The 288,358-nt window shown below is 44.1% G+C and overlaps 2 protein-coding genes and 1 pseudogene across 4 annotated transcripts in view; 1 reads left to right on the top strand and 2 right to left on the bottom strand.

The window, feature by feature from the left end:
* Positions 1 to 6,213, bottom strand: part of USP14 (ubiquitin specific peptidase 14) — a 57,300-nt gene extending 51,087 nt beyond the window's left edge. Inside the window, exon 1 of the mRNA XM_088469624.1 lies at positions 5,802 to 6,213. Within this exon, the coding sequence (XP_088325750.1) occupies positions 5,802 to 5,817 (16 nt within the window). The 5' untranslated portion in view covers positions 5,818 to 6,213. The remainder of the gene's footprint in view (positions 1 to 5,801) is intronic.
* Positions 6,214 to 85,328: 79,115 nt separating this feature from the next.
* ROCK1 (Rho associated coiled-coil containing protein kinase 1) lies at positions 85,329 to 248,091 on the bottom strand. 3 transcript variants are annotated; one of them, XM_088469623.1, is made up of 33 exons: positions 247,563 to 248,088; positions 184,782 to 184,863; positions 175,921 to 176,021; positions 169,271 to 169,408; positions 165,392 to 165,567; positions 160,016 to 160,100; positions 158,872 to 159,016; positions 157,220 to 157,358; positions 154,972 to 155,063; positions 148,734 to 148,893; positions 148,557 to 148,623; positions 147,815 to 147,903; positions 144,036 to 144,084; positions 143,373 to 143,508; positions 142,617 to 142,708; positions 134,656 to 134,902; positions 132,374 to 132,480; positions 126,201 to 126,351; positions 125,547 to 125,707; positions 117,375 to 117,559; positions 116,720 to 116,789; positions 115,042 to 115,145; positions 114,448 to 114,613; positions 111,359 to 111,452; positions 109,725 to 109,810; positions 108,689 to 108,877; positions 106,665 to 106,830; positions 98,543 to 98,619; positions 97,742 to 97,830; positions 95,866 to 95,944; positions 95,492 to 95,753; positions 94,653 to 94,868; positions 85,329 to 87,382 (listed from the first exon to the last, which is right to left on the bottom strand). In XM_088469623.1, exons 1-32 carry the CDS (start codon positions 247,653 to 247,655, stop codon positions 94,660 to 94,662), a joined length of 4,086 nt encoding a protein of 1,361 aa, XP_088325749.1. In that variant the 5' UTR covers positions 247,656 to 248,088; the 3' UTR covers positions 85,329 to 87,382; positions 94,653 to 94,659. The 3 variants fall into 3 exon arrangements, 2 of the variants coding, with proteins under 2 accessions (XP_088325749.1, XP_088325748.1); XM_088469622.1 differs by having other exon boundaries at positions 94,664 to 94,868; positions 247,563 to 248,087; XR_015878207.1 differs by lacking the exons at positions 85,329 to 87,382; positions 94,653 to 94,868; positions 95,492 to 95,753; positions 95,866 to 95,944 and adding an exon at positions 98,983 to 99,031 and having other exon boundaries at positions 97,744 to 97,830; positions 247,563 to 248,091.
* LOC148526900 (5S ribosomal RNA) lies at positions 204,989 to 205,107 on the top strand (annotated as a pseudogene).
* Positions 248,092 to 288,358: the final 40,267 nt, after the last annotated feature.

Here is a 288,358-nt window from a genome sequence, read left to right as displayed (position 1 = left end):
AAAGAGATAGATATAAGCTGACAGTAATAAGAGAAAAATACAGACAGCAGCACTAGCAAAAGTCACATACCATGCAGGAAGATATACTCACTGCACCTTTACACTACACTCAACCGCCCAGATTCAGTGTCTGGGAGGGCTATAGTGCTGTGTACGCCGTCCTAACAGGGGAGAGGTACACAGGGGGACCGGTCCGCGTGCTCCCTGAGGGATCTGCGCTGCCACATGTAGAAAAAAAAAAAAAAAAATGGCCGCCAGAGACCTCAGAGGAGGAGTGGCCGAGTGAACTGCAGCTCAGGGACGCTAGACATGCAGGCTGAAAAGCGCGCTGAGCTGAGGGGAGGAGCCGCTGAACAGGGAAGGCTTCCTCCCCTGGCTGGCCATTAACCCCAGGGATGCTGGCTTCCCGCTTGCCGGTTATCCCTGGTGGTCTAGTGGTCCCACGGGTTATGGGGGGGCCCGCCGCCACTGCCAGCAGCCTCCGGTCTGTCCCCAGGACCGGAGGCTAAAGGACTGCATTTAAGGTATTCCGCGCGCCGCCGCTAGCCAGCGACGCGCGGCTTACCTGAATCCCGGCGACTCCGGCAGCAGTCCTGGGAGGTAGACAGAGTCCAGCTAGTACGGACTCTGTCCTCCCGCCGCGATCCCCAGATCAGTACTGGCGTCGCGGCGCCAGTCAGGGATCAGAGCGGCAGCGTGGGCGTCTGTACAGACAGCCCTTCGCTGCCGTCTGTAGTAAAAAGAGAAACTAAAATAAATAAAATAAAATGCTTCTGGGGGCTGCTCCTGCAGCCCCCCTGCGCGGTGACCGACTACGGCCGGGCACCAGCTTACACTGAGGTGCCTGTGGCTCGGGGGCGGGGTATAGAGGAGGACCCAAGTGCATCCTGGGAGCTAAAAGCTTAACTGTGTGGTGCCCATGGATCCTGATCCAGCTATATCCCCAAGGTCAACCCTGTGGACCCGCTATGGACCCTGAAGTAGAAAATACAACTACAGTGTGTGTGTTTAAAATGGAATAAAAAACCAGTATGCAGACTATAGTAATATAGCATATACAGAGACACTGTTAGGAAGAAATTAAGTATGCCAATTTAAAAGTGCTTTTATTTTTGATGCACTTAGTTAAATACAGTGTATTTCTCCAGGGTAAGACAAAATGGAACACAAGTTCTGCAAATGATAAATATCATCAAATAAGTTATAGCACTTACAAGAACAGCATCTTACCTGCTGCACAGTACTAGATCAGACATTAACATTCCATCCCATTATTGCCTGCACCTTGAACTTCACATAGGTTACATGAACTATAGCAATGAGTGTACATGGGCAAGTACAATAAAGTATTTCATTCACTTGCCAAGTGGCCAATGTTAATAGCCAGACCGGCTTTTCAGAAATGCACAGCATATTGTAGGTGGTATGACTCCTATACAAGAACAGGCCAGCATTGTCTGAGCAAATCACTCTTTTTGACCTGCATCAGATCCCATCAAGACATTGTCTTAAGGCTGTGAGAGGTGTGTTTATATAATGCTCAGCAAAGCGATCACAAGATATTCATTAATAGACTAACACAATATAGTGAGACATGGAAGTGAGAATTTGTAGGGCATGGATTCACACCAAATCATGGTGACTGCATAAAGTAGTGTGTAAAAAAAAAAAAAAAAAAAAAAAAATGAACTGAGTACACTCTCCTGCTGGTCTGGCAGCAACATATCGCTCCGGAGCTGCTGGACCACCTGATGTGTGCTGTAGATTGCACAACACATCCACCTAAAGAAGAAATACATTTACAAAACAAAAAGGAAAACTAACACTAAAGAAGGGGGTGTCTGACAGTTTCTTGGAAAACAGCACAGCTCAAAACTAGGAGTTATTTAAAACGATTGCCTACATGGCCCCCCAGACTTTTGCACTTCAATAACGCTTACATAAACTTGTTCTTGTGTAACCAATGCCAGGTAGGGCAAGCATGAAATAATGATACTGCAGAAAGTTACGCAATCTAGTTAATGCTTTATGAGGATAGTTATACAGTTTATGCGATATACGTTCAGGAAGCCGGCGGACGCAATGCCGACCGCCGGCTTCCCGACTGCTTAATCCCGGCGAGGGTTAAATGACAGGCATCTAAATGTAGACGCCTGTCATTTTACCGATGCCGCGGGACCGGCATCCCGATAGGAAGGATCCCGGGCGCAGAAAGCCGTGGGGGAGGAGTGTTAGGTTTAGGGCTCCCGGGGACGACGACTTAGGGATAGGAACCCCCCGGGAGGATAGGGTCAGGCAGCGGGGAAGGGGAGTTAGGTTTAGGCACTTAGAGGGGGGATTAGGGTTAGGCACTTAGAGGGGAGGTTAGGGTTAGGCACCCTACAGGAGGGTTAGGGGATAGAATTAGGTTAGTTTATAATTACCTTTAGGACGACTGGGATTTCCTCCTCTGTCGGGCTGCCGCCGCTGGGATTTGAACCGAATGCTATACGTTCAGGAAGCCGGCGGACGCAAAGCTGACCGCCGGGAGGTTAGGGTTAGGCACCCCCCCAGGGGACTTAGGTTTAGGCGGCAGGGAAGGGGGGGGTTGGGTTTAGGGTTGGGCACTCTAAACGAGGGTTAGGGGGTAGAATTAGGTTAGTTTATACTTTCCTTTAGGACGATCGGGATTTCCTCCTCTGTTGGGCTGCCGCTGCCGAGATTTGCAGTCTGGAAGCCGGTGGTCGGCATTGCGTCCGCCGGCTTCCTGAACGTATAGCATAGCGGCCGTCGGTAAATCATACCGAGCCCGTTTCAAATATAGATGCACATAAATAATTTATTTGCAATATGTTATTGATTAGGAGTACAGGATTCCATAGTGTTAAAGTATCTAATCCAGCCCCTCATTAATCCATGTTCAAATAATACAGAGCCAAAACACTGTACTGTGATCGTATCTCCTTGATTACTGCACCACAATAGTGCATTAATGTTACTGACTACACAATTAGAGTAAAGGTGCGTACACACTGGGCGATTAAAATAAGCGATTGAACGATTACGACATTGTAATCATTCAATCGTTCAGTAATCGTGCAGTATAATGTAGAAAACGACCATCACCTGAATATGCAGGTAAACCTGCCGATAACGACAGGTTGTGCATGTTCGGGGATGATGGAGGGTACCTGCACTGAACGACATATCATTCAGTGTAGGCACATTATCCCACTGCACAGGAAGATGAACAATTGTACGATTACAATGTCGTAATCGTACAGTCGTTCCTCTATCACCCAGCGTGTACACATCTTAACCGAGATGTGCAGGAAGCCCTAATACAGGGCATGCAGCTGCACTGCTACCTGTCTCTGCTCCTACAATATCAGCCATACAGCAAGTGCCCGAGTCCCATATGTATTAATAAAAGTTATATTTAATACTTATCCTACACTACTACAGAGGTGTGCCCCAATTTAGAATACCTTGTCTTGCTTCTTAACATTACTAAATTCTAAGTTATCCTTGGCTGTGATGTTATACAGTGTATATGTCAAAAATAAAAAAAATAGAACAAAAACAATCAAGTTGTACAATAAACAACTACCTACCACTAAAAATGAGTGAAAGATATAATTTTGTAGACTGGACAAATGTTCCACAAATCTTTCAAACAACAACCAGTGCCAACAATGATGAATGAAGCACCATCTCAATCGTTCACAAAAATACTGCATCCTTTGTGCGTAAGGTGATCGGTCCAATTTTAAATGGACCCATCAACTACACACAGTGAAGCTATCCATTTTGTGGGCTTAACAGATGACAGTTAAGTCACGAGGCCGGACACATAATTAATGAGGACGGACATATTCAGGATGCTGAATTTTAAAGAGTACATTTTCATGAATATTAAGACAGCCCACAGAATGAATGCCTAGCCTGTGTGCAGGTGACAGACAAACGTTAAATGTATAGAGATAAAACAGTAGAGGGGTTAAAAATGTGTTGGAGCCACATCATTCAACTGAAACGTGCAATGTAGAGACTTTTTCAAAGGTTGAACAAAGCTTGCAGTCTCAAAAGAAGGGATATAAGTTAAATGACAGTAAATCACAATACATACATTAATTTTAGCAGCATAAATAAAGAATTAAAACAAATGCATTTCTGAGAATCTCAGTTCCTTACTATGGCAGAGCTAATAATATGAGATTTATAATTACTTTCACATGCTAGAAGATTTTAGTATAAATCCCCTGAAACTGCAACATTTCTAGAAAAGAAAGGTGGAACATAGGCAAAATAAATATACAAAGGACCTATACACATTGATGCGCAGTAACTTGTTGCTCCAGTGATCTATACACATTTTTACAGTCACAAATAATATTAGATGATCTATACACATTGCTGTGCAATCACATGTAACCCTTGTGATCTATACACATTGCAGTGCTGTAACATATTATCCCAGTGATCTATACACATTGCAGTGCTGTAACATATTATCCCAGTGATCTATAAACATAGCTACGAAGTCTCATGTAACTCCAGTGATCTATACACATTGATGCATTGTAATGTTACCCTGGTGATCTATACACATAGCTGCACAGTATAATGCAACATCAGAGATCTATACACATCTGTGCATTAAAAAATATCCCCAGTGATCCAGACATTGCTGCAGTCAGAAGTAACCCCAGTGATCTATACACACTGCAAAGCAATAACAAGTAACCCCAAGTATCTATACACATTACACCACCACAGGGATCTATATTTTAATGCTGTGCCATAACATGTAACCCTAGTGATCTATATTTATTGATGTGTCATTACGTGAAACCCCAGTGATCTATACACATTGCTGCACAAGAACATGTAACCCCAGTGATCTATATCCATAGCTGTCCAGTAACATTTAACCTCAGTGATGTATATACATATAGCTGCAGTCACAAGTAACCCCAGTGATCCATATGTATTCCTGTGCCGTAACATGTAACACCAGTTAGCTATACACATTGCTGTGCCGTAACATGTAACCACAGTGATCTATACACTTTGCTGCGCAGTAACATGTAACCCCAATATATACACCCTGCAACACCATCATATGTAACCCCAGTGATCCATATGTAATGCTGTGCCGTAACATGTAACCCCAGTGATCTATACACAGTGCTGCACAGTAACATGTGACCCCAGTGAGGTATACACAGTAACATGTGACCCCAGTGAGGTATACACAGTGCTGCACGGTAACATGTAACCCCAGTGATCCATATGTATTGCTGTTCCGTAACATGTAACCCCAGTGATCTATACACTTTGCTGCGCAGTAACATGTATAACCCCAATAATATATACACCCTGCAACACCATCACATGTAACCCCAGTGATCCATATGTATTGCTGTGCCGTAACATGTAACCCCAGTGATCTATACACAGTGCTGCACGGTAACATGTGACCCCAGTGAGGTATACACAGTGCTGCACGTTAACATGTGACTCCAGCGAGGTATACACAGTGCTGCACGGTAACATGTGACTCCAGTGAGGTATACACAGTGCTGCACAGTAACATGTGACCCTTGTCATCTACTCATTGCTGCACAGTAACATATAACCGCAATAATCTACAATGAGTTTCTGCCACTAGACGCAGCAACCTGTAGCCAGGGGAGAGCAGCGCGGTAACATATGACTGCAGGGATACACGGCCATCGCTGCCACACAGAACTAGTAGGAAACCCATGAAAGTAGTGTGATGTGCAGGGAATCGGCCTCGAGTTCCTGGTCTCCGATACCTGTGTACACGGGCATTGTGCGTGTTAGGGGCGCACAATCAGCTCGCCTGGCAGCAGCTTTCTCCCAATCTCATTCAAACAGGGCCCCGCACGACAGTGACGCTGCGAAATCACACGCTACACCGACAGCCCAGCCAATCGCCCTGCGCCTGCCGGCAGCCTCGCCAATCAGAGACCAGTCGGGCGATATCGCTGCCAATCAGAGGGGGCGATTCTGACAGTCTGTCCAGTCAGGGCAACCTTGCATTAGCAGTAACCCGGAAGTGAAACTTCCATATTTCCGCATGAGTGACATGTGCGGCCAGAGCGCCGCGACCAGCGGGGAATGTACGATAACGGGTTACTTCATTTCTTCCCGGATTCTTATGCAGCCACTGACGCTGCCAGTCACTGGCGGAGACACAAGCCTGACAGTCCTGTTCTGTAAGATGTTGGCTTAGCTCTATACTAGACTATAAGTTACGGACTATTAGAAAGTACCAGGATGTATGTGGTCACAGCGCCCTCTGCCGGAGAAGGGCTGAGCTGCAGCATAGTTATACAGGTGGAGAGTGGGTTACAGGATTTTTTCTTTCCTCTCCCGGTTACAGAGATATGTGGCCATGTTTTTCTTTATTATAAATAGACATTATTATTGTATCAGTGTAACTTTTTCTTCATATTATTTATTTTTTGTTCTATTGTTAGCTCTTTTTATGCACCTGGCGAGCTCCCCACTGTGGCCCAGCATTTACCATACACTGAACCACTGAGGTCTTCTAGAGACTCCTAGCTTGCCGCTTCCTCATCCCCTTACCAGCCACTGCTGATTCCTTTTTCCAATCCACCTTGCTCCAGTGTGATTGAGGCAGTCCATTCAGAGGCCTGCCATTCCCACTGCAGCCTGCTCTCCTCTGCTGCCAGGCACCCAAAGCCTTGGAAAAAGACTCCTGACGCCCTGCTGCTTTTTTGAGTGTTATGATCGCTGCAGCAATGTTAATAAACCATGTTCTTATTATGTATTGTTTTGTACTGAAGGTCGCTGTTTTATAAGTTTGCTCATTTGTTAATGTACTTTGTGAGGCGCTGCAGAACCCTTGTGGTGCCATATAAATAAATGATGATAATAATTACCAGTTATTTATATAGCGCACATATTCCGGAGCTCTTTACAGAAAATATTTGGACATTCACATCAGTCCCTGTCCCAGCGGCATTTACACTCATACACACTAGGGTTAATTCTGCTGACATCAGTCCAGATTCAGCCCTGGAGATCGAGGCTGCAGCCTATGCCCTTATCCGTGCTGGTAAACGACCGCGTCACTGTCCTGCCTCTCTGACACCCTGCTCCACGGTGCCTGTGACTACTTCCTCAGAGAGTTTGGTGACCATGCTGTGGTCTGTCTCACCATTGATCTGGTCTTGGACTGCTACTATAAAGGCTATATCCTCTTCCAATGTCTGACCTCCATACACCATTGTGTGGACCTGAGTGTACCCCTTTCCCTGCTGGATCTGCACCAATGCCATCTGGTAACCCACCATTGTAGGGGATTCTCATATTATCCCCTGTTCAAATAAGGCCTACTCTCCACCGTGGCCAGATAAGCCAGCAAGGCCAGTGCTCCATGCCAGCAAAACCCATGTTCCATACACTGCCATGACCAACAAGGCCTATACCCCATATAGGCAGGCTGTCCATTGCTATTCGATAATTAGCGGCCAGGGCATATTGTCTGAGACATGGTAGATTTACCCCTCCTAAATGTGTCTGTTGTTTCAACTTAAACAGTGAGATTCTGGGGCGTTTTCCAGCCCATATGAAGTTTTGTAAAGCCTGATTAAAAATTCTAAGATCTCTCTTCTCTGAGATAAGTGGTAGCATTTGGAGAATGTAAAGAAATTTAGGGAAACTAATCATTTTATAAAGATGACATCTACCTATATAGGACAATGGAAGATGGGCCCGTTTATTAAAATCTGTGTAATTAACAGCATACAATTGAGAAAGATGTGAAAGAACATTGACCTAAATAAGTGATGTATTTATCTGCCAATTTAAAGGGAAAGGAGTCTCCCCATCCTGCCCTAGCCTCCCCAAAAAAGGCCAAGGCCTCAGTTTTAGCATAATTAATTTTAAAACCCGCTATCTCCTCGAATACTTGCAGGATCTGCAGGAGGAGCGGTATAGCCTCCCTGGGGTTAGCAAAATACAATAAAAGATCATCAGCAAAGACCGAAAATGTTATCTCATGCTTTGCCAAGAAAATGCCTCGCCAGCCCCCTGCCTTTTCAAAATGGCGTAGTAGGGGATCTAGGGCCAAATCAAAAAGTAGTGGTGAGAGCGGGCAACAACCTTGTCTCGTACCTCGAGTCAGACAAAATGGTCGGGTGTTTAAAGAACTTATTGTCAAAAAGGCTTTCGGATCCTGATATAGTGTTTTGAATATGTGAACGAAATCAGGGCCAAACCTTTGGTAATTAAATATACGTATTAAATGAGACCAAGACACTCTATCGAATGCCTTGTCAGCGTCACAACTCACCACAATTTGTCTTTTTCTTTTCTCCACATGTGACTGGTACATTGCCGCTAAAACAGTGCGGATATTGTGAGTAGAGTGAAGTCCTTTAATAAAGCCTGTTTGAGCCGGATGTAGTAATTTGGGGAGTAGTAACTAGACGCTGGGCCATAATTTTGGAAAACAATTTCAGGTCCTGATTGAGCAGAGAAATTGGGCGATATGAAGAGACCAGGGCAGGATCTTTATTAGGTTTCGGAAGGACTATGATACGTTCAGTATTGAATGTAGGTGGTGCCGGATTCCCATTAAGTATTGAATTATATAAAACTGAAAGATGGGGCTAGACCTGTGGTATGAGTATTTTATAATATGCTGCTGACAGTCCCGTCAGGGCCCGGGGTTTTACCAGTGGGTAACGATTTTATAATAGAGGCAATCTCTTGCTCTGTTATAGGTAATAAAAGACTCTCCCTATCTAATAATGTGAGTTTTGTTAATCCTGTCTGATTTAAGAATTCCATTCCCTTATCTGAGTCGTCCATAGGTGCCCGATACAATGTTTCATAGTACTGGAAGAATGCTTCCGCTATTTTATCAGGCATCCTAGTGGACTCAGAAGTGTTTAATTTAATTAAAGAAATAGGTTTAGATGATGTATAAGATTTTACCATTCTTGCTAAGAGCTTCCCAGGACGGTTCCCCCAACGAAAGTATTTGTTCTTTTGAAAGTTAAGGTTAGTTTGGGCTTGTTCCAAACATAACAGGTCATATAAAGCCTTAGCATCCCGTTATCTCTCGGAATGGGAGTCAGAAGGATCCTGCTCCAGTTTAGCATAAGCTGTGGCTACCGAGGCACTAGCCTGTTGGAACCTTTGCTTGAAAGATTTTCTTTTATATGAGACATAGGCTATCACATGGCCCCTCATGACCGGTTTAGGGTTTTGCCAGAGAAGATTGATATCTTGTTTATGGATTATATTGTCATCTATGTAATTTTGAAAATGACCTATTAATTGCTGTTTAAAGTCCTCCGAGGAGGAAAGATAGTCTGGAAAACGCCAATTATGTGAAAAGAGAGTAGGGGATTGTAAACTGAGAGAAAACCACACTGGAGCATGGTCAGATATCAGGATATCCGCTATCCCGGAGTCTAACACTCTGTGTAGCAGGGGCTCAGAGATCAACCAATAGTCCAACCTGGAAAACGAGTTGTGCGGATGGGAAAAGAAAGTATATTCTCTGGACACGGGATGTAAGTGACGCCAGGGGTCTATCAACTGGAATGTGTCAATAAGTAACGATAGAGTGGGTGGTTACCACGTCTAAACCCTCCCCCCCCTGAGCTACCTGAAGAATCTATAGCGGGTTCCATAGTCACATTAAGATCGCCCCCTAATATTAGAGTTCCTTCTGCCCAAACTTGTAAATTAGAGTATATGTCTGAAAAAAAGGATGTATTAGGACCAGATTAGGACCAGGGGGAGCATAGATACATGCAAAAGTAAATATGTCACCCTCTATCCGTATTTTCAGAAATAGAAATCTACAATTTGGGTCAGCTTTTTCATCTAATATCTCATAAGTAATAAATTTGCTAAATAAAATAATCACCCCTTTGGTTTTAGTAGTGAAAGATGTGCTTTTAAATTCCTTTACCCAATTGTCCATAAGAGTATTTGAATCTCCTTGCTTCCAATGGGATTCCTGCAAAAATACCACATCTGGTGAGAAACGTTTTAAATGACGCAATATTTTCTTCCTTTTTATAGGGGTATTCAGCCCTTCAACATTCCATGTAAGGAATTTCAAGGTACTTTTAGTTAATGGCCTTTGTGAATCTGATGTATACATCAACCAATGCCGGCCCTAGGTGGAAAGTGTACATATTTATACCTATCAGTTCCTCTTGTCTAGTCCCAGCAAGCTGGACAAGGGAGGAAGATCTTGTAACACAATATATATTCCATGGTGTGCAACTTATAAACAAGAACTGCATTTAGATAATTATTAGCAATTACCAAAAAAATCCTAACATAATTTTTAATTTTAAGAACCCAGGCGAGCAACCACAAAAGTTGCTCATAATTGCATTTATATAAATGTGAATAACGATTCCAATAAAACAATCCTAACGATTGTAGTATGTAATGCATATAATAAAATTGAAAAAATAAATCAGAACTAAAAGGAGTAATACTCCTTGAAACATTTGAGGCAGTGCACAGCATGAATTGCCCGTGGGACAATAGAAAATACACTATCCACAACATATTGATAACGACAATATACTTATCAAGAAACGTATAATTTTCATAGATCAGTCGTCGTCGTTCCGGATGGGACGAGGCGAAGCAGAACTAGTGTCCAGAGATTTCAGGAAATTCTGAGCAGGTTTAGGTGAATCAAAATAAACAGGCTTGCCCTCATGCATAATACGCAGTTTCGCTGGATACATTAATGCAAAGCGTATTCCTTTGTTAAAGAGTTCCTTGCAGATTGGAGAAAACTCTCGTCGTTGTGATGAAACCTGGAATGAGAAGTCCTGGAATAGGAGCAACTTGTGGCCCTCGAAGGACAACGAGTTAGTTTTGCGATACGCCTTCATAATGCACACCTTATCGGCATAATTCAGGATCTTGAAGATTACAGGTCTTGGGCGCTGCTGTGATTCTTGTCGCAGTGGACCGCTTCTGTCTGCCCTCTCAACCAGGATAGATTTTGTCGGCGTCTCAATACCTAGAGCAGTAGGCAGCCATGAGGAGACAAGCGGTAGTAGTTCTCTTGGTTTGATCGATTCGGGGAGTCCTATCAATCTGAGGTTATTACGTCTGCTCCGGTTCTCTAGGTCCTCTATTTTATCATGTAGTGCCGTTATAGTAGATTCGTGGGTATGCACTAGTGTTTTGGTTTCATGCAGCTCGTCCTCCAGCACCGACACCCTCTCCTCTACTTCCGTCAACCGTTGGGAGTGTTGCAACAGTTGGGTGACAGCTGAGTTGATGGCTTCTGTCAGTGGGGCTAATTTTTGGTCTAGTAAAGGTGAAATTATGTCAGCAATCTCCTTAGCTTTTTGAACAGATACCGTGCTGTATTTGTTTGAATTAAACAGTTTATCAAAAGGATCTTCAGGAGACAGGTCGGAGAGGAAGAGGCTCCCTAGACTGTCCTTTAATCCTTGTTTTTTGCTGCTTGAGAGCCTCTGGGACCTCTCTGGGATTTTACAAACTTCTCCATGACAAATTGAGATTGATATCGCTATCTGTGGCTCAGTAAAACAACTGCCCCTGTGAGAAATGTAGAGGTTGAGGGAAGAGCTCAGATTTATTTCTAAGAACTTGAAAGCCGCTGAGAGCGCGGGGGAGATATAAAAGTGTATGCTCAGCCACAATTCCTAGATTGCGGCCATGAGCAGCGCTGCTTCTCTATACAGCTAGATTCCGGCGGTATGATGCACAGGGAGCCGGGGCAATATCCACACCTTCCTGGCAGTATCCTGAGGTCCTCTGTTGATATTGGGGATCCAAGTATCTGCACTCGCAGCAGGCGAGAACCACGTCTTATATGTCGAGTAGGGAGCTCTAAATAAAGCGGCCAAGCTGTCTGACCGCCCACCGGAAGTCTTCTTGAACTTCTTGTTTAAGAAATGTTCAGAACTATTTCAATTATGTCCCGATTTGTTGGGGACAATCTAAAATGATGTTTCTCTACTGCGCGTCATTTTGCAAGACTTATAGCAAACAAGGGCCCTCATTCAGAGCCGCACGTTAACAACAGTACGCTCGTTGCGTTCCGATGTTGACTAACCGCGCATGCGTCGGGGTTACACCGCGCATGCGCGTACGGCAAATTGCGAGCTTTTTTTCTCTCGTTCCTAAAATAGCGTACAGGAAGTGACATGTCAAATGTGATTGACAGAACAGGGCGTTTTTGGGTGTTGACGGGGGTGGAGATGACAAAACGCAGGCGTGGCGAAGCGTTTTTGGGGCGTACATACATTAGCAGATGCGAACGTCAAATGTGTTCGGACCGTCTCATACGTCACTGAAACATCCGCTTTCCCTTCAAAATGCTCGCACAGCTTAGGGTCAGGATTACTCGACCATATTGGCGATGGCCTTCTCCTCCGTCCCGGGACTCCACGATGGTGCTGCGATTAATCGTGGCTGGTCAGTAAAGTAATTAGTGTTGGATTGAAATCCGGCTTGGTATGTGTTTGGAAAGCAGTTTATTGGGATAGCACAAAAGCGTACGCAGGTGGAAATCAGAGCTGCTAATGTCATGATTACATAATCAATTAGCGTACATTTTTGTGTTTTTTTTTTTACTACAATTTGTTGGTTATGGCCTATTGTAAAAATAATGTCATCATCTTTTAATTAGCTCCCCTTTTTTTTGGTTTACTGTGGAATTTGCATCGCTATGTGTTTTTTTAAACGTTCCTTAAAGAGGCCTTTTTTTTAACATAAGAGGGTCAGTTTTTGCGTTTAAGGCCAGGATTAAATGTAACCCATTTGTACAATAATGTCACAATACAATGTCTGTTTTTTTGGTAAAATTTATTGTTTACACACAAACAAATTGGCATAATATTGTATTGCCTTTTTTTGTGGCCAAGATATTTGATCTAAAAAAAAAAAAAACATAACTACTAACATAATCGTAAATACAAAATTTAAAAACATTTCACAAGAAAGGAGAGGGAAGTTTTGACCAGAAAGGAATATGAGCCAAGCACAGAAGGAAAGTGGGAAAAGTCGCCATTGCTGTCACCGTTTTCTCGGCCGTTTGGATGGGTGAGGGTGGGCGCCAGACCGGGTCCGGGATGCCATCGGGCTGGCCTGTCCAGAGGCAGATGTTGTGGCCTCTGGACTAGGCACAGGGCTAGGCACATTTGGAGGATTGGCTGATGTTGTGCCAGAGGTGGAGGATCTGGATGTTCCGGCAGGAAGGGAGGTCGGCTCCACCATGTGCTGGCGAACGAGCTGCTCCAGGGCATCGGCGATGCGGATGTTGGCCCTGGTATTTTCCGCCAGGGCCTGAGCAATGGTCACGTTGGCCGCAGCATTTTGCTCCAGGGCCTCAGCCACCCGTATCAGACTGGCGTCCATCCTCTGCAGAATCTCCGTATGGCAATCCGATTTAAAATTGAGTTCTGTGAGGAGGCCCACTGCCTGCGAGGGGGCACGCCCTGGACTGGCTTCTGCAGGGTCCTCAGCCGGATGTACTGGTTCCTCCCCTGCAGAGTCAGCAGAAATTCTGCGGCCAAGGCTCCCCTCTGGAGCAGACTCATCCGCCTCTGTCTCTGTTAGGAAATTGGAGAAAAGACTCACATTAGAATCTACATATTGGCACAATAGCATTTCTGAGATGGTGACATCACAAGACTTACCTTGGCCAACATGAGGAGCCGCAAAGTCTGGCATGTCCGTATCCATGTTGGACACGCCAAACACCTCCACAGCCTGCACACACCCCTGTGCCATCTCTTCTAAGTCTGTCAACTCCAATGACACAGGGGTGGGACCCCCACCTGTCCCCCTTGCATGCCTAGCCCTGTCGGCAAGTTTTTGCTTTAGACGATATTTGAAGTCTGCCCATCTGTGGAATGAATTTGGAACCATTATCCTTTTTTTAACAATGGGGTTTGTTTATAGGATGGGAAAGTGTTTACTTACCGCCGTTTGACATCCCGGGCTAGACGGACATAATCACCCACCCTATTGACAGCAACGGCGACCTCCTCCCACATTCTCCACTTCTGGCTTTGGCTCATATTCCTGGCTGCCTGGGGCAGGATGTCAACGCACTTCTGGATCAAAACCTCCATCTCCTTGCTTGTGAAATGTGGCTGCCTTTTTTTTTTGGCAGCTTTGGCGGGTTGACTGGGGCCAGCAGTCTCTTCCATGTCATCCTCCTCACCTATTTGGGTAAATATGCAGATTTAGCCACTTCACAACTTGCACAATATTATGTTTTAAAATACTCATTGACACAAAATGCATGAAGGCCTTACCGCCTTAATTTTGACCATTGTTTCCCTGGTTTGAAGCCATGTCTCTGCTTCCAGCATGAAATCATCCAGAAATTCTATGTGATTTTGTGACGTATTTATACATGCGTCGTTAGATTGCGGCCGCATCATTGATTGTGCGTCCCTATGATTCATCCTTAATTTGTGCGGGAAAATAAACACTATTTATGGCTTGGTGTGTGTGGATTCGAGGTGGGGTTGTTGGAGTGTTGTCGCTGAAGTGGTTTGGATTTGGTTGGTTGGTTGCGTTTGGAGGAATTTGGAGAGTTGTTTTTTTGTTTGTTTTTGCTACATTTCTTTTGTTTTTCCGTTCGCATTTTTTTCATTTTTTCTACATCCTTTCCTGATTTGGTAAGTTTTGTGCATTCAAATTTGTGGCCAATTGTTGTATTCTTCTGTTTTGTGGTTAGTTAATTTGTTTAACACTCATTTCATATTTGTTAGTTTTTTTTTGTTTTCGGACCCAAAGAAGTTTTTTGAGGACATCTTATATATTCGAGTTGGGTAAGTCCATTTTTTGTCTTGCATTTGCGAATGAATTACCGCATTTTGGACTGTTGGTGTAGTGACTTGCATTTGCGAATAATTTACCGCATTTTGGACTGTTGGTGTAGTGACTTGCATTTGCGAATAATTTACCGCATTTTGGACTGTTGGTGTAGTGACTTGCATTTGCGAATAATTTACCGCATTTTGGACTGTTGGTGTAGTGACTTGCATTTGCGAATAATTTACCGCATTTTGGACGGCTTATTCATCATATAATCCAGTTTTGCTTTTCCCTTTTCCATTTTTTGGGTCCATTTTAACCCTATTTGACGTACGGTGTGCAATGTAGTTTTCAGCGATGGCCAAATGTGTTTTTCCGTTATTTTCTGTGTTGGCTTGCAACAATTTTTTACCTAAAAAAAAACCCTTTACATTTTTGACGTCTCATTGTTGCCTTTTTTACAGTTTATACATATCATGACAATACCCCGGCATGTAAGCAGCTATGGATGGTATCAGAAAGCTAAGTTTTTTTTTCTTACTTTTGGGGTGGGTCAAAAGCCTTACATAGTGAACTTTGAATTTCAGATAGATCTGGGGCGAATTGTTCTGGCCCTGCTCCCGGAAGACGACCAACCTCAAACTCGTCCCAGGCGTAGGCATCGTAGGCATGCAAGGCCCCAGATATTTCGAACACGTGTCACCCTTTTTGGAATGCCCGATGATGAGGTTTTAAGACGCTACCGTCTACCTCCCAAAATCATCATAGACACTCTCTCATTAATAGAAAGTGATCTTGAGCGGCAAATTGACAGTCCAACAGCAATACCACCACTGACGCAATTTATGGCGGTGTTACATTTCTGTGCCTCAGGATCGTTTCAAACAACGGTCGGAATAGTGGCGGGCATCTCCCAATCCTCCTTTTCCCGGATCCTGAGGGCAGTGATGGAGGCACTTTTCAAGCACCTCCATCATTTTATTCAAATGCCTTTGGATATGGGTGCCCTTAGTGTGGCCAAGGCCAATTTTTACCAAATAGCTGGCTTCCCACACATCATAGGGGTTGTGGATGGTACTCACATACCACTTCAGCCTCCAGCACGGCTGGAGGCCATATTTAGAAACAGGAAACACTATCACTCCCTGAATGTAATGGTGGTATGTGATGCCTCCCTCCAGATCCTGTCCCTGAATGCTAAATTACCCGGAAGTGCTCATGACTCCTTCGTCATCCGGCAATCAGGGATATGGCAGAAATTAACCAACCTACAAGCTGGTGATGCGTGGCTTCTGGGTAAGTGGAGACCTTTAGTACATAACAATGTTAAGCTTGATACACAGTGTTCCTGATGTGGTCTATTTTTGTTCACAGGAGACAGTGGATACCCTTGCATGTCCTGGCTGCTCACTCCTTATTTGGCTCCCACACCAGGGCCACAAAGTGCGTATAATTCCGCACTTACAGCCACCAGGCAAGTGGTGGAGCGCTGTATCGGCCTTTTAAAAGGCCGATTCAGATGCCTCCACCGCTCTGGTGGCGAGCTCATGTATGTGCCGGATATGGTGTCTAAAATTGTGGTCCTGTGTGGGATATTTCACAACATTGCCATAAGGAGTGGTGTCCCAATGCAGCCAGAGGATGCCTTACCTGAGGATGGCCCCCCCGAGGTTGGTCGAAGGTCAGTATGTGGGGGGGCCATACGCGATGATGTGGTGGCCAGATTTTTTAGGTAAGTTTGTTCAAAACTCCAGTGTTTATACCTAATGTGTTTTTTTTTTTGGGCAAACATCTAATTAATTTTTATTTTTCTCACCATCTTCTGTTTGTTCACATAATCTTTGGCACTCCAACGCTCACTACTTCCTGCTACCCTTACCAAACCTGGATCTGGTCCTTTTGGGCATATATTCTGGAACCCATATCGCAACGCCATGTTTGTGGAATCATGTTGGCATGGTCCTTCGTCAACCAGTTCTTGATTTTGTGTTTTTATTTATTTTTTTCTTGGTATGTGTTGTATTTGAATTTATCACTGTGTATTTTTTTGGGGAGTGACCACTTTGTTTGCTCTGTTATGTGGTGAATAAATGTTTGAAGAGTGAAATGGTCTTCCTTTTTTGGGACGTTAACAGCAAGTGTAACCAGGTTAACACAAGTTACATTTGACTAAGGGGTAAACCAGTACTGACGCCAGATGAGCAAAACTGAAATATGTTTTCAGCTTTCAAATCCACACCAAAAGGAAGCCTGGCCCAACCTTGGGATTTGTAAGATTGGCCTAAGCAGCTTGCGCACCAAGTAGGAACCTGGAAAATGTAGAAATCTGAAATTGACACTACACCCAAAAAGGGAAATTACATTGTTACTGTTATGTGTTTCTGGTGTCTGTTTGACATACAAAGACAAAACACAATCTAACTTTTACAAAAGGGAAATCCTTGCAGGAACTTATGTCAGGCTAAACTATCTTGGTTTTGGTTTTTAAAAATGATCCACAACGTATATTTGTCTTTAAAATTTTATTGGGAAAATACAACCAAAAACAAAAATCTAATGCCGAAGGAGGCCAGACAGTCGGTCGAGGGCCACCAGAAGGCCGATTACATGGTGGCGCATCTGCCCCACAACATCCGCCACCTCTTGGCGACGCCTCTGTTCCTCTGTGGGTGAGAAAAGTGTGTGGGTTAATACAACAATAGGGACTCCACAGAAAAACATTATTTAAAAAACAAATCACTCCTAAACCCAAAAACATAAATAAAAAGTGTGGGCTGGCAAAAATACAAGGCCTAGGTACAAATTCCCACAGGTATGATATGTGTATGCTTAAATCACCAGGAAGAGGTAAAGGCAAACCTTCACAATCAACAAAAGTCAAGCCACAAAAACACGAAGAAAGGCACGACACATGATTACATACAAACAGTTTGTGCTTTAAAAAAAAATAATAAAAAACATACCGGGAAACAAATCGGGAGCTCCGACAAAACCTCCATGATCCTCCTCGGAGGATCCGTCATTCCCCAAAGAATGGGGCGGAGTTATGCTGGACTCCGGGGAGGGGGTAATTGGAAGAGGGGTGGGTGGAGGAGAGGGGGAAGTGGGACGGAGGGGAAGGAGTCCCGACATTTCCGGGAGAGGGTCTGGGAAGGATGGGGAGGAGTGGGGAATAGGGGAAAGATTTGGGGTGGAGTGTTGGCTGGGGGTTGGGGAGAGTGGGCGGGAACGCCGACGTTGACGGCGGAGTCTTGGCTGTCCCCCTAAAATATGTCAAATAAATTGCGTTTAGTTTATGGACAAATCCGGCCAAACAAACAAACAAAAAAAAAAAAAAAAAAAAAAAAAAATAGCAGTAGAATTAAAAATTCATAAAAAGAGGGAAAACATGCAGACGCAGATATGAGTACAAAAAAAAAATAGAACAGACAGGAAAACATGCAGACGCAGATATGAGTACAAATAATAAATAGAACAGACAGGAAAACATGCAGACGCAGATATGAGTACAAATAATAAATAGAACAGACAGGAAAACATGCAGACGCAGATATGAGTACAAATAATAAATAGAACAGACAGGAAAACATGCAGACGCAGATATGAGTACAAATAATAAATAGAACAGACAGGAAAACATGCAGACGCAGATATGAGTACAAATAATAAATAGAACAGACAGGAAAACATGCAGACGCAGATATGAGTACAAATAATAAATTGAACAGACAGGAAAACATGCAGACGCAGATATGAGTACAAATAATAAATTGAACAAACATGAAAACATGCACACGCAGTTTGCCCCACAAACACAAACATTAAAACCACAATACATAACACTTACTTGCCAGGATCTGCATGCGAAAGCATGCCAGCAAGCGGGGCGTTCGCCGTTGCAGGTCGGACCACCTGCGCTCCAGCTGCCCGATGTTGCGGCGTGATCCAAAGGACCGCAGGCGGGACCGTACCTCCGCATACGCGGAGCGCTTCTGCCGGTTGGTCATGGGTTCTGGCTGGCTGGTGATCCGGCGATCCATGACCTCCGTAAGCACCAGCAGCTCACGCCTGGTGAATGCGGAGGCTCTCATGATGGCAATGGTGTTTTTCTTAAAAATCATTTTTGATAAAGTGTGTAAAAATTTTCTGATTGGCTAATGTATTTTGGAAATTAACAGGAGCAATTTTATTGGTTAGTGTATGAGTCATGTGTTCGACAGGGCCAGAAATCTCTGGAGAGTTAGGATAGGCTTGATGCAGTGACATGCGTAAGCAAATTTAAATAAAGAAATGAACCCAGGGAAATATGCGGGGATACACAGCAATAGTACAATTGTTTAATTGTGGTTCACATGTTTTTTAAACAATACAAGCGAATGTTTCATCCGTACGTATTCTGCGGGTAAACACAAACACAGACAAGAGTAAAGTTTCTTTCATTGTGTTGAAAAAAAAAAAACAATTAAGCTAATTGATACATTGATTGGCATGATACGATTGATGGAGGTAGGCAGAATAAAGGAGCAGGTAATCGACATCTGACAAGGCCACTTCCTGTTTATACTTGTGCGTGCGTTCCTTTCAAGCCATTTCGGGGATGTACGCTCGCTATTTCGTACGCTCGTTAGTTAGAGGAGGGGTCGTCAGAGTTTTGGGAGGAATTTTAGATGCGAACGAAAATACGAGCGAGCCATTGAATTTAAATATTTTGGTACGTACGCCTAACGTACGTGCGCCCGCTTGCGAGTGGGTCTGAATGAGGGCCAAGGTTCTCCCAGCGTCTTCACAGAATTGGTGATTAACTGTATACAGATTCTGCGGAGGGTACTTGGTATCTATGCGGCAGTTGAGATATGTCCTGGGTTATATATATTTGGAGTTTATTATTTGTTACTTCACTAGTGGCCACAGGGGGGAGCTCCAAGCCAATTTTGCAATGATGTAAAAGTTTAGTACTAGTAATGTGTGATTTCTTTTTTTTTTTTAAATATTGTTTATTCAATAGATGAAGATAATACAAAGATGAGATACATAATGGAGCCTGCGCAGAGGCTCTAAATATATAAAAACAGAAATAATATCTCACATAGAAAACATTTTAGTGAATATAACAAACACATCTATATAAGTTTTATTTTTTCCATAGAATAACAAGAAAAGAAAAAAAACAAAAAAAAACAAAATGATTAGAGAAAGAGGAGTGGTGTGGCAGACCACTAAAGAAGGAAAGAGGAAAGGAAAATAGAAGAACCCAAATGGACTAAAGTGCAATTCAATTTAAAATTGTCGAGATCCATCATTGGAATGTTAAAGGTGTTTGGAAATTCGAGGTCCATGGATCCCAGATTTGAATAAAGCTTTTGGAGGAATTGTGTAAAATGCTTGTCATATATTCCATGGAATAAACATGCCAAACTTTAGATATGATCTCAGGTGTTGTAGGGATTTTAGAAGTTTTCCATAACGTAGCGATACTACAAGTAGCTACTGAAATAATATGTCTAATAAGTTTGTGTTGGTGATAAGTGACACCTGGGGCTTGAAGTGGTAATAGATAAAATTGAGTAAATGGTATAGGTACTCCAATCAAAGTATGGAGGAGAGAACTAATTTCTTCCCAAAACGGGACAAGTGTTGTACAAGTCCACCATGTGTGAAGAAAAGTGCCACATCTCCAACACAAATCGGAAGTATCAGGGAACATTCTATGTAGTTTCGATGGTACGTAGTATCATCGATAAAAAAACTTATAAGCATTTTCATTTATACGGACACTTAAAGAGCTCGAAGCTAGATTGGTATAAATGTCTGCCCAATCTTCAGTATCTAAAGTTTTGTCCATGTCTTCCTCCCATGCCACTTCATGCGGATCTCTTATATCACTATTAGGCCGTGTGAGATCTGTATATAGCGTAGAGATAAGACCTTTGGAGCTAGTGTCACGAAAAGATAATGATTCACAAGTAGTCAGTGATCTACTAGTGAGCCGACTCTTCATGGTTGAATGAAAATGTCTTAACTGAAGATATTGATAAAAAAAACTTATGTGAGATGTTAAATTTAGTTTGTATGTCCGTAAATGTAGGAAAAGTTGAGTCTTGAGTGATGTCGTTCAAGACCCTAATCCCCCCATCTTGCCACTGTCTAGAAAAAGTCGAACGACAACATGGTAAAACTCAGGATTATTAAACAAAGGGACCATAGGGCTAGAGTACGGGGCAATATGATGTCGACGGTTAGCAAGATCCCAAATTTCTAAGGAAAATGACACAATTGGGTGGATTAGACTAGATTTGGGTCTAGACACTCTAGGGAGCCACAGTAAGGCGGACAGCGATTCTACACGGATGGCATTTGTTTCAAGCAGGACCCATATTCTTTCTGATTTTGGTTGGCTCCACATAATACATTGTGCAAGCCTGGCAGCGATATAATGGAGTTTGAAGCTTGGAAGGCCTAAACCGCCTCTTGATATATGTCTCTGCAAAACATCACGTCTGATCCTTGGACGCTTTTTAGACCATATAAACTGGGAGGTAATACGTACTAAATATTTAAATACGTATGAAGGAATCCTCACCGGTAATGTTTGAAAAAGATACATCAAACGCGGTAATAGATTCATCTTTACTGCGTTTATCCGACCAATCCAAGAAACATAGCAGCCACTCCACATATCAATGTCCTTCTTAAATTGAGCTAGGAGCTTGGGGTAGTTTGCTTGAAATAATTGATGATAATTTTTGGTGAGGTTAACACCTAAATATCTGATGTGTCGTCTATGCCATTGGAATGGATAGTTGCATTCTAGTACATGTTTAGAATCACCTGAAATATAGAAATCTAGAACTTCTGTTTTTTGAGTATTAATTTTATACCCAGAGTGGCTACCATATTCCTCAATCTCCCTGAATAAATGAGGAAGGGAAAGGATCGGATCTGCAACCGTCAAAAGAACATCGTCGGCATATAATGCCACTTTATGTTCCACATTGTTTATTCTAATACCTTTGATGTTGGGATTAGATCTGATTTTGGCTGCTAAAGGCTCAATGACTAATGCAAATATCAGAGGAGACAATGGGCAGCCCTGTCTCGTGCCATTGGAGATGTTAAAGATAGGTGAGGCCACACCATAGGCCAGCACCGAAGCCTTGGGGGCAGCATAGAGAGCCTTAATACCATTATAAAATCTCCCACCAAAGCCCATCGATCTGAGGACACTAAACATAAATGGCCAAGATATACGGTCAAAAGCTTTTTCCGCATCTAGACCCAAAACTACTGCTGGGAGCCTTTGACTGTGTATAGAATGGATCAAATCAATAGACCGCCGGGTGTTGTCTGACACTTGGCGACCAGTTATAAATCCCACCTGATCCGGGTGTATCAAGGAGGGTAAAATGGGGCTTAATCTATTTGCTAAAATTTTTGCATATATTTTTATGTCCGCGTTCAATAATGAAATGGGTCTATAGTTGGAGCAAGTCAGAAGAGGGGTGTAGCTTATGTTGCGCCGAAAGAAGGGCCAATTCTTCCAGGGAAGAGATTTCGCGCTGCAATTGTTTTTTATGAAAAACAGCCTTACTTATGAGCCTACCTCTTATTGTGGCCTTGTGGGCCTCCCAGACCACGCTAGCAGAAACTTCCTCTGAGGAATTAAATTCAAAATAATCAACAATAGCAGATTTAATATCATTAAAGAAGGAGGGGTTTAGCAATAGAGCGTCATCCAAACGCCATTTCATTGACCTCCGGGGAGGTTTACATAGATCAACCATTATATATGTGCCAGCATGATCCGTCCATGAAAATGGGGTGATATCAGCTCGAGTAATCATATGTGTGAGAGAACGTGAAATAAGTATCAAATCTATTCTAGAGTAAATTTGATGTGGGGCAGAGTAGTGTGTGTAGTCCCTATTCATGGAATTTTTAAGTCTCCAAGAGTCTATTAATGCTAATCTATTAATATTATTACACAGAGAGCGAGTCGCCCGAGGGGTATTCTGAGCTATGTTAGGATGGGAGGGAGAGGATTTATCCAAAGTTGGATCTAATATCGTATTAAAGTCACCTCCAATGATGAGGTGGCCTCTAGCAACTCGCTCTATACATCTAAAAATGTCACTAAAATAAGCGCATTGACCACTATTTGGGGCATAGATATTAATAATAGAGATGGTTTCAGAACAAAGAGTACCCACTAATATGAGGTAACGACCCTCAGGGTCAGCTATAGATTTAGAAAGTACAAACGGCACTCTGCTACCAATCAGAGTGGCCACTCCCGCTTTTTACAGTCTGCAGAAGCAAAATAAATTTGGGAGAAACGTTTACCACGCAACAGAGTATGTGCACCTGTGAGATGAGTCTCTTGAAGTAATACAATGTCTGCTTTCTCTTTCCTACAGGCCCCTAAAACTGTTCTACGTTTTCTGGGGGAGTTTAAACCATTAACGTTAATGGATAAAATTTTAAGTGTCATACATAGAGAAATAAAGCAACTGCTCAGTCATATATACATTTGGGCACAGAGATTTAGAAACAAATAAATAATAACTAATCCAGATATATTGAAAGGAATAGAGGGAAAATAGAAAGAGAAGAAATGCCACAAAGAAAGAGGAAAACAGAAAGAAACGAAGGCCTAAAAAGGCCAAAACCCTCTGAGTAATAGACTCCAGTAAGGAATCCAAGCATAGATAAGGCTATAAAAATAGTTAGCATGTAAACAAGGGTATGGGGGTGGTGGCCGAAATTAGTTTTTCAGCTAGAGGCCTGTCAAGACCTAGGGCCTTTAAACATCTAAAGATATTTTCAAAATAGAAACATAAAACGTAAATAACATAAATATGAATATAAAGTAAATGTAAATGGATCCGTGCCGATCCCGTAAGTATTAGACACTAGAATTTGTTGCATATCAGTAAAATAATTAGTGGGATAAAAGAATAACAACCAATCATTATACTAGGTAGGTTACATCTAACACAATACTAGCTCCATCAAAGTATCAGTGAAAAAATTAAGCTAGAGAAGTGATAGTATTGTAAATTAGCTAGAGTGCAATATCTGCTAATAAGATAATAATAGATGAATGTAACATTCAAACTCAGCCCACGAGAGGGCTAAAACTATATCAGTAAATCTATATGAAATAGAGAATCGTGTCTGATAAACCTTGAAAATCAAAAACGTTTAGATATGAACACTTTATAGAAACATGATATTAGATGTAGGTAACAAACCAAACCATTTAACCTCAAGGAGCGTGTGTGCGGCCATTACGACGACCATGAACTGTAGACCATTCCGCTGCAGGTGGCCCATCCCGCTGAGGCCCACTTGAGGCGTCAGAGGAAGACATAGCGATGGGTTCTGGAAGTACTTCTAAAGTTTCTAGGATTTTTTGGCCTTCTTCCACTGTTTTAGTCAGATGAGTAGTGTTATTGGCAAAGACTTGTAATTGGAAGGGGAAGTTCCAACGATATTTAATATTATGTTGTTGTAATATTTTGGTGATTGTTTGAAGATCTCTTCGTTTCTGTATCGTAGTCGGAGCAAGATCTTGAAAAATCTGTATCTGAATGTCTTGAAATTTAATAAAGGGAGTGTCCCTTGTGGCAATGACAATTTTCTCTTTGGTGCGGAAGTAATGCAGTCTCGTTACAATGTCTCTTGGCTTTTGACCAGAGGACGGTTTGGATCGTAGGGCTCTATGAGCTCTATCTAGAAGTAGATCACAGTCCGTGAGGTCAGGGAATATATGTTGGAAAAGTTCCTTTAAAAAAGATGGTAAAGATGGTGGTAATATTGACTCTGGAACATTTCTTATTCTTAAATTATTTCTCCGAGATCTGTTCTCGAGATCTTCCTGCTTTTCTTTAATGTCGTTGATCTCAGACCTCAATAGGGTGAGTTCTCTGTCTACCGTGGACTGATAGCGACAAAGATCGTCCGTCTTGGACTCAAGCGCATCTGTTCGAGTACCCAGAGCTTTGAGATCGGATTTAAAGTCATCTACAGCCTTTTTTAATTCTTGTTGAAAAGTGACCTTAATACCGTCGACGAGGGTGGAAAGGACCGCTTGTATACTAGGATCAATATCCATCTCTGAGGCTGATTGTGAAGGACTTGATTGATCAATAGACTGAGTAGATGCTCTAGGTCTGGTATTGAAGATACTCGGGGTCGATGGTGCTGTCGATTTCTTATTTTTGTGAGACATTGCACTAGAGATTTAACAATATTTCAGAGACAGAATGACAAAATGAAATTGTAGATAAACTCCATAATGATAGCTATAGATGGGACACGGATCCACAGCAGAGATCAAGGGAAAGGGCACATTGAGACCGGACTCCAGCCACCGGGTCAGGCCATTACTGATCAGACATCTCCCGGGCTGCAAAAGCAATCAACTTCTGTCCAGTAAACAAAAGTGTTCTCAGGAGCTTGGTATGTAGTATGGAATAATAATTAGGTGAGAGGCTGAGAATAGGATAATCACCTATACTGTAAAGTGTAGAATATTGAAAGAAGGTATCTTGGCGCCCTCTAGTGGAGAAAAAGCTACGATGATACTGTTGAGAAGTCCAGAGAATATCTTGCAATTAATTTAAAGGGCGAAACCCACCGTGGGTGACAGGCCCTGTTCGTGTATTTCAAATGGGGGCATCAGCCAATAAATGTGAATAGGTGGAAAAACTGCAGCTATGTTGATAGCTAAATAGATGTAACACCAACAGTAGTAATCCAGTCACTAAAATGGCCACCACTTCTGTTCCTTTTGGACTGCACCGCCTCACCCCACAGGCTTCCCTGGGGCTAAATAACAAGTGTGAATGTGTAAAGGGGCTCACCCATAAAGGGAGGGAGGCATCCAATGTCGATCAGGCCGCAGGAGAGCTGTGACCACGCCAGCGTTGGCCGCGACCTTCAGCCACCTCAAAATCTAGTCCCCGGCTTCAGCAGGTGTGCACAGGCCCCGATCATGGAGCTCAGTCGCAGCCCCGGCTCCACAGCCTAGACAGGCGTCGGGTGAGCGCAGGGGCAACAGAGTCTGGAGTGCTAATAGCAGGGGCCGAATGCACTCACCGGAGGAGATAGGAGCTCAACCTGAGCAGGAGCCGGAGAGAGCCGCAATCAGTCTGCCAGGGCAAGCTGGGTCCCAGATAGCTCAACAGTGGTGAGTGATGTTGGGGATGGGGGTAGCAGGCCTCCCCCGCAGCGGAGACCAGGTCTGCTTGCTGGATGACTGGCGCGGCGGCAGCCGCCACCGCGTCACGCGGTCCGGCGTCGGGGCCCTGTAATCGAGGCCACGGGTCTGAAGGAGTCTGCAGGCCAAGACGCTCGGGACCTCTCCAAAGCCGCCGAAAACCGTTGGGGACAGGACCGGATGTCAGCGGGGCACTCTGTAGCCGATGTGGGTGCAAGTGGTGTGGGGTACAGCAGGGTAAAAAGAGTAAATACTGGCAGGCGTGCAGGAGCTCCAGGAGACACGTCTGCCCAGGCAAAGAGTCAGGCCACGCCCCCCGTAATGTGTGATTTCAATTGCTTTAGATTTCCATGTAAATTATCTTTATAGGTTATAATAGTAGTAGATCTTTCATCAACTGCACGGGTTTAGGAGAGTGTAACTAGGGTCTTCCAAATTAGCACAGTAGGTATATATACCCAGAAAGTTCTGCCAAAACCAAGACACACTTTTGTTTATCACTCAAATCTCCACATAATTTATCTGCTGGTTCAGCATCAGTAAAATGGTATCAGGGACACTGGCATAGGGATGGACTGCACGTTAAGGCAAGTCCTCTTCTGTTTACCCCCCAATTGTCCCAGCTATTCAGCGGGAGTGCAGAGACCCCTTCATATGTGGGGGCAGTACAGAGATGAAAGGAAGCCTTTGTAAGCAGCGGTCCCAGTGGCCGGGGATGAGTGTGTTGGCTGCGGGCGGGGGGGAGGGGGTTGGAGGGTGAAGGATCGGCGCAGTAACTGTGCTGTGACAGCGCTCCCGCCGGCAGACACCGCCGGACCCGCTGACAGGGTATGATAAGTAGCAGTGGGCTCCTTGGGTCTCTTATGGGCTGCAGTTTAGCGGGAGGTATTACCTCTGGCATCCGCGGCGATGTAGAGGTGAAGGTAAGTGACGCCTGAAGTCGGAAATCAAGGCCGCGGACTTTGGCGCGAAATAGGCCTCTTATCGCCAGGAGCCAAATGCAGTCCTCCAGAGTCTGTCAACCCCGTAGGTGAATCCGTGGGGGACAATGAGCTGGCCACTATTATTCAGAAGTCACCAGTGTCTCTTTTAGGTGATAAAAGTGGGTCTATGGTTGTAGTCTTGCTGGAGCTCTCGGGAAGCACGTCTATCCAGCTCTGTAGTCGGGCCACGCCCCCCTGAAAAAGCTTTTTTAATGAATTTATATGATACTTCTAGATTTTGGGCTTCTGAACTCGAAAATGATTACCGATTTTGTATATCGCATTACGTTTTTCTGCAAAAGGTTTATTTATGAATGTCATTTTTTTTTCATATTCTTTAAAGTAATGTATTCTGCCTACATTTATTATAAAACATTGTCTTAAATGAATTCAGTCGGTAATATAGAACGTTGCAATTCAGTTCTCGTCGTAAAACTTCCCCTGCCCAGTGCCAGATTAAGGTCCACATGGAGCTGAAATTTACAAAGGACCTAAACCACATGCTGTCTAAAGGAACATTGCACACACACACAACTACAAGGTGAGCTGGAGAAGGTGGAACCAAATACAACAGATACAACACAGTTTTGCCTTGTTCCGGCTCATATTAACCCTGCCTACCATCACATACACACACACTACACACCACTCATACAGTACAAGTGATTTAAAAAATTTTAGGCAATGTCAAGGATCCAAACTACAAAGAAATTGTCAGGGAAATGCTTAATAGTTGCAGAAACCTTGGCTGCAATATGAGTTTAAAGGTACATATTTTGAATTTCCATATTGAGCATTTCCTGAATAATCTCGGAGACTACAGTGAAGAACAGGGTGAATGGCTCCACCAAGACATTAAAGATGTAGAAAGAAGATACCAGGGTCGTTGGGACGTCAGCATGATGGCTGACTACTGCTGAATGATACACAGAGACGACAGAAAAAGTTTATAAGCGAAAAGCGACAAAATGAAATTTGAAGACAAAAAAAACAAGATATTAACGATTTTTTTTAATAATTATGGTTTTGTTTCTATTATTGTTTGATTTTATTGTAATTTTATTATGTAATTAAGACAAAAACACAGTGATATCATCTACACTTCTTCGTATTTCACAATAAGTATGTCAAAACCAATAAAACTTTTTGTTATTTCTTAAAAATGTATGTAACCCCCTTATAGGTAAATGTGATGTGGTAATTTTTTTAATATACTATTTCTTGATGTACACAGGAGTATAATTAAGAATGTAAAAGTATTATTAAAAATGTTTTCAATATCTTAAGTTTTGCAGACCTGTGTTATTTATGCAGTACTCACGCAAACTATACCGTGTTTGTTTTTTTTTCAAATAACTTTAAATTGCCATAAAATAGCATTAGTTTCCTCACTTCTTTTACATAGCAAAGACAATCTCCCCAAAATGGTCAAAAAAGTATATATTTTTAAGTGAAATTGCAAGACAGCTAATTAAAAGCAAATGTGTGTTTTAATGTTTTTTTCTAACCACCACAAAGAAATACTCATCGCTGAACTTCTTAACCTTTTCTGTAGCATAGGGTGTTACTGTCTGGTAATCGCTAGACAATAACTACTGAAAGGGCACTTTATTTGAAAGAGGGGCCAAATCCCTTTCAAATTAGGGTGCCTAAAGGTGGGTATACACTGCAAAGATATATCTGCAGATCGAGTGATCTGCAGATATATCTGATAGTGATTGGTCGTTCATATACGCTGAACGACCATCATCTTCCAGGTAGCCGTGGGTCCTGTTAGCCGGGGGGGTTCGACTCCCTTGGCTGCCGATGCATGTGAACGGACAGTCGGCTGATTGTCCATACACACTTGCCGATGGACTGATATGTCTGCAGATTGGCATTGTACAGATAGATTTTTCGGCATACACTATTGCTGCAGTAGCGCCAAACATCCCTTCTCGGCGAGTCAGGGCTGCTGCCTAGTCGACTTGTGCCAAGTGTCTTAGTTCCGACTGGATGCAACAAAATCGATTCATGAGACTTTACTGATTAATCTGATATGCAAGACTTGTACATCTATAAAACAAAACGAGATGTAACCTAGCGCAACCCTAAGGGTACAAGTCAGTCCATTTTTCATATACAGTACATATATTTACGTCTTACGTTTACGCCAGGGTTCACACACTGTAGGCCAGTATCTGGTGCAATTTCAAATATTGGCATCTGAACTCAGTTGGAACTATGGAGCCTTCTGGAATGGTTTATCTGATGAGATCAAAGATGAACACCCGTGATCTTCCAGACAAGCTAGAGGACCTAGTCTCTTTGTATACCAAGGTTGACTTACACTTCAAGGAACAAGTCATTGAAAGAGGGAGATTGGCTCAACCTAAGTCTCAGACAACAGTCCCAAGGAGGAACCGATGCAAATCAATTGTATTCGCCTATCACAGGAAGAATGCTGTAGAAGCCAGTCTGATAATCTCTGCCTATATTGTGCCGCTCTTCATCAGCTCAACTCCTGTCCCAAGCGTCAGGAAAACTCCTGCTCGTAACTCGGCAAGGAGAGGCTATTAGGAGTAGTTCATTCCTCTTATTGCATTCTTTCAGTCTATCTGTAAGTAGCCAAGCTCTTCAAACAAGTTTCTGCCTGTTCGATTCAGAGGCAGCCGGCAACTTCATCACTTCATATTTGGCCCAGCAATGGGCATTACACACCGAGAGTTTGCTTCACCCTGTTTATCTTACAGCGGTTGATGGAAATTGTATCCTAGAGGGTTCAGTTACCCTTCAGACTCAACCTCTGCAAGTCAAGATTGGTGCTCTTCACTCTGAACTTTTAAGTTTTCTTGTTATACCCAGGGCATCACATTCCATAGTTCTGGGCCTGGCCTGGCTACATCAATATAATCCCCATCCCCAATATAATTGATTGGAGAACCTCTCACGTTACTGCCTGGGATCCTCCTGCTTCAGATCTGGTCTTCACCAAGTTCTTCCAGTACACTCTGCTGCTCAGTCTCATCTGGATTTTCCTCCTCATCCTTATGAAGAATTCACTGATGTCTTCAGTAAAGCTGGTGCTGATATTCTTCCTCCCCATTGTCTATGGGATTGTCCAATTGAATCGATCTTTCAGAGGCCGAATCTACCCGCTGTCGCTTCCTGAAACAAAAGCCACGGCTGACTACATCCAAGAAAATCTGGAGAAAGAGGTCATCCACCCTTCCACTTCACATGCTGGTGCGGGCTTCTTCATCAAAAAGGATGGAGGATTGCACCCCTGCATCGACTACAGGGGTTTGAATATCACTATTTAAAAAATTGGACTTGCGTGGAGCATACAATTTTATATGAATTTGCGAAGGAGACAAGTGGAAGACCGCGTTTAACACGTGATGGTCACTACGATTACCTCGTCATGCCCCTTGGCCTCAGTAATGCTCCTGCTGTATTCCAGCACTATGTCAATTAGATTTTCCGTGATCTTCTGTATAAGTATGTAGTTGTCTATCTAGATGATATTCACTAATGATCTGGAGGAACACCGCCGGCGAGTGAAGGAGGTTCTTTCATGTCTCTGTTCCAATCATCTCTACTGTAAATTTTAGAAATGTGTCTTTGAAGTCATCTATTCCCTTCCTGGGATATATAATTTCAGGTTCTGGTCTCAGAATGGATCCAGAGAAGATTCAAGAATGGCCACTTTTTATGACTCTTAAAACTGTTCAACGCTTCATTGGGTTTGCAAACTACTATCGCAAGTTTAGAAAGAACTCTCCACCATTATTGCATTTATTACCGCTCTCATCCGGAAAGGTGCCAACCCATCCCGATGGTTAGAGGAAGCGAAGGAAGTCTTTCAGAAGTTCATCTCTACTTCTGCCTTACGGCAACCTAATGTCACACAGCCATTCGTCTTGGAAGTAGACGCTTCTGTAGGAGTTGGTGCTGTACTCTCTCAACGCCCTCCAGATGGTCACCTCCACCCAAGTGGATTCTTCTCTTGGAAATTCACACCAGCTGAGAGCAACTATTCCATTGGGGACCAAGAACTCCTTGCTAGTAAATTAGCCTTAGCGTCATTTCTCTATCTTTGTAAAGAGCTGTACAGTACATCCAATTTCCAGTCTGACAGATCACAAAAACCTCTTGTACCTTAAGACAGACCATTGTCTGGATCTCACGCTTCAACTTTTTCATTCAGGGGTCAAGAATTGAAAGGCTGATGCCCTCTCTTGCTTGATGGAGCAAGAAAATGAGACTGCTGTACTTCTGCTGAGAAGCATCTCATCATTGATCCGGTGGCATTCTCTGCAGTCGGAGTAGACTCCACACCTCCTGTTGGGAAAATGTTTGTCAAGCCCGCACTACACAAAAAACTGCTACATTGCGCTCATTCTTCCCACTTCACAGGTCATGCAGGCTATAAAAGGGTCATTATATCCTCTTTGTTTCCTTATACTGTTCCTTGCTTTATTCTAAATTAATTCCCTCTTTACTTTATAAATCTTTCCTACACTTAGTCCTTTTACCACATGAAATAACATAAAACGCCCACAGAGTTCTCTATATAATAGTTTATCAAAATAGGATTACACAGTACATACATAAACCTGATACAAATAACTACAAAATGATATATTCAAATACACAAATAAAATAGTTTACATTTATTTGTATATCCTAATGGTTCAATGTAAGTAATGTAATATAGTAAAGATACTTTTGTTCTTGGATTTACAGGCCTGGCTTAGACCCTCTTCAGCGAATAGCCCATACAGGTGTGTCCAGCCTCAGTTCAATCTCTCACATATAGATATTGGGTGTAACCTGACACAGGAAGCAGGGGTAGTAAGCTCTGTCTTCTGATCAAGTGTGTGTGTGTGTGTGTGAGAGAGAGAACTGGTTGTTACTGGGTGTGCAGCTGGCAGAGCAGAGAAAGGAGGGGGGAGAGAGAACAAAGTAGTTGAGAGGGAGACCTCTTTGGGGAGAGACAGAGCTGGGAGTTTGCAGTGTGAGCCACCTAGTGAATAGAATTCTCCTGTAACACAGGCATACAGAAAACCTTTGTATTCATATCCAGGTCTTACTGATGGCCCCCTCTCAAGAAAGACATTCAGGATTTCATCACCTCCTGTTCTAAGTGTGCCCAGCATGAAGTGGTTTGTCAAGCCCCAGCTGGGAATTTACTTTTCTTGTCTGTACCACATTAACCTTGGTCTCATTTGTCTATGGACTTCATAACGATCTTCGGGTTTCCAATAAGTTCAACACTATCTGGGTGGTAGTTGACCAGTTCACTGAGATGGCTCACTTCATACCTCTCATCGATCTTCCTTCAGCTACTAAATTGGCTTAACTCTTCATTAAAGATATCTTCAAGCTTCATGGATTGCCCTTGGAAATCATCTTCGACTGTGGAGTTCAGTTTGTCACACTTCAGGTCAAACTCAATTTCTCCACTCCCTACCACCCTCAAACTAATGGCCAGATGGAAAGGGTCAATCAAGATCTGGAGTCATTCCTTTGATTATTTGTATCCTTCTCTCAGGACAACTGGGCCGAACTACTTTGGACAGAGTTCTGTCGCAACAACCAGTACCATTACTCTGGTTTTAGCCTCTTCCTGCTTCATAGGTCCCAGCTGCTGACTGTACCTTGCAGCACTTAACCAAAATCTGAAAGGAGGTCCGCTTCTCTTTCGAGAAGGCTTCCAAACAGTAGAAGAAATTCACTGACAGGAATAGGGGAGCAGTTCCCAGTCTCAAACAAGGAGATCTAGTTTGGCTCTCAATACGAAACTTGAGGTTAAAGGTACCATCCATGAAATTTGCTCCCTGCTACATTGGGCTATTCGCCATCGAGAGTGTCATCAACCCAGTTTCGTTCAAACTCAAATTACCTCCCTTCCTGACGACACCAAATTCCTTCCACATTTCCTTATTGAAACCACTCATACTCAACCAGTTTCATTCAGCACTACCAAAGGCACCTAAAGGCCAAACTCATCGTGGAATCGAATACAAAGTAGCAAACATTCTGGACTCTAGAATCCGTTATGGATGCCTCCAGTACCTGATTAATTTGAAGGGCTATGACCCAGAAAAACGCTCTTGGACCTTTGCTTCTGCTGTCCATGCTCCTTAGTTGATTTGAGCATTCCATGCCACGTTTCCATGAAAGCCTAAGAGGTGTCCTGGGGCCACCCATGAAGGGCGGGGTGCTGTCATGCTCTGGACATTTTAAAATCATTTATTTACCTCTACCTCTCCATTGACCTGGTCATTTTTTCGACTTTTGTGAATGTCACATAAATATAAGTGATTTCTGCTATATATAGTAATTGCTTTTTGCTTCGGCATTAATTAATCTTTTAAAAATTTCAAAAGTAAAAAAATACAAAATTTACATTTATACCTTGTCACAATTAAATTTTAGATTTTTTTTCTTGATATATTTAGCTGTAAATTTAAAAGCTTACTATGTGTAGGAATAAAACGGTAGCCCAAAATTAGAAAACCTACTGCATTGATTGTAGGGACCATTTTTTATTTGATACAAGATTTGGGGATCTGAGCTCTAGATCTTTAGTTTTAGTGAGTGGTGATCAAATGATAACTACTACGGGGGTGCATAGTTTGAAAGAGGGAGCACAGAAATGGTTGGGAACAGGTAAGACTTTCTTTTTAAACTACCTTTGTCAATGTGGAGGACAAGAGGGACGCATCTATTGTTTTAAGATATAATCTAAGGACAAGCTTCACTCAGTCTCTGCAGTGAAGGAGTTAAAGAGTAGTTGCCAAATGTTCATGTTATTTCTCGCTAATGGCTTTCTTTTATTCACCTTTTTCCATTATTAGATTTATTTGAGACTTAGTGTCAATTCTGTTTTTTGGCTTTTGTATTTTGCTAGATTCTGCAGTACATTTGGATTTTATTGACAGACCACTACAGGTTGAGTCTCCCATACCCAAATTTTCTGAAATACAGAATTTTTTTAGCATGACTGAGATAGTGAAACCTTTTTATTTTTGATGGTTCAATGTACACAAACTTTCTTTAAGGCACAAAATTATTAAAAATATTGTATAAAATTACCTTCAGGTTCTGTGTTTAAGGTGTATATGAAACATAAATTAATTTCATGTATGTACACAAACTTTGGGCTGTATTCAATTAGTTTGGCGTCCGCGATAAAGTTTCGCATGCCCGACTTTCTGTCTACATCGTGTGTTTTGGACGTGGAAACTTATCGTGTGCGCCCCCCGCTATTTGCCCTATTCAATTCCAAACCACGGGAAAACGGCAAGCCACGAAGTCGGAACAAGTGGAAAGTGCTGTCAGAAATGTGGAAATCAGCCTGAACCCCCCAAAAAGATGCACTAACATTGGGGATCAATGTAGATGTACAAGTTGGAAGCTGCTCAATCACTTCAGTAATATCACTCAGGTGCATGTAAGGGAGGGGTTAGTCTATACAAGAAACAACAAAAAGTAATCCCCCAGCACTCAGAATTAAATCAGCAATAAGATTTGAAAAACTACATGGAGGTAGATAATTCAGAGACCTCAGTTGCATATATTTGCAAAGATATGGCTAAGCCTCCGGGCCGCGTCACGGCATCTCTGATACCGGAGGTCCCTATCACTTGGTCAGAATCTGGGGTGCAGAACCCCAAAAAAGCCGTCAATAGCCAGCCATCCCAGTGAAGTACACCAGTGAGAGACTAAAGTGTTAGTACGAGATTAAAGCAAAAACTATGTGTTAATAAGTGAAAGGTGTAATTAAAATGCTAAGAAAAATATATATACACAATATAATAGAAAAAAATTGATAAGAATTTGAAGGTGTGAAAGTGCTAAATATGGTGTTAATGTGTGCCTCACCAGAGCAGCCCAGCCACACCAACCCCGAGGAGCACCGCACCCCAAACTCATCCCCAAAACTGATAACTATATAAAATTTGGGTATTTAGCACTTTCACACTTTCAAATTATATTGAACATTGAGTTCTGATGTCATCACTTCAGAGTTCATTAGGAAAACTTTTGTAATATGAGGAATAATGGACCCTTTACTTACAGCCTAGTTTTTGTGTATGGTCACCAAAATCAGCCTATCAGTATGCATCATTTTTAAATATTTTATTGTGTGGTTGGTTCAAAATATATATAATGAATATGTTATACCAAAGCTGTTATTACTGAAGTTTACCTACATTATGAAGCGCCACATGTCTTCTCTCTGTTACATATATAGTAGCAATGGGATAATAGTTTTCTGCTAAACGCTTCCTATATTTTTTTTATTTCTGGTTGCAAAAGAAGTTTTCAGTAAAAATAAAATTGCAGTTGCTTTAAATATTAATCAGTTTTTTAAACACAACATTTTAAATAAAAATATTTGCACTAATTCCCCACAAAACAAATTTATTTAAATTCAGTTAGCAAGTTCAAATGTATACAATGACCACAATCTCAATTTAGAGGTCCTCATATGACCAAAATACAGTATTTTATATTACAAACCAGCACTATACGCCCATCAGCCATAAACACACTTGCCTAATATTGTGTAGGAGCTCCTTGTGCTGCCAAAACAGCTCTGACCTGGTGAGGCATGGACTCTTCAAGACCTCTGAAGGTGTCCTGTGGTATCTAGCACCTTTAAATCAGACTTTAAATTGCGAGGTGTAGCCTCCGTGGTTCGGACTTGTTTTTTCAGCACACCCCACATATGCTCAATCTGGTTGAGATCTTCGGAATTTGGAGGTCAAGCCAACACCTTCAACTCTTTGTCATGTTCTTCAAACCATTCCCAAACCCTTTTTGCAGTGTGGTAGGGTACATAATCCTGCTGAAAGAGACCACTGCGATTAGGGAAAACTGTTGCCATAAGGGGTGTACTTGGTCTGCAAACTAACATCCACATGAATGCCAGGAGTCAAGGTTTCCCAACAGAACATTGCTTAGAGCATCACACTACCTCCACCAGCTTGCTTTCTTCCCATAAGGAATCCTCTTCCCCAGGTAAACTACACACATACAAACACTTGGCTGTCTACATGATGTAAAGAAAATGTGATTCATCAGTCCAGGCCACCTTCTTCCATTGCTTCATGGTCCAGTTTTGATGCTCACTTGTCTATTGTAGGTGCTTTTGGTGGTGGACAGTGGTCAGCATAGGCACTCTGGCCCTGATTCAGAGCCGGATGCTCTGACAGAGCGCTCGGTCTGAAACAGCGCCGGGCTTCTTGTTTTTTAGAGCGGCCTCCTGGCCGCTCGCATAGCTGTGGGTGACCACCCACAGCTATAGCGAGCGGCCAGGAAGATGGTCGCGATGGTCAAGACCATCACGACCATCGTTGCTTGAGACGAGACCCTTGTGGTAGGGTCTCATTGCTACAAGCCCCAGAGAGATTTCGGCTCTCACAGAGCCAAAATCTCTCCCACTGATGTCAGTGGGGCCGGCCCCAGACGGAGGTGTTCACATGGGAACGCCTCCGTTTGGGCAGACACTCCCCCGGCCCGCCCACCAAAGGGGGCGTGCTGTCACTCAACATCGACAGCACGCCCCCTTTGGTACGAGACCCGGAACAATGGATTGCCCATCGCTATCTGGGTCTTGCGCATGCGCACGACGGAGCCGGCTGCATCGTGCGCATGCTCCCTGGACCACCATCGACCCGCTTGCGAGCGCATAGCGATTGCGAGCAAGTCTGAATTAGGCCATCTGTCCGGTCTGCAGCTATGCAGCCAGCTATAATGCACTGTGTGTTCTGACATCTTTCTATCATAGGCAGTATTAACTTTTTCAGCAATTTGTGCTACAGTAGCTTTTTTTTTTTTAGATCAGACCAGACGAGCTAGTCTTCGCTCCCCACATGCATAAATGAGCCTTGGGCACCCATCACCCTGTCACCAGTTCAACGGTTGTCCTATGGATCACTTTTGGTAGGTACTAACCACTGTATATTTGAAAAATATGTTACTGAAGTAAACACACAGCACATTGTTATAGAAAGAATAAGCAGAAAAAGTTTTAATATACTTAACTGAAGGTCAGTTCATTGATGTGCATTAGTAGTGAGTCATGGGGAGTTGCCTAATTCAGTTATACACCCAGTTGGTAAAAGAACACAGCATTGTTCCAAGAGAGGCTACTGTGGTAGCTCCCCATTTATGAATGCAAACTATGGAATACAAACATTAGTTCTCTACTCTAGTTAATAGCAGGAGGCAGTATCTCCCCGGTTATTGATCTAAACAAGCAAAACATCAAAGCCATACACCAGTTGTTGTTGTTGTTAAACTATTTCTGCACATTCAGTAACTTTCTCAGCAAATGTTCAACAATGATTTCTGTTCCACAAGTTAGTTGATACACTGTTCTACCTACAGTATCTTTCAGGGGGATGTAGTCGGCATCCCGACAGTCAGAATCTCAACACTCACAATACCAGCGGTGGGATCCCGACGGGTCAGAATGCTGACAACTTCTAACCGAAAGTATGAGGTTCAGGGTTAGGCTGCGGGAGGGTTATGGTTAGTGTGAAAATACTTACCGAAATTCACCGACATTTTCACTGCCAGGATTTCGCTGCCAGCATTCTGACCATCTGGATTCTGACTGTTGGGATGCCGTACCCAATCCTTTTAAATGGGTTTAACTGTTTCTGAGCATTACAAAAACATACAGATTACCAGAATGTACCAATAGTCACATACCCACTGTCAAGAACCCTTACTGGTACAATCCACTCGACTCTTGTCATATTCAATATTCATAGTAATAATAATAACTTCTTACCATCTTTATAGATACGTCGTTTCAAATGCAGCATTTCCACTGAACTTCTATAGCAATATCTATATCATATGTTTTTTGGTATTAAAATTGTAGCAAGCTGTGGGCCTAATTCAGGTTGGTTGCGTTTGCTGCGAAAATATGCTAATGAATGCAATTGCACGGCAACCGTAGTACTATACTAAGACGCCCACTTCCCATGACATGCATCCGCAAGTCAGCTAAAACATCAGTAACATTGAACCCATACGCACAGTTGTGGTTGACCATGACCAGCCGCACAAACTTCTATGCTTCCTGTCGCCAACTAGATCTCTGGCTACGTATACAATCGCAGGGGCTTAATTATGCACGCCTCTGTAAGGGCGTTCAAATGCACAGGCACGCCTGCATTTGCCTGACCAACCCCCCTCTCCACCCCCAAAGGGTCACTTCCTGTCAATCACTGTGTCATGGGACTGCATGCTTACTGTGATCGATTCCCGATCGCAGCGGTTGGTTCGCGCGCTGTGATGCTCTCTCTCGCACAGGGCACCAAAATGTCTAGCTACTGCTCTGCGTTAGAGGGAGGGTTGGGGTAAAGGGTTAGGCACTAAGGGGGCGGGTTAGGTTTTGGCTGCAGGGAGGCTTAGGTTTAGACCCTAGGGGGGAGGTTAGGTTTAGGCACCAGGGAGAGAGGGTTAGGGGTTAGGTTAGGCTTACTTACTTGGGAACGTTGGCATTCTAGACAGGTCGGGATTCTGACCGCTGGGATCCCGAGCACCGGCATCCCGTTCCCAACCCCTTACAGCAGGGGTGGGGAACTTTTTTTCTGCCAAGAGCCATATGGATATTTATAACGTCATTTGCGGGCCATACAAAATTATCAATTTAAAAATTAGCCTGCTATATTTGGTCAAAAATGTAATTAGCTCACCCTTAATTATTAATAAGTTTAGTGTGATAACACTTTTGCAACACACCCAGCCTGCCTGGCACTGACTGCCCTCTGAGTCACCGCAATACAGGCAGACAAGCAACATACATGTCTGTCCCATCATGTAAACAGCACATCTCACCCCCCACCATCTCACTCCTTTGGTGGGCTCCGGGCAGCCAAGAGGAGGGGGAGGCTGTCTGTATGTCGCCAGGCAGAGTAGAGGTGCAGTCAGTCTAGAGGGGCAGTCCTCATGGTTCTTGGTCGTGTGACAGGCAAGCTGGAAGGGCAGCCCTGGGGTCATCTGACTAGTACTGGCAGCGCAGCGGGTGCACAGGGCTGTTATCAATGGGGCCAGGCTGGTTACATTAGTGCTACAGTGATGTAACCAGCCCAGCCCCGCTGATGACAGCCCTGTCCGTCCGCTGCGCTGCCATAGTGACAGCCCGACCGCCACAGTTATGGATTGCAGGGCCAGACCAAATGACATCGCGGGCCTTATACGTCCCGCGGGCCAGACGTTCCCCACAGCATAAAACAGAAAATAATTGCAAATTAAATATAAGTGTTAAAATGAGGAAAAAATATTAAAAGCAAAAAAATAAAATATGAAGAGACAGAAAATAAGAATGGGAAAATAGTAACCTCAAAACAGCTGCAACATGCATCGCAGATATTTCCTTCCTCAGGCAAGTGAAACAGGCTCATTTCCTTTGAAGAAACCATCTGTAAATATTGTCAGAAACGCCATGCAGACTGCAGGCTTTTGACATAAACGCCTTGTGATTTGTTATAACTATTTCCCGTGCAGAGTACATTTTGCGAACATAAACGTAACTCAACGGTTCTTTAAGGGAGAAATCGGTAGTGGGGTGGGCCAATACAATTTGCTCCAATGAAGGTCACATTGTGACACATGCGTGACAACTGGGCGGTATGCAAAGCGTGCTCCCCAGTGATTCTGATTGAGTTTATATGGTCCCTGTATTGTGTACGGGTAACTTGTATGGTACCTGTATTATCTACGAGTCACTAGAATGATTCCTGTACAGGGTGAGTCTCCCATATCCAAATATTCCGAAATACGGAATTATTTTGGCATGAATGAGATAATGAAACCTTTGATTTTTGATGGTTCAATGTACACAAACTTTGTCTAAGGCACAAATTATTAAAAATATTGTATAAAATTACCTTCAGGCTGTGTGTATAAGGTGTATATGAAACAAATGAATTTAATTTCTGTACATAAACTTTGCTTGAGCCACAAAATTATTGAAAATATTGTATAAAATTACCTGCAGGCAGGGCTGCCATCAGAAATGATGGGGCCCGGGACTGACAAAATAGACAGGGCCCCCCTTCTGTGTCTCCCAGCCAGCCCCCCTTCTGTGTCTCTCCTGTCACCCCCCTCCTCTCAGCATAGTGGCGCGGCGTGAAGTCATACAAGCCGGGCTGAGTCTCGGAGGTGGATTAAGACCCAGTGGAGACCTAGATAAAGTACTGGCATGGCCTCCCCTCCTCTGTGTGTATATGTAAATAAAAGCTATGTTTGTGTGTATATATGTATATATAAGCTATGTGTGTGTGTATATATGTAAATAAAAGCTATGTGTGTGTGTGTATATGTATATATAAGCTATGTGTGTGTGTATATGTATATATACGCTATGTGTGTGTATATGTATATATAAGCTATGTGTGTGTGTATATATGTATATATAAGCTATGTGTGTGTGTGTATATATAAGCTATGTGTGTGTGTGTGTATATATGTATATATAAACTATGTGTGTGTGTATATATGTATATATAAGCTATGTGTGTGTGTATACATGTATATATAAGCTATGTGTGTGTATATGTATATATAAGCTATGTGTGTGTGTGTGTATATATGTATATATAAGCTATGTGTGTGTATATATGTATATATAAGCTATGTGTGTGTATATGTATATATAAGCTATGTGTGTGTATATGTATATATAAACTATGTGTGTGTGTGTATATATGTATATATAAGCTATGTGTGTGTATATGCATATATAAACTGTGTGTGTGTGTATATATGTATATATAAGCTATGTGTGTGTATATATGTATATATAAGCTATGTGTGTGTATATGTATATATAAGCTATGTGTGTGTATATGTATATATAAGCTATGTGTGTGTGTATATGTATATATAAGCTATGTGTGTGTGTGTATATGTATATATAAGCTATGTGTGTGTATATGTATATATAAGTTATGTGTGTGTATATGTATATATAAACTATGTGTGTGTGTATATATGTATATATAAGCTATGTGTGTGTATATATGTATATATAAGCTATGTGTGTGTATATGTATATATAAGCTATGTGTGTGTATATGTATATATAAGCTATGTGTGTGTATATGTATATATAAGCTATGTGTGTGTGTATATGTATATATAAGCTATGTGTGTGTGTATATATGTATATATAAGCTATGTGTGTGTGTGTGTATATATGTATATATAAGCTATGTGTGTGTATATATGTATATATAAGCTATGTGTGTGTGTATAGGTATATATAAGCTGTGTGTGTGTATAGGTATATATAAGCTATGTGTGTGTGTATAGGTATATATAAGCTATGTGTGTGTGTATATGTATATATAAGCTATATGTGTGTGTATATGTATATATAAGCTATGTGTGTGTGTGTATATGTATATATAAGCTATGTGTGTGTGTGTATATGTATATATAAGCTATATGTGTGTGTATATGTATATATAAGCTATGTGTGTGTATATGTATATATAAGCTATGTGTGTGTATATGTATATATAAACTATGTGTGTGTATATGTATATATAAGCTATATGTGTGTGTATATGTATATATAAGCTATGTGTGTGTATATGTATATATAAGCTATGTGTGTGTATATGTATATATAAGCTATGTGTGTGTATATGTATATATAAGCTATATGTGTGTGTATATGTATATATAAGCTATGTGTGTGTATATGTATATATAAACTGTGTGTGTGTGTGTGTGTGTATATATGTATATATAAGCTATGTGTGTGTGTATATGTATATATAAGCTATATGTGTGTGTATATGTATATATAAGCTATATGTGTGTGTATATGTATATATAAGCTATATGTGTGTGTATATGTATATATAAGCTATGTGTGTGTGTATATGTATATATAAGCTATATGTGTGTGTATATGTATATATAAGCTATGTGTGTGTGTATATGTATATATAAGCTATGTGTGTGTATATGTATATATAAGCTATATGTGTGTGTATATGTATATATAAGCTATGTGTGTGTGTGTATATGTATATATAAGCTATATGTGTGTGTATATGTATATATAAGCTATGTGTGTGTATATGTATATATAAGCTATATGTGTGTGTATATGTATATATAAGCTGTGTGTGTATATGTATATATAAGCTATATGTGTGTGTATATGTATATATAAGCTATATGTGTGTGTATATGTATATATAAGCTATGTGTGTGTGTATATGTATATATAAGCTATGTGTGTGTGTATATGTATATATAAGCTATGTGTGTGTATATGTATATATAAGCTATATGTGTGTGTATATGTATATATAAGCTATGTGTGTGTGTGTATATGTATATATAAGCTATGTGTGTGTGTATATGTATATATAAGCTATATGTGTGTGTATATATGTATATATAAGCTATATGTGTGTGTATATGTATATATAAGCTGTGTGTGTGTGTATATGTATATATAAGCTATGTGTGTGTGTATATGTATATATAAGCTATATGTGTGTGTATATGTATATATAAGCTATATGTGTGTGTATATGTATATATAAGCTATGTGTGTGTGTGTATATGTATATATAAGCTATGTGTGTGTGTATATGTATATATAAGCTATGTGTGTGTATATGTATATATAAGCTATATGTGTGTGTATATGTATATATAAGCTATGTGTGTGTGTGTATATGTATATATAAGCTATATGTGTGTGTATATGTATATATAAGCTATGTGTGTGTATATGTATATATAAGCTATGTGTGTGTATATGTATATATAAACTATGTGTGTGTGTGTGTGTGTGTATAGGTATATATAAGCTATGTGTGTGTGTATATGTATATATAAGCTATATGTGTGTGTATATGTATATATAAGCTATATGTGTGTGTATATGTATATATAAGCTATGTGTGTGTGTGTATATGTATATATAAGCTATGTGTGTGTGTATATGTATATATAAGCTATGTGTGTGTGTATATATAAGCTATGTGTGTGTATGTATATATAAGCTATGTATGTGTGTATATATGTATATATAAGCTATGTGTGTGTGTATATATGTATATATAAGCTATGTGTGTGTATGTATATATAAGCTATGTGTGTGTATATATGTATATATAAGCTATGTGTGTGTATATAAGTATATATAAGCTATGTGTGTGTGTATATATGTATATATAAGCTATGTGTGTGTATGTATATATAAGCTATGCATGTGTGGGCCTAAACTACAACCACTTACTGCTTGCCTGTAAAAACACTGATCTCCTCTTTTTCTTGACAACTACTTCATTCACCTCACAACCCCCTGATACATTGCAATACCCCACCCAACCCACTTCACTCCCCAGGATAATGCTTACACTTCTCTTACACATCCCTCCCCCCTCCCATTAATACAAGTATAGACCCCCACCTCAACCACATAACATGAATAAGTATGGTGCTCCATAATTATGGGGTCACCTCTCTCTTGGTTATGGGCATCCCCTTTGCCTAGTGGCTTAGTCCTGTCCCCAGGGCTATTGTAAATGATATGCTGCTCTTGTATAAATATAGGAGACACCCCACAGTTTTCTAGGTGTTCCCTTGATCCCCTAATCGTCACCACTGGTTTTTTTTATCAGGGAACTAACATACAGTATAGGAGTGCCTTATGGACATGTTTAAAAGCCCCTGTATTTTTGTAATGTGGTGCCCCACCCCCTCTGTTAGGGACAATTCCTTTGAGTAATGGCTCCACCCTGTCCACAGGGATATTGAAAATGATATGCTGTATAAGTACAAGGGGACACCTGGAAAAAATTATACTTATACAAGGGCAGCACTTCACAATATCCCTGGGGACATGGCTGAGCCACTAGGCAAAGGTGGTTTCCCTAACTAACAGAGGTTAGTCAGGGACACCATAACTATGGGGCACCACATAAAGTACAGAGCCCCCCCTAAGGTACTTACCTCTGCTAGCAGCATTGCAGCAGGCTCTGTGTCCCTCACACAACGGCTGCAGATGCAGAGACAACATCAAGCAGGCCTGGAAAAGCATGAGGGGGCGGGGCCTCTGGAAAGGGGCAGGGAGGGACCTCACACTCTATCTGAAGGGGAGGACATGTACTAAAGAGCAGGAGAAAAAGAGGGGCTGGGACTCGGGTAGGGGGCGGGGAAAGTGGGCTTTACACATCCGTCGGCATGGGGGATAACTCGTGCAGAGGGAGAGATACAAATCATTTAAGTGAGGCAGTGCTAAAAGCAAAGCCTCTGTACTGCCCTCCTATGAGAAGGGGCCCTGCAGCTGCTGGTAGTCACATAGTGACTGACAGTGACAGGGGGCCCCGCAGAGCACCGATCCTGCAGTAAACTGCTTTGTACTCACAGGAAGTCATCTGCCTGTGACTAAGACTGAATCATCTGCACTCTGTGGGCCCCCTCTGAGCCTGGGCCCGGTTTCAATAGTACAGGCTGTACCCCCCTGATGGCGGCCCTGCCTGCAGGCTGTGTGTATAAGGTGTATATAACACATACATGCATTCTGTGTATATTGGGGTCCCATTCCCAAGATAATTCTTTATGATATGCAATTATTCCAAAATACTGAATATTCTGTTATCCAGAATACCCCTGGTCCCAAGCATTTTGGATATGAGAGACTCAACCTGTATTGTACATCTATCACTAGAGCACTCAGTGTATATTTAGGGGACACTAAAATGGTCTCTGCTTTGCCAAATGGGGATAATAGGTGTTGTATTTTTTTTATAGCATTCTGACATAATCTTTACTACATTTCATTGGTTATTTAAACCATGCTCACATTAGACAAAACAAGACCTACAGGAGTTATTGTCATGGCTGTTTTCCCATTGCAATGAGCTGGTAGAAAAGTCAGTCCTACTTACTTGAGTCTGCACCCCAGTCTGAAATGGAGATGTTACTATAAACAGCAAGCCTGTTATATATAGTGAAAATAACAATACTGTGACATTAGCCAAGTACAGGATTGGTATGCTGAGTAATTTTCCCAGTAAAAAAAATTAGATAGAAATAAAAGTGGAATCACATATTCTTATAAACTTAGAGCTCATTAACATGATACTCTTATTGCAATCACCAATAAATCAATACCTGTCACATCAACACGCCACTGAGGAATATAACAGCAATTCTAATGCGCTGATACACTTCCTTTTCAGGTGTGGACAAAGCTTATTCCATTGCAAGAACATTTCATGAGATTGTAAATGTTTTATGTTGACAAGAAAACCACAACAACAAATAAAGGACATATTTGCTACTCTTTAAAATGGCCCTGGCTGCAAGGAATATAGTAAAATTCCAGGGTGCTTTTTCTGAGAACTTGAAAATACAATTATAATACGACAAACTCTAAAGCTGGGTACACAGCGGATCAGGCTGACATATCATCCACATCTGCCAGTGTGTACGACACTATGCATGACCATTCACGCTCCGTCCTGTATGTAGGGCCGATGGAACGACCCAGATGCCGACATCTGCATAGTGGATAGAGCCGGTGCCTGACATATCGGGTGGTGGGTCACCGAATCGTGCTGTGTGTACCGCCTGTCTGATATATCGTGCAGTCGGGTGTCGCATCGCTGGGTACTATCAGGATTCAGCCTGGGATCAGTCATTACTCACCGCGGCGCCAACTTTCTCTGACTAGCCACGCTGTCTGACGCAAGGTGTGGCGGCAGGTGACATGCTGAGTATTATCCCCGGGGCCCTGTTGACTTCCACCAGTGGCGTATCTATAATGGATCCTAGGGGGCCTCACACCGCACACACTGCACCCATATTATTTTAGACTTACTTGTCCATGGTCCCACGTCGGGTGTCTGCGCCGCGGCCATTTTTCCGGTGTTCTGCGCATGCGCAGTAGACTCCGGGCACTAGAGTGTGCCCGGACTCTACTGCACATGCACAGAGTGCTGGACAAATGGCCGCCACTCTAGTGCCTGGAGTCTACTAAGGCTCCAGTGGCTGGCTAGCCGCGTCAGTCGGCTGCCGGCCACCGGAGAGAGAGGAGGGGGCCCCGCACAGGGAGTGCACACGGGACCCCTTGTCTCTTAAGACGCCCCTGACTTCCACGCAATCCTCCATATCAAAGTTCCCGCAGCGGCGGTCATGGGCGCAGCCGTATTGTCTGTCTCACCTGACCGGACCCTCCACCAATGGTGCCTGGTCACTTCTCAGCTGACTCCTCCAATGGACGGCTACCTAACGGTATAATGCAGAACTCCAGGAAACAGGATGTCGCCTGAACAACTTCTCCAGTAGCTGCTAGCTCCGAATCACTGTTTCAGGCTCTATGCTGTTGTATCCTTAGTGCGCTTCACCAGTCTCTGTGATATTTAACGTCAGTTACTACTGTATTCTCCAGTGATATTCAGCATCGGTCACTACTGATATTCTTCAGTGATATTTGACATCAGTCACTTCAGTGACATTCAACACCAATCACTACCATTTATATTCTACATCGGTCACTACCAATATACTTCAGTGATATTCAACATCGGTCGCTACCAGTATTCTTCAGTGATACTCAACATCGGTCACTACCGATATTTCTCTAGTGATATTCACAGCGCTAGTCACATTTTTATCTTTTTTAGATATTCTACATCGGTCTCTACCAATATACTTCAGTATTACTAACATGATTACCGATATTCACCATTGGTAATCTCCAGCCACTCAGTTGTCTTCTTATCTCCCTGTCAGTTGCTAATTCCTGGGTTCCTGACCAGTGGGCCGCGACCTGCTCATTGGGCGCAGCTAACAGCCATATCCCAATTGGAAGGGTCACTGGTGAAAAGCACCACTGAGTTAGACTCCGCGCCTCTGGTCAGGTCTTGTCAACATCCGGAATTGGCCGATGAGGAAGTAATATGTACCTCCTCCTTGTTTACTGCTACCTCCCCACCTAGTCACCCCGACTCCCAGTCCTCTGACTGTAAACCTCAAGGGCCAGGTCATGACAGGTACACACATCGGTAAGTGTGTACCTAGCTTAAAACAATACCCCCATACTGACAGAGGGAGATCTAGGGGGTATATTTACTAATGAGGGGTTTGGTGACTTTGACCAATAGTTTTAAAACGGCACTAGGAATTAATGCTGAGCAAGCCTGGTTTAGAATTAATTTCTATTGCTGTTTTAAAACTATGGGTCAAAGTTGCTGATGATTGTCATTTTTAACAAACCGCTTATTAAAAAATATACCCCCTAGAGCAGGGGTTCCCAACCATGGTCCTCAAGGCACACTAACAGCCCAGGTTTTCGGGATAGCCATATTTGAGCACAAGTGACTTCATTACTACCTCAGTTATATTGATTTAACCACCTGTGCACAATCATGGATATAACTAAAACCAGGATTGTTAGTGTGCCTTGAGGACCAAGGTTGTGAATCACTGCCCTAGAGTTTATATATAATGAAGGGCAGAGAAGAGCCAAAAACATGGCTCTGAGATATGATGAATATTGACAAAACTATATCAATACACTTTGAAGATTTATCTGCAGAAAGTAGAATACACATATATATATATATATATATATATCCCAATAACCTCATAGGAGAATAACACTGCAAATGTATTGTCCTCCTATGCTTGGCACAGTCACTATAGGATTTTTTCCATATATCGTAGTATTTAACATATGGCCATGAAATGCACAATGTATTGTGTTCAAAGGGTTTTCTCATTGTGTGCCAGGTTTTTACTCCTGTTTTTCACCTTAAATTTCTCTTTTGATTTGTTTGGAGCTCATGGGCTATAAAAGAGTGATCCTTCCCCTTTAAACAATTACAGCTGAATTATTACCATTAGAACATTCTCTGTGGTATAATAGAATTTTACATATTTTGAATTGCAGTGCGATGTTTCAGTCCCTTGTGTATAATTTGTGTGCAGGTATTAAATGGCTCCCAAATTCCAGAGTAGTGAATGTTGTGCAGATGGTCTGGATGTATATTTCAGCGGTGACCTTTGGGGTGTTTCACATTTCCAAATTATTTCAGCACCATTTGCAAAAACTGAGGCGCATTCAACAAAAAGTCTTCCATACAATATACTAATAAAGCCAGTGTACATTCCATACAGTTTTTCCAGGACAAGTTCAGCTTTCTTTGGTATTCAGCCTTAGAATAGTTAGACATGATATAGGAAGTATTTTATTGACAATGTGTGGCACAACAAATAGTGAGCAGCTGCCATTAGTTAATGGGTGGGGTGAAGTATATGCCTATAGTTATTTATATCTTTAGAGATTACTGGAAGCACTAGTGCATGTATAATTATCAAACAGCTGGTCACCAAAAACACACTGCTGAGATTTACTATTCTTGTTGCATGTGATGAAAAATAAATCAACTGCTTAACAAACTAGAGGTTAAAGTGCATCTGCCAACAACATGAAGTAAGAACAAAAATAAATGTAGCATATCGATTCACTAACAATACTGACTTCACTGATGCAGATCTTAAGGCAGCGCTGTCCAAATATACATGAAGAGCAGGCCATACATGCCTACCCTCCCGGTTTTCTCAGGAGGCTACCGATTTTTCGGGTAACCCCCTGCACCCCTGGAAGGGTAGGCACTTCTCCCGCATTCTGCCCACTTCCTCCTCCTCCTTGATGGAGTAGCCAGGGGGAAACAAGGGACTGAACCACATAGGAGTTAGAGGAGAAATTGGGGAGGTAAGATTAAATTTGAGAGAATGTAAATTTAAGGGCAGTAAGCTGTTTAAAGGTGACAGGGCAATGTACGGGGGATAGGCCCCATATGGAGGTCAAGTCAGGTAGGGCAACGTAGGCAGCTTCTAGGTCTAGCCAGGAAGTGGACCCTGGAGGCGAAAAAGAGGTGACAATTTGCGAGAAATGGGAGGCTAGGTAATAGAGTTTTATATCTGGGAGACCTCTGCCACCAGCATCAACTGGTCTTTTCAAGACATTGGCCGAAACTCGGGGGGGGGGGGGGGGGGCCTTTGGTTCCAGATAAAGTGGACCAAAGCCTTCTGAATATCTCGGGGGAGGGTGGCCGGTACAGCAACAGGAAGTGTTTGGAACAGATAAAGCCATTTGGGTATAATGTTCTTTTTAACCAATATGATCCTGCCCAGCCAGGAAATAATGAGACGATTCCAAGAATTTAGGTCAGCTTGCATTTTGGAAAAAAGAGGTGGTAAGTTCTCATGATAGAGGAGATCATAACGAGAAGTGAGATAAATCCCCAAATACTGAATCCGTTTGGGTTGCCACTTAAACTTGAAGGCGGCCTGAAGAGTCTCAGTGATTGGGGGGGGCACGTGGAGCAGCATGGTTTCTGATTTTGAATAATTAATTTTATAATTAGAGATAGCACTATAGGACCACAGAACAGTAAAAAGGTTAGGAAGGGAAATCAATGGTTTGGTTAGGAAAAGCAGGATATCGTCTGCAAAGAGAGAAATCTTGGAATGAGTGTGCCCCACCTGCACTCCCCATGGCATCTGATCTGAGAGGCAAGCGGTTCTATCACAAGGGCAAAAATAAGGGGGGACAGGGGACAACCCTGTCGGGTACCATTGGTAATGGAAAATGGATTAGAGGAGGTACCATTGATAAGAACCGTAGCAGAAGGAGCAGAATACAATGCTAATACCCCCGTGAGAAAATCGCCAATGAAGCCAAACGCCTCAAGGACGGCTTTCATGGCTTTTTCAGCATCAAGAGAGAGCATGATAGTAGGGGATCTCCTGGAGTTCGTTATATGAATAAGGTCAGTGGCACGTCTAGTGTTGTCCCAGGCATGACGACCAGGGACAAACCCGACCTGGTCATAGTGGATCAGGGAGGGAAGGAAGGTGTTCAGTCGGTTTGCCAGGATCTTACCATATATCTTTAGGTCTAGATTAAGGAGGGAGATGGGTCTATAGCTGATGCAATTAAGAGGGTCTTTGCCCTCCTTAGGGATCACAATGATTCTGGCTTCCAACATTTCAGTAGGGAAATAGGTACCTCGGAAAGCATTATTAAAGAGGGTGTGCAGGTGGGGGGCAAGCAGGTCCAAGAACTTCTTATAATATGTTGCTGTGAACCCGTCTGGGCCGGGGGATTTACCAGATTTTTGGTATTGTATAGCTTGTTCAATTTCATCGGATGAGATCTCAGCATTAAGATGTTCGAGAGCACTAGTGGACAAGCGTGGCAATTGGGACTTAGCAAGAAAGTCAGAGATAACTGGGAAGTAGGGATGTTTGGTGGTGCATCTAAGGGGGTCGCGAGGTTGTATAGATTACAGTAATAGGATTGGAAGGCAGTTCGAATACTTACTGGGTTGTGAATCAGTTGACCATGGAAATTACGCATAGAAATAATATTTTTGTGGGTTCTAGCCGTACGAAGACGAGCCGCAAGAATTTTATCTGCTTTATCTCCCTTCTCATAAAAAGTCTGGCGAAGCCATCTAAGGCGCTTGGCCACCTGTTCTGAAAGAAGGAGATCAAGTTTGGATTTGGTCCCCTGGAGGGTAGTTAAATTAGCAGGAGTGGGAGCGGATTTGTGCAAAGACTCTAAGGAGTGTAATTGAATAGAGTGTTCATTGATCCGAGTAAGGGATTCTTTTCTTTTCCTGGAATACATACTGATCAGGTGTCCCCATAGCACTGCTTTATGTGCCGTCCAAAGAGTAGCTCTAGAAATATCCGGTTGATCATTAAGATCAAAATAATCTTTAATACGAGATTTGATAGAAGAGACTATTTCTGGGTTGTGGAGTAGAGAGTCATTAAGACGCCAAGTCATGGGTCGAGGACCGGGTAATAAACCAGACATATCAATATAAACCTGGGCTGAATGAAGATGTAAGGTAAAGTCGTGACTGAGCAGGATCATATCAATGTGAGAGTATGAATTGTGTGGGTGGGAATAGAACGTATACTCACGAGTGGATAGTTCCTTGATTCTCCAGGAGTCATACAGGAGCTGAGATCTCATGAGGCTGTGGAGGGATCGTGAATGCTGAGAGTCCGGAGGAGGAGAAGATGCGGCCATAGGAGCAGAACAGTCTAAGGCATTATCGAGAACAGTGTTGAAATCCCAGCAACAATAAGTTCACCCTGACGGAGCCTTAAGATAATAGAGTCTAATTTGGAGAAAAACATATGCTGACCTTGGTTAGGGGCATAAACATTTACTAGGGTCAACAGTCTATTGTTAAGCTTACCCATCAGGATAAGAAAGCGGCCTTCCTTATGTGCAAATGAATGAAAGAGTTCAAAGGTGAGATGACGAGCAAATAGGATCGCAACCCCACGTTTTTTAGTAGCATGATCACAAGCATGGTATATGTCAGGGTAGGCCCTGGAGCGGAGTTCTGGGTGGGAGCTGTGCAAAAAATGGGTTTCTTGCAGGAAAACTAAATCACCTTTATGTAGTTTAAGAGAAGCAAAAAACTTTCCCCATTTCTGGGGGCTATTGAGCCCCTTCACATTAAAAGATAGGATGCAGAGACCCATGGGCAGCAAACCAAAAAGTGAGAGCTAGTAAAAATACAGAGAAAAAAAGCAAAAAAATGTAATGAGAGGTCGTTAGAAGAACGGGAGAGAATGGGAATGTAGGGCATAAAAGAGTGTTGTGTGGTCAGTGGGGGAGAGGGATGGGGACAAGGAAAAAATTGATAGGGGAGGGCAGGGTGGGTGGTCACTCGGCAGGGTAGGCCGGGACCAATATTGCTGACAGTGGGAAGGGATACTATGTGACAACAAAGCACATAGGTCATCGAAAGAGCTATATACCCTAGGGAGGGTGTGGCCGAGCAACAGAAAAGCATAACATGAGTGTGTGGGATGAAAAGGGGCCCCTCTTGAAGGGCCTGAGAAAAACATTGGGTACTGAGAAAAATGCAAAATGTGCGGAACAGATGTGTGAAGGGGGGGTAGAAAAAGAAGGTGCATAAGAATCAAAAAGAGACATAGGAGGTAACAATTAAATAAATTAATAACAATAAATAAAAGTAGACAGTAATATAATCAACAGAATAGTAATACAGCAGAAAAAAAACATTTTGAGATATATACACGATTGGTTACTCATATAACCCATAGTCAAAAAAGTACTAAAAAAGATCAGGAAATATAAAAAAGGCCGGGAAGGAGTCAAAAAGACACTTCAGGGGGCCGTTTTAACAATAGTTTAACCTGAGAAACAAACATATCAGATTACAGTATGACAAAATGTTTCCTATGTTTCTTGTTTCCTTTCTCTCCTTCAAAAAAAGAGAAAAGAGAAAAACAAAACTAGTGATCCCTCAGTAGAGGGAGTAAGACCACGGTGGGTCCAATACAAAAGGTTGGAGGAACAGTAAATAAACCTGGTGAAGAGAATCAAGTCCCAGGGTGTAGCTGGTGGAGAGGATGAAGCGGGGACAGTTATCCATTCAGTGCGTGGGGGCTGACGGGAGTCCACTCTGGATGACCTCTGTGGTAGCGCAGGTAAGGCCGTAGCCATGGTTCCATCTGGATTGATCCCCATAGTAGAGAGTAGGGACTGAGCTTCAGGAAGCAATTTAGCTGTGAGCAGTTTACCCTGGTGCCAGACCATTAAACGAAATGGAAATCCCCAGCGATATTTGATATATTTTTGACGAAGCATAGTGGTGATGGGTTTGAAGTCCCTGCGTTTAGCCAGGGTAATCGGAGAGAGGTCTTGAAAAACTTGCAAGGAAGAATTGTCGTAGGTAACTGTAGGAAGTTTACGGTCTTCTTTCATGATGGCTTCTTTGGCGGTGAATGCTGAGAATTACATCCCTAGGTTGGGATTGGTCTTGTGAGCGAGGACATAATGCACGGTGAGCCCGGTCAAGAAGAAGATGATCTTCAGGGGTCCCCGGGGAGAGCTGTGTAAAGAGTTTTTCGAAATAAAGTTCAAGATGGGTAGGCTCAACCGCTTCAGGGATTCCCCGGATTCTAAGGTTGTTTCTCCGTGCTCTGTTGTCCTGATCTTCTTGAACATCTTGTAATTGAGTGATATCCTGATGTACATGACGGAAGTCTGTTTCCATGGTTTGTTGGAACGACACTACTTCTTCCATGTGGCGTTCCAGCTGATCAGTCCTATCCACAATCTCCGCGACATCAGTCTTCAGTGAGTGGAGGGCTTGAACAGAGGCTTTGACATCCTTCATTTCTTTTAAAAGGGAAAGAAAGTCTCGACGTGTAAGGTCATCTTCGGAGTCAGAGCGTTCATGAGAAGATTCAAGTTTATTATGTTTGGATTTAGATGGAGTTTTCTGCCAAGAGAGATAGGGAAGAAGGTCACCTCCAGAAGATTTCTTCCCAGCTCTAGGTATTAGAGAGAAGATGTGGAAGGCGAAGTGTGAAGGAGAGGAGGAATCTGTGTTCCGCAGATGTATCTCAGGTTCAAGAGGGGCAGGTAGACCGAAGTTAGAAGGGAGACATCTGAGCAGTGGTGTCCGCCATCTGGGGGACCAAGAGAACTGAGGTCACTGTGTTCTCAAGAGGGAGAGTGTCAAATGTATGAATCCAAGTGTGCAGGGGGAAAGCAGAGAGGATCCAGAGATGATGGCAGAGCTGGGTATTTTAGTGCAGAGAGGATAGCTGAAGGATGCAGGTAGATAGGTATGGTGGGTATTCAGCTCAGCAGGTGGTCATGGGCAGCTCAGCTGGGGGATATCTGCAGTTTGTAGCTGAAGAAAATCCCCAAGATGGTGGCTGGCTGGGAGAGGTGTAACAACCAGAGGCCCTATGAGAGGCTGTGATGGCAGTGCTCAGTGGGAGCTGTGTGGGCAGAGTAATGCTGGGGGTGGCTCACCTTGGGCTCCATGGGGCGGTCAAACACGACCTCCGGGAGACTTTTATTCTCGCACCTCCAGAGCAAGTGTGATTTTTTTTTCTAAAATTGTCAATTTTAGGAAAAATCAACGGGACTTGCTCTGGGACCCTGGCTCCACCCCCCTGATGACTAATTAAGCAATTGGAAGTTTACAATGAGCTTAATTAGTCCTTAATTACTTACCTTCTGCAGCTCTGTCTTCTTCATGCAGTGTCGGAAGCCGGGTCTTCTACAGCAGGGTGAGTATGTCAGTGTGTGTGAGTGTTTGTTAGTATTCGTAAGTGTGTATGAGTGAGTGTGTGTGTGACCCCCAGTGTATGTGTACCCCCCCCAAGTTCAGTGTGGCCCCACAGAATGGTAGCTGGGAGAACTACGTCTCCCAGCAGACCTTGCCCCTCCCACCAGCCCCTGAAGCCTCCCAGCAGCCCCCTCTCCAGTGAGAAGATAGAGGGGAAGCCACAGGGAGCCGTGGAGACCCCCAGGCAGATATAGCAGAATTTTTTCTTTTTGTTACGTCACGTGGGGTTTTCAGAGCTGAAAACCCCGCGACCACTTTTTTAAATTGGATACCGTGGGTATTGGGAGTGTGCATACCCACGGTAATCCAAAATTGGGCATGAGGTTTTTTCCTCGCTAAACCTCGCGCCCAATTGAATATGCCCCTATGTATTATTTAGATATAATCATGTGAATAAAGATCTTACCAAACGATTGGATGTGAAGGTGCGTATCCACTTACCAACTGAGGAATATTTGAACGATTACGACATCGTAATCGTTCAGTCGTTCCTCATCCTGTAGGTGCCCACACTGAACGATATGTCATTCAGTGCAGGCTGCCTCACTTACAAAAATACACATCTCTGACAGAAAAATGTAAACAATTTTATTCACTTTCACCCAGTTACATATTAAAAATAATTAAAATTGAACAGACTATTCTGATCATTTTTTTCCTCCTAACCTGTATCTGTTTCACCCTATTTCATCACAACAGGGGGCCATTTTATAAGATAGATATATTACTCTTCAGTGTGCGGCCACGCTCTGGTAGTTATATCCACACCTTTAGTGGCCTTGTGCATCACAACATACGCCAAGGCGTGCGTATATCAGGCTTTACTTAGACAGGCCCAAAACCTGAGCCCCAGTAATATTTCTATACCCCTACTTCCTCCCCTTACAGCACATCTCCCACCTCATAGTACACCATACCTCCGAGCTCACAGCACACCTCCCAGCTCACGTGCTCCCAGCACACACCATGCCACGCTCCGCTAACCGGCACTGCTCCCTTCCCCTCAGTCCTCGGTGGCAATGACAGGTCGTGGACCGGCAGCCAATTAGGGATAGCCAGGCGGCTGCCCCTGATTTGCTAGTGGACGGCGTCAAACTATATATGCTGCCAGTCTCCACTGACTGGCCGTGAGCCGAGATTGGTTCATGGCCGAAGCCAAGTTATACAGGCAGCCACTTGTTGACAGGTGCTGGGACAGTGACAGTCCCAGCGCCGGGTGGCGAAGTGTAGTGCTGGTATGAAATACTGGCCCTGATTCAGAGCCGGACGCTCTGACAGAGTGCTCGCTCTGAATCAGGGCCGTCCCTCCTACTTTTTGGAGCGGCCTCCTGGCCGCTCGCATAGCTGTGGGTGACCACCCACAGCTATAGCGAGCGACCAAAATGATGGTCGCGATGGTCAAGACCATCGCGACCATCGGGCTTGCGACGAGACCCTTGCGGTAGGGTCTCGCTGCCGCAAGCCCTGGAGTGCTTTTGGCTCTATCAGAGCCAAAAGCACTCCCACTGACATCACTACGGGAACGCCTCCGTCTGGGCAGCCACGCCCCCGGCACGCCCACCAAAGGGGGCGTGCTGTCAATCACCATCGACAGCACGCCCCTTTGTAGCGAAACCCATAACGACAGCTTGGCTGTCGTTATTCGGGTCTCGCACATGCGCACGACGGAGCCACCTCCGTCGTGCGCATGCGCACTTGGGCAACATCGACCCGCTTGCGAGTGCTCAGCGCTCGCGAGCGGGCCTGAATCAGGCCCACTGTCTCATACCAGCACACATAGGACACATTATATATATTATATATATACGTGTCTTGTTGGTGGTAGCTTTGTGGCGATTGTCTCTGTCTTGACAAAGGTCCTGGTAGGACCGAAACGTTGATTTCATCATGCTATATATGTGAGTTATTAAAGATTCCTTCTACTGAATGGTGAGTGCCTATTCTCTCTTCCTTATGATTTGGACTTTGCTGTCTCTAAATAGAGCACCCCACATGGTGAACTTGATGCTATGAGTGCAGCTCATTGGATTAATTGTATATATATATATATATATATATATATATATACACACATACATACATATACAGTTCCAAAAGAGAGGCACTCACCAGGGAGACATAGCAGTTCAGTTAATTTATTCCAGCCCTTGGGACTTGAGATTGTACTTGTTGTACTTTGGAAGGCTGATGTGACAGGCTGCTGGCTTGACAAAGGTCTGGTTGTGACCGAAACGTCGCTGTTACTACTGCTATGCTGTTATAACCTACTGCTCAGATGCTGTCATAAGCATGGAATAAATTAACTGAACTGCTATGTCTCCCTGGTGAGTGCCTCTCTTTTGGAACTGTATATTACTGCCTACCGCCTATGGAAAGGGATTGGATTGGCTGGGGTGCACCCTGATGTTAAATCTATAAGGATGTGAGTGAGGGCCAGATTGAATATATATATTCAATCTGTGATATGTGTGTGTGTATGTGTATATATACACATACTGTGATAGGATCACTGGTAAACTGGTCTGTGGCAGGTACATTTGTCCCAGATTCCTGACTTTTGTGTTTTAAACCCCCAGGAGAAAGTCTGCAGTGTAGCAGGCTTGAGTTTCGGTTTTTTGAAAAGCTGGTTTGGGACCTGGGGGTTGTGGGTGAGAGGAGAGGGAGGGCTCCACCCACAGCCACTCCAGGTTTTGGTTCTCGCAGCCTGGTATCAGGCTTGTTAGTTTTCCACCTGAGAGTGGCCAATATAAGCCTAGTGTGTTGAGGGCTGATTGTCTCACCTGGGAGAGCAGGCAGGGAGTTTGCTCAGAGACACTTGGATACCTAACTGTGAGTGTTGTGCTGTGCTTTTGTTGCTGGCGAGGGCATTAGGCCCTGCCAGGTTCTGGTAGTGAGGGAACTACCTGCGAAGTTAGTGCCCCGACAGGGCTAGGATTTATATTTATGTTTTCTTTATGTTTCTGACATTGTACAATAAAGACTGGCGCCGACCAGCTTGTACTTGCATCCAGACTGGTGTGCTGCTTCCCTGCTGCTGTGTGTGTGTGTAAGGAAGGAGTCCTCTACCCAGGAGAGGGACCCCCTAACCTAACTGTGTCACAATACAAACACACATATCACATATATTCACACACATTAATTATATACATGAAGACTTTAATAAGATAGAGATATTGGGCACATGAGGGCAGGAGAGTGGCATATGGGCTGTTTATGTTAATGTACTGGCTCTTGTGCTCTTATCAGTGCTGCATGCGATAATGCAACTCTACTGAAGAGCTGGGCCATCTGGTGTGCCCATGCACTATACAAGACATAGGGGTCCACTGGGGACTTCGCAGGGACAGATTGTTAACAAAACTGCTGTCCCTGACAAGTTTTTTTGCTGCATAATGGGGAGAAGTCAGGTAACACTGCAAATAATCCCAACAATGTTGGTAGAAAATATTTGAGCCAATATCGCAGTTATTGCTATATAGTGGGTTGGGTATGAGATCCCGACGGTCGGAATGCCGCTGGTCAGAATACCGACAGCAGCATCCCGAGAGTCAGAATCCCGACACCATTTGGTAACTAAGGTAAGACTAACCCTTACCCCTACCCCTCCCTCCCCGGTGCCTAACCCTAACCTCCCCCTCACCGGTGCCTAACAATAACACTGTTCTTAGTGCCTAACCCTAACCTCCCCCTCACCGGTGCCTAACCCTAACACTGTTCTTAGTGCCTAACCCTAACCTCCCCTTGCCGGTGCCTAACCCTCCCTGCTTAGTGTCTATCCCTAACCTCCCCAGGTATTTAGACCGTCGGCATCCCGCACGACAGGGCACTGACTACATCCCGCTAAATAGACCCCTTATTGCCTACAATCAGGAAACCACTTTTAACATGTTATCACTTTACTACAAAACATGTGGGAACAGGATGTCTGGGCAATGGCAATGCTGTGGAATTATAGAAGTGGACAAAAACTACACCTCAGCTAATAAAATACAAGACAGAGGCAGTTTACTAGCTAGGATAACATAAATAAGCATCAACTATTTACTGGTAAACTATTCCTAGACAACTTAGTATGGGTATACTTATACTGTCTGCACCAGAACTAATCCCTGGCCTGTATATCTTCACTGGCTATTATTTTTTGCAGACCTATGCTAAAAATTTAATTTATAACTTATTTGCATCTAATAAATTGCCTGTGAACTTGTCTTTACCTTTTGACTATGCATTGCCTGTATTTGCTTGGAGAGGCACCCAGGGCAGGCTAGTCTTCAGTTGGGATAATATCTTGCACAGCAGTTGCATGCAGGCTCTCTCCATGGCCGTTAGCCATGGCTGCAGCTGCCCTTCTTCCTTCAGCTACCAGCGGTCTCTGCATGGGGGGGAGTTATAACTCTGCCTGCACGCTCACCTGATAAATTCCATCTAACACCTCATCAAATACGCGGCTGCGCAATGTGATGTCATAACGTCACAACGCAGCCACCTCTTACAGAAATCCTGCCCTCTGAGGAGATCGCCGGCAGGCGTATCCGCTTGTCAGGGTCTGCATGTGCCCAGGCCGGCCCATCTGGCCATCGGCCCTTCTGGTATTTGTCAGAACTGCCTGATGGCCAGTCCGGTCCTGGATGAAGCACAATGGAACCTGACATGAGAAAAAGCCACAACCGCTGCATTGTAGCACTTTATATGCAAATTCAGACTCATTCGCACACAGATGTACAAATGTTGGGCATCTAATTGATCAGTGTAATCTATCAAAGTAGTATTGTCGCTGCCAGTTTTATTTATACGAATAAGAAGCACATTTTGAGCGAGAAAGATGCTTGGCGGGGCCATATCGCCCAGGACCTGGCACGTCGTGAGAGGCTGTTTGTTGCGAATGAAGCCACAGTGTATGAGGACACATCTGTATAAGAGAAGCTATTGTGATATTCAGAGAAGGTCAGAGCCTTTTTGAAGGGCTGCAGCTAGCATGCAGGCACCCCTGGAAAGCACTGCCCTAGAACAATGATATCAGTTTGCTTCACAGAACAGATGGTATATGTCGGGAAGTCAGAAGTGTATGAAGTCAGCATTATGCAGTAAATTAAATAAACCACAACATTTTTATGATGGCCTTTTTTTTTTTTTTTTTTAGCTTATTATGGCCTCAATTGCGATTTATGAGGCTTGCTACCCAACTCTACCTCACAAGCTGGAAAGTCTCTTGGTGAACAAATAGTAATAATATTTATCAATAAATTAAAAGTAAAACTATTTACTACTTTTATTGACATTAGAAACAAGCATTCTATGTAGGGGTGAGGCTAGACTGTCTTTCACCCGTGCCAAAAAGTCAGCACGATTTGACATGCACCCCCGCTTCTGAAGTGCTAGGATGGAAATAACTGACTGCATAGCACCCAAGAAGCTTTAGGGAGTGTGATGGTGTGAAATTAATTTCAGATACAATAAGCAAGGTGCGTGCACAGGGATTTGGAATTCGTAAGTAAGACAAAAAAAAAGGTATTTATTGAGATATAATAAAAAATAGCCCTTTGGTGGAATTATATGAAAAATCTAAAATTAGACCCATCGATAGTTTCACATTCATTGTCTGTCTGGGATTTAAGCAAAAGGAAGTTGAAGTTGGCCCTAGGCCCCTCCCCAATCATTCCACTATTTCATAACTCTGATTTTTCCCCCCGGGCAAACACAAGCCTTTACTCTCTTCTTGGAAAGAAAGGGACATACTATATTAGAACGATATAAGAGATTCCAATTTTCCTCATTTCTCCCAAATACCAACAGATATAGCGCTTTCTTCCAAATGCTTCTTTCAATTTCTACGCTGTCATCCTGGACATCACCGGTGGCAGACGTACGCACACAAGTGGATAAGGACCTGGCTGCACTCTGCCCACGACAATCACTTATCGCTATCTCTGTTTTGGCGGCGGCGCGGTACCCATTTACGACAACGTCATGGAACGCCATGATGTCACAACGTTGCCTATATGCCTGTGCCAGACTGCAGAGAACTGCTGCCAGTCCAAGCAGAGGACTCGAAGAGGAACTGAGCTCTGGAGACCTCAGACCTGCGACTGCAATGGGTGAGACTCCTGGAGGAACTGAGTTGCAAGAGAAGAGAGCAGATAAGATAACTAGTGGGAGATTGGGCAAAATAAAAAATATGCAGGGGGAGGGGTGGGGGTTTAATAATGTATATACAGTCTAGGTATATACCTTCTCTCTTTTAACCTATCCCTCTCTCCTTGCCCTCCTCTAACTCCTAAGGCTACCATTACTAAGCGTAATATTGAGGATATTGACACTGTTGCTTTTTCCTCCCTGCTGGACTCTCTTCTCTCCCCTATCATTTCTCTCTCCTGTCCTGAACAAGCTACTTCCCTGTACAATTCCTCCCTTGCTTCTGCTCTTGATTCTGTTGCTCCAGCAATAACCACTCACCCTCGCAGATCCACACCACAACCCTGGCATTCCAAATGCACCAGATACCTACAAAAGTGTTCAAGAATTGCGGAGCGTCAGTGGAGAAAGTCACGCTCTAAGGCTGACTTCCTCCATTTCAAATTTATTCTCTCCTCCTACAGTGCTTCCCTGTCTCTCTCCAAACAAACATATTTCAAGAACCTCATCTCCTCCCAGTCCTCAAACCCCCGGCGTCTCTTTGCCACTTTCAACTCCCTACTCTGCCCTTCCCCTCCTTGCCTTCCCTCCTCGCTCTCTGCCCTCGACTTTGCCACCTACTTTACATCTAAAATTGACTCCATACGTGAGGACATCATATCCCATCAGACCCTTAGCACTCCTCTCCCTCCTTGCCCTTACCACCCCTCCCCTTCTGTCTCACCAACTCTGACATCCTTCTCCCCTGCTTCTGGAGAGGAAGTCTTGGCCCTCATCCGGTCCTCCCCTCCTTCCACCTCCCCTCTTGACCCTATCCCTTCCCGTCTCTTCTCCCACTTGTCTCCTTCTGCCTGTTCCCATCTGGCTCACCTCCTTAATCTTTCCCTATCATCTGGCACTGTCCCTTCTGCATTCAAACATGCTCTTGTCTCCCCCATTCTTAAAAAACCTACCCTTGATCCTAACATACTTTCAAACTATCGACCCATCTCTCTTCTCCCTTTTGCTTCCAAACTCCTTGAGCGTATTGTCTACAACCGCCTTACCACCTTTCTTTCCTCCCACTCCCTCCTTGACTCATTTCAATCTGGCTTCCGATCTCTCCACTCCACGGAAACTGCCCTCACGAAAGTCAGCAACGACCTCCTTGCTGCCAAATCCAAGGGTCACTACTCTCTGCTCATTCTCCTTGACCTCTCTGCTGCATTTGACACTGTAGACCACCCTCTCCTCCTGCAAATCCTTTACTCTCTCGGTTTACGTGAAACTGCCCTCTCCTGGCTTTCCTCCTACCTCTCTGATCGTTCCTTCGCTGTGTCCTCTCATGACTCCTCTTCCCCTCCACTTCCACTAAAGGTAGGAGTTCCCCAAGGTTCTGTTCTTGGACCTCTCCTTTTCTCCCTATATACATCCTCTTTAGGTGAACTCATTAACTCCTTTGACCTCCAATATCATCTCTATGCAGATGATACTCAAATTTACCTTTCCACCCCTGAGCTCACCCCTGAGCTCCTTACCCGTATCTCCAACTGTCTCTCTGCTGTCTCTTCGTGGATGTCCCAGCGCTTTCTTAAACTTAACATGTCTAAGACTGAGCTGATCATCTTCCCACCCTCTTCCACTACATCACTTTCCACAATTTCGTTATCTATTGATGGCACAACTATCTCCTCTAGCCCCAAAGTGCGCTGTCTTGGAGTTATCCTAGACTCCTCCCTCTCCTTTAAACCGCACATTCAGCACATCTCGCAGTCCTGCCGTTTTCACCTAAAAAATATCTCCAGGATTAGACCCTTCCTCACCCAGGATGCCACTAAAACCCTCATCCACTCACTGGTCATATCCAGATTGGACTACTGTAACCTTCTCCTAGCTGGCCTCCCAGTCTCTCACCTCTCTCCACTACAATCTGTTCTCAATGCTGCTGCTCGGCTCATCTTCCTCTCCAGACGTTCTATATCTGCTTCCCCTCTCCTTCAAGCCCTACACTGGCTCCCCTTCCCCTTCAGATGCCAATTCAAGGTTCTTACATTCACCTACAAAGCCCTCACCAAATCCTCTCCCGCATACATTTCTGACCTTCTCTCCCTTCACACTCCCACCCGCCCACTTCGCTCAACTAATGCATGCCGCCTCTCTTGCCAACTGATTACTTCCTCCCACTCCCGCATCCGAGATTTTGCCCGTGCTGCTCCCTACCTTTGGAATGCTCTCCCTCTCCCTATCAGACTCTCCACCTCTCTACAAATCTTCAAACGGGCTCTCAAGACCCACTACTTCATCAAGGCCTTCCAGCACTCCTCCTAACCCACCTCATGCTCTTTCCTTCCTATCTTCCCCTTCTGTGTCACGCCTGTCTGTCTGCCCCTCCCCTTAGAATGTAAGCTCTCATGAGCAGGGACCTCTTCCCTCATGTGCTTCTCTTTACATTTTCTTCTACTCTCTACTCCCCATTAGGGCACCTAACACGGGACCGCCAACTCCCGGCAGCTTATTGTGAGTGCTTTAATCACTATTTCAGCAATGTATATAAGTTGTGTCCCTGTCCTGCACTGTAATGTACTGTAAGTTACTTGTTTCTTGTTCACTTATTAGTTCTATGTACTATGTAAGGCGCTGCGGAACACTTGTGGCGCCATATAAATAAAGGATAATAATAATAATAATAATAATAGGTAGGGGGGCACAATAAATATACAGACTAGGTAGGGGGGCACAATAATGAATATACAGGCTTGGATTTTATTGAATTTATGTTAGTACAGATTAATAAGTATATGTATTTTTATGAAGCACGTATTTATATTTCCGGATTGCGTTCCATTGGTGTGATACGCACACCGGACTTGTGCTTCTGGTCTGTATAAGCTTGCGTTCCACGAGTGTGGAGCGCACGCCGGAAGTTCCGGGTCGTGAAGCACTTCCGGCCAGCGAGTGAGAAACACTAAGGCTTTTCTGTGCTTACTCACACGCCAGACTACTGTTCCCGGAGCTGGCGTGGAGATGCATAGGAGAGGCCAAGTTAATTTGGTGAAGGGAATGTGCAATTAGTTCAGTTTATAAAGTTTAGACTGAGTCATATTATTTCCGGTTGTGATGCAACTTCCGGTCGCGATCACATGATCGGGCCCTTTGAATTATAATGGGTATAAAAAAGGCATGGGATGCACTGCTCAGGAGACCTTGAGAAAGATATTATATCGAAACACGTTGATCAGAGGCTTTTCTGTGCATCAGTTTGGAAATCATTTGGACTGTGGACATTACATCTCTAGGTGTGTTTAGAGACCAGTCCGGACTGTCTCTGGGTCAGCCTACCTGTAAAACAACTGTACCTGGATGTTTTTGTGATTTTTTTCCTCATTTCTAAAGATTTTCCATATAAGGTTAAAGAATTTTATATTGTGTCAATTTTTTTTATATATTTATCGAATTAAAGACTGTAATTTTTTCATCAAATTACTTTGGGATTCTTTTGGAATAACCAACTAAAAGAAACCTTGATATGTTTGAGACATATTTACTTAGAGTAAGTTCTGGTAAGTGATCATCCTGGTAAAGATACCTTTATGTGATTTACCCCACTCTGTTTTATGTGAGTAGGGTACGTTGTGGATTATATGTATTTTATGTTATGCTAGATACACCATTTTAAGAATTTGTGTCTAAAAAAGAAACCAATACATATTTTAAACCATACTAAATAGAAGTGAGGGCCTGATTCAGAACCGGACGCTATTTGCGAACGGTTGTTCAGAAAAAGGGGCCGGCTATTTAAATTGAGCGCTCGCTCTTTGTGGTTTGTTGACGCCTCTATGTCTGAGCGAGCGAACGAAACATGCGCTCGCTATTTTGTAAAGACGCCCCCTGGCCGTTCGCATCATACGTCATCTCCACTATTTATTAGATTAATCGAGTACATCGAAAGGCGTCTGAACTGCTCGCAGTGCTTGTGGTAGGTTTTACTTCCCGCAATCACTGCGAGCAGTTCAGGCTAAAAGACAACCAAGTGACGTGGTCGATGACGCTGCTTTGTTAATTATGCACTCCCATTAAACGCCCATTTTGACTGTTTGGCACGCCTGCGTTCGCATCTCCACTCCGTTTTCAAGCACCTTCCCCTGTTACCACCCACAAACGCCTCATTCTGTCACTCAAATTAGCAGGCCCTCGCTGTTTTGCGAGTGCATGATTTCCGACCGCAATGACTGGTTGGCGCATGCGCAGATGTGCGAACATCGCTCGGAGCGAGCGGCCGCTTACGAGCGGCTCTGAATCAGGCCCTGAGTATGGTACGTCATCATATCGTTTTATTGAGAAGATAGAACCCATCTCCTGTAGAAATTATTCCTGCAAAGAAATTTACCTGCATGGTTATTTGGAAAAGACTATTCTACACGTGTTTCTTTTCTTGTCTTTTTTCGTTTTATACATTGAATATTTGAAGAGGAACCTCTGAAGAGAGTGACTAGTGACAGAAGGACTGTTTTTACAGCTTTAGTATATTATTGTTATTTGCGCTCCTGTGACACTATCCAATTAGTCATTTTAAGTCTCTTGTAATAAGTACAAATAACTATCACTGTTGCAGGGTGTAAGGTGGATACAGCAACCACCCTCACCTCCAGCTCCCATAATTCTGCCATTGAGAATGCCACCACGTTGCACTAGGCAGAAGCGGACAGACCTCACTGTAATACTTTGTTTATAGGAGAGATTTTAATTTAAACGTTTACTTAGGTTATATTAATAATGTGCGTTGTTAACTAATTAACTGCAATCGGGCTGACCTGTCTGAGAGGATCATGCAATCCCTCTCTGGGCTTCAGAGTGTCCCAAAGCCATTTGTGGCTTTGCTGCATTGCGTAGCTAAAAAGTCGCACATGTGCAATACCCGCAAATGATGCAATAACTTTATTTTACTCTTACAGTAGACCTTGTCCTGGCAATTAAAACGGATACATCAGTGAGGAACAGGAATCCATATTGCTAAGATATGGAATCTTACATTTCGGGGGCAGGCTGCATATTTTAATAAATATGGTGATTTACAAGGGGTGTTTGCCTTGGTTCATTTGTAGACTTTCAAATATACTATTGATATAAGCAAAGAATGTAGGGAGATTTTGAAGGAAAAAAACAACATGTCCTTGGTTTCAGTAAGTGTAGTGCAGTCCGCACTAAACAGTAACAAACACACCGGCGCCAAGTGGTACACTCCTACTACCTGATGGCAGTGTTTGTGTTTTAGCAGCCAATGAGAGTCAGACTCATTGACTGCTGTGCCCACTGCCGAAGCCAGGCTGGAGCTCACTCATGAGCTCTGGTTCCCGCAGTGGGTGAAGGTAGAAACGTCATGACGGCTCTCCCATAGTGCCTAGCGGGAGGACGGTAGGTATAATGTTTAATGTCTGTGTGTTTGTTTTATGTGTAAGAGGCACTGCAAAGGGGGGCCCACTACTGGGGGCACTGTATAAGAGGCACTGCATAGGAAAACCACTATGGGGCACTACTGAGGGCACTGTATAGGGGGCACTACTGAGGGCACTGCATAGAGGGAACCAGTACTGGGGGCACTGTATAAGGGGCTCTCCATAGGAGGAATCACTACTGGGGGCACTGTACAGTATAAGGGCTTGTGTAGCTATCCGAGTGAAAGGGGGGGGGGGGGGGGGGTGCTAGGCTGAAGCTATGCCTAGGGTGCCAAGAAACATAGAATTTGATGGCAGATAAGAACCACTTGGCTCATCTAGTCTGCCCAATTTTTAAACATATTGTTACCTCAACCCTTACTTCTAAGAGATATCCTTATGTCTATCCCATGCATGTTTAAATTGCTCTACTGTCTTAGCCTCTACCACCTCTGAGGCTATTCCACTTGTCCACTACCCTTTCTGTGAAGTAATTTTTCCTCAAATTTCCCCTGAACCTACCACCCTCCAGTTTCAGAACATGTCCTCTTGTTCTAATACTTCTTTCTTTGAAGAATGTCTCCTTCATTTACCTTGTTAAAACCCTTTATATATTTGAGCGTTTCTATCATGTCCCCCCTTTCCCTTCTCTGCTCCAAACTATACATATTAAGATCTTTTAGTCTTTCCTGGTTCCTTTTGTGGCATAGAACTTGCACCATTTTAGTTGCCCTTCTTTGTACAGTCTCTAATGTATTAATATCCTTCTGGCGATATGGCCTCCAGAACTGAACACAGTATTCGAGATGAGGACATACCAAGGACCTATACAGTGGTTTTATCACTTCTTTCTTTATGCTACAGATTCCTCTCCTTATGCAACCAAGCATCTGACTTGCCTTCCTCATTGCTTTGTTACAATGTTTGCTTGCCTTTAAGTCATCTGAAATAGTGACTCCTAGATCCCTTTCCTCTTCAGTAGTTTCCAGTATAGTGCCATTAATACTATATTTATCCTTTGGATTTTTGAGACCCAAGTGCATGATCTTGCAATTTTAGCCATTAAACTGTAGTTGCCACATTAATGACCATTCCTCTAGTCTACCGAGAACATCAATCATTTGTTTTACACCTCCTGGTGTGTCTACCCTGTTGCATACATTTGTGTCATCTGCAAAAAAAGCATAGTTTCCCTTCAATACCATTTGCAATGTCACAAATAAAGATATTAAAAAGCACTGGTCCAAGTACAGATCCCTGAGGTACTCCACTGGTAACATTTCCCTCTTGAGACTGCACTCAGTTTACTATTTACTACAACTCTGTTTCCTATCCTGCAGCCATGATCTTATCCATTCAACTATCTTTGTATCAAATCCCATGCTTTCCAGTTTATTTAACAGTCTGCGATGTGGAACACTGTCAAAAGCCTTACTAAAGTCTAGATAAGCTATATCTATGGCCCCCCTTTATCTTTTTCCTTAGTCACCCAGTCAAAAAAGTCAATAAGATTTGTTTGACATAATCTCCCCCCAGTAAATCCATTCGGTGTGGGATCCTGCAAATTGCTGGATTTGAGATAATCTATGACTCTTTCTTTTAATAGTGTTTCCATCAATGGTCGGTAGTTGCTTGCCTTTTCCTTGCTTCCACTTTTGTGCAGTGGGACAATGTTTGGTCTTTTCCAGTCCTCTGGAATTACTACAGGAGCTAGTGACTGGTTGAATAATTCTGTTAATGGTGTTACCAGCATCCTTTAAGCTCTTTTAGTATCCTTGGATGTATCCCATCTGGCCCCATTGATTTATCCACTTTCAGTTTTGAGAGTTCTTTTAGGATCTTCTCCTCTGTAATAGGTGCTTGTTCCTACCTCATTTTTCTGATTACACCTGCAACTTAACTGTGGCCCCTTGGTTAATACTGAACAAAAATAATTCATTATTAAGATGATCAGCTATTACATCGGCTCCCTCAACAAGACTCCCTCTTTCTGTCTTTAGTCTTTTTATTCCACCTTTTGTTTTTCTCCTTTCGATTATATACTTAAAAAAAGTTTTGTCCCCTTTACCCACTGACTGTGCCATTTTCTCCTCAGCATTTGCCTTTGCACATCTGATTACTTTCTTAGCCTCCTTCTGTTTTATAAGATACACCTCTTTGTCCTCGTTATTTTGCATCTGCTTGTATTTCCTAAAGGCCATCTGTTTTGCTTTCACAATACTTGCAACCTCTTTCCCAAACCACACTGGCTTCCTTTTCCTTGTGGTTTTCCGAACCTTTTTGATACAAAGGTCTGTTGCCTTTAATATTGCACTTTTAACATTTTCCCACCTCTCCTGCTTTCATTTCAAGTTAATCCACTCTGCCAAAGATTCGCTTACACATCTTCCCATCCCTGCAAAATCAGCCTTCCTAAAATCTAACACCTTTGTTTTTTCGTATGGGGTGAGTCACTGGCCCTGAGCGTGAGGCACAGGCCACACCCCCTGTGCGACCAAACCCCCAGGGTGTAGGTCACACCCCCTGCGGCAGCACACAATAGGCCTGTGGCCGGAGGCCGGCCCCACGTGAATAATGGCGGCGTTGGCACTGAAGGGGTTAACCCCCGTGCAGAGGCCCAATTTTTAAAAGGACAAGAGGCGCAAGGCATCCATTGTAAATGAGTACTCTGCGCTAGGCGCTGTGTTAATAAGTGTGTTTTTAATGTTTTATATGCCGCGGCCTGGACCTGCTGCACTGCAGGAGTGTGGGTAGAGTGTGGCTGCACGCTGGTAGACAGGGAGAGCCAGCTCCAACGGCGACCAGTGCTGAAACAGTTAATGTCACAGGACACAGTGTAAAAGCACACTGCACGTGGTTTATAATAAACCACCATGGCCCAGCCTCCTCCCAGCATCAGTGAGGAGAGATGGAGCTTACCAGGTGAGATGTACCTGCCCTGTGCAGCACCTGCTGAAGTAGGACATCCACGGAGCAGAGGTAAGTCGAGCAGGGGGTGGGGGAGCTAGGAGGCCCATAAAAAAATTGCTATGTGGCTCCCCTAGGACTAGTTATGCAGCTAATTTTCACTCTACGGTGAAAAATCTCACTGGCAGAACTCTTACTACCTATGAAGTCCTCTGTCTGAGACGTTCCTCTACTAAGGGCCTAATTTCCCTTCTCTATACATTGCTGGTTGAGGAACTCTCCGCGACTCCCATGAAATTGCCTGGGAGGCAGATTTGGGTATCACTTTGGATAATGAGGAATGGTCTGAGCAGTGGCAAACGCAGGATTTCTACAGAGGGGTTCCCAAGTTTGATTTTAAAGTGTGGCCAGTCCATGAAGAGGGCATAATCAGCACTTAACCAGCTATAATATACATCTTACGAAGGTACTGTATGAAATAATTCTGACATATAAAGGATCCCATTATATGGGGCAGTAGGGCCATCCTGTTTGAGCTGAATGGTTTTATTTCAGATGAGGGCCCAATTCCAGATCATTTGAGCACGTTTGGGAATCTGGGGGGGGACAGAAAAAGAACCTTTCACAGTCTTGGACAGATTGGTCTCCTTATGTACCGGATAGTGTATTATTATAAAGTATTAATAATTGACCCTATAAATGGTCTATATCAGTGCACCCCTAACAGTGCATGTTTTCCAGATCTCCTAGTTTGTGCACAAGTATAGTCTCTACTGGCTGACACATTTTATATGATCAACAGGTATTGCTAATTATTTCATTTGTGACACTGGGGGACAGGGATCTTAAAAAAACCTGCAACGTCTGCATTATATGCTATTTCTATTGTGGTCATCATGGTGTGGTATAAGGGGGGGGGGGTTCCAGGCAACCCGATGTTTGGGATAATGCTGTCTCTAGTTCTATATGTGTTAGAATAAAAGAGAATACATACAAGTTATTATGTAGGTGGTATTATGTGTGCCCTCCCGACTATGGTGGAATCATATAGTAGATCTGTGAGAGAACCATTCAGCAGGCCCCGCATATTACTCTGTCATTAGCGATGATTGGCTGATGGCGGGAAATGTAGTCCATTTCCTGTCTGAACTTTTGCATGAACTACATTACCTGGCATTCCATGCACCAAGCCGCATTACTCTTCCTGAGTTGGGTGGCAGGTTTAGGTTGCCATAGCTGCAGCATTAGTGACAGTTACAGGACATGGACATCCTGCAGGTGAAGTGACTTCCCCAGAGCTTGAGACAGGGGTAAATGGGGGCTTAAGGGAGACAATGTGTGGTATGGGAAGAGGACTGATAGAGAGGAGGGTACAGGAATTAGGAGAGGGGAATACTGGGGTGGGGAGACAAGGAGCACACAGTTTAGTAGAGGACAGAGAGGGGGACACTGAGGAGTGGTGGGACTGAGGGCCTGATTCAGAGATGTACGCTGATGCAAACGCAACTGTATTCTCTCACGGATCGCAGTTGCTAAAATATGCTAATGCCTTCTAAAGTACAGCCGGGCATAGGGACGCCCACTGCTGCCTTCTCATATTCGTCTGACGACGTGCAACAATGTAAACACCGGTACCATCAATGTACATCTGGCAGTCCTGTTGTATATGGAAGTTCTGACCCAATAGAACAAATCCAATCTCCAGATCAAGACACAGAGGTCTGTATCTCCCTCTTATGGTGGACCCAGGTGTCCTACCTGGACAAGGACTGCCCCTTTTAGATTCAGAATTGGGTTCTGCTCACCCCCGATGCCAGTTTGCACGGGGTGGGGGGGGTTCCACCTTCCGATCAATATTCTGAAACTCTAGGCAGTCTCTCGGGCTATGTCAAGCGGTACTGCTCCTCCAACTGCTCATCCGGTCCAGGTTCAGTCAGACAACACAGCAGCCATTGCCTACATCAACCATCAGGGAGGTGCCATGACGGAGGTTAGTAGCATTCTCAGCTGAGCAGTGCATCATCTTACGGCGGTCTTCATTCCAGGTTTCCAGAATTAAGAAGCAGACTTCCTTAGCCACCATGATGCTCACTCTGGTGAGTGGGCACTTCCTTTGGACGTCTTTCAGCTTCTGGTTCATTGCTGGGACCTACCAGATGATGGACTTGATGGCGTCTCAACACAACCACAAGCTGCGGAGGTACTGTACTCACACCAGGGATCTGGGAGCTCTTCTGGTGGACACCTTAGCGGTTCAGTGGGTCTTTCATCTCATATTTCCTCCAATCTCATTTATTCCATGGGTTCTTCGCAAATTGAAAGTGGAAGGCAGCACCATGATCTTAGTGGCTCCAGATTGGCCACGGTGAGCTTGGTACGCCCATTGGTGGCCCATATCTCTTTGATGGGGTGGCTCTTGAGACTTCTGTCCTGAGGGCCAAGGGCTTTTCCAGGTTGATCATTTGTACAATGTGCAGTGCCCGCAATCCCACTTCAGCTAAGATATATCACTGGGTTCAGAGGATTTACTTCACTTGTTGTTTGGCCAAGGGCCTTAAACCTAGGTGCTTTCTACAAGCGGGTCTGGATTTGGGTTTTCGCCTTTCGTCCCTGAAGGTTCAGGTTTCAGAGATGGTACTTTTAAAAACGTCTCTTTCAGAGATGAATTGCATTGTCGTCTGTCAAAATTTTCTTTCAGGAATTCCTCCATGTGCAGCCCTCATTTGTTCCTCAGGTGGCTCCATGGGATTTGTTTTTTTTTTAGTGCTCAGGGCTCTTCATTCTTCTCCCTTCACATCAGAGTCAGTGGAAATTTGCTGGCTCATATGGAAAACTGTATTCCTTCTGGTCATCGTGTCGCCCCAGAGTGTGTCAGACTTGAGCGTGCTGTTGTGTTGCTCTCCATTTCTGGTCTTTCTCTCAGACCAGGCAGTTCTTCAGAGAGTTAAACTACCTTCGGAAGGTAGTTTCTCGGTACCACATCTACCAAGAGATTGTGGTTCCAGCTTTTCATTCATCCGATTCTTCACTGGAGAAGGCCTCTTTAAATGTAGTGAAGGCCCTCTCGATCTATGTAGACCGCACTAGGGGTATCCGTAAGTCAGATTCCCTATGTTCTATGGTTTTCACAAGTGAGGCTGACCCTCTATGATGCAGAGCTTGGCCCGCTGGCTCCCTTTGACCATCCGCCACATGTACACGATGGCAGACCTCCCTGCACCAGCCATGGTGACAGCTTATTCCACCAGGTCGGTAGGTATTTCTTGGGCAGCTCGCCGGTGTGCCTCGACAGAGCAGCTTTGCAGGGTGGCTAGCTACATGATCTTTCTATTATTTTGATGCATTCACCTACATAAATGCAGCCTTTGGTAGAGTTCTCAGTGCAGCTCAGGAGCACCCCTTCTCTTAGGGGCATTGCTTTGGGACATCCCAGCGTAGTCCCAGTGTCCCCTATGTAGAGTAGAAGAAAAGGAGATTTATGTTTTTACCTTTTTAAATCTTTTTATTTGAGCTCCATACCACCTTAAGGCACCTGACTTACAAGGGTTTGTTCTATGCTGAATACATCCTATCTCAGGCACAGAAAAGTGACCACTCCCCACTGTCCATTAGGAACAATGTTGAATATGTGCATGCACAAGGCCCCCTGTGTAAAAACATGATTTAAAAAAAAAAAAGGCCTACATGCCCTGTTTAAGTGTACTTCTGTGACATTTGTATGGTGTGCCCTAAGTACCTTCTGCAAGGGGAATTTGGAGCTAACCTAGTGCTGATCTATTGCTTTAGCGCTTAATTTAAAACTGAGGAAGGGGTTTGACGGGAAGAACTTATGTACCCTTAAAAGTTAACCTACTAATTGCTAGATCCTTAACCCTCACTACACCCCATGGTTAAGAGTGTCCCCCGGATGGAAGAAATTATGTTTCCCAGTTTTTGCAATGGTGTCTCTGTGATCCTGTTCTGGGTAATTTTTCCCGGTTTTAAAATATTATGTTTAAAGTAACACTGGTCCTGTCTTGCTCAATATCCTCCAATAGAGATGCAGTGTGCAAAAACTACCGGTCACCAGACTAGAGAGCGCCTTCTTCAGGACATATGGGAAGGGTCTGGAGCAGGGGCAAACGCAGGATTTTTACAGGGGGGGGGGGGGGGATTAGGGTAGGTTTCTTTATATATATATATATATATATAATCAGTCCAAAGAGCTGCACTCATAGCATAAAGTTCACAGTGCAGGGTGCTCCATTAGAGACGGCAAAGTCCAAAGTATATGGAAGAGAGAATAGGCACTCACCATTCAGTATGAAAAGTATTTAATAACTCACAGAAATTGCATGAGGAAGTCGACGTTTCGGTCCTTCCAGGACCTTTGTCAAGACAGAGACAGTCGCCAAAAAGCCTGTCCTGTTGGTGGTAGCTTTGTGGCGACTGTCTCTGTCTTGACAAAGGTCCTGGAAGGACCGAGTGAGTGCCTATTCTCTCTTCCATATTATTATTATATATATATATATATATATATATATATATATACACACACACACACATATACACACACTATATATGTGAGACACACAGCATACAAACACACAAACTTACCCCAGTGATCGCAAAAAGTGAAAACATTTGAGGGTCTCAGGGACCCCTCACTAAGAAATTGGGGCCCTATTCCACCGTTTCTGGGTCCCATCACATATTATGGGGAATGAGGGCAGGCAGCAGTCCGTCACTGCCTTATGCACGTACAACATGCTATAGAGTATATTTTGCAATCACTAATGTGTTTTACTATTGTTTTGTCCAAATATACTAACCCATATGCAGACATTAAAAAGAAAACAGGATTTTGGTACTTACCGTTAAATCCATTTCTCCGATACCACAGGGACACTGGAGCTTCATGACAGTGGGGTATAGACGGTGGGTTGAGTTGAGCCTGGCACTTTAAAAATCTACAAGTGTGACTGGCTCCTCCCCCTCTATGCCCCATCAGCCCCAGTTTTAAAGAACTGAGCCCGAGAGGAGACGGAGAACAGACTGAAGAACAGAGAAGGAGAACAGGAAAAGAAACAATCCAACATACTGACACACTGCAAGAACACAGCAGGCTGCAGGGATAAACAGTCACACAACGAAAACAGACCAAACTGCAACAGAACTGAAGCAGAACAAGTAACTGAGAACAGGCAAGAAGCACTGGGTGGGCGTTCAGTGTCCCCTGTGGAATCGGAGAAATGGATTTAACGGTAAGTACCAAAATCCTGTTTTCTCCTTCATCCAATAGGGGACACTGGAGCTTCATGACAGTGGGGACGTCCCAAAGCTACCCTCCTGGGGGGGAGAGTGCTGAACGCCGTGCAAGACACTACGACCAAAATTTGAAGCAGAAGCCGCAAAAGTGTCAAATCTGTAGAAACGTACAAAAGTATGAACCGAAGACCACGTCGCTGCCCTACAAAGCTGTGAAGCTGAGACACCTCTACGTGCCGCCCAAGAAGTACCCACAGAGCGCGTAGAATGCGCAGAAATGGATACCGGCGGTGGTCGAGCAGAAGCAACATATGCCTGACGAATAGTCAGACGAATCCACCTGGCCAAAGTTTGCTTAGACGCAGGCCAGCCACGCCGATTAGCATCATAAAGGATGAACAGAGCCTCTGATTTACGTAGCCCCTCAGTACGGGACACATAAATGCGAAGTGCCCGAACCACATCCAAGGAGTGAGAATCCCCAGAAGAGTCCGACAACGCTGGCACTACAATCGGCTGATTCAGATGAAAACCCAAGACCACCTTGGGCAAAAAGGAAGGCCGGGTACGAAGTTCCGCCCGATCCTCGTGAAAAATCAAGTAAGGGGAACGGCAGGACAAGGCTCCAAGTTCAGACACTCGTCTGGCCGAAGCCAGGGCCAATAAAAGGATCATCTTCCAAGTCAAATACTTCAATTCCACCTCCTGCAAATGCTCAACGGTGGCTGACTGAAGAAAAGGTAAAACAAGATTCAGGTCCCAAGGAGCCGTGGGTGGCACAAAGGGGGGCTGAATTCTAAGTACCCCTTGAAAAAAGGTCTGAACCTCCGGAATCAGAGCTAGGTGACGCTGGAAAAAAATTGAAAGAGCAGAAATCTGCACTTTAAGCGATCCCAAGCGTAACCACTCCCCGGGATGAAGATCCTGACGACTGAGGTAGTCCGCTTCCCAGTTGTCGACTCCCGGAATAAACACTGCGGAAATGATCTCTACGTGTCTTTCTGCCCACAGAAGGATGCGACTGGCTTCTCTCATTGCCAGACGACTGCGGGTTCCTCCTTGGCGATTTATGTATGCCACTGCCGTGGCATTGTCGGATTGTATCGGAAGTCCTCGTAACAGAGGAACAGCCTGTATCAAAGCTCTGTAGACTGCCCGCAGTTCGAGAACATTGATTGGTAAGAGGGATTCCTGCTGCGACCAAAGCCCTTGGAAGTGATTGTCCAGCACCACCGCTCCCCATCCGCGGAGGCTGGCGTCCGTGGTGACCAAGGTCCAATTCCAAATTCCGAAGCGCCGACCCGCTAACAGATGCTCTGTCTGAAGCCACCAGAGCAAGGATATGCGGGTCCGGGGAGACAAACGCACCAGCCGATGCATCTGTAGGTGGGACCCGGACCATTGAGACAGAAGATCCAATTGAAAAATTCTGGAGTGAAATCTGCCGAATTGGATGGCCTCGAAGGAAGCCACCATTTTTCCCAGGAGACGGATGCAAAGATGCACCGATACTTTCCAGGGTCTGAGCACCAGACGAACCAGCTCCTGTATGGCTATGGCCTTGTCCCTTGGCAAGAATATACGAAGCAGAACAGTGTCTAGAATCATTCCTAAGAACTGAAGTCTCTGGGATGGCATCAACTGACACTTCTGGAAGTTCACAATCCATCCGTGTTGAATGAGAATCTGATGTGTAAGGGACACTTGGTGTAAAAGGACTTCTGCCGTTGGAGCCTGGATGAGTAAATCGTCTAGGTACGGAACGATCGTCACCCCCCGAGAGCGCAAGTGAGACACCATGACGGCCATCACTTTGGTGAATACCCTGGGAGCTGACGAGAGACCGAATGGCAAGGCCTGAAACTGGTAATGAGCTTCCCTGATGGCAAATCTGAGGAAAGCCTGGTGAGGAACCCAAATTGGGACATGCAGATAGGCGTCCTTGATATCTATCGACACCAAAAACTCTCCTGCCTCTAATCCCGCAATGACAGAATGGAGAGACTCCATCTTGAACCTGTGAAATGAAAGATACTTGTTCAAGGATTTCAGATTCAGAATGGGTCTGACTGACCCATCCGGTTTCGGAACCACAAAAAGGTTTGAGTAAAACACTTGTTGTCTTTGTGCAGGGGGAACCGCCACAAGAACCTCGTCCAGCAAAAGTTTCTCGATCGCTTGACGCAAAATTAGTTGCTTCAAGGGATTGACGGGCAAACCTGTTGTAAAATAACGCACAGGAGGAGTGAAAGCGAACTCGATCTTGTATCCGTGAGATACCAGATTCCGAACCCAAGTGTCCGGAGAAATCCGTCTCCAAACCTCCGAGAAACGCTGGAGACGAGCACCCACCTTCGGATTTCCGAGATGGCATGGGAGCCATCATGCCACAGGCTTGTCTGCTGGCTTGGGATCTGGACGGCGGGCATTACTTGCTTGACGTCCTCTAGCACGGCCTCCTCGCCCCGCTGAAGACGAACCTCGCAATCGTCCCTGAAATCTTGCAGATGCTCGAAAGGAACGAAAGGAAGGTCCCCTAAACGAGCGACGCGGAGGAGGTGCTGATGAAGGTAGAAAGGTACTCTTACCTCCAGTGGCCAGCGAGATCCACTTGTCCAGCTCTGGACCAAATAAAATATCGCCTGTGAAAGGAAGAGCTTCCACTGCTCTTTTTGACTAAGCATCCGCTTGCCAGGCACGAAGCCAAAGTGCCCGGCGAGCAGAGACCGCCGAAGCAGAAATCCTAGCGCCTACCTGGCCGATATCTCTGGAGGCGTCTCCTAAGTATACTGCAGACTCCTGAATAAGTTCTGCCAAGGTAATCAGATCTGCCCGCGGAGTGTTGGATTTAAGACCCTCAGTCAATTGTTCCGCCCATTTTTCCACAGCCTTGTTGACCCAAGATCCTACCAAGGCCGGCCGGAGAAGTACACCTGCGGCCTTATAAATGGATTTCAAAGTGGTTTCTAATCTCCGCTCTGAGGTTTCCTTCAATGTAGTAGCTCCTGGAACAGGTAACGTGGTCTTCTTTGACAACCGAGAAACCGAAGAATCCACAGGTGGCGGGGTCTCCCACCTCTTTCTATTATCCGCAGGAAATGGGTAAAGAGAGAAAAAACGCTTAGGAATCTGGAATTTACGGTCCGGATTCTGCCAGGCTGCCGTCATCTGTTCGTCCAACTGGAGAGAAACAGGGAATGTGACAGCAATCTTCTGTGACCTGGCAAATAAGGAGTCTTCTAACGATTCTGGAGCTTCCTGGCCAGAAATCTTAAGAACTTCCCTTACCGCTAGGATGAGTGCATCAATACCTTGCATTGCCTCAGGTTCTTGTGAGTAAGTCTCTACGTCTGATTCGTCCAGCATCTCCCCTTCCTCCTGAGACGAGTGATCCGCTGCCGAATCCTCATCCGACTGGAGAACCGCCGGAAGAGCCCTCTTCTTAGATGAGCGACTTACCGTAGCTTCAGACGCAGAACCCATCACCTGAGCAAGGCTATTCACCGAGCTGACTAAATTCTGAGCCCACGCTGGTTCTGTTGCTAGAAAAGAAGGGTGAGATGTGCTAGGTAGATCTCTGGCGGCCTCCCATTCCCTACGGGAAGCGGCTAATTCAGAAGAAAGATCCGCCATGACCCCTGCCAAACTATTTATGAAGGAGGGAGTGACAGACTGCGTGTTAGCACTCTCTGCTTCACACGTCTCGCACAGGGAAGACCCTTCGGAGCGAGCATGGGTAAATTTTTTCCTGCACTTAGTGCAGGCAAACAGCTTTTGTGAAGCAGCTTTTTCTGTCCTGGAAGTCATCATGTACTCACAGACAGACACCACATACAACTCAGGAATGCAAAAGGAGTATAGGGAGAAGCAGAATTTCAATAATAATGCTACTCAAGATGCAGGCAGAGCAATATAGGAGGAGCAGAATTGCAATAATAATGCAGCTCAGTAACAGGGGCAGACAGTACAATATTAGGGAGGAGCAGAATATTGTTAATAATGCTACTCATAGACACCAGAAGGTAGTTAAAACTACCTTCTGTAATTACAGACCCCCTGTAGAAGCTGTCAGATCTCCCCCTCCTCTTCTCTCCGTCCAGTGCCTTCAGGGAGCCCAATGTAGTAGCTCCTCTAGCTCTCTGAGGCGCCAAACTAGCCCAGGCATTGAAGGAAGAGGAGGAGGGACCCATAAGCTCCTCCTCCCAATGGCCGCCGCTATTGTATGCGCGCGGCATACACTCATCTAAGCAGAACATGCGCGGCTGGTGAAGCGAGACGCTCGTGTGTTCCCGCGCTAACAGCGGGGGCCAGCGGCACGACCGCCGCCAGTGATAAACGTGCCGGTGCCTTTTCCACAAGCACCGGCACGCAGAGGTAGGACTGCCGCTCCGAGCCTACCTAACAGCCAGCGCCGGTGTTCTTTCGCAACACCAGCGTGGCACTGACAGCCGCGCGCTGTTACCAGACCCAGCCAATTATTTACACCTCTCCTGCTAGTCAGGAGAGGTGTGCTACTTACTGGGCTGCTGTGGCCAGAGCGCTGGGCAGTGAGGGGAGACCGGGGACCCGGACACAAGCCAGTGTTAGCTGTGGCGGGCCCCGCTGAGTCTGATGACTCCTTAACTGCCTAAAGCAGCCTCCCCTCCATAGTGTGACCGGACACAGGCTGCAGTAGCCGTGTGGTCCCCTCTCTGGCGGCTCCCACGATGCAGGCAGACTGTCCTCTTGCTTGATTTTCTTTTACCAAATTTAATTTAATGGCTGGAGACAGCCCCTGTGCACCGGCTCTACTCGGGCACATTCTAAAAACTGGGGCTGATGGGGCATAGAGGGGGAGGAGCCAGTCACACTTGTAGATTTTTAAAGTGCCAGGCTCAACTCAACCCACCGTCTATACCCCACTGTCATGAAGCTCCAGTGTCCCCTAGTGGATGAAGGAGAAATACACAATCATTAAAAATGTAAGACTAACCCAGATAAGATTTGTAACCCAGGATATTTAATAAAACATAAAATATCAGTATCATCCACATACAGTACATACAAAAAGGCACAACCACCGTGTTACCAACGCTGCACAATAAGTACGATTCCTCCTATGTGCTCTGACAGCAGAAATAGAGCCCACTGAGAGGAAGCTACACACGTGTACTATTCTATGTCACACAGAATATTACAAGTGTGTAGCTTCCTATGTCACAGTGAGAGAATATTACATGTGAGCAGCTTCCTATGTAACACTGAAGTAATATTCTGTCAGCGTGACATAGGAAGCCACACATATGTAATGTACCATCAGTATGACATAGGAAGCTATACACATTTAATATTTTGTCAGTGTGACACAGAAAACTACACACATGTAATATTCAAAACATTACATGTGTGCAACTTCAAAATGTCACAATAAGATGTTATGACATGTATGAGCAGCTTCCCATGGCACACTGACAAAATATTACATGTGTGTAGTTTTCTATGTTACACACTGACAGGGATGTGATGCAACCTGTGGGAGGAAGGAAGGGGGGGTAGGGGGCAACATGACACAATCTAATATGTTATACAACATGTGGCTGGTCTGCCGCTCCAGTAATACATCACACCACGGAGATCATTACTAGTTGAGGGGCTGCTGGGCTTGGTCAGGCTGGGCATCGCCACACTTTCTCTCATGATCGCGTTCCCACAGGCTGGCACGAGGCTCCCGTGTCCCGACTGAATGAGACTGTCACTGGACAGAGAGCAGACGCTTCCGGCTCACGCAGGCTCAGGACAGCCCCCAGCCGGCACCACACTTCTGGCACTGCATCGCTATACTGGATTCGGGCACAGGCCATGTGCCACCATCCTTGCCTCAGGCACTCTGCTCAGGGCTACGGCGCACAAAGATTAGTGATTCAGTGCTTCCGCAGAAGTGCTGACAGCTGAACAGGCAGCCCTGTCTGAGGATGGGCCGAGGCTAGTGCAGAGACTGAGACAAGACACTCTCCATCTCTGAATAAAAAAAAATTAGGTTCGCAGGGGGGGGGGGGGGGGGGGGTTGGGCTGGTTCTGGGTACTCAGAAAACCCCCCTGTGGCTGGGGTGGTGACTTATTACAGTTATGAGGGTTGGGTGTATAATGTTATCTGGGGGTTGTTTTATTGATATGAGGTGTGGCGGTTGTATTAATGTCATCTGAGATGTGGGAAGTATATTATTGTGTATTTTGAGGGGGTTTATTAATGTTATTGGAAAGGTGGAGGTGTGTAATATTATCTGGGGTGGGGGTATAGTTAATTTAAGGGACTTAGGGGAAATGTACAAAGCCTTGGTGAAATTTGATGTTGGTACTTTCTCTCCAAGCTTTGATACATCTCCCCCTTATTAACACGTACTTTACATCTATAAATATACACAGTATCTTGTGTGTGTGATAAACAATGTACCAAGTACAGTGCACGTGTCTGTACAGGTGCATTCACACAAACATTATATTGGCCCCACCTTTCATAGTGTACCTTTACAGATCTGAAGTCTTGGACTCAAAGTACGAGCTGAAGAGATCGGTGGATTGGAGCAGAGCCCATCTACAGTAGTTGTAACATACACCCACCACATATTATATCTAATAGAATATATATATATATATATATAGTCACTTTTTTGTCTCTAGTGATGGAGGACACTATGCTCTTCATTTTAGGGCAATGGTCCTCAACTAGAGTACTTCAGTTGAGAACCAGTTTTAGACCATAGGTGTCCCGGGCCACTAAAAGCCTTTATCCAACTCTGCACGTATGTAGCTATCACGTGAGCTGCTGGTGGAGTGTGGGGATGATGCTGTGCTCACAGAAGGGGAGATTTATCAAGTCATGGAGAGAGATAAAATTAAGTTGCCTAAAGTAACCAATCAGCTTTGATTTTTTTTTTTTTTTTATCTAGCCCAGCCTTTGAAATGACAGTTAGAAGCAGATTGGTTTCTATGAGCAACTTCTTCACTTTATCTTTTTCTCAAAAGAGTTTATACATATCCCCCAGAGGATGGCCAATTTGTGCCAAAGCCAGTCAGTTAAGTTTAAAAAAATATTATGACCGTGCTTCTATACCTAGGACCAGGTGCCACACTTTGCCCTATCTCAGGCCACCCCAAAGTGTCACCCCTCTCCTCTCATTCTGTATTTTCTGAAGCACAGCAGCAATTGCCACAAGGCAGTGCAGGCTCCTGTTCTTTGTATGTGCATCATATCAGTGCCATGCAGGAAGCAGAGCCAGTACTTCGTTAATATGTGCTGGAAATGGGGCACAAGGCATTATTTACATATAGTGCACGTCTAATGCATGTTAATGCGTGTTCGGTACAACACAGAGGACTGCCTGAATAATAATTACAAGTGGGCCATGGGGGACAGGAAGTGGCACCCCCTGTATTAATAATACATGAGCAATGGGGATAGAGCACTAATGCATGGGGAGTGGGAAAAGAGCACTGCCTGTATGCTCATACATGGGTAGCAAGGACAGGGCATTACTTGTAAAATCATGCCTTTTATTTTCCTAAGTGGGCAGTGGAGTACAGGTGGCTGCCTGTATCATGTATGGGAAGGGAGACAGGGCCAATTACTCTCCAGAAAGACGTTTTACAGCCATCTTCTTATGGACTGATCTCAAATCTTTCTTAAGATTAAATAACTGCACTTAACAGCAATGTATTATGATAAATGCTTACAAGCCTGTCATGAAATACAACCAGAATAGTTCCAGATGACCCCCATACAGATATAATGTGCATATACCCTGAATTGACTACAGTACTGTATGGGATACCCAGTAAAGTCCTGTGCTGAAATATATAAATTGCACCGGATTTCACCTTCTTCTGCTGGGGTACAATATCAGTGAATAATTCCACCAACGCTCCTAGCTCCACCAGGTGAATCTTCTCGTGAAATTTCCACACTGTTGATAGCACTATTGATCTGACCAGGGTTATATATACACACACATATATATATATATATACACATACATATACACACACACACACACACACACTGAAGTACCTGGCATTGCCCGGGTTTAAATCTTCAATCTATTAAGTTTTCATCCAAATCCAACCAGTGGAAGGCCCGGAACAGCCTCCCTGGCTCAAAGTTCTGCCCAGTGTACACCTACGGGAGGTCCGATCGGGATGTTAACCCCCCCCTCCCCCCTAAAACCTGGCCAGGATCCAACTGGTTTCATCGCAATCAGTGGGGGGGGTGTACGAATGTATAACTGGACGGATAATACACACACACACACAAGAAATGGCGACACTCCATGCGTCTTAGTAAAATATTGGATAAAGTACGAAGTTCTAATTCAACGTTTCGGGCAGATGCCCGTCATCCGGAATATAACAGTAGTGTACAATGTGCTGGTATATATACCTTAAACAAATATGTCCCATCGGTAAGTCACCTGAGGCGCCACCGCCCGGCAACATGCGCCGCTGCTCTCAGGCGTCGCCTCACCGGTGACGCCATAGTGCCGTCTCAGGGAGCAAACCACGTCCTCCCCCCATGGTTACCATAGTAACCTAAATAACTAAAAATAACCCGTGATTAAACAAAGCATACCTATGTACACAATCAGAGGCTGTTACTCTGACACATAATAGAAAGAGCATCTACTGTATATATACAAAAATACTGTCTAAGAGACTTTGCTTAAAAAGACATGAATACCGAAAAACATGACAATTCATAAACAGCCTGTTTTTTTCAGTAAATATATTTGTAATGGGGCTATTGTAATGAAATTTTCTCCAAATGTCAGCAACAACCCATGAAATCCACACATGCAAAGAAATCAAATCATAAGTTATGTGTAATAATGTGAATGACACAGGGGAAAAAGTATTCAACACATGAAGAAAGGGAGGCGCAAAAAGGCATGGAAAACCAAGACACCAGCTGAAATCTATCAGTAATTAGAAAGCAATCCTGCCCCTTGTCAGTGCAAATTAATATAAGCTGGTTCAGTCCCAACTGATGGCCTATAAAAAGGTGTCGCACTACCAAGGTGTCACACAAGAAATATCTCATGATGGGTAAAAGCAAAGAGCTCTCTCAAGACCTTCGCAACCTTATTGTTGCAAAAACATACTGATGGCATTAGTTACAGAAGGATTTCTAAACTTCTGAATGTTCTAGTGAGCACTGTTGGGGCCGTAATCCAGAAGTGGAAAGAACATTATTTCACCATAAACTGGCCACGAACAGGTGCTCCACACAAGATTTCTGACAGAGGAGTGAAAATAATCAGAAGAGTTGTCCAAGAACCAAAGACCAGTTGTGAAGAGCTTCAGAAAGACCTGGAATCAGCAGGTACAATTGTTTCAAAGAAAACAATAAGTAATGCACTCAACCTAAATGCACGCTCACCACGCAAGACTCCATTGCTGAAGATAAAGCATGTTGAAGTTCATTTAAAGTTTGCTGCACAACATTTGGAGAAGCCTGTGAAATACTGGCAGAATATAGTCTGGTCAGATGAGACCAAAATTGTACTCTTTGGATGCCGTAATACACACCATGTTTGGAGGAGAAATGGCACTGCACATCACCCCAAAAACACCATACCAACAGTGAAGTTGGGAATGGGTATGACGATTCCCATCAGCGGCAGCCCGACAGGAGCAGAGTTCGAAGCAGTGGAACCCCGACAGCGCTGGAAATCCCGATCGTGGATAGGTGAGTATCTACTAACCTAACCCCCCTAACCCTCCTTAGGGGTGCCTAACCCTAACTTCCCCCCCAAGTGCCTAACCCTAATCCCCCCCCTAAGTGCCTAACCCTAACCACCCCCTTCCCCGCTGCCTAAACCCAAGTCCCCCGGGGGGGTGCCTAACCCTACCTCCCCCTAGCCTAACCCTCCCGGGGGGTGCCTAACCCTAAGTCCCCCCCGGGAGCCCTAAATCTAACCCTCCCCCCCCGCTGCGCCCGGCATCACGCCGGTCTCCCGGCGTCGGGGAAATGCGGGCGTCTACATCTAGACGCCCGGCATTTCACCCATGCCGGGATAAGACAGTCGGGAAGCCGGCTGCCGGTATTTAGGCAGTCGGCTTCCCGATTGCTTCCCTGGAGTTGGGAACACCATGGTGTGGGGCTGTTTTTCAGCATACAGGACTGGCATACTTCATATGATTGATGGAAGGATGAATGGAAAAATGTACCAAGAGATTCTTGATAAAAATCTGCTGCCATCTACTAGGATGCTGAGGATGAAACGAGGGTGGACATTTCAGCAAGACAATGATCCCAAACACACAGCAAAGGTTTCAGAGAACAAATATAAAATGAAAATCTATGGAAAGAACCAAAGCTCAGAGTTCATAGAAGAGCCCCACAGAACCGTCAAGATTTGAAGACTGTTTGCATGCGACTAGTTTCTCCATACAGGAGGCATCTTGAAACTGTCATTACCAACAAAGGCATTTGTACGAAGTATTAAATTCATTTAATTAAATTCATTACAGTAAGTGTGTTCAATACTTTTCCCCTGTGTCATTTCACATACCACACAACTTAATTTATGGAGATTTATGGTTTGATTTCTATGCATGTGTGGTATCACGCTCGTCCCAGATTATCCCCGTTCTCAATTAGAAATCGGCGAAAAGTGCTGTCATATTTGGGGACAACACCCCCCAAAAGATGCACTGACATTGGGAATCACTATAGATACCCCCGAATAGGTCTGCTGAAGGTATTTGGGGTCCTTAATCGCTCTCAATAGCTGCTAATTTGCGTCTTTGCACAAGTGGTTTAGAATAGTATTTTGCAGGGGGTTTTTTGTGAAAATAAGTAGTCCCAGGAAATTTGGGGTACATGAAAATGGGTGTTAGGTGGATTTTTTACGATTTTTAAAGCTTCACTTTACCAACTTTAAAATATTATGTCGCAACCACCTGCAAACTTAAAAACACCTGGGGCATACTTGGGGGGCCCCCCTGGAGTCTATTTCGCTAGTTTTTAAGTTTGACACCCAACTTTGTACTTTTTCGCCCCCTTTTTAATTTTTTGGGGGTCCTTAACTATTTTTTTATCTTTTTTTTAACACAGTTTACCTTTGGGGGCCTGTCCCAAGGGTGCAGGGTGGTTCCCGCAAGTTTGTACCCCAAAACCCCAATTCTGCATTTGTTTTCGACAGCATTCATAGGCGAATCTTTTTCGCCTATTCCAATGCACTGACTTTCCGCACCGGTGAATAATACGGGGATAAGTTCTCGCCTGACGAAATGACGTCACCGGCGATTGTTTTCCGCAGAAAAAGGCTTTTTGCACCTAATTGATTACGGCCCAAGTGTGCACATGCCAGTAGCGTGAATCTAACATAAATAGGCTTCAAATTCTAATAAAAAAAAATGGATGTACTAAAACTCTTGAAAGTTTATTTTTTATACTACAAAATGGCACAAGAACAGTACTGTGTAATGCAAACAAAACTGTAAATATCAAGCAAGAAATTTGCTTATAATACAAGCATTAATAATTTGGAAACAGTTCTATAAATAGGCTTTATTTATTTTCAAATAATCACACAGTCATTAGCATATTAATAACAGATATGTTTATTATTACATATCCATCAGTGCGGATTTCAATACCACTTGAAACATGCAAATTGCCTTCAGACGAACCAGGTTTCCAGTGCTTTTTTTATTTTATTTTTTTTTATAGATTTTTGTTTAATACACAACTGCAAAGCCATTATAAATTACTGAGGAGGTATTTGGTAAAAAAAAACAAACAAAAAAAAAAAAAAAAAAAAACTAAACACAATAACAAAGAAAAAACAACAAAATAAAAATAGACCATTATTGCCCAAACCTTAAATTGTCTCTGCTTATTAGCAGGGACATTTATATTAGAATCCCTATATTATCAAGGGTTTATAAAAATGTGAAACTTACTTTAATGCTCTGAACTACTTGTATGCTCAGCATATTGTACAAACACAAACCTTAGCAGGTAGTTTACGTCAGTGATTGTTCAGCAATCACATGCTATGTTTTACATAACATTCTGGAAGGAAAGCAAAGGTACCCTCCATATAATATGGTTTATATAACTGCAATTGTAAGGAATGGGCACCAGCATGTGACCAGCCATGCCTCCAATCTGCCCAACATGAGACTTGGCCTCCATGTTCTTTTGCAGAACAGTTACAGGAACTGGTGGTTAATAATGACCGCTGGAGGCCTGCAAGAAAACTGGAAGCCAGATTGGTCCCTCAATTGATGGGCCCGGAGGTTGGATAAAATACTGATATGCTCCAATATGGAGCAAACCAGCTATTTAAAACCCTGGAAATCATGGGTACGCCTACTAGGAATGTAAAACGGACATCTACACCATATGTTTTAGTAACCACTTACACATGTATTACACGTGTTTGGTTTCTTAATACAAATGACCTTTTAATCTCCCCCTAATAAAAGCAATGTGACATAGCGGAGGTTGATAAAACCTGTGAATGGGGATAGGTATTACTTGTTAGAAAACTAGATTGTGTGCCCATACACTAAAAACATGGCAGTAAAATAATTGAAATAAGGCACTAAAGGAACAAAGAAATACCCAATAAAGTGTTCTAACAATAATTTACAAGTTCACACAGTGCATACATATTTATATGTCCGTTAACTTAACATTGCTTATCTTTAAAAACTGTAAGGCAATACAATACAAACAAAATGATGCATTCAAAAACACGTGTAAAACCTTTGTTTTGTACTGTTAGTTTCTAATGCCTCTATATATTAAACACAATTCAATATGGCTTGGCAAAACAAAATAAAAATGCATAGTTAAAACTAATATCTTGACCTTTCACCTTGATGGATAGTTGTATAATATTTTGCAAAGCATAAAACAGGATCCTTTCTCCTGCCGTGTGCTTCTGCCGTAAGGCTGCTAGGAGCTGTAAAGTGAAGGCACTAGAGTGTTCAAGTGGTCACTTAGCTTCTTGCAAGTTGAGTTTGCAGTCTTCAAGAAGATGGAGAGACTGTATAAGGTTACCTGCTCTCATTCTGAGATATAATCGTCTGCTATCCAATCTCTGGAGCAGTTGCTCAAATCCACACCAGTGCAAAAGCTGCAGTCCACCATAACCAGCAGGCTTTCCTCCACACCCATAGAATATTATCTATACTGATTTGAATAATATACACACACACACGTGTGCTAGTGCTAAGCTTTCTCTTACTTCCATTACATAGTAATATTGTCTTATCCTTCTGTAGGCAAGCCTGCATAGAAGACCCTCACTGCATTCTTACTGGGCCTTAGCAAGAGGAAGTTGTAGAGCAAAGCAACCCTGTAGCCTGTGGTATTGCTGTTGATGGAAATAGCAGCGTCTCTGAACCAGTCCCTAATGTGGAAGAGCAGCTTTATGAACAAACACAGCGATAAACGATGATTAGCTGGAAGAGAGAAACAAACAACAATTTATTAGTCTATTGGAAATGAAAGACAAATGGATTAATATTCTGCAATAATAACGTACTAAGACGAGAGAGACCAAAGGGTCTCTCTGGTCTATGATTTTGGTGGTAGAACCTCACTTAAAAAAGAAGAGGTATGGTAAGAACTTACCCTTATCTCTTTTTCTATGAGGGAGACCTTGGGTATAGGTGATGCAGAGTCATCCGGGCACCATACGCAGTAAATTTTTCTCCCAGGATGCAACGGGTCTCCCTTTATACCCCGCCCCCAGGCCGGAAGCTCCTCAGTTATGTAGCAAGCCAAAGGCCGGAGGAGGGTAAAAGAGAGAAGAAAGTCACATTCTCACACAGAAGGAGATGGAAAACCGGTGACCAGAGCGAAGCCAATCTGAAGCACAGGTGCGTCAGGGCGGGTGCCCTGTGGACTCTATGGACTTTGTAGAAAAAGAGATAACAAGGGTAAGTTCTTACCATATCTCTACTTTTCAACCTCAGGGTCCATAGAAAGTCCACAGGGAGACCTTGGGGATTCCCAAAGCAGTACCTTCAAGGGTGAGGACGCTCCTGTGCAGAAAGGAGAATCCGCCGCCCGAAGGAAGCATCCTGAGTGGCAAAGGTATCAAAAGCATAATACCTCAAAAAGGTCTGTACAGAAGACTATGTGGCAGCTTTACAAAGCTACACAGCCGAGGCACCATGGCAAGCTGCCCACGAAGGCCCTCCTGAGTGTAAGCCTCAGAGATAGTCATGCGAAGCCACCTAGCCAAAGTTTGCTTATTGACTGGCCATCCCTTCTTGTGAAAGCCCTAGAGGACAAACAAGGAGTCTGACTTCTGAAGGGAACTGGTATGGTCCACATAAATCCTGAGGGCATCAAATGAGGCTTCACCTGCCGAGAGGTCACAATAATTAATAAAGGCTGGCACAATAATTTCCTCATTAATGTGGAAACTAGAGATGACCTCTGGAAGGAAACCAGGGGAGTCCGAAGCACCGGAGGAGGGTAAAAGAAAAAACAAATGGGGAGCGGCAAGAGAGCCCCCAAATCAGACACTCTTCTGGCTGAAGCTATAAGCCAGAAGGGAAACTGTCTTAGCAGTGAGCCATTTGAGATTCACTGAATCCAGGGGTTCAAATGGAGGGCCCTAAGGACAACAGCCAAATCTCAAGGCGCCACAGGAGGGACAAAGGGAGGCTGAATGTGAAGGACCCCCTAAAGGAGAGTGCGGATATCAGAAAGAGGAGCAATCCTTCGCTGGAACCACACCGAAAGGGCAGAAACCTGCACCTTCAGGGAAGCAAGGCAGAGACCAAGGTCCAAACCCCGACTGAAGGAAAGCCAAAATTCTGGATACCCTAAACACCTCGGGGTCGTAACCTCTGGGACGACACCACTCTAAGTAGGTAAATCCTGGCAGAGGCAGGTTTCCATGCTCTGAGCATGGTGTTAACCACCGAACCGGAAAAACCGTTGGACCTTTGGAGGGATTTCTCAAGAGCCACACCGTCAAAGACAGACGACCCAGGTCCGGGTAAAGGCAAGGACCTTGAGACAACCGGTCCGGATGTTGAGGCAGCAGGAATGGAGTGTCGATGGAGACACTCCGAAGATCTGAGTACCAGTGACGTCTGGGCCACGCTGGAACCACCAGCAGGGCAGTGCCTCGTTCTTGTTTGAACTTCCGAATTACTCGAGGAAGGAGGAAGCTTGGAGGAAACAGGTACACAAACTGGAAGGTCCACTTGACCGACAGAGCGTCTAGTAAGATAGCCTTGGCGTCTCTTGTCCTGGAGCCGTAAACTGGCAGTTTGTGAGTGTGTCGAGAGGCCATGAGATCCACGTCCGGAAGGCTCCACTTGTCCAAAAGGAGCCGAAACACTTCTTGGTGAAGAGACCATTCCCCGGGATGCACGTGGTGACGGCTGAGGAAGTCCGCTTCCCAATTGAGCACTCCTGGAATGAACACTGGCGATAGGCTGGTAGATGGCCTTCCGCCCATGTCAGGATGTGGGACACCTAGAGTTCCTCCTTGATGGTATATGTAAGCCACCGTCGTGGCGTTGTCCGACCGAACTTGCACGGGCTTTCCATGAAGTATGAGTCTTGCTTGTTGTAGTGCCCTGAAGACTGCCCGAAGTTCCAATATTTTGATCGGTAGAGCAGAATCTTCTGGGGTCCACCTCCCCTGAAAGGATTGTGCATCTGTCACTGCGCCCCAACCCCGGAGACTGGCGTCCATTGTTAGAAGAACCCAGTCCGGAATCCAAAAGGGGTGCGTGCCCTTTGGTGAGGTGGCCAGTCTGCAGCCACAAAGTCAGAAATAGACGCACCTCCGGAGAGAGTACCATCTTTTGTGTCCTTATCTGATGTGGTAATCCGTCCCATCGGGAGAGGATTAATTTCTGCAGAGGCCTGGAATGAAACTGGGTATGTTCCACCATGTCGAATGTCGACATCATGGACCCCAGGAACATCATGGCTGAGTGTATGGACACTCGGCAACTGCGGAGACATCTGCGTACTCGCGTCTGTAAAGTGGAGATTTTGTCTGTGGTCAGAAAAATCCTCTGCTGTTGGGAATCCAACAGAGCTCCCAGATGGAGAATCCTCTGAGATGGGACCAGGGAGAACTTTTTCCAAATGAGCAACCATCCGTGCATCTGTATGACAGATATCGTCAGTTACAGATGGTGGTGAAGTACCTCTGGAGATCCTGCCAACAGCAAGAGGTCATTCAGGTATTGTAACAGGCGGACCCCCTGCAGCCGCAGATGGGCTGCCATTACTGCCCTAATTCTTGTAAACACCCAAGGTGCAGTAGAGAGGCCTAAAACTGTAAATGCTGTTGAGATATGGCAAACCTGAGAAACCGCTGCTGTGCTGAAGCAATCGAAATATGCAGGTATGCATCCTGAATATCCAGAGACACCATAAAATCCTCAGATTCCATAGCTAGTATAATGGAACAAAGAGTCTCCATCCTGAACCGAGGTACCCTGAGAAACTTGTTCAGAGACTTGAGATTAAGGATAAGTGGGTGGGATCCATTTGGTTTCTGAACCAAAAAAAGGCTGGAGTAATAACCCGTTCCCCTCTGGGATAATGGGACCGATACAATAATCCCTGCCAGGAGCATGGATTGTACTGCCCTATGAATAGCCAAAGCCTTGTCCTTGTTAGACAGGAGGCCTGTGCAGAACTACTGATAGGGAGGCCGTCTGCAAAAGAAGAGGGCATACCCTCGAAATACCACTTCTCTCACCCAGGTGTCTGTGGTAGTTTGACACCAGCACTGGGCGGACTGAAGTTGGCCTTTACCTGGGGTCCGATAGGTCCGAAAGGACAGAGTCCAAGCCCCCCGAAGAGGCCCGGAGAATAAGGCAGACAAGCCGACTTAGCTGCTGCTAAGGTGTTCACAATCTTGTCCAAATCAGGGCCAAACAAGACTTTACAGTCATAAGGCCAACACTCCAACCCCTTCTTGGAGTCTGCGTCTGCCCTCCAAGAACAGAGCAACAAAGTGCGGCAAGCCGCAACGGCTGCCGAAGAAATTCTGACATTTAATAAGCTAACATCCAATGCTGCCTCATTTATGTAGGTAGCAGAATCTCTGAGGTTTCCCACAAGATTCAGATGTTCTCTGGTAGCATTTGGGACTAAATATGTTTCCAGGCTATTCGCCAACATTCCAGGGCCCGAGCCACCCAGCAGATGGCCATAACTGGTCTGCCTGCAGCCCCCCCGAAAGGGAATAAACAGATTTAAGGCAGACCTCTACCTTCTTATCTGTAGAATCCTTCAGGGACGACATGGAAGGCATAGATAGCTTTGCGCTTTTTTTTTTTTTTTTTTACCAAGCGCATGACATGGGAATCCACCACCGATGGAGTCTCCCACTTAGTAAAGTAATTCTCAGCAAAAAGATAAGCAGAGGCCAAACGCTTCTGCAGCTGCTAACGCTTCCCTGGCTTTTCCAAGCTACCTCCAAGTGATTCACCAATTTATCAGACAATGGGAATATAGTCTCAGTCACTTTTTCTTCCATGAAATATGCATGCTTAGACTTAGGCGCAGATGGCTTATCCTCAATGATCAGGGCTGCCTTCACAGCCTGTATCAGACCTGGAATGTATATTTTTAAATGGACTCTGCCTCCTGATGAGGGAGCAGTCCATCGTCAGATGATACATCATTATCACGACAGCAGGACCCTTTTATCTGGTCTACTGACGGGTGCATCATTATGCCTCACCTCAGTCGCATTTGCAACATAGCGGGAAATGTATTAACCCATTGAGGAGGCAACACCTGCATGGGTGTAGACTGTTGCAGCAGGTTCTGCTGCTGTTGAAAACCAAACTGGGGAAACCCAGGAGGGCTTGCCAAATACCCTGCAATAGCCGATAGTGCCTTTGCAAAGCATTCCCATGGCGGCTCCTGCTGAGTGGCAGAAGCCGCAGAGGGATCTGGAGGGGTATAACACCACAAACATAACTCCTCAGAGGTTATGACCCCGCCCCTAACACCGCTGTATACTTTTTACAGAGTAGTTTAGTAAGAGCCAAACTAGGCATATCACCCTCACTGCCAGTCATAGTGAAGAGGATACCACTCTATAGATGTGACTGTATAATAAGGTCACAGCCTGCGACTTTAGCCACACATGCACAACACCAGTGCTATGGCTCAGAATAGCAGAATAAGTACAGGGATAGCAAAATAATGTCTGACAGTTATTAGAGAAGAGAAACTCAGACAGAGAGCGCTAGCATACAGTCGCAGACAAATGCAGAACAACAATAATACCTGCACTTACTAGTCAACTACAGAGACTTAGCGTCTATTAGGACAAAAGTGCTACATACACGGCCCACCAACAGGAGGACAGGTATGTAGTGGGACCCTTACTCCGCACCGCCCGCCGATATCTGCGACCTGCAGACAGGAGAAATGGCCGCCGAAGAACTCATGGGGGGTGGAGCCGGAAGAAGGAAGCCGCCACAGTCCAGCCAGACCGCAGTGGAAAGGAGCGCTGCGCAGCGGGGAGGACTGGGCTGTAAAACAGGGAAGGCTGCCTCCCCTGGCCAGCGATTAACCCCTAGGATGCTGGAGCGTTCCCGCCAACTCCAGCCCGCTGTCCCAGGCAGCTTTGTGGAAGCGCAGGAGCCAGTGCCTGGTTCCAAACGCTGTCAACCCCAGGGAGTCCCCAGTCCTGGAGGAAAAAGACTGCGATTCGGCACACATCACCGCGGTGCAAGTCGCTTACCCATTTCCCCCGTAGCATCCGGCCGCAGTCTAGGGATCCTCTGAGGTCTTTGCTAGCCAAGACCCCAGAGGCCAGCCAAGATCCCCAAATCAGTACCGGCATCTCGGCGCCAGTTGGGTGATTCCACTGGACTATACGCACTAGAAGAATCTTCAAAACTTCAAGGCCCTACTGAATGTTCAGTACAACAGCCCTACTGCATGTACAGTGACCCGACTCCAGCCAGGTACCCAACGAAACTGAGGAGCCTCCGGCCTGAGGGCGGGTTATAGAGGGAGACCCGTTGCATCCTGGGAGAAAAATTTACTGCGTAAGGTGCCCGGATGACTCTGCATCACCTAAACCCAAGGTCTCCCTGTGAACCTTCTATGGACCCTGAAGTAGAAATTCTCAACGGTTTATTATGGTAGATGAGAGTATACCGGTACCTACAACTTGCTGCAGCTCTCTTCCTCTCTAACATAGTTAAAGTACTACTCAGAACTTTCTATTAGAGTAGATCTGTCCACTATAGCTTATGTACTGTAAATTGATTGGTAAGTGTGTACCTTGTGTATTTATTCACTTCTGGGAAAACAATGTGATTGTGAATATTTCTGTGCAAGATGTTAGCTCAGATTCTGGGTCAAAATGAGCAACTGGCAATATGGAAAGGAGTAGGCACTGCTTAGGGATGGGTACATGAGAGAATAGGACCCTGAAGTAGGCAGCTGGGTTACAGCTAGGAGTGAAAGTAGAGGTGAACAAGGTTAGTAATGATTTGATTTGATACACCCAATAAATACTGTATGTTGATATTAGTGATGTCACATTAGGTGTACCATTGCTACAGCATGTTACTATCTGTAGTACCTAGGGGGTATGACAGTTACAGGGAAGATGGGATAGGAGAGTAGCGAAGGGTAATACATATTCTGGCTGGTAAAGGTATTATGAGAACATACAGGGTAATGTGTTGCAGGAACAGTTTGTGTACTCCTGGGTGGTTCAGGTTCGCATATAGTTTATAAGGAGGGACCTGGCAGCCCAGGTATATATTTGGCACCAATGACAATGCTAGAGCTAGTTGGACAGTTATCCATGCCTGAGAGGAACCAGAGAAGGTATAGAGCTGGACAACCTCACAAATAAGTGTAATAGACAGATTTAAAAAAAAAAGTGTCCGAAAATCTAGGTTTGTCTATTCTTGGCCTTAGAGCGGACACAATTCACATGCATAAACATTATATATGAAGCTAAATTAGATACTGGGGGGAGGTTATGTTCCTGTCCTTTGGCTCTACACAATAAAAGAGTTGGATGGCATGTTCTGTGTATTCTTAGCCCTTACCATGTAGATACACTGGGAAAACAGACTACAGAGAAAACAAACATTAAAATGTAGAATACACCTCTCACTTTCAATAATAACATAATTAGGATGATAGGGACTGCTAATAATTCCCAATATGGGGTTGGTGTTTCCACATAAAACACAATTTTAATTTGTTGAAAAGAAATGTATAGTTATGGAATGGAACACATTTCCATAGGGGGAGAAAAATAGACTGACATAGTCACACCATACACAATGACACAAACAGGCTCTACCCATTCTGTCCTGCTCCGATTAAGCACTATTTGCTTTTGCCTTTATATGTAAGGTCACTCAGCTGACAATCTGTGCATCAGACCTTTTAAAGCCAAGCTAGCTGTGGCATAGTAGCTGTTTATAGCACTGTTCATGCTACGTTGGGATGTCCTCACTGGTAGGTTCCCAGAGTAGTGTGCATCACACTATCAATAGCAACACCTACAATCTGTGCTTTCTGATGTCAGCACTTCCATTTTTACTTACAAAAAACGCAATGCACAGTTTTGAGAAATGTGTGCTCTAAATTGGATTTTCTGTACTAATGTTGCACACAGACCGCCAGCTGTATGTACCTGATGTAACCAGCAAAATGTTACAGAACTAGTGTTATCATAAAACAAATCATTACCAAAGTCTTACCTGGCTTTTCCAGAACCAGTTTTTGTTGGTTTTCGGAAGGACTGGTTTGTCGATCTAGTAGACATAGTTCTTGGGGAGACACGGACAAAGTTTGAAGGTGTAGTTTTGGGTATTTTCTTCAATAAATGAGTTACCCATTTCTTCTGCTCATCCTGAGTGCATGCCAGCAGAAGCATATCTCTTGCAGATGTCACATCATAACTCACTGAAATATTGAGGGTAACAAGCATATTACTTGCATGAGTTGAGATAAATTTAAGATACACTTGGAGCGATTCAATTAGCAGCGATGTGCAGCTGAACATCCCGCAATGTTCGACTGTGTACATTATTCCCCTTATTACAATAGAATCAGCATCACTACTTTTCCTGCGCAACTATATGGCATGCAAGGAAAAAATAGCAATGCTACTGGAAAGGCATATTGTGGCCAAGCTGCTAAATGAATTGCCCCCATTCAATGGGAGAGTAATTTATACATGTTGTAGGGTTCCCGCTAGGTGCCTCTCTAATCATAGCCTGACACCAGAGGGCCCGTGGCGCCCTGCCGCTCGCTGCACCTGTCCCCGCTGTTGAGGGCAGCAGTGGGTAGAGGGTGGATAAACGCAGTGCTCATGACATCTATTCACATTAAGGGGAGCTTGCATCTCTGTGACTTTTCCCAGAACTTAGGTACAAGCTATCTGTAGACCCCCAGTAACTCCTCAAATAATTATACCAAAGTCTGATTTAGGCCCAGACATTGAATACAAATATCCCTAAAAGGTAGGTTACGTTTAAACAGCAATATAATTGTACTTCAGGTATCATGTATGTCTATTCACTGACCTTTACAGGGAGCTATGAGTTCCTCCTTTTTATCTAAGTGGTCTTTATGGCACTTAACATGGCACCTTCGGCATTCCAGAGCTGGAGGTGGTTTGAACACATGCCATAAAGGTTTAGAACAAGCTTCACAATTTGCTGGGAAGTGGTAAAGTGTAGGGATGAACTCGTGTCCTTTGTGGTTGAGGAAATTTGTTTTCTCCGTTTGCTGTACTGGTTCCAGTTCAAGGTCTTTTCTACATTCTGCTTCATTAGCATAAAGTATCTGGCATAATGAGAACGTTGACATTGCGATGAACTTATCAGACAACCATCCAGGGGTCAAACACATTTATGGGTCAATGATAAGTAAAGGTGGGCAATTGTAAACTAGTTACCTGGAATATTTTAGGGATCTCATCCGTATTTGCTCGGTAAACATCTCCTTGGGTAACAGGTCGGACATAGTAAAGCTTGCTGAAAACAGAACAAAATAATAAAACAATTTAACAAAAATTTTGGCTGTTGCAATTGATATTCAGCGATTTAGAATAAGCGTCTAAGAGTAATATGATAACCTGACAAGGAGGAGACAGCCACAGAGACAGAAGGGGGGGTACCCACTACAAGATCTGAAAACGACTGCACGATTACGACATTGTAATCATTCAGTCATTTGTGAGTTGTGTGATGAGCCTGCACTGAATGAGCAGACTTTCAGTGCAGGGTCATCAATCATCTGGAAACATGCAGAACCTGAAGATATCGTCAGGTTGACCAGCATGTTTGAAAGATAGATGTCTAAACAACCAGCGGGTACGCGCATCGCTGGTCGTTTTAGACACTTTTGCAAACGATTGAACGATCATAATCGTTCAACTTAATCGTCTAGTGGATACCCCCCCATGACTCTCCCAAGCTTTATTTTTTATTTTTCACAGTTATTAACTATTTCTATATTATAAAAAAAAACAACATTTCTTAGTATGGTAAACATACCAAGTTATCTACAAAAAAGAGCTTCAAGTTCATAAAAGTGTTTGGGTGAACAGACAAGTAGAAGGCACAATGGCCCTCATTCAGAGCCGCTCGCTAGCGGCCGTACGCTCGTTCCGAGCGATGTTCGCACATCTGCGCATGCGTACGGTTTTTAGTAAGCATGCGCGAACCAGTCAGTGCGGCCGAAAATCGTTTGCACGCTATATAGCGAGTGCCTGCTATTTGGAGTGACAGAATGAGGCGTATGTGGGTGGTAACAGGGGAAGGTGCTTGAAAACGGGGGAGTGGAATTCGAACGCAGGCGTGCTTAAAGGTCAAAACGGGCGTTTTAAGGGGGTGCATAATTAATACAGCAGCGTCATTGACCACGTCACTTGGTTTTTTTTAACTCAGAACTGCTCGCAAAATAGCGGTTGAAAAAACCAACCACAAGAATAGCGAGCAGTTCATACGCTGTACGATGTACTCGATTAATCTAATAAATAGCGGACATGACGTATGGTGCGAGCGGCCAGGGGGCGTTTTTATCAAATAAACGAGCGTATGTTTTGCTCGCTCGTTCAGACTTAGAGGTGTGAACAGACTGCAATGTGCTAACGGATCATTTGAATAGCCACCCCTTGTTTTTGAACGAACGACCGCAAATAGCGAACGGCTCTGAATCAGGCCCAATGTTTCAAAGTAGCCTAACATGAAAATAGTGTAAATGTAGGATAGTAGTACAGTCAACGGCACCAGGTTGAAGTCTAATGTAGGAATAAGCAAAAAAAAAAAAAGTGCTTCCTTAGTTACTGTCTGGTGAGCGCATTTGATCAGACAATTACTCCCTATACTACACAAGAGGAGGGGTTCTAATGCTTAGTTCTCCCCATTCTGGGTAAAAAAAAAACAAACACCACAACCGGGCCGACTCCTTTGAAGTGGTAAGTTCTCTCATATTTAAAATGGAATACCTTGTTGAGCTACCATATTATTCCTGCACATTTTGGCCGTTATTTGCCCTATGAGAAAGTGTAAGCAAATTAAGAGTATTTTGTGAAAATTACCAAATCAGCTGAAAATAATAAGGTATAATTTGTGTGGGTACTGCATAAAAATAAATGATTGTTTATTGATAATGGAATATGACCGCCCAAAAAGTGCAAAAACAGGCTCAGCACAGGAGTAAAGAAAAATCTTAGCAGTTAAAGAGTTAACAAAGATGGCTGGCACTTAGCCATAAAACAATAACACAAATATTCACTATACTACACAAGAAAGTAAATCAGTACTTACTCTATGTCCAGTACCATGGATGGGTTGGACTGTTCTTTATTCAGCTCATCATTGTAAAAAAGTATCTTCTTACTACTAACCACAACATACTTTATTGAAGAGAAAAAATACGTGTGTTACTAGTATACCAACAAGTTGCAATAATAATGGCGCTGGCATAGAGGTTAAAAGTTGCACGACAAGATTCAGTATCAGAATACAAGCTTAGCATTTTAATCTAAACAATGAACATGATCAAGCAAAGTGTCAAATTTATAACACGCATTAAACCAGCAGCTGTAAACCATTCAACAGAAAGCAGCTCATTGTTTACTACAATAAAAAGTAGCTCTTCCTAAATAGCTGAGAATGAGAACTGTAAATAAATGATCATGTCTAGAGGCAATCTGCACAAACATGTCACTGCAAACCCATTATGCAAAAAGTTCCACAAAACAGAAAAGATTTGCTGCTGTTCAGTGATAATTGCACACCAACAGATGTGATCACCTAACATCTCACCTAACATCTCACCTAACATCTCCTCCTAGAGTTACTGTAGGGAGTATAAAAAAAAAATCACATGACACCGTTCAGTTTCAGTCAAACCAAAGAATAAGTAGGAATGAGTTCTCTAGCAAAGTAATGGTCCAACTCCAGATAATGGGGCAGGTTATATTGAGGGGTTTGTGAAGGGAAGAAAAAAAAAAGGAGAGCGGGAGAGACAAAGATACTAGTATCATAGAGAAAGACAGGAACCATTTAATCTTTTAGATCAAAGTGACACAAATAGGCTAATATCACAATATAAAAAGCATATACCTGCTTCTTCCATCCATGTCTTTTAATGTTCCCTCTGTTTGGTATGGAAAGCCAGCCTTCAATTCTTGATTCGGACTCTACAAACATAAGATGTTAAATGACGTAACCTATCCACTGCTTAGCCACCAGCCAGAGCACTGTGCAAACATAGGAACATGCAGAATGGAAACGCATGGGAGAAAGCAGAGAACGGAAACTTCATGCTCACAAACAGAACAAGAACTTGTCGAAAAGTATGCAAGTTGGACATGAAGAGTGTTTACGTAAATAAAAGACAAATTATAGAATGCAAAATAAAAACAAAATACAATACATAAATTCAGTACAAGTGAGCACAACGACTCCAAGACTAGAAATGAAAACTGAAAGCAAAAACTGCAACAAGATGAAAAGCTGTTCACTGGTAACAGGCAGGAAGATGCGTGTTCCCATTTACTCACAGAAGACAAGAATAGGAGAGAAAGAAATAAGGAATGCAGGTAGACTCGACTAAACGGAGAATAAGAGACAAACAGTTTATTTAGTGGGCAGAATAGAACCAAATCAATTTAAAATGTGTTCTGTTCCAAGGTATGCTTAATACTAGCCAGTCACAATAATTAACAGTCTGCCTAGTTCTTGTTGAACCCCATTAATATAAGGTAGCTACAAAATTCCCCAGTACAAGCAATACACTGCAAATGGCACACGCACAAAGACACACCTACGAAATGATGATCCAGCAACACCACTGAAGGCTAACAAAATGAGACAAATTATTTTGGCATACTGACAATGCTAATTTAATTAACAGTTTGCTTTATCTATTAATGGGAAGGCGTGCAGCTAGTTTTCACTTGCATTTCTGACATAATCATGTATGCATTTCTGGGCCAAACCATCAAGATAAGATACTTCGTATATACAATTCACAGTGTTTAATACCAATAGGACAGCTATGACTACATGTTAATTGATGCCACCAAATGAAGAAAGTACTCTTCATAGAACATTAGACTTAATAGATCCCCCTCCTGATGGGTTAGGCAACTAAAGGCTGCCCATATTTACACAGGCTGACAAAAAATGAAGAAAAACATATGGACAAATGAATGAGAAAAAAAAAAGACGAAGAAACCCCCATTATATTTTTAATTTTATGGACGGGAGAAAAAGGAGATTTATGTTCTTACCTGTTAAATCCTTTTCTTCAACTCCATAGGGGACACCGGCTCTACGCTCGGTATAGGTTGGTGGGTTGGAGTCTGGGCACCACATAGTTAAACTTGTCCAACACAACCCAGGCTCCCCCTCCCCCTATGCCCCACCCCCAGCTACAGACACTTCAGTTAAGTTAACAAGCCTAATGCAAGGAGCGAGAAAGAGAAGGAAGACCGGCACGCACTCCAAACACACAGGAAATGTGAACAGGAGAACCGGAAGCAGAGCAAAGCCTCGCAAGCAAGGTGCGTCAGGGTGGGAGCTCTGTGTTCCCTATTGAATCAAAGAAAATTATTTAACAGGTAAGCATATAAATCTCCTTTTCTTCTTCCTTCACTGGGGACGCAGGCTCTATGCTGGGATGTCCCAAAGCTAATCCCCTAAGGGAGGGGATGCGCTGAGAACTCTTTGCCCAAAAGACGCATCAGGGGAGATGAATGTGTCAAAGGAATAGAACTTAAGAAATGTGTAAGGCAGCCATGTGGTCTTCTGTCAATACAGCTGCTACGGAGAAGCACCACATCACACTGCGCATGAAGATCCCACCGACCAGGTTGAATGAGCAGTAACCAAGGAACTGTCATGGAATATCCGCCGCAGCGTAAGCGTGGCGAATAGTCAACCAGATCCATCTGGCCAGCAACTGCTTAGTAGCTGGCCAGCCCCATTTGTGAAAATCATACAGGACAAAGAGCATCAAGACCTTTGTCCTGTTCACATAAATTCTGCACGACATCCAAAGAGGCCTCATCTGGTGAAGTATCCAGAACCTGGAAGAAGGAACCACAATCCTGATTGATGTGGAACCTGGAAACAACTTTAGGAAGGTAGCCTAGTCACATTCGAAGGACAGCTCTGTCCAGATGAAAGATTAGAAACTGAGAGCGACAGGACAATGCGCTCAAGTCTGACACCCGCTGGCCAGAAGCAATGGCAAGAAGGTAGAGTGTCTTCCGGGTAAGCCAACGAATATCCACAGTGTCTAAAGACGAAGACTGAAGGGCCTTAAAAACCAAGAACAAATTCCAATGAGCTACCGGCGGTACAAATAGAGGCTGTACATGGAGGACACCCTGAAAAAGAGTCAGAACATCAGGTAACAGTGCAATCTGTCTCTGAAAGAGAACAGAAAGGGACACTTTCATTGAAGCAAGATGGAGGCCAAATCCAGCCCCACCTGCAAAAAGGAGAGCACTTGAGAGAATCAGAATGACCTGGGGTTAAGATTCCTAGCTGAACACCAGTCAAAGTAAGTCTTCTAAACCCTATAGTAAATTCGAGCTGAAGGAGGCTTACGGACATTGAGCATAGTGTTAATGACTGATTTGGAGAATCCCTTAGCCCTTAAGATGGATGTCTCAAAAGCCACCCTGTCAAAGCGAAAGTGGCCAGATCTGGATGAAAGCACAGGCCCTGAGATATGGCCGCAGTGGAAGACGCAGAGAAGAAAGGAGGCACTAGAAACACCTTGCTGCCCTCCAACTTCAAATTGCGGAATCAGAGAGATTGGGGGGGGAAGATGTACAAGAGCGGGAAGGTCCACTGAACCACCAAAGCGTCCACCAGGAAGGCTCCCAGATCTCTGGTTTGTGAGCAGTACCTCGGGGAACCTTGTGATTGTGTCGAGACGCCAACATGTTAATGTCCGGCAAGCCCCAGCGAAGAACAAGGAGTTGAAAGACGTCCAGATGTAGGGCCCATTCACCCAAATTAATATCCTGATGGCTTAGGAAGTCAGCTTCCCAATTTTGCACTCAGGGAATGTAAAACGCAGGCAGGGACAGAAGACGCCTCTCCGCCCACAGGAGCATGCGACTGACCTCTCTTCATGGTGCCACGACTGCCGCCTTGATTGTTTATGCGTTGTCGGACTGTACCTGGACTGGGTGACTACGAAGGAGAAGCAAAGTCGACAAAGAGCTCTGAAAACTGGACAGAATGCTGATCAGCAATTGGCTCTCATAAGCTGACCACTGATCCTGAACAGTCTGCTGACAGGACACCACTCCCCACAGACTTGCGTCAGTGGTGAGAAGGACCCAGTCCTGAACCCAAAAGGGACTTCCCCTGATCAGATGGGACCCCTGAAGCCAGCACAAGAGGCACTTCCCGAGTGAGACCTAAGCTGTAGATGAGATTTGTTTCACCGGGCTAGAATCTCCAACTAGAGAGGCCGTGAAAGAAACTGGGCATACTGCACCATGTCGAAGGTGGAGACCAGAAAGCTCTAAATCTGCATGCAAGAGTGAATTGACAACCGGTGGTGATGCAGAAACAATTGAATCCTGGTCTGCAAGTCTGCCGGGAGAAACACCCGCTAAGCCCTGGAGTCCAGCAAGGCCCCTAAATGCACCATTTCCTGAGAGGGAGTCAGAGAAGATTTCTTCCAATTGGTGACCCATCCGTGAGCCTGGAGAAGATCCACCATGACCCAGACATGCTCCCTGAGAAACCTCCTGAGACTAGGCCAGGATAAGCAAGTCGTCCAGATAGGGAAGTATTCGGATTCCCCTGCTCCGAAGACGAGCCCGAAACTGGAAATGATCCTCCTGGACCGCAAATCTGAGGAATCGCTGGTGAATGAAACGGATCCTGGATGTATTATTCTAGCCATGAAGTCCCCCGGCTCATGGCTAGAATAATAGAGCAAAGTCATTCAATTCGAAACTTGGGAATCCTCAAGTATCTGTTGAGAGATTTCAGGTTGAGAATTGGTCAGATAGACCTATTCGGCTTCCAGACCAGAAACAGACTGGTATAGAAGCCCACGCCCCGCTGAGACGCGGGAACAGGAACAATGACCCTGGAGGCCAGTAGAGAGCGAATGGACTCCCTCAACGGCTCCTGCTTTTTCCTGATCCAAAGGAAGACCTGTGAAAAAAAACAGGGTCGGAGGAGGCTCCCGAAAGGTCAACGCGTAACCCTAAGTGACCACCCTTCTTACCCAGGTATCATCCGTGGTCGCCTTCCAAATTTCAGAAAAAGAAGAAGCCGTCCTCCCAGGTGGAGGCCAACCAAGTCATGCAGCAGGCTTGTTGGCAGGCTTAGTAGCTGGGCATCTGGTAGACCAAGGTTTCTTACCTGCTGGTTTAGAACCTTTAGCAGAGGATTAATGAGACCTGGAGAACGGTAAGCTTTTGGCCTTACCCTGTGGCTGAAAGGAGCAAAAATTAGAAGATCGCGACCTAGGGGCTGTCCCGGAAGGGAGAAAGGCTGTCGTAGATGCCGCCACTGTGGCCAATATTTTATCCAGCTCCGGACCAAAGAGAACATCCCCTGAAAAGGGGAGAGCTACAAGGGCATTCTTAGAGTCGGAATCCGCCTGCCAGGAAAGAAGCCAAAGGGCTCTTCTAGTTGACACTGAAGAGGCCGACACCTTGAAAGTTAGTATACCTGTGTCTATAGCCGCTTCCCCAAGATAAGAAGCTGTCTCACTGATATGCTCTACAAGAGACACAAGTTAATTCCTGTGGGTACCTGAAGTGAGGCCATCTTCCACGGGATCTGCCCAGCGACCGATGGCCTTAGTAACCCAGGCTGATACGAGGGCCGGGCGAGCTACCGCATTTGCATTAGAGTAAATAGACTTAAGAAAAGTTTCCAGCTTTCTATCCGTTGGATCCTTAAAGGATGCTGTGTTAGGAAGAGGAAGGGGTGGTATTCTTGACTAGGCAGGCAACATACGCATCGACCGGAAGTGGAGACTTCAATTTAGCCTTATCAGTAGCAGGCAAGGATAAAAGGAAGTAATGCGCTTAGAAACCTGGAAGCGCCTATTAGGGTGGGACCAAGCCTTCGCCAAAAGGTCCTCAAGCTGCGCTGAAAAAGAAATTCTGAAATGGCCTTCTTTTGACGCTTAAACACTGCAGGTTCCTGACTAGCAGGCGCAGCTGAAGGAACCACCTGCTGTGGGGTTGTAAAACAACGAACACAGAGACCAACGTGGTCTGAAATCTGTCAAGATAACACAACAGCACAAGCCCTGCAATTACCCAGCACAGAAGCACCTACCTCCATGGGAAATTTACCCCTGAAAGACATAGTATAGAAATCCAAGGAAAACCCAACACACCAGAGCAAGAAACTGATGTGCCTATAAGGGCAGAGCAAAGAATGTAAATGCACCACAAATAGAAAACAAGTGGGGCTACGCAGAGACTGAGACACAGAAACATTCAATGCAATAAAAAACAAGGAGCTAAATGTATAACCAGGCCGCTAAGGGCGGGAACACAGGGAGACCAGGAGTCTGCACTCTCCAGAAACAAGGTGAACCAGCAGGCACCTTTGAAAATGGCTGCTCTGTGTCTGTGAGGAGGGGACAGAGGAATGACCCTGGGACGGAATTCCTCTTATGAGAGAAAGCGCACAGAGGGAAGAACCAACGGGGAGAGACTAACTTAACTATGTGGTGCCCAGACTCCAACCTATACCCAGCGTGTCCCCTATGGAGGAAGAAGAAAATAGATACATGCAGGGAGATCATTGATCTATATGAGTCATGTAATTACTACGCACACACTGGCTTAAAAAAACGAAGATGGAGCAAGGATGCCATCTATTCCTGCTTCATCATCATCTTCAGTAAGGTACCTGTGCGCATGGTCAGTGATTTACTCTGTAGAAACCCATAATCTCTAAAAGTATCTATTTCTTCTCTCTACTCTTGTTACAAAATGCCCTATGGGGCCCATACACCAACAATCAGCCAATTCTGCATTTTGCCGATTATTTTGTAAAAGAAAACAAATGGGCAAAACGCGGCATAATGGAAATTCTAATTCGCCAATTCCGTGCAATATTTTGTCGCAATCTGTAAACCCCAAACATTGCCTCTACTTTAACAAAATCATCGTCAAGAAGCAAAATTTACCAATTGATTGTTGATGTATGGGCCCCTTTAGATTATACATGACATCCAAACAAACACGTTGCTCTATATTTTCCGTCAACAGGAACCCATAAAGTTGAGTTTAAAAAACGACGAGGTCTACATTTACATGGTCATTCAGCAAATGGCCACTAAATTCTACTTATCCTATATAGGGCTTAACTGAACCGGACAAGGACACATATTACTATAAATATTTAATAATCTTCCATGCAAGTAATAAAACAAGTAGGACATTTTTATTTGATTGGGTAAACCACTTAGGTTGGCATATTTAAAACTTTAAGAGACTCACAGTATGATATTTCTGACTGCCCTACTTACTTATCAGACCCTCTTGTACCTAGTTTAGGTGTCCTCTAAAAATATACTGTATATTTTTTTAAATTATTGGGCACTTTGTATGGCCTAACGCAATATGCAAAACAGTTGCCAAATAAAGAGCTTACATTACACATAATTTTTGTATTCATCATCTCTACGCAGGGTCAACTTTTTATTAAACATTTTACATTTGTACCTTAGTGAGTAAGAAATATAAATATATAAATTATATACAGATGTGTCCATACACCTATCCTCAAAATAGCGCGCCACTGACTTTGCTACAGCTGCGCCTAAACATTAATCCCAAATAACTAAACATTATAAGCAAACTAATATGCAAAACTGAGAAAAAAAGTAGCACAATGAAAAGAAAAAGAATCAAAATTGAGAAAAAAAAATACAATCTAGGGTAAAAGCCATGCATCCTTATGCTTAATCTGTGACTTCATACAAATTCCTTTGCTACAAAAATACTAGTCCTAAATTCCTAGTACACTATGAGAAAAGCAAAGCTGGGCACACACCATATGATATCTCGCCCTGATACGAATCGGAACAATATATCGTACACATCCTATAGTGTGTATGCCCGATCCGTTGTTCCTGGTCGTCATTCACTGAATCGTCACATTGGACGTGCCGCACTCACAATGGGACCATTCAATGATCAACACAGTGTAGTTACATGCAGCATGTAACGATACATTGCACCGTCGTATGGATTATGCAGCGTGTACGGCCCTCACTATATAGAGTTACAACTCTCACCGCATCACTGGGTCGTGCCGACGTAAGGTGTGTACCCAGCTTAAGGAGCAAAATTGAGGCAAAAGTAAATTGAGGCAAAACACTGCTACTTTTGCCTCAATTCTGCTGCTTAAGCTGGGTAAACTGTGTAAAAAGACAGGTCTGATCGGACTGACCTGTGCCATGCACTGTTGCACTTTATCTGTGACTTCATACTAATTCCTTTGTGACAAAGAAAGTAATCCTAAGAACACCATATGCAAAACTGAGTAAAAAGTATAAAAATTAAGAGACAAGTGCACATAACGGGAATCGTGCAAGGCGTCTCACCATATGGTGCAAAAAGGATAGGTGTATTGGGACACATCTGTGTGTGATCATGTGTGTATAATATATATATATATATACATATACACACACATACAAACATTTATACATGACCAAACATGTTATTTAAAGACATTCACTGTTCTAGAAGGATGCATGCAATATACAGCCAGTATAGCCCATGGAGTCCAGGTATCTGATGTCATCACCCCTGACAAACAGTATATGGAGAATATTACATTTATTTCAAAAGATCATCTGAAAAGTTGCCTATTAGCAAACTGCTAATTCTAGACATGTATATGATAAGATATGCTAGATCCATTTAAAAGATCGTACATAAAGGAGACTCTATTAAAATAGATGTCTTGGTATACGTGTCCATGCTGCAGCCATACTTTGCTGCCTGATTGCATATATAACCATCGCTCACAGATTACTACGTTATGCCTTGTTTGGTGTGCAGTGCTTTAAAGTGTCAGTGGTATTTAATACATTTAAATGTTAGAAATGCAGATGGAAACAATGACATGAGTTAGGTCATAACTAGTATATTATGATTTAAATGTATCTAGATTAATGTAAAACACTCTAATGTTTTCTATAGAGAAGCCATTAACCAGCACTTACCACCTATCATTCCATCAGCTTCATCTGGCTGCAGGCTGACCACACTTGTTGAGTCCATACGTAGCTGTAAATCTGCCAGTCTGGCACGCAGCTGTTCTATGTCACTGTCTTTGCTGTCTAGCTGCATCTGCAGATCATTCTTGTTGTTGCTCTCTTCAGTTAATTGCTAAAAAAAAAGTAACATTATTACAGTGTAAGGCAGTTGTGCCTTCATTACAATAATTTACCATTAAACCCTTTAGGCGAGCGTACCAAATGACATATGTGTGACTATTTGTACATAGAGCACCAGAAGTTCCTGGCTGTTACATCATGTATGAGAAGCTGCTGAAGCAAAGCACAGTGCTAAGAAAAGTATCACAATACATCTGCATGCTTTCATTTGTATTTGCGGTTTACTAAAAAAACACCATGACCATGGATTATACTACTACTAGTGGACATTCCACATGCATGACTTGCAAAGTTAAGAAACCTGCTGATATATTGAAATATGCTTTGCCTGGCCTGGCCGCATCAGATGCGACCACATCAGGCTGGGTTCTCCCTGACATGGTCACAATTGATGCGAGCAATCAGAATCACCCACTAGGCGGTTGCCCGAAGATAATCTTCCAGCAGCAGCTAATCTTATATGGATCTCCCAGCCCCTCTGCACATTGTATCTTCCCCAAATGTGTGCCGTGCAACCGAATACTGCAATCATGGCAGCCCGGCAACACCTCCCACCCACTCACCCCCCCGGCAGCTGCAGAGAGAAGCAATGTCAATCCAGCAGCTCTCAACCCCCAGCGTATACATGCCAGGGCTGCACCTGGTAACTATGTATTGAGAGCTGTACCTGCTAATACAATTAATTTAGCTTTATAAGAAAAACCAGTAAGTTCAAGTTCATCTACAGTATATCATAAATATTGCTATTTTATTTTAAAAAAATGAATACAAAAAAATAAAAATTTAAAAATAAATAAATAAAATAGTGTTGAATAAGCTGTAAATAGATGTTCTTGCCCTAATTCAATCATAAAAAACTCAATTTCTGAGTAGTTTTTGGAAACAATATAAGCCAACTAAGTGGTTAAAATATAACTAAAACATAAAGGGACTGATGCACCCGCTCGTGTTTATTTTTCCCAGAGTCGCAGCTGCGATAATATGCAAATGCTGGTATCAGCCTTCCCATGGTGTAGCAGCCGGCGGCTGAATGAGCAAACCCTGAGACGCCCACTTTCAGAGTTTCTGTGCGCTGTATCACTGCCGGTGATTCGTGACACCACACCTTTGGCCAAGCATGGCGTGCACCGTCTACACTTGCACCAACCCTATGGCTGGTACAGTTTCTACATATGACCATGGCCTCTGTGGTTGCAGCTCTGCACCTGAGAATGCAGCCGCTTTCAGTGACACAGCTGCAACACGGCCATTACACCTCCATGAGACATCATTTATCTGCATTCACGTCAGGCCTCCGCTCAGTCACCACCATGGAACGCCCATCACTTTGCCGCCTCATATTTAATACAGCTTCTTCATGCGTACACTCTGTGTAACACAAGTCATAGGGGTTTCCAGGATTTCTGCGCAGTTGCAAATAATCGCTGAACTATGTAAACTACAATATCCCATTTATATTTAATTTTGTCCACTTTAGGCACTTTTCCATTGGAGTCTAAGGCCAAAACAAGGGTGTAACTACATTGGTGCTACGGGGCCCAAAGCTTAGGGAGACTATCTTCCTGGTCTGTCCCATGTTTCTAGGTCAGTTGTTTTTGCCATTGGCGGCACATGGCCCTTATACATGTTGCTATGGTGCCCACAAATGGCTAGTTACGCACCTGGGCCAAAATCATATTTTACTTCAGCCAAGAGCACAACATGGCAGCACCCACTTATGTTGGTAAATATAACAAAGCTAATGAGGTAGGTAATCTCTGCAGTGTGACATATGCCCATAGAGGTTAGTAGATTTACATAAAATAAAATAAAAACTGTTTCAGAGGCTATAGTTCCCCTCCATTGCTTACCATTAGCATATCCTCAATTTCTTTCTGAAATTTGGTAGCCATCTGGTTGTATTTCTCCTTCTCCTGGTTAAGATCCAATTGCAGCTTACGGTTTTCCTTCTCTTTCTTCCTTAAGTCTTGTGTGTTCGCTTTCTTCCTGTCCAGTTTAAAATCCTTTCGATTCATAATCTCAGCCAGTTTGTTCACAGCCTAGAACATGATCAGATGACCTAACTAATAACTCATCATTACATAAACAATACACTAATACCCCTTTCAGTCAGAAAAGCAAATTACCGGGTCATACAGTTCTACCCGGTATTTAGCTGATCAACACGTTTTTTTTTTCTGTCTGAAAGGGTCAACCCAGGTCGAAATTCCTGGGACTTCGACCCAGGAATTTACCAGGGTCGGAGAATCGGGAATTTAGACCCGGGTTGATGCTTTCAGACAGAAGAAATACCAGTGTTAATCAGCAAATTACCGAGTAGAAATGTATGACCCGGTAATTTGCTCTTCTGTCTGAAGGGGGGGGTACAGGCAGAGAACGGCAAAACAAGCCTGCACACAAATGCCAGGTAAAAGCAGGGGTGTTTGCCTTTTTCTGTCTGAAAGTGGTATAACACATAAGGCTTGGTTATGTTACAGGCATCCGCGAATGGGTCCATTTTAAGAATGTACCGCATTTGTTGGTATCAGACCAGTAATAGATAATTATATCTATCTATCTATATATGTCCATAGATGAAGGAATAAGCTGGTTAATAACAGTATGCTTGAATGTGAAATAGAGGAAAATATGCCACGAAGAACCAAGTAGGAGTTACTATTACAACAAATTATTAATAGACTACATGGGTGCTGCTCACATATTTACATAAAGGTGAATTAATAAAGGTTACAGCTTCAAGTTTAATTATTACTTAAAAAAAGAATCTCAATCTATACAAGATTGCCAGTAAATGACATTTCTGCATCTCAGCCAGGTGTAGGCTAACAGTGGTGAAAATCAACAAGTGACTATCGCTGACGTACAGAGCAGATGTGATGCTGTTACCTGAGTTTTAAGTGTTCTTTCAGTGTTTATATTCTTTTCATATAAAATCTTCATGTTGCTAATTTCTTCCTCTTTCAAATTAAATTCTGTAAAACAAAAGACAGAACATGCACAATACTGAGACTTCTGTTATTCAGGAATGACTAAATATTTAAGGGCTGTCAGGGTTTCTCTAACACACTTTGTAACATGAAATGTTCACCAAGTAACCTTTAATATGCACCAATTTATCCAAGTACTGCCAAATACTGTGTAAATGTACTTATTTATAAATATACTGTATACCAGCATCACTTTTTAAACATTTAAAAACTGTCTCAATAAATTTCTTTATAGACAATTTACTGTAACATGGGAAAATGTATTATAGTAAGGGAGTGGCTGTATTTTCAGGTACTAACAAATTTTGGTGAATAAAATTGGACGAGGTGAATTTTCTAGGCTGAAAACAGTGTTTATCAATTTCAGTACTGTTAAAGAACAACATTTCCTAAGCTAGGTACACATTAGACGATGTGTACCCAGCGCTACATTGCCAGCGATGGGAAAGGCCATGTGGTACGTACACACTTGCCGATGCCGGGTCCAACAAGAAAGAGGGACATATTATGCTGCATTCTGCAGCATGGCATTGTTAACGACATCCCCCATCGATCCTGCAGTAGGGCCGACGGGCGATTTCGCTAACGACCTACGGAAGCGCGCAAATCATGGGTACACATTAGATGTACCCGATATATCGCTCTGATCCGCGTGACATATCGTCTAGTGTGTACCCAGCATAACACTGTTCTATGAGAAACCGAAGGAAGAAATGTTTAAATAACAGGTATGCTCAATAGAAATGTCCATGGATAAATTTTGTTCCTTTACATTGCCATGGGGGAGCAGAGCCGTAACTAGACTTTTTGGTGCCCTGTGCCACAAAGAGCACTGGCGCTCCACCCTATTTTTTAAAAAGGGAGATAACACACCCAAAAAAGGGCCATAGCCTCATGGAGAAGGGCCGGGAAAGAGATAAGGGAGGCCAGGAGATGCTGGGGATAAAATAAGAGGAAGCTACAAGTGATAATGATAATAAATAGAAAATTGACAGACCCGAACAGCGTCCCGTGGCACAGGTCACACTACCCTAGTTACGGCCCTGTGGGGGAGATTGTGTGAACGGTGATTTAGTAAGGTTTAAAATGTCATTAATGACATAATTTGTCATGTGATTCTATGAAGGTCAGAAAAATCATTGAAGGTAGAGTCAGTTATGTGTAGCAGCTCGATTCCTGTTGGTTTTTGTACCTTTATACAGAGCCTTAACTGTGCATAAACAAGTTTTCCCCCCAATTAATACACTATGGAAAATATTTGCAGACGGATCACATACAGCTGGGCAATTTGCAAATCTAGATGTATACAAGATGCATCTTCTTTCTGTATGGCCAGCTTAATGATCAGTGAATTAAACATCCATTAATTCCTGCGCTACTTTCACTAAATTAATGCAAAAGGTCAAAGGACCCTTTTTGTTGTGATATTTACAAACAGAAAGGTATAATTTATAGTAGATGGAGACCTGATGAAACATGAGAAGTTGGCCAAGTGCAACAATCCCACTAATTACCATTGTTATTATAACCCACCTTCTTCCAGTGTCTTAACCTTGTCACTCAGCTCAGCATTTTCCTTCGTTAATGCATGCACATTATTAGTGAATGCGGTATTTGTTTCTTCCAGCTGAAATCAAATAAAAAAAAATGTTCTGCATTAAATATGTAAGTTTTAAGAACTTACTCTAACTACAAAATACTAGACTAACCTACAGAGTGAGGTGGGAGGATGTGATGCACAGATACCCATAGTTTGGATGAAACAGACCAGTTGATTGTTCAAATAAGAGAACATTAACAATAGAATGTGGCAGGTACACCAGCACCAGCCAATGGTGATTCTCTGATGGAAAGTAAGCAATCAAGGCAAAAATTTTAAACGTTCTGAGAATCTTACAGCTTCCAAAACACAAAAATGTGGTTAAATTCCACAGCTGCAAGAACCACTATAAAAACAAACATAAAAAACTCATAAGAAATGGTGAATTTTCTAAAGTAAATGACCCTGATGAATTAGGAGTATATTAGGGAAATGGAGAATTAGGTCTTGATATTTTTAGAGACTTATTTTAAAATCTGAATAGATTCCCAGATAGGTTACATCAAAATAATGCATTGTATTATTCTTAAGCAATTTTTTCCTTTTTAATGTAATGTTAATGTATGCTTCCTTCTAGTAAATTTTCAAACTAGTCTGAATACACAAAGCAAAAACTCACATAATGGTTAAACAAAATAAGCAAAATGTAAATTGTAGAGAATATAAGTTGTAACATAGAAACATGGTATAGTATATTCCACAGGTTCTCAAACTTAGTCCTCAGGACCCCAAACAGTGCATGTTTTCCAGGTCTCCTCACAGAATCAATAGTGAAATAATTAGCTCTTTAAAATGTGTCAGTGAGTAATGATTACACCTGTGCACCTGCAGGGTGACCTGGAAAATACGAACTGTGTGGGGTCCTGAGAAGCGAGTTTGAGAACCACTGGTATATTCAAAACACATACAGTGCACACGATAAAAGGACTAAAATACAATTGCTATGGCCCTATTTATTATTTGTTTGCTTGATACAATGGTCATCTGCTTCTACTCAATACAGATGTTCTAATCACAACCTACATTTAAAGATCACTTAAAATCATTCTTCTAATAGGGGAGTGCTCAAATTCTGCAAAGTGTGTCAGGATATAACCTCTCAAAGAAGACCATTCTGTTCTCCAGACCTAGGGAACTGGTTGCTCAAGTGTGCAGGCCTCCATAGAGAGCACAGATCCCTGGAAGGCTGATCCTTCACCTTCCCTGTAGGGATGAAACTGATAAAACCTAGGATCCTTGGGTGTGGGGAAATTTGTGGCCTGGGAAAGAATGTTATCCAGTTCGGGATGGAACAGGACCTCCACAGTGTTGGTAAGGGATATCAGAGTCTTCTTTCACATAGTTTCCATTTCCCAAGTATCAAGAGTACAAAGCCAGAGTGTTGGCATACGGAGGCCGAAACTCTAGCCCAAATGAGTATCAATGCCTTCCCCCAGATTCTGAGAAGTGTCAGATATGCTCCAACAGAGTTAGCAAATCCAATTTTGGTTTGTTAGGATCTAGACCTTCCGACAACATCTTTACAGCCTTATAGATCCAAGCTGAAGCTAAGTTTGGTCTGAGCAAGGCCCCGAAGCTAAGCTTGGTCTAACGGTCTTAAAGGAAACATTCATTTTCCTACCCATGCTATTCTGTAAGGTATCAATGTCCACAATCAGAATGGTGGTGGTCCAGGGAGGCGAGCTATCGAAGCATCCACCTTGGGAATTCCAAACAGACCATAACCACGATAAAGTATAGAGATATGTAACAGGATACCTGAAATTGTCAGGCTTCACCCACACTTCAGAATGCAAGTCCTCCAACTGAGTGGAGAAAATAATTGTTTATTTTTTCTGTTTAAAGAGCAAAGTGTCCAAGTTGGGTCGTGAGGTGTCTTTACAGAAGATGCATGATGCTGGTCAGTACCTCCAGGGGGAGCAATGTTGCATCCCACATGTCCTGTGACTTGGCAAAGGTTGGCTTCGCCATCTCAGTGGGTGCATTAGCAGGCCAGTACGGCCACTGAAAGTCGTCCGCACACAGGGTATGAGGCAATTTACAGTGACAAACGGAGAAGGCAAAAATGTTTTGTTACTTTCCCTCCCAGATAGAGAAAGACTGATTCTGGGTTGCATGCAAAGTGGATGCAGCCATGGAGGCCTGATTTACTACCTTAAGCTCAAGCGAGAATCCATAGAGCTAATGCGGGGATTAAGGTGCAAATTTGGTTGAAAAAACAACGCAAGGATATTGTGAGTAAAGAAATTACTGCACGTGATGGTGAATCTATAAATGTATTAAAAAGGTAAACATAAATGCTTAAAACATGAATAAAACCTGTGAGTACACAATGTGTGTGTGATTAAGAGTTAAAGTCTCATGAGGTGGATCTCTGGTATCATGGGAAGACCTTTGTGTCAGGTCTAAAATGCATAACTATGTCCCAAAAAGATAAAATCCATACCATCCAAATGGAGAAGTCCTGGAGATGAATTGAAGCATTTGGAGCTCCGCTGATTAGATGAAATGACACCAGCGTGATGAAATGCCAGCAACTTCGTGCCGTCCCGCTGTGGGGGTGATGTTGTGGTAGGAGGTGAATTCCAGCAGCTATGTGCCGTCTCGCTTGGAATGCGTGTTGTAATCCTGTGAGATATAGTTCTTTCAGAACGCCCGATGGAATGGTAATAGTGGGATGACCAGTAGGACCAGAGAAGAAAAGCACCACGGTTTCTGTATGGGTTGCAGGGGTCCGACTAACGCGTTTCTCTGTCTGTTACAGCTTTGTCAGAGGCTCAGTAACACAGTGTTATTGCGGGTTTAAATACCCTGCAGTAATAGGTTAATTATTCACCGGTGTACACCCCAATACACTGCACCACTACTTCCCTGTACAGATAGGGAAGTAGTGGTGCTGTCTGGGCAGATAGGAGAGAAGGAGTGGCTGCTCCAAGAAAATGGCCGCTATCCGTTCTAGTGGGCTTGCCAACACACCTAGAATATAATATTCAGAAAACAAGATCAATTGATAATATTGTACCTTCCGGATAGTATGTTCTTTCTCTATACCATCTTGTCTGCCCCTTGTGGACAGCTTCTTGTTCTCTTGGGACAGCTCAAAGCATTGTTCTTCCAGCAGGGCCCTGGCAAGCTGCTCGGATTCTGCTTTGGTTACAGACAGATCCAACTGTGCAGCAAGAACCTCTCTGTAGAATCAGGGACATTATTTATTGCACAAATGAATAATTATATTTTCAATTAATTTAAAAGGAAACTGAAGTAGAAAATCTACATGGTACAAAGATAAAAATAGGTTTCTGTAAATTTTCTCAGCATTATTACTCTCTCATTTTGAATTAAATTACTTACACTGACTAAATATGGCAGGTGTGAAAGGGTAGAAATAATAATAATACTCCAAAAATGTTACTACGTAGGCCTCAGAAAGGCCAAATCAAACCTTTAAACCCAGCCAACAGTTTCAGTGGTCGGACAAATGTTACAAAGATGAAGTTTCACACAATAGATATGAACATTGAACCTCCTATAAAACATGATAACTGAATGTTCTTACACAACACACTGTAGAATGTCTTTGCATTGTATTATAGCAGAAATATAAGTGGAAACATACTTCTCATTGTGAAATTCATGTAATTTCTTATCCAATTCTTGACTGAGCTTCGTCTTCTCCTCAACTTCTTCTTTAAGTTCCTTAACCTGAGTTTTGTACAGCGTCTGAAGAACAGTAGTGGATGAAGATAAGGGTTTTACTAGAATAACTAGCACTGCCTGCCATGCCTTATATCAGAGTTTTTATACCTATATAGCTATTAACCCCTTCCCGCAACAAATACACTGACAGCAGGCAGACCTTGGGCTCAACAAACCTATTTAGGCTGCTCAATAAATTACATCCTTGAGTTCAAGGGAAGAGACCTGAACTTTTATTTCTGGTTCTTGACCACATACTACTGTACAGCACATGGTGCACAACGTGCACGTTGTGATTAAGGTCAGCGGGAAAGGATGCGAGTCAGTAAGAGGAATCCATTGACGTAAGCCAAGATTACCACCAGTGTCGGAAAACCCATGGAGCCACAAGGGAGATCAGTCTCAGATCTTCCCAATGTGTTAAAACTGATGGATTGAGTCTATGCTGGACTTAGCTGTACTTTAGAAGTCATCTGCTGTCAGATACAGGTTACAATGAAACCATCAGGGTTGGCGAAATGTAAGAAATGTGTGTTTCATAACCCTACCTCATATCCATTATAATTTACAAACAATGCACATACTTGGTATCCCCAAACTCAGGAGAGACAATTTGGGGTAACTTAGCTATGGGAAGAAGCATGGTAAAGTTTTTTCCATTACATTTATTTGTTTTGACATGTCTAAAATACGTAAGATTTTTATATCATTATAGGCCTACAAACACAAGAAAGGACTATGGGTCTGGAAAAAATTAATTGATAGGTTACAGGTTAGACAAAGCAGTTAAAAATTACTCGGTAAAATTACATTTTAAAAACAACAACTTTAAAATGTGGTCTGGTCACAAACAAAAAATATGCCTGGTCATGAAGTGGTTAAGCAAGTCTAGTGATATATTACTGGAACACCTGACTTTCTTGACCATTAATGGGTAAGAATACATGGATGCCTTATTCTCAGAACAAAAGGATAAGCTCATGTTGGGAGGAAGAAGAGTTTGAGGGGTCTATTTACTAAGCACTGTTAGGAGACAGAATGAAAAGTGCTAAGAAAGTGAGAAGGTGCCAGCCAATCAGCTCCCAACTGTCATCTCACAGGCTGTGTTTGAAAAATGACAGTTGGGAGCTGATTGGCTGGCACCTTATCACTTTTCACTCTGTCTCCTAACACTGCTTAGTAAATAGACCCCTAAGAGTGAAAAGATACAATCATCAACAGATGTGGCAGAAGCAAAACATTAAAATAAACACCATGGCAGATTGCACTATAAGCCTTCTTAGATACTGCACATACATGGGAAATCAAATAATAAGTGTGGAGCTTTTCTATAACTATTAGGTCATCTTTTTGTTCGTACCAGGGCTGCCTCACTCAACAAGTGTTTAAACACCCGGGAAATCAGAGGCTAAAATGTCTCAAAGGAACAAGTAACAATGCTTAATACTGTGCACCAGCACATCAAAGCATTTCTTATTTGACACATTATATAAAATATGCACAACTCACCCAAGATAAGATTAGCTTTCTACAAAAGTGATTTTGTGGCCACCATAGTAAAATATGTACAACCAAATAGTTAGTTACAAATCACTTACTGAAAAATACTGCTCAGCTTCAAGTTGATCCTGCAGTTCCCTCATTTGACCTTCATTACCTCTGTATTGTCTGACCAAAAAATAAATGAAATAAATAAATAAAATATTGAAGAACAACATGTAGGGGAAAATGTATTAGCCTGTGAGATACAGGCATGAGAGGGGGAGAGAGATAATCCAGTAAAGAGAAGACGGCACTCCAGGATCTTAAACAAAAAAAAATACAAACTATATTATACACCATACAGGTAACAAAAGCTTACTCCAACGTTTTGCACCTTCATTACACTGCTTGTTCCCTACTAATCCCTGATGAAGGTGTATATATACATCAAAACGTTGGCGTAAGCTTTTGTTACCTGTATTGTTTATAATATATTTTGTTTTTTAAAATCCTAGAGTGCCGTCCTGTTCTGCCCTTTACCTCAGCTAATTAAACACACTAGTCAAAAAACCTCTAATAGGCAGCGGAATTTGGCAGTTCCATAACAAACTGAACATTATTTCTCTTTAAATAACACCCTTTAATGGCTCTTACGTGTGTACTGCACTTTCTGTTATATACCCAGATCACATAAATAAGGCTGAATCTATTTATAGTTGAGCAGGCGCAATTCTCAATGAAACATAATAAATGTACACAAAACATACATACTTTGTTAACTGAACCAGCTCAAACTCCAACAACCTCTTGGCTTCCAGCAACGTATTTATTTCCTGCTTTAACTGTTTCTCAGATCCCTTTAAATTATCTGCTTCAAATGCTTTTGCATTCATGTCATTCTGCGTTGATATCCTTTTCTTTGTCTCTTGCTCTAGTTGCAGTGTCAGCTGTTTCACCTAAAGAGCACACACCTGCAGTTAGTGTCTGCCACAGAGTAACATAAAGGAGTATACTGTGTATCTCCTCTTCAAGCAAGTAGCATCAACAAATCACTAAGGGCGGGATGTACTAAAGGAAAAATGCGGTAAAAATCCAGTTTTCAGGGTTTTTACTGCATTTCCAGATGTACTAAGGCCCGCCCCCCCCCTTTTTTCGGCCCGGAGGGTAACGCCAGAAAAATAAGAGATATGGTAAGAACTTACCCTTGTTATCTCTATTTCTACGAAGTCCATAGGGTTCCACAGGATACCTTGGGGTATAGGTGATGACGTCAGTCTTCAGGCACCACAGAGTTAAAGTTTTCAGCCTCCCAGGATGCATCTGGGTCCCTCTCTTATACCCCGCCCCCGGGCCAAGGCATCTCAGTTACGTCACAAGCCATAGGCCGGAGGAGGAGAAGAAAGAGAGAGAAGAAAAAAATCTGGACACTCACAAGAATCACATTCTCACCATAGGGAGACGGAAAAAACGGTGACCAGAATAAAGCCCATCTGCAGTACAGGTGCGACAGGGCGGGAGTCCTGTGGAACCCTATGGACTTCGTAGAAATAGAGATAACAAGGGTAAGTTCTTACCATATCTCATATTTTCTACTTCAGGGTCCATAGGGTATCCACAGGATACCTTGGGGATGTCCCAAAGCAGTATCCTTTAAGGGTGGGGACGCTCCTGTGCTGAGAGGAGAATCCGCCGCCCGAAGGAAGCATCCTGAGAGGCAAAGATGTCAAAAGCGTAATACCTCACAAAGGTATTGACAGAAGACTACGTAGCAGCCTTGCAGATCTGAACTGCAGAGGCACCACGTCTAGCTGCAAACGAAGGACCCACAGACCTAGTGGAATGAGCCCTCACCAAGGAGGGAACTGGAAGACCTTCATGAAGATAAGCTTCTGAAATTGCCATACGAATCCAGCCTGCCAAAGTCTACTTTGAAGCAGGCCAACCCTTTTTACGGAAGCCATAGAGGACAAACAAGGCGTCCGACTTCCTAAAAGAAGAAGTGCGGTCAACATAAATTCTCAATGCCCGCACAACATCCCAAGTGGCGTCACCCACTGAAAGTCCAGGTGAATTGAAAGCCGGCACAACAATTTCTTCATTGATGTGAAAACTGGATACCACTTCGGGAAGGAATCCCGGACGAGTGCGAAGCACCGCCCTATTCCTATGAAAATTCAGAAAAGGGGGTCTACAAGAGAGAACCCCTAAATCCGACATCCGTCTGGCCGAGGCAATGGCCAGAAGGAATATGGTTTCAGCTGTAAGCCATTTAAAGTCCACTGAGTCCAGTGGTTCAAACGGCGGTCCCTAGAGAACTCTCAGGACCACAGCCCAATTCCAAGGCGCCACCGGTGGAACAAAAGGTGGCTGAATGCGAAGAACACCTCGCATAAAGGTGTGCACATCAGAGAGCGCAGCAATCCTACGATGAAACCAGACTGACAGGGCAGACACCTGCACTTTCAGAGAAGCCAGGCGAAGCCCATGATCCAGTCCAGCCTGTAGGAAAGCCAACACCCTAGACAGGCGGAACTCCCTAAGGGAATAACCTCTAGGTCTACATCACCGGAAGAAAGTATGCCACACACGATGGTAGATTCTTGCCGAGGAAGGTTTACAAGCTCTTAGTATGGTTTGCACCACGGAGCTAGAAAAACCCTCTGGACCTTAGCATGACCGTTTCAACAGCCACACCGAGTCAGGTCCGGGTGAAGACAAGGACCCTATGACAGCAGATTCGGTCGTAATGGTAACCTCAGAGGAACGTCTACTGACAGACTCTGGAGGTCGGAGAACCAGTGCCGTCTGGGCCACTCGGAAGCTATCAACAGTAGCGTACCTCCTTCTTGATTTGAATTTCCGTAATACCCGCGGAAGAAGGGAAAACGGAGGGAAAAGGTAGGCAAACTGGAACATCTACTAGACGGACAGGGCATACACCAGAGACGCCTTTTCGTCTCATGTTCGAGACCCGTACACCGGCAACTTGTTGTTGTGCCGGGACGCCATGAGGTCTATCTCTGGAAGACCCCACTTGTCCACCAGACTCCGAAAGACGTCCTGGTATAAAGACCACTCTCCCGGTTCCTCCTTGCTGGTTTAAATAGGCCACCGTGGTGGCGTTGTCCGACGGGACCTGCACAGGGTGACCCTGGAGAACCGGCTGTGCCCGCTGGAGAGCTCTTGACACCGCATGGAGCTCCAAAATGTTTATTGGAAGCTCCGCTACCGCCCGAGTCCACCTGCCCTGAAACAAGTGTGGACCCGTGACAGCTCCCCAGCACCGGAGACTGGCGTCCGTTGTTAACAGAACCCAGTTCGCCACCCAGAACGGGCGTCTGCAAACACCAGGTTAGAGACAGGCGAACATCCGGAGTGAGCCCCATCGTCTGGGACTTGAGACACTGAGGCAATCCATTCCATCTGGACCGGATCAATAGCAGCAGAGGTTTGGAGTGAAATTGGGCGTACTCCACCATGTCGAATACCGACACCATTGAGCCCAATAATCTCTTTGCCAAGTGTGTCGACACTCGACGACACTGCAGACAACTGCGCAACCTCAACTACAAAGCAAGGATCTTTTCCTCCGTCACAAAGATCCACTGCTGCCTGGAGTCCAATAAGGCCCCGAGGTGCAGGATCCTCTGAGACGGGGTGAGAGTGGACCTCTGCCAGTTTGTCAACCAGCCGTGACGTTGCAGTACCGCAATCGTCAGATCCAGATGGTGTAAAAGAAACTCTGGAGACCCCGCTATCAACAGGAGGTCGTCCAGATAAGGCAACAGTCGGACTCCCTGCGTCCGCAGGAGAGCCGCCATGACCTTGGTGAATACCCGTGGAGCAGTCACCAGGCCAAAAGGCAGTGCCCGGAACTGGAAATGTTCGTTGCAGATTGCCAATCTGAGGAACTGCTGATGGCGCAAAAGAATAGGGACATGCAGGTAAGCGTCCTGGATGTCCAATGACACCATGTAGTCCCCAGAATAATGGACCGCAGGGTCTCCATCCGAAACAGAGGCACCCTCAAGGACTTGCTGAGGGCCTTTAGGTTTAGTATTGAACGGTAAGACCCATTGGGTTTCTGCACCAAAAATAGAATGGAATAGAAACCCAGGCCCCTCTGGGAAATAGGAACATGCACTGCGACCAGCACCGGGCGAACTGAAGCAGGCGCCCCCCACTTTGGGGTCCCCCAAAAGGAGGCCTGGACCGTCAGGCCGCAGGTTTGTTATCTGACCTAGGAGCCGGACATCTGGTACTCCAGACCTGATTCTTGGGCTTGGACAATTTCTTGGCCCCAGCCTGCCGTGGACAGGACTGTACTTTAGGCCTACCTTGGGCCCTGTGAGGCCAAAAGGACGACCCACCAGCACTAGAAAGAATCGTAGCAGACAGAAGACATGCAGATTTTGCTGCTGCCAACGTAACTACAATTTTGTCCAGATCTGGACCAAATAGTACCTGTCCAGACCTTCTAATCCCTTTTTGGAATCCGCGTCCGCTTTCCAAGAACGCAACCATAAGGTGCGACGAGCAGCCACGGCTGCAGAGGAGATCCTAGAGGTGAGCATACAAATATCTAAGGCCGCTTCATTAATGTAAGTGGCCGAGTCTCGGAGATTGCCCACCAACTCGGTCTGTTCAGCCGAACAGTCAGAGTCCAAAGACGCCTCCAAATTATCCGCCCAGCGCTCCATAGCTCTGGCTACCCAACACACGGCCAGAGCCGGTCTGGATGCTTCCCTGCAAGGGAATAAACGGCTTTGAGGCAGATCTCCACCTTGCGGTCAGTGACATCCTTCAAGGATGACATCGAAGGCATAGGCAATGTGGCACTTTTGACTAGGCGTGTGACATGTGAATCCACTTGCGTAGGGGATTCCCGCTTAGAACAATAATTGACCGCAAACGGATAAGCCACGGCTAAGCGTCTCTGGGGCTGAAACCGTTTACCTGGATTTTTCCACGCCTCCTCTAAATGATCCACTAATTGATCAGAAAGAGGGAACACCGTAGCCTCACCCTTAATATCCTTAAAAAGGCATATATGAATGTGGCCACCAAAGGATCAATATCCTCAATAACTAAAGCCGAGCGGACCGCTCGAATAAGACCAGGGATATACACCTTGGACTTAGCGTCCGGCTCTTTGGTACGGAGAGGTTCTTGGTCAGATAGATCCAGAATCTCCCCATGATCTGACGTCTCATCGTCATCCCCATAAGGAGCAGATAAAGACGCCACCGGCCGTTATGAGGCCGCAACACAGACTCCCCCTGTAAAACATCGGACAAATGCTGAACCGATGTAGTTAAGAGTATTAACCCACGCAGGCTCCGGAGAAACCTGGGAAGGGACAGGGAGACTGTGGGGTACCATCAATTGTCTCGGGAACTCCCACATGGGTGACGACACCACTGACTGCTGGGACAAACCCGTCTGGGTAAACGCAGGTGGCGGAGCTAGCTGGCCCACAAGGGTTGTAAGCGCCTTAGTGAAACAAGCCCAGGGAGGTTCCTGTACCGGGACCATAATCGGCCGTGACAGTGCCAGGCACTGGGGGCATAACCCCTCCGCGTTACCCTCCCCCTCTGCTATTGGTACCTTACATTTAGTACACATGAGCTGGAGAGGAAAATCAGTCTCAGACATGATGGTAAGTATGTGACACTCACACCTATACGTATTGGTATAGTGTGAATAACACCCTGCACACCGCGCACCGCAAGGGCTTTGAGCAGAGCAAGATCAGGGACAGTAATAAAGCTGACAGTAGAAAGTGAAAGTACAGACAGCAGGCTAGCAGTTCAGTCACATACAATGCAGAAGAAACAAATCCCTGCACTATTAGCGCTGATTCTCAACTACTCAGACCCTCAGGCTGGTAGGACTCAGCGCTGCATACACTGACCTGTGACAAACAGAGGAGAGGTATGCTGGGGGACCCAGACCGCAATGCCACCGCTCACAGGCTTCCAGCAGTGTTCACCATGCTTTAAAGATGGCCACCGAGGAGCAGAAGATGAAGGAGGCCGGCCTGGGGAGGACAGCTGACACACTGTGGCCAATCAGGCAGAGCAGAGAGGCTGTGTGCAGCAGGGGAGGCGCCGGCTGTGAGACAGGGAAAGCGCGCTCCCCTGGCATGCATTTAACCCCTGGGACACCGCAGCGCATGCCGCTCAGCAGCGGCCCGCTGCAGCCAGTCCCCAGGGAGCCCCCTGCCTGGGGACTCAGGACCATGTGACCAGCGGGGACCCACCGCGGGACCCCGCTGCTTACCTGCATCCCCTTGGATCCGGCCATGGTCCAAAACATCTGGGGACACCGCTAGCCGTGACCCCAGATGTCTACCAGCATCCCCGGATCAGTACCGGCGTTCTGGTACCGGCGGGGTGTAGGGGAGACGGCATGGACGTCAGTACTGACTGTCCATGCTGTACTCCCAGATGTGCAGCCAGCGCTGCCTTTAAAAGAAACTTCAGGGGCTCTTCATAGCCCCCCTCTGCACAGTGCCTCCGACTCCGGCCAGGCACCGACGAAACTGGGATGCCTTGGCCCGGGGCGGGGTATAGGAGAGGGACCCAGATGCATCCTGGGAGGCTGAAAACTTTAACTCTGTGGTGCCTGAAGACTGACGTCATCACCTATACCCCAAGGTATCCTGTGGATACCCTATGGACCCTGAAGTAGAAAACCTGGCGTTACCCTATGGAAGCTTATGGGCTTCTTAGCGCACCTTGCTCCCGCCGGTTCACCGTTGCCTCGCCGTCGCCCAGCGCTAGCCCCACTCACCTGCTGTCTGGGGTCGCCAGCCTGCGCTCCTCCGTCTCCTCCTCCTCCTAAGCTTCTTCCGGGTGCAGAGAGGAGGAGTCTGGGGCCTCCTGCACAGGTCACCAGCAGGAAGCTCCCGGGGCTCGGAGGGGGCGGGGTCCCACGGAGACCCCATCACCCGGCATCGGGTACTTCACAAAGGGCAGCTCTTATCGCAAGAGCTGTCCTTTGCAATACTAATCGCATATGCGATTAGTAAGGTTGCGGTGACTGGCCGAAAGGTCACCGCAACCTTCATACATCCCGCCCAATATATGTACAATTAGTATACACCAGTAAAATAGTTAGCTGTACAGCAAACAATGTTTTTCCCAAAACTCAATATACAAGTAGCGACAAACAAATAAATATGAAAAATATGCCCATAATTCAGTATAATCACATACGGAAATAGCTGTAAGTACGAGAAAAGCAAAATGTTTTTGTTTTTTCATTCTTATATTATACTGATTCATTTCTTATATAGGATATGAGCCCTAACACTACACAAAGGTGTAATCTGAGTGATGTAATCATTTGCTCCACAACAAATATAATAATTGGAGCAGGTGCTCAAGGTTTGGAAAATGTGGCACAGAGCTGTTGGCTTATGTCATCTCTAATGTGCCCCATAACAATGGTAAATTTGCTAGTGGTAGGGCCCATTCCAAGTACAGTTTGGTGACTTAGGAAATAACTTTATAAGAACTACTGATATTCCTAAAGCTATTCCAGGACTTTCCTAGCCATGTGGCATGCAATAACAGTTTAGGACACTATGAGCTATATTCAATTTGAGGTGAAAACACTTAATTTTCACCTATTTTAATTATCCCCGTTATCTATTTCAAAGACTTTTCGCAAGATGCAAATAGTCTTTGTAAAAAAACAGGCTGGCGAAAAAAAGTGCATAATTGGGGTTTTGGGGTGTAGGCTTAAAAAAAAAAAAAAAAATATATGCTGCATCCCTGAGAATACCCCCTAAAAACATTGTCTGTAAAATCGGGACACCCCAAAAAAATATTTTTAACTTTGGGGTAGAAAAAAAAAAAATAATACAGGCAAGACACTTGTAAAATAGCTAAATTCAATCCAGAGGTGTTCCCAAGTATGTGGCAGGTATTTTCTTCATTGCGGGTAGTAGCGGCAGGTGCATTTTTTTGAAGAATTTTAAAAGTCATTTTAGGGACATGAAAATATGCTTGCACCCATTTTCATGTGCCCCAAATTTGATGGGCATTGTTATTTTTAAAAAAAAATTGCTAAATGGTATTCTTCAGCACCTTCTCAAAGCCGCATTTATGCACCTGCCGCGGCCTTTTAAAAACCTGACTTCCCTTCAGCAGGCAAAAAAGGGGGTACCCATAGTGATCCCCCATATCTGGACATCTTTAAGGGGGTTATAGGATGTTTTCCCGAAAACACCCATTTTTTTTTGCCGCTCCCAGTTTCGCCAAGTCCCGTTTTCGCGTCCTTTGAAATTGAATACGGTATTATTGGGCACGCGTGCGATACTTTTCCGCCTGGAAAACAGGCGATGGAGGCGAAAAGTCCAGCAGGCGAAAAGTCTGGACTTTTCGCCTCAAATTGAATACGGGCCTATGTAGGGGTGTGCCAGATAAGAAATGTTCAACTATCAACTGACATTCAAATGTGGCTATTATTGTATGAAGGGGCTGAATATATTGCAGAAATTCATAGTCATATTCTGGTCCTGCAATTACAGTGAGATAGTAGTTACTAAGATTCATCAGACAAGGCAATGCTTTACCAATTTTTCATTATCAAATGTTTGTGTTCATTTTGCCTACTGACACTTCACTTTTCGTTTTTCACTGACCGGAGTGAAATGTTGTCGCCTGTCAGCTGCAATATCTGGTCAGTGACATCTTATGAATTTGTGGCTCCCTTTTACTGCACCTTGGTTGTTTTGCTTAGCTTATTAAAATGACTGCAGCCTCCCCCTGTACAAGTCGCAGTAGGCCCCATCTACCCCTTTCATCAATGCCTTAATTCTGTCCACTGGCCCAACGCTGCCTGGACGCTATTTGGTTGATGGCCGTTTTGTAAAACCCTAGCAGCATCTGACATTGGTACACTAAACAGGCAGCTAGATGAAAAGACGGATACCTCTTCTTCCAACCTCTCCTTTTGTTGAATGAGGTGGTCCATTTTCTGATGTGACTGTTTGAGGTCAAAATCCAGCATTGAACACTGCTTCTCTATCTCCACTCTCCGGTTCTCTGCTTTCTCCTTTGCAGCCCTTTCTGCCTTCACTTTCATTTCCATTTCTTAATTGAGAAAGATCAAAAAATAATAGGTGAAATAGATTTTGGGGTTTCTATACTACCACAAAGTATGAACAATGTATTTGTTCTGTATTGGATAAGAGCATTAACTATGATTCCAACTAGTGGACTATCTGTGTGGAGTATTTGCATGGTTTGCTCCCACAATCCAAAAGCATACTGGGAGGTTAACTGACTTCTGACAAAATGAACCGTGTGTATACACGTGGTAGGGAATATAGATTGTAAGCTCCATTGGGACAGTGACTAATGTGAATGACTAAATACTCCCTTTTAAGAGCTGTGTAATGTGTGTGTTCTATATAAATAACTGTGGTCATTTATCTTCTGGGATATGTCCAGCCCCGAGCTAAAGCATAGTTACATTATTGTAATAAGTACACTCTCAATGACAAGAGTAATAAATAATTAGCACACAATTAAACCCAAGACCTTTTAGATGTTGTTAATGCATGAAAACAAAAGCAAAACTCACCACACATAGCTACGGACTTCTCCTCCTCAAACGACTGGTGTTTGTCACTCAATCTTGCTTTTGTCACCTTATGTTCATTCATTTCCTGATCCAACCGCTGTTGTAAAGTTTTTAGTTGGTAGTTCAACTCAATCTCCAAATTATTTTTTTCCTGTTTAAAATAGACATTTATTGCTGAAAAAATATCTACACATCATGGATATTACTGGATTACCTTATTTTATACAAAAGCAATAAAACCTAATGGATATAATTTGACAACTAAAACTGACAGTACATTTGAACTAATAAAATAACATAAAGGGGTATATTTACTATAAGTCGATTTAAAATCGATCATCAATGTTTTGTTTCTGGGGCTAAATCACACATTTACTAATACTTAAAAAACAAAATAAAAAATTGTCTGTTAGTAAATGTGTGATATAGCCCCAGAAAGACAACATCGATGTTAATTGATTTTGATCGATTTAAAATCGACATAAAGTAAATATTCCCAACCAGCCAAGTTTCTAAGCGTTGTAGAGAACCTTTAGGGAATGCGTACGATGGAGGGCAGAAGTTCTGGCCAATTAGATCCGCAGGGCCCAGATGACATCCAACAGAGCCAGGTCGTCCCGGTCTCGGGAAGTCTCCAATGGGGAAAACAGAGGAAAGAATTTCCTGGTTCAAGTGGAAAGTAAAAACAACCTTCAGTTGGAATGAGGGAACTGTTTGGAGAACCGCCCGATCGTTGTCGTATATGAGGAACGGCGGTTTGCAAAACAAGTCCCCAACTCAGAAAACCCGCCGAGCTGAGGCAACGGCCATAAGGAAAACCCATTTACATGTGACGAATGTAAGGTCCACAGAATCCAAAGGCTCAAAGGGTGTCTGCTTAAGAGCGGAGAGGACTAAGGTAAGGTCCCATGGAAACACCAGCGGCTGAAAAGGAGGTTGAACCCACAACACAGTTTGCAAATAGGTCCGAACCTCGGGCAGAAGGGCCAGGCGCCACTGAAAAATAAGAGTTATGGTAGACTTACCATTGATAACTTTTTCTTCGAAGTTCATAGGGTCCACAGTGATACCATGGGGATAATGTGGTTGGAGTGATCCAGGCACCAAACAGTTAAACTCTGGATGCCTCAGGTCCTCCTCACATATACCCCACCCCCGGTCACAAGCATTCAGTTCTATAAACAAGCCCAAGGAAGAAGGAAAGAGGAGAAGGAAGAACAACCGTACACCAGAAACACTTCCAGAAAATGAGGGAATTCTGTGCCTGAAAAAAAAAAAAAAAAACTCAGAGGGATAGGTATACAGGGACTCTGACCAAATCGCTTCAGCAGAGCACTGATACTGTACTGTGAGCGTCTCATATACACGAGGAGGGTAGGAGAAGCGGCCCAGACGTGCAAAAACTTTTAATGGATCTGCGTCTGGGTCGGGGGAGATCCTACCTCCCTAAGCTGCATCAACCGGCCGGGTACGCTGGCCTCATGGCAGCAGAAGCATATGCTGCGGATCCCCAGCATCAGACGATAAGGCCCCGGTGGTCTAGTGAGGAAGAGGACGCTCCAGGCCTCACTGCAGCGGCTTCTGGTGAGTCTCCAGCGCCGGAAGCAAGGACTGCCACGCGCGATCTCCTGTAAGCAAGGCATTGCCTTACCTGACATTTCCTTGCGTCTAGTTGCCGTCCGGGCCCCAGCATTGCTGCTAGCAAGCTCTGCCATGACCTGCCAAAATCACCAGAGATGTTACCGGTGTAGCGGCCCGTCTGAGGTAGACAGAGTCGCAGTGCATGCGTCTTAAGTTAGACATTCAGCATTGCCAACTCAAAAATATAGAAAATAAAACATAAAATAAAAGCTTGGGACTGCCTGAGCAGTCCCCTGTTACAAAGGTGCGTCTGAATCCTACCGCACCAAATGAACAACAGAACTGAACGCCTGAGGCCGGGGTATATGTGAGGAGGACCTGAGGCATCCTGGGAGCTGAAACGGTATGATGCCTGGATCACTCCAACTACATTATCCCCATGGCTCCTTATGGACACTGAAGAAATAAATGGACAGAGCAGAAATCTGCACCTTCAAGGAGCGAAGCAGCAACCCGCCCTCAAACCTCCCTGAAGAAAAGCTAAAAACCGCGGTAGGTGAAACTGGTAAGTGCGAACCTCGCGCCGCTCACACCACAAGATGTAGGTCTTCCAGACCCTGTGGTAGTTGCGCAACAAAAACGATTTCCGGGCACACAACATAGTACGGACGGAAGGGGAAACCCCAATAGCCTTCAAGAGCTCGGCCTCAAAAGCAAGGCCGTTAAAGCCAATCGAGGAAGGTCCTCGTGCCGAAATGGACCCTGCAGATCTGGTTGCAGCGGAACCCACCAACCGAGACCTAACGCCAGTTCGGAGCCACAAGGATCACCGGTACCTGTTGCTCTTTGATCTGCCGAGTACCCAAAGTAACATGGGAATTGGGGGGAAAAAGGTATGCCAGACAAAAGCGCCACGGAACAGTGATGGCATCCACTGTGAAGGCCAGTGCGTCCCTGGACATCACACAAAACAGGGAACTTTGCAGTTGTGCCGAGATGCCATCAGGTTTACCTATGGAAGACCCCACTTCCGAACCAACTGCCGGAGGACCTCCGTATGGAGAGACTACTCCCCCGGCAGGAAGGTGGTCTTGCTGAGGAAGACCGCCTCCCAATTTTCCACGCCCGAGATGAACACGACAAAGAGTGCCGCAACAATGGCTTCCTCCCAGGCTACAATGCGGGCCTCTGCCATTGCTCCTGCACTCTTGGTGCCGCCCTGATGAATCACATCACTTGGTTCTGCTCCGGCCCGCCAGGATGGACTTGGCTCTTAACAGAGCCAGATTGATGGCACGGAGCTCCAGCACATTGACACATTAACGACCAAAGACCTTGCAGACAGATTAGACGTCAAAGTGCCCCAGCCAATGAGACTTGCGTCTGTGGTCACAATGACCCAGCTTGCAGTAACCAAGGAACAACCACGGAGCAGGTGATCAGAAATCAGCCACCAACTGAGGGATTGGTGTTTGCTGTCCGTCAGAAGCGGAGATGAGATGTCCTCCGTGCGTCCCGACCAATTGCAGAGAATTTCCTACTGGAATTCCCGCGAGTGGAAGCGGGCGTACAGGATGGTTTTGAAGGCCATCGTACCCAAAAGCTTCATACACAGCCAGATGGACGGACGAGGCACCGACAGCACCGTCGTGACCAAATCCCGGAGGCCCGGGCTGTGGACTCAGGCAGGAAGACTCGCTGCAGGGAGGTGTCGAAAATCACTTCCAGGAACATCAGGCGCTGGCAAGATGTCAGGAGCGACTTCTCTTTATTGCCTGCCCCCTGACATCTTCCTTGTCCCCAGTACTGCCCTAGCTGCTAACAACTCTTTCTCCCCTCTACCTCCCATACTGCCCAAGCTGCTATCTACACTTGCCTCCTCTCTACCCCCAGTGCTGCCCCAGCTGCTATCCAGACCAGCACTTCCCCTAACCTCTTCTTGCCCCCAAGGTAGCTATCTACCCTTGCCCCCTCCCTACACCCAGCACTGCCTGCCCCTAACCTCCTCCTTGCGCCCCAGCACTGTCAACAACTGTGTGCATTTACCCCTCCCTTCCCCCAGTCCTGACTGCCATTACTGCCCTCTAGCTGCAGCTTTACCCCAACTTCTCCCTGCCATTACCCCAAGCTTTAGCCCAACCAACTCTACCCCAACTGCTACATACCTACCAGCACTGTCGCAACTCCTGCCTACCCTCAACCCCGATAATATGTGACGGGACCCAGAAAAAGTGGTATAGGACCCCAGTCCCTGGAACCCACAATTTTTTTTTCACTCACTCAGCGCGATCACTGCAGTCCTCGTGCAGCAGGCTTACCATGGCCGCCACGATCTCCGTTAAGATGCGTGGGCCTGCAGCCAAGCCGCATGGCAGGGCCTGGAACTGTTAAGTGTGCAGGGCCGACTGTGAACCAGTCATAGAGAGTGATGATCTGCCCAAATAGGAACGTGCAGGTACGAGACGTCGAGCAAGGCCAAAAATGTGTTGGACGACATTCCCTGGATCATCGATCGGAGAGTTTCCATGTGGAAACTGGTGTTCAAGTCCAGTAGATTCAAGATCAGTGCCACTGGACTTCCGAATAAGGGAGAGGTTGGAGTAGAATTCCCATTTCCTTTTTGACGCCGGAATAATTACTCCTTCCAAAAGCAGAGAGCCTGGTCCAAAGCCCCCCTATTCTCCGTGTCCCAGGTAAGGGCATTTGCAATAAAACTTTGCGGCGGTGGACCCCTGCGGTAGAGGACATTTCCTCAGGAAACTATGCCCTGTACCCAGTAGACGCAACCCTAAGGCAGAGAACGCGTCAGGCGCTAGACTTCTCAGGATTCTTGGCACCCAAGCACCTGTAGGTACCAGAAAACCTGCACCGAGGAGCTGAACCATTTGCTAGGAAAAACCGGCCTTGGACAGACTGACCTCTAGTAAACGCGCCCCCTCGACTGGAGGAACAAACAGCACAAAACCGTAATCCCCACTCTTTTTGGGCATTACAGGCAGGAAAGTGCTTTACCCCCTTTGCTTATAGGATCGCTGACATTAGAGACGGTGACTGCATATTTTTGCAGATGCAAATCCAAAAGAAATCGCAACTGTGCATATATAGAGTCCAGCTCTGTATCAGGCTCATAGGCACTTTGCTGCACACTGGTTATGTTTTCGGAAACAGCTCTCACATACATAAAATACAGTAGTATTAAACAAAAATGACAAGCACAAAAAACTAAATATAAAAAACACATCCAGTCATTTTGATGTGCACAGAGTTGCCACAAATCTACATTCTCTTACATTCCCCCCCATACCATAAACTTGTAATTTATTAATTTCCTTTAGAATGCCTTCTGTGTAACCTGGAAGAGATGGTAGCCAAAAGGCCTAGTGTTTACTTGGTTGATTGCATTTATTCTAAAGCAAGGCTGGCCAAAAGATAGATCATGATCTACAGGTAGCTCATGGGACATCCCCAGTTAGATCGAGAACAACTGAAGTAAAATAAACCTGGAACGGCTGCAGGAGCCTCAGAAGCCCAGCTCCCAGGAGTGCAGCGTGCAGGTAGCATCATGACATCACCCACATGCTGTAAGGAACCTGCTGCTGTCTGCCTGACTGGCCCCACAGAGCGTGCCGAGTGTCATGGGGAGCTGCTCTCCCACCAGCACATAGGCTCCTCACAGCACCAAGCACATCCCCAGACTGATCGGGGCAAACTTTCTGCAAGTGCCGGAGTGTCTCCCGGAGGTAGTGTGTGGGGAGTGATTGTGTAATATGTGCGGTAAAGGGGCTGCACGCTGCCAGGGCACAGCCTCCTCCTGCTGTGATACCATGCCATCCCAAGTACTGGCTCCCCACCACACACACAGACACTGAGTGACTGATTTATTTTTTAAATAAGACAACCCCCTTATATTATTAAGCAGTGGAGATAATTGCTTCTTTCCAAGAAGAAAAACTGTAAAGTGCAACTCCTCTGCATGACCTTATAGAGATAAATATGCAAGTTATAAAGGGTTTTCCCCTTTGTTGTATGTTGAGAGTGGTGGGAGGAGGTATTAGCTACGTTATCCCTTGGTAGAACAGTCAGAAGGATAATGCAGCTGTGACCTGTACTCTGTAAGACCATTATATATATATAGCAAAATGGTCATATAATGTAAATGGCTGGGTCAATGACAGGGAAGCACACATATGTCCACACGTGGGGAGAAGATAGGGGGTGGTGGTTAAAAGTAGAAAAACCCTTTACGCAGTCCCCAATGAAAGAGATGGAGGTCTGAAGACACCGGTCCCCATCGGAATGGAAGTGAACAACATTGGCTTTAACACCAACATCACTTTAGCTCCGGACATATTTTGCACTATGAACACCAAAAGCCACCTAAATCTTCCTATTAAAAAATGTATGCTGCACTCCTGCATACCAGGCTTAATAGTTAGTCTTGCACAGTGCTTGAACGAAGAAATATGGAATAGTTAGAAAAAGATGCTGAAAAGATACAAAAAAATAAACTGTAATTTAAACATTTTTCTGTATCTATGAAGTAGTCTGAACAAAGGGAAATGGGAAATTCAGGCAGTTTTTGTACCACCTACTTTTTCTGAATGGTTTAGGAGATCCAATGTCTCTTTCCTGTCCAATTCTGCCTTTTCAAGATTGTGTTTGAGATGTTTCAACTCTTCTTGCAACGATGTCATTCGAGCTATTTCATAAGAAAAAAGTTTAAAAACACATAACTGCAAAGCAGTATTAACAGCATAGTTGGAAAAAAAAAATTATATTGTCAGTAGAAGAAACATTTTTATATTAGGATCACATGCTACTGCATAAAAGATCAAAACCTGTCCATCACTCACAATTCTTTTACACTACGGAAAGATCAGTGGTTTCCAGTTATTTATGAGCTCATATCTGCTTTGACAACCATTTGCTTGCAATCACTTAGCTTTGTTTATGTACAAAGGTTGTCATAGTAACACATTTATCCAGAAAATGAGGAACACAAGTATAAATAAGGCCCTATCTGCTATATGCACAACAAGCTAGCACATCAGGCTGCATTTAATAGCAAATTTAAAAATAAGGTTTAACATGTGCTATTCATTTGTTCAGCTTACAAAATGCTCGTTTTATCAATACCAAACTTGTGTTATTAATATGAATGACAAATTAAGGAGTGAAACACACAAATTAAGAACCACAAATTAAAACTATATATTAAATAGCAGTAATCACTGCTGACTACCAATGTATATTATAGCCTCAGTAGGTCAAATGATTTGCTAAGTGAAAGAATACAATCCATGTTAAGTGGGCAGTGACTTAGGAATAATTTGTATGATGAGATACAGCTAATATGTGCTAAACGGGCATAGATATGAATGTGAATCCCAACCAGTCCTGTTGGTAATAGGACCAAAGATCAACATGCAAGCTTTTCATGTGCATCCCTATGAGAGATTCTCTCCCACACCATAGGCGGGTGTGATACAACACTAGATACACAGATAAAAATGGCATCCCAAATTTAACAGAAAGGAAACACTAAACACAGGGGCATTTCTAGAGAGGAGGGGGCCCCTGTGCAGTCTCCGACACGGGCCCCCTCCTCTCTGCCCGGCAGCGCATTGAGCTGTGCGCGGCCAGCGCCGGAGTTATAAACTCTGGGCACTAGAGTGTGCCCAGAGTCTATAGTTCAGAGTCTATAGTGTATGCACAGGTTAGCGGGAAAATGGCTGCAGCGGCCATTTTCCAGTCGTTTTACAGCTCCGGGCTCCGGCGCGGGACTTCAGAGAGGCAGGTTGTGTGGTGCGGGGTCCCCCTGGACCCAGGGACCCGTGTTCCCCGCACACCCTGCACCTATTATAGATACGCCCCTGACTAGACACTACAAGGCCTTGTATAATGTTTTACTTGTCATTAGTCTACAGTATGGGGCCATCTATTGAGTATCTCTTTAAAATGTTCACTTTTCGTCATTACAATGGATTTGCTGGGTACCGCAATGATGTATATACTATTGTACACTACACTATGTATATCTTACACACAGATGTTAGGCTACAGCCAGAGGAGGAACCACAGGGTTACCTCCACTGAACACAACAGAAAGAAATTGTGGCATTTGAATTTGTAAGGCACAGACTCCAAGGAGTGATTGTACATGATGTTTTCTAGATTGTAGTCTAAGTGACACCAACGCTTCAGAGAATTTCTATTAATCACATCCGTTCACAATGATGCAACTCAGGGCACCCATACGGTGATATTAGCAATAGGTGCTTGATTGTTACCATGTTTCTCAAACAAAGGCTCACACCTTGTATTTTAAACTGCTTTCCTCTTTACATGTCAATTCAACTGTCTCACTCTGGGAAGGGGGACACAGATATATCAAGCCTTTGACAGTGATCATGTGAGGAACCAATCAGATGCTGTTATTTCAAAGACTGTGCTAGATAAATGACAGCTAGAAGCTGATTGGTTCCTTTGGGGAGTTACTTCACTTATCTCTCTCCAAGGCTTGATACAATGAGACTAGACACTGTACATTGCTTATATATCTGTACACTGTCCTTTCTGTGCCAATTAATTGCTGCATTCATGTGACTTTTAAAGACTTAATTTGTGTGTATTATAGTTTGAAACTTAAACATTAACAATAGTATAGTTATATGAACATCTAGTCAACTATATTGTTTTGTGTTTAATCCTTTTTAAAATTCACAATTGTTTATTTGTGTTTGGGTAAAGATTCCAGCTGCCTTAGATAAATAATATTTCCCTATTCTAAGCACATACAACTATTTTCTCGCCAACAATAAATCTAATATACAATTTACGGACTGCACCAATCTTTTTTTTTTTTTTTGTTTACCTTGTAGGTCCCCAATCATTTCTGATCCTTGACTCCTATCCCTCCGTTCAGAATCTAAGGCCGCCTGTAATTGGAAAAAATCTTTTTCCACCTGTAACTTTGCACTTTCCAATAGTCGACTCCTATCCTGCAGTTCCCGATTTAGTGCTTCTAACTGCGAAATAGTCTTGCTCATCTCACTTTGACTTTTCCTTAGTCTTGCTGCGGTGTCTGACTCTGTCCTTAAGAGATCATTGGCTTCTTCCAACTGGAGATTAAGAAAAAAAAAAATGTTTATATTTTACTACCATCACAGAACTCTATTATATTGCACTGGCTATGTACAGGTCATGGAGGGGGTGTGGGAAGACTAAAGTAAAACACCATTAAAGCCATTCCTCCAAGGCATGCATGTGACACAAACATTGGGTGTAACTAATTTCCCTTATATATCCTGCAGCCCAACTCATCCCCATGTTACCAGTAACAAAGCAAAGAAGATAGGACCACAGTAGCAATTTCAGTTGACTCAAGACCAACATTACTGGGTGAGATAGTCTGTGTGTCGCTACACTCATTGGATCACATTTAAATTAAAAGCACACAGTCACTGAAAATGCCCAATAATTAATTTATTTTCAAATTCCTTGGACACAACAGATTAGCTAATTCCTGTGCACTGGATACAAGAAAAAAACATATATATAGATCTTGTACGAGGGGTATGCAATAAGTTTTTGGATGTGCAGTGCATAGGAAGAGTAGACACAATCTGTCTGGTTGTGAACTGTAATCTCTCAAAGTTTTTGTGAAATATCAGGGCACAGAACCTATATAAGCAGCACTGCACACAGAAGTCAGCTTGTTCACTTCCTTCACAAACTCATAAGCTCAAAAGAGGCCACTGGAGAGCCATAATCTTCTAAGACTACAAGAGTGGTCTGCGAGAGCAGGAGAGTTTTAACCGACTGCGAGCTGCTTTTGGGGAGGATGCACCGTCCCGAAGCAGTATGTAAGTGGTTTGCAGAATTTCAGTATAGGAGACAGTCTTTGGAAGACTAGGAGCGCTGTGGCCAACCTGTGTCCGCCATCACAGAGGATAACGTTGCTGCCGTGGGGGCCATAGCTGAGGTGGACACCAGGGTGACTGTGACCCAGTTAAGGAAGGAGATGGGCAACCCATCGGGATCCATCCACTCGTTACTCCATGAAAAGCATGACCTGAGCAAGTTTTCTGCATGGTAGGTTCCCCATCAGCTGACTCGCGGAGCAGGAGGCGGCTTGGGCGGCTAGGTGCCACAACATGTTGGCCAGGTTTGATGGTGGTTGCTCAAACTCTGTCTGGGAGATAAACAGTGGCGATGAATTCTGGATCTAGAGAGACCATCATGACAATGCACCTTGCCAACAAGTCCAGGACAATGGTGGATTTTCTGTCCCATGAACGCATCCAGGATCTTGGTCACACACACCGTACAGTCCAGACCTGGCCCCCTGCGTCCTCTTCGTGTTCCCACAAATCAAGCGCAAGATGTGTGGAATTCGTTTGGAGTCATCGGAAGCTAAAGTGGAGACCTTCAACCAGTATGTAGAAGACGTACCTGCTTTAGACTGGTCCAGCTGCTTCACCAAGTGGTTTGAGTGCATGCAACTTTGCACAGAATGTTCTGGCAATTACTTTGAAAAAAATGTAATTTTCACTGTAAATAATAAGAGTTATGGTATAACATACCTTCGTTAACTCTTTTTCTTCGAGGTCCATGGGGTCCACAGCCAATACGTTAGGGTATATGGTCCAGACACCAAACAGTTAAACAAGCTCTCAGCTCCCAGGATGCACCAGGTCCTCCCCACATATACCCCGCCCCCGGCCATAGGTAGTCAGTTCGTTACCAAGCCCAAGCAGGAGAAGGCAAAAGATAAGAAGGAAGAAACCATGTTCTCTAGACCAATCTCTCACAGAGGAGGGAAATTATAGAGATACCCAAAACACCAGGTGCGTTAGGGTGAGTGTCCTGTGAGAGTTAACGAAGGTATGTTATACCATAAGTCTTATTTTCTTCTTTGGGATCCATGGGGTCCACAGCCATTACGTTGGGGATATCCCAAAGCAGTACCCACTAAGGGCGGGGGCGCTCCTGTGTCTCGGAAGAAAAGAGAATCCTACACCTGAAGGAGGCATCCTGAGAGGCAAAGGTGTCTAATGCATAGAATTTGACAAAGGTGTGGGTGGAAGACCATGTGGATGCCCTACACAATTGTTCCGCAGAGGCACCGCGGCGGGCCGCCGCCGAAGGTACCACTGACCGTGTGGAATGTGCCGTTACTGAGTCCGGCACCACCAGATTGGCCTGTGTGTGAATGCCTGAGAAATTCCCATACGAATCCATCTGGCCAGCGGCTGCTTATTGGCTGGCCAGCCACGCTTATGACATCCATACAGCACAAAAAGAGAATCAGACTTACTCATGCCGTTGGTGCGATCCACATAAATTCAACATCCAAGGAAGCTTCACCTACCGAGAGGCTTGTAGCCTGAAACGCTGGGACCACAATCTCTTCATTCATATGGAAACGAGATACCACTTTCGGAAGGTATCCCGCCCTAGTACAAAGTACCGATCTATCCCGATGAAATATTAAAAAAGGGGGAGCGGAAGGAAAGCGCTGCCAAATCAGAACACAGTCATCATTGTTAGCCACCTGAGGTCTACTGATTTCAGGGGCTCGAACAGAGGATCCTGTAGAGGCCTGAGAACTAACTTCAAATCCCACGGGGCTACCGGGGAAACAAAGGGAGGCTGAACTCTTAGCGATTTTCCACTGAAACCAGACCGAAAGAGCAGAAACCTGAATCCTCAAGGTGGCAAGCGAAGCCCCTTTTCTAACCCAGTCTGAAGAAAGGAAAGCACTCTAGAGACCATAAAAACCTCAGGGTCATATTCTCTCAGTTCACACCACTGAAAAAACGAGTGCCAAACTCTATAATAAATGCGGGCTAAAGCAGGTTTATGTGCCTTCAACATCGTTTGTGTCACAGAATCAGAAAATCCCTTTTTTCTCAAGACGGAGGCCTCAAGAGCCATGCCGTCAAAGACAGATGAGGCAGACCCGGATACAATCACGGACCCTGTATTAACAGATTTCGCCTTATCGGAAGAGGCCACGGAGTGTCTATGGAGAGACACTGTAGATCGGTGAACCAATGGCGTCTGGGCCACGCTGGAGCTATTAGTATCACCGTACTGCCTTCCTGCTTGACCTTCCTGATGACCCTGGGAAGAAGAGCAAACGGCGGAAAGAGATATGCTAGCCTGTAACGCCATCTTACTGCCAGCGCGTCTACAAACTCGGCCATCGGATACCTGGTCCTGGATCCGTTTCTAGGTACCCTGTGGTTGCTCCTTGAGGCCATGAGGTCTATCTCTGGAAGACCCCATCTGTCCACCAGGCTCTGAAATACCTGTGGATGCAGAGCCCACTCTCCGGCATTTACCTCCTGCCTACTCAGGAAGTAAACGTTCCAATTTAGGACCCCTGGTATAAACATGGCTGATATTGTCGGGAGGTGACGCTCTGCCCAAACCAGAATCCTTAATACTTCTGTCATGGCTGCCCCCGACTCCCGTATGCCTCCCTGATGATTGAGGTAGGCTACCAAGGTGCGATTGTCGGATTGAATTTGAACAGGTCTGACTTTTAGTATTCCCTGAGCCTGAAGTAGAGCTCTGAATACCGCCCTTAGTTTCAGGATATTTATGGACAGACCACTTTCTGCCTTCGTCCATTTCCCCTGAAACGTGTGTAGACCCGTAATTGCCCCCCAGCCGTGAATACTGGTATCGGTCTTGAGAAGTACCCAGTCCGACACCCAAAATGGGCGACCCTGGTTGAGATGGCTTGTCTGCAACCACCAAGACAGGGATAACCGAACCTCCGGTAGGAGACTTGATCGTGCGGTAATCCCTGTTCCAGCGCAAGAGAATCAACTGCTGCATACTCAAGGTGGATACCATCGACCCCAGCACCAGCATTGCTGACTGTATAGACACCCGCCTGTTGTGAAGCAATCTGCGTATCCAGAACTGCAGGGCCGCAATCTTGTCCTCCAGCAGATATATCCTCTGAACCACAGAATCCAAGCGTGCCCCCAAATGAATCATCTGCTGCATCGGGAGAAGCGACGGCTTATTCCAGTTTATGACCCAGCCATGACTGTGCAGACAGGACACAGTTAGTCCCAAATGATCCCGCAACTCCTGTGGAGACTGTCCCAGTAACAGGAGATCACCCAAGTATGGCAGAATCCTGACGCCCTGGCATCTGAGACATGCCATCATAACCTTGGTAAACACTCGAGGAGCTGTTGACAGGCCAAATGGCAGAGCTTGAAACTGGAAGTGCTCGCCCCCTACCGCAAACCGCAGAAATTGCTGGTGGGGCAGGGTGATTGGTATATGCAGATATGCATCCTGGATATCCAAGGACACCATAAAATCCCCTGGTTCCATTGCCAACACAATCGACCGCAGTGTTTCTATACGAAACCTGGGCGCTCGGATAAATGCGTTGAGCCCCTTTAAGTTTAGAATAGGCCGGTAGGACCCATTTGGCTTCTGAATCAAAAATAGATTGGAATAAAATCCTTTTCGTAATTGATTCTTTGGAACCGGGATAATGACTCCAGACATCAGCAGGGTTTGTATAGCCTGTTGAAGGGCCAAGGTCTTTACAGAACCCATCACTAGGTTTATACAAAAGAATCTCTGGGGAGGACTTCTCCAGAATGTCAGGGCGTACCCCCGGGAGACCACTCTACGAACCCAGGCATCTGTTGTCGTGAGATGCCAGGCGTCTGCAAACAGAAGAAGTCGGCCTCCTACCCTGGGGTGCCCCAGGGGGAGGCCCGTCCCTTTTATCCTGGGCTCTGGAAGCTGGACGCTTGTTCGGCCAGGGTTTCTTAGACCACGGTCTTTTTGCCGAACCAAATCTCGCTGAGGGTTGACCGCTGGCCTTACCCTGCGGCCGAAAAGTCCGAAAGGACGACCATCTAGGTTTGGTCACAGATGCTGAAGGGTAGGCAAGCCATTTTAGAGGCTGCCACCGTAGCCACAATTTTGTCTAATTCTGTAACAAAGAGAATACCTCCCGTAAACTGAAGAGATTCTAGGGCCTTTTTCGACCCCGCATCCGCCTTCCAATCTCTTAACCACAGGGCTCTGCGTGCCACGACCGAAACCGCTGATGCTTTGGAAGACAGTATACCAGCATCTAATGTCGCGTCTCCCAGATAAGAAGCTGCTTCCTTGACATAGGAAATAATCTCCAGCTGTTCCTTGGATGCTTCTGGCAGATATTTTGCCAGTGCCTTCATACATTCTTCAATGGCTTTGGAAACCCAAGCCGTAGCCCTAGCCAGACGAGTGGCCGCTCCAGAGAGCGAGAAAATTGCCTTAAGACAACCCTCAAGTCTCCTATCCGTGGAATCTTTAAGAGGATGCAGATGGTATGGGCAGTGTGGCACTCTTTACCAGCTGTGCAACATGTGCATCTATAGACCGCGGGTTTTCCCACTTAGCACACTCTTCTGACGGAAATGGGTAAAAGGCTGCCACATTTTTAGAAGGATGGAATTTCCTACCCGGACAACTGCATGCTTCCCCCAAAAGCTCCGACAAGTGCTCTGATTTGGGGAACTCTGCCTTGACCACCTTCTGGCGCTTAAATACCGGCGCCTTTCTCTGCGGAGGCTCCCCCTCATCTATATTCAGTACAGTTTTGACAGCCCTAATCAAAAAAGGGACATCAGCCACTGAAAAATGTTCCTCATCTTCTCCGGAGATAGACTCCTGAGAGGAATCACGTACCTCTTCCTCCTCCGAGGATGTACCAGAGTCATCGTCCCTCTCTCTGTGGCCTGGCTTGCGTGAGGGTCCAAACGCCGTCTGGTCTTTGGCTGCATAGAACTAGCAGCTTGTAGCGGTTGCTGAAAAACTGCTGAAGATGATGCCATGCCTTGACCAGCATACATGTCCATCCATGATGGAAACATTAGAGGCCATAACCATAGAGGGCTGCATCTGCTGCGGGTACCCCCATACTGGGAGTGCTGAGGCAGCCAAACGTTCCGCCACTTGTGCCATAATCTGGGAAAAAGAAGCCCAAGGGGGTTCTGGTCCAGAGGCTGGTAAACTTGACTGATGCGGAGACTGTCTAAAGCAGTTACCACACAATCCATATTGTATGAAATCCTGTGGGGATAACCCCGCTTTGCAGGCCATACAAGACACCAGCACAGGGGCTTTCAGACTCAGACATAATAACGCTTTCTTATGTCAAGTTCTGAGTACACATGTGATTTTGTTTCACCCCAACTACCCACACACCTGTAGCAGAGGGTTATAGGGAGAAAACAACAGTGATAGGTTATAAACTGACAGTTATTCAGAATAAAAGGCATACAAATACAGCATACAAATCACATGCAATGCATAAAACACCCTTGTGAACATTTGCAATCGAAGCTCTTGACACTACGAACAGCCCCAGGCTTAGTAGTGTAGAGAGCTCTATAAAACCTGTCACCGTGGGAGAGGTATACAGGGAGACTGATCCAGCCTCCTGAGTGTACAGCCACTGAAAGCACCTGAGTGTGGTTTCTGGCTGACTCAAATAGAGGGAAGCTGGGAGGAGCAACCAAGATGCGGGAACCTTTAGACTGGGCCAGCGTGAGGGTTGGGGGGAGGGGCCACTGGGGAAAAGTGAACCTCCCCTATGCTGCATGGATCCACCCGGCACACTGACCTGGCTGCCGCCACTAGTCCCCGGCTGTCAGGATCCGTCACGTCCGGTGGTCTAGTGCGGGAGACAGTTTACCTGGAACCTCACTGCAGCGTGCCTCCAGCCAGTCCCCACGGCCGGAGGCCGAAACGCCACGTGGTCCCGGCGCCAGCGGCCACCAACACCACCTTACCTGCATCCCCTGTTCCGGTGGCAGTCCAGGGCCCTGTGCCCCTGCCGAAATCACTGGCTTCACACCAGTGTTAGGGCGCCGGAGGGAGTAGGTGGAGCCATGACACGGGCGTCCGACTGGCACTTAGCTGCTTCCGGTTCTCCCATCAGTCAGCACGTGCCACCAGCTCAAGTGGAGAGCCGAACTCTTTTCTTTTTTTCTGCGGGACTGCTCCTGCAGGCCAGGGTTGGGGTATATGTGGGAAGGAACCGGTGCATCCTGGGAGCTGAGAGCTCATTTAACTGTATGGTGTCTGGTCATATACCCTAACGTATTGGCTGTGGACCCAGAAGAAATAATACTTTTTGTGCATCCGAAAACATATTGCACAACCCTCATATAGTGTTGTTCATTTACACCAGGGATGGTGAACCTCTGGCCTGGGGAGTCGTATAAGGCCCCCGGAATCATTTGGTCTGGCTCTCTGAGCTTTTGCCTGCTAGCCTCATCTAGCTAGCAGGGTGCCTAGAATGTCACCCTGCAGCCAGAATCTATGCAGCAGTGCCCTTACAGCTCGCCAGGGCATCCTCAGGATGCTGCGGGCATTACTGTAATCGGCGATGGTGGCCCCGCCCCGTGTTAAGTCACACAGAGGGGGCGTGGCCTGCACCGTGCTCACGAATAATGTTATATCACCTGTGTACAATCTCAGTGAAAGCAATTTATTTCAAATGGTATATAGTTAGAAATTGTAAACTGCTGTGTTAAAAACTACTGTTGTCATTTCCTTCTTTTTTTCGGTTTACCTGAGCCTTCAATGATGTAGAAGGCTAGCTGTTTGTAGATATAGACAACACATCAATAAATTAGAAGCTCAATCGCATTTAAGTATACGGAATGTTTGGTGTGCAGGAGCTATATTGCTCGATCATACTGATGATTAAGTGTTTACAGCACAGAAGTGTAAAACATCAGGTGGCATCTGTACATTGCTTGTTTATAACAAACAATGAACAAGGTGACTACTTACTTGCTTTTGTAGTTGTGTTATTTTTTCATTTGTAATATGAGAATTCTGACTTATCTTCTTTAAATCTTCTAACTGGTCTTTTAATGTTGAAACTGTACAAAAAAAAAAAAAAAAACGAACAAGAAAAATGGATGAATTAACAGGTTACTGTAAATCCAGTATAATCCCCAGGAATCATTAGTGACTGCATGTAATCCACAGGATTAGCTCCACCAACAACTTGCTCATGTTATAATGGCATTGATGGGAGCATTATTGTGCCTTTAAATGGTAATGAAACCCACAGCAAGTAACAAAAATATACACGTTTCAATGTCACTCATTCCATCATTTCTAGGAAATATGTTCAGTGTCAGGTAAAAAGTTCTCCCTCTGTTTAAAATTTACAGAGTTTTGGACATTTGCACACACAATGTCAGCTACAATACAGTCACACATACTTGTAATTGAAAATGAAACAAATCAATATTTTGCAGCACAGAGATTATGTAATCTTCTCTAAAAATCATTCATCATAGTCTCCAAAAAAGGTGATATGGGCCAAAATCAGTCTCCACTCACATACTGTAGATTAACAAGAACCTTGACTTTCTAACTAGTAATGAAGGCCACATGTGGTTACACAAGCCACATAACTCACAGAGTAACTCTTACCTACACAAGTCAGAGTACACATTCCTGAAACTTACAATGTGCCCAGTAATTCTGGTCAACAACAAGAGACATTCCAAATTACAGAACTAATTGGTAACTTGCCTTCATTTTCTACATTCCTCCGCTTTTCACTCTCTTGCTCTGCCTTTCTTTGGTATTCATTCATTCGGTGCTGTAGCATCATTTTTTCCTTCTCAATTTGAGACACACATGATTCCAGGTTTTTTCTTTGATTGCCCTAAAATTAAAAACCGTGAACAATTACGCCTTACATAATAATGTATTTTTAGCTGGTATCACCATATTTATAACAGTCAGGTGCGTGCCTTAAACCCACTCATTCAGTTGAAACAGGATGATAAAAATGTAGGTTGGTATGTAGGACTTTTAGTAAAAAACAAAAAGGATTAATGTTATGCATTTAAATACAAATCAATAAGGAATAAAAGTGTGTTGAAATCATGTGAATGCAAAGTTACAACTGAATAACAAAAAACACTATGGAGGAGATGCATCAAACCTCAAAAGGACAATGGGAGAAATTGGCCATAGCAATCAATCAGCTTCTAGCTGTCATTTATCAAGTACATTCTTTGAATTGATAGTTCGATGCTTATTGGTAACTTCTCCACCTGTCCTCTTTAGCAGGTTTGATACATCTCCTCTTAGTGATTACAATGTACTGATAAAGCTACGTCTGAACTGGTTACATAGATAAGATGTAGCAGCCATATTACTTTGACAGAAAAAAAAAATCAAGCTTACTTCTTCGTCCAGTTCCTTCATTATCTTGTCTAGTTTAATGTTGGACATCCTCCAAAAAACAAAACAAAACACATTAAAATACAGAACCTTTCCAGTAATACAGATGGAGCAATTTACTACAGTGCACCATATTACAGCTTTGCTACAAAAAAAAACAACAACTCTGCACCATTTGTAATAGTGAGACAATTTTATTATGGGAAGTAGATACAGTAGGTTAGCATTATAAAATACTTTAATATTTTAGATTTATTCCTTTTAATTTTTTTAAAATATGTTCTACACATTTTACGTTCCCTCCAACTTGAGCTGGGCAGTTGCATGCAGCATAGCATATCTATATTTGGATACAATGTGCAAGTGGTTGGTTTGTCTAGTATACATCCTCTGAGGGGTTGGGAATGGAATCCCGACAGTCAGGATGCACATGATCAGAATACAGAGAGCAGCATCCAGATTACAGTCAGAATCCTGACTGATTGTTGTAACTATTATAACCCTTACCCTCCCCCTCCTTCCCTGCAGCCTAACCCTCCCAACTAGCACAGGCATGGGAGGTTTCTGAGTACCTAGAAACCCCCCCTGACAGACCAATTCCCCCCCTACATTCCATGGCTGCAGTGGGGGCGGAGCCAATATGACAAGTCACACCCCCACACTCACGAATCGCTGCATTACCGAGCGAGGGGATGGGCCTAAGAATAGGAGGATGCCCACCTCATTATCAACCTGCTGCTGCATCTAAAGTAGTATGTATGTGTACTGTTTTAGTGTGTGCGTGTGTATGTTAGTGTGAACTTGTATGTGTACTGTATGTACAGTGCCTTGCAAAAGTATTCACCCCCCTTTTCATTTTTCATGTTTTCTTGCCTCACAACCTGGAATTAAAATGGATTGTTTGAAGGTGTGCATCATTTCATTCACACAACATGCCTACAACTGTGAAGTTGTGTTTTTTTATATTGTGAATCAAACAACATAACTGAAAACTTCAGCGTGCATAACTATTCACACCCCTAAAGTCAGTACTTTGTCGAGCCACCTTTTGCGGCAATTACAGCTGCAAGTCACTTTGGATAAGTCTCTATGAGCTTACCACATCTTGTCCCTGGGATTTTTGCCCATTCCTCAAGGCAAAACTGCTCCAGCTCCTTCATGTTGGATGGTTTCCGCTTGTGGACAGCAATCCAAGTCTGACCACAGATTCTCAATTGGATTGAGATCTGGGCTTTGACTAGGCCATTCCAACACATTTAAATGTTTTCCCTTAAACCACTCGAGTGTTGCTTTAGCAGTATGCTTCGGGTCATTGTCCTGCTGGAAGGTGAACCTCCGTCCCAGTCTCAAATAACAGGCAGACTGAAACAGGTTTTGATCAAGAATATCCCTGTATTTAGCACCATCCATCTTTCCCTCGACTCAAATCAGTTTCCCAGTCCCTGCTGCTCAAAAACATCCACCACGTTTCACTGTGGGGATGGTGTTCTTGGGGTAATGTGATGTGTTGGGTTTGCGCCAGACATAGCGTTTTCCTTGGTGGCTGAAAAGTTACATTTTAGTCTCATCTGACCAGACCACCTTCCTCCATACATTCGGGGAGTAGCCCACATGCCTTTTGGCAAACTCAAATCATGTCTTCTTATTTTTATCACTAAGTAATGGCTTTTTTCTGGCTACTCTTCCATAAAGCCCAGCTCTATGGAGTGTACGGCTTATTGTGGTCACATGCACAGATACACCAGTCTCTGCTGTGGAACTCTGCAGCTCCTTCAGGGTTACCTTTGGTCTCTGTGCAGCCTCTCTGATTAATGCCCTCCTTGCCTGGTCTGAGAGTTTTGGTGGGCGGCCCTCTCTTGGCAGGTTTGTTGTGGTACCATGTTCTTTCCATTTGATGATGATGGATTTGATGGTGCTCCGGGGGATCATCAAAGATTTGGATATTCTTTATAATTCAACCCAGAATTATACTTCAACAACTTTGTCCCTGACTTGTTAGGAGATCTCCTTGGTCTTCATGGTGTGATGCCTCTTGCTTAGTGGTGTTGCAGCCTCTGGGGCCTTTCAGAAAAGGTGTGTGTTTATACTGACAGATCATGTGACACTTAGATTTCACACAGGTGGACTTCATTTCACTAATTGTGTGACTTCTGAAGGTAATTGGTTGCACCAGAACTTTTGAGGGGCTTCATAGCAAAGGGGGTGATTACATATACACATGCCAATTTTCTGAATTTTATTTATAAAGATTCTTTTTTATATATTTTTTTTCTCATTTCACGTCACCAAATTAGACTATTTTGTCCAGATCATATCAATAATTGGTGTGACCACCCTTTGCCTTCAAAACAGCATAAATACTGCTAGGTACACTTGCATACAGTTTTTGAAGGAACAGAAGGCAGTTTGTTCACTGAAGGGCTGAAGAGCGGTACAATAATGAGTGTCTGCGGGCAACAGTGAAGAATAGTGGAGGTTCCTTGCAAGTTTGGGGCTGTATTTCAGCAAATGGAGTTGGGGATTTGGTCAGGATTAATGGTGTCCTAAATGCTGAGAAATACAGGCGGGTAACTTAACCATCATTCAATACCATCAGGGAGATGTCTGATTGGCTACAAATTATTCTGCAGCAGGACAACGACCCTAAATATACAGCCAATGACATTAAGAACAATCTTCAGCGTAAAGAAGAATAAGGAGTCCTGAAAATGATGATATGGCCCTCACATAGCCCTGATCTCAACATCATCGAGTTTGTCTGGGATTACATGGAGAGACAGAAGGATTTGAGCAAGCCTACATCCACAGAGGATCTGTGGTTAGTTTTCCAAGATGTTTGGAACAACCTCCCTGCCGAGTTCCTTCAAAAACTGTGTGCAAGTGTACCTAGCAGAATTGAAGAATTGATGCTGTTTTGAAGGCAAAGGGTGGTCACACCAAATATTGATTTGATTTAGATGTCTCCTCTGTTCATTCACTTTGCATTTTGTTCACTTCTATTTTTGTAGCACTTCTATTTTTGAAAGCATTCTTACTTATCAGCATTTTGCCACACCTGCCTAAAACTTTTGCACAGTATTGAATGAATGTAATATATATATATATTTTTTTTTTCAAAGCGCCCCCCCCCGGGTCCCCACCCACAGGATGCCCACACACACAGCGATTGTTTTCCCCGATCTGGCAGATTCCGATACATTGGAACGACAGATCAGGTAAAAAAAAATCGTGGGTCCCCACTCACAATCACAATGCGATGCGCGCCCCCGCAGGTCGCACATCGCATTTTCAGATCTGCTGTGCATTACGGCAGATCTGACAAACTAGGACACAATGCATTATAAAAAAGTCTGGCTGCACAAGATCGTATGAATATCAAGGGAAATCAGACACATCATCGGATCGCAAGTATATCGGTATGTGTGTGGGCACCCTAACCCTTCCCCCAGCCTAGCCTTACCCCTCCCCACCCAGTGCCTAACCCTAAAACTCGTCATTGGGATGTCAGTGGATGGGATAGAAACTGCTGTCAGGCACCAGGATTCTGACCGCTGGCATCCTGACCACCAGGATGCCATCTACAATCCCCCTCCAAGGCTAAGCAAAACTAGTGCACCCCAACTGTGGAAAGCTTAAGTATTTCCCATTATAATCTTAAAAGTGATACCATATTTTGTTTTAATGAAAACCTGTAAGTGGGGTTGTCCACTTTGGACAACTACTCCTTTATCAATCATGATCCCAGGAATCTACAGGGTAACGCTGTAATCAAATTATTTTACCTGCACTTCTGTTCCATCTCATCTTTTAGCTGCATCTCATTATGTAGCTGCTCTTCAAGCTGATATATGCTCTTCTGCAAGATCTCCACCTTCGAAAATACAAGATGAAGATTTGAGAACAGTAAAACAAATAAAAATTTTATATATATATTAAGAAGCCATTGTTGTTTAACTAATTCGTGTATAAAACCAAACTAAAGTAGTAACATAAAAGAACAGCTCAGAAAAGTCTAACTCATGCGGAGTACAAACTTGTCTATATATCATTCGTTCGTTGAGCAATATATCGCAAATGCATCAACAGGTATGTACACCCGATATGTCTTTGAACGACGTAGTTCACAGACATATCAGGTCAGCCCTGCAGCGCAGCCAATGCAGATATATCTGAAAGATCTATCTGTGCATCTGCATGTATGTACGGGTGACCTGCCGACCGCCAGTATACTAGCTGCAGGGACTGCCGACATGGATATCACAACTTGACTGGAAAATTTAAATGCCTGCCAAGTTGTGATGGCAGCCATGACATATCAAGCAGCCGAATGGTAAGTGTGTATAGCTCACCAATCTGCCGCTCTGATGGTGGATCGGCCTGTTGATCGATGCGTCGTCCAAGTGTGTACCCAGCTTTAGGGTTAGAAGTGAATGGCTAATTTAAAATCTATGGACACATTAAAGTTCACAGTGGTTGGGGGGAGACTAACAACTCAAAATATTAATCTTGTGGCAGCAGACATACCAGGTTTTTATCTGCTTTAGAGCTGGATCTATTGTCATCAGGGCTTGTAGCAGGATCAGCTAAATACCTGCAACACAATAACAGCAATCAATACATGGCGAGTTCTTAAAATCAATTTGTCACCAACAGCTTTTTATATTATACATTCTTCTGGAAGGCTGCTCTCTATTAACTTACTGCCGGTTACTGTAATATGTGAATCCTACAAAAGGAAGCTGGTTCCCTACAAATGCCTTAGGCATTGGGAAGGTTTCCTCTTCTCCTTTGTCTTCCTCCAAATCATCAAAATTACTTGTGTCAATGTCACTGGTCAAGTCTGGTACAACTGGAGCTACAGCTACAAAAAAAAGACAAAATGCTTATTATGATGCAGGAGACTTGCTGGGACTTGTAGTTTCACTATAAGCTGGAGCGCCACAGGTTGGCCAGGCCTGATCCAGAGATTTGAGGAGAAATGGCCATATATTGTAAAGGTTTGAGGAGAAATGGCCATCTAGAGGCTTTAGGAGCACTGGCAAGCTAGAGGACATTTCTTTCAAAGACCACCTCTGCTGAAGCAAAGTGAATGCTGCAATTAGTTTTAGGAAAGTGGCATAGAAGACAAAATTTCTTTAAATGAACTACATTTGTACATCTTAAAATGGACTTGTAACCTAGACACAATGGAGGCAGTTGTTCTGTGGGTCCATGAATGTAGTAAGAATTACAGGGGACAATTCAATTTTTTTTCACCGGCGGCTGGTAGTGCCGGGCGCCCAACGGAGTAATTCAATTGTGCTCCATTGGGACGCAAACAGCTGCCAGCGCCAGCATTTCTGCTCACCCCCTCCTAAGGAGGGGAGCAGAAATGTGCGATAAGTCCTGCTTTGAGCTCCCTAACCCGGACGTCAGACAGGTTTAGCCATTTTACACGGCTAAACCCAGTCTAAGTAGTTGCGAAGAGCACGATACTTAATGGGTGCCCAAAACAACTGAATGGCAAAATTTGCGCCCATTAATTGCCGAAATGTAAAATATGACAGTTATAGTAAAACTTACCTTTGTTAACTCTCTTTCTTCGAAGTCCATAGGGTCCCACAGGGAGACCTTGGGGTGTAGGTGGTGGTTGAGGACCGGGCACCACACAGTTAAAGCTTTAGCTCCCAGGACGCATCGGTCCATCCCCCCTATGCCCCGCCCCCGAGCCAGAGGCACCTCAGTTTGTGACAAGCCAAAGGCCAGAGGAGGAGAAGAGAGAAGGAAGACTGGTACACACAAAAATCACACTCTCACGGAGGAGACGGGAAACTTGTGATCAGAAACACAGCAGATTTGAAACCAGGTGCATCAGGGCGGGTGCCCTGTGGACCCTATGGACTTTGAAGAAAGTTAACAAAGGTAAGTTTTACCATTACTCATTTTGGATGTCCCAAAGCAGTCCTTTAAGGGTGGGGACGCTGAGAGGCGAATCTGGCGCCCAAAGGAAGCATCCTGAGAGGCGAAGGTATCAAAGGCATAGAACCTCAGAAAGGAATGGACAGAGGACCACGTGGCCGCCTTACAAAGCTGCTTAGCTGAGGCGCCACGGCGAGCTGCCCACGAAGGACCCACAGAACAAGTAGAATGAGCAGTAACAGTAGCCAGTACAGGAAGGCCTGCCTGCGTGTAAGCCTGTGAAATAGTCATGCAAAACCATCTAGCTAACGTTTGTTTGTTGGCTAGCACCCTTCTTGTGAAATCCATAGAGCACAAATAAGGAATCTGATTTCCAAACGGAACTGGTACGTTCCAAATATATCCTGAGGGCATGGACCACATCCAAGGTGGCCTCACTTGCCGAGAGGTCTGGTGATTGAAAGGCCGGGACTACACTTTCCTGATTAATGTGAAGACTAGTAACAAATTTTGGAAGGAAACCAGGGCGAGTCCGAAGAACAGCCCTATCCTGGTGGAATTTTAGAAATGGGGAGCGACAGGAGAGCGCCCCTAATGCTGACACTCTTCTGGCGGACACTATAGCCAGAAGAAATAGTCTTTGCTGTTAACCACTTGAGTTCCACAGAATCCCAGGGTTCAAATGGAGGACTCTGGAGGGCACGAAGAACTACTGACAAATCCCAAGGAGCCACTGGAGGGACAAAGGAAGGTTGAATCTGGAGGACACCCTGGAGGAAGGTGTGGATATCCGGTATAGGGGCAAGTCTACGCTGGAACCAAATGGACAGAGCAGAGACATGCACTTTCAGTAAGGCCAGGCGGAGTCCAAGGTCCAATCCAGCTTGACGGAAGGCCAGGACTCTGGAAATACTAAACACCTGAGGGTCGTAGCTTCTGGTACGACACCATTGGAAATATGTATGCCACACTCTGTGGTAGATCTGAGCAGAGGCTGGCTTACGCGCTCCAAGCCTAATTCTCACTACAGAGCTAGAGAATCCTTTGGACCTCAGGAGGGATGTTAAAGACAGATGACCCAGATGTTAAAGGCAAGGACCCGGAGACAACAGGTCCAGTCATTGAGGCAGCAGGAACGGAGTGTCGATGGAGAGACTCCGAAGATCCGAGTACGAATGACGTCTGGGCCAAGCTGGAGCCACGAGCAGGACAGTGTTGAAGGTGGACACCATGGATCCCAGAACCTGCATTGCTGAGTGGATCGACACTCGGCGACGGTGGAAACATCTGCGCACTCGTAGTTGAAGTGTAGAGATCTTGTCTGATGTCTGGAAGATTCTCTGATCCTGAGAATCCAGCAGGGCTCCCAGATGAATCACTTTCTGTGAGGGATTCAGGGAGGACTTTTTCCAGATTATTAACCATCCGTGCTTGTGCAGCAAAGCAATGATTAGCAGCAGATGGCGGTAAAAGCACTTCTGGGGATCCTGCTAGGAGCAGGAGGTCGTCCAGATACGGTAACAGTCAGACACCCTGACTACATAGGTGGGCAACCATGATAGCCATCATTTTGGTAAACACCCGTTGAGCTGTAGATAGTCCAAAGGGCAGAGCCTGAAATTGGAAGTGTTGCTGTAGTATAGCAAACCGGAGATATCGCTGATGTTAGGGCGCTATAGTATGCGTCCTGAATATCCAGAGATTATTCTTATTATCATTTATTTATATGGCACCACAAATGTTCCGCAGCGCCTTATAAAGTACATAAACAAGTTGTAGACAAGCGACTTACAGAATACAATACAATACAGGACATGGATAATATATATTGTTACATTAGCGACCGTAACACCCAGATAAGCAACAGAGCATAAGCAACCAAGTATTAGGTGCCCTAGTGGTAAGAAGTAGATGAAACTAAAGTAGGGAGTAGTACAAGAGGGTAGAGGGCCCTGCTCATAAGAGCTTACATTATAAAAAGATACCATGAAGTCCCCAGGCTCCATAGCTAGAATGATGGAGTGTAGGGTTTCCACCCTGAACCTGGGTACCCTGAGGAATTTGTTCAGGGATTTGAGGTTGAGGATAGGCCGATGAGCCCCAATCGGCTTCTGAACCAGAAAGAGTAGAAAAATAACCAGTCCCTTGCTGAGATAGCGGGACTGGGACAATTACCTCTACTTGCAGCAAGGACTGTATGGCTTTTTGGATATGTAGGGCCTTGTTTCGGTCTGAAGGAGGGTCTGTGTAGAAAAACTGGTGGGGTGGCAGTCGAAGAAATGAGAGGGCGTAGCCGTGAGAGACCATTTCTCTTAACCAAGCAACTGTGGTGGTTTGACACCAGCACTGGGAGAACTGAAGAAGTACGGCCTCCCACTGCGGGATCCCCCAGAGGGAGGCCCGTCCCGCCAGGCTGAGGGTTTATCTTCGGGTTTTGAAGCAGGGCGTCTGATGTTCCAGGCCTGCTTGGTCCTGGGTTTGGCGGACCGAGTGGAAGCCGACTGCCTAGGAAAGGACTGACCTTTAGGCTTTCCTTGAGGACGAAAGGACTTAAAAGATGTTGTCCGAGGCATTGTAGTAGTAGTTGCTGAAGGCAGAAGTGCAGTTTTCGATGCTGCCAACGTGGTTACAAGATCTCCCCATTATACATAGGGAGAGGGGCCCTAGATTGCACACCCTAAGCACAATGTGAGGTGCTACCTGCTGAGACTTAAAAACAGCTACCTGCTGAGAAAACAAAACAAATGCAGGTGCACACTAACCATGCTGAACCTAATAATAATACTGCTAAATTGCATCAAAGAGGTTCTTAACATAATGATGGCCATAATTATGGGCCTGCCCTCCATATCCAGGTGACCTCCATCAGGCAGGTCACTAACACTCCTATGGAACAAATACACGGCACCCTCTGTTTAAACGACAAAGTGGCTTCAGCAGAATTTCCCGCTAGCGAGGACCCCGGGATGCCCGCCGAAATCCCCAGCCAAAACTGGCGTTGTGGTGCCCGGAGGGGTGTCGGAGCGGCAGCACAGACGTCCTGTGGACAGTCTGCTGCTGCACACTCAGTAGACATATGTAAATAAGTAAAATCATAAAAATAAAAGCTATTTGGGCTGCCTGAGCAGTCCACTGCATAAAAGGTGACAGACGAAAACTGAGGTGCATCTGGCACGGGGTATAGAGGGATGGACCGATGCATCCTGGGAGCTAAAGCTTTAACTGCGTGATGCCTAGTCCTCAACCACCACCTACACTCCAAAGTCTCCATGTGGAGCCCTATGTACCCTGAAGAAGAAAAAAAGGAATTGAATCGCCCCCACAGAAACCACTCTTACACTTAATGATTAATATACATAGCATAAAGATTAGTTGCATTCTAATCAATACTGGTTCAGCATTCAAAACAGATACATCCACTCTAAGTACAAAACATGTGCTTGGCAGAGAACGTTTCATCTACTTAGTAGTGTGTGCAAATACGCTCTATAGCACGTATTTTACCCGGTATTGCAGCCCAGGGACTCACTTTTGGAAAATGTCTGGGTCCCCAGGGATGCGCTGTGCTGTGGACAATCCCTGACAGGCTGTCAGCGACTGGCCGCAGCACAGCACATCCCCGGAGACCCAGCACAGCCGCCTTAAAGGGAGAGAAAAAAAAAACCAAAAAAACAGCGCTACCGCTGTCTTTCAAATAAGCACCAGTCATGAGCCAATCAGGGCTCACGGGCCGGCAGCCAATCAGCAGCGGCTGTCGGACCGCGAGATCCGATTGGCTCGCGGTCGGCACAAGCTTTGAATGATGGCGGCGGTAATAGGCATAACTACGGAGGGTGCGGATGCTATGGGGCCCGCCGGCCCAGCGATTGCACCCCCTGCACCCCCCATTTGCCGTGCGCCCGCTGTGAGTGTGTTACCAGCGGGTGCCCGGATCCTTCTCTCCTCCCTCCCCCCGGCACCAGCGGACGGAGCTGAATCCTGAGCTCCGGCTCCCGCAGTGCACTATGGGAGTGAAGTCATTTCCATAATTCCGAGGAGCGGGCGCCAGACGCAGCAGGCACTGGAGTGGGGTTTAAAGTAAGTAATTTTTTGTGTGTATGTGCGCGCGCGGAGGGGGGCTTACTACCGGGGGAATCATATGGGGCCACTACAGGAGCCTTACTATTGGGGGCATCATATGGGGCCACTACAGGGGGCATTACAGGAGCCTTACTATTGGGGGAATCATATGGGGGCACTACAGGGGCCTTACTACTGGGGGCATGACAGGAGCCTTACTATTGGGGGCATCATATGGGGCACTACAGGGGCCATTACAGGAGCCTTACTATTGGGGGCATCATATGGGGGCACTACAGGGGCCTTACTACTGGGGGCATTACAGCGGACTAACTACTGGGGGCATCATATGGGGGCATTACAGCGGACTTACTACTGGGGGCATCATATGGGGGCATTACAGGGGCCTTACTTCTGGGGGCATCATAGGGGGGCACTACAGGGGCATTACTATTGGGGGCACTACAACTGGAGTCACTACAGGGGCCCTTACTACTGGGGGCACTTCAAGGGGCATTATTACTACTGGGGCATGCAGGGAGCATTACTACAGGGAGCATTACTTTTAGGGGCATTATTACTACTGGGGGCACTGCGTAAGGAACCATTACAGTGGGCATTGCGTAAGGGGCACCATTACAGTGGGTATTTAGTGTAAGATGGGACCCATAAATTGTCAGGTAGGACCCAATTTTTTTTTTTTTTTTTTTTAAAGCGGAGGGTCCCACATATTTTGTCACTCACCGCGGTCACTGCTTAGTGTAGTTTATTGAGTCTCATCAAATACCCCTAGCAAGTGATATATCAAATGTATCTGGGTCAGTAAGTGGATTCTTATTAACAAAAGCACCACTATACAGTGAGGAAAGGCGTAACGAATGGCTTCCTGAAGGAAGACTTAAAGGCCCATCCAAGGTTTTCAAATAACGGTAAAAAAAAAAAAATTACATAAAAGCTATAAATGAAAGATCTCTATACATACTATCTCGAAGAGTCTCCCACGCCCATTGATCATTTTTGAAGAAAAGATGTCTTTTAATCTCTTCAACACCATTTCGACCCAACCGGATCTCCCTGTGCAAGAAAGCAAGATATGGATTTCAAGAGCTATTCAATTTGAATCTTTGATTAGCAGACTACTCTATACGATGAAAAGCCAAGTTACTGTAACTAGACCGACAAAATAAGGTTATATTCAGGAGCCATTGAGTAAAACCCTGAAGCCAAAATGAACTTTTAACATGCACGTCTATTGACCGCAACAAAAATGACCTCCAAATATTTAGCACCTGCAGTAATTTAAGCTAATTTGACACCTGGCTCTCTAGATTTTTCTAGCCATAAACTCAGGCAATACAATACCACCACTAAGTATATTCTTTTAACAAAACACCAAATATTTCCTTATAAAGGCACATGTCAGTAGTTTTTAATCAGCTCACATATGCTCATAGCTTCCTTTATTTAGATAAAAATGACATAGAAGCAGACAGTGATGTCAAATACATTAAATGTTCCTTGCAAATCTGGGTATATAGATGATTTTATCTGTCTGTAGAAGACATTGTGCCTGCTGCTGCCTTATAAGGTTTTCCATTACAGTGCTATGAGCAGAAAACACTTTCAATTTAAAGATTTCAGCTGAAATGGGTATTTACTCAAAGCAGTCTCATGCCAATTACTTCTCTTGGCTTTGCTTTTCAACACTACTATATTTACGGTAATGTTCTAGACCTCCAATTCCCCCACCACTGATGATAAAAGTATAAAATTAATCAACTTCCCAATTGCATGACCAGCTTAATAATGCATTTAAATGCATTTAGGGGAACAAGGCCTCCCCAGGGCCTTTCCCTGCATTTTTCTTAAAATGGTCTGGTGCCGGAGGTGCTCACTGCGCGGGGCGTCGACCCAGGCCCACCCTGCACTTGAGGCGGGCTGCAGGGATTGTAATCGCTGGGGCACCATCTTCCCTGGAAAGCAAATGCAGCAGCACAGCAGTGAAGCCGAACTGAAAGATGCGGCTAATTCGTCATCAACAGAACCATTTGTCTTAGTGCAATCCTGCTGGTGGCTACAGTGTCTGCCTGGGTGTGGCTGATGCCCATGTGGTGTTACCTGCTGGCTCCTCCATGCCTTGCATTCAGCATTGCAGGCCTGGCAACATTCCACTAGTGGATAATAATAATTTGTGGAAGTGGGATTAATGCTCTTTACCTATCTGGTACATTGTCTATGGCAGGGCTCAACAAATCCCAGTGGCCAGTTCGCCATGGCTACCAGATTTTGCTGCCTGGCTACCAGATTTTTGCAGTGAGGGAGGAAGCAGATCCACATCAGCCCCGGCAGAGAATCTTGCCTATAGTATTGCGGTGTTCATTTCATGCACAGGAGTGCATGTGCTGAGTTTCGCCTACGGTGACTGCTGTGCCTGTGTCCGTCCTGGCCTGCTCTGACCCCTGCTGTCTTACCCAGTCTACGCTGATCCTCCAGTAAGTCCCGCCTGTCTACCGTCTGCTATCTCCGGCTGCATAGAGCTCTCCAATAATTGGGTCTATGCTTTGCCAGGTACTGCAGAGTGGCTTCAGAGGGATATAGTGGTGTGACCACGAGGGGAGGGGGGTTTTGTTGTACTTTCTGGCACCATTGTTTTATGTGACATGTGGTCAGTTATTACTGGAGGGTGAGGCAGGGGAGCTGTGCAGAGTAGTGAGAGGGCCTCCATTTTACTGTATCCATTCAACTGCGACCATTTTGTGGACTAGTATAGTGTGTATAACAGTTGCATAACACACAGAGCTGTGTTCCTCACACACGTAATTTTTTTGGGGGGGACGGTGGTCTGGCTCCTACACTTACATCCTGGCTCCTAGATTTTATAAAAATTTGTCAAGCCCTGGTCTATGGTTCCCCTTGCTGGGAGCAAGGAAGGGATCATGGCCACTTACTGCTGTTAGCACTCAGTGATGCCACCTGGCTATTTTACTTCTAGGCGAGGCAGGAGAACACATCCATTTCAGGAGGATCTCATTATACCTTATGCTGAAGACAATGGGAGAGGATTTACAATGCTACAGGTACAAGAGCACTCTTTGGCTACAGTGTGGCTATCATTTGCTAACCCTCTGTGATTATAAAGTGGTGCTGCAGACTTGTAAGGTGTGCAGGTATTGCGTCTGCAAGCACTGGGTTGCCATTTTGAAAACAAGGTTATTCACAGAAAACATTACCTGTCCGTGAGGAATGCACATATCAAGTTTTTTGCCTCTTTTGAAATATCACTGTCCTCAGGGAATGTGAGCGAGTTCTTATGATTCATGATTTTGCTGTACGTTCCAACCAGTGAGTCTGCATAAAATGGGGTGTCTCCTACACACAAAACAAAAAATTGCAAAACATCTTTTAGCAGTTCAATATTTCTGAGATACAAAAAATATGAGACACTGATGCATCCCTGCATATAGATATTAATAAAGAAAAACAAGTTTAAGCAAATGCACTGAATGTTTGTGATCTCCCAACAATAGAATTAGCTGTACATACACAATGAGAAGTATCTGACATATCCTGCCTATGGGGGTTATAGAAAATGTGAGCCCCCTGCATAGCATATGAGGAAAACTGCGATATCTGAAGAGGAGAGCCAGCTTGGTAGCACTACCACTGAGCCATGGACAGCATGGCACATGGTCACTTTCCTTGGAGATAAAGTGATAGAGCACAAGCCAGGCTGATTCAGGTAACAGTGGGGATTCCTGGTGATGGCTGGAGGAAGGACCCCAAATTAACAATCCATTGTGGGCATGTTTCATTAAGGAGGGGCTGCCCAGAAGTAGACCACCATTTTACCATTTGGCGTATATAATTACAGATTTCAGCAGCATTCTGTATCATGTGTGATTACATATATTAAAGTATGTACAAAAAAGAATAAGCAACTGTAGCATTTTGCTTAATTTCAACACCCGTACATCTTGTTATGCGTAGAAAAACCAGCCCTCAGCACATACTGAATGAATGCATGAGTTATAACACCTGCATTTATCCTAACCAGGTATCACCCCTCCATCCAACCCCCACAGCTATGGAACCAGTGCGTTCATCAGATAACTGAAGCGGCAATCTACACCATTTTAATTTATCACTGCTGATGCTGGGGTCCTGAGATAAGGGAAGCTATGAAAACACAAAATAATTAAGAATAGCCCCATAATCCTGATTCTAAGATCTGTATCATATTAATTCAACGCCATACAGACACATTCAGCTCTTTGGTCTGAATAAAATATTTGTAATAATTAGATTAATTTTATGACATGATAATATAATAGCAATTCAGTACAGACCACTAAAGGGGGTATCCAATTAGCCACTGTAAAATATGGCGGCTAATTACCTAGCCCGAGGCTATCCAATTAGCCCCGAAGTCGGCCTGACGCCGGCACTTATCAGGGTTTTTTTTTTTTTCAGGACCTGATGTGTCCCGAAAAAGAATCCACAATAACTGCCGTTTTTTCACCTGAAAAAGGCGAAAATACATAGGTGCCGTGATAAGCTCGCAGACCTATGTGTTTTCGGGAGAACTATCCTATTTCGACCGTAATAATAGGATAGGGTGAAAAAAAAACATTGGCGAAAATTGGGGATAATCGGCAAAAAAATCCCCGGTTTTCGCCGATCACAGGGGTCAATTAGCGCCCGAACAAAGTACTGGGTTAAATGGATACCGCTCTATATATGTTGATCAGTTACATATGCTGGAAGTGTTTCAAGATAAACGTGGAGGTTTGAAGGGTTCCATAAACCTCCAGGCCAACTTAATGGTGTCCTATTTTCCCATGTAAGCTGGTGATAATTTCCAGGACACTGGTAAGGAACTTACCTACTAGCATTTCATATAAAAAGACTCCTACAGACCACCAATCACATTCTCTTCCATAGTAACCGTCACCTCCCTGTGACTTTAATACTTCAGGGGAAATGTAATCAGGAGTTCCTACAGCAGTGTCACAACGTACCATTCCTTCCTGTGTGCCAGAGTTAAATATGTCACTGGATTAATAAAGGGCATTAATTCATCAATACAGCAAGCATAGTAAGTAAAAAAAAAATGATACAATAGTGCTGCATAATGCTTTACATTCATTCTAATGCTGTAAACACATTCTCTCACAGTGGGTTCCAATATTACAGAAGTCATTAATAATGGTTTCTCGAGTTTACCAGTAATGAGTTACAAAGAGTGAATCCAGTTGCAATTTAGAGAGTCAGAAATAACTATGCATGGCTTAGGTCACTCGTATCAGACCTGTCATTTGCTTTTTTACCCTGAAGACTGTACTTTTTCTGCAAATTTGCATCTTATTTCGCTTATGGTTGCTGCAAAGTCCATTGTGCATTAAACAGGGCTACTTGGTGCAATATGAGGATAGGTGTATGTGGACCATACATGCCTACTCTCCCGATTTGGCCGGGAGCCTCCTGAAAATCGGGTGCCGCTCCCGGCCCCCCGGAAAAGTAGGCAGTTCTCCCGACTTCTTCAGTCCCCCCGCAATGTAGCGCTAAACACTCCCTGCTAAACCGACCTGGCTGCTTCCTCCCGGAGGAAGCAGCCAGGATGTAGGCAAGTATGATGTGGACACATCTGTACATTGTGGTTCTTGTTATTGGTGTATCCGTTAACGAATAAAAACAGACCACCCTATTCCGATCCATAACCTCTTTATCTACTTGTGTGTTAATACTACCAATTACTTTACAAGCTTCGAAAATGTTAAACACTGTTTATACAAACACAATTTACATTCATTTCTATCACTTGCATACAATGCTTGTATATATTTTTAGGTCCACAATTTTTTTTACAAACTATACATACAGCAGGCATATGATAAACTAAGATATTTACATACATTAATATTCCTAATAACTTGAGCAAACTGCTCCGAAAATTATGTTCTTTCTGGCATGTAGCATAGGCAAATCCTAACAACACTTATGAAATTAGGGGTGGTCCTAGAGCTTACCCGGTTCATCTTCATACATGTACCAAAATCTGCAAGTTTTAAATGACCAGACTTATCCAGCAGCATATTGTCAGGCTTCACATCCCTGTAAATTAAAAATTATGAAATCAGCTAAATCTTTTAAGAAACACTATTTGTTCTAGATCACAATTTATGCATATTACTTTGTGGATCTATAGCTGGGGTATATAGATGGTATAAATGACAGACCATGTCACGACAGACATAATTGCAAAAACAGGATTTTGGTACTTACCGATAAATCCCTTTCTCCGATTATTCCACAGGGGACACTGGAGTTCAAGACAGTGGGGTATAGACGGTGGTAGAGTAGAGCCTAGCACTTTAAATAATTTAGAAGTGTGACTGGCTCCTCCCCCTCTATGTGCCATCAGCCCCAGTTTAAGAACTGAGCCCGAGAGGAGACGGAGGACAATAGGAAACGAGGAGAAGGAGAGGACCACAGAACGGAACAATACTGACTGAAGGAGAACAGGGGAACCCACTGCAGGGAACACATGCAGTCACACAACCTTATGAAGGAACCGAATAAAACAGCAGGTACGCAGCGCTGGGTGGGCGTCCAGTGTCGCCTGTGGAATCGGAGAAAGGGATTTATCGGTAAGTACCAAAATCCTGTTTTCTCCTTCATCCACTAGGGGACACTGGAGTTCAAGACAGTGGGGACGTCCCGAAGCCAACCTCCCAGGTGGGAAGCGCGGAGAACTTACCGACCCTTTTGCAAAACCGAAAACCGGGATCGCCAAGAACCGTAGGCCTAATGGAAAGGCAAGAGCTGAGGATCAAGTGTCGCAGAGCAGAGGAGATAATCAGAACTCCTTGCTAAACAACCACAAAAATTCCACAATTTACAAGGTAATTCGAATGGAATAACGTCTAGTGAGAGAACACCCGCAGATGAAAACATCAAAAACAGCGTAAGCTCAGCTGAAAACAGACCAAGCCCAAACTAGAGTCGAACATAGGAAGCTGTATAAGTCGCAGACAGCAGCATCCTAGCACTGCTAGACATAACTCGTACAGATATATGTATGAAATTACCAATCTATAGATACAGAGCTGATCCTGTCCACAGACTCCTAACAAGAGTATACAGGGAGGCAAAAGTCAAGGCCAAACAGTCGCCCTGGACCATTCTTGAGGTCCAACTACTACAAGGTTGTCAACCAGCGGAAGGGTTAGACCATAGAAGTCTCCAACCAGCATAGAGATCCCACTGGGCATGAGGCAGAGGAGGCTTTGAAAGAATTGAGACCACAATTCCTTTCAGAGGGTCAGACAGCAGTACAACCAACTCTGAAACAGAGGGATAAAACAGCCACTGAAACCCTGCAGCTGTAAAACCCCATACCAGACCACTGGCTGAGTGTCTGGCAGTCCCATCAGTTGCCTGCCTATTGAGTGGTCACTACCGCTTGGGGCAGGTCTCGAACTCGTGTATGGGGCGCCACAGCAACAAACCCCAAACAGCAGACAACTTCCAACCTGATAGAAGTGCGTAGTCAATACCAACTGCTGGCCCGAACATAGTATATAAACAACCCGGATACCCTGGCAGTTGAAAAGCATGGATGAAACAACCACCCAGTGAGAGCTACCAATATAGGGAAGCATCCCATTCAGCAAGACTAGGGCACTAGGACACCATAAGGAAACTATCAGGTACCTGTCAGTGTGATGAAAATATCCACAGATACTGAACAGGAAAACCAACCAGGCCCCCTGCGTGAAACATAATGACTTTCACACCTTAATGTAAAGATGTGCATTAGTCCATAGATGCGCTACAGTCCTGTATAACTCCAACACATTCTAGTAGAATATGCACCCACACAACAGGAAAGCTCTAAGTGTAGAGCCAACTAATAAAAAGAGCGGATGGCTGCTAATGCTGCAGCTAGGGTGCGGAAGGGAGACTAAGTAATGTCAGGTTGCATGAAATAATAGCATCTTCCGAGGCATTAGTGAGGTACCGCTTACCTGTGAGCAACCAGAAGCCCTCTAGACGCTATGTAGAATGTCACTGACCTTCTCCATCTCACAGCAACCCGTCACGTCAGATATAGAGAGAGTAGCTTCAGTGGGCCAAGAACCAATGCTCTACAGCACGGACTTCAGTCTGGCGATATTGCCGTAGGAGATACTGTAGAAAACTAGCAAAAAGTTAGTGGAGACAATGAGGTCGTACAACAGGACTCTTTACCTGAGCGTGTTACATTAGGGATGTGTATCCATATAGATTATACATATACCCCAAACATGGTCTGCTAGTGTAAGTATCAGTACATTAACACTTATAATGGTTAAGTGCGTAATAATCAAGAGGCAGGAAAGTGAAAGAAATTAAATAAGACCCTGTACTGGTCAAGATACACATAGAAATGTTACATATTTGATGATGGATAACCACCAGTGACCCTTGACAATCATAGTGATCACAATGCGGGATTAAAATTGAACCGCAGGGCCAATGATTTACTTGATACCCACCAATCAAATCAAGCCAGGCTTGACCCTGCCTATTCGGCGGGTGGTCCTAGATCTTCAAGCACAGGAGCAGTAACTGCAGTCTGTTGCCCTGAGGATGGAATAGAACCTGGATTCTCTATGTACTGCTAGGAAATGTACCTAGGGGCCACCTTATAGCCTAATTTTATTGAGATATGCGACAAGACAATAATATGGAGTACGGGAACCTATACGGAGAAAGGTACCTGTATGTAGACATAGAGTGCATGAATTATCCCAAGTAAAGAAGGAATATATCTGTTGTTATAACCCCAGTTAGGGCTAAAAAACATGTTCTTTTTAATTCTTAGGAAATATTCATACAAGAAATGAGAATATCAGTATACATACACACAGGCAAACATAGTTGCATGAGAAGGCAATCTCTTTGAAAGGAAGAGTTAGTACCACCATAGTAAGTATACTTGTCAGACTCCTGCACCAGGAGATCATCATGCTATATCTACACACACACATGCTACCAAGTGCGCCACTGGAGTGTAGTTGTAATACTAATAATTTAGCCGAAAAGGGGCTCTGTAGATATAGACTGACTGGAACAGAGATGTAACCCCAGGAGGGTGTAAGTACCTATCTTATATACATGTGTGGACTACCAGAAGGCTCCCAGACAAGTATAGGGTCCATACTAGGAGCAATGCCACAGGGAATTGTGACCATCACAATGTAAACTGCAGAGCATGACTCGAGAGTATTAAATATAATATATATATATATATATATATATATATATATATATATATACACATATACATATATATTTGTAATCCCATCATCTGTGGAATTAGAGGTAAACCTAATGATTGTGGAAGCATAGGCATACCTACATATGTATATGTAAAGCGGAGTTATTGTACCAACCTACCGCATCAGGGGAGTCCAGCCTCCAATCGCAGCATCTTTCTTTTTAAAATATGCTAGGTATCAGACATAAAACTGATAAGAACAGATCCTACCACTGCCTTTATGGTAAGGATAAGAAGCGATACATATATATCCATAATGTATACGCGTACCTACATACACGCTCAATAGGTGACGATAATATTTTAAAATTAGAACATGAGCAATAGTTAGAGCCCTGAAAAGAACTGTGTTCGAAAGCAGGGCTTAGTATAAAATGCCATATATACATACATGTGGCTTACCTCCACACAGGGAGACTGCTCATGTGCCGCGTGTGGCAGTCCTCTGCTACGGCGTAGGCCAGATATTTTAGCAGTGTGCTGTCCCAGACTGGTTTAGATCCTGGGATCCTTCTGTCACTGTTGTACTCGCCTTATCAGGTGAGTCATTTGAGCTCCAGTTGAACCCACTTGTTCAAAGTGGGAATCAAAAGGACAAACTCTGTGCAATGAAGTATACTGCAGTATATTTAACTTATACAGGCATATTTCACACAGACATAGATCAATCAGCAGATCATGTGGAGGGCAAAGTGACATGGACACAGCCTCTATATATTAGGCTGCGGCCTGTTCCTCCTTTAGCTAGTGTCAGGGGCCCGGACACACACTCTATAATAGTTGCGGCGGGTCCCATGATAAGTAAAGGTGCTGCTCTTCACTGAAATTTGACACTAGTGAGTACTGATTAATTACTTAATCAGACAGACGAAAATAAAGTTAAAATATAGATAAAACTACTAAGTGTGGGCTGGAGCTCAGCCCTATGTGACCGGCTCTCTCAGACATTTCTAAAACTGGGGCTGATGGGGCATAGAGGGGGAGGAGCCAGTCACACTTCTAAATTATTTAAAGTGCCAGGCTATACACTACCACCGTCTATACCCCACTGTCTTTAACTCCAGTGTCCCCTAGTGGATGAAGGAGAAATACCAACAAAACTCGGGACGGGGAGAGGCGTGGTGCTGCAGGCCCGCAGGTGTCAGGTTGTGATTAGCGGGGTGCCTCCATAAGGGCGGGGCAAAATTTAGCCTTTTCTAATTGGGCAGGACGTTGCACCCTGCTGAAAAATCCTAGCGGAACACAAAGTCATCTGTTTTTCGCAAATCTGAGGTTCGGCTACATAAAGCCGAAGAGCCCGGACAACAGTAAAGAAATTACCAGAAAAGCCACTGCAAGGAAGCGCCAGGACCACAATGGGCTGAGTAATGTGGAACTTGGAGATGACCTTCCGCAAGAAGGAGGGTTTTGTACAGCGCTCCGCCACGATGTCATGAAAAATAAGTTAAGGAGAGTGATGGGATAAGGCAATTGCTAGGAGGAAGTCTGTCTTCCAAGTAAGAAGCGGTTACCAAAGAACAGACTGTAAGAAATTCAGGTCCCACGGAGAAGTAGGAAGAAGAAACAGAGGTTAAAGTCAGAGGACCCCCTGCATAAACATCTGCAATTCAGGAAGAAAGACAAGGTGATGCTGGAAAAAGGTTGAAAGCGCCAACACCTGCACCTTCAAAGACCCCAGACACAAACCAGTGTCCAGACCCACCTGGAGGAACAAAAGAATGTTTATACCTCAGCATTTCCATTATGTTTCCCGGTTGGAAGAAAGAGAAAACGTATTGGTATACAAGAAACGTTATTACCCAGCGAGTTCAATCGGGTTCATGGTAACACCTTCAACTTATAGTTAGGTTCTAAATGAATGAGTACAATTGTTGAATTTGTACGAGGTTATAATCAAATTAATAATTCTATGTTATAAAGTAAAAAAAAAAAAAAAAAAAAGCTTAGCATTTGGAGAATACAAATAATTTGATTTTGATATGGCATATGAGCTTAATTGTTGTGCCCAAATAAACACATTTTCTTTCTAGTTTCTGTATAAGATTTTCTTTGTAAATCTTTGGTTCTGTTTGGAAAGTACCTGTGAATGAAGCCCATTGAATGAATAGCATCTAAAGCCAAGACCACTTCGGCTGTGTAGAACCGAGCCCATTTCTCAGGAACGTCGTAGTTGCTCATTAAATTTACAAGATCTCCCCCAGGCATATACTCCATCACCATGTAGAGATAACGATCATCTTGAAAAGCATAGAATAGCTGCATATGGGAGAAGATTCAGGAATTGTTATAACTGGGGGAATACTTCGGAAAGATATCTACACAGACTGATAAGCTGCTACTTAATCACATTCTTGGTATATATTGGCTTAAAACAGGGCTCAACAAATCCCGGTCGCCATGGCGACTAAGATTTTAGTCCTGGCGACCGAGTTTTCCAAGCCCCCCGCCGCCACAGGGAGACTCCGTTTGCTGGGCAATTTTACCAGCGGGTGGCCGACTCCACACAGCAGCGGCTCACTCCTGAGCTCCGGCGTCTGGCTCCCCCCACGGGCACTATGGGAGAGACGTCATGACGTCTCTCCCATGGTTCCGAAGAGCGGCGGATAGCAGTGTACGCAGGATCGGGGATTAGGTAAGTATTCTGTTTTTTTGGTGTTTTTTTTGTGTGCGCGGCACTATTACAAGGGGCTTACTACTGGGGGCACTATTAAAGGGGGCTTACTACTGGGGGCACTATTATAAGGGGCTTACTACTGGGGGCACTATTACAAGGAGCAAATTACTGGGGGCACTATTACAAGGGGCAAATTACTGGGGGCACTATTACAAGGGGCAAATTACTGGGGGCACTATTACAAGTGGCTTACTACTGGGGGCACTATTACAGGGGGCACTATTACAGGGGGCTTACTACTGGGGGCACTATTACAGGGGGCACTATTACAGGGGGCTTACTACTGGGGGCACTATTACAGGGGGCACTATTACAGGGGGCTTACTACTGGGGGCACTATTACAGGGGGCTTACTACTGGGGGCACTATTACAGGGGGCTTACAACTGGGGGCACTATTATAGGGAATTTACTACTAGGTTGAGGGGCACTGAAAGGGCATGTGTGGTGGTCTATACAAGCTTTCAGATATTTTGGTTATGGATGATGGTCTGGCTCCTAAACTTTTAAGATGGCTCCTAGATTTTACAAAAATTTGTCGAGCCCTGGCTTAAAACTTTAGTAAAGAGATGAAATGTTAAACCTCCCTTTTGTTGTATGGGATACATTACTCACTTACTGGTATTACAGTTGCTAAAAGGACAACAAAAGGTGAAAATAATTGTACACAAATTTGGTCCTTGTACCTCTATGGGATGTAAGAGAAAACCTGCAAGCCAGCAGAACCAGATGTGGTGTTCCGGAATGGCACAGCGTGTTTATGTCGGGAACTGAATTCCTCCCGTAGGATAAGAGCAAGTTTCCATTAATTTATTGCAATTACCATTTTCAGTTCAAAGGGGGAAATTCAATTGTTTAGTCCTGCCTCAGCTCCCATCTGAAGTGACCGGGAGCAATTTAATTGTTTGTGCCAATGGGCGCAAGTGCTGTGGGCTCCCAATTATTTCTGCTGGCACCCTCCTGAGGTACAGTAGCAAGCAGAAATCAGCCTAAAAGTCGTGCTTTTGGGTGATCAAACTCATCATGCCCAGTAGTTTGCACAGGATTAGCCGCTTTAGCTTGGTCACTATAAGCAATGGTGCATGCGCCCATCCGTAAAACAACTGAATATCGTCCGTTGGGCACCCAAACACAAATTCATCCCTAAATGCAGTTTCTATATTGCTTGGTATTTCAAAACAGGTGTGCTCTATTAAAGATAAAACACAGAAACAACACAGGGTTTAGACAGCTATGGTCCTGTAGTATCTTTGCAACTCATGGCTTTAAATAAGGACTTACATACTTTTTTTTGTTTTTTTAATAAATGCATGTTTACAATGCACATACACATGCATTCCTAAATGTATTTTAGAACCCATTATGGAAAAAAGATTATAAAAATATGCTGCTACTTGCTGTTTGATTACATTATGTCAAAAGCAAACCGGTTTGTGTAAATATGCATGGCTATTAGATCAGTATATTCAAAAAGTAACAATAAGAGGGGACAAAAATGGCTGCAAATATGAATTTTACACATTAGAAACATTGAAAGCAAAAATAAAGCAATGGATGTTAAAATAATAAACTATAACAACCTTTGGGGGCTTGCACATTTTGCAACACTGACCAAATATCTGCTATTATACAATATGAATTACAGTGAAAGGTAAATAAAATAAAATTTGAGAACTAGTTTGGACCATTTTCATAATAGAATCCATCAATGTTAATGTCTCCAGTACACCTATTAATATCTGGAAATGGACAGCTGATCTAATCCCTGGAAATATATGTAGTCTAAAAATTTGTTATTTATAAAAACTTTAAAAAAAAAAGTGTAAAACAGCTGCCCCATTGTAGCTAATAATTTTCAAAATATAAACTAAATTAACAAGTGCCAAATAGGCTGTGTGGCCAATCAGTAGAAGTCGTGAAAGGGTGGAACTTAACTGTCTTCAATACCAATTGTCACAATGCTATAGCATAGGCCAGACACAAAAGTTGGATGGGGGAAGAACACTGCTTCTACACTATTTCTCATACAGTTCCTGTATGCAGCCACTCTCCCTTACACCATGGCATTGCCCAGTCACATTCAACCTAATCCTCATTAACAATCACATAAATGCGGTCGTGAAAATACCTCAATCTGATACAGCTAAAGATTTAAAACAATAACACCCTTTTCTCATCAAGGCAAGGACCAGGGAAAAATGCAGGTTGTGTGTTGTTGTGAATGTGCTGACATGGGTCACATGACTTTAGTGCGCACCCCTGGTTAGCCTGAGATATGACCAAGAAACATCAATAGTCGATCGGAGGAACCAGTTGATGTTGCAATGATGTACAACCTATTCCAGAGGGGAGACATGGGTCTTGTGTGAATAACGAAAGACCGGGACTGTCTCAGGACAAAGTGCAGGTGAACGGGTTCATCTCAGGTTGAATCCATGTTCAAAATCCTGTATCAGTCCCGGTGGTTGTTCGAGAACGCAAATAACTGCAAAAGATTATGCTTGGAGGAATTGCTACAATATATTACAGGCTGAAGGTTTGAAAACGGATCAGGAAAAAGGACTAATTACCTGAAAAAATTGTATAATGAATAAACACCCCAAAAATGTAGACAAACAAGCACACTAAATAAAGTTCTAATATAATGATACTAATAATGGGCTTTAGTATGGTTATCCTTAAAAGCTGGACTGTGAGTGTGCCTTGAGGACCGAAATTGGGAAACACTGCTCTCTTTATGCAACTAACCTTAATAAAGAGCATATTTTAGCCTACTCCCAGTCATTTTCATTACCACTAAATATACAGCCTTTTCCCACCACTTAAAATGCACCTCTAAGGGACTTTTTTGTACCATGGAAACTAACTCTATTCCTTGTACTAATGGTGAAGTACCATTCACCAGTATCAGTGGCAGCACAGTCCCTAAGCAGATACCATTCACACAGGGAGTGCAGCACACAAACCTACATTAACAATATCTCTATGATGCTCGGACTCTTACTAGCCCTTCCTAAACCCAGTACATCATGCACAAAACTGGGCACTGCGTAACTGGTGGACATATTAAAAGCAAATAAGTCCCACAGTATAATTTTGGACAGAGGAATTAATTCGTGACTGTACCAGTTTCTTTCAATATTTAGCAAAATTAGATGGGCTTCCTGTGGAGGTGACATGATATGATGCACATCACTATGAATGTGTTACTTATATAGCTATATACAATGGGACGAAACTCTTACAGTACCATAAGTAGATAAAAAATTATTTCAAAATAACATACCTGCACAACCCAGGGACTGTTTGCAAACGCCATAATATCTCGCTCTTCCCAGAAGAAGGCAGAGTCTGATCGCTTTATCATCTCCAACTTGCTCAAAAGCTTCATTGCATAAACTTTTCTTGTAGATTTGTGCCTGACCTTTCATATGAAGAGAACATATATAAAATTAGGTCAAGTACAGTGAATTGACCAAAAGTTTAAATGAAGAACCTGAGCTAACTTTGGTCAATATGCAAAAAATTATTATAGCAAAAAAAAATTATACAAAATTCTGAAATTAGACCGAATCAAAATGAGTGCCACTAAACCTTGCCTCCTGGCACTGGACGCAAATGATCCATCACTTGATTTCCAGGTTACAGCAAAGGCTGTTACGGCAACACACTAACTAGGTAGTGCATTGAAAACCTCTGCATCCAGGATGGTTTCAGCCACTCGATTTAAAAATATGAGATATGGTAAGAACTTACCTTTGTTATCGCTATTTCTATGAAGTCTGTTAGTGTTCACTCTAGCTCTGGTGGCAGGCAGAGCACCAGAGCTAGAGAGGGCAACTATGTGCGCGCGCCGAAAACGCGCGCGGCGGAAAAACGGGCATGTCTATAAGACGTGTCCCCTTTTCGTCACACTTGGGGGCGTGCCCGGCACTTACGGACACGCCGGGCAGCCCCCAAGCGCTGCAGACAGGGAGAATAGATGCGTCTATTCTCCGGCGGTGACCGGGTCACCGCACACTTCTCCACCCGCGGGACACTGCATCCCGCGGGTGAAGACGGCACCCGCAGGCAGTGAGGACAGGGCGCTTTTTGCCCTCCTTCTGAAGGGCAGGGTGCTTTTTGCCCTCCAGAAGGAGGGCAGGGCGCCGCGCCCTGCTAAAACAGCCTAGCGGGAACGCTAGTCCATAGGGTTCCACAGGATACTTTGGGGTATAGGTGATGACATTAGGCATCGGGCACCATAGAGTTGTTTTCAGCCTCCCAGGATGCACCAGGGTCCCTCTCCTATACCCAGCCCCCGAGCCAAGGAATCTCAGTTACGTAACAAGCCATAGGCCGGAGGAGGAGAAGAAAGAGAGAGAAGAAAGATCTGGAAACACACAAGAATCACATTGTCACCAGAAGGAGACGGAAACACCGGTGACCAGAAGAGAGCCCATCTGCAGTACAGGGCGGGAGTCCTGTGGAACCCTATGGACTTTGTAGAAAGAGATAAAGGTAAGTTCTTACCATATCTCATATTTTCTACATCAGAGTCCATAGATTATCCACAGGATACCTTGGGGATGTCCCAAAGCAGTATCCTTTAAGGGTGGGGACGCTCCTGTGCTGAAAGAAGAATCCGCCGCCTGAAGGAAGCATCCTGAGAGGCAAAGGCGTCAAAAGCGTAATACCTCACAAAGGTATGGACAGACGACCACGTGGCAGCCTTGCAAATTTGGACAGCAGAGGTACCACGTCGAGCTGCCCACGAAGAACCTATAGACCTAGTGGAATGAGCCCTCACGGAGGATGGATGGAACCGGAAGGCCTTCATGAAGGTAAGCTTCCGATATTGCCATACGAATCCAGCCTGCCAAAGTTTGCTTTGAAGCAGGCCAACCCTTTTTAAGGAAGCCATAGAGGACAAACAGGGCGTCCAATTTCCGAAATGAAGAGGTGCGGTCAACATAAATCATTAAAGCCCGCTCCACATCCAGGGTGGCCTCACCCGCTGACAGGTCAGGAGAATTAAAGGCCGGCACAACGATTTCTTCGTTAATGTGGAAACTTGATACCACTTTAGGAAGGAAAGCAGGACGAGTACGAAGCACCGCCCTGTTCCTATGAAAAATTAGAAAAGGGGGTCGACATGAGAGAGCCCCTAAATCCGAAACACGTCTGGACTTGGCAATGGCCAGAAGGAAAATAGTTTTAGCTCTAAGCCATTTGAGGTCCACTGAGCCCAGTGGTTCAAATGGCGGTCCCTGAAGAGCTCTGGGAACCACAGCCAAATCCCAGGGAGCCACCGGTGGAATAAAAGGTGGCTGAATGCGAAGAACTCTCTGCATGAAGATGCGGACATCCGGGAACGCAGCAATCCTACGATGAATCCAGACTGACAGAGCAGACACCTGCACCTTCAGTGAAGCAAGGCGAAGACCGTGATCTAAGCCAGCCTGTAGGTAAGCCAACACCCTAGATAGGCGAAACACCCGAGGAGCATAACCTCTAGGGCGACACCACTGAAAGAAAGTATGCCACACATGATGGTAAATTCTTGCAGAGGAAAGTTTCAGAGCTCTTAACATGGTTTGTACGACAGAGCCGGAAAACCCTCTGGACCTTAACAGGGCAGTCTCAACAGCCACGCCGTCAAAGACAGCAGAGTCAGGCCCAGGTGAAGACAAGGATACTGCGACAGTAGGTCCGGACGTAGCGGCAACCGCAGAGGAACGTCTACCGATAGACTTTTTAGGTCCGAGAACCAGTGCCGTCTGGGCCACTCGGGGGTTATCAACAGGAGCATGCCTCCTTCCTGCTTGAACTTGCAGATTACCCTCGGAAGGAGGGAAAACGGAGGGAAGAGGTAGGTGAACTGGAACGTCCACTGGACGGACAGTGCATCTACCAGAGACGCCTTTTCGTCTCTTGTTCGAGACCCGTACACCGGCAACTTGGTGTGACAGGAAGCCATGAGGTCCATCTCCGGAAGACCCCACCTGTCCACCAGAAGCTGAAAGACTTCCTGGAGCAGAGACCATTCTCCCGGATGCGGGACACTTCTACTAGCGCTGCCCGACTTCTGGTTCCTCCTTGGTGGTTTATGTAGGCCACGGTGGTGGCGTTGTCCTGGATGTGCCTGCTGGAGAGCATTGAACACTGCGCGGAGTTCCAAGATGTTTATTGGAAGCGCTGTTTCCTCCTGAGTCCACTTGCCCTGAAACAAGTGCAGACCCGTGACAGCTCCCCAGCCCCGGAGAATGGCTTCCGTTGTCAAAAGGACCCAGTTTGCCACGCAAAATGGGTGACCCTTGTTGAGATGGGTCGTCTGCAACCACCAGGTTAGAGACAGGCGAACCTCCGGAGTGAGTACCATTGTCTGAGACCTTATGCTTTGAGGCAACCCATTCCATTTGGACAGGATCAATTGTTGCAGGGTTCTGGAGTGAAACTGGGCATATTCCACCATGTCGAATACTGACACCATGGAGCCCAGTAACCTCATTGCCGAGTGCACAGACACTCGGCGACCCTACAGACAACTGCGCACCCTCAACTGTAAGGCCAAGATCTTTTCCTCAGTCACAAAGATCCGCTGCTGCTGAGAGTCCAACAAGGCCCCGAGGTGTAGAATCCACTGAGATGGGTTAAGCGTTGACTTTGTCCAGTTTATCAATCAGCCGTGATTTTGCAGGACCGAAATGGTCAGTTCCAGATGGCATAGGAGGATCTCCGGGGACTCGGCCAACAACAGTAGGTCACCCAGATACGGCAACAATCAGACTCCCTGCGTCCGCAGGTGAGCCGCCATTACCGCCATGACTTTGGTGAAAACACGAGGTGCTGTCGCTAGGCCAAAAGGCAGCGCCTTAGTCGCTGAGGATTGCAAACCTGAGAAATTGCTGATGACGCAAACGAATAGGGACATGCAGGTAAGCGTCCTGGATGTCCAACAACGCCATGTAATCCCCAGGTTCCAGTGCCAGAATAATGGACCGCAGGGTCTGCATCAGAAACAGAGGTACCCTCAGACTTGTTCAGGGCCCTGAAGTTGAGAATTGAACGATAAGACCCATTGGGTTTCTGCACCAAAAAGAGATTGGAATAGAAACCCTGGCCCCTCTGGGATAACGGAACAGGCACTATACCTCCAGCCTGGAGCATAGTGTGCAAAATCTTCCGCAGCGCCAACGCCTTGTGCTGGTCTAAAGGAAGGCCGGTGGTGAAAAACCGGGAGGTAGGCCTGAGCCGGAAGGAGAGGACATACCCCTGAGAAACCACCTCGTAAACCCAAGTGTCCCGCGTTGTTGTCAACCAACACTGGGCGAACTGAAGCAGGCGGCCTCCCACACTGGGATCCCCCAAAGGGAGGCCCGGACCGTCACGCCGCAGGCTTGTCATCTGATTTGGGAGCAGGACATCTGGTACTCCAGGCCTGTTTCCTGGGCTTGGCAGATTTTTTGGGGCAAGCCTGTCGTGGAAAGGACTGTGCTGTGGGCCTATCCTGGGCCCTGTAAGGTCGAAAGGACGACGTACCAGAACCTGAAGGGATCGTAGCAGACGGGAGACATGCAGACTTGGCTGCTGTCAGCGTAGCTACTATCTTCTCCAGATAAGGACCAAAGAGGACTTCTCCATTAAAAGGCAAACATTCTAAGCCCTTTTTGGAATCTGCGTCCGCTTTCCAGGAACGCAACCATAAGGTGCGACGAGCGGCAACAGCTGCAGAGGAAATCCTAAAGGGGAGGAGACTGATATCCAGGGCCGCCTCATTAATATAAGTGGCTGAGTCCCTAAGGTTGCCCACTAACTCAGCCTGTTCCGCCGAACAGTCAGAGTCTAAGAACGCCTCCAGGCTATCAGCCCAGCGCTCCATTGCTCTGGCTACCCAACAAACAGCCATAGCCAGTCTGGACGCCCCTCCAGCAAGGGAATAAATGGACTTAAGGCATATCTCAACCTTGCGGTCCGTAGCATCCTTCAGGGAGGACGTGTCACATGAGAATCCACCTGCGGAGGGGATTCCCACTTAGAAAAATAATTATCTGCAAACGGATAAGCCACCGCCAATCGCCTCTGAGGCTGAAACAGTTTACCAGGATTTTTCCATGCCTCCTCTAAATGATCTACCAGCTGACTAGAAAGAGGAAACACTGTGGATTCACCCTTAATATCCTTGAAAAAGGCATATTTGGATTTGGCCACAGGAGGATCGTCATCCTCAATGACTAAAGCTGTACGGACAGCTCGTATAAGGCCAGGAATATATACCATGGACCTAGCTTCCGACTATTTAGTACGGAGGGGTTCCTGATCAGAAAGGTCAAGAATCTCCCCCATCATCTGATGTCATGTCATCATAATGAGCAGACTGAGACGCCAAAGGCCGCTTATGTGGCCGTAACACAGACTCTCCCTGTAAAACATCCGACAAATGCTGTACTGTATTTGTCAATTAATTAACCCACGCAGGTTCTTGTGTAACCTGAGGAGGGGAAATAGGGAGACTGTGGGTTACCATCAGCTGTCTCGGGAACCCTTGCATGGGTGACGACACCACTGACTGCTGGGATAATCCCATTTGAGTGAACACAGGAGGCGGAGCTAACTGGCCCATCATGGCTGTAAGCGCCTTAGCAAAACAAGCCTAGGGAGGTTCCTGCACCGGAGCAGTGACAGTAATTGGGCGCACCAATAAGTAATACTGTCGACACAACCCCTCCCCGTTACCATCTCCCTCCGCTATTGGTACATTGCATGTAGTACACAGAAGTTGGTGAGGAAAGTCACTCTCAGACATGATGGTAAAGTATGTGACCCTCTCACTGATACTTACTAGTATAGTGGGAGAACACCCTGCAACACCGCACTACAAGGGCTGTAGCAGAGTAAGAGCAGGGACAGTAAAATGGCTGACAGTAGAAAGTGAAAGTACAGGCAGCAGCGCTAGAAGTAAGTCACATACAATGCAGAAGAATCAATTCCCTGCACTATCAGCGCTGATTTCAACTACACAGACAGAGTCTGGTAGGACACAGCGCTGCATACACTGACCTTATCGGTGGAGAGGTATGCAGGGGGACCCAGACCATGCTGCTGCCTCCGCACTCAGCTTCCAGTAGCGTTCACACTTCAGAAGATGGCCACCGAGGAGCAGAGAGGAGGCCGGCCTGGGGGAGGAGCGCTGCCACAGGACCAATCGGCAGTGCAGAGAGGACTGTGTGCAGCAGGGGAGGCGCCGGCTGTGAACAGGGAAGGCGCGCTCCCCTGGCATGCAATTAACCCTGGGACGCCGTAGCACCTGTCCCCCTTAGATCCGGCCACGGTCTGAAGCATCTGAGGTCACCGCTAGCCGTGACCCCCAGATTCTTACCAGCATCCCCGGATCAGTACCGGCATTCTGGTACCGGCGGGGTGAAGGGGAGACCGCATGGATGTCAGTACTGACTGTCCATGCTGTACTCCCAGATGTGCAGCCACAGCTACCTTTGAAGAAAACTTCAGGGGCTAAGCCGCGGCCCGCTGTCCCTGGGGTATAGTGGAAGCGCAGGTTGTTTGCCTGGCTCCACGCTGCAGCCAGTCCCCAGGATTTCAGCCCCCCTCTAAACATGGCCTCCGACTCCGAGCCGGGCACCAACGAAACTGAGATGGCTTGGCTCGGGGGCGGAGTATAGGAGAGGGACCCTGGTGCATCCTGGGAGGCAGAAAACAACTCTATGGTGCCCAATGCCTGACGTCATCACCTATACCCCAAAGTATCCTGTGGATACCCTATGGACCCTGATGTAGAAAATGCAAAAGTATAAAATACAAAACACTTGATTTTACATTTAATACTATTGCCCCATGAAATGCAGCGGATGAAACCACTGAAGACATGGCGGCTTTGCAAACTGCTGCTTAGTTAGTTTAGCCACCTTTGTTTACAAACAAACATGCATGACAACCTACCAGCTGAACTTCACCAAAAGCTCCTCTACCGATGACCTTAACCACTTCGTAATCTTCTGCTTTCATACGCAAATCACGAATTTTACTTATCGTGTCCTTATCTATATTCAAAAAGAAGAACAAACAAGTTCACTCACTCCAATTACTATTTTAAAAAACTAAACTTTAATGCAAAACATGTAATGGGAATAACTAATTATTCATATCGACCTGTCATTCCATAAACTTGAATACATTTACAAATTCCCAGTGGGCAGATATTTCATCTCCAAATTTGGTCATGGATGAAAAAGGCTATTTTAATCCACTAGGGTCAACATTGGCATGAGATTGTATGGAAAAAGTTCAAAATGCTCGCGTTCTACAAACAGAGCTATTAAAATGAAATGCGAGTGCTTAATAAAATGTGAACATCAGTATTCAGATTGTATTTTTTTCTGTCAAAAATATGCTACTTATCTGATTTGTAAATTGACTTGCGTAACGGCCTTAGCTTGGCAACAACAAGAGATCCGTTCACTAATTGGAAAATAACATTTAAAACTGAAATGTTTCAGAAAAATCCTGAAGGTAGCAATTTAAGGTATGAAAAGTTCAAATGAACACTGCTGAATACATATCAAATTAGTTGAAGGAAAAGTAAAACAATGTTAAATATCCTTTTTACTTAACCATGAATGGGTAAAAGTCTTCGTAGCAAACACTTATAATCAGGAATGACGTACTTCCTACTCCTCCTCTGCATGACACATATGGACTCAGACTCTCTAAAGCTGGGTACACACTAGACAATATGTAATCCGAAATATGAACAATGTACTATCTAATGTGTCCTTAGACATAACACAAAAGGCAAAAAAAAAAAAAAACAACAAACCCTATAGAACACAGCGGCTGATTTAGAGTTAAATACAAACCCGAGGGTCGCTGGACGCTGCAGCCTGTCATTTGGGGCAAATAAGCAGCGTCCCAGAAACAGGGAAGGGGTTGGCCTTTTTTTCTGGGCGTGCTGAAGCCAGCGGCTGCGTCTTTGTACACAGCTTAACTGGCTTCAGCTGCTTAAAAACATCAGCTATCCTGAAAGTTTACTCAAATGACCGATGGTCACACAGAGTGATCCCACAGACTGATCCCATGCTGTGTCCCATGCTTACCAATATCCTGGTCATCTATCTCATTTTTACCATCCACCCCATTTTATGTACCAGTTTTATATCCATACAGTCCACATCTTTTTTATTTTGTCCAATAAATCCATTTCAATTTATACAGACATTTTTATTTTCTTTATTCCCTTCTGAACCAAAATTTCGGGCAAGAGAACATTGAGCTCAAAAAAGAGGAAAAATGGTCTGAACAAGGTTATGTGAAGATTTTAAAGCTACTGTACTAAGGAAACCTTTATGGGCTTGCCTATACCTCCCCTTATTGTGAATGGGGCATGCTATTCCATTACAGTTAAATGTAGAAACCGATCACTTCTAATTTCCTTTACTATATCCATTACCTATGATAATTACAGGAGCTTTATTCTTGTTGTATGTATGTATGTATGTATGTATGTAAGACAACTACATGGAGGGTTTTGAATACTGTTGAAAAATCCGGTCTGCAGCACACACCTTGAAAATGTAATTATTTGTTTCCTTACATTCCTGTATTTGTTGTTAAGAATTACCAGCGCCATCCTACACTCAGGACATTTTTTGTATAGTTTTGAAATTATATATATATATATATATATATATATATATATATATACATATATACATATATACATACACACACACAGTATGTATATGTTTGTTGTTTTTTTGTTTTGTTGTTCATGAAGTTGTGACTAACATTAAAAAAAAAAAAAAAAAACAGAAGCCCATCTGGAAAACAAAGCTGATCCCACACTGCCTTGGAAGAACATGCCACAGCTACAGCATAAACATCATCAAGTACCTATATAATATATGAACAATGCGAACACATCAGATTATAAAGATCAGAAGAAAAAAAAAATGGATATTTTCCCAAAATGTTGATATTAATTAATGGAGACTCTGATCTATGTAACATGTAGGTGTTTGGGTACTAGATTGTGGACATTGTGCATCTGATGGCTACACACAGAAGCCAGCATTCTGTAGTGAATATCACTATACTGTAGCCTCTAGTGCAATGCTTCCCAAACTGGGGGCCATGGGATGATGGTCTAGGACTAAATACATTTATGGTCAATGTGATAGACAAAACCAGAGCTGGTGGCTGCCAATCATAAAATATGTAGACAAAACAAAAATGCAACCCTGTCCACCAACACCACATAAGTGAATCTAAAGATGACAGGTAAGCAAAATTTACTTCATTTAATCATTTTTCTGAATTTCTCAATAAGAACATTTTAGTCTAGGGGTGCTGTGAAAAAGATCTTGATACTCTAGGGTTCCAAGATTCAAGAAAGTTTGTGAAACACTGTCCTAGTGAATTGCTAGGAATCAGTTCAGCTCAAAAAACATCAGCGTTCACAGACTTTTGTACTTTATCAGTTTCCATAAAAAAGTAACATTGCTGAAGTAACTTTTTGTGTAGATTAATAAATGCCATAGATCAGGGGTTCTCAACAATGAAGTTAAACATTGGCCATAATGGAGCATACACACGGTCAGATTTGTCAGATGAACGATTTGACCAAAGTTTTGAACGATTGAACGATTTTTGACTGCATTAAAATGAATGGACTCGTCCAAGTCTGACTGCAAACACATCAGATGTCAGATATCGTTATCTGACAAACGGGAACGCGCATCGTTCATCGTCCATCGTTCAGGCATGTCAGATATGTCAGATTTTCCTTCAGATATGAACGACTGAACGATTTTTAAATCGTTATCGTTCAGATCTGAAGGAAAAATCTGACCGTGTGTATGCACCATTAGAGCCATTTTGTTCTTTTTCAAACCTAGAAACTGTACACTATCAATTAAAATGTTTTACAATTGTAATAACTTATACAACTTTTTTTGTGATATATACTGCCTACACAATAGTAATTTTTTTTTCAACAAAAGTTAAAGTATTATACAATAGACATAGTGGTAGGAGAAACTAAGGGTGTGGTAATGTGACCTTATTTAACGCTATTGAGATAAAAAACAATACATAAGGATGATAAAGGGTTCTAATTTCCAGATTTAAGCCATATTGAATATAGTTCTGACTATTTTTTTTTTTCATTACAAAAAGTAGACTTTAAAATGATTCCTTAGTAACTATCACAGCTGTCAAGAGCCCATGCTGCTTTCTATGGAGCCATATATAAAGGAAATACCGCACAAAATAGGGACTATCATATATACAAAAGGTGAAAAAAGGTGATTTATTTTCCTCATCCATGTACATTCTTGACATCCTTGCTATGGTGCATGAATAATACTTTAGAGATATTCAAAGATTATTTTTATGGCCATGTCACAAGTATATTTGGCCAATGAGTGACCAGGTCCAGAATGGTAAATACACCAAAGCTGACATGGGCCAATTACTGATGTGCACGGGTCTTTCAACTGTATAAATGCTTTTCCCCATTTATACAGTTGAGTTCATTTAGCTGCGAGTTCCATGGTGGGATGTTCGCGGTTACATTAACGTGGACTTCACAGGTTAATTTCACCAAGCGCGCTACCATGATGCACACAAATCAACTGTAAGAATCAATTAGCAGGCATTGCACCAATGTGCACATTAATTCTACAGTGCGCAACCTGGGTGAAGTGCATGAAAAAGTGCAGAAATCATCCTAGACCACAAAAAAAGTGGCAAACAACATAGAGCAGTAGAGAAGGCTGTTAGCGGCCTAAGCAACTAGCCTTGTTAATGTAACTGAGGTGATAGAGGGTGTTGGCTTCGAGCATTAATGTATGGGGCTATTAAATTCCAGGCCCTTATTCACCAGAGACCCTTTTTAACGCTCGTTAAATAAACAGGCGCTAACAGTAAAGGTGCATACACACAACGATTTTTTTGAACGATTATCGATAACGATATCGACCAATCGTTGAAAAAATCGTTGACTTAAGTTAACGGAGTTAAAACGATGAACAATTATCGTTCATGCGCGTTCACATTTGTAGGTCAGTCAGACTGACCAACTGAAAGATTTTCATTAAGGGAATATGCAAAAATCATTTGTAGATAAAAAAAAATCGTTCATTACACTTTAAAAAATCTGACAGATAATCTGACAGAAAATCGTTCATAAAATCCTTCATAAAATCGTTGGTAACAAAATCGTTGTGTGTGTGTATGCAGCTTTAGAATCTGTGATAAGGTCACAGTCCTATGTGTTAATAGTGTTTTAACAACAGTTAACAGGCTATTTATCCGGGATTTCCTTTTGGGTGTATCAGACCCCCCAAAAAAATCCCCGTTACATAATGCCTACCTTCAGAGCTAATTGAATAGCCCCGAGAGACCAATTCTCTCTTTAGTGGCAGTCAAATGGATAATACGGTATTTACATATTTAATACTGATGGATAAGTTACAGCTAGCAAGTGTATTTCAGCAAAGAAATGGTCTAGTATTCTGGGGTACATTAAAGTGTCTCTATCGGGATTTTAGAGTGTGTACAGTACATTCAAGTTTGGGAAAAGTTGGGAAACACACTTGTCACTTAATTGTTTTTGAGCTTTCAGGTGGAAGTTGCAAGTCTTTATTGGCCATATTTTCCTATTGAAAAACCTCTAAATCAGTGGTTCCCAAACTTGTTTGAATCACGGCGCCCTAGAGTATCAGCATGGTTTTCATGGCACCCCTAAACCAAAAGTTTGTTATTGAGAAATTCAGAAAAAAATGCAGTTAAGTAGTAAGGTGAAGTAAATTGTGCTTATCTGTCATCCTTAGGGTCAGTTATGTGGTTTTGGACAGGTTTGTGCTTCTGTTTGCCCACATATACATTACATTACATTGACCATATTTAATTTGATTTGGTGCTGGACCACCAACCTGAGGCACCCCTGCAAGTGTCCAGAGGCACAGTTTGAGAACCACTGCTCTAAATACATTATTACTTATTGATACTGAAATAAAAGCCGCAATTCTTTCCACTGACACAATCATTTAACTAATCATTTCTAAATAAGTAGCAAAAAATCATGGCTGCAAGTTTTAGCCCACGTTAAGCAATTCGCTGCCAACTCATGGCTATCTGATTTCAACACTTAGATTGTGTAGATATATGGACGCAACATCACAAGAACTTCTTTCAAAGGTTGGTGGATCTCCAAAGCAGTTTCCCAACTGCAGTTTTAAAACGAGGGCATTGGTGACTGTTTCCCCTTTTTGTGTTGATTCCTGCAGTATGGTGGCTATATCAATATATGGTAAAAACTAAAAACATTGTCATAGCTACAGTGGCCAAAAGAGCAAATCACAAATTGCTGACTCCCAACATTTTATCCTGGCTCCTAATGTGTGGAGTAATTTGTATAGACCCGCACTAAAGCTGCATTACAACCTTTTGTTAATAGCCTCCTGCCCCTGCACATATACGTTCTGTGACGTACAGGATTTTACATTATAAATATTTAGCCGACGGCCACATGGCTGCATTTGTAAAGCAAGACTCATTAAGATAAGCACTATGAAGCCAGTTACTCAATATGGCCAATTAAGGCAACTAAGAGTTAACATACGATAATGTGTTTCATAGATGTATCCGTTTATCTTTCCTGTATTTACCTAGTTACTGTGCAGGAATTACCACACCTTAGGCAACATTTGTATACAAGCTTTATCTGAAACATTATATGCCAAGAGTAATTGCACATTCATCTCTCAAAGATTTACACGCACATAATTACACTGACTAAGCCCAGCAGTAATGATTGCTACATCTAAGTTCCATTACAATATTCATATATAATTATAACATGTTCTGTGCTTTCTCTTTTACAGACGGATCCTTGCAATAGTTTGAGAAAAAGGGAAAGGAAGGGAAAGGAAGGGAATCTGTTACTGGTGCACTAATATGAAGATGTAACCTTTATTCATTTGTTTAAAACAAATTCAGACAATACAAAAAGCAGAGCGAAATTATGTTGGTTAAAATAAAGTAAGAAATGTGTATGAAATTAAAAGAAAGTGATTAAAATAAAAAATAACATTATTCTAATAGCAAAGTGTCTGCTTAATGGTCTCCTAATAAATCTCATAAATAATCCTGTATTAATATCAAATGTATTTATTATTTGGATGCATCTGGTATGCCAAGATTTCTCTCATAAATGTAATATATATTCAGTTAATAGCAATTTAAACAACCTCATGCTGATGGAATCACTCCAGTAAGGTAACTATGTATCTCCGATATACAGTGTATCAAAATGTAACAAACACTGTTTACTGCCGTCTGATACATTCACTGCCGAGTATGCTGCTTTTATCAGCAATGAGAGAATGTGCCGTATTTAGGTTGTTACATCAAATGTCTCACTCTGCTAACCCCAGGGGCGTATCTATAATGGGTGCAGGGTGTGCGGTGCACACAGGCCCCTGGGGTCCAAGGAGGGTCCACACCACACACCCTGCATCCATACTTTCTATTACTTACCGCTGGAGAGGCGCTACACAGAACGCCTGGATAATGTGCAGTGGACATTTTCCCAGCGTTCTGCGTGGTAGGGAAATTGCTGGGAAAATGGCTGCCACGCCATTTTCACGGTATCATGCGCAGTAAACTCCGGGCCGAGTAGTGCTGTGACGCGACCGCCAGAGAGAGAGGAGGGGACCCCATCCAGTGAGTGAACACGGGCCCCCTCCTCTTTAAATACGCCCCTGGCTAACCCTGTGTATGATTCATACTGCTGCTAATGTTATTCATTTATTTCTCATTTCTCAACTGATGTTACCCTGATCAAGTCTTAAATCATATCCGAATAATCTTATAAGTGTTACATATGCTTATTCACTGAGTTCTTTAAGGTGGGTACTCGCCTGACATATCTGCAGATGATGGTCTTTCATACACACTGAACGACCATCATCTGCTGCTGCAGCGGGTCGAGACGGACTGGGGGCGAGTAGGGGGCGTGGCCTAATAGCTGCTGCGTGGCCACGCCCCAGTCAGAACAAAAACATTTCCGACGCGGTGCTGCGCACTAAGGAGGGGGTAGCTGTGTGCCTCTCAGCCCGGCGCACAGCAAAAGGGGGGAGCCATCAGACTGCTCTGGCTACTGCTTTAGCTACCTTGGACAGTCTTCCAGTGTTGTAGATGGGGAGCTGTGCTGGACCCGGATAAGTAGTAGCCGCTCGCGCCCCCCCCCCCCCTTCTCTGCACCCCTGTGTACGGGCGATTGGCTTATCGCCCGTACACACTTGCCGAAGGACAGATATGTCTGCAGACATATCTGTTCATTGGCTGTGCAACACAGCCAGAGCGATATATGTCTGAACGACGTTGTTCACAGACATATCGTCTGTACACACTGGCCGACGGGGGCACGATATATTGGCCGATCAATTGGTCGGCCAATATATAGGCCAGTGTTAACCCTAGCATTAGACCCTTACTGCATTCCCACTTCTATTTACAATATAGTTCGTGGTACAGCTCCCTTTCATAGTATTATCTAATTAAAGTCACAGAGCATCCACAGTATTATCGGTTTAGAATCACAGAGCATTCACAGTCATATCCGATTATTGTTACAGAGAGTATTAAGGAGATAGTAGCAAACCGTATATAACACTTAGGGGTCTATTTAGTAAGCAGTGTTAGGAGACAGAGTGAAAAGTGATACGAAAGTGATAAGGTGCCAGCCAATCAGCTCCCAACTGTCATTTTTCAAACACTGATTGACTGGCACCTTATCACTTTATCACTTTTCATTCTGTCTCCTAACACGGTTTAGTAAATAGACCCCTTAGAAGATTATTCGGATATGATTAAAGACTTGATCGGGGTAAGGTCAGTTGAGAAATTAGAAATAAATGAATAACATCCCGTTATACACAGTGATATTACTAAACAATTCAGACGTGAAATTGTCCTGACATATAAAACTGCCATTTTCTCCCCCCCCCCCAATTAATACACTGTTAGGACTGCAAATTCTGAGATTATAAATGCAGCATCGGACATTAGCAGCGGTATGAATCATACTCGGGGTTAGGGTTAGCAGAGTGAGATATTTGATAGAAATTCAGTAAAGTTCACGGAGAACAACCTAAATGCGGCAGATTCTCTCACTGCTGATAAAAGCAGCATACTCAGCAGTGAGTGTATCAGACGGCAGTATACAGTGTTTGTTACATTTTGATACACTGTATATGGGAGATACATAGTTACCTTGCTGGAGTGAGTCCATCAGCATGAGGTTGTTTAAACTCCAATGAACTGTGAATATATATTATATTTATGAGAGATATCTTAGCATACCAGATACATCCAAATAATAAATACATTTGATATTAATAAAGGATTATTTATTAGGAGACAATTAAGCAGACACTTGGCTATTAAAATAATATTATTCTTTTATTTTAATCACTTTCTTTACATTTCATACACATTTCTTACTTTATTTTAACCAACATATTTCGCTCTGCTTTTTGTATTGTCTGGATTTGTTTTAAACAAATGAATAAAGGTTACATCTTCATATTAGTGCACCAGTAACAGATTCCCTTCCTTTCCCTTTTTTCTCTTATTTGTAACCGTTTGGATCTGTGGTAGCACTCCCATTAACAATACAGGTTGATAATTACTATTATTTGGGGTAATTTCTGTGATAATCTAATTAGATTAATTTTCCTGTGCAACAGTATTTTCTTCTCTACCTCCTTGCAATAGTACAAGATAAAAATGCTTACATCGATTTAAGAAGTTGTCAATGTTCTTGTTTTTCCTCATAGCTGGAAAGTCTAAATCATACACCATAGCATCCAAACCATCCTGCAAATATAAAAAAAATAATAGTAAATCACACATTGAAAACACAAATATTCTCATAACATAACTCCTTAACTGAATCTACATACATTTAGTTCAAAGATCAGTATTCAATTATTACATGTAAAATAGTCTCTCTATTATCCTATTGTGCTATAGGGCTAAACAGTCATTTGTCATCAATCATGGGATGTAAAAGTAATAACATTAATAACAACGATCAGTATAAAATAAATTATACATCCAGCTCATCGCGAGTAGAGTTCTATCATAAAAGGTGAAAGTTATTGGTGTGTCTGATGAGTTTAGACTAATAACATTTGATTTAACATGCAGTCCACAATACCCATATCCCAACCCCACATTCTGCCTGGATAGTTTAAATATTAGCTGGAGCACAGAAAAAGTCGTAAGGTGCAATGGATTTCTCAGAGCAATTATTAATGGCTTCCAGAAAAAATACTGTTATTATGATAACAGAAAGCAAAATGAGGCGTTCAATTCACACTAAAACAAGTGAAAATTCATATCTACTAGAAAATAAAAAAATTGGATGTAAAATTGTAATCTATTATTAAGATATACCTTTTTTTTTTGTAGAACACACACACATCTGAGGAATGCTAGTTACAAAAATAAAATAGCATTACATCAGACACTATTTAATACATACGTGTATTTCTAATAATAAAAATCTATAAGCAAATGGAGTAGAATGATTATATACATGTATACATATGGGGTAAAGGGGCTGATACATTTTATAGATTCCAACCTCAAACAGTTTCAAAAAGGCTGCCAATATGAGATCACAGCATTGTTTATAACCATTTCTATGTACAGTACATGTTTCTATGCATTTAAGCCCAGGTTTCCTTGTCATTCTGGAGGGCTGGATTAAAAACTGCAGCTCTGACTTCACTTGTTTTGATTAAAACAGGAATAACTTGTATCATGTTCCCAGTGAGAGCAGCTGTTTCCAAATAACTCAGGCTGGTATTAGGCTACAGACTGTACGCAATGTGCGTATCATTGCACTTATTTTATATTGCATTTTAAATGCCTTTTATATACATTTACAAACACATTCAATCTGCATTTTAAGCATCCTCCTGTGACAAAGCAGGAAGTTCTCGTGTTCAAGCCAACTCTTAGTTACATCGAATTGTGTGTACATTGTGCTCTCCTTGAGCTGAATGTAAAGGCCTCCCACACACTGCGATTTTTTTCAAACGATATGGCCGTTTTCGATCGATTGGAACGACATCGTTTAAAAAGTGCCATTTGTGGGCATGATAATGCCGATGCACGCTCCACTGTCTTTGATCATGGCTGCTGATCTCAAACATGCAGAAAGATCTTGACCTGTCTTTCACGATTTGGCGCAAATCATTCCGTGTGTATGCATGATGAACGATGTCATGCATGATGAACGATTTGTCCTCAATTTTCGAGCCCACTCCCCTGCACCATTTTGTGCCAGTCGATAGGGAGACAGAAAATGCATTGCGAGGTTACCTGCCAAACAATATATCGTTAACGATTTGCAATCGTTAACTACCCATCTATATCACTTGATTGTTTGTGCAATCGTTCCATGAGTATGCACAATATCGTTTGTCCGGGAGTGTTCAGGAGTTCAAGGGAAATTGCTAAGGAGATTGGATCGTTACCTACATCGTACCGTGTGTACCCAGCTTAAACTTCCAACTTGGGCAAGCGCTTCTAAAATAAAGCTACTTCTGAATACATCATTTACCAGTAATCGCTACACTGCATTCTTTGATGACCATTTGTAGCCCTCATTGGACTTCATGTACCTCCACAAGGATGGAATATTTCAGCAGGATAATGCACAGTGTTGTCGGCCCCAAGTTGTCCAGAATTGGTTTGAGGAGCATTCTGGAGGGTTCCGATGAATGGTATGGCCACCATGTTCGGCCGACATGAACCCAATCGAGCATTTATGGGACATGGTGGAGAGTTTCTTTCGCACCCAAGATCCTGCACCTACAAATATCAGAAAGCTGTAGGAAGCTATCCAGATGGCATGGGTCAGCATCTCTCCAGAGGTATTCCGTCCACTTGTGGAATCAGTGCCACGTCGAGTAGCTGAAATCCGCCACACTAGACGGGGTTCTACACGACACTAGGTTACTATCCCACCATGACTTTTGGCACTTTAGTGTATTTATTTTAAGATTATGTACAGAACAAATATCTAGAAGGTTGACCCCTGGAATTACATGGTGAGATTGGGCTGGGTATATGCTTTGCATTTTGGAACAACGAATGTGGCCAGGAAACATAGCTCAACCATTAGACAATATAGAAGGGAGGGCAGTGGCTTAACATTTTTTAGTAATACATATTTTAGATGTAAAGATTATACTAATATGATTCCATAAACGATCATCAATACCACTAAGAGTTTACATTTCAGCTTGGGATACTTTTAAAATTAGTAATGTGACAAGAGAGTGAGTGGAAGGAATGGCTGGAAGGAAGGGGACATAAATGCTCTACTGTGTATAATGTTTTACAGCTAACAGAGAATTTGCGAGCCTGGCATATTAGGAGTTGGTTAATAAGCCCACCACTACATAAATCAGCGTTAGCCGCCACCACCACATAAATATCAGCAACCAGAGGTAGACTGTAATAACTGTGGCAACATTTATCATGGGATTTAACCACTAATTTGGAAGGTTGACATTTGTCAGATGTTTTTCCTTTTGCTGCAAACTTATAAGCTCTCTTCTATCAACTTCAATGTAGTAAACCTTCTCTGTTTCAAGTATAGGAAGTAATACATTATGAGACCCATAACATAACTTCCTGCACAAGCCTCCACAGAAGCACCTGCATTATCAAAGATGACTTGTTACACAGACATACACCACAGAATTCACTGAAAAACTAGATGGCAAAACATTGACACTAAAAATAAACCCCCCTCACAAATTAAAGCTATCATTTACTGGTATATTTATAAAGGGAAAATTACCGCAAAGGTCTTTTTGAAAGCAATGGGGGGCTTTATTTCATATCACCCTATTGTTGAATGGTTACAGCTGTAACAAGCTTAAATAGCTTCCTTCACTGACGTCTTCCGAGTCTGGAGTAAATGCAGAATTAACCAAAATTGCTCAACACTGAGAGGTCCCAAGAGGAGTCCTATATCACATGATCAGTCATTAAACTGACCAGCAAGATCTGCATCACTTATCGAGGCTCAAACATGGGGAAACCTGTGTAAAGAGTATCAAGGAAGTGCTCAATATGAAAATCATGGGAAACAATAGGTGCTAATAGAATGCCGGCCCCTACTCAACTAGCCCCGCTAATCAGGGATTTCTTTTCAGGTCTCCTGAGACCCCAAAAAATAATCTGCGTTACCCTGCAGTTACTGGGTGATAACAGCTAGTTAACACACAAATCCATGTACTTTACATGAATTCTGTGTGTTAAAGCCCAATAACCAGTGTTAACACCTGTTAACATGTTAATTTAATAGGCATTAATACAGCTACTGGGCAAATTTGGGAGTCTAATTTAATAGCCCCACACGTTAAAGCCCAAGGCTGTCTCTATTAGTAGCAGCGGTAATATACCACAGGTAATTGAGTTGCCCTCCCCCCTTAGTGTTTTAAGAAAGTATCCTAGAAAACTCTAAAATCAGTCATAGGATATACAGTATGACCACACATGAAAAAAACCTGTATAGCACAGGATGGGGATTTTCATATAACTGCTCAGACAGCCACAGGTGGTTCAAAGCTTTACTCCTCATGTTCGGCACTACAGAATCCTTGCAGCACCTTATTAATCTAGATTATTATAAGAGCGTTGTGTCTGTCTGCTTGTTTCAAGATGGTGCAAAATCTACTGTACTGATTTATATTAAAACTGCATCATTTTGCAGTGGAAACTCCTAGGAATAACCTGCACTTTGTCACAACTTGATCCGTCAAGTTAAACCTGAGCAATAACAAAACCATAATGTATTGACATCATCAATGCAAGAGATAGGTGTGGCACCATGCGTACGGCTGGTAAGTGGTGGAGGGAGAGGTGCAAAGGGCCCGTGTTCACTTAAATAGGCTACATAGCTATCTGTGCACAGGGCACACAGTGACATTGGTGTGAGAAGGCACTGCTGCCACCAGTCTGTATAGCGCTGCTGGTCATGTGAGCCACTCCCGCGACAGGGCCCCTATGCAAAGCATTACAACTAGAACATCTTTAATAAGAACAATAGGTTGGCAGAAGCAACAGCCACTAATAGATAATCAGAATAGTGTCTAATCAAAATGTGATTAAGCGTTTGGCCCTGTTGCCCGAATTATATCTTGTGTATATTTAAATATCCCATCTTCTGAAACTGAAGCATGCTTGCCCACAATTATAAAACCCTCTCTTCCAAGCTATGGTAATATTTACAGATAGTATAAGATGACTTAATACTGGATTAACAGATTCTCTTCAAGCAAAAGATAACGAATTGCTACTGGTCTGAATGCGTGCACACATTTAAGACTGTTACTCCCCAAATGTTAAAGAGATATTCTCAAAGGTTTAATGGAACAAATCATGATTTACATGAAACCAGCACAGAGGGGTCCCCCTCCTGTATCCCTTTATCATGTTCAATAAAGGCAATAATTGCAATGTTATGTGACAGCCTTCACAAAATCTAAATAAATGTGAAATACTTAGAGAAAAACCTCCACCCCAAGAGAATGAAGAGAAAAAAACAGTGATAATTATAAGTGACAGACAGAAATAAAAGACAGTGTCAATACAGCAGCTAGCAAACAGTCACATACAATGCATATTTAATATAATTACAATCGACTCTTAATCAACTACACAGACACAAAGGAATGGTAGGATATAGAGCACTATACACCTTAACCAAGGGCGAGGTATACAGGGAGACTGACCCAAACCCTCCTGAGACCAACAGCTACAGGGTGCACTGAGCGCGGACAGTGAGCGTCTCATACACACGTGGAGAGTAGGGGGAGCAACCTAGACACGCTAAACCCTTCATAGGGACTGCGTCTGGGTCGGGGGAGGAGCTGCCGGGAGAGCGCCTACTTCCCCTAAACTGCGGTAACCAGCCGGGTACGCTGGCCTCGTGGCAGCAGAAGTGTCTGCTGTCAATGCCCGGCGTCAGACGATAATGCCCCGGTGGTGTAGTGAGGACACTGACAATCCCAGGCCCTGACAGCAGCGGCTTCTGGTGCGTCTCTGACACCAGAAGCAAGGACTGCCACGCACTATTCCCCGTAAGCGAGAAATCACCTTACCTGACATATCCATGCGTCCAGTTGCAGTCCAGGTTGCACCATTGCGGCTAGCAAGCTTAGCCGCAAGCCTCCGAAATCACCAGCCCAGTTACTGGTGTAGCGGCCTGGCGGAGGTAGATGGAGTTGCAGTATATGAGTCTTAATTCAGACCTTTAGTACTGCCAACCCAAAAAGAGCAGTCCCGTTACAAAGGGGCATCCAGTGAAAGCGTTGAGCAAAAAAAATTGTGGGTCCCAGGGACCCCTCACTTTAAAAAATTGGGGTCCTTCACCACGGTTTCTGGGTCCCATCACATTATGGGGAATGAGCGTGCTGGGATCAGGTAGCAGCTTGGGCAGTGCTGGGGTTATGGAGCATTTGGGGTAGAGCTGAGGTTAGAGGCACGGAGAAGTTGGGGTAGAGCTGGGGGTTGGAAGGGGGTAAGTGCAGACAGCAGTTTGGACAGTGCTGGGGGAGCAAGGAGGTGGTTAAAGGCAGGTAGTATTGGGGGCAAGGGAAGGTGGTAAGGGTAGATAGCAGCTACGACAGTACTGGGGAGCAAGGAGGGGTTGGGGCAGTACTGGGGGTAGGGAGGTAGTCAGGATAGAAGCTGGGGCAGTACTGAGGGCAGGGAGGGGGTCAGGGGTAGATAGCAGTTGGGACAGTGATTAACACCTTCCTCCTGCTGGGTCACTGTTGTCTGTTATTATCTTGAGATGTAGCCTTATAGTGTGTCCCTCAGCAGTCAGGTGTAGACCTCCAGCTCTCTCCTGTTCCGGGCAGTGTTCCTGTCCCTGGCCTCCTGTGTTGACAGCTACAGGTGGACTGTAAGTTACAGATGGTATCCCCTCACTTGTATGTTCCGGTTAGCTTGCTTACCTCTGAGTGATTTCCTTTGGACTGTGTGGACAGGACGTCATGCTGGTAATTCTGTGGCCCGGGATTCAGCACTTGATAGGAGTAGAGGCGCTAATGCCGACAGCCAGAAGCTTGAAGCTGCGGGGTATACGGGAGGCAGAGTGAGCTGGCCAGTGAGGCACTGACAGTAACGTCACCTACGCCGGACCCAAGGCGGGGGGGCAGCGCAAGTCAAGCTCCTCATAGTGGACCCAAGCGCTGCTGCCAGCGGCTGGGGGGCAGCGCGTCAAGTGCCCTGTGTCGGCAACACTGGTACAACCCTGTAGCTGGCCCTGCATGACAGGACACTGCAGGGCTGATTACGGCAGTGGGTCACACAGGCTGAGGGCCCCCTGGAGAAAGCTAGCGAGCCCTGCAATCAGATTCACAACCAGCAGCAGTCCACCATAATCACCTAGCAGCCGCCGGGGTTAGGAGGCAGTGGGGGAGGTGGTCGGCAGGGCTCAAGCGGTGATAGGACAAGGAGACGCTGAGGACTCCTGTGATTTGTTTGCTATACGCTTAGGGCTGTTACTGGCTGCTGCGGCGTACACAGGTCAGTGACTCGCAGAGCGTCCTGCAGGACCCGCACATTTTTTAAAACTGAGTCCCGCACTGCTTGTAGCGAGTAAAAACGCGCTATAACTCGTATTTTGGGAACACTGGCGTCTTTGTATCCTGCCGCACCAAACGAACAACTGAAGTCCTATGGCTAGGGGCGGGGTATATATGGAGGAGGGCCTGAGGCATCCTGGGAGCTGAAGCTTTAACTGTTTGGTGCCTGGTCTCCAACCATATATTCTCCATGGTATCCCTGTGCATCCCTATGGACCCTGAAGAAGAAAAGTTATTACAATTGGAAATTAGTATTTTACACCATGTAGGAGCCAGCATGTCCACTACTGTATATACGTCGGGATGCCTGCTTAGGGAGTCTGACTGCCGGGATCCCGAGCACCTGTATGCAGTACCCAACCCCTTCCAAAGACGATATTCCCATAGTGAATGGAATTGCAATAGGCAGGGAATAAAATCACTACAGTATGAGGGGACTAAGAGTAATCCTGGACTCAACAGCACAGTAATTAATTGCCTACTTTGGACATATATTAAATAAAAAAAACTTGCTTAGGTTAGGTTATAATTTGCTTATTATGGCAAAACAAATGTTACAAAAATATAAAATCCCCAAACAAACACTTGCAGTTCACCTATAGGACTAGTTTTCAAACTTTTCCCGCTTTTTACTCCTGTAAAACTGAATGAACACTGCACTCATGGGTCGGTCAAGTGATAGTCAATGGTGCTGTTCCACCTATCATATTCTTGAAATACTTCAATGTTTTTACAGTTTTAGAGCATGGCACAACCTGTTTCTCATATACAGACTGTACAGTTAGTGTGGTATGCAGTTGTCATATCGACATTCAGTATATCGACATTGTCTGAAAGTCGACATTTTGTACCAAACCAGTCAGTACAATAGATTGTATTGGTGAAATGTCAACTCCGGAAAAGCACGTGAAATTTTTTTTAAATATACATCTGTGAAAGCGAACAATCATTTTAGTGCATTCTTACACATCGGGGACGATCAATTGAGTACGCCGTTGATGGCGCCCGGAGGGTACTCCTGGAGCTATTCAATTCAGTGCGCTGTTAGGTCGACTAAATGATTTCTTCTCAAACCCTCCTCAGGGTGTGATGAAAAACAGACTAAAGTGTCGGCCGTGAGGCTGTTTCCAGGCTTAGAGCCATTGGAGGGCTGAACTACTACAGTACAAACTGACCTATGGGCTGTCTCGTAATGGAAGATCCACGAGCAAGAACCAATGGGATTATGCCAACTCGTTTTATTGTATTGCCATTCTCTGTAAGGGTATATAGGCAAGCACTCTATATCTGGTAGTTAGTCATCATTTTCTCTCTGTTGGCAGAGGTTTCACATTTGATGCCGGGAAATCTGGATCCAGAGCACATGCGTATGTATCGACCGTACCTTGTATATGTATAATCTTTTGCGCTAATTGTATTGTAGATAAAGGTGTGTAACTATATGCTTTTATGTGAATAATATCTTTTTGTGCTTTGGAACCACAATCAAAGTCTGGAAAGCAATTATTTCTTGTGCGACTTACAACGCTAAATAGCGACAATTGGGTATAAAGATCATTAGGTATTCATAGGCGCTATTCAACTCCCGCTGAATTGAATTCCCTCTGAACAAGGCCAGAAATTTGTATATCATTAAAGTTCTGTAAAATTGTTTATTGCACAATGTTTATGGAAGTGCACAACCGGAAGCTAATCTATACATTTAATTTTAATTTATGTGAAATTAATCTCAAAGTAGCCAATAATAAAATAACTATGGAAAAAATAATCCCCTAATTGTTGTGATGACAACACATTATCTGTCCTCAGAAAAGCTACCATGAATCCTAGCCTCTGATGCAGCTGAAGGGTCTGCCCAATGTGGTGTTGGGGCAGGAAAATGACTGAAATAAGGCTTGATTAGGCCTGTATTTCGAATGTCCCTTGCTTTAACTTGGCACTGTAGAATTCCTTTATAATGACACTGGAATCCCTGTACTAAGCCATGGAGAGAGATAAAGTACCAGCCAATCAGCTCCTGTCATTTTTCAAACACAACCTGTAACTTTACAGTTAGGAGCTGATTGTTTGGTCTCTCCACGGCTTAGTGAATCTCCGCCCAATTCTTATATGTTCCATCTTCTCAGAGCAATGCTGTTCCTAGCTATTATTGTAGAGTAGAATGAAGCCACTTAGAATACTACAGATAACACGTGAATGCTAACCTTGGAGTACAGTCCTGATATACTACAGCAAATCTAGTCATCCTATTTATAGCTAGTGCAGCAACTGAAAATGTCACTGAGGAAATAGATTGTTTCAGATGATTGCCAGACAGCTTTACATGACTGCATTATCCTGTTTTGTATCCATTTCATTAACAGTATTGAGCATGCATGTGTTTATTTTTCATTCTTTGCTCACTGCTGCAATAATAAGGTGTGCTTAAACAAACAGCTCTGCTCCTTTTAGATCTGATAAACAGGCTGCCATAGGACAGCAAGCTTCTCACTGGAAGGAATTAATAGCTGCTCCATGTCATGGAAACTGCGATAAATACACCTCCACAAGAGCAATAACGTCCTTTGCATCCCTACACAATGGATAGTTGTTAGTAGACTTTGGATTACTTTTTGTTTAAATGAACCTGAATGCTGATGTTAGACCACAGAAAATAAAAACATACAAATAAAAACACAATGACATTTTCAACTAACAATTATTAGTAAAAATATCCAGATATACTACTACAAATGTAATTAAAGTACAGGAGAGGAAACCAATCAGAGATTATACATTTAGTAGTAAAAGTTCAAAATGAATGCAAAGAGCAAAAATACACATATCAACACAAATCTATAGTGGTGACGCATTTTGTTAATCTGCAAAACAAGCTTGCAGGTGGTGTTAATTAACACTGCTTGGGTTTGCAATAATATATCACTGTACTAGAGGCTCATTGGAGCCAAAGTCACCAGCCAAGGGCTAGGTAATCACTCCCAGTATCTACCATATTGAAGCCCACTCCTTTGGCTGAGAAGCAACCCCACACATGAATGGTCTCAGGATGCTTTACTGTTGGCATGACACAGGACAAAGACTTTTGGAGGATGGCCTGGTGTCAAGATGGGCAGCAAAGCAGCCACTTCTCTCCAGGAAAAACATCAGGGACAGACTGATATTCTGCAAAAGGTACAGGGATTGGACTGCTGAGGACTGGGTTAAAGTTAATTTCTCTGGTGAATTTCAGATTGTTTGGCGCATCTGTAAAAACGCTTGTCCGGAGAAAAAAAGGCGAGCGCTACCATCAAGGCCGTAGCTAGGGTAGTGCGGCCGGTGCCATCGCACAGGGCCCACAGGTCAGGGGGCGCTGTTTGGGCCTGTCAAATTTCTGTTTATTATCATTCTAGCTTGTAACTTCCTCTTATTTCATCTACAGCATCTCCTGACCTCCCCTATCTCTTCCCTGGCACTTCCCCATGAAGCCATGGCCCTTTTTTGGGTGCATTATGTCCCTCTGAAAAATTAGGGGGGCACCAATGCTCTTTCTGGCACAGGGCACCAAAAAGTCTAGTTACGGCTCTGGCTACCATCAGTCCTGTGTCATGCCAACAGTAAAGTATCCTGAGACCATTCATGTGTGGGGTTGCTTCTCAGCCAAGGGAATGGGCTCACTCACAATTTTGTCTAAGACCACAGCCATGAATAAAGAATGGTACCAAAACATCCTCCAAGAGCAACTTCTCCCATCCATCCAAGAACAGTTTGGTGACGAACAATGCCTTTACCAGAATGATGGTGCACCTTGCCATAAGGCAAAAGTGATAATAACTAAGTGGCTCGGGGAACAAAACATTGAAATTTTGAGTCCATGGCCAGGAAACTCCCCAGACCTTAATCCCATTGAAAAGTTGTGGTCAATCCTCAAGAGGAGGGTGGACAAACAAAAACCCACAAATTCTGACAATTTCCAAGCATTGATTAAGCAAGAATGGGCGGCCAACAGTCAGTATGTGGCACAGAAGTTGATTGACAGCATGCCAGGGCGAATTGTAGAGGACTTGAAAAAGATGGGTCAACACTGCAAATATTGACTCTTTGCATAAACTTAATGTAATTGTCATAAAAGCCTTTGACACTTATGAAATGGTTGTAATTTTACTTCAGTATACCATAGTAACATCTGACAAAAAGGTCTAAAAACACTGCAGCAGCAAACTTTGTGAAAACCAATACTTATGTAATTCTCAAAACTTTTAGCCACGGCTGTACACCCTTTCATGACAACGGTATCCGATGGCAGTGGCCTCTCAGTAGGATAATGCGCCCAGCCACACTGCAAAAATTGCTCAGAAATGGTTTGACGAACATGAAAAAAAAGTTCAAAGTGTTGACTTGGCTCTTAATCCAATCAAGCATCTGTGGGAGGTGCTGAAAAAAAAAAAGGTCTGCGTCAAGGAGGACCCACCTCGCAACTTATATGACTTAAAAGTATCTGCTGCCAACGTCTTGGTGCCAGATACCACAGGACACCTTAAGAGGTCTTGTGGAGCCCATGCCTCGACAGGTCAGAGATTTTTTGGGGGTACGAAGGGAACCTACACAATATTAGGCAGGTGGATTTCATGTTATGGCTGATGGGTGTATATAAACATATTGTAAACATAAAAAAATAAATTTATAATAAACCAGAAAAGAAGCTATAGTAATCAACAGTCAATATCAAGCCATATACAGCATTAGGACTGAAAAAGTGGCATGGTCTCTAGAAAAGGGGGCATGTTCTTGAGAAGTACACCCTTTTCATCACTATAGGGGCGTTCCCAGCTCTCACGGAGATGCTGGGCTGTCCCCCCCTGAGCTCTCCCCGCAGTGTAAATAGATGCCGCAGCTACTCACTCGTTTGTGATGGTTTCACTAGACCATATCCCTCCGTGAGTGGGAATGGCTATTTAAGCGGGGCGGACCCATAAGGGCAGGGCACATTTCAGTAATTTCAAATAAGACAGGGTGCAGCACCTGCTGAAACAGCCTAGCGGGAATAAAACAACTGGAAGCAAAAAAACTTCTTTGCCTTACTGCACTTATCAATTTGATGTGCGACACTTGTACATCTGTGTGTGAATGAAGCAGAATCTGTATACGAAGTGCTACAATGCAGCAGCCGCAGCATTTTTCTCGCCAAGAACCACTGACAGAGCTGGTTGTGCAGAGTAGGGATGAGCGGGTTCGGATTTATGGAATCCGAACCCACGCGATCCCAGTCAGGGTCAAGTTTTCCCGCCTGACTCTGATCTGAAATCGAGGCAAAACGTCATCATCCTGCTGTCGGATCTCACGGGTTTTGGATCCCATAAAAGGTCCCCGCATCGGCGCCATTTTTCACTCCGGCTGTGGACAGTGAAGAGGGAGGGTGGGAGTCAGGGCTGGCTGGGCTGTGTTGTGCTGCTGTTGTCCATAGGGGCTGTGTCCACTCCAAAGTCCATAGGGGCTGGTTGGGCTGTGTTGTGCTGCTGTTGTCCGTAGGGGCTGGCTGGGCTGTGTTGTGCAGTCAGTTGTCCATAGGGGTTGTGTCCACTCCAAAGTCTTTAGCGGCTGGCTGGGCTGTGTTGTGCAGTGTCCCATAAAGGCTGTAGTCCATCAGGGGTGCTGTAGTGTTGTCCAGGGGGTGATCTGTCCATTAGGGGTGCTCCCCCCAAGTGCAAAAAAATAATTATTTTTTTCTGTGTTTGTGAATTGTGTGCGCTTTAGCCGCACGTGCATCAACAAAGTAGCGCCAAGCGTGCGCCTGTGTCATAAGTCAAGGGCCGACTGGCTCGTCTGTTAAAGGGTGCTGTAACCCCCAAAGTGCATTCCAAAAAAATATATATTTTTTTTCTGTGTTTGTGAATTGTGTGCGCAGTTGCCGCACGTGCATCAACAAAGGAGCAGCGCCAAGCGTGCGCCTGTGTCATAAGTCAAGGGCTGGCTGACTCGTCTGTTAAAGGGTGGTGTAACCCCCAAAATGCACTCCAAAAAAAAAAAAAAAATTCTTCTATTCTGTGTTTGTGTGCGCCTTAGCCGCACGTATATCTCAATATAGCAAATGGAGGACAAAACTTTGTCCGATAAAAATAAAATAGGGAAAGATCCTAGTGCTGAAGCTGCTGCCACTTGTCATGACATAGACGATAACATGCCATCAATGTCGTCTGCCAAGGCCGATGCCCAATGTCATAGTAGAGGGCATATGAAATCCCAAATAACAAAGTTCAGGAATATGACCTTAAAAAAACATTTAAATCATCTGAGGAGAAACGTAAACTTGCCAATATGCCATTTACGACACGGAGTGGCAAGGACCGGCTAAGGTCTTTCCCTATGTTCATGACTAGTGGTTCAGCTTCACATGACGATGGAAGCACTCATCCCACTACAAAAATCAAACGAGTTAAGCTGGCAAAAGCACAGCAAAGAACTGTGCGTTCTAAGAAGATATCACAAATCCCCAAGGAGAGTCCAAGTGTGGTGGTGGTTGCGAAGCCTGACCTTCCCAACACTGGACGGGAAGAGGTGGCTCTTCCCACCATTTGCATGCCCTCTGCAAGTGCTGGAAGGAGCACCCATAGTCCACTTGCTGGGCAGAAGACCAAACATTCCACCTCTTTGGTCTGGCAATATTTCTATCCAAATCCGGACAACTGTCTTGCCATATGTACCATATGTAAAGGTGAAATAAGTAGGGGTAGGGACGTTAACCACCTAGGAACATCCTCCCTTATACGTCACCTGCAGCGTGTTCATAAAAAGTTACTGTCATGTTCAGAAACTTTGGCTAAGACCGTGAGCAGTCCAGGGACACCTAAATCCCTTTGTCCTGGTGTATCCAAGCACCTGCAAACCACACCGTCAACTCCCTCCTCGTCAATTTCCTCCTTAGCCAGGATCGGAAGTAGTCCTGCAGGCCATGTCACTGGCATGACTGACTCTCCTATCCGGGATTCCTCCCGAGGATCCTGCATTGCTACGCCTACTGCTGCCGCTGTTGCTGCTGGGAGTCGTTCATCATCCCAGAGAGGAAGTAGGAACACCACTATTTTTACTAAACAATTGACCCTCCAACAGTCCCTAGTGAGGATGAAGTACGACAGCAGTCATCCTGAAGCAAAACGGAAAACTGAGGCCTTGACTGCTATGTTGGTATTAGACATGCGTCCGGTATCCGCTATTAGGGCAGTGGGATTTAGACAATTGATGGAGGTTGTGTGTCCCCAGTACCAAATCCCGTCTAGATTCCACTTCACTAGGCAGGCGATACAGAGAATGTATAGAGACGTCAGAAAAAGTGTCCTCAGTGTCCTAAAAAAATGCAGTTGTACCCAATGTCCAGTTAACCACGGACACGTAGACAAGTGGAACAGGGCAGACTAAGGACTATATGACTGACAGCCCACTGGGTAGATGTATCGCCTTACGCAGCAACAACAGCAGCGTCGCCAGTAGCAGCTCAGAAATGCCAGCTCGTTCCAAGGCAAGCTACGCTGTGCATCACCGGTTTCAGTAAGAGGCACACCGCCAACAACCTCTTAGAGAAACTGAGGGAAATCATCACCCAGTGGCTTACCACAACTTAGACTCTCCTGGGGACTTGTGATATCTGACGCCGCCACCAATATTGTGCGGGCATTACATCTGGGCAAATTCCGGCACGTCCCATGTTTTGCTCACACAATAAATTTGGTGGTGCAGAAATTTCTGAAACACAACAAGGACGTGCAGGAGACGCTTTGGGTGGCCCGAAAAATTTCTGGCCACTTTCACCATTCAGCGACTGCGTGCCGAAGACTGGAGCGCCAGCAAACACACTTGAACCTGCCCTGCCATCACCTGAAGCAAGAGGTTGTGACGCAGTGGAACTCAACCCTCTATATGCTTCAGAGGATGGAGGAGCAGCAAAAGGCCACTCAAGCCTATACATCCACCTATGACATAGGCAAAGGAGGGGGTATGCACCTGACTCAAGCGCAGTGGAGAATGATTTCCGTGTTGTGCAAGGCTCTCCAGCCCTTCGAACTTGCCACACGTGAAGTCAGTTCAGACACTGCCAGCTTGAGTTAGGTCATTCCGCTCATCAGGCTTTTGCAGAAACAGCTGGAGAAAGTGAAGGAAGAGCTAAGACGGAGCGATTCCGCTCGGCACGTGGGACTTGTGGATGAAGCCCTTCATTCGCTTTGCAGGATTCGAGGGTGGTCAATCTGTTGAAATCAGACCATTACATTTTTGCCACCGTGGTCGATCCTAGGTTTAAAGCCTATGTGGTCTCTCTCTTTCCGGCCGACACAAGCCTGCAGAGGTGCAAAGACCTGCTGGTGAAAACACTGTCAGCTGAAGCGGAACGTGACACGTCAACAGCTCCTTCTTCATTTTCTCCCGTCTCTGGGGCTGCCAGGAAACAACTCAGATATCCTAAGTAATACGCTGGCGGTGATGCAGGGCAGGCAGGACCAAGTTTGGACATCTGGCCCGGATTGAAGGACCTGGCAAGAATTTCTGACATGTCTACTGTCACTGCATATGATACTGTCACCATTGACAGAATGGTGGAGGATTACATCGGTGACAGCATCCAAGTAGGCATGTCAGACAGTCCGTACTTGTACTGGCAGGAAAAAGAGGCAGTTTGAAGGCCCCTGTACAAACTGTCTCTATTTTACCTGAGTTGACCCCCCTCCAGTGTGTACTCCGAAAGAGTGTTTAGTGCAGCCGGGAACCTTGTCAGCGAAGGGCGTAGGAGGTTGCTTCCACAAAATGTGGAGAAGATGATGTTCATCAAAATGAATTATCAATTCTTCCAGGGAGACCAGCATCCAGAACGTACAGAGGGACTTGTGGTGGTGGATTCCAGCGGGGACGAATTAATACTCTGTGATGAGGATGTACACAACACTGAAGAGGGTGAGGAATCGGTGGATGAGGACAACACCATGCCTCCTAGAGCCAGTTTGTGCAGGGACAGATTAATTGCCAGCTTGTTTTGTGGGGGCCCAAACGAACCAATCATTTCAGCCACAGTCGTGTGGCAGACCCTGGCGCTGAAATGATTGCTTTGTTAAAGTGTGCATGTCCTGTTTATACAACATAAGGGTGGGTGGGAGGGCCCAAGGACAATTCCATCTTGCACCTCTTTTTTTTCTTTGCATTATGTACTGTTTGGGGCCTAGTTTTTCAAACTGCCATCCTGTCTGCCACTGCAGTGTCACTCCTAGATGGGCCATGTGTTTGTGCCGCCCACTTGTGTCGCTTAGCATAGTCATCCAGCTACCTCGATGCAACCTTTTGGACTAAAAACAATATTGTGAGGTGTGAGGTGTTCAGAATAGACTGGAAATGAGTGGAAATTAATGTTATTGAGGTTAATAGCATAGGAGCAGAAAAACCCACAAATTCTGTGATTTTAGCTGTTTTTATGCTTTTTTTTAAAAAAAAATACAGATCCAAAACACAAAATCCAGAACCCAAAACACGGAAGGGTGGTTTTGGCAAAACCAATCCAGATCCAAAACAGGAAGAAAGATCCAGATCCAAAACACGAAAAGTGGCCGATGCACACTCCTAGTGCAGAGCTGTATGGTTTTAAGCCTGTTCATCTGGACCTGTGTGAATAAAATGTTATGCTTTTAATTGCATTCTGATTTTCCCCTCATGAAGTCCTGCTGAAGGAAGAAACGCGTTGGATAGAAGGAACGTGTTTATGGGCGGTTAATTTGGGTCCACTGTCATGAGCTCACACCTTTTTAGGTGCAACAGCAATTAGGTGCCATCTACCAATTTACAGACAAAATACAGCATCTTGTCAAACAAATTGATGTAAGCATATCTATCATGAATAGCTTGTTTTATGTCAAATAAACTATTTTTGAATATGATTTAACGATTGGCCATGCGGCCTGTGTTTTCGGGTGTACTCTTCTGCCGTGAGGATTTATTTTCAGAAGCCCTTTGGATCATGTTCTTCAATGAATTACCTTGTGGACTATAAGGATCAAGCAATATTGCAATATTGGGTGAAGATTCCAGAAAGTCTTTTTATGGACTTGGCTTCAGATACTCTTTTTAAAGTGTAAACATATGTTATCAACACTCACCATATGCAAAGTGCTATTTAAAGATTATCATTATAGCGCTCTCTCTCTCTTTTTTCATTATATATTATATATATATATATATATATATACACACACACACACACATACAAACACACACGTACTCACACACATACACACACGGCCTGATTGTAAAGTAGTGAGACTGCCTCAGTTTTCCTGTCCCATAGGTAGACGTGGCAGCGCTATGCTGGTTATTGTGAAGCTTATACATCGGTGTGTCTGAACCTGCTGTTGGACTGCCGTAGTCTTCTTTGTTGGGTCACAGCGAGTGGAAAATCTTTGTACATTTCTTCATGGTGGATGAGGAAGACGTGTCTGAGATTACGTCAGTGATGTGTGATTGAATTTTTTGTGTTAAGCATATGGTGGAAAACCAATTAGCCACGTTGCAGTATTTCGGTGGCGGAAGCACTTCAAAAAGGGTAATACGTGAGTGACTGATGAAGAGCGTTCTGGGAGACCATCCACCGCGGTTACAGATGTCAACATTGCCAAAGCGGTGGAGATGTTGCATAATGACAGAAGGTTAACATTATGTAAACTTTCGGCTTCACTTGGCATCTCATTCTAACGAGTTCAGCATATTGTGACAAAGGAACTAAAAATGCATTGAGTATGTGCCAGGTGGGTACCCAGAAATCTGACAGTAGAACAGATGCAACGACGAGTTGAATCGTGCAAGAACACAGTATGAATGTCAGAGGATACCAGATTCCCTGACATCGATTGTGACGTGTGACGAATCGTGGGTTCGTCATTATGATCTGGAATTTAAACAGTTTAGTGTATGGAAACATGCAAATTCACACAGCGCAAAAAAATCAGTGTGATTCCTTTGGCGTGTAAAGCCATGCCTCTGCTGTACTTTGATGTACTCGGTATGATCCTACAGCACTGTGTTCCCCATGGACAGACATTAATGGTGACTACTATGCAAACGTCCTGAAAACCCATTTGCATGGAGCCATGTGGAGGAAAAGACCACACTTGCTGAAGAAACAATGCTTTTTGCTCCAATACAATGTCTGAGCACTTGTTGCTGCTGTTGCATTGGCAGCATTGACAGAAATTAATGGCACAGCACCAGAACACCCTCCATACAGCCCAGACTTAGTGCCCTGTGATTTCTGTTAACTCACAACTCTGAAAAAACAACTGCGAGGAAAGAAGTCTCAATTGATGAAGTGAAAAATGCCACAACTGCAACACTAAGTATGATGTCACAAAACAGTCTACTACACATCTTTGAATTTGAATCATTGTTGAAACTGTGCAAAATACTGTATAATATATATATATATATATATATATATATATATATACACACACACACACACACACACACACACATACATGTATACACACACTAGATATACAGATATCTCTATCTATCAAATGTATTCATACAAACTACACAAAAAAATTATATTTACAAGTATATTAAAGGATTGGAGGACAACTGCATCCAATAAGATTGATAGCGTTCCCGCTAGGCTATTTTAGTGGGGCGGGGCGCCCTTCCCGATTTTAAAAGGGGCAAAATGTGCTCGCCTTTTCAGTGGCGCCTCGCTAAAACAGCCCGCCCTGTGCCTTCCCCACCCGTGGGCTGCAGTGTTCCATGGGTGGGAAAAGTTGCAGTGACCGATCATCGCCGGGTGAACAGATGCCGTGCGCATGCACACGGCACCTTTTTGACCATGAGGGGAGAGCTTGGGGAAGCCCAGCACCTCCATGAGTGCTGGACAAACCCACAAGTGACACGAATTGGGGGCGTGTCACAAAGACACACCCTCCCCGATCGGCCAGGTCTCCTTGCCACGCACAGGCTCCAAGCCTGCAGTCTAGTGGGAACACTAGATTGACATGTAAAGTGTGAAACACCACTTCATTTGCAATCAGTTAATCATTTTCACTTCTGTGTGCTTAAATTCTGCCATCCAAAGTCTAAAGACTCTGCACTGCCCCCACCTCTCCTCCTGCACAACCCAGTTTTGTAATATAAAGTAACTACCCCCCACTACAAATATTATACAGATATTAATATACTAGTCGCGATGCAGATTCGGTCCTGCGTCTTCAGACGCAGGCATCGTATCTGAGATGCTGGCTGGAAGTGCCTTTTTCCATCAGACACTTGCATGTATTAGCATATTTTTGCACAGCTGGTACGTCCAAAGACTGAGCTGCTGTGCAAAAGTGTACAAATCTGAATCAGGCCTGGTCATAACACAAAAATGCAGTGAAGTCTAAAGAACGCCAGTGTGTGTGTTCTAACAAGCCATGGAAAACAAGGAATACTTGAAGCAAACGTGTGTCAGATGTAGTCTATACAATATCAGCAAAGCGCTTTAACTCTAATGCAGTAAAACAGATTATACAATAAATGTATAAAGATGAATGTATACACTTGTATGAAGTGCTGGACCTGTGCCTCCAGCAGCTGCCTCTACTGCCCATCCTTATTCTGGCAGCATTCATTGCCTCACATGGTGCAAAGCGCTACAAATCATCCAATGTACTTTTACATCCTGCCTGTTTGAAGCTGCCACAATGTTCATATTTCACAGCCCCAATTCAGCAGCTGACAAGAGCAGAGAAGAACTGTATATGACTGCACTGTACCATGCAGCAGAAGGCACATTCTAATGTCTGAAACCCAGGTGATGACCGTGAGGTTTTCACTCTGGTTTCCTTGCTAGAGAGAACAGCTCTACCAAAGTGCCACTAGTGTGTTATATGTTATAATGCTGTTACACTGGATTTGGAGGTCAATAACAACCAATATTGGAGCCTATATTAAAGGATCGTGGAAGTAGAAATCTCTGATGGGCGTGGGCATACTGGATGATTCAGAAGAAATTTTACACGATTTGTCGTTCCGATGCGTCGAAATCGGGTGAATCGTGTAAAATATTGTCTAGTGTGTATACACCTTTACATGATGCCTGAGCGTGTGACTAAATTGCTGATTGGACACGGAGGTCCATCAGCTAGTTTGCGAGGTTATACAATACCAATGTTACAGTGGCCTGGAGTCCGGTCCGTGCACAGACTGATTCTCCAAGGTATGTGCAGTAAGTAGAGGACGCGCGTTTTGCCCGGCTGACGGCTTGTTCACCTCACCTATTGGACAGTCCTACATTTATTTTTCTTCCGACTGTGTGCCAGTATGGAATACCATTTCCCTACTACTTTAAAACCTACAGCCATACATTACTTGATCTGCCCAATCTCGTCCGATCTTGGAAGCTGTACAGTAATAGGCCTGGTTAGTACCTGGATGGGAGACCACCTGGGATTACCAGGTGCTGTAGGTTAAAAGAGATTATTTGGGATTAGGAGGCACATGGTTGAGCAAATTTTGGTGCGACAAGTTCACTTGTGATGTGTCACTGTACTATCAAATTTGAAATAAATTTTACATTTGAATTAAAATTTATGTTCAATGGGTTACATATATATATACATATACACACACATACACACACTTCGCCATATAATCTGTATATTAGTGTGAATTAACACATGAATATTACAATTCATAATATAAATTTTTGGCTGCAGGTGAATAATGCAATATACCTGAATATATAGGTACCTTGTAATTTCATTGATATACATTAAAGGTTACATTTTAACAGTGTTTTTAAACAATCATAAGAGTGCCCCAGCAACCAGCCCTTCCTTCCTTCTACTTGCTTAACCTCCTTCTGAGAATGCCTGAGGACACAACTGATCTACTGTATTTTGAAACCTGAGAATATGTTCTTGAATCTCACAAGAAAATATGTATATATGCATATTTATTTACAAATGATACATTATCTGCATTGTAGACATTGCTGCAATTTTTATCCTACAACCGATTATTCATTTACATAGCACATAACTGCGCCAAGGGATATTTTTACATTATTTCGATTACCTAAATTACCAAATCTCGTCTAAGGACTAAGAAAAACACTAGGTGGAATTCAATTGTTTTCTTCTGCCTGTAAGAAAAGGGTGCCAGGCGGGCGATATTAAATTGTTTGAAAATGGGCACAAGTGCCGCGGTCGCCCGTGTCAGGCCTAAATGCATCGGGTTTAGATGTGTAAAGCAGAGTAAAGTAAAAGGTATGCTACCCAAAAGGACAGTTTTTTGAGGATTTCTGCTCGTCACCTCAGTTGAGTGCAAGCAAAAAAAAAAAAAATGGGCGCCCGCGGCACTCGCTCCCATTATCATAAGCAATTGAAAAGCTCCCGGTTACTTTAGATGGGAAATCAGGCACTCAAAACCAACTGAATTCCCTTCTCCGATACCTCATGCACCTGTATATATAAACTTTCCGAACATAACTTCCCTTTCCATCACTTTTCTTGACACCTGCAATGTTCGCAGGAATTAACCATAAGTGCAATATAATGTAGCGCTACTAAGCTGCAGAGAAGACCTGATTCATAGGATCTTGTTATAGGTAGGGTAGGGCAAAGTACAAGGATTTAACTATGTTTTCAAATATTTTTTTTAATGAATTAAGAAACAATTTTTTGATTTTTACAGTTTTTGCTAAATGCGAGCCATTTTACATATTGCAGTGATCACAAACGACGCGCTATAGCGTGTTTTTACGCACTACGGAAAACTGGTTACCCACTTTTTAAATCTGATCGGGCCCTGCAGGACGCGTTGTGCCTTGCAGGAGGCGCTGTGTGCTGCAGTAGCCAATCGCCGCGCGGCAGCATTGCCTCCCTGGCCAAACCACGCGCCGCATCAGCGTAGTCTCCCCAGCCAATTCCCGCACCGCTGCTGCAGCGTCTCCCCGACCGATCCCTGCGCAGCGGCGTCTCCCCGGCCATTCACCCTCGTGAGTCCTGACACCACCTCTTTCCATCCATTCCTGGCGAAGCGGAGCTACCCGGAGAGAGTAAAGAGGTGGGGAAGCCAGCATAGGTTGGGCTGCAGCAGCAGAGAGGAGTCCTGCAGGCTTGGCAGGAGGCAGAGCATCAGAAGTACAGGCAGTAGAGGCAGCTGCAGGCGGACAGAGACCCGGCCAAGGGCTCCCAGCAGAAGCAAAGGAAGTAACCACTGCCCCAAGTGCTATCTACACTTACTCCCTCCCTATCCCCAGTACTGCCCCAGTTGCTAGCCTGACCACCTCCCTACCCCCAGCACTGCCCCTAACCCCCTCCTTGCCTCCCAGTACTGCTATCTACCCTAACCCCCTCCCTACCTTTAAAAGTACTGTCTGCTCCTAACCCCCTCCTTGCCCCCTGTACTGCCCCAGGTGCTATCTACCAATGCCCCCTCCCTGTCCCCCAACCTGCCCCAGCTGTTATCTACATTTGTCCCCTCCCAACTCTCAGTGCTGCCCCAGCTGCTATCCTAACCCCTTCCCTACCCCCAGCACTGCCCCTAACACCCTCCTTGCCCCCAAGTACTGCCCTAGCTGTAATCTTCCCTTACCACCTTCCTACCCCCAGTACTGCCTGCCCCTAACCCCCTCCTTGCCCATCAGTACTGCCGCAGCTGCTATCTACCTCTGCCCCCTCCCTGCCCCCAGCACTGCCTGCCCTAGCCCATTCCTTGCCCCCAGCAGTCGCAATTGCTGTCTGCCCTCACCCCCCCATAATATGCCAGAAAGTGGATTAGGACCCACATTTTTTTTCACTCAGCGCGATCACTGTATTGATTACATATGCAAAAGAAAATAACACTAATTGGTGTGATTAGATCTACAGTTCACAGATTATTCAGCAAATAAGAGCAATGTTTTTTTTTTTTTATTTGAAATGAATTACAGTTCAAGAAAAATATAATAACAGAAGACTGTTACTAATGCTGGCCATACACTCTGCAATTATCGGGACGATCCGCCCGATATCGGCGGATCGCCGCGATAATTGCAGCGTGTATGCGGGCGACCGAGGGTTAAATATTGCTCGGTCGGGCATGCTGGATTGTCCAGCATGCCCGTCCCATGCGATATTTACCCGGGAAACTGTCGGCCGCATCGGGCAGTGAATGCCCAGCGCGGCCGACAGACATTTCCTGTGTTCCTGAAGGAACAGGGAAATGTCTCCTCCCCCGGGGGCGGAGCGCGGATGTCGCGCTATACACTGTGAGATTTCTCTCACAGTGTATGCCGGCGACATCTGCGGCTGGCAGGCAGCCAGATAAAATGTCTGTCGGTCTGACAGACATTTTATCTGGCAGTGTATGCCCAGCATAAGTTAGGAGGTGGCCCCAGAGGACAAAATATTCTTGAAAAAGACATATTAATCTGCGTGGCAGTATATATACACATTACCATCATTTAGGGTATGCATTTTGTGCTTGGCAAAACACATCGCTGCACTGGAGAGCTGAGTATATCTAAAATGGATGGAGTGACTTGGAGTTGGGAGTAGGAGCATTCTAGCACTCTAAATCAATGTAAAAAGACATTTGCCTAGCATTCAGCTAGATAGAGTAGCTGGCAGTGTTTTTCTTGCATACAATTAATGTCAAATAAAATAGCAAATATAAAAAAAATACTTGCATTTCCACCCCTCTCAACACAACATTGTTTAACTGGATTTATTTCCAACTCTAAATGAGTCCCTATATCTCTGGCTCAGCTTCAATGTTTAGGGCCACACCGTTGCTAAGCATATAATGAAAGGGAATAAACTGGCAAACACAATCTCCAGCACGAGACCAACAAGCAATGCTACAGGGGGTCAACGGATCTCATGTAATATTACACGCTGTACCCGCCTGTCACAGCTCATGCTGTGATTTTTTTTATTTATTTTTTTTATGTACAGTGATTCTTGTATTTAACTCTTCCCTAAAAAGGAAACAATGAAAAACATTTTAGAGACTCTCTGTATTGTAAGAATACTTCATAGCCCTAGAATTCAACAAGTACAACAAACTGGCCATTGGAAAGAAAAAATAGGAACATTTCTAAAGGTGCCCACACACTAGACGATCATCTGCATGATATGAACGATTTTGATGCATCGTAACAATAAATCGTTAAAATTTGTGCAAATTGTGCATTCTCCACGAACGATAATGATCCCGATGCACAGTCCCGCAGGTCGTTAATCGTATCTTCAGATGTTACCTACTGCAGGGAATATCTGGCAATCTCGTTAGCGATTTGGTGCATTTGGTGTATTTTTGCACCTCCGATCGAACGATATATCGTTGGATCTGCGTCTTGAGTGGCATTTCTGGACACTCCCATCCTCCATTTTGTACAGCATCGTGATGGCGTTTGGAGAAGAAGCACAGAGTAGATCTGGGACTGATCAGACAATTTGCAGGCCCTATTCTTCATTGTTTTGGTATGTGTTTAGAGCCATGGCCAAAAGTTAAGAATGACACAAGTATTGGTTTTCACAAAGTCTGCTGCTTCAAGTTTGTATGATGGCAATTTGCATATACTCCAGAATGTCATGGAGTGATCAGATGAATTGCAAAATCCCTCTTTGCCATGACAATGAACTTAATCCCAAAAACAACATTTCCACTGCATTTCAGCCCTGCCACAAAAGGACCAGATGACATCATGTCAGTGATTCTCTCATTAACACAGGTGAGAGTGTTGATGAGGACAAGGCTGGAGATCACTCTGTCATGCTGATTAGGTTAGAACAGCAGACTGGAAGCTTTAAAAAGGAGGGTGGAGCTTGAAATCATTGTACTTCCTCTGTTAACCATGGTTACCTGCAAGGAAACACGTGCAATCATCATTGCTTTGCACAAAAGGGGCTTCACAGGCAAGGATATTGCTGCTAGTAAGATTGCACCTAAAATCAACAATTTATCGGATCATCGAGAACTTCAAGGAGAGAGGTTCAATAGTGGTGAAGCAGGCTTCAGGGCGACCAGGAACGTCCAGCAAGCGCCAGGACAGTCTCCTAAAGTTGATTCAGCTGCGGGATGGGGGCACCACCAGTGCAGAGCTTGCTCAGGAATGGCAGCAGGCATGTGCGAGTGCATCTTCACGCACAGTGAGGCGAAGACTTTTGGAGGATGGCCTGGTGTCAAGAAGGGCAGCAAAGAAGCCACCTGTCCAGGAAAAACCAGCAGCAGACTGATATTCTGCAAAAGGTAGAGGGATTGGACTGGTGAGGACTGGGGTAAAGTTATTTTCTCTGATGAATCCCCTTCCAGATTGTTTTAGGCATCTGGAAAAATGCTTGTCTAGAGAAGGAAAGGTGAGCGCTACCATCAGTCCTGTGTCATGCCAACAATAAAACATCCTGAGACCATTCATGTGTGGGGTTGCTTCTCATCAAGGGAGTGGGCTCATTCACAATTTTGCTAAGAACAGAGCCATGAATAAAGAATGGTAGCAAAACATACTCCAAGAGCAACTTCTCCCAACCATACAAGAACAGTTTGGTGGTAAACAATGCCTTTTCCAGCATGATGGAGCACCTTGCCTTAAGGCAAAAGTGATAACTAAGTGGCTCGGGGAACAAAACATCGAAATTTTGAGCCAGGAAACTACCCAGACCTTAATCCCATTGAGAACTTGTGGTCAATCCTCAAGAGGAGGGTGAACAAACAAAAACCCACAAATTCTGACAAACTCCAAGCATTGATTAGGCAAGAAAAGGTGGCCATCAGTCAGTATGTGGCCCAGAAGTTGATTGGCAGCATGCCAGGGCGAATTGCAGAGGTCTTGAAAAAGAAGGGTCAACACTGCAAATATTGACTCTGCATAAACTTAATGTAATTGTCAATAAAAGCCTTTGACACTTATGAAATGCTTGTAATTTTACTTCATTATACCATAGTAACATCTGACAAAAAAAAAAAGTCTAAAAACACTGCAGCAGCAAACTTTGTGAAAACCAATACTTGTATCATTCTCAAAACTTTCGGCCATGGCTGTACTGCAGGCCACCAATGTTTGGACCCCCAAATGTATATTCCCCTGAACAGCAATGTTTGGACCCCAAATGTATATTCCCCTGAACAGCAATGTGTACACCTGTTGGCCGAACAATAAAGTATATTTGGCCAGCAAATAATACATTTCCCACTGTCCCACATATATGCATAATATGCTGCTGATGTGTACTCCACGCTACTGCACCCCAACTGTGTACTCCACGCTACAGTCCCCCAAGTGTGTATCAAGCTGTTGCCCCCCAACAGTGTACTCCACACTAATGTTCCCTATAGGTGTATTATAAATAATACATATTTAAACTTTTTAAAACTTTATTAAAAAAAAAAAAATTAATATCCATAAACAAATAACTACAAATTTCGCAACAATTTAAAAGTTTGGGGAACAAAATAATTGTCAAAAAATTGGATTAAAAATTATTGGTCTTTTAATCTTTTTATATAGACATGGCGTTGGACAGAGACCGCCAGTTCATCACGAGTTTCATTGATCTCGAGAACGAATGTTTATGGAGAGTGAGGAGCAGGGATTATGCCAACAGGGCAAAGAAAACTCAGGCACTGCAAGACTTGGTTGACTACTGCAGGCCATATTACAGTCCTGTAACGGTGGATTGGGTGCGGCGAAAGATACAAAATCTCTGCACCGTCTTCACTAAAGAGAATAATAAGATTGAAAAATCTAAATAGTTCGGTGCAGGGGCGGATGAGGTATACGAACCCACCTTGTGGACAGGCCTTGTGATAATGGCTGAGAAAGACACTGCAGAGGAGGCAACAGATGCGGGTGGCTCGTCGGAGGCACTATCGACAAGTTCAGACACAATGTAAAAGTTCTGTTTTTTTTTAAATAGATATTTGTAAAAATCAAATAATCTCCTCTCCTTTATCTAATTGAGTCCTCATGCCACGGCACTGCACCCACTCCATTAAAATGGGCCAGGAACTCCACCCTGGACCTGTTTTGCCCGTATTGTCCCAGTGTTTTGCAGGGGAGGTACTGCCACAGAAGACATTTGAACTACCTCCTCTGGTTGTACTGCATCTTTTGGTTGTGTTATGCTTGTTGTCCTTGGCTATGTTGTTTTTTTGGAGGAGAATGTTATGAAGGACAACACGCCGACACTATCCAATCAATTTTGTCAATTCGCAGGTTGATGGGGGTGCAGAATATGTGGAAACTGTTGCTTAGTATTCTATAGGCATTCTCAACAATACGCAGTGCCCTAGAAAGCCTGTTGTCTTGGAAGTGAGCCTCTCATAGAATGGGGTATTTTTGAAGGACCCACCGTCCGAAGCACGGCCATTCTTGCCCACATCCACAAATACTCAAAACTCATAGTTGGCATTCACCACCACCATGAGAACAATACTGAAGTACCCCCTTATAGTTGTAGTAGTAAGACCCTGATTTGGCAGGTGGGGTTATCCAAATGTTTACCATCGATCGCTCCCCCGCAGTTTGGGAAATTCCAACGCCTGTCGAATTCCTCTGCGATGTCTTTCCACTCCTCCACCCTTGTAGACTGAAATAGGTCAATAAACACGTGATGTAAGTGCAAATTGATGGAGCCGGGACCTCACGTTTATTCTTCTATTCTGATCTGCGCCGGCAGAAAAATATATCAGTACCCCATAGTTATTGGGGCTGATAAAAAATTATGATAATTTTATTTTCAAATTGTATTTCATTTTGTTTTACACACTTTTGTGTTTGGAATGTCTGCTGTAGAAAGCAGTATGGTTTTTTTTGTGTACAGTTGTACATTTATTTTATATTTTATATAGAACAAAGCAGCCATGTTGGCACCAAAACCATTTTTATAGTGTCTTACTCTTTCTAAACCACAAGAAAAAGATTTGATTAAAAAAGATGGTTGAATAACCAACTTGTCAGTCTCTCGAAAAGTGTGGTTTGGTTTCTTACCTTACAAAACTTGTACTGCAGCACTTTCACAATCGCTTTGCAGGTCTCAGGGATAATGAGGCCCAAAGCTTGAGGGGAGATGCGGGTCCCAAACTTCAGGTCTTCCATGGACCTTCTATAGCAAGGTACCTCAGCGTAGTCACCAGCCTCTCCTGAGCAGGGATGGCCCTCTGCATCTTGGTATTCTGACTCTGGATATGGGGGGTTACCAGACGTAGCAACTCCTGGAAGGTGGTGTCATCCATGTGCAGGAAGTTGCGGTAATCATCCGGGTTGTTCTCCCTAAACTCCATCAGCAGTATGTAGGATCGTCTATCAATCTGCAGCAGCCACTCCTTCATCCAGCAGGACCTCAGCCTCCTCCTTTGCTGGGCCCTCTGCTTCTCAGATCTCAGCTTCACCCCAGCATAGGCGAGTAGAAGTCTACACTGATAACTATCCATCACCACAGAATGCAGGATAAACACACTTTGTTATGGCAAGCCAAAAACAAAGCAAAGCACAATAGCAATGTACAGCGTTCAGCAGGTATACACCAAGCCTCACTAGTCACAGAGCAGAAGTGCACAGATGTAAAATGGTGGCCGTTTTATATATCCCCATATAGTCCTGCCCATTATTTAAATTTACAAGAAATCTTTAAGATAATTGTCAGGTGTATTAGCAAGCAAACAATAGTTTGTTCACGATCTAATGATTTAGAAATCGTTAGTTAGATCATTAGATAATTTGTCAAATTGTACAGTTTTATGCACGAGTGTGTTTATCACAGGCTGCCAGAGAGTTCAAGGAAATCGTTGACATTGCATCGTTTACACGTCGTTTAGTGTGTGGGCACCTTAGCACATTGTTTATAGCTCTAATCAAAAACTAATTAGGTATGAAATCTGTGACTTCCCAGCTAATGCTGTCAGGGCATGCTGGGGCTTTAGTTACACAACAAATGAGAAGAGTTTACTGTAGCTTGATCTAAATAAATACTGGAAGATTATTTTTTTTATCCTTCCACTGCAATGAAACAAATGGCTAAGCTTGGACACGATTAATGCTCGTGAAGCTACTTTCATTAAAAATGAATAAATATTGATATTTTAGTTCACTCTAGCTCCGGCGGCAGGCAGGGCGCCGGAGCTAGAGAGGGCAACCCGCGCGCCCGAAAAGGGGGCGTGGTCATGAAAAGGGGGCGTGTCTATAAGACGCGTCCCCTGTTCGTCATACTTGGGGGCGTGCCCGGCGCTTACGGACATGCCGGGCAGCCCCCAAGCGTTGCAGAAAGGGAGAATAGATGCCGGGCGCATACGCCCGGCGTCTATTCTCCGGCGGTGACCGGAACGTCACCGCATGTTTCTCCTCCCGCGGGACACTGCGTCCCGCGGGTGAGAACGGCACCCGCAGGCTGTGAGGGCTGGGCGCTTTTTGCATTCCTCCTGGAGGGCAGGGTGCTTTTGCCCTCCAGAAGGAGGGCAGGGCGCCGCGCCCCACTAAAACAGCCTAGCTGGAACGCTAATATTTTCACATGTTGATTGAAACAATTTCTACAAATACCATGAAAATTCAGCCACAAACCACTTGTAGAAATGAGTTACTGCTGTTCAATATAAAAGCTTACAATACAATAGTGGTCCGAAGGCAGATTCAGATAAATAACATTTTGGGGTACTCCACTCCCTCTTCAGCAGTATCATGTACAGACAAATATATTGGGACTAATGTAGAGTTGAATGCAAGTCAGCTTGTTGAAAGTATTTTAAGTGGTTTTTTTTTAGCACAGCGCATTCTGTGCCATGTACCAGAGGATGGGCAATGTAAAGTAAGTCATACACGACCGTGGCATCTCCCCTTGCGACTGAAGGGGCAAAACTGTAACAAAGGTGCTTGCAAATGGACAATACTGTTCACTCTAGGTCCAGTGCGGGGCAGGACTCCGGATCTTGAAAGGGCACTGTAGCGCACCTCCGAAAAAAGGCCATGGCCACAAGAAAAGGAGATGTGTCTTTAAGACGTGCCCCCTTGTCATCACTCTTTTGGGCGTACCCAGCACTTACGGACATGCCTGGCTGCCCCAAAGCTCTCCTTTCTCTGTGAACAGATGCCGTGTGCATGCCTGTGGGTGGGGATGGCACCTGCTATGTAGTGTTCACTCTAGCTCCGGCGGCAGGCAGGGCGTCCGAATAGGGGCGTGGCCATAAAAAGGGGCATGTCTATAAGACGCGTCCCCTTTTTCGTCATACTTGGGGGCCTGCCCAGCACTTACGGACACGCCGGGCAGCCCCCAAGCGCTGCAGACAGGGAGAATAGATGCCTGGTGCATGCGCCCGGCGTCTATTCTCCATGGTGACCGGGTCACCGCACATTTCTCCACCCGCGGGACACTGCTTCCCGCGGGTGAAGAAAGCACCCGGAGGCTGTGAGGGCAGGGCGCTTTTTGCCCTCCTTCTGGAGGGCAGGGCGCTTTTTGCCCTCCACAAGGAGGGCAGGGCGCCGCGCCTCGCTAAAACAGCCTAGCGGAAACGCTAGCTATGTTTTATCACATCAAGGTGATATATAGTGATGTTTAGTAGACATTCATGTAGACTTTCCTGTCCAGCGTCTTCATGCGTGTATCCTGCCCCTCCGCAATGCCTGGAAGCAGTGAGAAGACAGAGATATTGGAAGCCCGATATGCCTGCTTCCCACTGCGCATGCGCCAGCATCTGATAGCAGCAGGTCAGACCTGCTGTAATGGACGCTGGGTAACAGGGGGCTAAGCTAGCGCCGGGTAGAGAGCAGTACAGATTACGCCATCCTGAGATGGAGAATCTGTACACAGCAGAGGAACAGAAAGCTGAGCTTCCGTTCTTCTGTGAATTGCACTCATTATACAAAAGTATGGTAATGCAATTCATGGGGTCAATCCAATTAGGTGCGAATTGAGAGTTTGTTTCTTGAGACTTACACACTTTGCAGTAAAGCGCGCTCCCGAGAATTCTCCAATCCAATTAAAAATGCCTATGCACACTACTCGCAGCGGAGGGGTGCGAATTGACTGCCAAATGAGATTTGCGAGAAATGCATTAAAATGTGGGGAGTCCATCCTGGGGTGCCTAAACTAACGAAAAAGTTGATTTTGGGGTAATTTGAGGCCTTTTTTTTTTTACTCCAAAAAATGACATGTAATTATTGGACTAATTAAGCGAATAGGAAACTTCCAAATGCCTAATTAGTCATTATGGGTGGGGGTGTCCAAGGGGTTCAGCATGGTGTCCCCACATTTTAACCTTAAAATAAAGATTTTCCTTTCCATCTCTAAACCTCAGGGAGGTGCGAGTGGAAAGTTGAGAATTCAGTCTGGCTGATTCAGTGCGTGTTGCTAATTGGATTGCAAAATTAATTCGCTATGTGAATTCAAAGTGAAAATAGCAACTCGCACATCGCCATTCGCACCGAATTGGATTGACCCCTATGAATTGCCGAAGGCAGTGAAAAGCCCTGTTTTCAGCTAAAGACTTTTCACTGCTCTATGAATAGACCCCTTGATCTTTTACAAGGCTGGACGACAACTCTCTGCTGCAGGGGGTCAATGACCCAAACCTAAAATAACACTTTTGTTGATATTTGAACTAATTTAGTCTACAAAATGTACAAACACCAGATTATAAAATTTATTATTATTGGCAGAGTTTTGCAAAAGATAGGGTGTATAATGGATGTACACCAACATATGATATCACAGGTATCAATTACTTTGGTACTTTCATTTTATTGTACGGCAGAATTTCAAATATCACTATAAACAAAGAAAATTGGATTGCTAAGGATTCTATCATGACATTCGGTGTATAAAATTCCAAAACAGGCATCCACACGTAAAAAGATATTTCAGTTATGCATCCTAACTAGAGCTAGGCAAAGTAAAACATTATATGTTTGTGACACTGAAGTAACTAGAGATGATTTGATAGTTTCATCTTCCTATTGTATTGATCAAATTTACATCACCTAAACAAAAATACAGTCCAAAGTATGTTTTCTATTTAAGCATAGCTTTAAATGGGGCGGATTACTGATTTATTACATATTGCAAAATTTGGATACACACCTTTTTATTATGAGGCAAACACATTAAACATGTTTAGCTCCACACCAAGAACTAACCACACTTTCAGTCTCATGATTTGACCAGATTTTCACCACACTCCAATGCACAGACCAATGAACCTAATGATCAAAGGAAGATGCATATATTTTGTGCTAGACTCTGCCACTGATATGAAACAATATGGCAGATAATCTTTGTCACACCAAATGCACAAAAGTATATGTAGTTAAAAAGCAAAGATAAACAACATGTCTAATGTAACATATCATGTCTTTGATATATAAATTATGTTTAATACGTAAAAAATTTTTTTATTTCTCTCTCTCCACAAGAGACTTTAAAGTTGATTTGTGCAACAGTGACCTGACCAGGGGAAAGAAAACATGGTGATTGGAGAGACGTCATACTTTACAACCTGTCAGCCATTAACAAAGATGCTGGTGGTATTATCACAATTTGCCATGCTAAGTATAAAATGACTTAATACTAGTACTTCATGAAGATAGAGATTTTATTTAAAAATAACTAAATAGAAACTAGAGCTGAATCACAGTAATAGTGGAAGACTAAAGTTATAACACCAGTTTATGGAGTTTTATTTTGAGACAGCAACTAGCAACAAGAGAATAATGCTGGCGACCCTACATGTCAAACAATTATATAGCATACACATATTCCCCATTGCTTTACAGAAAATATTTACTCATTGATATTAATTTCACACAGTGTGTGACCAGTATTTGTACTCACTTGCAGGTGGAAAACCCCTAACAGGCAAACTGAACAAATCCTAGAAGCTACACAGCCAATAAGCTTAAAAACTGTATATAAAACTTTTGGGAGTCAATCTATTGATGCACAAATTCAATGGATCCTAAAATATAATTTTGTCGCGTGAATTTTACAGCCTCACTGCTTACTTCTATAATGTTATTACACCCCTGGTTTAGTACAGCGGGATGTAGTTATTATGCCGGCCGGAATCCCGACACGTCTGAATCCCGGCGCCGGCATCCAAATGGTAAGTAGTGGGGTTAGGCACTAGGGGGAGGAGGTTAAGTTTAGTTTAGGGAGGGTAAGGTGTAGGGGTAGGATACTTACCAACAAGTGTCCATATCCTAACCCTGTCGGGATGCTGGCATCGGGATTCTGACTGCCAGGATCCTGAGCGCCAGCATCCCGTACCCAACCCAGTACAGAAAAACAGATTTTACATTAGGGAAACAGAATTTTCGATGTATCAAGCAGTGAAAAGAGTGGAGAAGTGGATCAGTAAAAGACCAAGTAAATAACAAGAGTGGCACTTGTCAAATAGCAGCTATTTAAAGGAGAGTGTCAAACTCAGTCAAAGGAAATAAAACAGCGCTAGTGGGCATCCAATAGTTACATTCCAATCAAATCCCATACACGGCTTGGTCAATGTATAAAAAAAATAAATTAATATTGATAGAACATATCTATACAAAACATTAATTAATCAATAAAAATATTGCATGCATAAATGGTCATACACTCCATAAACCTAAAAAAAATGAGGGGAAACAGTGTGTAACTGATACAATACGATATTCTAGTTGGATGACATATAACGGTATCAGATAATCTATTAACTAAAAAAATATATACATATGTGATATATCACTAATTAAACAAGATCATTAATGATTATACTAAATTAAATGGCCCGGCCTACAGTATTTGTAAATCACTGCTGGAACCATATATATTTGTCTAGGATTCCATCTCTATGGCAACAAAAACGAGAGAGAAAAAATTATTTCAGTGCACGGTCATATGCATACCTCATGTTTTCTGAAAAACAACAATAATAATACTTATTTGGCGGCTAGAGGTGTATTTTAATATGTAATAAAAAAAATAAAGTTGTTCCATGTAAACACTACATGTGGCACAAATATATGGCATAGTAATTTCTCCCCTTATAATTCATATACAGTAGGTGTCCCATCAGTTACTGGCTGTTAAAAGAAGGTTATTCCCAGGTTTAAAAATGGTATCTGCTGGACAAAAACCAAGCAAACAATGCACAGTACTTCAATATTAAGGGGGAGAGTCATCAACGTTTGGAGAGATATAGCACCAATCAGCTTTCAATTGTCATTTTACAGGCTGCGTTTGAAGAATGCCAGTTGTACTCTCTCTCTCTTCATGCTTTGATAAATCTCACCCTTATTTACAGCTCAATTTTAAATAAAAAATGGTAGCTCCCATTTATACCAACACAGATAATGCAGGAAAAAACATGTCTGTATTTTAAAGTTGAGTATTTGAACAGCCGACACATTGCAAGCGTGTCGGCGGGTGTGTACCCCAAAATGTACGTGAACTGAGTCGTTTATAGGGATACCGCATTGGCTGTGCAGCACAGCAGATGGTCGATATATCTGCACATATATCGACCATCTGCTGTTGTGTACGGGCGTCATAGCATGTACCCAGCATTACATTTAAGCCTCATACAGATATAATGTACTTCATGCTTGCAAGGTTATTTTTACCAGTTTATAAATGGATATTATTAAATGTGATGTTTCATGTTTGGATTAGTAGGAAATGCGTTTTGTCATCCTTTACATATTTTACCTACAGTTGGTTTATTCCACATATTTTACTTTGTAATTTTAGTAGCATTCCACTTAAACAATCCCTATAGCTGCTTGATTCCTTTATTACAATGAATACTGGGAAAAGTTCCAAAGCAATATATGCAATTCCTGACATTCCAATGGGTAAACTAGTGTGTGATATTCAGGTCTGAAAAGGAAAAAAAGTAATGGTAAAAACCTGAGAAGCAGTGTCTGGACTTTTATAACGGAAAGGAAAAATTAAAACAGAAGTCAAATCAGCAGTTAGACATTATCGCATATACAGGGGTCATTCCATGTCCAACGGACCAATTCAAAGATCATCCCCACCAAATTTTAGTTCACAATATGCAACAGTAGAAAAACTATGGCCCTCAAAGTGGGGGTGGGGGGTTTTACTACTATTGTATGGTGTGAACTAAAATTTTCCCAACGTTAGCCAGACATATATGCCAGCCTTCATATAAAAATGTATGACTATTGGAGATGGTCGACTCCTGGTCCACTTGACATGGATGACCCACAGGTAATGGACAATCTGAAAGAAATTGCGCTACAAGTATACTCAATGACACATATAGGGGGACATTTAAAAAGCGCTAATGTAGCGTGGGTTACACGGCAGGAAAACCATGCATATACGAGCTTCTGACGAATCCATGTGCTTAATGACTCTCCCACATAGATATGCAGCATTATGCCTTACTTCTAAACATACTCTGCAGTGTTCTCTCCAGAAACATTTTCCAGCCGGGTGGTATCAAGAAGTCGCCGGGTGGGCGCCTTCTCAATAATAAAATGTTTTAAAGCCTGACCTTATAATGATTTAAACTTGAAATAACATTTTATATATTAATTCTCCTATTAGAGGCCCAGTTGTCTGATTATGAAAAGCTGCAAAGTCTGTAGAATCTGGTCTTTTATACAGCTCCCAGGTACTGTCCCCACTTGCAGGCTCCCAAAGTGCCAGATGGTGCACCCGCAAAAACAGCCTCAGTGCCCATTATGCAGTGGCCCCTGTAGTTATCACCTTTATACATTGCCCCCTGTAGTTTTCCCCTTTATACATTGCCCCCTGTAGTGTTGTTTTGCCCTTATTTAGTGCCCCCCAGGATGAAGTAGTGCCCCTCATGCAGTGCCCCCAGACTGGCCCCTCATGCAGTGCCCCCAGACTGGCCCCTCATGCAGTGCCCACAGACTGGCCCCTCATGCAGTGCCCACAGACTAGTCCCAGCCCCAACCCAGAATTTACCTGAACTGGCGCGGCTCCCACTTCCGCTGCCTTGCTCTGACTGGATCTAGCAGGCGCGCAGGGTAGGCTTTTCACGTCGCGGGTGACGTCATGACGTCACCCGCACAGTGCATCACTGGGAAACACTTGCCTCTGAAGCAATCGGAGGCTTCTTTAGCCTACGGTCACTTCAGAGGTCTGCGTTCCACACCAGGAGGCGGAGGGAGACCGGGAATGTGGCGGCGGGGGGGGGGGGGGGGCGGGGAAGTGCCGGGCGGTGGGCTGTTTCTGCCGGGCGATGCCCCGCAGAAAACAGCCTGGAGAGAGCGCTGCTCTGTACGTGCCTCTACCTACGTGACAGTACTGCTTTCCTCCTTTCTGCACAGTCTACCATCCTAGGCAATAGAAGTATTTATCTGCTATATCGGATTGGTACATGCTACATTATCTCATACCTTGCTCATCATCGGTCTGCAAAACACTAGCACTCATTAATTGATATTTTAACAATCTTTTATTTGTATAGGACTACTAATTAACACTGCACAAAGAATATTTTTCCATTCTCATCATTTTTTTTTTTTTTTAAATAGCTAACATTTTATATAAACGCTCCATAACTATTAAACAGCATAAGAAACTAACCATTTCTTTAATATCTGTTTAATTTGAAGGATGAATATATAAAATATTTTAGAAGAGATGTACTAAGCCTTGGAGAGAGATAAAGTACCAAGCAATCAGCTGCTGCCAGTTTGCAAACACAGCCTGTAACATGAGTTAGGAGCTGATTGGTTGGTACTTTATCTCCATGGCTTAGTACATCTACCCCTTTATGTCTTATCCAAATGTAGAACGGAGTAAGCTTGCTCACAGTGCTTTGCATTCAAAATATTTGAAACAATGGGCCTGATTCAGAGCCGGACGCAATTAGCGCTCGCTCGTCCAGAAAATAGGGGTGGCTATTCAAATGAACCGTTCGCTGTTTGCGGTCTGTTCACGCCTCTAGGTCTGAACGAGCGTACAAAACTTGCGGTCGTTTTTTGGGAAACTACGCCCCCTGGCCGCTCGCATCCTACGTCACGTCCGCTATTTATTAGATTAATCGAGTACATCGAACAGGGTATGAACTGCTCGCTATTCTTGTGGTTGGTTTTTGCTACCACAATTTTGCGAGCAGTTCTGGCTTAAAAAAAACCCAGTGACGTGGTCAATGACGCTGCTGTTATAAATATGCACACCCATAAAACGCCCGTTTTGACCTTTAAGCACGCCTGCGATCGGATCTCCACTCCCCGTTTTCAAGCACCTTCCCCTGTTACCACCCACATACGCCTCTTTCTGTCACTCAAATTATCAGGCATTCGCTATTTTGCGAGCACATGAATTTCGGCCGCACTGACTGGTTCGCGCATGCGTATAACGATCCGTACGCATGCGCAGTTGGGCAAACATCGCTCAGAGCGAACGAGCTGCCGCTTACGAGTGGCTCTGAATCAGGCCCAATATTTGTTATGGTTTCTGTTCTCTCGGCCAACACACTATTCATCTTGCAGAGACTTCCTGACAATCTTACGGGGGGCCCCAGTCCTCTCTTTATATAATGGGGGCATAGTGGCCCTTGCATATGCACATATAACGCTGGGCAAACATGTACAGATTTTGTAGTCCAAGTTGGCTGACCAATGTGTACAATACATTTAGATCTAACAACTTTCACACTGGAAATTATGAAAATGATAGACATCTGCAGATGGTGTGTTGGAGGTGGCAGGTATATGCAATATAATGTATTTGGTAGTGCCCCCAGTGATGAGACATGTACACCTAGACATGCTCATCAAGATACTGTAAACCAGTCAAAATGTCGATATAAAAAAATTCTATGTGGTCGGAATGTCGACATGTAAAATGGTCCCATGTAAAATGACGACATGGCCAAAATGGAAAAATTTTATATGTGAACAGTACATTTTAGTTTTTTATTTAGGTTTACATATTCAAAAAATGGTATGCTGACATTCTGACGTTGACATGTAAAATGTCAACGTTCTGACCTGTCAAAATACCATACCACACCCTAAGAGACTGCATGCATCCAATAATGATATGGATGTTTATAAAGGGGTGGGATGCACACTCTTCGGCATTTGAAATATGGTTTTAAATAAATTTAACATAAAATAAAATTTCTCCTAAACAATGATTTAAAACCAAGAAAAGGGGAAACCGCTCCATACAACGGAGAATAATAATAATAATAGCAAATGTGTTACTGCCAAGGTTAAAATGTTTGTATGTATTAACGGTATAGGCAGTTATATTTTTTTTAAAAGGCCTCTCTCTTACAGACCCCCCCCACTTACATCAGTCTATGGCTGCCACCACATTCCAGGCCACACTCACCCTCATTACAGTGACTTCTAAACTATATAATCTAGTTACAGTGCCCCCTTTGTGGGGGAAAGGCTAATATTGCCCCAGGCCTCTCTCCTAGTACACCCTAACCTTTAGACATAATTTTACAGAAAAATCTTCTACAATTAACTGAAGATCAGGCATAGTCACCAGTCACTGCATAATCTGCTTTCCTATAAGCCACTCACCCCCTTCCAGAGAAACTGCATCAGTAACCTTTCCTCTAAGGGTTCTTCTCTCCATTCTCTAATGGAAATCTGTTCAGGAGAGTCTCTGGACCCAGACGAATACCCAGACATTTTAATGGAAGTTTTTTCATCCTCCATAAACGTTAGCATAAAACAAAGTGCATACAAAGTACTATGCAATAGTACATGAGGAACTCAACCCTAATCTTAACTACTATCCAATGATATTACACCCCAGAAAAGCTTCAAAATAGGTTTATCAAAGTTTCTAATTTGTGTTTGAGTAACTGTATCCAGAAGGGGTGTTTTAGCACCCTGACCTTTTAGTAAACTGTTGTCACACCTGCGTGTTGGTTTGGATTGTACAGGCGTAGGAGGCTGAAGGGGAGACTTGGGGGGTGTGAATAATTCTGGGTGGCTCTACCTCCTTATGTGAGGAGGTAGAGGAGCTACAGAGGATGATGGGCCCAAAGGCGACAACAGGAATGGAATGTCTTTATTAAACAGCAGGTTAGAATGAGAACTGGAGATGAGAACACTGAATGAATGAGCAGAATCGGATTGGGACCGATGCTGGATTGGTTTTAGACCAATGTGATGATTTGAAGATCTTGATGGATTTGAATCCAATATTAATGAATTGATGAACTTGATCGGTTTGAGACCGGTGTTGAAGAATTGAGGAACTTAACTGATATGAGTCCAATGTTGGAAGCATTGGATGAGAGCGATGGTTGGAGGTATCGACTGGAACCAATGGTGGCTAGAAGAACAGGTCTCAGTGCGATCACTCACGCGGAAAGAAAGCCATCGCAAAGTAAGTGACGGGAGGTCACAGTTTGGGGGTGGTGACGGGGAAGTTGTTGGAGAAACGCAGGGGTGCCTGTCCGTTTGCGCGCTGTTGCATAGGCGTGCATAAATTAGCTACTACGATGTCATACGCAGCTTGAGTGCTCACTGCGTACCATGAGGTTAGCAATTTCTGAGTAAGGTCAGGGCTGCTGTAATTCTGCGTGAGCGGCTGATGTTACTCGATGTTCCTGAGATATACGCAGGACTGCAAGGTATTACAGATGTGAGATAGCAGTAGTGGACGTCTCTATGCTGGTTATACAAAGGCTTTGCGATTGCACTCATTAGCATATTTTCGCATCAGACCTGAGTACGTCATTAAAGCCGCGATCGCAATAGGCCCTGGGACCGTACAGATACAGAGTACCTGGGAGCTTAGTACTGAGCTGTAACTTCAGGAAGAAGAGACGTTGTACTGGCAACAGAGGCCAGTCTGGAAATGGAATTTATAGGGGAGGATCCCCAAGGATTGGATGCTGCAATCAGCTGGTCTGGGAGCAGCGCTCTGAGTGGCAGGTGACAGAATCCAACATGGCTGCGCCCATATTGTTGTTTAGAAGGGAACTCTAGCGTGCAGCCTGTGTGCCATCATGCTGGGAAGACACACACTGAGTAATAGAGACTGCAGAGAGCTATCTCCAAGCACAGTAACAGGACACTGAGCGGACGGGGCAGGAGCAGCACAGACAGACCTCAGCACCAGCCAGGAGCGATGTGCAGCATAAGTGGACCTCTGTGCTATCCTGTACAGGCACCGGAGCGGTCAGAAAGTGGTTTTAATAGGCCGGAGCGTGACAACTGTTACTTGCTTGTTAGACATAAAGTGGTCGATTCAATCAATGTGATGTTGAATAGCTCCAGGAATGAGTTCCCGGAACTATTCAATTGACCGCGCAGTTAACCCGTAATTAGAGGATTTCTGCTCACAGCCTCCTGATGTACGAGCAGAAATCCGACTAAACTAGTGCCATGAAGCTGTTTTTGAGTTTAGCGCCAACAGCATCGCGGCCGGCACTAAACAACTTTAGTTTCAACAATATTGAAGTGAAAACTACCTTGCTAAATAGACCCCCTTGTGAGTAGAGCACTGCTAGTTAACTCCAGGAACACTATAAAGTGAAGACTTTTCCAAGCTGCAGGTTGCCCAAGCTGTGTGACCACTTCAGGTGCAAGTAGAAGACAGACATAGGGGTCAATTTACTAAGCCTTGGATGGAGATAAAGTCCCAATCAATCAGCTCCTAACTGTCATGTTACAGGCTTAGTAAATTGACCACATAGACCAACAAGAGGATGTAATTTTTTAAATAGCTATTTAGTGTTGTATTTCTTCAATTGGCTTAAGGTTTGTTCTACAGTTATTATTCTCTATACTACAAGCCTACACTAAAGTCTACGGCCGGAATTGACAATTAAGGTGGAAATAGATAAAAACAATTCATGTGATATTTTCAGTAATATACATGGCAGCAATAAAGTTGAAGATATGGAGGGACTATGGGCCTGATTCAGACCCACTCGCGAGCGGCTGTCCGCTCGCAAGTGGGTCGATGTTATGCACTGAGCATGCGCACGACGGAGGGAGCTCCGTCGTGCGCATGCGCCAGACGCGACGAGCGAAGGAAAGTCCTTCGCTCGTTGTGTCCGATCAAAGGGGGCGTGCTGTCAATGTTGATTGACAGCACGCCCCCTTTGGTGGGCGTGCCTCCCTGACGGGGGCGTTCCCACGGGAACGCCTCCCGTCAGAAGCCGGCCCACTGACATCACTAGTGAAGTCAGTGGGAGTGATTTTGGCTCCGATAGAGCCAAAATCACTCCGGAGCTTGCGGTTGAAAACCTCAACCGCAGGCTCCGGCTCGCAATTTCGATGGTCGCGATGGTCTCGACCATCGCGGCCATCAAAAAGCACGCTCGTATAGCCTGTGGGTGGTGACCCACAGCTATACGAGCGTCCAGGAGGACGCTCCATGAAAATGGAGCCCGGCCCTCATTCAGAGCGTGCGCTCTGCTCAGAGCGTACGGCTCTGAATGAGGGCCTATATATGAATATGCTAAATCTTATATAAACATGCAGCAAAACATGAAAGCTTTAAAAGCACTGTTACTATTGCTACCGGCTTAATAATGACAAGTACGAGCAGGAACATGAAAGGCCTGAACTAGGTCCAGTAAAGGTTTGGCTTTTCCTTATGTTGTTTGTCTCACCACATAATGCCTGTTGGCAAGACAAAAAGTATCGAATGAAAGATTAGCACTGGTCTTCCATGTACAATGACCATACATTACCTTAGATCACTTCTGCCACAGTAATGATGGGAAGTATTTGCTGGTGACAATATAACTATACCCAATACCCCATTATTTCTGATATTTTATTAACTGACAACATGAAGCCTGAGTTCACACAGACAAACACACATACACACTCTCAACTATGCCGCAAATTCTTTAATGTACCATAACAGAGTATTAAGCTTCATACACCACAGCCAAGTATTAAATAGTAACAAAATGTAATCCTTAGGTTACCTGGTTTGAAGTAACCAATATGTGTGTTGGATTCTAGCAGACATGTAGGTTAATGTACACACTACGCATTTACCCAAAAGTGCAAATAGTGCATTAGTGTAAAGAAAGAAAACAAACAAAAAAAATCTATACATACACATATAATATACATATATATGAAAAGCACTTTAAAACACTCTAAAAGTAATATTAAGGAGGGCAGTTTATTTTATTGCTGAAAACAAATATGGACTTTGAGAACCAGGAGCCAATGAAAGAATAGGTACCGCGTGACCCAACCATATGGATGACTGTGGTTGATCTAAGACATTACAGAAAACAATATAACCACAACTCTTGTACATTAAGGCCCGTATTCAATTTGAGCGAGCCGCGATACTTTTTCATCTCCCGGACTTTGCGCCTACATCGCGGAAAAGTATCGCGCGCACGCGTATTGCCGTATTCAATTTGAAAGTAGGCGAAGACGGGACCTGGCGAAACTTAAACAAGCGGAAAGTACTGTCAATTTTGGGGAAATCAGCCTGAGACCCCCCAAAAGATGCTCTGACATGGGGATTCACTATGGTACCCCCGGATTTGGCTTGCTGAAGGTATTTGGTGTTTTTAAACGGGCTCAATAGCTGCTAAATAGCATTTTTGTATAAGTGGTGCAAAGTAGTATTCAGGAGTATTTTTTGCAGAAAATAACTTATCCCCGCAAATTTGGGGTACTTGAAAATGGGGGCAGCATATTTTAAAGTTGCTAAAGTTAAGTTGAAAAAATTGTGAAAAATCCACTTGCCGCAAACACCTGCAATGAAAAAACACCTGGGGTGTCCTTAAGTGTTTCTTACACATTTTTTGACACAGTTTATCTTTAGGGGACTGTCTGAAGGCTGCACGGGGGTTCCCGCAACGTTGCACCCCAAAACCCCAATTCTGCACTTTTTGCTGCCTGCCATTCATAGGCGAAACTCTACCACCGACTTAATGCCTAGGCTGAAAGACTTTCAAATTGAATACGGAGTAAAATGAAAACAGGCGAAAATGATATCAGCAAAAAGTTTTCACCCAAAACACGCGAAAACGGCTTTTCGCTCCAAATTGGATACGGGCCTAAGGCTGTAATAATAGACATGGCCATGAAAAACATTTATATCATGTCATGCAATATGTATGGAAGGTGATTAAATGAAAAGTAGAGCAAATACTTGCAGATCATATATGTCTCTGCCTCATTATAGATTATGTCTCAAGAGGGAAAAAATTATTTAATGTTGAGGAAAGCTCAATATTAGCATCTGATTATTGCAACATATATTTACTTTTCAATGGATAGTAGGACACAGCCCTTCTTCTAGTGCACACATACTTCAAACAGTGAAATGACTGTAATTGTTTAGTTGCAGAGTTCACATTATACTAAAATCACACACATCCACAAATTATAGGATTTCACCCATGAACAGACTTGCATTAATTGTAACTCACACTCCATGACTCAATGGCATCGCCTCCGTAACTCTAGTTTCTGCAACTACTGCATAGCTCTAGGTTAAAATGATAAAATGTCAGGATGGTCTGAAAAAAACATATAAAAGTTGAAAGTGTTTAGTGTCCAAATGAAAGTGGTTTTCTAAACATGTATCCAGCCTGAGGATTAAGGGCCTGATTCAGACCCGCTCGCAAGTGGGTCGATGTTCTGGACTGAGCATGCGCACGACGGAGGGAGCTCCGTCGTGCGCATGCGCCAGACGCGACGAGCGAAGGAAAGTCCTTCGCTCATTGTGTCCGATCAAAGGGGGCGTGCTGTCAATGTTGAATGACAGCACGCCCCCTTTGGTAGGCGTGCCTCCCTGACGGGGGCGTTCCCACGGGAACGCCTCCCGTCAAAAGCTGGCCCACTGACATCACTAGTGATGTCAGTGGGAGTGATTTCGGCTCTGATAGAGCCAAAATCACTCCGGAGCTTGCGGTTGAAAACCTCAACCGCAGGCTCCGGCTCGCAATTTCGATGGTCGCGATGGTCTCGACCATCGCGGCCATCAAAATGCACGCTCGTATAGCCTGTGGGTGGTGACCCACAGCTATACGAGCGTCCAGAAGGACGCTCCATTTTCATGGAGGCCGGCCCTCATTCAGAGCGTGCGCTCTGCTCAGAGCGTACGGCTCTGAATGAGGCCCTAAGTCTTTTATGCCCGGAAGGAGTTACATGTTTTAATAAAAAAAGTCATTCACACTAGAGTCAAATAGACGCGAAAAAGCAAAAACTTAACGTCTAAGTTTTCGCACAATTTGTCAATGTGCACTCCCTTTTTTTCGCACTCCCCTATTACAAAAGTCGCAAAAGTGCATTTGTGCGAAAACTGCGCATGGTGAAACTAGCGCAAAGTACAGCACATTTTGGGAAAATCAGCCTGTACCCCATAAAAAGCCCAACTGACATTGGAAATCAATATAGAAGTGTATTAATGGACCTAACAAAAGTATTTGGGGTTTTTAAATTATACAAATATGCATATAATGCATATGCATATGACAAGTGTGGAAAAATGACAAAAAGCAATATTTTTTGGAGAAAATAATTGCTGCAGTTAAAATGGGGGAATATTAAAATGGGTACAATTATATTTTTGTTTCTATAAAGGTGCGTACACACGTAACGATTTTTTGAACGATTTAACTAGAACGACGTTATTGTTAAATCGTTTAAAAAAGCGTTCTCTTTTTGGGTGAATGATGAACGCTAATCATCCAAGCACGCTCCCGTTTGTAGTTCATCATCCATTCTGACTGTCCAGCAATTTTCATTCAGAAGATCATTCATGTTGTACAGAATGAACGATGTCCATTCACTGTATGCATGATTAAAAAATCGTTCATCGTTCATGAAAATCGTTGACAAAATCGTTCAGTACTTTAGTTACCAACGATTTTCGTTCACTTTTTCAAGGGAAAATCTGAACGAAAATCGTTGGTTACTAAAATCGTTATATGTGTATGCGCGCACTTTAAAAAAAAAAATTATAATACACCTGGTGCAGCCACCTGCAATGTTTAAAACACCTGTCCCACCCATACAGCCCCCAAATACCTCACCCATTACTTTACACCCATTTTCCAACATTTTCATTTTGACACCAAAAATGACATCATTATTAGGGGGAATTAAGTTATATATTTTTTTTGCCTAATTAGTCAGTTGGAGAGGTGTCCAAAGGGTTCTGAACCAAGTCCCCGCATTTTTAACCAAAAATAGGGATTTTTGCACAATTTTTCACCTGCTGTGAAATGGTGAAAACAGTTCACCGGTTTTGGTCTACGGCGTTTTTACACATGCGAAAACTTCAGCAAGAGGATTACACGATACACAGATTTGTGCAAAAAGTTCAAACACTTTTCGCCAAAATGCAGCTTTTCGCAGCTAATTGAAACCGGCCCTAATTCTGTTTAAGAGCACATTTCATGGGCTACACATGGCATATTATGACTTGTAATAACTTCTATGAAATGAAGCAGAAAAACTCTAGCTTAGTAAATCCTATACAATACATGGTACCAGCTGCGTGGCAGGATCAATTGCTCTATAAGGAAACAAAACCTGGTGTTCTCATTGCTTACCCTTCCTTATTACAGGTTGAGTCTCCCATATCCAAAATGCTTGGGACCAGGGGTATTTTGGATAACGGAATATTCCGTATTTTGGAATAATTGCATATCATAATGAAATATCTTGAGAATAGGACCCAAATATACACACAATGCATTTGTGTGTTATATACACATTATACACACAGCCTGAAGGCAAATTTTATACAATATTTTTAATAATTTGTGCCTTAGACAAAGTTTGTGTACATTGAACCATCAAAAGTCAAAAGGTTTCATTATCTCAGTCATGCCAATAAAATTCCGTATTTCGGAATATTTGGATATGGGAGACTCAACCTGTATTGCAAATCTATATATGTAACTAGAAAAATGAAAGCATGAGGTATTAGTTCATAGGGGGGAATTCAATTAGCTACGGTAATTTACCGCGTGCCCATCTATCCATCTGAGCTGTCCAGCACTACACTTGATGCATATTTCTTTTCGGGTCTGAGCAGAACCGAAAAGATATATGCAACAATTAGCCTAATTTATCGGCAAGAATTAAAGGGTTGTAATTGAATAGCCCCGGGCAATAAAGCCAGGGGCTACCACCTTTTTTCATCCCCAATAAAATATCGGGGCTAACTGAATTCCCCCCATAGTTTGATGAACAGATTTAAGCTAGTAACTCAAGATCAAAAGGCCACATTTTTGCATCCTACACTAACATTAATGATTCAATTAACACTGAAATTCTGATAGCATCAAATGCACTCACTGATATGTAAGGATACATGCAAAAAAAAACAATTAGCTGGATGGACAGCAACTAAAATTAAGGAGTGTTTGGGAACAAACTAGAAAAGCAGTCATTTAATCTCATTCAGTACAGCAGGCCTGGCCAACCTGTGGCTCTCCAGCTGTTGTAAAACTACAAGTCCCAGCATGCTGTACCAGTTGATCAGTGGGAGAGAATGTTGAGACTTGTAAGTTTTACAACAGTTGAAAAGCCACAGGTTGGCCAGGCCTGTACTACAGGGTACCAAATGCTCATTTCAGATGCTAAATAGTGCTTATTTGGTTTCAATGGTGCCTAATACGCTAACATTTACTTGTATAATACATTATACAAGTACCTGATGGTACAGATTTACATATTATTGTTGATTTTGTCAACTTCCATCCAACAAGCACCTTGGTTCCAAAAAAATTTCATGTACACACCCGTTCTGTACGTTAGAATTTATTTATTATCAGTTATTTATATAGAGCATAAATATTCGTAAGCGCTTTACAGAGAATATTTGGCCATTAACATCAGTCCCTGCCCCAGTGGAGCTTACAATCTATATTCCCTATATTCACACACATACACACTAGGGTTCATTTTTGTTGGGAGCCAATTAACCTACCAGTATATTTTTTGGAGTGTGAGAGGAAACCAGAGTACCCAGAGGAAACCCACACAAACACAGGGAGAATATACAAGCTACACACTTTTTGGGCCACAGTGGGAATTGAACCCACGACCACAGTGTATGAATTAACTTTGTTTATTTCACATACTGTACTTATTTTACCTAAATACGCGTGAGAAACAAATGTGTTCTGACACACTGGGTGGAAACAACTTCATTACCACTACACTCTGCATCTTTAAACAGAAGATGTGAAATTAATTTAACTCATCAACTGTAGCAGACCTTGTACCCACATCCTGTGACGTTACTTTTGTTGGCAAATAACAGGTTTCTACACATTCCGCCCCTAAAGTCACAAAGGATGTTTCTTAAACATAACCAAACCAAGTTAATAGATATGACAATGCACTGCTCATTCCATCAGGAGATTCAGTAAATATAGGACTCCTACATTTTATTACATTCAGGAGCTTTTAAATAAGTACTTTGCATCAATGAAGGAAGCAAATTTATCTCTAGGCCATCATCATTTTTTTTTTTTTTTTTTTTAAACCTTCCTTAACATTAACACAACCTAAAAAGGAAGCAGATTTTCTTTACTACAGTACAAGTTGAACAGGGTGACTGTTTTCCTTATTACTATGTAACTAGCAAATATTTAGGGCCCTATAAATACCACTCCATTTCTTTAGAAATAAGTAAAATGAAGACAATCTTACAATTGCATTCTGCACTATCTGGGCTCCAGCACACTGCACTTATTCAGTGACACCATCACTTGTCCCATGCTGTAAACAGCAATCCACGTGTCAAGGCAGGGAGCCGTAACTAACGGATTTGGACCTTGTATCACCTGCTCCCTCCACTGGTATAAAAAGCTGGGAAATCTGGTCATGTCTATGTCATCACTAGAGGAATGCTTCCATGTGGGAAGACCCATGGGAGTGTACAGATGTGTCCTCGCTTATCTTTGCCACCGCAACTTCCCCCTGACACATAAGCCACGCAATAGCAAATGGGCACGTGCGTCTTTCGCTCCTGCAATCCATAGGATTGCATGGCGAGAATACTGCTGCAGCCTGGCGTATGCTCAAACTCGCATGCCACAATGCGGGCGCATGTTTGCGACATCGGCGAAAAAGATGAGCGAGGACACATCCGTCGGGGTGAGAAAAGAAAAAAAAAAAAAAAAAAAGAAGGGGCACCATTACAGTTTACTTGAGTATGTAACAAATGGCAAATAGTATGTAAGAAATGTAACACAATTGATAGTGGATTTAATCTTTTATTTTTTTTTTATATTTTTTTTTTTCTGAAAATAGAACCTGAAATATTTTAAAACCACACATGAAACAGAATTTGTTGTATTATTCCTTACTACCTAAAGCCACATATTTACTACATGATTCGCTCTATGAGCGATATCGTGTAGTGCAGGGCTCAACAAATCCCGGGGGCCAGGTCGCCAGATTTTGCTGCCTGGCTACTAGATTTTGCAGTGAGGGAGGAAGCAGATCCTCATCAGCTCTGGCGGAGATTTGTGCCTATAGTATTGTGGTGTTCATATCATGCACAGGAGTGCATGTGCTGAGTGTCGTCTGAGGTGACTGCTGTGCCTCTGTCTGTCCCAGCCTCCTCTGATCCCTGCTGTCTGTTTTAGTCTACGCTGATCCTCCTGTAAGTCTCGGCTACTAACTCCGGCTGCATAGAGCTCTCCGGTAGTAGGGTCTATGCGTGGCCAGTTATTGCGAGTGGCTTCAGAAGGATATAGTGGTGTGACCACGAGGGGAGGGGGTTTTGTTGTACATTCTGGCACCATTGTTTTATGTGAAATGTGGTCCGTTATTACTGAAGGGTGGAGCAGGGGAGCTGTGCAGAGCAGTGAGGGGGCCTACATTTTACTATATCCATTCTACTGTGACCATTTTGTGAACTAGTATAGTGTGTATAACAGTTGCATAACACACACAGCTGTACTCCACACTCACTTCTGCACTTTTTATTAGGGGGGTCGGTGGTCTGGCTCAAACAATTTCATCCTAGTTCCTAGATTTTAGAAAAATTTGTCAAGCCCTGCTGTAGTGTGTCCCCGGCAGTGGTGTGCTCAATGTCCTTAAAGACTTTGAGCACGCACACTGAACAATATCGTTCAGTGTCGGCACCCTCCCTCATCCCTGAACCTGCACAACCCGACGATATCGTCAGGTTGGACAGCAGGTTTGGGCGATGAGCGACGTCGTCAACGATCAGCGGGAGCGCGCATCGCTCGTCATTGATGACATATCCACTGGACGAGATCGTTAATTATATCGTCTAGTGGATACGTAGCTTACGTTTGTCTATCATTCCCGATTTCATGATCAAAATTATATTAACTAATACATTCATAAAATGCAATATAAATAGTTTGAGCTACCGTTCCTACGAAGATCCACAACAATAACATGTCAAATAGCTGAAAAAGATAAATTAGAAATCTGAGAATAAAATAGTGTAGGCATGTTTTTTTTTAAAGTACTTTCCTATAATACACTAAAATGAGCATATTTAAATGCTGTTTGTATGCTCATTTGGACTGCAGATTCACTCACGCAGTGGAAGTTCAATACCCTTAATCTACCATGTATGGAGACCTTGGGGAGATTTTTCAAAGCTTGGAAAAAGAGATAAAAGTACCAATCAATAAGCTCCTGTCATTTCTCGAATACAGCCTGTAAAATGACAGAAGCTGATTGGTTGAGCACAATACAATTCGCTCTCCAAGCTTTGATAAAATCTCCCCCCTTTTGATGTTCTCGGTCTGTCTAATTGGCCTATAACACTGAAGGAGACCATCATGAGGTCTTTGGCATGGTAGACTGAGGAGAGTGAACATCCACTGACTGAATATATTTGCAGTCCAGATTAAAGCTGGGCATCCACTATACAATTTTCTTTCAGATATCTGTCCAATCTGGCTGGTTGGAATGAAAACCTGGTAATGTATGGGAGCAAATGACAATTGTCTAGTGTTCCCGCTAGGCTGTTTGAGCGGGGTACCGCGCCCTGCCCAATTTCTGAAGTGCAGAACGTGCCCTGACCTATTTCTGAAGGGCAGAACGCGCCCTGCCCTCCAGCGCAGCGGCCCGCTGAGACAGCCTGCGGGTTCTGCCTCCACCCGCGGGTCGCTGTGTCCCGCTGGTGGTCAAAACGGCGGTGCAGCGGTCACAGCCAGTGAATGGACGCCGGGCGCATGCTTCCGGCATCCATTCACAGTGACCGCAGCGCTTGGGGGCTGCCCGGCATGTCCGTTAGTGCCGGGCACGCCCCCAGGAGTGACGAAGAGGGGACGCGTCATACAGACACGCCCACTTTTCTTTGGCCACGACCCCCTTTTCGGGCACACGCAAATGTGCCCTAAGTCTGGGTCCGGCGTCCTGCCTCCCGCTGGACCTCGAGTGAACACGAATTGTCCATTTGCTCACAAACACTGGAAATAGCCAAAAATGGTTGTTCAGATAAATTGGTTAAAACACACGAATGTAACCAATTTGAACAATTTTTTTTGTCCTTTTTTCAGTGTTTAAAACCATATGATCGACTTTCATTTGCTCCCATACATTACCAGGTTTTCATTCCAACCAGCCAGATTGGACAGATATCTGACAGAAAATTGTATAGTGTATGGCCAGCTTAACTTTGACAAAATAATTACCCGGTTGTCAGGGTGACGTAAGCTGGGTACACACTATTATATGATATATTGTGCGATATATTGTTTCGACGCGGTTCGGAAGGATATATTGTACACATCATATAGGGTGTACATCCAATTGGTAGTTCATCGCATCTTCCCTTCTGTTCTGCACTGCAAATGGGATGATGCGATTACTGACAAGGTAATGATACATACAGCAAGTAAAGACACATTGTGCAGTCGTACGCCGCATTGTGCAGTGTGTACGGCGTGCGCAATGCATTGTTACATTGCATCGCACCATTGGCTGGGTCACACATCGTATAGTCTGACCCAGCCGCCGCCACAGCAAAGAGGAGAGAGGTGGAAAATTATATTTGAAGAGCTGAACACTGCTGAGCCCAAGCACCCGAACCCCTGCACAGCACTCTACCCCCATGTAAGTCGGCAAGCTGACTGGACTGAATATCTGACCTTTTTATAATGTCACATTTTCCACTACTAGGCCAATGTTGTGGGTTTGAGTTAATTTGTATTGCCTGTACACATTAATGTTAACATTGACTTGTTGTCGCAGAAGAATTGATATTCTGTGACAGCACCACATCACATATGTAATCTGACTGGTTAAGTGGTTATGGCATGGTAGTGTATAAATCCCCTTCTGTTTCTGTGCCTGGAAGTGACGTGCAGTGAGGGCAGAAGCGCGGTTTCCTGCTCATATAGTCCACCAAAAGACGACCATTCGCCACAAGATTATATTCCCCCTCTATGCCCACGTGGAAGGTATGGAATGACACTGGACAGTAACTGGTAACGTCATGGCACAGAAACGGAAGGGGATCTATCCACTACCGTTATGGCATATTAGTAAGACCTGCCTTGAGTTATGGCTCCTGGCTGTTTGCAGGTAGAGCACAATTCTCCAAGACTAGTGGTGTTTATTCTGTGTCAACGAAAGTGGGGCAATATGAGATTAACGAACCCCGATCACCTATGAAGGTTAAGATGGACTGTTGTAAAGGGTTGGGTATGAAATACCGACTGCTTAAAAGCCGCTGGTTCAAATCCCGATCCTGGAGGCCCAACAGATCAAAATCCCGACGCCGGCTCCTAAGTCCCCCCCAGGGGTGCCTAACCCTGACTCTCCTCCCCACAATCCCCGTGGCTAACTACTCACGTCGCCCGGCTTACCTACGTTCGGTATGCTGGGCGTCAGGATTTCGGCGTGGGGCTAATGATAGGTGTCTGTATTTAGATGCTTATCTTTAGTCCCATGCCGGCTTTCAGTGTCGGAATTCTGGCGGTCTGCATTCCGATTTTTTACAAAAATGTATCAACCCGTTTTAGCATATTATGAGCATCTGTTTAAAAAAATACTGCACTGTTGCACACTCTAATTTACACATCCATAAAAGAAATGCTCCATTAGCAAGTAAAGTATTTTGAAAGATGCTGTTGACCTCAAAGTGCTTTTGGCCAACAAATCAAAGTTAAAAACCTGTATAAATCCATATACCACTTAATTTATAGTGTATGTGCCATATTCAATAACTCTGCAGCATGTCACACTAGGGAAAGTACACAATTAGCAAATTAATGTAGACACACACCAAAAACATTCACTGACTGCCCCAGAGTGATGGCAATTGCTTGCAGGGATCAATGTAACAACATAAACAATCTAAATGAATTCATGCACTTCCCATTATGCTATTAATAAACACATACAAGTCTCCAGAGAATGGTAACTTACTGTTCTTGGCAAGCGATCATCAGAAATGTTTAGTTTAACTCTTTAAAGTAGCAAAGCATAGAAAAACAAAAACTTTTGTTCACATGATTAAAGTTCTGAATGTAATACTGCAGTATCATGGTCACTGAGAAACATTATGGAGCCAGAGAAAGAAAACAGTACTTGTTAAATATAGGGGCACCACCAGAACAAACTCCGATGACATGTCATTCCATTAACTTTATCAAAGGAGAGTAGACCATCTTTACATAGGTGCAGCAGGTGCGGATGTAAAAATACGGGTGGGTGGTGTGGCCTGTGACTGCTCCGGAATATGAGGGATGGTTAGGTCGGGACTGCTCCGGAAAGGAGATCGCTTTCCCATCCACCAGCTCAAAAGTATGTTGTATAAGTATCAATATTCACCTGTCATTCCAGGGATTCAGTTATCTTGACAGGCTTCCTGCTTGCTCAAGATAAACAAATGACCAGCGGGCCTAGTCAATTTCTTTTCAAGTAGCCTGTATAATTAATCAGTACCAATAAGCCACACAAATAATGGGAATGGCTTTGTGAATTACATCACCTCCATGCTTTACCAAGTGATAATCATGTCACAGAACGGGCTTAAAAAGGTGACTAACAACCAAAGAGATTTAAGCAGGAAATTAAATTTCAACAGAACGGTTTCATTTGTCTGTTCATGAGACAAACTTTTGCAGAAAACAAACACAATTTGGGATGATGGCCATTCAGCTCCAGTCTGGAATGAGAAGCAGCTATTTTGAGCATGGTATGCGGGAGACACTTTAGGTTGTCATAGTTACAACCAGTGCATGAGACTGAAATCTCCAACTTCATTTTTAGTGCTCTAAGCAAGTGACTTCTACTACTAAACATTATCAATTATTATTATTACATTTTATTTATAGGGCGCCACAAGTGGTCCGCAGCGCCGTACATACAGTAAAGGGTACACAGAACATTACAATACAGTAACCAAAATATAATCAGAACACAAGTAACAATTAGCAACACAATTCTCCATACACAGTACAGCTCTGAAGGTGAAGGCTGTCATAGAAGTGCTAGAGAAGAAGGCTGTGAGACAGTGGGGAGGAGGACCCTGCTCCTAGGAGCTTACAATTTAGGGGAGGGGGAGACGGACAGATGACATGAGGCATGAGTGTGTAGAGGGGGACCTGAGTGCAGGAAGTAAGCAAGGTAGAGATGGCTGAGGCGGGAGGGGCAGAAACCTGGTAACATGGTTATGTGGTATTATTTGGTAGGTGGTATCCTTGTATATTATGTAAAATTGCATCTATATGTTAAGATAGAACGTGGTGAGCATTCAGCATAACCTAAAGCTGTTGTTATAGCAGATGGACAGTGATCTGGGCTGCACCTCAAGGGATCTTACAAACAATTTTGAGACAAGGCCACAAACAGTAAATCAGTAGCTAGTGCAATAAAGGACAACTGTATAAAATAAACTCTAAAAAACCTAAGTGAATTAAAAATAAAAAAGGCCTTCCAACTTAGGAGATTTCTCTATGCTTAGTGCTCGTACATCACTAAATATGGTTTATTGCCTTTAAAAAAAAATCTGCAGCAAAGCCGACATTTAGTAAATAAAAGCTGTAATAAATAATCTGCTATTACTTTCACTTGGGAGTTGGCATATAAAAATAACGCACACTAAGCAAGGGATCCGATTAATATATCGGCGGAGGGGATTCAGGCGGTCACATCCCGGCGCTGGCATCCCGACTGCCTGAATCCCATAGGTAAGTAGTGGCGTCAGGGGGTGGGTTAGGTTTAGGCACTGGAGGTATTAGGTTCAGGCACCGAGGAGGGTTAGGGTAGGGAGAATATTAGCATCCCGACCAACAAAGTGTCAGTATTCTAACCCTGTCGAGTTGCCGGCATCAGGATTCTGACTGCCGGGATCCCCAACGCAAGACATAAGAATTGCCCTCATACCCAGAGCAGCATCCTCTCTGTTGGCAGGTCACTTGAATCACTATGCACCCAAGCAGTTTTAATTCCGAGGTCAGATCAATGAGCAGACAGCAGGAATAACAATTCACACTGAATAATACAATTCCCTTACATTAGGGAAAACACAGTACAGCTAAGGTCAAACTGGCATATTAGGCTTTCTGCAGGTTGTCAATGAAGTTAACTATACATTTGAAATTCACTTTAGCAGTTGCAGATGATTAATCGGTACCTGTAACCTGAAGAGTAAGAGGGGCAGAAATGGAGAACCCCCCCGCAACCAGGTGGACAAGGATCATAACAAACAATTGCTGCTGGCATCTGAATTTAAGGATGCCCTTCATACTAATGCAATGTATGTACCTTTGTGAAAGATCATTCCATCTCTTAAATTTGACTAGCTGTCTGCATTGTGAATTCTACCAGAATTGGGGGTTGTAATACAAGATATTAGAAAAAAAATAATAATGTAAGTAGATTTCTCCATTAAAATGCAGTTACGGCAATGCTTAGAGAAATCTCCTGCGTAAAGCTGAATGATTGCTTGATGCTGGGGTAGACGAACTGCAGAAAAAAACAGAAATATCTACTATAATATTATTAACCTTAATTTATATAGTTCCAACATATTCATGCAGTCCTTTACAACAGAAGCTTAAACATTCAAAAGAATCCCTGACCCAGTGAAGTTTACAGTGTACATTTTCTACCACACTTATGTTACAGGTTACAGTGTACATTTTCTACCACACTTATGTTACAGGTTACAGTGTACATTTTCTACCACACTTATGTTACAGGTTACAGTGTACATTTTCTACCACACTTATGTTACAGTGTACATTTTCTACCACACTTATGTTACAGGTTACAGTGTACATTTTCTACCACACTTATGTTACAGGTTACAGTGTACATTTTCTATCACACTTGTGTTACAGTGTACATTTTCTTCCACACTTATGTTACATGTTACAGTGTACATTTTCTATCACATTTATGTTACAGTGTACATTTTCTACCACACTTATGTTACAGTGTACATTTTCTACCACACTTATGTTACAGTGTACATTTTCTATCACACTTATGTTACAGGTTACAGTGTACATTTTCTATCACACTTATGTTACAGTGTACATTTTCTATCACACTTATGTTACAGTGTACATTTTCTATCACACTTATGTTACAGTGTACATTTTCTATCACACTTATGTTACAGTGTACATTTTCTATCACACTTATGTTACAGTGTACATTTTCTACCACACTTATGTTACAGTGTACATTTTCTACCACACTTGTGTTACAGTGTACATTTTCTTCCACACTTATGTGACATGTTACAGTGTACATTTTCTACCACACTTATGTTACAGTGTACATTTTCTTCCACACTTATGTTACAGTGTACATTTTCTACCACACTTATGTTACAGGTTAGTGTACATTTTCTACCACACTTATGTTACTTCACTTCAACCCCGGTTATTCCTGAACCCGGTTCAGCCCTGTTAAAACCTATGGCAGAGTAGGCAGGTATGTGCTAAGGTGATAAAGACTGCAGGAAAAACTTATTTTTATAAGACAGGGGCCTATTTATTAAGCTGAGGTTCAGGTGAGTCAGCAGCTCAAGCTGCGGGATAGGCGTGTGGGTAAGCAGTGGCTGCTGCAGAGATGGCTGGTGCAGGCTGGTGAGGGCTGTCTGGACTCTCTGCCGGGCTTTAGTACTACAAGTGGCTGCAGTGATGGCTGGTGAGGGCTCTCTGTGCTCAGTCTGCTGCTGCCATGGCTGCATGGGCTGTCTCTCTGCAGGGAACTGGCAGCTTACATCATCAGCCAGTGCCCCAGAAGCTCCAATCACAGTCTTTCAGCATTACCCAGGTGACGACCGTTTCCACAACCTCATTACCCGGGACCTACCACAGCACTGAGGTCATGAGTTCAATTACCGGTCATGGACAATCTGTGTGGAGTTTGTAATTTCTGTGTGTTTGCATGAGTGCTCCAGCTTTCTCCAACACTCCAAAAACATACTAGTAGGTCAACTGAATTCTGACAAAAAAGTAACTAGTGTGTATGTGTGTCCCCATGTCATATGGAATATAGATTGTAATGCCCACTGTATAGTGCTGCATAAAATGAGTGCTATATAAGTAACTTAATAAATAAAATAAATGCTCTGATAACATCCAGCAGGTTGCTTTTCTAAAGTAAGCAGACAGTGACCAACAGCTAGGCAAATCTGCTTTGTAGAAATACACAGCATGGATTGGTCGATTAATATACAGTGGGCAGGGTTAAGATGTCAAAGCAACCTAGTTCCTGCTTGATAAGATATGGGAGAAGTCACAGCTGTATAATACCACTTTCAGACCAAAGCCAGGCCTTCAGCCCTGCTTTTACCCGGGTTATTGAACATGGGTAGGACCTGGGTCACAGTTGCAAACACTTTTACACTGCACCTTTGTCCCGGTTAGACCCATTTCACACAGAACCTGTGTCAGCTCTGCCAAATGTGTGAGTCATTAGAAATGGATGTTTTGTTACAGGCTAATTTCAAAGGCGAGTCATGAAAAGTGGGGGGCCAGCGCTCCTGAACCACCAATCAGATACTTTTACTGTAACCCGGGTTGAATAAATCAGGTCTCACCTTTTCTGACTGCAGGCTACCCGAGCTGGACGTGTGAAGAACCCCAGTGGCAGCAAGAATCGAAGCCCTGACAATTTGGACCTGGGTAAACCCTTTCACACAGATACCCTTTTCAGCTGTGACACAGCAGCTTGAAACCCGTTCACACAGCAAGATGGACCCAAGTTTTTTCCGGGGCTTCTCCTCTGCCGATGCTTGGAGAGGACAGCACCTCCAAGCGCCAATGAGCCGGCTCTCCATAGGGTGGGTAACGGGTCCTGTAACCCTTCCACACAGAGAAACAAACCGGGTTTACCCAGCAATAACCCAGGTTTTTTACGTTGGTGTGAGAGGGGTAAGAAAAATGACCTGTGTTGACCAGGGAATATGCCAGGTCAGAAGCATGGTTTGAAAGGGGTATTATAACCCTTTCACACCAAAATCCTGAGACCGACCCGGGTCTTTGAACACGTTTCAAACCAGTGCCCCAGCTGCTCAGACCCCTTTCACACCGCACGATGGACCCGGGTCATCCCAGTTCACACAGAACAGCCCTGCAAAACTTGTATGTGTCATTTGAAATGGATGTATTTCAGGCTAACAAAGATGAAGTCAGAAAAAGTGGATAGTGATTGCTCAATGTCATTAATCATGGCCAAAGAGTTACCAGTGTGTAGCCTGGAGTTCCAAAGATTTTGCGGTTTTCTGCTGTTTCGCACAGCACATGAAAGCATTATTCAGATGCTTTGTGTGATGTGGGGCGCTTGGAGATGACATCTCTGAGAGCACCAGAAGCTATACTCAGCTCTTTTTAGCGTGACCCGGGTCGTATAACCCGTGTCGCACCGTTCACAACGAACCATTACCCTGTAACTACTAGGGTTGGATTCTTGGGACACACAACCCGGGTTGACCCTTTCAATACCAAGCCAGGACCCGCGTTGCAAGTTTGGTGTGAAAGGAGTATAAAAGAGTGGAAAGGTAATACGTTACTTTCTGATGGTGCGTACAAACGGTACGATTAAAATGGACGATATGAACGATAACGATATCGATTATATTGTTAACATTCATATCATTCATTTTTCAGTTGCCAACCACCTGCGATGCATGGACACATATGGTCGTTATCGATCATCACCGGGCATGCAGGCCAACCTGGTCAATATCGACCAGGTTACTATAGGGACCCGCGATCGTTGATCTCGGATCGCTGCAGTCGTTGGTGGTGTGCTGGATGATCGATAGTCCAGCACACCCAAGAGATCGAACAACGATATCGTTATCGATCGTCCCGCAGGTACACACCATAACAGACCAGCTGGGAAATGTTAGATTGACACCCAACAGGTGTTTTACGCTTATGGTTCATTATTTTACGGAGGAATTAAATTCTGTGCAATGTGATGACCGTATGCACACATATCGGCCAGTTACGGTAGTTACTGGAACAGTACAACGTGTTGATGCTGGGGAAATTCAATAGTGGGGTTTAGGAGTCCTTTAAATAAATGTAATTTACTTACAACCATTTACGCACAGAAACACAAAGCACTAGAAGCATGCAAGGTCTTTAAGAAATATTAGCCAACATTGACTGAATTTTGGGACACAACTCCTCCCGTGTTTGGAGAAGACACTCGTTAACATTTAACTTCCATTTAAAGGGGTAATTGTAGGCATTTGTGAAGCATTTATGCACAGAAAATACAAAAAGCCAAAAAGGTAGTGTAAGGGAAACAACATGCAGGTAATAATGGTAGTGGATAGAACCATGGATTCTAGTGTCAGACTCAATTAAAGGTGTTTTATAGTTGTTGAGAACAGTGTAAGATACATTAAAAAAAAATGTCAGTATGCATGAGCCCTGACTAATGAGGTTGGCCTTTAACTATGCAGTCTTTTTAGCTATGGTTATATTTACGTGGTTTTCTGGAATGGAATTTGATTGTAAAATATTTAAAATAAATAGATTCTTATTCTTACAAATCAACCCTACATAAAAAAAATTATTTCACATCTTACACTGTATAAAAGAAGGAAAAAAATCTTAAATCAAAACAGAGCTCCCTGTTTGTTCAGTTATCTTTCCCTAGAAATGTTCCTTCCCCAGCTTTCCTTGCTGACCCAGCATGTGGTTTAACCAATGCATGTCTGTAATAGTGCAGCAATGGACCTAGCCCTGAAAATTACAGTAAATTATTATAATTCTCAGCAGAGAAACTTGTATTTTGAAGTAATGATCTAGTAGCGCTTAAACTGAACTTTAGAAAACAATTATAAAACATTTTTTGGTTTCTTAGCAATATCTAACACACCCAATATACTGAATTTTAACCATTCATTGGTTTCTAAAACAACAACCATGGGAATGTGACTCTCCCACAATGTCTTTCATTTTGTTATGCGACATTGCCCAAGTATAACAATGCATTTCATATTGCTGAGGGTGGAGGAAATCAAACTTTAAAGCAGCAATGCCACATAGTTTCTTATTTTTTCTTCCTTTAAAATGCATTCTTCTATAAATTATTGTCCCCTTGACAAAATCACTCTGGACAGAAAACTAGTAAGGCTGCCAGACATAGGCACAAGGACTATTAGTACATCATATTATCGCAGAGGCAAGAGAACGCAGGATAGGATGTCACAGTGAAAGCAAAGCCGAGACGTGTGTACCCAAGCTTCCCTGCTCACTACATCATATACCATGCGACTGTGGTCGCCATAGTAATCATATAACACTGCAGAAATGACAATTATTAATAGCAATCTGAAGAAACAAACAAAGGAAAAAATATAATTTACAAGCTTCTATAGTCTAGAGTGACTTAAAACAACTATGAGACTGCTTTACCATTTTAATTGTCACACCAATCTGCTTCCTTTTCTGTTGGGACAGATGCTTGTTAGATGTCTTTCTTTTATATTGTATAGTGTTCACTCTAGGTCCGGCGCCAGACCTAGAGAAAGGGGCACATCTGTGCAAGTCCAAAAGAGGGCGTGCCCGACACTTACAGATATGCCTGGCTGCCCCCAAGCGCTGCTGTCAGTGTGAATGGATGCTGGGCGCATGCACCCGGCATCAATTCACTGGCGGTGACCACTACACCGCTGTTTTCTCCACCAGCGGGACACTACGACCCATGGGTGGGGACAGCACCTGCAGGCTGTTTCAGGGCAGGGTGCTTTTTGCCAGGAAAAAGGGCAGGGTGCGGCATCCCTGCTAAAGCAGCCTAGCGGGAACGCTATTCTATATATTGTTGAACGCTTTGTGGCAGGTCTTTGAGGAACAACGTATTAACATTTCACAGCCATAGTAAAGAGATTTCACAGCAATGTTCACATTCAATATCTCGTGTTCTTTAAGATAATCAGGTTTCCAAGCCAAACACTGAGCCACAATACATATAACTGATAAACCTTTAAAAAGCATTAGATAAAATAAAAGCAAAACACGTATAAATTCAAATATTGATTTCAGATTAAAGCAACATTAAAATAAATAAGAGTTGTGTCAGAGGAGTAAGGCGATATTTATACTATATTTCTGTGAAAGCCTGTCCTACATCAAGTTATTAAATCAATAGGCTGCCCTGTAAGCAGCAAGTATGAACTTACTTAACCTGAAGTTCACTTTTTTAGAAATGGCCAACATGAGCACAGCATTTCCTATATTACACAAATTTCAGAGTACCACCCATTTTGGAACAGACCATTAATGCAACACCCATTCAAGCACAGGCAGAGGATGTACAAATTTCAATATAAAAGACCAAAGATTAGTTCATGCATATGAACAGATTCCTCGGGCATACAGCTTTAAGTTACTATTTTTTTTATCTTTTTCGATTATTTCCACATTAAGTTATTAGTCAATAAAAAAAATATCCTCAAAGGCTTTATGATTACCATACAGAGATGTATGTACAAAAAATCATGACTATCCCCTGTTCCAAACAATTTAACACAATTAAAAATACAATTCCACTCAGTTGCCTTGTATATAACCTAAATATTTTGCAGGGAATAGACGAAACAATTAAACCTTGGAGGTATAGAAATTAATATGCCAGTACAATTCAGAATGCATGATGGTAAAACTTTAAAAAAAAAGATTTCATTTGCAACTCGCGGATCACTGTAATGCATAGTTCTGCGTCTAGAGCAGGGGTGGGGAAATTTTTTCTGCAGAGGGCCATTTTGGTATATATAACATAATATGCGGGCCCAGTGCAGGGCACGCCCCCTCCATGTGACATCACACGGGGCAGGGCCACAATTTTATCGCCGGTGATTACAGCAATGCCCAGAGCATCCTCCGGATGATCCAGGGAGCTGTAAGGGCAGAGGTATCTGTCTGAAGCGTCCTAAGGGCGCTCCAGGTGGCACTGCTGCATAGATTCTGGCTGCAGGGTGCCATTCTAGGCACCCTGCAGCCAGGGGGCTAGCAGAAAAAAAGCTCAGAGGGCCAGACCAAATGATTCTGCGGGCCTTATACGGCCCCCGGGCCTGAGGTTCCCCATCCCTGGTCTAGAGGTTCAGCTAATTTGCACAAACCTCCTGGGTCAGTGGTAGAAATATGAAATGCACTATAATAGGGGTTCTCATGTACCACGTCTTGTGGATTTCTTTAATCTTACACAGGTGAGTTAGGGGCCTATATATTAATAATTGCAGCACTGTATGTATCGCAATGGATATTCTCATTTTGAATGAAAATAACTATGTAGCAGCTAATTCGCAGGGACAGTGGAAGCGATAACCGCTGTCCCTACGAGTTACAACCCCGGCATTTTTGAGAGGTCTCACACTTTTGTAAAAGACCTCCAGCGAATCGGATACTACGCATGCGCACAGTGTCAGATTCGGGAGCCGGTGGAGAGGGATCGTAAGCTTTTCAGGGGTTTGGTACATAGGGAGTCTAACCGTAGTCTTCATTTAGAATAATGGGGACTGCAGTACTAATAAGCATTCTGGGAGGAGATTTCTATGAAATCTCCGACATTAGGCTGGTAGCACACAGCAACAATTCATACAATTATGCAGGAACTGCAGTTTCTACATAATTTTATGGAAAAAAAATGCTTGATAAATAGGCCCTTCAATCAATTTTGCTGGGTCAGTAATTATCCCACTTGCTTTCACAGACAGAAATCCTCAAAACATGACTTGTTGGGAAAACTTGAGGGTTGAGGTCCACTGCATTATCAGGTAAGGAGCCGTGACTGATGCAAATTGCTGAGAGATACTGAAACAGGAAGAGCCATCAACTGAGTCAATTCTGAGTACAACTGATAGCATGTGAGGGCCCAGTGATGCCAAGAGGTTTTATCATTCTTGGCAATAATATCTATTTAATATTTATAAACACTTATTTACGTAGCGCTAGCATATTCCATTGCGCTCTCTGTCAATCATATAGCATTAGCTCAGATAAATGTTTGAAATATAAAAAAAAAAAAGAAAATCACCCAATAAACAATTTGTTTTTTTCCAGCTGCACTTCTAGTTAATATCCTGCTAGTGACACACTTATTATAAAGTAGTATTGTACAAGTACCAAAGACATGAGTTCAATCTTATGTGCCTCCAGACATTCTTACTATATGCATGTATTGTGCACATTGAAAACAGCACATTGTGTGATGCACTATATAAGGTGTAGTCAGGTTATACCAGGGTTTATGGAGTAGATTTAACTTTGCTTTTGGGCACATTTTAGAACTGATATAGGAAGCAGAGTAGTGCAGACGCTGCCTGGACATAATAATAATAATCTCCTGCAGCAGCAGACAGGAGGCTGCGATCCTTTATACATGGACATGGCCGGTAACTCCGGTGGTACATAGTGCCGGCAGCAGCGGGCCAGAGCAATGACAAGCGGACGTATCGCTGTGGACATGTCAGCACGGCATCTGGCTGTCACCCCGCCTGCTGCAGCAGGACACACACACCTTCCAGGGGCCACTATCAGAGGCCCTGACCCCCGGGGAGCACTCACCAGAAGGCAGTCCGTGTTCACCTCCGACTTGGGGTCCCGTAGCAGGACATCGATCTTAGCGAAGCGGGACTCGAAGCTCTCCCCGTTAGACATGGTGCAGCCGTCGGGGCAGCAGACCCTCACAGTGCGGGGGCGCCCTCCTCTGTAGCGCGGTGCAGGGATCCGGCTGTGCGGACGGCTGCTGAGTGCTGCGGAGATCCCTCCCAGTGATGCGGAGATCGCTGTCCCCTCACCCCCACCTCAGCGCCGGGCTCTGCAGCAGCGTAACGGGCCCCGGCATCCTCCTCCCCATAGGCCGCCGGACACATACACACACACAGGCCCGTCCCTCCCCTCCCGGCCCCCAGGCTGCACTGGCTGAGACCCGGTGACAGCTGCTGTGGTGCAGCCGGCGTCTGGGTTCCCCCGGTACGTCCCGCCTCAGTGCCGGAACAGCACGATCATGTCTAGCAGGCAGCACTGTCCTTCCTTCACCCGGGGGCACACAAGACACGGCGCGGTTGAACGGCCTCCCTCCTCCTCCTCCTCCTCCTGCAGAAGCTCACACAGATGATGATGGTGGTGGCTCCTCCTGGCTACACAAACATGTCCGCTTCCTGCTCACACGGACAGCTCTGCTGCTGCTGCTGACTCTGACTGAGCCGGAGGACGCGCAGGCGCAGCTGAGGGGGAAGAGGTAGATTTGGATCTGAGCGTCCCGTCTATTGCTCGGGGGTTTATTTTGTCTTCATATACAAAACAAAGTAGATGTAGATTTTTAAAATCCTGGAGAGATATTTATAAAGTGGAGAGAGATAAAGTACCAACCAATCAGCTCCTAACCGTAATTTTACCGGCTTTATTTGAAAAATGACAGGAGCTGATTGGTTAGTACTTTATCTCACTCCAAGCTTTCTTAATATCGTGAAACGATAAACTCACTCTCACTGCTGTCTCATATTACTGTTAAATTATGATGTGTCATGCTTCATGTTTAGGTATAAGCTTCCGTTCCAACCTCTCAGCGAGTGTCATGTACCAGTGATGGAACAACAGATGGATTTGAGGTGTGATTTAGAGATTTACATAATGCCAATATCTGCGCTGATCAAGTGATTGCACATGTGTGAAAGCCACACTGCGCACGTTCAGCAATTGCATTACGATTACTCTCGCCCAGAGGATTCAATCGCGAGTTGAGTGACAGGTAGTCAGCATTTTGGGGAGGTGGCGGGGTAGTAACAAAATCGCAGACTTGTCTGACCGTTTACACGCCGTTACATTGGCGTACATAAATTAGCCATTGCGATCTCCTTCGCAGCATGAGAGCTCTCTGCATGTCAGGAGAGCTGCAGTGTTTGAGGCAGGTCAGACTTGACTTACAAGCCGCGTGGCTTCCTGATCTGCATCGATGTTTACGCTGCTTTACGTCGTTGGACGAATATGAGAAGGCAGCAGTGCGCGTCCCTAACCTCGGCTAAGCTTTGGAAGGCAACAGCATATTTTAGCAGCTATAATCTTTAGGAGATTGCAGTTGCGATTGCATTAGCGTAAATCTTGGAATCAGGTCCTTTGTCGTTTTTATAAATACAGTTTAGTGATTATTTGCTACTGCGCATGCAATAAAAGACTAGAAAACCCTTACTGCGGCATACACAAACCAACTGTGCGATGGCCTACACATTTACGTATGACATCACTATGACTTGAGGCGGCGCCTGTGATCAATGCATGTTTCAGGGTGGAGACTGGGAGGTGACTTAAAGTGATTGCAAAAAGAGTTGCCGTAGGTGTGTTATGGGAGTGTGATGGATCTTTTTCGGCATGCGACCACCTTCTCTTCCGCAGCCACTGTGGCCATATTTTAGGAAAGTTAGAAGAGAGGCTGTGCGCCAGGCAGATGCTGCTCAAGCAGTTGATGTTACGACTAAAAGTGGCCGATGGTGGAGTGATCGGAATCACAAGCGCAGTTCAGCATTGCTCAGATATGCAAAGTGGGCATCACAGGGTTTGCTCGGTCCGTTGTACTGAAGTACGCAAGAGGAAGGCTCAAGCTGACATTTGCACTTTTTTTTGCATTTGCGAATCTGAGAAGTCACAGTTGCACATGAACGCGTGCACCTGTGAATGAGGCCCTTTAAAGGGGATGTGGTATAAAAGTTAGTTAAAAGGTCGACAATGTCTAGATTACACCATATGTTAGATAGGAAATAGGTTGACAGGGACAAGAAGTCGGCATGGAAGAAGGTCGACAGGTACAAATGGTTGACAGGGTCAAACGGTCGACCGGAAAATTATCGACACACAAGTGGTTGACACTTTTTTTTTAACCCTAATCTTCACCCTAACCCTAACTTTCCGCTTGGTGCCTAACCCTCCCTCCTGGTGCTTAATCGTCAGGGTAGGTGCCTGACCCTAACCGTACCTTCTAGTGCAGACCTGGCCAAAATGTTGATCGCGATCTACTGGTAGCTCGTGGAGCTCCCGCTGGTAGATCGCAACCAACTTGCCTACTACAGCAACCTGTATTTACTATTTAGTTTCTGATTGCTTCAGAGGCCAGTGTTCAAAGTGATGCAATGCGCGGGTGACGTCATGATGTCACCAGTCAGTTCCGGCGGCAGCGGGAGTGACAGCGGGAGCCCTGACAGCATGGAGCGGTGAAGCAGCCTGCCCAGCGTGAAGTCAGGTAAGTTCTGCACAGGGGTGTGGGAGCTGTTCTGCATTGGGAGGGGGGACTACTGCTGGGGGCACTACTAATGGGGGCATTGCATAAAGGGCAGTACTACTGGAGGCATTGCATAAGGGATATTACTACTGGGGGCACTGCATAAGGGGCACTACTGCAGGGAGCATTGCATAAGGGGCACTACTACTGAGGGCATAGTATAAGGGGCACTACTACAGGGGGCATTGCATAAGGAGCACTACTACAGTGGTCATTGCATAAGGGGCACTACTAGAGTGAACATTATGTGTTTGAGGGGCACTATTGTGGGCATTGTGTATAAGGGGCACTACTGTGTGTCATAACGTGAATCGGGCATTACTGTGTGTCATAACATGAATCGGGCACTACATTGTGTCATAACGTGAATCAGGGGCACTATGTGCGGTGTAATGTGAATAAGATTGTGCTACTGTATGGTGTAATTGAATTGGGGATACTATGGCCCGTATTCAATCAGAGGCGAAAAGCCGCAATCGGTGAAAAATTTTCGCCTGTTTCCTAAGTATTGCCCTATTCAATCTAGGACGTTTTTGCCTTGGAGAAAACTCCATAGGCAAAAGCAGGCGAAAAAGCTTCTCCACCGAAAGGCAGGAGAAAAGATGTGCAAAATCCCTATTTTTAAGTAAAAATTTAGAGACTCGGGGCCTGATTCAGAGCCGGACGCTCTGACCAGAGCGCTCGCTCTGAATCAGTGCCCTCCTACCTAAAAATGGAGCGGCCTCCTGGCCGCTCGCATAGCTGTGGGTGGCCACCCACAGCATATGCGAGCGGCCAAAAAGATGGTCGCGATGGTCAAGACCATCGCGACCATCGGGCTTGCGACGAGACCCTGCGGTAGGGTCTCAGTGACCGCAAGCCCTGGAGTGCTTTTGGCTCTATCAGAGCCAAAATCACTCCCACTGACATCTCTAGTGATGTCAGTGGGGCCGGACCCAGACGGTAGGCGTTCCCATGGGAACGTCTCCGTCTGGCAGCCACGCCCACGGCACGCCCACCAAAGGGGGCGTGCTGTCAGTCACCATCGACAACACGCCCCCTTAGGTGCGAGACCCGGAGCGACAGCTTGGCTGTCGCTGTCCGGGTCTCGCGCATGCGCACGACGGAGCTCCCTCCATCGTGCGCATGCGCATTGGGGTAACATCGACCCGCTTGCGACCCCCTCAGTTCAGAACCCTTTGGGCACCCCCCACCCCCCCAATGACTAATTAGGAAAAAAAAATAAAAAAAAATATCTTAATACTCCCTAAAAAGGCATGTCATTTTTGGGGTGAAAATTTAAAATGTGTTTGAAAATGGGTTTTAAGTGTTGGGTCGGGTATTTTGGGGTGCTGTATGGATGGGACAGGTGTTTTTAGGATTGCAGGGGGCTGCTGTTTTTTTATAGTTTTTTAAAATGCACTTTATTAACTCCAAAATATACTAGTACCCATTTACATGTACCCCCAATTTAACTTCAGCAATTATTTTTCACCAAACAAATTGCTTTATATAATTTTTTCACACTAATGCAAAAGTGCATAAAACAGCCATTTGACTCAATTTAGGAACCCAAAATACTTTTATTACAGCTATTAATACACTTCTATATTGATTACCAGGGTCACTTACGCTTTTTTTTGGAGTACAGACTGATTTCCCCCAAAAAAGCAGTTGCTAGTTTCGCCATTCGCGGCATTCGTACATCCGCGTTCTCGCCTGTTTTGCAACTGAATAAGGCAAAAAGCGGAAGCGCGCATTGTGAAAGTACACGATAACTTTGCCTTAAAACAGTCGAATGAGGCTAAAACATTGCGCTTTTCGGCGATCTCGGCTTTTTGTAGCTAATTTGAATCCGGCCCTATATGTGATTTCGACAGGACAGACCCCACGCCTCTTGTTGTGAGGTCATGTCCCTTTTTGCAAACAACACCTAATTTTTCGGGCTCGGTAGACCACAAAAGGTTTTTTAGCTTTTAGCTTTATAAGTAGATCACCGAGTCCAAAAGACTGGCCACCCCTGTTCTAGTGCTTAACCCTCTGGTAAGTGTCTAACCCTCCCTTCTGGTGTCTAACCCTAACTGTCGGGGGTAAGTGCCTAACCCTAACTGTCGGGGTAAGTGCCTAATCCTAACCATTGGGGTAAGCGACTAACCCTAAATTTTCCTTAAAAAAACACATCAACTTTTTCACCCTGTAGACCATCTGTATCGGTCGACCTTCCATGTCGACATCTAGGGCCTCATTCAGAGGCGGTTGGAGGATGCAAGCGGTCGCTCAGAAACTGGGCGGCCACTTGCATCCTGACCGCCCGCCTCTGTTGCGGTCGTTAGGCTGTGGGTTAACACCCACAGCTCTAACGACCGCTCAGGTGATGATCGCGATGGTCAGAGACCATCGCGACCATCGGGGCTTACGACGAGACCCTAGGGTAGGGTCTCCCTTGTCGTAAGCCCCGGAGAGCTTCTGGCTCTGTCTGAGCCGGAAGCTCTTCACTGACATCACTAGTGATGTCAGCGGGGCCTCCCCCAAACGGCAGGCGTTCCCATGGGAAGCCCCCCCGTTTTCGCTGCCACCCCCCCGGCCCGCCTTCCAAACGGGGCGAGCTGTCAATCAACATCGACAGCTCGCCCCCTTTGGATCGAGACCCGCTACGACCAGCGCTGTCGGTCGTAGCGGGTCTCACGCATGCGCACGACGGCGCCGCCGCTGTCGTGCGCATGCTCTGTGGGGGGCCATCGACTCAGTCCGAGCGCATCGGCGCTAACGACCGGGTCTGAATGACCCCCTTAGTGTGTCAACCTTTTGTCCCTGTCGACCTATTGCCTGTCTAATATCTGGGGCTAAATTTGCTAAGCGGCGGTTTTGGTGTCATTTAGAAACTACCATCAATTGACGGCAGTTTCTATTTCTAATTGTCAGCATTTACTAAAGGTCGGTTTTGATGTCTAAAGCTCCATACACGGAGCGAAACGCTGCTGTCCACACACACATATAGATATACACACATACATACACACACATATAGATATACATACATACACACACACATATAGATATACACACATACATACACACACACATATAGATATACATACATACACAGACATACACACATATAGATATACACACATACATACATACACAGACATACACACATATAGATGTACACACATACATACATACATACACACACACACATAGATATACACACATACATACACACACATGCACACATATAGATATACATACATACACACACATATAGATATACACACATACATACACACACATGCACACAGATATACACACATACATACATAGACACACATGCACACATATAGATATACACACATACATACATGCACACATATAGATATACACACATACATACATACACACACATGCACACATATAGATATACATACATACACACACAGATGATTTCTTTACAATCTCTGCAGGCTCTACCTCCTCAACCCAACAATCTTTGCAGAAGCTGTAATCAGGGGCGGATTGGGCCACAGGGAGCATGGAACAGTTCCCGCTGGGCCGGCCCCATGCTCCCTTCAGTGGCCTGCCACAGTTCTTACATCTCACCCCTGCCCCCCCATCCCCCGCGCCCCCCGACCCGCGCCGGGCCATTTCATACTATATGTTCAGGGTGGTCAATATCAGGGACAAGCTGGAGTCTCTGGAGAAGGACAGAGGATTCGTTAGTCATGTAACTAGAACTTCTCAACTTATAGTACCAGATGTTGCCTACAAATCCCTTTCAACACCTAATAAGTATAGCTACCTACAAATCCCTATCAGGGCCTACAAAGCACAACTACTTGCAATTCCCTATCAGCACCTACTAAGCACAACTACTTGCAATTCCCTATCAGCAGCTACCAAGCAAAATTTCCTGCAATTCCCCATCAGCACCTACTGAGCACAACTAGCACTACTGAGCCTATCAGCACTTAGGGCCTGAATCGAACGCAAGAGTGCGCACGCACTCGGCCACTGCGAATATATGCTAATCAATGCATACGCACGGCGACCACAGCATAGGATGCAGACGCCCAGCACTACACAATGCCGCTGACTTCCCTTTACTCAAAGCCTGAGTAGTCCGCAAGACAGTGGAAATATCAGTAACATCGAGAACCATCGGAACCATACGCACAATAGAGATTGACCTGATCTTGTGCAGGATTTTGGCCACTTCCTGCGTGCATTGAGTCATCTGGCTGCGTATGCCGCCGCACTGTCTTAATTATGCACGCCCCCATAACGGTGTCCCAACACACAGGCAAGCCCACATTTGCCAGACCACCCCCCCCCCGTCACCACCCACAAACGGCACTTTCTGTGAATCAATATCAGAAAGGGTCTGCGTACACACTGCGTGCAGTCTGCGTAGCCTTACCCGATTACACTGGCTAGTTCGTGCACGCACAGTGCGATGCATGCACATGTTCAGTGCGAAAACATAGGCCGAATGCGAGCGTTCTCTCACTTGTGTTCCTTGCTGAATCAGGCCCTTAATCAGCACAACTACCTGCAAATATCTATTAGCACCTACTAAGCACAACTACCTGCAAATCCTTCCAGCACTTACTAAGCATAACTACCTGTAATTCCCTATCAGCACCTAATAAGCATAACTACCTGCAATGTACCCAACCCGGACACCTCTATGTATCTAACCTAAGATAAAGTATCTGTTATATATTGGTATATAACAAAGGAAAGCACTTATGGCACAGTGGGCCTGATTCAGACCCACACGCAAGCGGCTGTCCGCTCGCAAGTGGGTCGATGTTGTGCTCTGCGCATGCGCACGACGGCGGGAGCTCCGTCGTGCGCATGCGCCAGACGTGACGAGCGAAGGACTTTCCTTCGCTCGTTGTGTCTGATCAAAGGGGGCGTGCTGTCGATGTTGATTGACAGCACGCCCCCTTTGGTGGGCGTGCCGGGGGCGTGCCTCCCTGACGGGGGCGTTCCCACGGGAACGCCTCCCGTCAGAAGCCGGCCCACTGACATCACTAGTGATGTCAGTGGGAGTGATTTTGGCTCTGATAGAGCCAAAATCACTCCGGGGCTTGCGGTTGAAAACCTCAACCGCAGGCTCCAGCTCGCAGTTTCGATGGTCACGATGGTCAAGACCATCGCGGCCATCAAACTGCACGCTCGTATAGGCTGTGGGTGGTGACCCACAGCTATACGAGCGTCCAGGAAGACGCTCCATTTTTATGGAGGGCGGCCCTCATTCAGAGCGTGCGCTCTGCTCAGAGCGTACGGCTCTGAATGAGGGCCAGTATTTCCAATTCATATATGCTCCTCATAAACTATATACATTTTGCATACAGGACCCAAACTTGTTTGAAGGCTTATCTCGATATCTTTATCGGATTGCTCCTAGGTGTTAATGTTCCTGGTCATAATTCTAGAACACACCCACATAACAAATAGCACAGAGAAAACAAATAGAGATGATAGTGTAGTATTTAAAAGCTTTTTAATACACACACCAGAAGTTAATACATACATTTAAAATTGTGATCAGTTTTAAAAATCAAATAAGACATGCAGTACCAGGTAGATGGCATGTCACTGCTTCTGACCCATCCAAAGGACAGGAGCTTTGACATAACAAGTGGCAGCCTCAGAATCCTACTATTTGGATTTGGACACGCAGTATTTTATATGTTGGTTATGGAAAGATGTTCCTGGGGATGTGGTTAAATTGCCGACGGATGGGATGCCAGCCACCGAAATACCAACACTGGAAGCCCGGCGCTTGGCCAAATGGCGAAGGAGATCAGGATACCGGCGTCGGCAACCCAAACACCGGAATACCAAACTTCCGGACCCCGGTAAGTATCGCAGTTTCTGCGGGGATGGGGGGCTTTGGTTTAGGCACCCTCGGGGGAGATTAGGTTTAGGCACCCCCCAGGGTGGGTTAGGGTTAGGCTACGGTGAGTGGGGGTTAGGATTAGGCACCTCCCTGGGAGGGTTAGGTTTAGGGTGCGGTAAGGGGGGGTTAGGGTTAGGCACCACTGAGGGGAGGTTTGGGTTAGGCACCAAAAAGGGAGGGTTAGGAGGGAGAGAGGTAGGGCTAGTATACTTACCACCCCGTTCGGGGTCTTCAGCATTCGTGCTTTCGACATCGGGATTTCATACCGATTCCATTCCTGGTGAGAATTTTGGCAAAGGTCATGTGATACATACCTCCAAAATGTCCCAATTTCAGCGAGACAGTCCCTCTTTCCGGGCACTGTCCTGCTGTCCCACCCACGTGCTGCAGTGTCTCGCAGACGGTCGGGAGGTTGGGGTATACTTAGTTATAAAACGCAAAGTACGTTTGCAGCATCTGTAGATACTGAAAGTGGACATCTAAGTCCTTGCACATTCGGACGTACAGATGTACTCCAGGGAAGGCCCTACCTATGTGGAGTTTGTATATTCTCCCTGTATTTGCGTGGGTTTCCTCCGGGTACTCCGGTTTCCTCCCACACTCCAAAAATATACTGGTGGTTTAATTGGCTCCCAACACAAATTAACCCTAGTTTGTATGTGTGTGCACATGTGATAAGGAATATAGGCCCTCATTCAGACCCGGACGCAAGTGGCCGTTCGTACGTTCGGCGTAGGTACACACATATGTAAATTCAAGCACTCGCTCGTATTTTCGAACGCAGCTAAACATCCTCCCCAAACTCTACTGACCCCTCCTCTAACTAACGAGCGTGCCAAATAGCGAGCGTACATCCCCAAAGTGGCTTGAAGGGAACGCACGCACAAGTACAAACCGGAAGTGGGACTGTCAGATTCCGATTACCTGCTCCTTTATTCTGCCTACCTCCCTCAATCGTATCGTGCCAATCAATATTTCAACTAGCTTAATTGTTTTTGGTTTGGTTTTTTTGGACAATGCAATAAACTTTAATCTTGTCCGTGTTTGTGTTTACCCGCAGAAAAATGTACGGCTTAAACATTCGCTTTTCTTTGTCAAAATACATGTTAGAGCAAATTAAACATTTGTTTTATTTGTTTTTAACCACGCATATTTTCCTGGGTTCATTTCTTTATTTAAATTTGCTTACGCATGTCACTGCATCAAGCCTATCATAACTCTCAAGAGATTTGTGGCCCTGTCGAACACATGACTCATACACTAACCAATAGAATTGGTCCTGTTAATTACCCAAATACATTAGCCAATCAAATTTATTTTCGGGTCTTTATTAAAAATGATTTTTAGAAAATACACCATTGCCATCATGAGAGCCTCGGCATTCACCAGGCGCGAGCTGCTGGTGTTAACCGAGGTGATGGACAGGCGGATCACCAGCCAGCCTCCACCCATCACAAATAGAGAAAAGCGTTCCGCATATGCGGAGGTACGTGGCCGCCTGCGTTCCTTCGGCTCACGCCGCCAGATCGGCCAGCTGGAGCGCAGGTGGTCCGACCTGCAACGGCGGACGCCCCGCTTGCTGGCATGCTTTTGCATGCAGATCGTGGAAAGTACGTTTTTGTGACTGTGGTTTTCATGTTTATCTTTGTGGCCCTAACTGCGTGTGCATGTTTTCATGTATGTCCTATTTATTCTTTGTACTCATATGTGCATGGCCATGTTTTCATGCATGGCCTATTTATTCTTTGTATTCATATCTGCATGGCCATGTTTACATATTTGTGTTGTCAAAAATTAGTGTTTAACTAGGTCTGGGTTGAAAATAACCACAATTTGTTTCCCATCTTTTAGGGGCAGAGCGAAGACTACGGCATCATCGGCGTCAAAGACGGCGCTCACGGCCCCTCTCCCCAACCCCCAGCCAAACCTCAACACCCCAAAATTCCCGTATTTCCCCCTCCTCCCCAGCCTGCACAGACCCTGTGGAGGATGTTTCGGGGCTCCTTCCCCTCCATCCCAATTCCCCCTCTCCTCCAACCACCCCTCTTGTAACTACCCCCTCCCCTGAGTCCCAAATCACCCCGCCAACCTCGTTGGGGAATGTAGGCACCTCCGAGGAGGACGAGGGAGTGGCTTCTGGAGCGGGCGTTATTGTGAACGGTATGTTTTTTTGTATTTTTAGTTTTTAGAAAAAACTGTTGGTATGTAATCCTGTGTCTGTGCCTTTTTTTGTGTGGTTTGTGAGAATTTGTTGTAGATTTCTGTTTGTCTTTACCTTTTACTGCTGATTTCACCATACACATATCACACCTGTCCGAATCTGATTTTTTTACTTGTCATTTTTGTGGGGACCATTTTTGGGGCCTTGGTATTTTTGGGGTAATTCTGCTTTTGGTCACAATATTGTCATTTTTGGTTAGCTTTGTTTGGCTTGTTTTTTAATGTGGTTTCATTATTGATGTATTAAGCCCCACACTTTTCTAACCCACAGAGGAACAGAGGCGTATGGCGGAATTAGCAGGATGTGTTGAACGGATGCGTGCCTACATCATCGGGCTGCTGGTGGTCCTTGACCATATGTCGGTCATCCAGAGCCCCTCATTTTTTGTTTTCAGTTAAAAATAGTTTTCTAAATTAACAAATTAATCTTAACGTTCTGTCTCATTCTTTGTTTCAAAATCTGAGATTGTTTACACTGACATAAGGAGACTCTTCCAGTATTTGCAATTATTGTCACTAAGATTGTGTGTTGTATTTTGTAGGAAAACAGGCACAAGAAACACCTAACAGTAACAATCTGATTGGCCTTTTTTTGTGTTTGACAATTTATATATTACTACATTTTACAGGTTCCAATTTGGGGGCAACCTGCTTAGGCCGAGATTACAAAGCCAACAGATTGTACAGGATTCCTTTTGGTGTTGGTTTGGACCCAGAAAACATCTTAAATTTTTGCTCAACTTGCGTCATTACAGGATTACCCCTTGCTTGTAATGGTCAATAAAATTACCAAAATTACACTCTCAAAACATTTATTCACAACATAACTAAAATAACAAAGTGTTCACTCACAAACAATACACACAGTGATAAACAAAAATACAACCCATATAACAACATTTGAAAATAAAAAAGAAAATAAAAAAGAAAAATCAAGAACTGGTTGACGAAGGACCATGCCAACATGATTCCACAAATGTTGTGTTGCAATATGGGTTCCAGAATATATTTCCAATGTGTCCCCATGAAGGAGTTTTTAGGGTAGCAGGAAGTAGTCATCGTTGGAGTTCCAAAGATTATGAAATCAAACAGAAGATGGTGAAAAAAAAAGAAAATAATTAGATGTTCTCAAAAAATCATTACCACATTGTGTCTAAACACTGTTGTGTTGCCAATAATTACCTAAAATATCTGGCCACCACATCATCGCGTATGGCCCCCCCACATACTGACCTCCGACCAACCTCGGGGGGGCCATCCGCAGGTAAGGCATCCTCTGGCTGCATTGGGACACCACTCCTTATGGGGATGTTGTGAAATATCCCACACAGGACCACAATTTTCGAAACCATATCCGGCAAATACATGAGCTTGCCACCAGAGCGGTGGAGGCATCTGAATCGGCCTTTTAAAAGGCCGATACAGCGCTCCACCACTTGCCTGGTGGCTGTAAGTGCGGCATTAAAATTACTTTGTGGCCCTGGTGTGGGAGCCAAATAAGGAGTGAGCAGCCAGGGCGTGCAAGGGTAGCCACTGTCTCCTGTGAAAAAGAAATGACAACATCAGGATCACTGTGTATCAAGCTTACAATTGTTATGTACTAAAGGTCTCCACTTACCCAGAAGCCACGCATCACCAGCTTGTAGGTTGTTTAATTTGTGCCATATCCCTGATTGCCGGATGATGAATGAATCATGTGCACTTCCGGGTAATTTTGCATTCAGGGACAGGATCTGGAGGGAGGCATCACATACCACCATTACATTCAGGGAGTGATAGTGTTTACGGTTGCGAAATATGGCCTCCAGACGTGCTGGAGGCTGAAGTGGTATGTGAGTACCATCCACAACCCCTATGATGTGTGGGAAGCCAGCTATTTGGTAAAAATTGGCCTTGGCCACACTAAGGGCACCCATATCCAAAGACATTTTAATAAAATGATGGAGGTGCTTGAAAAGTGCCTCCATCACTGCCCTCAGGATCCGGGAAAAGGAGGATTGGGAGATTCCCGCCACTATTCCCACCGTTGTTTGAAACGATCCTGAGGCACAGAAATGTAACACCGCCATAAATTGCGTAAGTGGTGGTATTGCTGTAGGACTGTCAATTTGCCGCTCAAGATCACTCTCTATTAATGAGAGAGTGTCTATGATGATTTTGGGCGGAAGACGGTAGCGTCTTAACACCTCATCATCGGGCATTCCAAAAAGGGTGACACGTGTTCGATATATCTGGGGCCTTGCATGCCTACGATGCCTACGCCTGGGACGAGATTGAGGTTGGTCGGCTTCCGGGAGCATGGCCAGAACAATCCGACCAAGATCAACCTGAAATGGCAAGATTTGAATGTAAGGCTTTTTTCCCCCCCCAAAAAAGGAATTTTACTTAGCTTGATGATACAATCCATTGATGCTTACATGTCAGGGTATTGTCATGATTGGCCCAAACTATAAATAATAACAATATAAAAATGCAACAATTTAGGGTGGGCATTTTGGATTCTAAATTGGGTGCAAGACAAAACATAAAAGGGGAGAAACACACATTTGGGCAAATAGCAAAACAACAGTGTGCAGACTATCTCAATTTGGGCCCAAATGTATTAAACAAATGCTAAAGGGAAAACACAACCAATTTAACGGGTCTAAATAAGCATTTAAAAATGCGCTAATTAGTTCGCAAATACAAGTCACAATAGAAACAGATAAAAATGCGCTAATTAGTTCGCAAATACAAGTCACAATAGAAACAGTTAAAAATGCGCTAATTAGTTCGCAAATACAAGTCACAATAGAAACAGATAAAAATGCGCTAATTAGTTCGCAAATACAAGTCACAATAGAAACAGTTAAAAATGCGCTAATTAGTTCGCAAATACAAGTCACAATAGAAACATAAAAATGCGCTAATTAGTTCGCAAATACAAGTCACAATAGAAACAGATAAAATTGCGCTAATTAGTTCGCAAATACAAGTCACAATAGAAACAGTTAAAAATGCGCTAATTAGTTCGCAAATACAAGTCACAATAGAAACAGATAAAAATGCGCTAATTAGTTCGCAAATACAAGTCACAATAGAAACAGTTAAAAATGCGATAATTAGTTCGCAAATACAAGTCCAAAAATACGCAGATATAAAAACACGAATTATTTCAAACATTTCTGACTAACAAAACCAAAGGTTAAAAGTGTCAGGTCAAACAAAGTTGCGTAAATACAAACATGAACATTTAATAACCAAGTGAAAAAAAAAACTTACCAATAGATAATATATAAGTCTCCGGATCAAAAGGTCGTTGGGGCAGAGCCAAAAGAAACCTAACAAAGGCGAAAATTGGAAACATTAACGAGCCAAAATTCAGGAAAAGAAGGAGACACAAATTGAACAAAAGTTAGACGGGCAAAAACTTACCAAATAAATACACGCCAAAAAAAAAACCACCAGAAAAAAAGCGAACGGAAAAAAAATAAAGAAAAAGACAAACCAAAAACAACTCCCACCAACGCCAAATCCAAAACCCGCCAACAATCCACTCCGACCAACGTAACCTCCAACAATCAACAACCGCCACCTCGACTCGAGACGCCCCAAGCCATAAATAGTGTTTAGTTTCCCGCACAAATTAAGGAGGGATCATAGGAACGCACAATCAATGATGCGGCCGAAAAATAAGGACGCATGTATAAATACGTCACGAGCCAACAAAAAAGTTCTGGTGTATTTCTTGTTTGGAGATAAGACATGGCTACAGACCAGGGAAACAATGGGCAACAGTCTGGCGGTAAGTATTTCAGGCATTTCAAAACAATGATTAATTTGAAACATAATATAGTGCAAGTTGTGAAGCTTAAAATTCTTAACATTTAAACAAATAGGTGAGGAGGATGACATGGAAGAGGCTGCTGGGCCCAGTATTCCGGCCAAAGCTGGCAAAAAGAAAAGGCAGCCACAATTCACAAGAAAGGAGATGGAGGTTTTGGTTCAGAAGTGTGTGGACATCCTGCCACAGGCAGACAGGAATATGAGTGCAAGCCAGAAGTGGAGAATGTGGGAGGAGGTAGCCGTTGCTGTCAATAGGGTGGGTGATTATGTCCGTCTAGCCCGGGATGTCAAACGGCGGTAAGTAAAAACTTGACCCCCCCCTAAAACCAAAACCCATTTAAATCAAAAGGATAATGGTTCCAATTTCCACCCACAGATGGGCCGACTTCAAATATCGCCTGAAGCAAAAACTGGCGGACAGGGCTAGGCATGCAAGGGGGACAGGTGGGGGTCCCACCCCTGTGTCATTGGAGTTGAATGATTTAGAAGAGCTGGCACAGGGGTGTGTGCAGGCTGTGGAGGTGTTTGGCGTGTCCAACATGGATACGGACATGCCAGACTTTGCGGCTCCTCATGTTGTCCAAGGTAAATATTGTGATGTCACCAACTCTGAAATGTTATTGTGCCAATATGTAGATTCTAATGTGACTCTTTTCTCATTTTTCCAACAGAGACACAGGCGGATGAGTCTGCTCCAGAGGGGAGCCTTGGCCGCAGAATTTCTGCTGGCTCTGCAGGGGAGGAACCAGTACATCCGGCTGAGGACCCTGCAGAAGCCAGTCCAGGCCAATCCCCCTCGCAGGCAGTGTCCCTCCTCACAGAACTCAATTTTAAATCGGATTTCCATACGGAGATTCTGCAGAGGATGGACGCCAGTCTGGTACGGGTGGCTGAGGCCCTGGAGCAAAATGCTGCGGCCAACGTGACCATTGGTCAGGCCCTGGCGGAAAATACCAGGGCCAACATCCGCATCGCCAATGCCCTGGAGCAGCTCGTTCGCCAGCACATGGTGGAGCCGACCTCCCTTCCTGCCGGAACATCAGGATCCTCCACCTCTGGCACAACATCAGCCAATCCTCCAAATGTGCCAAGCCCTGTGCCTAGTCCAGAGGCCACAACATCTGCCTCTGGACGGGCCAGCCCGATGACATCCCGGACCCGGTCTGGCGCCCTCCCTCCCCCTGCCAAACGGGGGAAAAAACATTGACAGCACTGGCTACTTTTCCCACACTCCTTCTGTGCTTGCCCCATATTCCTTTCTGGCCAAAACTTCCCTCTCCTTTCTGTTTTTAATTTTTAGCTTTACGTTTCCATACCTTTTATGTTTGCACAATTATAAAAATTTTTGGGAAGAACACTGCCAAAAAATGTTTGGGCCAAAAATGTGCATGAAAATGTTTTTATTTGCCAATAAATTTGAAAAAAATGTTCGACATTGTATTCTGACATTATTGTAGAAATGGTTTACATTTAATCCTGGCCCACAAGGCAAAAACGAGCTCCCCCAAAATTTTACCAGAAAAAAAAAAAGGGCTCTTTAAGGAACGTTTTAAAATTTACATAAGGATGCAAATTCTCCAGGCAAAAGCAAAATTGAAAAAAACACACAAACATGATGACATTATTGTTACAATAGCCCAAAAACCAAATATCAATCCAAAACAAAACACCCACAAATGTACGCTAATTGATTGTGTAATCCTGACATTAGCAGCTATGATTTACACCTGCGTACGGTTTTGTGCTAACACAAAAAACTGATTTCAAAACACATTCCAAGCCGGTTTTCAATACAACACATTGTTTTTCTGACAAGCCGTGATTAATCAATGCAACATCGTGGAGTGCCGGGACGGAGGAGAAGGCCATCGCCAATGTGGTCGAGTAATCCAGACCCTAAGCTGTGCGAGCATTTTGAACTGAAAGAGGATCATCCAGTGACGTATGAGTTGGTACGAACACATTTGACGTTCGCATCTGATAATGTATGTACGCCCCAAAAACTCCTCGCCACGCCTGCGTTTTTCCATCTCCACCCCCGTCAACGCCCAAAAACGCCCTGTTCTGTCAATCACATTTGACATGTCACTTCCTGTACGCTATTTGACGAACGAGACATAAAAAGCTCGCAATATGCCGTAGGCACATGCGCAGTGTTACACCGACGCATGCGCGGTTTCTCAACATCGGAAAGCAACAAGCGTACTGCTGTTAACGAGCGGCTCTGAATCAGGCCCATAGGCCCTGATTCAGAGCCGGGCGCTCTGACCAGAGTGCTCGCTCTGAATCAGGGCCCACCTCCATTAATATGGAGCATCCTCCTGGACGCTCATATAGCTGTGGGTCACCACCCACAGCATATATGAGCGTGCAGGATGATGGTCGCGATGGTCTTGACCATCGCGACCATCGAAATTGCGAGCAAAAGCCTGCGGTTGGGTTTTTCAACCGCAAGGCCAGGAGTGATTTTGGCTCTATCAGAGCCAAAATCACTCCCACTGACATCACTAGACTTTTTCTATTTTTGATTCCATACGTAAAAGTCAGATGAATGATGCAAAAAAAGGACACAAACTAGTATGCAGTTAATTCATTAATTCTTTATTGAAATGCTGATAACATTACCTTCTTTCATATTTCGCCATTGAGGAGGATATTATATTTGCTTCTTTATCTCTATTAGAGAATATTACAGTATTGATTTAATGCCATTGTTATTGTGTTATATGTTGTAATTTAAATGTCTTTGTTGGGTCAGATATGGTCATCAATATATAGATGACCTATCGTTTTAATTGCTCTCATTAAAAGTTATATTTTAGGGGCTAATTTATATTTTTAGCTGCCCCCTTATCCATATTTATCAAGAGTGCTCACACAAGAGAGTTTCTTTTTCTTCCGTTTGTCTATAATCTCGCTATTGTCAGGTCAAGCATTGGCTTGGGCCTCTCCATTGTGGGAAAGGAATGATCTGCTTGTCAACAACAGTGGCGAGTTTCTGAGAGCCTTTTGGAAGGTCTTTGATTAGCCTAGGCGAGTATCCTCCGCAGGGTCAGCCATCTTGCAGCTGAAACAGGGGAACCAATCTGCGGGTCAGTATGCCATACAGTTCCGAACCCTTGCTTCAGAGTTGGGGTGGAACAATGAAGTCTTGGTTGCTGCATTTTTGCAGGGACTGTTGGATCAAATTTAAGATGTCCTCGCATCCAGGGAATTGCCAACTTCCTTGAACGACTTGATCTCCTTGTGTATCCGAGTAGACCTTCGCCACAGAGAGAGAGCATGAGAATAGGAACAGTCTCGTCGCTTCACTTTTAAGCTGGCTCCACGATTCACGGCACCTACTGAGTCTCTAGAAGAACCCATGCAGATTGGGAAATCTCGCCTTTCTGCCGCAGTTGGGAAATCTCACCTTCCTGCCGCAGAAAGAGAAAGGAGGTTCAAAAATAAACTTTGTACTGTGGCGAATCAGGCCACCTTCTCTCTGGCTGTCCAAAGCGTTCGGGAAACGAGAAGGCCTAAATGATCAAGGGGTGGTAAGTTTAGGTGTGTTGAAATACACACCAAAATACCAAGTTACTTCCCAGTTTTCCATCGATGTAACCCTGGTCATGGGAAATTCCTTTGAAGAAGTCAAAGCCTTCTTAGATTCAGGTTCCAATGGCAATTTCATCATGGCTAAAAAGGTCCAAGAGTTAGGTATTGCTAGCATGCCACTGCAAAAACCCTTTGGTATCATGGCGTGGATGGAAATAAACTTCCCATGGCTACCATTCACTCACGGATGACAGAAATCACCATGCAAATAGGGGCTCTTCATCGAGAATCAATAACTTTCTATATCCTCCCGACAGCCAAAAGTCCTGTTAACTTGGGTCATCCTTGGCTTCGCAAGCATGCCCCTGTCATGGGGGTTCTCAATGCCAAGGGTCTTGTTTATTTTATCTGTCAAACCACCTCATCGCATCATTCGGACCTCCATTGTCTCTTCGGAAGATCAGCTTCCGGCACCATACCAGTCCTTCAGAGATGTGTTCAGCAAAAAGGCCACAGAGACGCTTCCTGCTCATCGGGAGTGTGATTGCGCTATAGATTTATTGCCTGGAAAAGTCCCACATCATGGAAGAATTTTTCCCCTCTCACTTCCCGAATCCCAGGCAGTTACTGAATACATTGCAGAGAACCTGAAAAATGGATTTATCAGAAAGTCTAACTCACCTGCTGGAGCTGGTCTCTTTTTTGTTAAAAAGAAGAATGGAGGCTTGAGACCATGCATCGATTACCAAGGCCGGAATTCAATTACCATCAAGGATCGGTTCCCTCTACCTCTGATTTCAGAACTCTTTGATCGGATTAAAGGGGCAAAGGTTTTCACTAAGCTAGATCTTCGCGGGGCCTACAATTTAATCAGAATCCGATCTGGAGACGAGTGGAAGACAGCCTTTAACACTCGAGATGGCCGCTACGAATACTTAGTTATGCCTTTCGGATTAAGCAATGTCCCAGCTGTTTTTCAAAAATACATGAATCATATTTTCTGGGATCTGTTGTATAAATACGTAGTGGTATACTTGGATGATGTCCTAATATTTTCTGAAGATATAGCAAGTCATCGCCAACATGTATGTGAGGTACTTTCACGACTCCGAGCTAATCAGCTTTTCTGCAAACTTGAGAAATACTCTTTTCAACAAAATGAACTGACATTTCTGGGGTACATTATTTCAGGTTCCTGCCTTCGAATGGACCCAAAGAAGCTTGCCACTATTGTCAATTGGTTCCGCCCAGTTGGACTGAAAGCAATACAATGCTTCCTGGGTTTTTGCAACTTCTACCGCCAATTCATCAGGAACTACTCTTCCATCGCTGCTCCCTTTACTGTTCTTACCAGAAAGGGTCAGGACACTCGTGAGTGGTCAACTGAGGCAGAGGAAGCCTTTGTCCATTTAAAACAGCACTTCCTTTCAGCACACATCCTGAGACAACCTAATTGTGACCAACCATTTTTTCTGGAGGTGGATGCTTCCACGGTTGCGGTTGGGGCAGTCCTGTCACAGAGAGACAAAGGAAATAAGTGGCACTCCTGTGGGATCTTCTCCTGAAAGTTCTCTACATCAGAGAGAAATTATGCTGTTGATGATAAAGAACTACTTGCCATCAAACTGGCTCTACAAGAATGGCAATACTTGTTAGAAGGAGCTAAATTTCCCGTTACAGTCTACACCGATCATAAGAATTTGACTTACCTCAGGACAGCTCACTGTCTAAATTATCGTCAGTCCAGATGGTCATTATTCTTCGATCAATTTAATATAGCGGTTACTTACCGGCCGGATAATAAGAACATCAAGGCAGATGCCCTGTCTTGAGCATTTAGTTCTGCTGAAATGGAAGAAGTAAAGGAGGATAAGGCCATTCTAAACCCTGCCTGTTTCTTAGCAGCCACCAAAAGGGTCAAGATTCCACTGGGAAAAACATTCATAGCCTCAGAACTGCGGGCTAAACTACTTCATTCTGCTAATTCATCACATTTCAGTGGGCATGCAGGCATCAAAAAAACCTTGGAACTGATCCTCAGGTGGTACTGGTGGCCGACGATACGTCAGGATGTAAAGGACTTCGTGGCAGCCTGTCATATTTGTGCTCAGTACAAAATTTCACTGCACTCTCCATCAGGTTCCCTGTTGCCACTACCAGTGCCTAATTGCCCTTGGACTCACATTTCTATGGACTTTGTGACTGATCTGCCTTTATGCCAAGGGTTCAACACAATTCTGGTGGTGGTGGATAGGTTCTCCAAGGCTGCTCACGTTATTCCTTTGAAAGCTCTACCTTCAGCACCAAAGTTGGCAGAGATTTTTGTGAGAGAAATCTTTAGGTTACACGGGTTTCCTGAGGACATTGTTTCCGACCGAGGGGTACAGTTTACCTCTAAGTTCTGGAGAGCATTATGCAGGTGCTTTGGCATCAACCTGAACTTTTCTTCGGCCTATCATCCCCAGAGTAATGGCCAGACTGAACAAGTAAAAAAAGAATTGGAAAAATTCATTAGGATGTATGTTTCAGCCAATCAAGATGACTGGGAGCCTGATTCAGACCCGCTCGCGAGTGCACAGCGCTCACAAGCGGGCTGATGGTCCCTCACTTATGCATGCCAGAGTCGGCTCCGGCATGCGCTTGCGCGAGACCTGACCAGCGATGGGCACTCCGTCGCTAAGGGTCTTGCACCAAAATGGGGCTGCTGTCAATTTTGATTGATAGCTCGCCCCGTTTTGGAGGCGGTCAGGGGGGTGGCTGGCCAAACGGAGGCGTTCCTGAAGGAACGCCTGCCGTTTGGGGACGGCCTCACTAGAGAGCTTCCGGCTCTGTTAGAGCCGGAAGCTCACTGGGGCTTGCCATGGACGAGACCCTACCACAAGAGTCTCGTCGCGAGCTTAATGGTCGCGACCATCACCTGGCCGCTCGCAAAAGCTGTGGGTGATCACCCACAGCTTAGCGAGTGGCCAGGAGGCCGGATCACAAAAGAAATAACAATACCGCACTGATTCAGAGCGAGCGCTCTGAAAGAGCGTCCGGCTCTGAATCAGGCCCTCTGTGCGATGCCTATGGGTTTAAAATTTCCGACCAATCTGTTATAAATCAGACCACATTGCAGCAGTTCCACTCAGCAGCAAGAAATAAAGTGCCTGTGCATAGATTGAGTAATCACAAATAATCTCATTCATGAAAAACAAACAGTGTTATTATAGGCAATCAGTCCATATTATGGATTTGTGGTATCTTGTGCTCCCAATATTTGTGCGAGCAGCTGTCTGTTAGTTTAATCAGAAACACTGACAAAAATATATGGTAAATGCAATTTGATAGCCGCGCTTGTATTTAACTAAATAAAATCTATATGGTGCTTAGCTGACTAATGCATCTAAGATGAAGATCATGTGCAATAAATATCTATAGATATGGGTATCTAAAAATATGTGTGTTAGTCCAGGTCTCCCGAGGCAGCAAGAACTCCCAACTTAAACAGCGGTTTAGAGCCTGGGAGAGGACACTGGACCTAATTCAGAGTCGGTCGTAAGCGGCCGCTTGGTCATACGCCTAACGACCGCAAAACTGAAAAAGGAAGCAATCGCATGGCCGGTCAGTCGCAACCAAAGTGATGCCCATACGTGAACAATGCACCTCCTCTAGCTAGCGAGTGATAGCAGCTAGCGATCGAGTCAATCGTTGTCAGTCGCTGTATTTTAATTTTCTTCTGATGGTTGCGGCCGCTTGTGTTGTGTGCAAATGACATCAAAAATTAACAAAAAAACGCATAGAATAAGCCATCCCCATGAAATATATTTATTCTTATTATTCTCTAATGCAAATGCAACTGAATCAATTACAAGCCAATTAGCAGTGTTATTAGCAACAACAAACGATTATTAGCTGCTTGCATTGTGTGGCACAAAATAGAAACATCAAACATAACATCAGTCACATTCGATAGTATCGATTGTACTCTGGTGCTTGAGAGAACATATTAATGAAGCTGTACGATCAGCCAGGCCTCTAACCTGCTCGCAGAGTGATGTTTTACTACTTCCGGCCTTCTATGTCGGTCGTAGCAGGAAATTTATGTACTCCCCTAAAACGCCCTGAAAACGGTGAGGAACACCTGCGTTTTTAGACCACCACCCCCGTCAACACCCACAAATGGCCTTTCATGTCAATCAACTCTTGGAAGCCACTTCTTGCTCGGAAGCCGTACAATCTACAGCATTTTGGATCGCAAGGTCTCGTACGCACATGTACACAACTAACCGAACGCATGCGTGGTTTGGAAACATCGGATGCGTACAACCGAGCGACTGCTTACGACTGACTCTGAATGAGATCCACAGTCTGGACGAGTGAAAGCGGAAGTCAGACGGGCCATTTACACAGCAGACTGAGCCCGTTACAACTGCTGAAAGACTCCAAGCAACCATCAGATCATACCGCTGCTAGGGAAATGTAGGGTGAGTTAGTCAGCTGGCGCTCCAGACCCATTGTCAGTTACGGGAGACCTGGACTAACACGCATATTTTCACAAAAGAGCTATAAACACCCTTATTTCATGTTATATATCGAGTCCACTGTATATTCAGACCTAGCCGGTCCTAGACACATTGTTTTAATAATAATAATTTTTAATTGTTTTCATTGTATTTATTCATGTTTATATATTATTTCTTTTGATATCAGTTCTGACATTTCCATACTGTCGAAGCCGGATAATTGGCTGAGACAGAATCTGTTAAAATTAAAATCTGCACTACGCCATTTTGCGAATGGCAACAAGACGCCATTTTGCGAATGGCCGCATAACGCCATTTTAGCGAATCCCACAATATCAGTACATACGGTGAAGCTATTATTTAGTGTTGTGCGATTCCCATGCAATAGAACAAAGTTAAAAGTCCTCATTATATAAATACATACATTTACTAAAACATTTAATATGAACAACCCTGCAAAACACGTAGTCGCACAACGCTAATTAGCGTCTTTTCTTAATATCCTTATACTTACCCTTTGCACACTTACATAGGAAGGTTCCCTAGCATTTAAGGTTAATATCCAAGGCTTTATTCATTATTAATTATGTAATAAAGCGACTGTATTTAAGATCTCAGGTTTAGTACATGATAAGCAGACTGTGTTTGGTGCCATTCTGAACCATTGTTTATTTGCAGATTTCCGATCCTATCGGCGAGGAAATCGCAACATGCGTCTGCAAATTATGGATCATAAAGAGATAGGCATTGAAATATAATCTGTAAATGTAATGTAATTAGCCAGTTTAGACTTGTTCTTCATGGGAAAACGGACACAAAGAAGCTGTTGGAGGCTGTACTATTACAATATAAACTGACCTATGAACTGTATCGTAACAGAAGAACCAGGAAGAAGAACCATTGGGATTATGCCAACTTGATGTATTGTATTGCCTATCTCTGTAAGGGTATATATGCAAGCTCTCTGAATCTGTTAGTTAGTCATAATTCTTTTGCTATTTGACGGAGGCTTCACCTTTGATGCCGGAAGTCTGGAAAGCAATAATTTCTTGTACGACTTATACGCTAAATAGCGACATTTAGGGTGTATAGATAGGTAGAAATTCATAGTTGGGGGCTCGTAGAGTGACATCACGCTACCATTCACAAGCTAACACACGATTATCGATCTCAGCAAAGGGTGGAGGTGCCATACGCAGGAAAGAATGCATTGTGCCTTTGAATACCTGCTACCACTTTGTTGCTGAGAGACAGCTAACCGTTATTGTGTGAGTTCAAGGAGCGCCGATTAGAATCCAGGGACAAGGAAGAAAAAAGTTTGTTTTCCTTCGTTGATAAAATTTCATGTTAAAAGGGGAAGTCGCACAATAGCATATACGTAATTCCTGTATTGCTGCCACGCATTTAAACAAAGCTGTTGAGATTGCATTGTGATATTGATAGCGTGATAGCATTGTTTTAAATATCTTAGTCGGTGCTGCCATATTGGGGAAAACGTTTATTTTTCTGTGCAGAAAGAGGTGTGTAACAGTGAACGTGTGTTGGTAGGGGTAACATGTTCCCTAGCTAGGGGTATTGTAGGACCCTTAGGGGCTAGGCACCTGGTGTCGGCCTAGTGGTTCGGTAGTAGATACCGGAGTGTATACACAGGGCTGCCAAGAGAAATCCTAGGCCCCGGTACAGCAACTTCCAGGGCCCCCCCAGGAAGGGGTGTGGCTACGGCATTTTGGGGGCATGGCACCCGTTAAGCAGCTTCATTGAAACCAGCGAGTGCCGGACCTTGCATATATATGAGAGACACACACATGTATATACACATATATATATACATACACATACACTAATATATATAAATATATTACACACATATTTAGATAGGGATGTGGTCATAATACCGACTTTGGGGATTCCGGCGCTCAGAATGCCAGCGATGGAATCCTGGCAAGTAGCAGGGTGAGGAGGATTAGGGGTTAGGCACTAGGGGAAGGGTAATGAACTTAGGGGGGAGGGTTAGGGAGCGGGGAGGTTAGGTTTAGACACCGTGGAGGGAGGGTTAGGATACTGACAGGTGTCAGTATCCTACCCTGTCGGGATGCTGACTGCCGGCATCTTGAGCACCGGCATCCTATACCTAACCCTTTAGATAGATATACATAAATATATATGTTATATATAGATATATATGATCTCTACAATATACCATATATATATATATAATTTATATTTTTTATATATCTCATATACAGTATATTATATATCATATAAATTATATATATATATCATAAATATATGATAGAGATATATATGATATAGTATATATACCAATATCCATAGCTCATACACTAGTGGTGATGGATGCATTATATTTTATATGATAAAGAATACACTTACAGCTTTCAGCAGCTGCAGTACAATTCACTCACAGTTTCACAGCAGTCAGTGGCGCTTCCTGTGCTCCTCCCTCAGTCACACAGACCACTGTGACTCCGAGCTCTTTACTCTGACTGCACCGCAGCCACAACCACTACTGCCCACACCGATGATCACCTAGCCGGTCCCTCATAGTCTCCGCCCGCCGCCCTGAGCATACGGAGCTTAGAGAAGAAATCACCTCGCGAGATGATGGATGACAGACCGCTAGCTCCGCAGTGGCGCGGCGCAGCAGTAGATGCAAGTGAGAGAAACAGACGGCTAACACTACCAATCGCCGGGACTCCAAACCTCCCTCCCTTCCTCCAGGACTGCACCCCCACCCCCCGGGACTGCCGCCCGGCACCTGCCGAGTTTTAATAAAGTTGCATTTCTAAAAAAAAAAATGGTTGAAAAAAGCCCCTACAACACTGCAGACAGCCCGGGGCCACTGGTATGGCCGGGCCCCGGTAATCAGTACCCGCTCCCCCCCCCTCGGCGCCCCTGTGTATACACACAGCAGGTGTAATTGTTGTTGTTTGTGTTAGGTATCGGCTATCAGTGTGACCGCAGCATCCAGTAATCAGTTAGGGTTATTGGGCATTGTGATTGAACCGCACTGTTATGGCATATCGTGATTGTGAACTGAGTTGTGGTGGACAAAATCACTGAAAAGGGTAAGTGTTATTGGAATTCTTATATTCTAGCAGTGCAAAGTACTCAAAAAGGGCTTAGGTGCGTGGAAGTAACCTGGTTATTCTTACATAGGTGTGTGGGTGCAGCCTGTTAAATCATCCACAAGTAAGTGAAAGTAGCCTTGACATTCTTTCAACGATTTAAATCTCTATTGAAAAGTTTAGTGTTTTTTTCTCCAAACAAGATGGGAGCCAAACAGACGGTAGAGATGTTAGATGATGTGCTGCTCTTGGAAGCGCCGATCGGTTTGGCATGGCATATAATGCATACTAAGGCCCTCATTCAGAGCCGTTCGCTATTTGCGGTCGTTCGTTCAAAAACAAGGGGTGGCTATTCAAATGATCCGTTCGCAAATTGCAGTCTGTTCACACCTCTAAGTCTGAACGAGCGAGCAAAACATACGCTCGTTTATTTGATAAAAACGCCCCCTGGCCGCTCGCACCATACGTCATGTCCGCTATTTATTAGATTAATCGAGTACATCGTACAGCGTATGAACTGCTCGCTATTCTTGTGGTTGGTTTTTTCAACTGCTATTTTGCGAGCAGTTCTGAGTTAAAAAAAACCAAGTGACGTGGTCAATGACGCTGCTGTATTAATTATGCACTCCCTTAAAACGCCCGTTTTGACCTTTAAGCACGCCTGCGTTTGAATTCCGCTCCCCCGTTTTCAAGCACCTTCCCCTGTTACCACCCACATACGCCTCATTCTGCCACTCAAAATAGCAGGCACTCGCTATATAGCGTACAAACGATTTTCGGCTGCACTGACTGGTTCGCGCATGCGTACTAAAAACCGTACGCATGCGCAGATGTGCAAACATCGCTCGGAACGAGCGTACTGCCGCTAGCGAGCGGCTCTGAATGAGGGCCTAAGTACGGTGCGTATGCAAATATGTACTGTGATATATGGGTTAAGATGACGAGAATGAGTGTGAAATTTTTTCCTAAGGTTGGCAGCTTTGATAAGGAGGTATTGAACAATGTCCGAGATAGCATTTGTATGGTGAACTCTCAAAAGAAAAGGATAAAGTATAGCGATAGTTTAAAGTTGTGGCAGCACGAGGGGGATACGTTGGTTAGGGGTGTGCATGCGACGCAAACCAGCGTCGCGCACATGACGCAGGGGAATGCGCACACAGCGCTAAACAGCGTTGCGTGCACACTGCGAAGTAGCGTGCACACACAGCTAGGTAGCGTTGCGGAAGGTAATGTCTGTAGTAGTTCCACACCACCACCGCCCTATGCGGATGGGGGTGAAGATACAGTCAATGTAAAAACTCATAAAAATTTAACATGTAGCCTGTACCCTCTCTTGAGTAATTATAAGGAACGTGTTGATGATGTAGATGATGAACCTGTTGTGATGTTCGCTCTCTCCCATGTTGCACAAATGTTAAATTTCCCACCACAGCAAGCACAGGTAGCTGCCTCATTAGTACCAGAAATGGAGGTAGCCCCACCCGTACAGGAAGTATTGACCCCTGCTTTAACAGTAGCAGAGATTACTAATACCATACGTAGTAGCAGTAGGCTGAACCCTCAGCTAGGTAATTTGGCCACAGGTAGCATTATGGCAGTCATCCATCCATTCCGGACAATAACTTTTCCCAATGGGAATCTGAATGCGAATGGTGTGGTGCCCACAAGGGATGTAATGATGCATTGTCCTTGGACAAGAGCTGAACTAAATTCCATAATGACAGACTTCCCTGACCCTAAGAAGGAATTAGCAAACTGCCAAAGATTTGTGAAAATCTTGGGTAATACAAGCCAACCAATAAAGATTGGCAAGTGGTGTTAAGGGCGTGTCTTCCGCACAATACTGACGTGAAAAAGTTTATCACGGATTGCGTATTGGAGGGAGACAATCCCTTAAAAGACGAGGATAACCAAAGTAACATTACCCGCATAGTAACTCAATTGGGTGTATATTTCCCGGTGGTACTTAACTGGAGTAAAATTTTCACCATAAAGCAAAAAGAGAGTGAATCTGCAGAAAATTACTGTACCAGAGCTCTGCAGGCTATCACCCAGTACACTGGGATAGAAGATATTAAAGGTAGCACTCATCACAGAGAAATGGTCATCTCGGTACTTATTGATGGTCTTAAAGGCAATCTAAAGACCCGAGTCCAGACATCTCTGCCTGGCTGGAGGGGAGTTACTGTAGACACACTCAGGGAGTTTGCTGTTGAGCACAATAAAAACATCCTCAAGAAGAGAGAAACCCAGAGCGAGAAACTAATGGCTGCTAGCATTCAAGCTCTAGAAGGAATGAAAATACCATCGCAGCCACCAGACACACATGCACCTGCACAGCTACACTCCCTCACCAATCCTGCACCGCCACAAACAGCCCAACCCCACTTATCACACATAGCCACAAAACCCATACTACCCTCAGCCACCATATTACCCTCAAAATTCATACCCACACTCACAATCTTTCGCTACTGCCCAAACCACACAACAACCTTTTACCCCACTCACGAAGGTGTTTTAACTGCAACCAAGTGGGACATGTAATTAGGAACTGTAAGGTGAAGAGGGTAGGATCCCCTAACCAGGGAGTACCTAGATATCCACATAAGGGATATATGCAAATGCAGGGAATTCTCCACAGTCACCTGCTCCAATTGTGGCCTTAAATGCTGTATTGGAGAGTGAGAGTCAACGCTAGGGGGCAGGTCATATCTGTAGTCTACAGCCAGTCAGGTTAACTGGGGATGTTAGAACAGAACCTGTAATGTTAATTGACACAGCTGGTACTAAACATTCTTTTCTTGTAGACACAGGGGCGACCAGATCAGTGATAAAATCTCCATCTAATTTACAGGTGACCAGCGAAACAGTACCAGCAATGGGTGTAATGGGTAAAGTGCAACATTATCCTTTAACCAAATCTGCAGAGGTTACTATCGGTCCATTGCATACCAGGCATTCCTTTCTCCTGGCAGCAGCGGCCCCTACTAACCTACTGGGAAGGGATTTGTTATGTAAAATGGGATGTGTCATTTATTGTACCTCTGATGGTATATTTCTAGATATCCCAGAGAGAGTTGCGCATGAAGTGAGGGATATATTGGACACTCCCCAAAGGTTAATGTTTCACTCTACTGTTGCAGATAAAAATCCATATCAAGTAGAACAAATGTTATCTCAGATATCGGGGTCCCTCTGAACCAAAGATGGACAGGACACTGGATTGATGGCAAACGTAGCTCCCATAATGGTAAATTTAAAAAGCGGTAGGCAAGCTGCAAAAATTCCCCAGTACCCATTAAAACAGGAGGTAGAGATAGGGGTTTATCCCATAATTGAGCGGTTATTATAACAGGGAATTTTAGTCCGTACAGCGAGTGTAGCCAACAGTCCCATCTTTCCTGTGAAGAAGAGTGGTGGGAGGGGTTATAGGCTGGTACAGGACCTTAGAGGGGTTAATAAGGTAGTACAAAGCCAATTCCCCGTACTGCCGAATCCAGCTGTCATTCTCATGCAGATCCCACCAAATGCAACCCATTTTACTGTCATTGACCTCTGTTCTGCTTTCTTCTCTGTCCCTCTTCATCCTGACTGTCAGTACCTATTTGCATTTACATACAGGGGGGTACAATACACATGGACATGTTTGCCCCAGGGCTTCATAGACAGCCCCAGTATCTTCTCCCAGGCCTTACACGACTGTTTACAATCTTTTCCACCTGCCAATGGATCTGTTCTAATACAATATGTGGACGATTTATTGTTGTGTTCCAATTTGTTTATGTCATGTTTAAATGATACTAAACTTTTATTGCTTCATCTCTCGCAAACAGAACACAAGGTTGCTAAGGACAAACTACAGCCATGCCAGTCCAGAGTTAAATACTTGGGACATTGCCTAACCCAGGGGTTACGACATCTGACCGCTGACAGAATCCAAGCCATACAGACCATGACACTGCCGCGGAACCAACAGCAAATCCGTACCTTCTTGGGAATGTGTGGATTCTACAGAATGTGGATCCCAGGTTTTTCTATTTTGGCCTTGCCATTACAGGACTTTCTTTAACCTTAAGGATAGTCTGACAAGAGCATCTGCATTGGGAATACCGGATTATGAAAAACCTTTTGATTTGTACTGTATGGAAGCTAATGGTTATGCAGCAGGTGTCCTCACACAAAAACATGGTGATGCCAGTAGGCCCGTAGCATACTACAGTGCACAATTGGACACTATGGCAAGATCACTCCCAACGTGTTTAAGAAATGTAGCAGCAACTGCTCTATTGGTCAGTAAGAGTGAGGATGTAATATTAGGCCATGATATGATTTGTCTATACACCCCATGATGTATCTGCTTTGCTAAATTCTGCCCAAACCAGACATGTCTCCTCAGCTAGTTTCAGAACATGGGAACTAGCCCTAATAGCACCTGCAAACATCACCATTAAGCGGTGCAGTACATTAAACCCTGCACCGTATTTACCATATGTGCCACAGGATGCACAAAGGTTGGAGGTGAGTCGCTGGTGGAAGGTGAGTTCTGCAGGTATATTGATGCACATGACTGTATGGAGTACTTGAATCAGACCTTTACTGCAAGACCTGACATATGGGTACACCTTTACAAAATGTAGATGTGACATTTTACACAGATGGGAGTTGTCATAGACATAGTGACACAGAAGAGTTATGTACAGGTTATGCTGTGGTAAATGACGAAGACATCATAGAAGCCAAACCTCACTCGGCCCAAGTAGCGGAGCTGGTGGCACTAAGAAAAGCGTGTGAATTAGCAGAAAGCAAATCTGCTAATATCTACACTGACTATAGGTACGCCTTCGTAGTGGTACATGATTTTGGTGCTCTATGGCGTCTGAGAAATTTTATGACAGCAGCAGGCACACCAGTCGCACATTCCAGACATATAAAAGGATTACTGACAGCGATCCAATTGCCTAAGGCAGTGGCCATAATTAAGTGTAAAGCCCATACATGTGAGGATGATCCGGTGTCACTGGGCAACAACAGGGCAGATGAAGCTGTCAAATGGGCAGCAGGGTTAAAAGTGAATATACCAATTAACCAAATGATGTTTCAAATGATATGCAGAAATTAATTGAGATGCAAAATTTGTGTTCCATTCAGGAAAAGGCAGTCTGGAGGTCCAAGGGATGTGGGCAAGAGTCTTCTCGACTCTGGAGAGATGGACAAGGTAAGCCAGTGGGTCCCAAGGCGTACTACCCAAGCCTGGCTGAGGCAGTGCACGGGCTGACTCACTTAGGAAAGCAGGGTATGTGCAAATTGGTGAGAGCATACTGGTGTGCACCAGGTTTTTCTTCCCAAGCGGAAAAGAGAGCAATGTCCTGTTTGACCTGTTTGAGGAAAAACATTGGGAAAACAATTCCCACTGAGCTATTCCACATTCCTCCGACCGATGGACTTTTTCAGGTAATACAAATTGATTTAATCCAATTACCACCCTGCAGGAATCTTACGTATGTATTAGTTTGAATAGATGTATTTTCTAACTGGGTAGAGGCATACCCAGCTGCCACTAATACTGCTGCATTCACTGCTAAACAGATTGTTCTGGAGTTTGTAAGCAGATACGGTATCCCTAGAGTTATTGAAAGTGATAGGGGTACTCATTTCACAGGTGATGTCTTCCAGAACATGTGTAAGTTGATGGGTATTAATAGTAGACTTCCAACCCCTTACCCACCACAAACCAGCGCCAAGGTGGAGAGGATGAATGGTACTATATAAAAATAAATTAAGTAAGATCATGGCAGAAACTGGACTGGGGTGGCCAGAAGCATTACCACTTGTTCTCCACAGTATCAGGACAACTCCTAGACCCCCTCTCAATCTGTCCCCCTTTGAAATACTGTTTGGTAAACAACCTCATTTGATTATAAGTCCGCAGGAAGATTTGAAAAGTAACAATGAGGTAACTGTAAGGTATCTTATAACAATGAGTAAACAGTTAAAACAGCAACAGCAGAAACTGAAATTGTTGTCACATGATATGCCTGACACAAACTGTCATGATGTTGAACCTGGAGAATTTGTTATGATCAGAAATTTCTTGCGTTCAGGTTGTTTGACAGATCGGTGGGAGTCTGTATCAGGTGTTGCTGACAAGTAAAACTTCATTGAAAGTGGCAGAGAGAGATACCTGGGTCCATTCCACTCACTGTAAGAAGGTCAACCAACCGGTGGAGAGACAAGGCGGAATGGAGGCAGATAACGTAGACCTGTCAATTGCGAGTCTGTTCCGGGAGGGTTAAAGGTTACAGTGAGATACCTGAGCTAAAGAAATTTGTAGATCATTGTTTTCAGCAATGGATTGGCCTGCTGTGGTTATCTTTGTGTTTTCTCCCAGAGTTCTCATTATCCTGGGTTGTTTCGGGATCTTTGGTTTCTGTGATGTAGGACAGAGGACGGAGAGGGGAGCTGATGGTGATATCAGTGGAGTTTGGAGAAGGAGCAATACAGTCACAAGGGCGGTACCTGACCAAACCCAGTACAGTAATTGTTAAGAGATCTGCTATGTTGGAAACTCAGAGACAGTGTGAAGGTCTTTCGTCTGAGGATTATTGTATTTGTGAGTTTTGTGGTTCCTTAATTGATGAGAAGTGCATCCAGCAGTGCCAACCTAAGTGTAACCAGTATTGGGGTGGATATCCTTTAGAGGATTCTCATACTATGGTGGGCAAAGTTTTAAACCAGACTGACTGTTGGGTGTATTCTCATGTGCCTCAGGGACAGCAGAATGTAGGGTTAGTGCTGTTTCCATTAAATGTCTCTGAGGTTTTAGAACTGCAACAAGGGAAGACGCTGGATGGAAAATTTCTCAACACCAAACCACCTCATTTTAAACTCCACCAGTACCAAGTAGATACATCACCAACTCCAATAAACCAGGAAGTTGGGAGGTGACTGAGAATAACCAGATGATGACCTTCTCAATAAGAACTGATTATGAGCCTATAAATTTTGAACTGTTACGTACCATTAGGTTAAATGGGAGACACTTCTGGTATCGGTATACATTAAGTGACATCAAAGAAATGGTTGGCAGAGTACCAGAAGGGTACTGTGCCATGGTTATACAACCAGAAACATGTATTAGCCAGATGGGAGAACCTGAGATAGGATCATTTGTTAGGGAAATGTGTTGGATGATCATGATGCATTCTATTCCTTATGTTCTCCCCGATGATGTATATTTTATATGTGGAAGGAAAGCGTATAAATGGCTCTGAGTTCCGAAGGTTTGTGTTATCTGGGAAGAGTACTCCCAGAGGTTATGCCCCTTACACATTGTGAAATGCTTGGTATTCATAAAAACACACCATCACCATATCTTCACACACAGTATGAACATAGAGACAAAAGAAATATGATACCTGGTGATGTACATAAAGCCACACAGTTAATTAGTGAAACTACTGGCCTTCAAGTTTTAGTCGCATTGGATCCCAACAGGATCGCTCGGGGTACACTAAATTTCAGATATATCCAAGATCTTGCTAAATTAATAGATAATATCACCGAGATGTATGATGACACATTTAGGTACACAGGTAAGGCGTTACAGGCCTACAAGAACGAACTTTTGCAACACAGATTAGTATTAAATTATTTAACAGCTGTCAATGGAGGGTATTGTGTAACTTTGGCCACCCAATTTGGTGTAAAGTGTTGCACGTATATTACAAATAATACTAGTGACCCCAAGGAGGTGATAGAACGGAAGATGGACGAAATTCTGCAGCTGAAATGGGAATTTCGGAAGAACCATAATGCTTCAGTGGCTGAAGTAAAGGAGAAGGTAGAGGAATGGGTTTCATGGTTGAACTCAGTGAAATAGTTCTCCGGTCTAGGAGAGTGGGTCCAGGAAATGGTTGTTAGTATAGGTAAACTCCTGATCCTTATATTGGTTGTCATCATAGTAATTGGCTCATGTGTCAAATGTGTTCCTACTGTGTTGAAAGGTGGAAAATGTAAAACTAAAGTTAATAGAAGGAATTAAATTATGATGGTGGTCAGTAGTAGCAATATGAATACTGAGGTAAATGAAGGACTGCATTACAACCCTGAACTAGAATGTACCATCAGATGATGTATAAATTTAGACATGCATGAAATGTATTATGAAATGTTATTTTAAACATCTTAAATAATGTAAGTCCCTATCCCCTTCAAGACTTCCTTTACAGGTTAGATGCATCCCCACATGTTAGCCATGATCTCCCAAGATCCGTGGTGTGCATATAAGGGTAGTTTTATGTCCATCCCAGAGATACATTATTGATGATTTCCACCTTGTGCCATCCCATAATATAACATGAAATAATATGTCATAGTGTAAACCTTAATTAATTTTTTGAAATCAGAGTGTGATAGCATGTTATTGGCTATCAAAGGGTGGACTGTCGAAGCCGGATAATTGGCAGAGACAGAAGCTGTTAAAATGAAAATCTGCACGACGCCATTTTGCGAATGGCAACAAGACGCCATTTTAGCGAATCCCACAATATCAGTACATACGGCGATGCTATTATTTAGCATCGTACGATTCCCACACAATAGGACAATGTTAAAAGTCCTCATTATATAAATACATACAGTTACTAAAACATTTAATATGAACAACCCTGCAAAACACGTACCACGGTGTACTCCACAAACACACAACGCTAACTAGCGTCTTTTCTTAATATCCTTACACTTACCCTTTGCACACTTACATAGGAAGGTTCCCTAGCATTTAAGGTTAATATCCAAGATTTTATTCATTATTAATTATGTAATAAAGCGACTGTATTTAAGATCTCAGGTTTAGAACATGAGAAGCAGACCGTGTTTGGTGCCATTCTGAACCACTGTTTATTTGCAGATTTCCGGTTCCATCAGCGAGGAAATCGCAACATGCGTCTGCAAATTATGGATCATAGAGAGATAGGCATTGAAATGTACTTTGTAAATGTAATGTAGGACAGTTTGTGCACATGCGTACGCATCGCAGTGTGCGTGTGTGAACTAGTCCATGCAATCGGGAAGTGTTTGCTCGCTGCGCATAGACAGCTCGCTAGAATGAGTGACAGGACAAGCTTTTTGTGGGTGGTGGCAGGGGTTGGTCGATGGAAGCGGGGGAGTGGTGCTGCGAACACAGGCGTGCCTGAGCGTCTTAACGCCATTTCAGAGGCGTCCATAATTAAGACGCACCGTCATAGTACACGTCACTTGGTTGTATTTCACACTGAAGCACTCGCAGTGCTTTTGGCAGAGTATGGTCAACCAAGTGCTGCAATCGTATCCGATGGTACTCAATGTTAAAAATGGTTGCATACACTTCCTGGAGATGACGTACATTTGTGGTCATCTTAAGACAGGCTGGTGGGCATCTGCATACACACCGCGATCGCACGCCAGGACATAGTGGGCGTGCTATTGCCTTGCCGTGCGATCACGGATTTGCATACTTTCGCTGCGTGCGAACGCATCTAGCAAGCAGGTCTGAATCAAGTCCAGGGTTCCAAACCGGATCAGACCCGTGGGTAAGTGGGGGCAGCTTCAGAAGACATGGCCATAGGCAAACACGGGGAGGGTTTCCGTCTGCCTTCAAACCACCCCTCCTTTTATTACGTATCAGTCAGTAATAAATAACCTTTGCACCAACTAGGAGATCTGGAAAACATTCACTGGTATGCTGGGCATACACTATGCAATTATCTGCCAGATATCTGTCCAATCTGGCTGGTTGGAATGATAATCTGGTAATGTATGGGAGCAAATAACAATAGAAATTTGCTCCCAAACACTAGAAAACGGACCAGATTTTCCTTCCCACTAGACAGATTTGACAGATATCTGACAGATAATTGTAAAGTGTATGCCCAGCATTAGAGATATGCTGCTATAGAGCCCAATATGTACATATATGTCCAGGTCAGTGCTAGGTTCTTCTGCTGCTCCCCAGACTCCCAGACTTGCTCTAATGCTCTGGAATGGTGCTCACATCTAAAATAAAACCATTCAGCTTAGGCAGGATGGCCCTACTGCTGCATATAATGGCTTCTGTGATTGCTGGTCCTCTATATGCTGGAATTATGACACACAATATACTTTCTATGACGCATATTAAAGCTAGATAAGTTCTAATTATACCCTCTCCATGGACAGACCACACTCACTCTAAAATCAAGCATTTGGAAATCCCCCTCTAGAAATCCTGCGTTTGCCACTGATGGCCACTCTTCTGGGCGGCCTGGAGCACTACCTCGAATTTTGGGACTCTCTCGGCTGTTGCGGGCAAGTAGGCAGGTATGAAAGTTACATCCGCTGGTATTCAGAGTCTATTCAGAATCTGTGCAATTGCACAGCCCCAGCTCTTCACTTGTGAGAGTAGCCGTCATCACTATTATCCCCATTTGTACCAGCCCTAGCCTTGGTCAGGAGATCCGACTGAATCAGACAGATATATTTGCATATGCTCAACTCAGAATAAGACACAACTCTGTGCACATGCTCATGGCAAATTTTGTCTACTTGTGAACATCCACATAACTCTCCCATTGCCATAAGTAATGCCCATCCAGGTTCCAGACACAAGAGAGTGAGATACATATAATTCAGAATTGTTCAAAGTTACCTTTAAGCTGTGACGCATAAGTGTTTTCCTAAAAATTGCATTCATCTTAGAATCATTCCTTAAGTGTAATATTGTACTCATATAATTGTATCAGGTGCTGTGTGCTGGTGATCTGGCTGATCCCCAACTTCCTGCATACAACCGCTGCTGTTACGAACTTCTGCCTGCCTGGATACTTTTCAGACAAGCAGAGTGTTGTCCACTGAGCACACAATGGGGCTCATGTAGAGTTGGAGACTCATTTGTTTTATGTGTTTCTGTGCTTAATACCAATCAATTTACACATACAGGAGTATACTAATTTTGATGCTATCTTGCATGAAAGGGGAGGGTGTATATAACTAAGTATATTGAGTAGGGTGTCACCCCATAGAGGGCACAGCCCTCCCAACCTTCCCGATTTCAGCGGGACAGTCCTGTTTTTCGGGCACTGTCCCACTGTCCCACCCGCAGCCCTGCTTTGCTAAGCAGAGCGCGCTGGTGCTGGCAAAACTGAATGGATGCCGGGCACATGCATGTGGCATCCATTCAGTGCTGGGAGGCGGCTGGGGGCAGCCCAGCTGCCTACGGAGTGCTGGGCTTGCCCCCATCCTGAGGTGAAATGGGAGGCGTGTCATACGGGCATGCCCCTAAAGTAAGTCCCATAGGGGGCGAGGCCTATGGACATTAGGCCATGTCCCCCTTTTCAGAGGTGCGTGGCTTAGCCGCACGTGGGTAGTAATGGGCGGCATCCCATTCTTGCACAGAGCTCGGACCTGATATTGAGGACGTTTTCACTTAATTGTGACTGAGATAGACATGGACACAGATGCATAGACACATATTAGGTATATTTGCTGCAATGCTGACCACGAGCCAGCTAAGTAAATTATCTATTTATTTTCCCGTACTGTCTACTTTTACAGTGTATTGTGCATGGACATTGATTGTGTCTTTTTCCACTATATTATGCAGATTTATTTTATTGCTGTTGCATACACTGTGCTTTGTGCAGTTGATTTATCTATTTTTTTGCATGCTGAACATAGTATTTATGTGCCATGCCGTACTTTCTGTCCTTCCACAATTTATCAAATGGACGGCACATATGTGATTCTGCTTACTGTAGCTCTACTCAGGGCTGTAACTAGGAGTGTACGAGCGGCATCCATTTGCTGCTGAGTGCTGCTCTGCAAAGTGTCCTCCAACCGCCAGACTACCCATGGAGGCGGCACCGTCCCTGCCTCATGATACCTGCATGTGGCCATATCTCCAACATTGTAAAAGTCCATAGCAGGACCCCTTGCGCATGCAAGGGATACTCTCCAGGCAGTGCTCTACTTCCTAGAGTCATCAGCTCCATCCCCTATGTCAGGCCTGGCCAACCTGTGGCTCTCCAGCTGTTGTGAAACTACAAGTCCCAGCATGCCTTGCCACAGTTTTGCTATTAGGCAATGCTAAAACTCTGGCAAGGCATGCTGGGACTTGTATTTTCACAACAGCTGGAGAGCCACAGGTTGGCCAGGCCTGCCCTAGGTGATACATCTTGACGTCATGGGTTTTGGCGGCAGAGGTGACAAACGGCAGCAGCTGCCTTTTTATTAGATCTATAAGGTTGCAGTGCTTATAATAGCTATAGGGCTTGATGCACAGTTTAACGCAACTCAGTCGTATAGACTCCCGCAAGCGTGCATGGAAAAGAAGCATAGTTTAACCCATAAGCAGAGCTGAACATACTGTATATTTGCAATGCATCTGCCCCTATCTGTATGCTTAGTGGGAACAGTTTGTGTCAGTGTGGACTTGCACCAGCCTATGCAGGGCCGGATTAAGGTCTGTGGGGGCCCCTGGGCAACAAACGTGTGGGGGCCCCTATCAATAGAAGGTGAGATATATATATATATATTTATATATATATATATATATATATATATCTCAATCTATATATATCAATCAATCTTCCAGATTCCTGGCACTCGCTCCTGATGAGATGTCTCATGCACTGGTGCCCTCCTAGGAGCAATACCGACTGGCAGCACTCAGCGTATTCATGGAAAAGTTATAATGTTATTTCCGACAATTCGGGCCTCTGCCTGTTATCAAGGATATATTTTCTATGAAGACGATGAGTGGCGCCAGTTGGTACTGATATATATGTGTGTATATAGAGTAAATATATATAATTAAATAAATATATATATATATATATATATATATATGAAAAGTAATATATATATATATATATATATATAGTGATAACTTGGGGTAATTAGCTTGGTAGACTAGTGTCAGTGGTGCAGTGATTAGGTGCAGAATCAGACTCCACACATGGCATTCTAGTAAAACAAATGAAAGTGGTGCTTTACTTCCAGCAAAATCAAGAAACAAACAGAAAATAATATACGCCTAGCCCTTTCTTAGGGCACTAGCTCACTTCTTGAACCCTCTCTACAGAAGCAGCTACTCTGCATGAAAGTTTCTCACAGTCTCTGAAATTGGTGGTCCTTCCTGCCACATGCAGGACTGGACACTGGCCTCCTGGCCTGGTATAGCTTCCTTAGCTTGTTGGCTGCCACCTCTCACAATCTGGCCTGCTTCCTTGCAGGTACCATAGCTCAGACCCAGAGTTTGGTAGCCTTCCCTGTATCTCTCAGGTCTAGGCTCAGGCCTCCTGGCCCTCACTGGCTTGCTAGCACAGTGAGCTCTGTCTGACTGGTCTGCCTCAGTCCTCCCTGGACTGAGTTCACTGGGCAGCACTTACAACTCTTCCCAACTCTTCCCAGAATCATTTTCTTCTCTGTGTGGGCGGATCTCTGTTTGAGCCAAAAGCTCTCTGGGGCTTGCGGCAACGAGACCCTACCACAAGGGTCTCGTCGCAAGCCCGATGGTTGCTATGGTCTTGACCATCGCGACCATCTTCCGGGCCGCTCGCTATAGCTGTGGGTGGTTATCCACAGCTATGCGAGCGGCCAGGAGGCCGTTCTAAAAAAAAAAGAGACCGGCCCTGATTCAGAGCGAGCGCTCTGTCAGAGTGTCCGGCTCTGAATCAGGGCCTCTGTTACTTTTGTGTAAACACTGCAGCGCCCCTGAATATGTAGATCCAAAAATATGTCCCTTCATACTGGAGAAGTTAAATAAAACTAGCCTGTAGAAACTTCAGAAATATGTGACAGTTCTGCCGTTGTGGCGGCACCTGCTGGTGATGCAGGAAAATTGTCTTTTTTACACAGGCTATAGAGTCAGATGACTCATTACAGGCCATTTATAAAACTGATAAATTATAGGTTAGCATCACAAATGCTAGTTTGTGACAAAAAGAAGCCATTTTCAACAGCAGTACCCAGACAGCGTAAGGTGAAAATAGGGTCTATGCGGATTATATGTCCTTATTCATATTAGGCCGCAGCTATACAGCTGCACTACCCCTATCCATCCACTTGTGAAAATAATATCTGGCATTACTGTCAGTGGTATTTACACTTGAGATGTGTACAGACCCCCCTGTTTTGGTCTTGCCAAAAGCACCCTGAAGTGTTTTCTGTTTGGATATGGATTTCTTTAAAAATGTAAAAAAAAAGCTAAAATCATCTCATTTGGACCTATTTTTTTCCTACAGTATTATTAACCCCAATATCGTTAATTTTCAGTCATTTCCAGTTAATTTTGACCACCTCACACCTTTCAGTTTTCACTCACTAACCAAAGGCTGCAGCGAGATGACTGGCAAAACTAACAGACAGAGTGATAGAGCAGCAGCACAAACACATGGCAGTTTAAAAAAGAATGTAGCACATCTAGGAAACATGGTGACACTGCAGTCAGGATGGCAGTTTAATATAAACTATATGATGCTATAGAACAAAGGTTCTCAAACTCGGTCCTCAGGATCCCAAACAGTGCATGTTTTCCAGGTTTCCTCACAGAATCACAAGTGCAATAATTAGCTTCATCTGTGCATCTTTTAAAAGTGAGTAATGAATACACCTGTGCACCTGTTAGGTGTTCTGGAAAATGTGAACTGTGTGGAGTCCTGAGGACTGAGGGCCTGATTCAGAGCCGGACGCTATTTGCGCTCGCTCGTTCAGAAAAAGGGGCCGGATATTTAAATTGAGCGCTCGCTCTTTGCGGTCTGGTGACGCCTCTATGTCTGAGCGAGCGAACAAAACATGTTCTCACTATTTTGTAAAGACGCCCCCTGGCCATTCGCATCATACGTCATCTCCGCTATTTATTAGATTAATCGAGTACATCGAAAGGCGTCTGAACTGCTCGCAGTGCTTGCGGTAGGATTTTCCTACCGCAATCATGCGAACAGTTCAGGCTAAGACACAACCAAGTGATGTGGTCGTTGAGGCTGCTTTGTTAATTATGCACACCCTTAAAA

This window comes from Taudactylus pleione, unplaced genomic scaffold, assembly GCF_031769625.1.
Source record: "Taudactylus pleione unplaced genomic scaffold, aTauple2 ptg000093l, whole genome shotgun sequence".
Classification (NCBI taxonomy): Eukaryota; Metazoa; Chordata; class Amphibia; order Anura; family Myobatrachidae; genus Taudactylus; species Taudactylus pleione.
Note: the sequence above shows the minus strand (reverse complement) of the source record. Positions and strands in the feature narration are given on the sequence as shown.

Bases quoted from the DNA above. Each gene is read 5' to 3' on its own strand.
- ROCK1 (XM_088469623.1), bottom strand. From the start codon at position 247,655: ATGTCTAACGGGGAGAGCTTCGAGTCCCGCTTCGCTAAGATCGATGTC. The intron at 132,481-134,655 runs GTAAACAAAAAA...CTTATGAAATAG, and splicing joins AATGATTGGGGACCTACAAG to CTCGAATGACATCGTTGCAA. The intron at 95,945-97,741 runs GTAAGTACTGAT...TTCTGTTTTCAG, and splicing joins TCCATGGTACTGGACATAGA to CAAGCTTTACTATGTCCGAC.